A 288358-nucleotide genomic window follows, 5' to 3' on the forward strand; every position below is an offset into this window, starting at 1 on the left:
TGACAGTGTAGGTGTTAAAAGATAGCCGGGTGACTTATTCACTCAACTATTCACAAGCTATTTTGTTTTCAAGTGATAAAGGAACAATGAAGTTTATTGAAGCTTCTTCTTGTGCTCTTGAGCATGGGGGAAGTATATGGACAGGGCTCTTCCTGGTTTCGAGTATGTTTTAGTAGAGATCTTCTAATTTCAGCATGATTATGATATTTTGTGGTTTTCACCTACAAGCAGTTACAGGAGAATATTAGGTTTAACTGGAAAAGAAAAAGTAGATGTCTAGTCCTTTGAGTTTAAGGAAGGATTGAAAAGATGAATACGATTGCGTCTCAAAGACCTGAAAATGAAAGGCAAATAAAGTACTCTATTTTAATTATTATTTGAAATTACATTTTTGTTTAATGCCATTCTCAGGTTTTTGTGTACTTGATTCATGGTTTGTGAAGAATTAGGACTGTCAATTCCAGCTTTCAAAATGAACCAGGGGACCAGTTACTGTCTATTCGTTTTAGTTCTGATTAAGTCTCACTCTTTTTTTTTTTTTTCCAGAAGGAAATCAAATTCATGGTGTGAATTTGAGCAAGGAGATTTATCCTACACTATTTGCAAGTAAAAGCATATATGTATTTGATGGCCAGTTAAAGGAATGATTTGTGCTGCCTCTGTCATTTATTACTGAAGTATAGCCATCCTGGGAATGTAATTCCTGTTGCAATGGATAAATAATGCATCTCAATGTTAAACAAAATTTTAGTGCATGAAACAAAAAATATACTAGGTTAGCTCTAAAACAGAGGAAGGACCTTTAGGCAGGGAGAATATAATAACTCAGGCTTGAATTTCGACATAACTTACCTATTATTTCATGGTGTGTCCTTTAAAAAAAGACAAATAGTGATGCCTCAATGATACATTTCATCTGAATGAGATAACAAAGCCCTCCAATATTCCATAATAAAACTGGAATAGTATTGACTATCATGACTGGATAAAATTTACTGATAACACTTGAAAAGTTTTTGTTCAGATGCCCTGTTCAAATACCAACAAATTCAAACTGGCTTTACCTGCAAGATATTCTGACATAAGTGTAAGATAGAAAATTTCAACAAAAGTAATGCTGTTATTTTAGTATAAATTACTTACATTATATTTCAGTTCATCTCTAGAGTTAAAATGCTTTCTTTTTAGAAGCAGCAAACTCAGAAAATTCTAAATTTACATGTCTGAAAACTAATGAAATTCTACCAACTATATTCACTTTCTGTTGGTGCAAGCCTTGAAAATGAGAAAAAACTTAACAGGATCTACTGCCATGATTCAGCTGAAATCCATGAATACCTTGATGGCCAGTATTGGTAGTTATGCTCTCTGTTGCCTAGGAAAGGAAAGAATTAGGACTAACAGACAGTAAAATTAAACAAGCATGGCTTTTACTAGGGGTTTAGTGTGGTCCATGCCTACTAGAACTTCATAAACACCAGCAATATCTTTCAGAATCCTTTCCCTCTTGCACTGAGTGTGCATGGTGGCTCTGCTAGCACCAAGCCCAGCACTGCAACACATGGCATCAGGAGGTAGCCCTGGAGCAGGACATCTGCTGTGCCTGCAGAGCAGCCACCGTGGTGGTCACCTTCCCTCTCCTCAAGCTGGCAGAGACAAGCATGTAAAAAATCAGACTGGGAGAGAAGCGAGGGCCACTACAGGGTGATTTACAAGGTAGTAGCCACTCTTTCATGTTTTTTCCACATAGAGCAACTAGCAATTCTTGTCTTGGTAACAATGAGTAACCTTTTGGTTTAGTTTATAAGATACTGTTCCATCCCACCTCCATGGAGCATGCATGCATGCACACACAAACGCACACACATGCAAAGTCCACTCCAAAGTTTTATGTTGACAACTCACCACTAGCAAGCATTAGGGTTGAATGAAATGAAATGAAATGAAATGAAATAATGAAATGAAATGAAATGAAATGAAATGAAATGAAATGAAATGAAATGAAATGAAAAGTAGGATAACGGGAAATTCAAGTCCAATAGTTCAGTATAGCTGAGTTTGTTATTTGGTGTTGGCAAAACAAATGCAACACATGTGATTTTCAAATGCCTTAGTAATTTCCTGTGGCTGTTATTTTTACCGAACGCAAACTTAATTTTCATAACTGCCTACAATTATGTGTAACCAGCTGTATCCAAATATACTTGGAATGCATTATTAAGATTCTTCTTGAACATTTTATTCTTCCAAAATAGAAGGAAAAATGGAAACCAAGAATGTCACAGACAGATGCTAAACTGCTGTTCTCAGTATCATGGAACACTGCCCATCACTGCTTGTGATGTTGAAGAAGAAAAATAAAAAATTAAGTAACTCCTCTTTAAGAATGCTTTCATGTGGCTACAGACACTGGTCTGAATTTCGTTATTTGTGTATTGCTACTGTGTATGGAACTTTTTCATTCCATTTGCCCTTAACTATTATTAGATGGTTAGTTTATAATAACTAATATTTATCTTTAGATGTGACCCAACAACACTCTGCAGAGATATTTACAAGAACGTTCAACAGTCTGTTGGCTTGCCTTCCTGAACACACATACTTATCTGTGAAAAACAGTGATGGTTGGGGTTTTTTTAGCTGGTGGGTTGTTTTTTTGGGTTGGTTGGTTGGTTGTGGGTTTTTTGTTGGTTTTGTTTGTTTGTTTGTTTTTGTTTTGGGGGGTTTTGATGTTTTATTGTTGGTTTTTTGTTTGTTTGTTTGTTTGTATTGGTGTTTATTCCCTCAATAAAAATATTACGAAAACTATTCTCATTATCCAAAAGTTATTCTGGACATTTGATCGTATTTTATTTTGAGTTTCAATACTCAACTGTTTCTTTGACAACCAGTTGGATCTTTTATTTTGAATTCTTTTACTTGCTGAAAAATCATTCATTAGGTAGTATTATCTGTATTATGTAAACACTTCTTAGACACCAAGGAAACATTCTGAAAGTGTTGCTTTTCTGTATTAATAAGAAAACATATCAATTAGTAATTATTTCAGAATACTGTCCTAATGGCTCTGAAAACACTTCATTTCTAACAGCAGTGAAGTGATTGCATAAGATTGTCTTTTGATTATTGCTTTCCCAGACAACAGTTTTCTAGCAATATGTGAATCAAATGCAAGATCTCTCTTCAAGGAGTAAAACAGAAACAATAAAAGCAAAGCCATAAGAGAGTCCTATTTAGAACCAAGCTGACTGCCTGGCTCTTAGATTCCCAGCTATTAGCAGACATCTGTGTAATAGACCTTTAATTCTGTTTGGGATGACAAAGTGCCTGCCCTGTATCTTTGTGTTTCCTGGGCCTCCCATGACAAAAAAAATCCCAATAAACATAGGACTTCTCACTAGGGACTGTCACTGTTGTGCTTCAATTGCTGTCTCCTGTAGGATGAGGGACTGACTATTCCACTACTCCTATCAGATGTGCTGTTAAGAATCAGAACAAGAAAGTGTTATAAACAAATTTATACACACGGAAACTGCACCCATGCTGGTCCTTTCCGGGAAGGTTTCAGTGGCTTTACGAGTTGTAAAAAGTTTATAGCCTCTTCTTCATCTCAACAGATAGGAGCATAAAAGTGACCCAGAGGTACTGTGGAAAAAAAGCCACAAAAGAAAACAAAACCAAAACAAACACAAACAAACAAACAACAACAGCAAAACCCCAAGCAACATAAAACCAAAACTGAAACAAACACAAAAAAGGGGTAGATACTAGGAAATTTTGTGCATAAAACTGCGCTTAATGTGTAGTATTACATGAACCGTATCATCACTAAGAATTTTCTATAATAATTAGATGATTTGGACTTGGAATGTTAGTTTAATTGCAAGTGGACTAACTTGTGGGTTTTTATTAGACCATTAAAATATTAATTAGACTAGCAATAAAATCCTGGTTTCATACATAAGATGAACTCTTTTTTTCCCATAACAGCCTTTTGATGGTATCATCAGGGACAATTCCTTACTAATTATTCCTTATTGCCGAGCTTTTCCTGAAATGAGGTCTAATTTATTTGTTTAAAATCTTAGGTAACAGACACTTTTTTTTAATTTTTTTTTTTTCCCCAGATGCTTCAATACTTAGTGGTACCTACTCTGAATTTTATTTTCCTTCCTGTCATATGTCATAGGAGACTGCAAGTGCAACCCTTCTTCTAGTGACTGTTCCTCCCTCAGTACAAAAGCTGGGTTCTTGACGTGTGGAGAAAAAGTTGGGGACAATAATGGGATTCATGAGAATTTAAAAGAAATAAAATTATCTTGACAATTATAAAGCAAGGGTTATACTTAAAGAATAGAGTCCCATGGGGTTTTATTCTTATTATAAGCTGTTATGCTTCTATTAATTCACAGATTCTTGAGGGTGACTAGTACTGAAACTACTGTATTGAATTTGTCTGTAAGATGGTCTGTAATTGATACCAAACTACTCTCTTAAAAACACAACTGGTCATAATAGATCACAAAAGAATAGGGTCATTTCAGAGTCAAGAACGTTATGGCATACATTCACTGGTATTGACAGATGGAATAAGAACAGCCAAGCGGATAATATGGTCAGAATTGAGGAAAGCAAGCATGTTGTCTGGGATTGGAAAGGAGAAAGGAGTAATTTGGGGAGGAGATATATTTCTAGGAGTTGTCCTGGACAATTGCATTAACATCAAAATTGGTTGGGAGAGATGATCTGCGTGAACATAAATATTAATGAAACAGTTCTGCTTTTTTGAAAATGAATGAAACTACTGAATGAAACTATTTCTGCTTTTAAATGAGGATCTGGAAACAAACATGCAATTAAAATTCTTGTTGCAATTAAATGAAATCCTTGTGGACACATGCAATGTAAGCAGAAAGAATAACAATAAGTAGACCTACTGTCTCTGAGTTGACCAAATCTCTTGCATTGGTACAATTTTCTGCTAAATAGAAACTATTTGTACAGTTAAGAATGAAGCCAAATAAAAGACTGCTGCCTTTATAAATTTACTTATAAAAATGACAAATCACAGAGAGTTCCACTGGATGAGGTTAATTTTGCAAATCTTTAGCAGGCAAATTCATATTCTCCCACAACCTGAACAGCTGACAATGATGAGTCCTGTAGAAATGAAACATATATTACTGTGTAATAGTGTAAAATAGCTGATTTTTAGATGTATGAAATCTAATATGCCAAAATCCTCAGCTGCCATGAATCAGTGAAGCTGTGCTGGTTTATATGAGCTGAAAATGAGACGTGTCTCGAATACTGTTTGGTTGTAACTTTCAGAGTAATCAGTATATACATTTATGAACTATGAGATTTTCAAAATATGCATGCTTTAGTCAATGTTTGGTATTAGGGATGGTTTGGGTGATAAGTATTTTATTCAATTGGGAAAATATTTTCTGTGACTATTATTAATATACGTACTTCTTTGCTGAATTTATTTTTCTTTCTATTAAAAATTCTAAAGGTTATTGACTTATACTGTCTTTTCCATCCTATTCTTTATTGCAATCTCTCAGACACATATTTGAGGTAGGAATAATATTTTAAATGAGTAAATTCCTAAAAACATACTGGAATTCTTACTTAACCCAGGCAAAAATTGGAGATACAGTACATGGGCTCTAAGCCAGGCCATTACTTGAATATTTTTTCTTCCAAGGAATTCGGCTTTAGCATGTGTGATTTCCCAAACCTCAATGACAAGATGGCAGACATTTGTAGTTCTTAACTATTTTTAAAATGTATTAATGATACTTAGAAAGTGCAGTTATTAGAAAAGAATTGAAGGATAACAGTCCGTCTGTATTACTACAGTTCGTGAACAAGATGTTTAAATAGAAGAGTTTCTGAGCTTCTATTTTAAATTTGTTGACCACGACACTTATGTACTTGTGTATTATATTTTAAGGAGCTTTTTATCATGCTTGTTTTTTTCAGTGCAGTTTAAAGGAAATAACCATTCCTTTCCATATGTCATAATTAATCAGATTAACATTATATAATTTCAAAAGTGGTCCAAAAGAAGAAAAAGGAGCAATACTAACCAATTGTAGAGGAATGTGCCGTACACTGCAATATAGATTGATTACAACAGAATGTTTGTTATGGATGGTTCAAAGACTTACCTTCTAAAACACATAAGAAGAAAAGGAAAAGAGTAAAATCATTGCTGTATATTATGCCTACTGAAATAAAATATATTTGCTTCATATCTATGCACTTCTACTAGCCTAGTGGAAGAAGTAAATGTGCAAAGCACTCTTAAGTGAGCTATTCCGAATGCAATTACATTGTTGCATACAGTTACAGTTTAACTACAATAAATACCCTGTTATTTGATATTAATATATTCATTAATATTCTCTTTGCTGGTATATATGAAAGAATGCTAAACTTCCTTGTTAAGATGAAGTTTGCCATGAAGACGACCATCAATAAAACTATAAGGGTTCAAGATGTGGCAATATAAGATCATATCCAGATTGTCAATATAATCAAGATTGTGATATCAGAAATAAATTATTGTAGGATAAGGTCAGGGTAAATTAGGCTAGAAGTCTTCAGTGTGTTGCATACAGTGGGATCACTGTTCCTGCACAGAGGTCCTACGGCTTCATTGGGGCTCAGATCAGAAATGAGTAGGAAGCAGGGAGGGACGGGCCTCTGTAGGTGTGGTAGGTCACCAGGACTCATGTTTTAGAATTAAATCCACTCAGGGCCAACGACTGCTACAGGACAAGTACACTGTCTAAAACTTCCAGATAAAGCTCTAAATAATTCATTTGTGCTATGTTAGTCTTTCAAACAGGGGAAAAATGTAATAACTTGGAATGTAAAAAAGTCATGGCTCATCCACTTGCACAGAAGTACTAATTTTTGATATGTTTCTAAGTCTGTCTCCTTAGAATGGAAGGAAATCATGATTATTTCCTGATGAGGCTGCTCATAGTCTTAAATGAGTCACTTTGACTTCTTTGAAGCAATAGAAAATGATTACAAGAAATCATTAGTGCAGTTTAAACATCATTACTCTTCCGCTTTTGCAATGAGTTGTTTAGCAAACCTTACCTAAAATGTACTTCAGAATGGCAGTAAATGCAAAATTAATTTGAAGAGGAAAGCAGATATGTCTCAGATTTTTCATCCATATTAGTATAACTAAATTCTAAAGACTAACACTCTTCCCTCCCCCCAAAGAAGAACAAGAGATTAATGTATTAAAATTATTGCTATATTTAGCAGCTCATAAAATCACCAGCGTGCACATTTCTGTGATTTAGATTTAATACAAATATTTCAAAATAACAGATCTGAAAAATGCTCTCCATTTTTATTACAGGCCTATTCAATAAAATATATACCTTTGGTATAATATGTTTTATTGTATATAGCAAACCATTTTCATTATCATCAAAAATATATTTTAGCACTTGTGAATTACAGGGGACTTTAATTCCTCAGATAACCCACAATATTTGATACAGTATCTTAAACCAGCTCATAAATATGTAGACATGATAAACATGTACATTTTCTGTTGGAAATGGAAAATGAAAGATCTTTGAGAATTCTAAATTTATTAATGATTAAGCTACTTAAACTATTTTTATGCTACTTTATTAGATGCATCATAAGACATTATTTTCATTGAAAATATGCTTTAAATAAGGCAAGTTTTGTAAGAATTTAAATAGTGTTTTTTCTTACATTAAAAACTTATTTTCTTATAAGGTGGTCATGCCGCCCTTGCTGTTCTGAAATCACTACACAGAAAGCAATAAAATTACAGAGCTAAGCATCCTCCAAGGATGAAATCACAGTGAGGAAAGCTGTGATATACTTTATGCTATTAATCATATATCATATCACATCATTTGATGATACCACAATAGAAGAGAGCTGGTTCTGATTGGCAAATGTAAACAAAGATGAGTCAAGCACCTTGGCAATGCATTGACTTGCTAGTTCATCTCCAGGGTTTTACAATGTTGTTCATTAGTTCCATTGTCAACTTAACATGAGGCACCTATTTTTAAGGTAAGAAACTGGTCAGTTGAAAAAGTGTCAGTGGTGTTTTCAAGTAAATATAAATCTGTTCCCTTTTAGTTCATTATGAAGTCAAGGGTAGACCAATCTACAATCCAAGAAAGATAAAATGCTGTTAGTTTTGTACACAGTTTAAGGAATTAGGTAACAGAGTGACTGTCGGTTTTTCTTATAAGACATATAAGTTCAAGAAAATCTCAAGTACAGCAAGTCATAATTTAAATTAACTGTTTAGGTAAAGCCCAGGTTTTAATATAGATTAATAGAAGCCTGACGGCTATTCAAGAAACTCTTAGTCCAGTCGAAATAATTGGAATTGGCTTGAAAAAGCTCAAGTGTACTTGAACTTATCTGTGGCAGATTACAAAATAACCTATAGTCTCAGGTGGTCAAGTTGAGAAAGATGTTAAATCCCCATGCTGTAAATATATATCATTTCCCAGGGTTTCATGAGGTTAAGATTCCACTAACCAGACGAAACTGCCATCCTCACCCACCATCCCTCTTACATGCATTAAACTTCCCCTCACAGAAGTTTAGAACTTCTGTGCTATACACAAGTAAGAATTATCCTTCCTCACTTACGTTTTTAGGAGGTGTTTCCCCAGAAACTCCCTGGGGGCACTTCCTGATTTAGTGAATTACTGTCTCTTCAGAAAGAATGGTAGTTTATCTTTCTCTTCCCACCCCTCATACACCTTTTTTCATGCCCAAATGATATAGACTGATGAATCACAGCTCTTTGCTTTCCTTGCTGTTTATCCTCCTGCCCTTGTAGCCTTGAAGATAATCAGTCAAGTATATTTCTCACCCTAAAAGTTATTTTAAAATTGAGAAGTCAAGTGGGAATGCCATTCCCAGGAGGGCTGGTGAGGTTTTTTTCTCCAAAAAATGAACAATAGTGTCCATGTTAGGCGCAAAGTTATATAGGTAGAGGTACTTATCAAAAATCTGAATTAATTTTCAATTACCTCAATATCTTACTTCACATTTCATAATATATTACATAATGGTCTGATTTCATCTTTTAAAATAAGTTCTCAGAGGCTTTAGAATCATAACCTAGCCAAAACCAGCAGGAAGGAAGTGGTAGGAATAGTTTTGTGGTTTCTTTTATTGAGCCAGGCAATGTGCATACTTCTGCTTCAACCTCTTTCTAGTTGTTTATCTCCATTTAAGGAAAAAAAAAGTATCCATGCGTAATTTTGTAGTTCCCTCAAGGATATCACTGTGTTGCTTTATGAGAGATACACCATAGTATAATAGGATCTGTTTGACAGAGCTCTGTCACTTGAGTTCCCAAACACCATGCAAGGAATTTGATCAAAGTGCTTTCAATGTAGAAGAGATACTTCACTGTAATATTTAACAATAGGTCTAATAAAACAGATACTTTATTTGGATGATGTTGAGTGACAATAATAAGATTCTCATTTTCAGACAGAGTCCACCTTCACTTGATTGTTGTTTGTGATCAATGGAGAAGGTTTACTTCTCATCCTGTCTCCTGCATCATTAGAACTATCCTGGAAAAAAACATTTGCTGTACACAAGTTGACAATAATTCTCTTGTATTCTCTTCTGAAGTTCTGGTTCAGGAGTCCATATATGATAGCATTAAGGCAGCTGTTGAAATAGGCCATGTAATAACTAGATACAAACAACCACTCTGGAATCCTAGGGATTACAGTTTCTGGGTTGACAGCCACAGCAAGGCCTATGAAGTTCAAAGGAGCCCAGCAGACTGCAAACAGTACAAATACCACAAACATGGTTACAAAGTTTCTGAAGTCATGTGGTTTCAGTCTCGGGTTGTTGTCTGGTTTAACCCTTCGCCTCACTTGAATAACGAGGATCCATATTCTCAAGTAACAGAAAGTAACTATGGCTATGGGAAGCAGGAAATGGAAAAACACAACTGCTATTGTATATGCTGAGCTCACAGACTGTGCAAATGTACATGAGTAAACCCGGGGGTCATACTGTAGTGATCCCACAAACAGGTTGGGCACAATAGCAACAAATGTTAGGACCCAGATAAGAACAACATAGCACAACGAATTCTTGTCGCTGTACAGCTTGTCGTATTTGAGACTGTGGCAGATATAGCAGTACCGATTGATAGCGATGCCTGTAATATTGAAGATTGATCCAATGACACTTAAGCCCATCAAGAAGCCACTAATCTGGCAGTGAAGGTATCCCAGATTCCATCCGTTGTGAAATACAGATGTGAGGACCAGTGGATATGGGTAGATTGCTACGACCAAGTCAGCAACTGCCAGGCTTACAACAAACACATTTCCTGTAAAATAAATATTAAAAGGCAAGTATTAATTTCTCTCGCACTCTTTTCTGTCATTTCTGCTCTCAATTTATTAACGACCAGCTTCACTGGAACACTTTAAATGTAATCAGTTTCTACTTTCTATATCAAAATCATGTGTCAGAAATAAGACACTCATTTTTAATCTAAAAAGTAAGTAACATAAGATGTACTTTTAAAAAGAAAACCATCTTTGATTTTAATTACCATGACCTAATATTTTTATCATCTCATTTATTTGGATTCTTCTGATCATACAGAATCAGAATTTATATCAAATTAAAATATTAATCACTTTAAGCCCTGTTTTGGTTTTAAATAGATAGTGTCTCTTGAAAAATCAAATAATGTGGTTAGTAATCAGTTTCAAAACATTTACCTTCCATATTTAACTTAATTCCCTTTCCTTACATTGCCTCTTAATTTTTTCAAGTCCTGAAATGAAAATCTTTTTTCCAATTGTATTTCAAGCTCACTAATGTGACTTTAAAAATCATTCTTTTTTTTAATCTTATGGCTAGCAATTCATGTTTTGGGAAGAAGCATCTTTGGAATTTTAAGTAAAAATTTCTAAGAGTCTAGCTGAGCACAAACTTAGTTGTCTTTTCTAAACTGAGAGACATACTTCTCAGTAAAAGGACTGATGCTGGGCAGTGACCAAGACAGTTCCCAAAGAGTAGCAATGCCATATTTTTCTCTGCCTCCCAACTGGAAAATTAGGCAATGATCCATTCTCTTGGTTCATTTGTTAATTTAAACAAAGACATTATTTTAGATTTTTGTTAATTCTTGATAGAACTTATGTCTTTTCTTCATAGACAATGGAACTCATAATAACTACATGTTTTGAGCATAGATTATACATTCTTTTTTTAGTTGCTTAAATGATAATTCATATGAATTCCTCCCAGCCATTCTAGTTTCTAAACAGAAGGTCACAATATACATCAATATAGCTTTTGTTATTTTTTTAAAAATAACTACTACATGTATTGGTCTAGTTGTTCATGTCCATATCTACAGAAAGCTATAAATGTGTATCTATACATACGTGTGTGTAAGTCGATACATCCATGTGTATGCATGGACACATAGGTGTGTGTGTTTGAGATTATATTTTGGAATTCTAAGATTATTTGGTGAAGATGAGACATGAGCTCCTATTGCAACCTGTGAGAAAAATATATTGCTAGATTATGTAGAATTTCCTTATTAACCCAAAGTGGCTTAGTGAACTCTTTTATGCATTTATTTTGAGCAGATAAAGTACAAATAGACAAAAATAGGTTAAAAGGTAAAATTATCTATGGACCAATAGGGCATTTTTACTGCTATAATTGTCAAACCAATACTTTTTTAATATATTATCTCAAATATCTTAAAATGCATATTCTCTCACTAATCACATGCTTTAAATGGCCAGGTAGAAATATTAAATCCACATACACCTACAGAGAAAATCATAGAAATTATCTGGCTCGGGATGCTACTTGTTTTTTTTTGTTTAAATGTTGATACATGCATGAAGCACCACATTTGATATTTATACTGGCAGCTGGGACAAATGGCCTCAGTTAAAAGATTGCTACACTAGTTAAATATATTTTATATCTGGTTTTATAAATAACTTCCTCTTGATGGTGGTTGTAGTTGTTTCTTCTTTTGCCCAGGAATTCACTGCCTGAAATACACTTATCCTGAAGGTTTTGGCAGAATTCCAGATCATTTCAACACAAATAGAAGATCTCCTTTAAGCAGAAGACAACAAGGGAAAAAAACATTGCTTTCAGAATTTACCCTTGACATAGTACAATCAATACAAGAATGGATAAAGAGATTGTATGAAACTCAGAGCTCTGTGTTTATCTTATGAATCAAGATATAGAAAGTGAATGAAAAGTTGCCGTTGGCAGGGGTTTTTTCCCTATCCAGAATATTGTAGGTTTGATGAAATGGCACTATAGAAACTCCAATGGAAAAAAGAGCCAGGACACGTATTTATATGTAATACTTAAAAGAATCCTATTTACATTTGTTTAAAATTTTTCTGTTTAGCTGGAGACCGCCCATCCCAAGCTTCTCTCTCTGCCATCCACTGAAAATTCTCCTGGTGCTCTCCATTAATATTGTTAATATTATCATTATTTACACACTTGAGCCAAAAGGTTCAGCTATAAGAACAAAGCTAAAAGTGTGGAGAGGTTTTCCCTTTGTTGAAAGAAGACGTGTTATACTTATCTCTGAATACTTCTAGCAACTCTGTGCTTTGGATGTAACTGAGTAACTGAGGCCAGGAAGAGTAGGCGCTCTGGCTCCGAATCAGCCAAATTTTAGGCTTCCATAGACTGGTGCACCATGGTTGTCCCAGCTTATCTTCTCAGTCAGCTGCCATAGAGCAACAAACTCTGAAACAGTCTTGGAAATACAAGCTGCTTCATATGGAAATTGAAGGCTAGCAGGGTATCCTCGGAGCCTGTCTTTTTTAAAAAAAAATCATGAGCTTGGAAACCTAGTCTCAGGCTGTCAGCTTATGGTTAGTGTGTCAGCTGGATGACCAAAGCATTGGGCTAGAAACTGCCTGGAAAACAGATACCTGCTTGCAGAGAGGACTTTCAACCTGCCTTTCAGGTTTAACTTCAAACTTGAGTTCAGATACATTTTTCCTTGTGATCACAGAAACTTTTTCTTTAAGAACAGGAAGTTCAAATAAAAATGTGTTTGAGATTAGTTTGTTAGATATTTGGAGGTTCATTGTTTCAGACTCTGAAGTTGGATATGAAATTACTTTGAGCTTTCACATTATATAACATACAATTTAATAATATGATCCTAGATGTATGCACCTGCCATTAGTGGAAAATATGGATATTCTATGAAATTCCCATACATTTAATGGCATCTTGTGAGATTAAACTGCTGTGTTTGTGGAACACTTGGTATTGTAGATGTGAGTTCCATTTGAAAATATAGATATATAGGAAAAATTTAATTTTCATCTTCAGCATCAGGTTTGAACAGAATGCTATAAACAAAGCCTGAATTTCCATATTGAACCCTTTAAAAACCCGCAAAACCAAAATCTTTAATAACTCTTCCTTGAACAAAAAGTATTTGTTCTCTCTAGAGAGTGAGATCACATTGCTGTGAAAAAACCATGATTTATGTAACTTAAGAATGCATTACTGTGCATTAATACAAGTTGGCTGAACAGAGAAGGGAGAGGTTGAATTTCTTGACTTTAACATAAGTCAAATTAACTTTAACAAACTTAAGCAGAAGCGCTACAAATGTATGTGGGAATCCAGATAACATACTTGTAACCAGCTTTAGCAGGCTGTGCTCTTAGATGAATTCTAAAGCAACATCCCATTAAGTATTTTCACCACTCTTACTGAAAAAGATGCCTTTCTGCTCAGCACATAGTAACATCAGACCTAATGCTGAATAAAAAGCTGGTTTAAATCAACAAAAAACAAACAAGTGCTCTCCCAGACAATTTGACTTTTCCACGAACAAAATACAACATGAACTGAGTGTAATAACTTTGACAGATTATTTTAAAATGCTTCTGGGATTGTTGTGGTGTCAAAGTGAATATAAGAACATCAAATAAGAACTACATGATGTAGTTGTATATATTATGCAAACACAAATAGCAACTTGTATCTGCATAACATAGACTAATTACTATTGGGGTTTTATTCCCCTAGATTTAGTGCTAAGTATGTCCTTCAGTTAATGGGAATTAGAAAGTTTCCAGAAATGTCTAGCAACTTAAATAAGTGCAGGATATCAATTGAAAAAAATTACAGATACTTAGTCTAAGTGATGTTGAATGCTTCCCATAGACTTAGACTGGAGGGCTGAGCACTTCATCAGCAGATCAAAAAGGATTAATTCTTTCTCCAATATTAGGAGAACCGATACGGTCTGCAGAGCTCTTACCTGAAGTGCTGAGACTATGAAGTATTGAAACTCCTCCAAAACTTCTAGCTTGAGCAAAAAATGTATATTGTAAAAAAGGGTAACAGCTCAACAAAATAACAATGTTTTGAAGCATTAGGGACTCCAGCTAGAATTTTTTGGCACTAAGGAAATGTGAATTAATTTTAGAGAAGTTCTCATTTTGTTGGCAACACTGGTAGGGCTATTATTTCTCATCCTTTTTTTCCAAGATACTACTGTACGTACTAATATTTGTGCCAGGTCACTGTTTCTATTCACCTGTTTCAAATTATTTCCCACATAAATAATGTATCAGCTTATAACAAATGTTTTCCAGACACCATTATGCTTTCATCATGTTGCTACATTTTGAAGTATATAACATTTCCTGTTTACATATTAGTGCTTCGGGTTGCACCAAATTTATCTGAGGGATACAGAACCTTTACGCTAACTGGAGATGCTTTTGCTTCTAGGTAAAACCAAACAGTACATGCAGCTACCATTGAAATAATGTACAAAGCTTTTGTTCCAGTGGCCATCAACTTGGACCTCTAATGTTTATTTGTTAAGTATATCTTTAAGGAAAGAGGATAGTGTAACCATTTGCAATGTTGGACCAGTTACACAATCAAACTTAATTTCTAACTACCAGGTCCATGCCATCCTTATGTACTGTTTTTTTATTGTATGTCAGATATTTCCAGATACATTAACAGTCATTTGTGACTGTTTCATAACTAAGCTTGATCAACAGGATGTTTTGCTATAAATGTAGAACAGGTTTTCTAGAAGCTATAATGCATTCAAATATAATATTGCCCTGATTGTTATGACCACAGCTTTTATTTGTTAAACGGCACTGAGGTTTTTATTTACATTTTAAAGTACTAATTTCTGATCACTCAAATACTTCTACTGATTTTCTTCAAGGATAGCTTACAGATTTTTTTAGCATTTTGAAATGTTTCTCATTAATCCAGCCTTTCCTCAGAATGTGAATCTGGGGTTTTATGCTGCCAGCTGAAAACAAGACTAAAATGAGGTGCGTGCCAACGAATTCCTGCAGCAGGAAGTAAAAAATTTAAACGTGGTACCTCGTAGTTATAACTTAACACAGGATCGTACTAACACATCTACACCCAGCAAAAGTGACAGCATTGATAGATAGCAGATAAGGCATCTGGTTTAGAAAACTAGTCACTGCCCTTCACAACTAAACAGTAGGAGCAAATAAGTCTCTGATTGCAGAATATAAGTTATCACACGAAATAATGCATTGGGCTAGTTTATGAAGAAAGGAAAATTAGAAGGCTAAGCATAATACTTAATTGTTAAGCTTTAATTGCAAGGCGACAATCAGCCGTGGCAGATGCTGTCTGTTAATCCCTCCACCCTCCCCGCAGTGGATAAAGTCCTCGCTACGGGAAGGTGGTAAGAAGGAAAAAGGGAGAGAGACTTTAAAATTGGAAAAAGGTTTTAAAGGCTTTACAAATGGTACTAATAAATAGAGAAAATATACAAAATATACAAAACCAATCTTGAAAGTCTCGGGGTAGAGCAGTGTTTAACCCCTCCAGTGATGGGCAGAGCTGGTGTGGCTCCAGCAGCTGCAGGGCAGGCACCTGGAAGTCCTGGGCAGGATGTCACAGCAAACCGGAAACTGGATGCGGGGCCTGGAACCGCGCCTCGGATTTGCAGGCACCACTGGCAGGGTCCTCTTCAGATAGTGGTCATGGTTGAAGAGAGTGAGACCTGCATGATCTCCCTCTTATACAGGGTGTATGACACATATGGGGTGGAATACTCAGTTGGTCAGTTTTAGTCATCTGTTCTGCCTGCCCCTCCTTGCAAATACGCCCCTCTTATGACGGAGTGTGTGAAATCTTATCAGTATTCTTGGCTGTCATAGCAATAAATCTAAACATGAGCTTCTTCAGCATTCCATTGGCCACTCTTATCTGTCTTGGAGCACAGTGTCTGAGAAACAGGCAGGAAAAAATTCAGAAAAGTGCGGTTACTTAGAAGAACTTAGCTGAAAGGAAAATTCACTAAAAGAGAACTGGTCTTGTTTTTAACAAAACCAGGACGTTAATACAATATGCTTCATTTTGCCACTAAGAGCTGAACTTTTTCCTTACAAAGGCATTTTCTTAGACTTACCTACCGATCATGTCTCTGCTTCTCTCACGGCTGTTTCCATGCACAAAATGGTGTCTCAATGACAGGTTAACACTAAGTTTGTTTCATATTCCAGGAACATTTTTGCTCTGAATGTTGTTCCATTAACATCGGTATTTCACTTTTAAAACATCACAAACAACTATAATCCAAGTATTGAAGGTTGTTTTTGTGAGTGCCTAATGAAAACTTAATGTCCTTCTTCATGTACCTGGAGACAGAGCTCAACTCTACATGCTCAGTAACTCTTCTCCCTGTGACCTAAACCAGTCATAATGTTTCAAGAACAGGAAGACCTGTCCATAATCTTTCTAGGCAGCACAGTTTGGGATTCCACAAAGGTTGCATGCAATAAAAATTATTAAATAAAAATACCTCTAAGTGGGGTCATTGGCCACTGTTTCTTAGACAAAACCCCAAAGCCAAGTAAGGTTACCTAGATAAGTGAGCATGCAGACAGCCTCAGCTTCACTGAAGAAAGATTTGAAAGGTTTAAGAAACTAACAGTCTTTGCAGGTCAGCATCAAAATAGCACAAAACAGCTGAGCAGAAATGTAGGAATAAATATTACATAAGCTCCAGTTACTCCTGGGAGCTTCATTCACTTTACAGATCATAATATCAACTCCCTTAGATCTGAAAAGCCTATTTTTAAACTAAAGGTACTATTTATAAACCTGGCCTGAATCAAGAAGTCCATGTGCACATTAAATTTGAATAGTGTGATGGGCCTGTGGGTTTTGCTTCTCATTAGCAAATTAACCCTGATGCTGCAGGTGGTGATGCAGGGAAATTTGAAAGGCTTAAAGCCCACAATGAACCTTTTAGCTTTAATCACATGCAGGAAAACCTTTCTCTTTCCTTTTAAGCTGAAAAAAGACCTTGTATTACTCAGCAATTTTCATAAAACCTCATTCAAATGTATACCTCTGTCACATAACAGAAGGGATTTTCAGACCTTCTATTAATATCATCTGGTTGGGACACTAATGAAACCAGCTGTGTAATTACAGACACGGCAATTGCCTGCAGCTGTAATGATGTCAGGTAGGTAGCTTGTTAGCACTGAGCAGAGAGTATGAAATATTTATGGTTTGAACTCATTTATAATCTTACTAAGGTAGAAATTCTAAGTATCATAGACAAGTTCAGATCGCACAGAGACCTAAGTAACCTCAACTGTTAACTGCAGTTGATAGAAATTCATGGTGCTGAATCTTACAGGTCTGGACAGCTGGAGAACTATATAACAGTATATTTGAGAGATATGAAAGAACAGATTTGTTAAAGATCATGTTATCAGAATGATCCATATTGTAATACTTTATACCAGTGTGCTGCAAGTTGAAGAAAATTTGACATAATCAGCACAACATAAATGAAAGATCATTCTGATGCGCTCTGAAAATAAAATGTTATACTGTATTTAGATTATAGTAATTATCATAAAGAAACTTGCAGTGAAGCTGCAGCAACAATTTAATTTGAAATGCCTATGCCATCTTCTGGCCAAGAAGATTAGATGCATGAAAGAGTAATTGGCAGAAAATGGCAGCGAGGAATTGTATAATACTCAGAATAAAGGAAAGGAGGATTTTGATGTCAGGTTCACGTTGACTGTAGCCAAACAGTATGTAGATGTGATTAGGTAGTTTTGCAGATATGCCAAACGGTGTACAGTTTTCTGTGACTTTAGCACCTGCCATCTTTTTCTGCAGTCCCATGGCACATGTAAGACAGCTACTGCTCTCCTCCTTACAATCTAAAAATATTTGGCACTGCTATTTTTGGTGGTTCAGTCATGAGAGGAAAGTAATGTGAGTTTTGCTGTCAGGCAAAGAAAGGAATTGAATCCATATGCTGGATGAGTGCTACAGACTTGGGGACGTACCTTGCCTCTGGCAGTTCTGTATGACATGTCAGGGCTGCTTTGAAAATATCTCTTGTATTGGACCTCTCACATGATAGGAGTACTTAATTTGTACTAGGCAGTAGGTTTAGTATGTGTACGGGATATTGAATATCTCAGTACTGGCAAGACTGAGGTATTTCTAGGTATGCACAATCGTGCCTAATGTAGGAACAGACAGAAGTTGACTGAAGATCTTTTGTGGACCTAAACTTAAAATTCTAGAGGTGTTCAGGGTTTGGGTGTTTTGTAAAGATTTTTAAGAAGTGCAGTTTTGAAAAGGACTTCAAATAATAGCAGTCAGAGCTACCAGTGAACCTCAAGATACAGTCATCTTTCTGTTACAATATGCAGTGCCACGAAATATTTTGCTTTGAGACTCTACATAGGAGGTTCACATCCAAGATATTTTGCCTTAGAAGCAGCAGCAAATTGAACAAGGTTTCTCTTCTTTTATGGAACCCTCTAAAATTTGATCATAGTAATATCTAGCTAATACATACTTACTTTGGTAACAAGATTGTAAGAAACTGGCACTGTCATACAGTTTCGTAGTTTTATAATACTGAAATACTGGATGAAAGTGGCTCTTGTTAAATAAATGGTCCTGAAATTGAAGTCAACAATTCAGGTTTTTAAACACTTAATTGACAAATCTCCAGTAGATGTTGATAAAATGAACAGTTCAATTGCTGTTTGGCAAAAGTTTGAAGTGATGTATTCATATTTCCTGACACTCAGAATTAATGTCGTTGTAGTTATGTGCCCCATTCAGTATCTATTAGTGTTTTATTAAGTTCTATAGGTGTTTTTCACTAAAATATGAAGTCATGACAACTAATCCAGTCAGACATAATTCTGTTTAAATGATTAACTTAGGTTTTGTTTGTCCACCCAGCCAAGGATGGACTAAGACATAAAATAAAACAGCAAGAAGGCTTGTAATGACAATGAAGTGAGTGAACAAACCCTGCTGTCTTGCAGGCAGAAGTTAGAACCCAGGGCGGGCAGGTGTGGTGGTGGATGTCTTGAGTTCTGCAACCCTGGTTTTGGCTCTGGTAGCTGCCTGCTGCTCTGGTAGCTGGACTGCTCTTTCTACAGTTCACTAGGCTGGTGTGTTTTCAATGTCAGGACATCTATTCCCTTTGAATATCATCCCGTTTTACCACGATGACAATATTTCGGAGACCAAATAGATTTGCCTGAGTAACTTATCCACTTTCACAGAAGGGAATTATATTACTGCTTCTGATTTGATCTTTTCTATCTCTAATTTCTATGATTCATTTTGAGGGGGAAAAAATCCTGCAGAACAGTCTGTTTTCCAACAAGGTGTTGCCTAGATGTCACAGAACGCTAAGGTTGTCATCACAGTTCAGCAAGCTGTATGAAATCGATTAGAATAACAATACTGCTGACGTCAGAGGATCATGCTACTGAACTGCATCGCAGCAGGATCAGCACAAGAGTACTTTTTCCCCCCTTCAACTGTATTTGCATTAGAGACTGGAAATAAATGGAAGGACAAAAATGGTACTATCACAGTAATATCACAGCTCAGATAAATAAAACTATTAATACAGTTCAGAGACTAAAACAAATGGAAGGGAAAAAGTGGAAAAAGGCTAAGAGGGATGATTGTAAAATATAATTATGTTCTGTATTTGTACAAAATCTCATAGATCGGTCAGGATCAGTGCTGGAAAATGCGATTATACAGCCAATTCCTTTCCCCTTGAGAAAACAAGTAGGAGAAAACAGGAGAGTGAAGGTGCAACCACATAACTGACAGCAGACTTCTATACTGTATATGATATTGCAAACTTGAAATCCCTTTCCTGAATCTCTTTGAAAGTCACAGTTTTATGTAACAGGATTTTGTGGCTGAATTTATCCACAGAATTATTCATGGGAAGAAAAAGAAGTTAAAAAAACTCTTAAGTGTACAAAATAATCCATTTTCTTTCTGTTATGACTAAAAACAGTATCGGTGGTAATTCAGTCAATCCCACATTTGACTACAGAGTTCAGAGTAGACAGCAAAGCTAAAGAAATGGTTCTTAAAAGAATCTTCCCAGTTCTTTCTCCTAAAATCAGCAATGGTAGGACATCTGCCAGGAAACTGGAAAATAGCACTATGGAAAATATCGCTTATATAAGTTAAACACATGTATTTACTCTCCCTTCCTCTATCCATTCTCTATTCCTCTATTCATTTTCTTCCTTTTCTTATTTATTCCATCATTGCATGTCTTTTCTTACTGCATTACAAGCCAAAATATTTTACATTTATGCCAGAAGCCTTTTTCCTCCCTTCTTTCCTCTATTTTTTTTTGTCCCAGGTTCCTTTAAAAAGATGAGAAGGTTATCATGTTACACTCCCACCTTAGCAGTTTGAGGATTTTTAGGGGGTATTCCATAGTGTCATTATCAAAGACCCAGCTGCCTCCAGTTCTTCCTGCCTCCATCTCATTTCTTCATTTTCTCTTTTGTGCTACAGCAAAAATCCAGAAGTTTGGTGGTCCCAGACCACTGGGGGACAAGTGAAATGGTATCAAATAACATGGGGAATTCACTAGAATAAGTGTCATTTTAATTGCACTAATAGTGGGTTCTGTTCATTAAATTAACTGATGGTATCAAGAACTCTTGGTCTTCTATAGCATCAGAAATGCATTTAGCACTGGAAACAAAAAGAAGGACAAAGAAGTGGAACTTGTATACACATGGCAGCAAGGCCAAGGATCTTAATACCTGTCTAATGTTTGTCTATTCCTCTTTATGAAAAGGAAATGGGAAAACAACAGCTCTGATTAAGAGAGGGTAAAGATCTCATGATATGTAGTTCCTTTCCTCTATAAAAAATTGCACAAACCTGAGAAATTTACTCCAGTAATTGGACCAGAATAGACTGTTCTAGTCCAACCCTGGAACACCTACACTGTTCTCCCATGTCTGCGTATATCCGCAGCCTGCCAGCAGAATCCCCTTCTTAGCACGTGCCTTTGCAATGTGGTGAGCACCACACCAACTGCAGGGTTCTGCACCTGCCACGCTGGGGTAAAAATGTGGTAAGGAATACAAATTAAACCTAAACTGTGTCAAACAAATTCAAAATATGACAAAGCAACAATTTAGGTTTCAGACAAGTTTCTTAGAGCATGTTGGTGTGAGAAATCTATTCAGGATTGCTGCAGCAAGCAATTGGAACGGTAGCCCTGGCAATTTAAGTGTGTCAAAAACACAGAAGCATTAGTATATTTTCCCCCTCTGTATTATTTAAAAAAACATTGATTTAGATATAAGATACAGGATGGATTATTAATTAATTAGGTAGTTTATGCACTATTCTTCTGATTCATTCAGGTAATTAATTATCAAATTTTAGCACCTGTATAGCATAGTTGACTCAGAAATAATATTTTTCTAATATTAGATGTATATTTTAAAATAGCTTGCTGACTGCAGGTTACACTTGAAATTTTATATTAAAGGAGAAGGAATGAAGACTTTGCTATACCTTAGGTAAAATCTGTATTTTAATTTGTACCAAAAAGTTGGGGGAAATATATAATTTCTCTGCACCCAAACTTTTTTCCTTTATTTCTTTTATTTCCAAAGGATCTAATTTCTAGTGCTCTAACAGAACTAAAATGGATTTGGAGAAAAAAGTTTCTCAGCTCTCTAATGCTATTCACATTGCTAGTAGCAATAGTCTATAGAGATCTTAAGAGAAACTTTAACATTCATGACATTTGAATGACCATAAAAATATTTTCATTTATTTTAAGGGTCCCCAGGATTCTTATCTTTGTACAATTTAGTTTCTTCATCACAAAAGCAACTGGCAGTACAGATAAAATAACAGAGACAAATTGACTATAAAGAACTTATATAACTTTAAAAAAATATTCTGAAGTCATTATTCCTTTAATTCTTCAGACAAATAAAGACCTGAGGGGTTTTTATGTATTTCTTCCGGGCAGCCTCAAATATACACTGTGACCTTACTGCAGGCAAAAAATGAAGCTATTCTAAATTAATGCTGATACTTTTACAGTATTCAGTGATATGAGAAGTACTGATGCATCTTCTAGTTATTCTGCTACAGGATTCATGATGGTGTTTAAAAACACTACAATGGTTTAAATAATTTTAAATATAATGTTTAAAACAAGAACTGTAATCCTACCTAAGCTCTCCATAGTATGAAATATTTGGAATGTCCTCCTCCATAAATGGGTCAACCGATAGTTACTGCTTAAAACAGAATACGGAAACGGGACTCTTGGCTCACATATACTGTTATACTCGTAGTTAATGAATATCTCTGCAATAAATCTTAACTATTTTTTTGCCATCAGACTGAATGATAAATCTTCCACAGATGTTGGCCCTGGTTTAACCAGGCTCTAGAAGTTACAATGAGAAGGGGAATTCATTTATTTCTTGTTGCTTTTTTTTTTCCTTTCATGATGACATTTTTCACACAGCATAGAATAAAATTTCTAATCAATAATTATTTGAGAGAACATAGTAAGAGAAATAGTCAGGTATGATTGCTCTTTGACATCACAGAAGACTTCAGGTACTTCTATAACATACCATGATGAGCTTGCGTAACCAAGGTCAACCTCTTACAGGACCTTCCTTCTTTTTAATAAATACTGACATACAACTCCAAAATATTTCAATATCCTCTTGGTTAGTTAAATAGAAAATTCATTACTTTTATATTTAATGCTTATTAGAAATGAAATAGGGTTTGGATTTGTGCCTTTTATCTTAACAGTATTAAATTAAGTTCTTTACTAAGAGCTCACTTACATGGAGACATGTAATTTAGCATGCTGATGAATTTGCCAAACCATTGCATCCTTAGAAGCAGGCTTTTGACTGGAAGCAGTTGGCTAAAATAATGATCTAGCTTATTCCACTGACATCAGATGACTTGAAGTATTGTAAGTGAGCAAACAAGCGGCTCTGTGTATTGACTATATCTCATCATTTTATTATTGAATTATTATTTCTCTCCATCTTGTTTTAGCTACTTATCTTTCTCTGGATTTTTCTTTCATGAAAAGTGGTGTGGGAAAGCTTGTATTTTTCTATTGCTTAAGTCTAAACTGTCTGTTTATCAAAAAACGTACTCAAAGGACAATGAGGCTCTGGCATGAGTTAATAGGAAAGAAATACATAAATGCTGTTGACTTTCAGTACCTACATTTGTCTTCTGAACTTATCACTCAGGGTTCTTTCTTAACCTGCAGCACCAGAAGTCTGTCCAGTACAATGAAATATAATGCTAAAAACAATACTTGCTATTAAAGGTATTGGATTTTGTATTATGATAATTCCAGTATGGTAGCATTTAAAAGTTATGTTATGATATCTAATCCGACATATTTGTACCCATTGATTTTTGTTATGACTCAGAAATATCCTAAATACTCACCTTGATAATCCAAACATGATCTGTAAATTCAAGTTCGGTACCTCCAGTATAAAAAATGCGAACCCTTTCTCTGTGTGAAAATAAAATAGATTTGGAAAACTATACCAGCAATAAAACCTTAGTCTCATAATACTAAGTATATAATATCTTGGCTACTGGAGCTCCTTTGCTTTTTTAATGGCTATATTTTTCTTGTACTTCTTTCTATCTTTGTTTAAATATTAGAGGGAGTCTTACAAAAAAAGCTTCTAAGCAAGCTGAAAAGCTAAATATAGACAGCTAAAGATAGTATCCTTTGAAATATTCAGTAAAAACTTTGCTTGTTCTCCTTCTGAACCTTACTCCAGAGTTCTTCATCTTTTTTTAGGTACAGGTTTTTAGTGTACCAACATACTTCATTATTTAACAAAATTTAGCAAATCAGAAGTCAACACTTCTGCTTAGGAAGCTAAAAATAAAGAAGGCACCCAAAGAAAGGTGGGATAATTATCTCAATGAATATATCTATATATATATATACTTGAAGAGATGCCAGAAAGAAGAGGTTCTGTACAATCAGTGTATGTCAGTACACAGATAAAGCATATTTATCCTATGTTGCAAAACCTGACCTGAAGTTTATTATGAAAAGGATATGAGTGGTGAGCAAATGGTGTGGCAGCCCTAGCTTCAGACAGCACCTAACAGTCCCTTTGCTTTTCTTTACTTTGGTCTGTTAGGGAATAATCACCTCATTTTTTAAACATTATCCTTGTAAAATGGAAAAAAAGTGTGTTCCACATCTTAGCTAAAGCCTCCTAGATTTTGTTACTTTAATTTCAGAAACATCTGTATTTAGCTTTGTAGGTGAAAAGCTTCCTTCAACTGTTTTAAAAGTGAAAGACGGCTTGAGCTCCTCAGAGAGCCACATGTTTGCATGTATGACCACAAAAAGGTCTGCTTTAGCAGATTAATGCATTTGGTAAAGTAATAGCAGAAGGGCTTTCCCAAAAGATCTGAGAATTCCTTACTCTTTGGAAAGATATGTACAGCCAGGTTAACAGCCTTCATTTGTGTGACATAAAACTGGTCAGTCCATGATGCAGAAGGAAGTATTTTGGTAACGTGTAAAAATCCTCCTTCGAACTCTTGTATTAAATTGTGTGTGTCAGTCACAACCACCAGTGGGTAGTCATAGTATTTGCTGTTATTATAGTCGTTTCATGATAGACTTGAATTCATAGTTTAGGAAAGTCCAAGGGGATTTTATTAATAAATTCCAATATCTGGGAGAGGACACTGTCAGTTCTTTACAACCTTTTTAGGTATATTTTATTAACAAGGTCAAGCTTCCTGTAAATTTGGTGTAGCAGGAAGTTGAGCTGGCCAGAGCTTTAAAATAGATCTATTAACCTTCTCCTTACAGTGAATTCAGTGAAGAAAACCACTTAGACAGAGAAGAATAAAAATAAACCAGTTTCTCCCTGCCTTTTTTGTACTTTCAAGACAGATCCTTTTTTCCAGGATTGATTTCAGTCAGTTCAAAGACTTTGATAGTCTCCTGTGGTCCTCTTCTCCCCATTTCTTAGGCCTGATCTGTTTTCTGTTCTTCTCAGACACCTCAGTCCCTGCTGTAGCTGCAAGCTCTCTTCTTGATGCCTTCCTGTGCCTGATCTTCCTCTTGGCCAGTGCTTGCTTTTGCTTTTTTTGGTGCTGCTCAGCTGCTTCTGAGGGACAGAGTCATCTCCCCTTTCTTCTGGGGGATCAACCTCACCCCAATGTGCCTTTATTAACAGACTGTAGCACACAGAGTGAGAAAAAATGAAACACTTACCTTTAGTCAGACTTAAGGGAGAGAAGAACAGTAGTTACACTTTTATTGTTCCAGAAAGTTTCCTGAAAATGTTTAAGTCTTCATGAAATTAAAAACTTATGCCAAACTGGCAAGTCAAACAAATGAACAAGCACATCCCACCTTTTTCTTCCGGGATAAGAAGAAACAGTTACTAGACTTTCAGTAGATGTATGAAAGTCAGATGTACAAAGCAGGAACAATTTCAGTAGTGCCAACAAAGTATCTACCTCAGCTTGGTCATCAAACCTTTACTCTGATGGTTAATTGTCTGAGCATCAGGCCAAGTTGGAGACAGTATCACTGACAAGCAAGCATTGGTCAGAATAAGAACTTGCTCCATATTGCTGAACAAGTCCCTAAAGTGGGAAGAACAGGGGGTAAAATAGATGGTAAAAGTGACAACATGGCAAAACTCCTTCATATGACTGGATGCTGAGACAAACAAACAAATAAAAAACACTGTAAGAGAATGAGAGTCCTAGTGCAGGGAGAAAAGACTTTGTCAAAGAGGAATATGTTCTTCTGGAGTAAATACATTAAATTTAAACTATGGGTGTTAAAGGGGAAAATAATATGGCATTGTTCCTTAGTTACTGTTCCCTTTTAGTAAATCCTGTCCTATAGGACACAGTATGCTTTTGCTCCAAGACCTATTTGGAAAGGATATAAGAAAGCCGTTGGCATGCTAGTTGCTCAGTATCTTTAGGCAAGCATAACTGAGGTTCAGCTCTTATTAATCAAGCAGCTAATATGAAGACAGGAATCAGATGTTAGCTTCTTACTATTTCCCCCTACCAAAGAGAGAATTCGATTGTGTTCTGTGGACAAAAGACACACTAGAGTCCAATATTTTGTGCCAATTTGCAGTAGCTGGCTTGGTTTATTTAATCAATTCTAGTCCATAAGTTTTGATGGAACTAATGCTGTAGATCTGTGGTCCACACCAAGCTCTTAGTTTACTTTCTGGTAGACAAAAATAAGAAAAAATCATATATAAAAATGTGAGCACCTTCACACAAATCTCTAAATATATTTTTATTTGATAGAAGTCAGAGAATCTACCCTTCACCACATCTCTAGAAGGAAACGTAGATGATCAGTTATTTACAATCTCAAGTGGGACCAGCACTAAGTGGCAGGCAGAGGTCTGGATTTTGCCAGTGCCTCACTGTGCAACTTTTAATTCCTTTTTGTCCTATGAAGCTATACTCTTGCCTTGTATTTGTATTCCTCCTTTTCTCAACTTTTCCCCATTTTTCTCTTTCTCCAGTATCTGCAAATTTTGTATTTATAACCATTCCGTGGACAAAAATCTGTATTCTCAGTGTTACACAGGCTACTGTATCTAACAGTATACAGTTAAGAAGGAACACTTATTTGATTTATTACTATACTTCCATTGCTGTCTTCAGATAGATAATTAACATTTAGCATACAAAAATTAACATTTTTTTGTGACAATGAAGTTCTCCTCCCTTTTCTACCTGTCTCTGAGTGAGCAAAAATAGGCTAAAATGCACAGGATGCTAATCACCGAAGAATGATAAAATTCTGATATCCTTAAATGACATAGAAATTATATTTCTGCATTTTATGGTAGCAATGGGGACTGTAATACTAATTGATTGCATGAACACTTATTCAGCATCTGGTTTGCTATTGAGAAATGCTAGAATCCAAGCATTAGAGGCTGCCTTTTCACAGTGAACACAGCTGCTCTTACTCCTCTCCTGTGGAGACACTTTCTAAAACACAGTTCCCTAGGGGCAGGAGGGAAGTGGAGAAGGTCTTTCTGCATCTTCCTGCAACAAATGCATCCAGGAGCTAAAGCTCAGCATGGTAGTTTCATGTGTTTAACATGCCGACATTGTTTCCTATGAATATGTACACACAGTTAGTAATATTTTGATCTGTATCTGTTGCTTGTACCAGTGTGCTTTCTAATGAATTTACAAACAATAACTGAATAAATTCATTTAGACATGTAATGATGACTATTGAACAAATATGGGCCATGCACGGCTGGAAATAATCTTAGTTATATTGTGGAAAAGAAGTATGGACTGCTATGCATTTGTGCTTCCATAAGTAGGGAAGATTATTTGAAATCACTATCACCTCTAGTTCATAATGAAAATTTAAATTTTAATGTAAATTTGATTATAGTTAATACAAGATTTAAGATTTAAAAATCATCCTATCCATGAGTTCAAGTTACAAATTAACCTCACAGCAACTTCAGTTAGTCATACAAATATAGAGTACTTGGACTATGATTTGTAGTATTAAATGAGTGCATTAGTATTTTTAACGTGACAAGCCTACTGTTCATACATAAAGTGATTCACTAAGAACACTAGTTACTATATAGTGATCTTTTAGTGTTCCCTACAGCACCTTGATCACTGAGACTATTAATCTTCATACAAGTGGAGAGGGAATCCCCAGCCCCAAAAAAGCCAATGACAGAAGCCTAGTAAAATTTTCAAACCACCGTGAATACATCCTGTATTTTTTATTTCTCATACTCGTTATTTTTGCACACAATCAAGCTCTTCAAGGAAGACACCTGCAAATTTCCATTAGCAGTAATTGCTGTATTTTATTATTTTTGTCACTTCATCTCAAGAAAAAATTACTAGAGTGTAGTGATTTCAAAGCAATGCTTTTCTAGAAGACAACTCTGAGAAGCAACAGAATTAAAATATGACCTTTTAGCTATTTAAAATGTTGCTATAGTCAACTACTTCAGAATTTTTAAAACCAAATTCAGAAAAAGTAGCATGAATACAAAAAAAAACTTTAATGGGACTTGAATAATGCTATTTTTTTAAATTTGAGCATAGCATCTTTTTGAGTTCCAATACTCTAATTCATTACAATGCAGTCTCCAAGACTAAGAAATTATGCATAACTTGTTTCCTTGTAAACTGTTCTGCAAATTGAATTAATTTATTTGCACTTAAGTGTGTTTAAGAGTGAGGAAAAGCACCCCAATAGATTCACTCATATAAAGTTCTGACCATACCTTTGAAGCAAATTCAAGGGTAAAAAAGCAGATATCTCAACCTTTTCCTGGCAAAGGTTAAAGAAAATAAAATAATGCTTTATACAGAAAGCAGAAATATTTCCCATTCTAAGCTGAACTTTGTATGCATAAATAAATTGACACTCTAACTGGAAAAAACACAGAACACCAGAGATATGGATGACAGAGACGTGTTGCTCCCTCTAGAAGACATTTCAGAAACAATTGCTGGTTAAGTGCTTATTTTAAGCATCTTTTAGGCCCTATATACTGTTTGTTGATGGTGCTTTGCCTTGCCATACTGTAAGGTCAGTGCTTGCTGTAGAAATCCACCTAGTTTTCACAGATCCTTTTCTGAGTAAAGGGATTATTTTTAAAAAAATCTCATGATTACTAGGCTGGATTGAGAGGTTAATTTAAAAACCATAACATTTAGTAAAGCCAACTTTGTGTCTAGTAGATTTTGCTAAAAGGTCAGAAAAGCAAACCTTCTATTTTCAAAAGAATGGTGGTATTTACGAGGACAGAGCTGTAAGAAATTCTGAGCTTCCAATAATCTTAAGAGAGCTGCAGCATGGTCATGTCCAGCCCGACATGAGCCAGGAGAAGATATTGAAGATATATCACTTCTACAGACAGCAGATTAATGGATTGCTTCCAAAATGATGCTGGCTTGTTTGACTTGTTTATTTGTTTGTGAGTTTTTGTTTTGTTTTGGGTTTGGTTTTTGTTGTTTGTGTTTCTGTTTGTTTGGTTTGGTTTTTTACTTTCATTCTTCTTCCTTCTGTGTTGATTTCTTCTCCCCTTGTTCTTCCCTCACTTTGAGGGACACATAGCAGAAAACATGTTAGCTCTAGAAGATGAACTCTGCTTCCAGAGCACAGATGTTCCATAAATGAAAGGAATGAGGCATTTGAAGGCACCTTAACCACGCTAGGACCAACTCTTTTGCTTCCTTTCTTTCTCTTACTGATAAATTGCTGGTAGATGGTGTATGGGGAAAGACAGCCTCTGGAGAAAAATGTTTCATATTCCCTAGTCTAGTAGATATGTGAGAGGATATCACAGTGTTCTCCATTGAGTGATAGACAGCTTCTTGTCCTGAAGGTTTTATGTCATTCTGTTGAAAAAAAATAGGTGTCTTTGCCAATGGCATGTGTCAAGTTAAAGTGGATTTGATTGTCTTTCTTATATGGCTGTTGGAAATCTTTAGAAACTATAATATAAATATCTCATTCTTGTGATCTTGACACTGTAAGCACATGATAAGGTCTTATGGAGGTTGTACAAGAATTACTATTAAAATTATTATGATTGTTAAATATTTAAAAGAGTAAAAAAAATCCTCATGTTCTCTAGCAAAAGATTACCATTAAACCTACTCCCAGTCTTTCAGGTAATTTTTTATTCCAACTGGCCAATACTTTGTATGTCATTTCATGTTGGTGCAGTCACTGAAGTTAACAAATCTGTCAAGCCTGTCATCTTCTCTTGCAAAATTCACTGTTCTGTGAATATAATTTACTCATTTGCTCTCAGTTGTATTTAAGAATGAATACAAGTAACACAGTGAATTCACTAGCCTGAGAGAATCTTCCAGTTATAGCCTTGTATTCTTATGGCACAGATGAGCCATGAAAGAAAAAGTGAAAGACTAGTGTTTGTGCTACTATGCATTCATGTGACCATCTCTAAAAAGGGCTCCATGTTAGAGAGGAATTGTAATTGCAACAATCCTTGCCAGAAAAGTACTGCTATGGGATGTGTTCATTCACCTTCTGGTACATTCAAGACAAACAGAGGTCATTCTGTTACATGTCATTTATGTGTCTTTTCTTATGATTGTATTGGAGGAAAGCTTTCACGTCCTTGGTTTTGCTTGAGTTAATCAACATATTCACCGTAACTTTGAGGAGAGTATACAGGTTTACAGGCATTAAGAATAAAGCTATTTTGCAGTTTCTCAAATTTAAGTCACATACATTTGTCAATGTGTCCTTCACGAGGCCTAAAATCAATAATTACTATTCTCCCATAGTCTTTTCAAAAAATAGACAGATGTGCTATACTTTTATTACATTGAAATCTATCCTATTATTTCAGCATAGTGCCTGGGTGAAAATAGAAACTCTTAGTAAAAGTCATGTTCACATCTTTGGCAAGCTTGACTTTTAACTTTTATTTAACAAAGAAAATTGGTTTAAATATCAAACAGCAGGAGCATTTTTAGATCTGTGCATGTTGCATTTTCAGAAAGTCAAGGGAAGAATCCACTGTTTCTACGGCCTGTTTCTCAGCTGTATTGCTCTTTGTATGTGCAGACACTGGGTGAGAATGTTCTTGAAATCACCTCATCCATCACGATATGAGACATCCACATTTCTTGGTCCCTGGCCATTTAAGAACAATAGGCACAAACAAAAAAGAAGTAAAAAATGAAGCACGTGTAATTCGCAATTCAAAATGACATACACTACCTACTGTAATAAGTATAACATCAGAGGTTAAAGTGTTTCACCATAGGAAAACTTTCTGTTCTATAACCTGAACAGATGTTCATTTTATGAAACAATAAGCTTTTAGATGTCTATTTATTTCTCGTATTCACAAATCCCATGCTATTGGAAGCTGCAGCAGATCAACATATATGAATTTTCTGGCCAGTTGTTTGAGCTACAGGTCTGTGAAATAATTATTTTTATTTTTTGCTATACACAGAAAAATGTTATAGTATTTCAGAGGATATCTTAATTATGTCAACAGTTGGAATCCTGTTTATTAGCAACATTTTATTTTGGCTCAGATCTTACTCTGTATATTTAAATTAAAGTAAGTTTTAAAAGAGAGAGCTTACATCATAATTTAGGAAAAACCCATACTTCCCTAGCCATTATTGCTAATCCATAATACTTTTCTTTGTAGATGACTGCCAACTGGAACAGAGAGTTATACACTGAAAATAATAAACAGTCCTTGTAGTCAGCTTAATCAGAATGACTCAATGTAAGAAGATCTGCAAGGAAGAAAGAGATACACAGCCGATGTAAGTTGTCCAGGGTCCTCAAAGCATTTCTATTAGCCACAATATGCCTACATATTTGATATGGACAGGGATTAAGGTTGGAGGAACTTTACTTAAGCTTCTGAACCCTTTCCTTCTCCATTAGACCAGAAAGTGTACAGATTAAGGCTTTGGTTCAGGTCCAGATCATACCTGTATGCAAAACATCTCCGGAATTAATCACATCCAAGGGAGACGAACTCTTCAGGATCCTCAGTTAGTTTTAAGTTTTTATGAGATTAAATGATCAAATCAGTCTGAATTTGCATATTTGACAGCAGAATTCTGCCCACTGATTTTTTGAGAGCTCATAGCATACTACTTGTGAAAAACTCCGCAAAGAGCCAGCCAGAGCCATCATTGGAAATGTGTTTCGTTTAATTCAAGGATGTCATTAACTCAGTGAATAGTTTGCCATAAAGAAGATTTCTGTCGCTTCATTAAGTTTAAATTTATATTTGTAATACGCTTTTAAAAAATCCTATATAGTTTTCAAATGTGGATTAAAATATATCTGAGAAGTCCTTATTTTAGGCACTTCTTTTCTCATGCAATAAATTACACATAGTATTTACATACCTGCAAAGTTCCACTCATTTCAAGTGAGACTAATAACTAGCATGGTCTCAAAATTCAATGCCCAAAGAAAAGCCAAGTATAAAGCAGTGATGACATCTCTAAAAAAGAAATGTTGGAAAAACAGATGGATGTCCAAGTTGAAGTCACGAATCTTTTCTGAGCCAATATCCTGTAAATTTAGCATTTTAAATGTGCATCCATGAGTGGGTCCACAAAAATATTTTAATAAAGTAGTAACTTAATTGACTTGAACACAGTGCAGCTCTGTGTTCTCTCCTCGTAATGCTTGCGTCTGTAGTTTAAATGCATTTCATCTTCAAAAGATCACAGTTAGGAAAGACGACTTGCAGAAGTACATAACTGGATATATTTCTGATAAAGGAAATTGTATACTGGATACCAGTTGACCAAGTAGCCACTAGTCTTCCTTCTCAGGAAAAAAAAAAAAAAAACTTATTAACTTAAATAAATTACTGTGGAAAACTCTTTTAATAGTATTCCAAAAGTGACCAAATAGGTGTACAAGCAGCAATCCAGTGTATGGTAGCACTGAATCTTTACCATTACTTTTTAAACTAGGGTATTATGAAAGCTGTGTGTGATATTTGACTGTGCTCAGTGTGCTATTCTAAAGAGTAAGCAAACACACTTCCTGCATGGTACAGTGGAAAGATGGCTCTACATCTTCTATAAAAGAAGTACTCTCCAACCTATTTGCTAGCCAGGATGCAGACATCACCATGATCCTTACAGCTCTCTGGGGAACTGGCTGAAACGTAGTTTGCTGGCAATTGAGCTGCATTTGAAATGGCCCTAACATACAATATAGACCTCAGAAAGGACCACCAATCTGTGCTAGGTATATGCATAATGTAGGCTTTAATTTTGTACATACAGAACCGTGTATGTAGGTTGGCTACACAACCAACATATAACATTTGTAGAGTGGGTTTAGTAATGATTTGACAGTAGAGGCAACAGCAATAAGAAATTGCAGACGACTAAATTATGGCCCATTTTTATAACTTCAGTTCAGATTTTGAAAGCTGCATTTAATGTTTCAACTCACATTGTCCAACAGTTTTAAGTGGAATTGGCCATTTAGCAGCTTGAAGTGGCTTTACAAAATGTTACCCACCAATTACTATTTTACTCTACCAGTAGCTTGTGTTAAACTGTCTTAGCTGTTATGTCAGACACTATCCTGAAGTTGCTGGGTTAGAACCAAAATGACAGTACAAGAAAGAGTAGAGGAAAAAATATTTCCCATCTATATGAAGAAATAGAAGAAGAAAATTTCTGGGGATTTTTAATATTTTGTACTTATTGATAGTCTTTTACGGTATAGACTATGATGAAAAACAAGGTGAGATAAAATTTATTGACAGATGTATTCACTAGCAGAAGGATCAAACTTGGGTTCTAAACATTAAGAAATGCTTTTTTAGATAAGACCTTTAGCTATCGTAAAGCCTCAAGAAAAAAACATTAAAGACACTCCAGTCCTGGATGTCCCCCTTTTCCAATGTCTGAAACTTTTCATAGAAAGAGTGTCTCTAAGACACTGCTGCAAAATTTCTACAAGTCGCGTGAAAAATTGTGGTTGGCTAAAGTAATCAACAGAGCAGCAGAGTTGAAGTGGGATCCCTTTGAGTGTAGGCTCATGGAGAAGGAAGTGCCTGCAGAACACCCTTGTGAGGAAAGCTCTCAAGTCTGTACTGGGGAACTGGCACACCTGGGTGCCTCTCTGAAAGACCTCTGTGCTGCATGCAGCATGGAGAACAAACAGGAGGAGCCAGAAGCCTATGTGCAGCTATAGGGTTATGACCTGATTGGGATAATGGAGACATGGTGAGATGGCTTACAGGGCTGGAGGGCTGCAGTGGAGATACACGGGCTGTTTGGGAAGGACAGGCTGAGAAGGCAAGGAGGTGGAATTGCCCTTTATGTGCTGCTGCCTCAGGACATGGATGCCCTGAAGGTTCTGTTTCTATGTCCCAGCCCTGTGTCGGCATCTGTCTCAAATACCATATGGCACCTCAGATGGCACCAAGGTTTAAGTACCTCATTTTTAAGTATCTTAAGAAAGTAAGATGAATGTCCAAAAAAGCTATGGAACAGACAGTGAGAAGAAAAACAAATAATATATAGAAAGGAATGGAATCTTTCTTTTAAATGTTTTTAATTGTTAGAAACTTAGTGTCATGCCTTGTCTGAGATGGCCTAAAGAAATACACCCAAAAATACTGAAAAGATAAGCATGAACTTCTAGGATCCTGGAAACCAAGTAGGTTTGTGCCATATCTAGTCAAAGGTGAGACATTCCCGGAAAAATGAGATGGAGCAGACTCAGAATAAACTTTCCTAAAATATCAAGGAACAGCCTTCATTGTAGAAGTATTTCTTTGTAGAAAGTATTTGACATACACAAAGATAAATCAATATTTCCATATAAAATATGTACGTCACATCGCTGCATCAGAAAAGAAACATTGTAGTAGCAACATGAAGAAACTAAGACTATGCCAGGTCTTCCATTTACACTTCCATATTGATTCTCAGCTCCTGTACTACAAATTCTCTCAGTAACATTTTGTGCTATTGAGGATTATCTGCAGTACTATGGAACAGGAGGCCTAACCCTGTGTATAACAGTTCAATTTTGTGGAATGCAGGTTAATCCATCTTGAATTGCATTTAATCTTTGTTAGCAGATTAACAAAATATATTTTCCTGTTGCTTCTAGATTACACAGAAATGTTTGTAGAGATTAGGAATTGACATAGTTCAGAGGTCAATAATAAAAGCTTTATTGGTTATGATTTCAAAACTGGAAAAACACTGTATTTGCAATTGACAAACTCTCTAGGAAATAGGAGGACACAAATAATCCAAAGTCACAGAAAAAATTGAAGGTTTTCCTGGATATATACAGTCTTTTCCATAGAGACCCATCCAGGTTAATGATTTTACAACTTCCACATATGATTATGCAACTGCAGGAGAAAAATCTAAGTCTTTAATTATATACATAATCATGCTTAGATACACATATATAGTATTGTATACAGGTATATAATGCCAAATTGTCTCTGGTATAAATATAGCACAAGAAATAAAATGCAGGTAGCTGTGGCCTCTACGAATATCAGAGTTGTTCAAGTACATACCAAATTTATGGCGGAAGCCTGACTCTATTACAAACCCAGTTGAACTCTGTTATTTTTTTTAAGTGCATTCATTTGATCATAACTCATAGAATAGCCAAAACGGTTGAATAATAATGTTAGAAAACAATGCGATAGAATAGTACAAAATTAAGCTATTTAACATATTGAGAATTCTCAGTGACAAGTCTCATTCATTAGGGATCTATTTTCCCCTTGTTGAGTACACATCAGTCTCATTAACTGGAGTGATTTCTGAATGTTTAAAACTGAAGGTGACATTTAATAACTGCATCAGCAATTGCATGGATATGTGTTAAGATAATCTGACTACTCATTTCTGGAAATCATTGTCTGGAACATTTCGGCCTTGCTAAGTAGTTATGTTTGCTATACATTATGTATGAAGCTGTCTAAGACATATGAAGTGCTCCATCTTGTATATTATTCCATTATAGATGTATTATTTTCACATACATGGTACCTTGGTTTATCTAACTAGTTACACATTTTGACTAATAATCAAGCACTTTGTGTGAGGCACTGGAATTTTATTGCTGAGAGAATTGTCAGAAAAATTTCTATAAAGTCATATTTGTAAAAGGATCAATAAAAATAATACATTTTCACAATTATTTAAAGTAGCTGTACAGAATCCTGTCTAAACTGAATTTGTCTGTCTCTATGTAAAATCATCTACTTCCAGATGACTAAACCAAACAATTTGTTTGTAGTGCGCTTTTTCTTCATGTTCAGATAAATTTACACTTTAGAATATAACCTCAAGAATTTGTGAACTTCTGAAAATCTTGCCATTTGTTCCTTTTTATATGTCTTAAAAAAAAAAAAAATTAAAAATATTATTTTGGAGAAAGCTGTCAGTCTTTTGCTTGTCGTGATCGTCTTCCTCCTTCCTTGCCCCTGAATGTAGTTGTCACCTACCTTATCTTCTCACATACCAAATGAGCATCAAATGAAAGTTCATGTTATTCTTCACTTGTCAATTCATCTTTTGTCACCTAGTAAAACTAGCGCAGCACTATCTCTCACTGTACTATATCATTCAGACAAGGGGTAACCAATTACGTTGAGTAAGGCTCCTGGATGACACTTCTATTTATCTTTCCTTTTACTCTGTTACTTGCATCTATCAATATGAAAAACAGATTAACATGCATCTCTGTCCTACATAGAGTATTCCTACACCTTTCCCAGAAACTAATCCACTGAGACTGGGTCAATCTAAGCAAAGAAATCAAAGTAATAAGGTAGCAGATGTCTTCATAGGAGAACCTTGGACTGAGGTTCTAATATGGGCCTTGGGACATGGATGCCCAGATCTCACTCAAGGTCAGTCAGAGCCAGAATTCTAGTTTCTTTGGGCTTCTTTGAGAATCTCAATCACATTTTTCAGCAGTACTAACAGCAGGCTGTATTAAGCAGTTGTACTAGAAGCACAACCATAAGGATTAAAAAGTTATGGTTCTGAAAACTGTGGAGATAACTGAACTTCAACTTACAATACATATAGAAAGCAAGCAGATAACATCCCACTGCTTTTAACACTGTCCCCATATTGCTGTATGACTTTTAGTATTGGAGACATTGCAACATCTGTGTTAGGATGCTTTTTGGCTTAGTTTGAGGAGTACACTTGCACACATCTGTTGTGCTCCCTGTTACTCATGACTGTTACAGAGCTTTGTGTGCCTGTCTGGGAGAAAACACTGCTGAATTTTCTAAAATCTCCAAATTATTTAAAATAAAATGTATTTTTATATATATATATATATATATATGTATAAATTGGATTCTGCAAATGTCTAAGTATGCCATATTTGTTTGTTTGTTTGCTTTGTATGTGTGTTGAAAAGCAGAATATAGAGCTCAAGTAAAAAAGCTGAGGCACACACTTGGAGAAAAATGATCACAAACATAAAAGAATTCTTTGTGTTCATGAAAATTAAGGTATGTTTCCCACCAAAGATGAACCACAGTTTCTGTGAATGAACACACATCTATAAAATGTTTATGAGAATTTCATCTGTAGACAGGAATGAAATGAACCAGCTATTATTACTTGGACAAAATCGTTACTGTATTTTAATGGATTTTCAGCTTCTGTAAGGATTAAAAAATCAGACTGTATCACATCTAAATACCATCTGACTGCTTAGTAAAGAATACTGTTATGAATCTCGTGTTCTCTCAGATCTGAGTGCTAATTCAATGACTCAGTAACAACATTACTACAATATAATTAATCACTTCCTGCTACAAGAAAATCTTTAACAAATGTTATTATAAGCGACTGCATTCTTATTCTGAGAAGTGAGGCATAAAATGGAATACATTACAGTTTGGTTTGCATTTTGATGGTCTGAAAACACAGAACATTTTTCCCCTCTAGTGTCAGGTAGTGGAAATTACAACTAGTTGAATGCATTTTTGAATAATTACAATATTTTAGGTCATTTATAAAGATTTTTTAAAAAAATTTTGAGCATTTTGAAGTCTTAGTTAGACCTAATGGGTTATTTTGAAATTATTTCCTAGTGAAGAATTAATATCAGACCAAATTCTCATATTGAAATCAAGGAAAGTTTTCTTGTTGATGTCGATGGGCTTTAAATTCCTTATTAAAATGACAAACTGGGGAAAAGACATATCTTCAGAAACTTCACATGAGTTAAAGTAGCATAATACTACAGAGCTAGAAGCAACTGTAGCAAATATAGATTGCAACTCATATTGAAAATGTGGATATTTAACTTCTAGAAAAATTCTACACCTTCAGAGATACCAGTATCACCTGCACTACAAAGAAATTGTTTTTGGGAACAGCCAACACCTGTTAACTTGTAGCCAGAGTCTGATCTGCTCCACCTGAGCTTGCCTCTATAAATTTAATACAGTGGAACCATAGATTGATCCTGGCACTTGCTAGAGCATTCAAGAAATGCAATTCAAAGTGACTGCTATCTGTTTCTGTCATATATGAGTCCAGTAGAATCAACAGAGAAAAGCAGGAACTTACAGTAGATGCTTTGCATATGGAATTTTCCTGTCTGCATAGTGTTTTGGAGAATAGATGGTCAGAACCATTCATTGCTGCTTTGAATGTCACTACAGTGACCAGACTTTCTCATAGGCCTGAGAGTCTGTTCTCTGAATACAACCAGTAAGAGGTAAATATGATTAATAAGAATCAGACTAAACAATGGAATGTTTCTAATCTCCTGCATGGAGCATACAAAATTTACAATGTATTGTATAATTATATTAAACTAAAAACCTCTGTGTGTAAATGAGACTAAGCCTAGGTTTTGCTGCTTCTTGACAAATCTCATGGGAGGAGTCTACACTTGGAAGTCTGTATGGTTTCTCCAGCCATTATTTTAGTGAAATTTATTATCCCTTTGCACAAATCTTACCTCAGATAATTAAATTTCTGTAACCTTTCCAAATTGGTGTTAATGGCAAATTTTGAACATTGTTTCTCCTGATGATTTTTTTTGTAGTTTTGTTTTCTTGTTTTTTGTTTGTTTTGGGGTTTTTTTTGTTTATTTGTTTTTTTCCCCCTGAAGATATGCTGTCAAAGAGAGCAAGCTCACTCTTGCATACTCAGCCTACTCTCCAGCTGCCCTCTATCAGGAAAGGCAAAAGGAAAACCACTCATGTTCATCTGTTCATAGAACATGAGTACACATACACCATTTCTTCCCTCTTCCCATTCTCAGGCTGATGAAAGGCATAAGGTAATAGAGGGATCTTTTATGGCTATCCAGTAGTGAGCTAAAATCATGTGCACTTCTCCTTGATGAACTTCATGAGGATCCTGCCGGCCAGCTTCTGAAGCTAGATTATCAAGAAACATGTGAAGAGTATTACAAGAAAAACCTTTTCAATGAAACATTTCACCATGCTCCCTCTCTGCTAGAAGTAACAGACCTTCCTCTCAGTGATTCAGGCATGCCATATGTTTATAAGAAAGAGTAGCTATCCCAGTAACAAAACTAAAAACCAGAAATAGTTACTAGTGGAGTGGAGCAAGTAGCAGCCAGATGTTTGTCTAATAAGAAAAAGATGGCTCTCAGAAAAGTCGTAATAGTGCTCATTATTATCAATCATCTGAATGGCACTCTTATGAACCTCTGAGTCTTTTTGCAAAAACATGATGGAGAATCTATTCTCAGCTGACTAGCTTTCTAAGCTGTTTCCATTGATTTTATAGAGGCCTCTGACACTGTACTCCTGAGGTACTTTGGTTGGTACTCCACAGCAGAATTCTGAAATGACACCCCAAAAAAGAGAGCAACTACGATATAAATCCCAGATACAAAAAAATAAGAATGCCAAATATAAATACTACCCATTCTTGTTCAAGAAGCAGAGATATGAGTTTGAAATTACTAATAAACAAATAAACAAACCCCCAGTAAACAGTCTAAAATAAGACTTCTACACTTCTGTTCAATCTGTCAAACATGTTACTCAAATTTCAAAAGTTTGTAGCTGTCAAAGATCTGTAGACTTTTGATACAACACTGTATTTTCCCTATTCAGACAATTGCTGAAGTATTTTCTGGCCTAAAAACTATTAGTGAAGGAGGATACATTCAGGATAAAGAACTCCTACATATGACAGTTTGTTTTATTATGACTGTCCTATGAAGGCGACAAGAGAAGGCGTATAATTTTTAGAGACATTTTATAAATAAACTCAAATGCAATACTGATGTCCAATATTATTTAAAATGTTTAGCATTCCAGTATAAGAATGGAATAAAATAGCTACTTTTCAGTTAAAGAGGATGTTGGTCATCCTAATTTTTACAAAAGTACATCAGGCTTAACAAAAATGAAGAAGCTGTATTCCAAGAGAAGAAAGTTTCAATGCCCTGTAGCAATCTCAGAAAAATATGCTTTATGTACATCAAGTAATTAATGTCTCTTGCAGAAGTGGCAAACTGAAAGATGCTGCAACTTATTATTTTATTGTCCTTTAATGAAGATAACTGCCCTACAGGGAAAAAATTTCTAAACAGTTCAATGCAATAACACACAAGATTTTTATTGTGGTATTTACCCACTGCCAAAATCACTGCTCACAGATTACTTTCAAAATCTCAAGAAGCAAAAAATCTTACCAAGCTTGGGTGAGCTGTAAAAATCTGACATTTGTTGAACCTTTGGCTAAATAGTGCCAAAGGAAGTATAAATCAAATACTTTGCCTAAAATTGCTCTTTAACAAAATCCCTCAGAGTTTGCTGTAGATGAATTAACCAGCAATTGGTTGCAGAGGGAGTTCTCTGTAGAGGGCAAGTTAATGAATTCTGACAAGTTGAATGGTGCAAAGATAATGGGCTGAGCTGTCCACTGACTGTAAAGCAGAAGCTGATTAAGGTTAAGACTTTAGGAAAACACCCCAACAAAACTAGATTAAAACTGATTTAGGGGTTGAACTGCTGAGGTTCAGCTTCTTTACTAAACATTGATGTGTTAGCCCAATTCAAGCACTTGATGTTTTACACTGGTTATCATGACTTGCTACATACTTCATGATTGTTCTAATATCACCATTCACTCCTCCTTCCCAAATATGAAGGGTCACACAAAACTGACTTTATCATCTTAATAGTCTTCCAAGTAACTTCAGATTCAATTAGATATAAAGAGTTGTTATTGCACAATTTGTTGGAAAACTTTTTCAAAACAGAGTACCTGAAATTGGATTTCAGGAGATGGAGAAGACTAAATAATAGTAAGAGTTATCCACCAAAGAACTGTTACACAGTTTTTCTTCCAGAAGTGTCATTTTTCCTCTTTAAAATCATGGCTGATGAAACTAAGACTTCATGTAAGAAAGGAGGCAAGACATATGTAAAAATGCTGGATGACTTTCGTCAGTCCTAGAATAAGTAAAAAATATGTAGGGCTTGTTAGGTGAAAAAGAAAGTTTTGCTTCTAGGGATATTCATTTGTTTAGCTCATGCACAAAACAGATTAATTAAATGTCTCAGAAACCAGCAACAGAAGAAACAACATTTACTCTTTCTATCTTTGGCAGAATTAAAAGCAACCAAAAAGATACTTCTTTTCTTTCCTTTTTTTCTGTCATTTTTCTATATGTCATCTACGAAAGCAGACAACTGTTCTAGACAATGACTTGTGTTATCGGGCAAGGCTGGATCCTATTATCACAATTCTAGTGTCAGCAGACCAGGGTGCTTTTCTTGGTCATCATTACAAAGACTAAAAGAAATTTCCCCAAACCTAAACATAAAAAAGAAACAGAATCTGAATCTAAAGGTGAACTCAGCAAGATATTAAATTTTCCAAGCTTTCATAATGAGGTTCTGAAAATTCTGATAGAGTTACGAATCATCAACGCCAGTATGGTGCTGGAAACAACTTACAGGGAAAACCAAACCAAACCAAAAACTTCCACAAGAAGACAAAGACTGTTTTTAACGAACAAGTGTGGAACCTTCACTGTTTTAACAGTCAAGGTTAAGCTGTATCTTACCACTCTCAAACTGTCAATAAAAAACCTTATTATTTTCAAAAGAGATGTAATAATATTACACGGTCATTTTTTTCCTTTTACGAAATACTCATGTATCTTGAAGCAGAAAAATACAATACAGTTTGAAATGAACGATTTTGCCTTCCAAAACTGTGAGCATTTCAACCTATGCAGACATTTTTTGACATAAACCTCAATAAGATCCAAAGTAGGTTTCTAATTGGTCAAACTCTTTTGACAATTTTCTTCACAAAGTCTTAGGTGAAGGATAAAGACCAAGTGAATATTTATCATATTATTTTATTGGAAAAATGATTATATGTTACTGGAAAATGATTGTGTGTTTAATTTTTCAATGTGGCACAGATATGTGACAAAGATAGGCCTCTCAGAGACTGTTGATAATACTCTTAAGATCTCCCTTCATCAATTCCATGTGCCATGAGGAACAGGAAGAGAAACAACACTTCCTGAACGGAATGTGAAAGGAGTTGCTGTATGCATAGATGCAGAATCAGTCTTTACTCCATAACCCCACTGCACAGAAATAGGCAAGCAGATTCTGAAATACAATAATGAATTAACTTTTTCAGGGTCACGTTGGTAGAGCTAATTCTGTATTAGGTAGAGTAAGAGGCAGACTAGATGACTCCTTGAAATTCCTACAACAGCTGTTTGCCCTCATCCCTCCAGAATTTGACATATCTAGTATGCTGACAGCTACTAATATTTCATTCTGAGGGCACAAAAGACTAAGAGGTTGAAGGCAGATAAAGTGCAACAGATGTAAATTTCCAACCAGAAAAAAAATGTCCACATATATTGTAAGTTACTGAGCACCTGAAATTCTTTGTTTTAAGGCCATGCTTATATGTCCCACTCAGAGTTCAAGTGTCTTTTTCACCTAACAAGCCCTACATATTTTTTACTTATTCTAGGACTGACGAAAGTCATCCAGCATTTTTACATATGTCTTGCCTCCTTTCTTACATGAAGTCTTAGTTTCATCAGCCATGATTTTAAAGAGGAAAAATGACACTTCTGGAAGAAAAACTGTGTAACAGTTCTTTGGTGGATAACTCTTACTATTATTTAGTCTTCTCCATCTCCTGAAATCCAATTTCAGGTACTCTGTTTTGAAAAAGTTTTCCATAATGTCCTAGGTCTTTTTTCAGCCACTGGAATCTGCCAGGTAGAAATCACACAGCAATCACTGTGGTTGTATATTTTCCAAACTGTTGAATACACTGATGTGAGATATTTTTCTATTCTGGATAAGCAATGATAGGACAAGGGGCAATGGGTACAAACTGGAACACAAGAGGTTCCACTTAAATATGAGAGGGAACTTCTTCACAGTGAAGGTGACAGAACACTGGAACAGGCTGCCCAGGGAAGTTGTGGAGTCTCCTTCTCTAGAGACATTCAAAACCCACCTGGGCACATTCCTGTGTAACCTCGTTTAGGTGTTCCTGCTCCGGTGGGTGGATTGGACTAGATGACCTTTCGAGGTCCCTTCCAATCCCTAACATTCCGTGATTCTGTAATATACACAGACTCTAAAAAGACCTTCTGCTTCATGCAGGTGTTAATAATAGCACTGGCAAAACATACTTGTCAGGCAGATTTGGCTTGACAGTCCAACAGCTAGTAACTTCATCTCTTTTCTGGAGATGGTATTCTCTTATGACAATCATGCTCTTGGAAATTTTGGGAGAAAAAAATCTGCAAAAAGTGCCATTTAGTTTAAAGGACATGATGGCAAGAGGAATCACTAGCACAAAACAGTGAAGTAATTTGCTTGCTGGAAATGGTCAGAATTGTCTTTTGCAAACCATCCACTTGCCTTTGCCCTGGCAGCTTAAAAACCTCAATAAGAGCTCTCATATGAAAAACATTCAAAGATTGGGTAAAATGGATACTAAAATTGTGGAATAAAATCACCTGTAAATTAACTTTAAAGCAACAGAGACAAATAAGCCCCAGAAAATTTATCAGTGAAAGGTCCTTTTGAACTTTGGATTGCAATTGATGTGCACAGATTTGACCTGCCAGTACTCAAAGAACAGCATCACAAACTTTATTTCGATGAAAAGCAGCTGCCTCTTTTAATATGACTTTTGTGACAATTCAAGCAGCTGAGAATAAGCCAAAGGGGAATGCAGTGTGTTGGAACTGATTTTGATTTTAGATAAATCCATGGATTTGAATGACTGGAACATGGACACACTAGGAAAGTAGATACAGTGACATAAGAACTCTTCCAGTTACCATTGCTAAAAATGTGTATTAGGAACTTCATTTTGAATACTTTATTTACCAGAAGAAGAATAGAGTTATTTGAGCAGAAAGTGCCTTGAGCATCTGGATAGAAAATAAAATACATTTGTCTCTTCTTCTCAAGTGTAACTGGCACTGAGGCTAGTTTTTTTCTTTCCCTAGATGTTGAATACATCAATCATGCTCTGCTTTTGTGGAGGTGTTGCAATAAGATGAAGACAGAACTATCTGAAATAAAAAAGTATTCTTGGGACTCGTTGCAAATTCAGTGGCAGCATTTTGTGTGTCCTGAATATTTTCTGCTTTCGAAAACATTTGAATCCTAAGTTCAGTTGAGACAAGGAAAAAAAAAAAAAAAAGGAAGACAAAAAAAAATCTCTATAATGGCTTTAAGTTTCAAGCATTCTAGTGGTGACATACACGGCTGACCCCCAGACCTGCAAAGCACTTAAACGTAAGTCTGCTTCCAGGATAAGCATTGTTTGACTGGAGCATTCACATCCTTAAAATGTTTGTGTTGGAAATGTAACTGCACAGAAAAAGAACATTGTCGGAAGAAACAACAATAAAAAAACCCAGCAGTGACCACCTCCCCCCTCCTTCACTTATACAAAAAAAGGTCATGTGAAAAAAGAAAAAGAAACTTCATCTGAGCTCCACGTGAGGTAACTATATTTGAAAGACAGCAGGAACCAAGTTTCTAAGAAGGTCCTTAGCAAACTGTAAAGCCTTGCTAACTTACCCATGTTTTCCTGAAGTAGAAGAATGTCAGTAGTTCCCACAACACGAAAAAATCCCTCCACTGCAGGGAATGAAAATGAAGACATTCACTAATAATTACAGATCTTCAGAACTCTATGCATGCCAATGACAGTACAGGAGGTACATGCACCAGAAACCCTTCAGCCGGAGAGTCTATCTCAGGAATACTCCTGTAGAGCTCAACTGTTCTGCTGTTCTTTCTACTCTGCAGTGAGAGTAGAGAAGCTGGTACTTGTTTCCCACCTCTCAGTGGAAAACGGAACTGAACTGCAGGGCCATAGTGTGTCAAGGACTTTGAAAAGGGGATGGGGAGAGTAAAAGGGGATGCAGAGCATGCATGTGGATATCACACATTGCAAAGCTCTAGTTCTTGATACGCAACTTTTGCCTTTTACCTCTAGCACTTAGTCACATGCACAACCTACTATGGGTGATTTCCATGTACCCTACAGAGTTTGCAGCTCCAAAGATGTCTAGAGGACTGCTTGGCCAATCCGTGTCCTCTCTGAAGCCTCTGCAATGATGTAAAGCACACTGAAAGTGTGTAAGGAGTTTTAAATGGCATTATATGAAAACACTGGAAATTATGATTTTTGAAGGGAGGCCACTTAATCTAGGTGATAGTATCCAATCAAGTTCTGTTTTGGCTTGAGTGGGCAGATGTCATATTGAATAAGAAAACACCATAGCTTCTTATGGCTTGAAATTCAATTTAAATAGGCAAAGATCATTTCAAGAGGCGTGTGTAACATCAGCTGCAGCTGACTGTCACAGCTGTAGAAGCTGAGAACATTAACATCAGTCAAGCATCTGTTTGTTCAATTTAAAGCATATTAAGGACAAAACTACCAAACTCTGTGGTGGTACAGACACCTCACTGTCACACAACAAAATGTGGGCAATGCCACTGCTATTAAAATCTACTGTGAAACTCTCAATTCAATGTAAAAAAAATCAGCATAGCTGAATTCAATGGGACAGACGGCTCTGAATTTTCATTGGATAGATGAAATATGATGCCAAAGTGAAAAGAACAGTTTGTAAAGGATGCTGCTCCAGGCAACATAAAAGATGTCATGTAATAGGGATATATATTACCCATAGTATATGATATGCAAAGTATAAATACATACATATATACACTAAAAAGGCTTCCAGCCTGCCACATCCTTTACCCAACTCTAATACAAGTTATAGCTGTGACACACATCTGGAATGAATAATCAGTAGAGAATTCCAGAATATTGCTATGATCAGACCTGAAATAATAAATAATTGCACCAACACAATTCGTAATTACTTGATTACAATCCTTTTAATAGGGACCTCTTTTTTGGTGCTTTTGCAACGTTTACTACATAGAAGTTCAATCCATGACAGATGCAGTATAAACAAGTGTGAAATTGGCAAATATTACTCCTTTTGCTATGTACTTCCATTTCTGTTATCATAAACATGTCTCTTTCATCTTTTCCCTATGGTTTAGAAAATAATTTTTCAAATTAGTAGATAAGGCCCATGGAAGTTGAAACGAAAGAGTGTTTCCAAATTTGTACTTTCCCCTTATACTGGTCATGATAGTTTCAATATTTAAACCACTGCATATCAACAGAGGGACTACTTCAATGCTTTTTAGAAAATCTGTTTACAGCTGTATTAACAAATCCCTGAGTCATGCTAGGATCTTGATTTGTGGTTTACTCTATGTGACCTCAGCTTTGCTATTTAGTTTATTCAGAGACAAGATTTTTTCAGGACTCTGATTTGCTGTTGCTTTTGGGAGAGAGAATATTTAGTTGTTAGTCCCAGACTAATATTCTAATGTAAAAAGCATGTTAATTCTATGATGATTACTTCCAAGTCAAAGTCACTCATTGTCTCTTAAAATTAACATCTATGTAATAAACATGTGTCAGTAGAACAGAAACTTTCTAGATAGTTTCAACGTCTGCAGTTTATGTGGCAAAGACCATAACTGTAGTAGCAAGCATTACTGGCAATTCTTGCAGTGATTTTAAAGCTATGTCATACCTATATTTTATGACTACTCTATAGCTGTCAGTTGAATTTTCACACACACATAGTCACTGTCAACTGGTCTTTCAACTTGCTTACAAGGACATAAACAATTTTATTAGAAGTTTAAAAATTCACAAGCTAAAGGAGACCTGAATTTCTTACTATAAATCTGTTCACAGATAACCTGCAGTCTTCTAAACATGGTCGTCAGACGTGCTGACCTTAGGAGACAAAAGACAGACAAAGCTGTCTGTAAATAAGAAGCACTGTAGGCGTTCCCAGCAAGTACAGAAAAGTGGGTTTTGGACAAACTTAGTCACTGATTTCACATATGTACAATTCACAACAATGTTAACTTCATTGATGTTAGCAAGCAGAATTTTAGCAAGCAGAAAAATGCAACTCAAGCCTATCTCCTGCTTTCAGCAGAGTCCAGTGTCTTCTGTGAAGCTTCTGATTTCAACAGTATGGAAAGCTATGGAAATGTGGTGGAAGAGACGACAACACATGTCACCTGTTAACACAGAGATTTTAGGGCCAGCTCTGCGAGAAACATCATGAACTTTAGGCACTGGTGCAAGAAATGAGAGAAGATGCATTCTAGGGCATATTAGACATTATATGAATTGTCATTTGAGACATAGAGTGGAAATATCCAAAAGCTATATTTTCACTGAAGCTAGGCAATATGAGGCAGAAAAGTCAATTAAATGGCATGGCTAAAGGGGCTGACATTCTAAGAATTCACATGACCTTTTGAACTTTGTATTACTAGTGACCAACTCATATGTTTAATTCAGTGATCTCCATGATGTACCTAGATCAAAAGAGAGGTAAATAGAGATAAGAGTTTAAAATGGCATTATATGGTAATACTGGAAGTAAAGACTTTATGGAGGCAACATAATCTACCTGATAGTACCCAATACCTGTAATGCAGTAACAAATGTTTTGTTACAGTTATCCTGGAAAGACTGCTGCTGTGGAACCCAACAGGTCAGGTGAGTCACAGTCTCGTGAACTCTGCTAACTTTGCCTTCTAACTGATGCCTCTCAAAATGTTACATTTTGGAACAATTCCAGAGAAAAACAAACCAAACATCTTCTAATGTTTATCTTCACTGTATCATCTAATTCAAAAACAGCTGTGCAAACTTAAGTAGGAAATTGCCTGAGTACATGATCATGAAGAACACCTAATCCCATCATTCATTTCAAGGTAATTTTTGAAGGTGTATTGCACGTATAGTCTCTGAATAAAACACTTTTGTGAACAAAAGGCATTTATATGGAAGGATATTTGGAGAAAAACTCAAGTGTTTTAAAGTTATCACTCTTGCAACATGCAAGGTACATTTTCAGAATTTCACAAGCTGCACAAAAATTGTTTTAAAAATGTATGGGAAAATCAAGACTGAATTGCATACTGACAGACTCACAGACCACTCACAAAATAGCGGGGACAGTATCAAACTTGAAAGTCAGAAATAAATGTATGTAATTATACATATGGAATATATCCAACAGCCTGCACAACAGAGTCTATATACAGACACAAGTGTTGAAGTACTAGATCACAAAAGTAGAAAACAAAATCACAATCTGCCATATTCAGAATAGATGACTTACCCAAAAGGTAGATTCACAAATTTCTGCCTCAGCTCTAAAGTACTACAAAATAAATCACATATAAATCTTGGAATTCAGAGAAACTTATTATCCTTGACTGTCTTTAGAGAATGTATCTCTCAATCTTCTTTCAATCAACCTCAATCAGTCTGAAGCCAGTGTATTGCATTATTATGGATCCCCACTTTATAGCGATAATGGGTCTCCCTCACATAAGGTAGTCTGGTAGTCTGACATTGTGCTTGTAAGATGTGAAGGGATCCAAAAAGCCCAAGGTGAGATTACCTTAGTGGAAGCAACAGTCCAGAATAAGAACAGTTCTTAATACTTTTTCTCGAAAAGTTCTACAGTGCCACTGAAGCAGAAAAGCTTCCTTTTTGCTGAGCTTAAATATGCTAAACTAGGCATGCTCTGAAGAAAAGCATCCATCACTGAAGTAAATCTAATTGTGCAGTATCTAAAAATCTTTGAGGGGCTAAGGGCATTCCTGAGCATTGTACATTTGTCATGATTCATATACTCCCTTAAAACACACATTTCAGAAAAATGGATTGGACTCAGAAATACACCTAGAAAGGGAAGAACCATAGTAGTATGAATTTGTCACAACAAAGGTTAATAGCACAGCCCTAAGGTATCCTCCCAACTACAATTTGTATTGATCTAGAAGATCCTAACATAGGTATTAAGAAATAAGAAGAGTCCATGCACTTAACCACAAGCATTTAAGATCAAATAGGTGGTGAAAACAAATTAACTATTCTGGATAAGGAAAAAAAAAGATGAAGAATCGGCTAGACTAGGCACACTATTACACATTTCTTCCTATTCTTTTGGGGATAAAGTCAACTATGGAATAGTGGAATACTTTGACAAAAGAACTAGGAGACTAATTCAGGGATATTACAGGCATCTATGCAATAGCTAAGAACATGATACAAACTCAGAAAATATGATGAGACACTGAAGAATGCAGTGACAGAAGATAGCAAGATGGATCAAATAACATCAAGGACATAGTGAAAGAATTGACAGAACAGCTGCAGTCATAGTGAGGTACATGGCACATAGGTGCTGTGGAACACTACATTCCCTGGACAGTTATTTCAGATAAAGAATCGCTGACTGCCCTGCTGAGAAAAACAGACTGTTCCAGAATGAAGCTGGGAACTGTTCATGGGAACATAACAAAGCATTGGAACAAGTAAATTCAACAGCGGAATTGGGGTGTTACGCACAAGCCAGTATCATTCAAACAGTGAAGTCCAAAAATGGGTTAGGAGCTGGGCTATTATAATACTACAACAGTAGTTGTAACAGGACAGAGACAGTTGCAACATAAGTTTCTCAGCTGAGAAGAAATTACTTATTGTTACGTATGCCTCAAAGAAATGTCAACAAATATATAAACAGTATGTGTCAAAATAAAACAGATTGCAGTCAGTTCCAGATGATACATAATTTTCTTGGAAAATTCTTTTAAGTTTATGCTGAGCATTACTTCAGTTGAAAAAAATTGAACTTAAAGTCATCTTCCTATTTCAGTTTGTAGAGAAGGGAATCAAAGAGGTCACCCTAGTCTTTTTTCTTCATCAAATATATGATTAACTCTGCCTACAGCATGCCTGTATGTAACTGCGTATTCCATCTGTATCTTAAATCAGCATGTTATCTAGTATGCTTCTTGTCCTGGACTAATTTTTTGCACTGTCCAAATCTCATTCACGAAGTATTACAGACTCTTAGAGAACTTCACAAGCTCTGAAAACTGAGTATCTATAACATCTTTTGGCATCCCTGGCATCTGCAGTTCCAAAGCCAAAGGCCTTGTGTCTAATTAGGCTTGGAAAGAATCATCTCCAGGGAACATACGGGGCCTAAAAAAAGCGTCACTACTTTTAACTACAGCTGAGTCTAGATCTTTCTAATACTAGAATTTTGAAAAATCTCATATCATTGGAATTTTTTGTTCCATACTTAAAGAGGCATTCCTCTTCTTATTTCATTACACACTTCTGTTGCCTATTTTTTCGTGTCAATAGTTTGCATAATGTATACACTTCTACTGCTCAAAGGGTTTTATGGTATATCAGAGAAAACAGTTTAGTCCCAATCAATAGTTAGCTGTATAAGTCATTGGTGACAGAGGAAACTTGCATTGATTTTTTTCTGGATTCACAAAACTAGCAAATAGAAATTTCAGGCCCCTACAAGTTTTAGGTTCAAAATTATTCTACCATTTGCTCCACTTAACTGAAACTAATTTCAAGACTTAGACTAATCCGGTTTTCCACAGCCCCTCCTCCCAGAACAGTGCCAGTACACCATGAAATTTTGAAGGCAATGCTGAGTCGTTAAAATAAGTAATCCGTCTGGACAATGAACAAGGTATTATGTACTGGTTTAAACAGCTTAAGTCCAAGTAGACTTTTTTCCCAGTGGTCATAATCCAAATCAGAACTTGAAACAGCAAGAAGCAAAGAACATTTGTCAGTAAATCTTCCTAAGAAAATTGCAGAAGTATTATTGAAGTAGCTGTACTGTTTTGCGTGGTGGCTGAGAAGAATTCCAAGTCAGAGCTAAAAACTAAGTTGAATAACTAATTTCAGGGCAAATAAGTCAGGGTACTTAAAAAATCAGGATATTTAACAAATGACACTAACTGCAGGAAAACTCCACCTAAAATGCTCTGGGCTCTGAAGGGTCCAATTTCTTTTCCAGGAGCAAGAGAAATAAACGAAAGCAAGAAAGCATGAGAGAGAACAGCACCATTTTGAGGCTGCTAGCTGAATGACACCCTGTGGACTAAAATCACCTTGTATGACTGAAAGTTTGCAGTGAGGCCCTTTCTCTCCACCAGGAGTTGTGTAATTACTGCAGCTGTACTCACTGAGTGGACTGTGGGGCTTTTAATCCTGAAAAGGGACTCCAGCCCTAAGGAACCATGTAGGTACACTTGCAAAGATAGCAGCTTACTTCTAATAACTAACTCCACACTCACACCTGTGAGATGAAGGTTGCTTTTAGGATTACTGCCTCATATGTGCTCTACTATAGCTAACATGTTAATCGAACTTTTTCAGTTATGCTGCATTCCAAACTTGGCAGCTCATCTGACTCTCTTCTTACCTCACTAGAGGTTTAGAGTTTCTAAATATAGAAGGCATAATATTATTTTAATTTATAGATGATCATTAGACAGTTCTTTATTTCCAGTAACATTCCAATGTACCAAAAGCTTCCTTTTTAGTGTTTCTAGAAAAAGTACTTGATCCCATACTACATTTGTACTCAGCACATGCATATGTAGAAATGCTCCTGCAAAACAAATTCTTAAAATAATGTTAATAAATGTTTTCAGAATGGGCTTTAGCTTAAATGAAACACATACTGGAGCTGCCACTCTGTGTTACCACTGGAAATTCTATTTACTTATACCTGTGTGAGAGAATAGACCAAAAAACAACACAAACAAATTCATTATTTGGAGATTTATTTGCAAGACAAGCAAGTTTCATGTTTTTGAATAAAGTAAGAAAATATTCTGACCAGTCATCACAAGGAATGGTCAGCAATTAAACAAACAGAAACAGGTGAAATCTCTGTGAAATTTGAATCTGATCAAGAAAGTTTTCTGAGTAAATATAGAGACAGGAAATAATATAAATATCTGAATATAAGCAAAAGATCTTAGAAACCAATTCACTGCTTGGTGGTAGTCTGTGAAGTTATCTCTGCACAAGAAAGATGTTCTCAGGCAGCTAGACTCCAGTAAGCATTCTGGTAGCAAAGCCCCATCGCTGCAATAGCTTGAGAAAAGTAAAAGAGAAGGAAGATCCACTAGGAAAGCCCACAATGAAGGGATGCATCACTGTTGTGACAAATGGGATACCACAGTACAAAATAAGAATCAACAACAAGCAGATTGTAAATTCTATGTCCACTAGGTTGCTTCAACTTAGCTTATTTGCTTCTTCCCCCCCTCCCCCGCCCCATTCATACTTCTGCATTTACACGTTTGTCAGATACAGCCATATCTTTTGGGCATGTTTTAGATAACGATTGCTGCAAGCAGTATTAACAAGGTGCAAGGGCAAGCTTTGTACAACCATACAATCTACCCCAAGTTGTCACTAAGTATGCACTAGAAATTCCTACCAGGAATAATTGCAAAAGCAGCACTCAACCTCCTTTTAAAACGCTAGTATTCATAATGCCCCTAAGAACAGTGCAGCACCTCAGTATTCTATTATTACAGAGTGTACTAAAACTAGCTTTCACAGACTGTGTAATAGATCCCATAAGGGAGAGACCCAAGTAAATAACAACTCTAAAACAAGAGCCTTTCTGACAAAACCTGTCAGATCTACCCTCAATGGAAAAATGCAGGGGAAAAAAGAAAACAAACTTCGGCGGCAAAGAATTTAACAAGGATAGTGCAAAGTTATTCTTCAAGACAGTAGTGGTAATCTTTATGCCATCTTCAGCATAATACCCAGTGGGTACAGGTCATCCAAAGAAAAAGTGCAAAAGTACGATGAACAGAAGCAGGACAAATTCCTAGGTATGTCCAAAAATAATTGAAAAGTGGGTATGTTAGGTAGATACAAAATACTGTTGGAGGAGAGTGTCTATGAGCAAGACAAGTATTATGTCATAAAAACTATGAAAATTAAGGCAGGTTTCTAGCAACTAACAAAATGTTCATAGTTGACAATCTTAGCACACATTGCAGAGATTCCCAGTAGTGGGATACACTGAATGAGCAAGAGAAAAAGGAATCAGGACAAGAGCTGCAAAAAGCAGGAGCAGGACATAGACAAATTTATAAAAGAAATGTCCAATTATTTGCTAAAAACAGTGTTTGAAAACCTTTGCTACAGGAAAATCTGACTGCATTTTAAGTTCTACATTAGGTATTTAATATATGCTAAGACACAAACTTGGTTCTGCCGTCTTCTCTGTACTTAGCAGAAGAGATGAAAAACTGTTTTACCCAACATGATGCAGATTACTCTGTTAAGTCTGCAGTCCTGGATACTTACAGTAGAATGGGTACAATGAGCTCAGCCAGTGAAAGCTATGTTTATGTGACACCAATACAAAAGTCCCTGTTGGAGCCCTTTCAATAAGCATGAATTACAGAAGCACTGAAACTGATATAATTTATACCATGAACTAAACCCACCACTTGTGTTTAGGCGAAAGAAAGAGAAGGAAACATTACTGTCCTTCCTTCCTTCCTGTCAGACATGTTGACTACTGTTCTCCTACATATGAGAGATCATCGTTTCTAGAGTGTGTATATTCAAAAAAAATAGACAAAAATATGAGTTACAATGTGCCAATAGCTGCTGCATTAGCGAAAAGAAAAAAAAAAAGGAAAATGAAAAGGTACTTACTGCAAAAACATCCAGATAATTAGAGGAAATGTTTCTAGATGCATCTGTATCTGTAAGTTCGTAGAACCAAAGTACTCCACAGAACGAAGCAACCTTTGGTATGAGTATCTTCTTCAGCATGGTAAAAACCAGTAGGATTTAGATATCTTTTAATATATATGTGTTTCTGTATTTCCCCAAAACAAGACACAGCCAATGCTAAGAAAATCCTTAGCAACGGGTCTTGAAATTTGTTACATCATCAGGAAGGGAGAATAAGATGGGTTTATGAAGCACTGTAGATTGTCAAAAGTATGGTTCTTTAGGCAATTAAAAAAAAAATCAAAAGGAGAACTGAAAAGATAGTGGTTGAAGACAGATTGATAAGAGAAATTTCCAGAAGAACATCATAAATATATATGATGTCATATTTAGAAACAGAATCATCAGAAAATCTATACAATGAGGCTACAGCAACAAAATCCCCAATTCTGAAATTTATTCTGCTTAATGAACATATTAAAGAACTACGAATTTGTAGAAAGCAGAAAAGGACAAAGATAACATCAAAGATAAACTGATGTGATCTGATCAGGCAATTCTAGTACAAGAAAACTATCCTTGACCTAAGTAACATAATATCCATTTGCTAAACAACAAAAACCAACCTAGACAGAACAGCATTGCTGTAGTAGGCAGTCTCTCATGTTTTCTTTATTCCCATGCGTGTTCTTGAAGCATCAATTCTCAAACTTCATAGCTTACATACCTACCATACATTAAATTGTAAGCGGCTTTACATGACGCACCCACCTTAGGATATGCAGATCAGGCACTCATGACCCTGATCTGTAATCAGCTTTATTGCAAGGATATCAGTGATCCAACAAAAACCCTGTTCTGAGTCCAAAGTTATCGCAAAGACTTCTTTGCTTATCGCATTTTGAGCTTAAGATTGTCAGCAGTATAGCAGCCTTCATGGGCAAGTATTGCAGCCAAAAAAGTGAAAGGAGACAGGCACTGACCTCTGTAAGAGGTTTGCTATTGATTTCAGTAAAACCAGGATTTTGCTTTTAGGGAAGGTATTTCCAGAGATGAGGCATACTCCTGGGGGTAGTGCTCTCTCACAGAAGGGGAAAGGTTATTTTGCAGATAGACTAATAGAATTTGATATCTGCTTTTTTTTGGACTAGCAAAATGACAGCCAAGCAATGATGTGTTTATTCTCGCTCATTACAAGAACAGAGACATGTTCAGTGAAGTAACATCGGTACAATAGCAAAAGCATATAAACTGACAGAAAACACACTTAGGCAGTGAGAATACCCTTCTTGAGATGGAATACTAAGAAGAAAACTATACCTTAAGGTGAAGAGTGATTCTGAAAAGATTTGTATGAACACCTGTTACACTTGTAAATTGGACTTGATGATCGAGAAGGTCCCTTTCAATTCTTTGTTTGAAGTGAGAACTGATTCAGTAAGAGATTCAAGGAATGTTGGGAGCAGTAATGTGGAATAATGGAAATGTGGGGAAGAACCTAGGTTTTGTAAAGTAACCTGTAATTATGTGAACTTGCATGTTAGGTTCAGTCATTACATGATGCAAATTACACAGGGCAGACCCTGGAATTACAGAGCCAGAGATATTCTGGAGACATAACTTTAATGTAAATTATTACTATAATTAAGACAAACATATCAATGTTAAATACACGTAAACTATTAATAAAAGCAGGGGTGGGTTTTTTTATTTATAGGCCATTAATTTCTCATCCAAAATGAAACAAAAACACAGCTAAAGTAACCAATTCATCTGCATTTATGCAAACTTTGATTCTTCATGATATGTAGGTCTCATTTTCAACAATATCCAGTCTTTCAAAATGGGTCTGTGGATGCTATTACCCAAGAAAAACAAACAAACAAACATCCAGAGTGCTGAAGGGATAAAAAAGCATTGCCATTCTTCATTTTAAGAGTGGCTTTGTGATGTTTGACTGAAGCTGCAAATAGTGGCTGTTAATGAGGAAAATTTACATAAAGAAGTGCTTTCCTTTCAATAGCTCTAACGTTAAATTGTCCATACTCTAACTGTATTGGGTTAAGAATACTCTTTCACCACTGAAAATGAAATCACTTTTTTTTAAATCTAACACAGACAGCGAAAGGAATGTGTCCGTAAAAAACCAAGACTACAGAGTAGAAAACTGCTCATTGCTCAGTCTGCAAAACAGGAACATAAAATGAAATCCATAGCTACTACCCAGGTGGGAAAGAGCATTCATGATTCTTCCCCAAAACACTCACAAAGGCAGGTATCTGCTGAAATTTCTCTAGGGTGTGAATGGATAGCAGTTTTCAAGGCTGATCCCTGTACTCATGCCCATTCATCAGTTTGGCCAATGGCTACAGAGTGGGCCACCTTGTCTGGCTAAATAATGTCATACTGACTGTTGCACTATAACCACAGGGGGCTAACACTGGCGCGCAGCTGCAATGGCCAACTAACAACAGCCACATTCCTAACTGACCTCACATGATACCAAGCACCAAGGGGCAGGGTACCTCTGTTTGGTAGCCTCTCCCCAAAGACCAGTTAGTTTTGCACCCCAAAAGCAAACTCAAGGCAATACAATTTAAAGCGATCTTATATTTCAGCATTGCGTGTAGGATCACATGTACACATCATGTAGAATTGGGCTTCTGTAGGCCTACATATAATTACATATACTGCCCAATTTACAGAACAAAGATAGCTAAATAGTCTGTTTAAGGGTGTAGACAGGAAAACAAAATATAATTGACCTGAAACTGTCCATAGAAGTTTCCAGCTGCTTAGTATTATGTTTGAATAGAGAATTCAAGTGCTTGGTCACACACAGCAGGGTTTGAAGTCAGCTGCCTGTTTTTTTCTTTTTCCCCCCTAAGAGAGCAGGGGACCTTAGGAGTTAGGGGAGATTAGATAGTCTAAGTAATGAATTAAAGGACTTTCTTAGAATTCTAGCAATGGAAAGATGAGGCGTCCCCCATGATAAAAAAAACCTGAGCCTCCTCCCCCAACCCAGACAACCTAATTCAAGTCCTCAACTCAAGTATAGGACTCTGAGACAATCAAGAGCTGCATTTTTATGATCATCAATAAGTTAACAACTATCCTTCAAAAAAAACATATCTAACTATGACCTGGTACTATATTAGATCATATGTAAAATGAAAAGAATGATCTGAAAGTCTTTTACTTCTAATGCAAGGTGTTTCTTCAAGGAAGAGGTATAAGTTTGCCTTCTCTTTATGGATAACGAACTTCATTAAAAAAAAAGAAGTATAGGACAAAGTTTTGTACACTTACTGGTGTGCACCACAACACTATTTAGAAGCTACAGAAGTCACTATTTGAAAGCTGTAAACAGACTCACTGATTATACCTTAGTTTCTGCTCTACTTGAAAAAGAAAATATTAAGAAGTTTGCAGCATAGTTATCAACTGAATTCAAGGGTATTGGTATCTTTTATCCATTCTTATCAGACCTTTATTCTGTCATGTAAAGTAGTAACCTGGGTTATCCCACTGAACTGTAATACTGCCCATCTTTGTCACTTTAGGAGGGCTAGATTTTGAAAGAACACTTCTTCAGTAGCAACATTTGTATTATAGTCCCAAGCATTACTTAACTACACATTTAATTGTTTGTTAAATAAGCAAATGTAAAAATGTTAACAAATCATGTTATGTTAACTTATCTTCCAGAAACAGATGTTGCTAATTGCTTCTCAGGAAAATGTGGAATTTGAGGCAGCTCACAGATGCGAGTAGAAGAAAAACTGCCAACAGCAAGGGTGGCAAGGTTCTCATTGAGGTTGCAAAATTAAACTGTGATGCATAGCATTAAATTGACACTGCAACATTTTTATTGCTCTAGGAAAGCAAGCCTCACTGTACAAAATAGACATTGTCACATCAGCACTGGATGCCTATTGTCAGTAGCATTTCCTGTCACTAAACTAGACTTGCTGATGATGTCTCATGCCAGAAAGACATGAAATATCTATGTAACGATATGACAGAAAAGGAGATATTGTAAAAAGAAATAGAAGAGAGGTAAGGATAGAAACAGAATAGAAATTGCTAATGAAAAGAAAAAAAACCAAAAAAACTTAATGGGAAGAGGGAGAACCCCTCAAAAAATAACCTAAAAGAGTCAGCAAACACTATAGCATCTCAGTACCACTGTCCACTGGCAGTAGCAAACTAGAAAAAGTAGCTCCTCTAAAAACTTTAGAATGCAGAATCTTGCAGAAAGAAAAAAAATAGATGAGTTTGACAGACATACTAGCAAGAATAGAGTATTAACTATTTGAAATACTCACCTTTACCTTTGGTCACTGTCACCACAGTGCCATTTAAACAGGTTTCTGAAGTAAACCTTTGATTCAGTAAATTATTCAATCAAAACCATTCTGAAGAACAGCTTTATTTAAACCGTATTTTTATGTGAGTTTTGTTCAACAATTGGCAAAATTCAGGGTCTCCACTAGGTACTTTCCCTTCTCCCAAACAGCTTACCATTTTTAATATTGGAAGTTATTCATATCTGAAATAAACGTTCATTGTCATCAACATCTCATTTTTCAGCAGAACCCTGAATTCGTGCTGCAACTTGATCTTCTACAAGTTCTCCCCCTTGAGTCAAATATTTGTCAGACTACCCATTTTCTGTCGAGGCACAAAAAGAAGTCCAAGGATCACCTGTGACAAAAACAATGATTCCATTAGTCCAAATTCACAACAGGAGTGTCATTTATTATATAAAGTAATCTTTAATAGAGCATTTAACATTATCATTTTAAAATTAAAACACAAAACATCATCAAGAACAATCATATTCTGAAAAGACTGATGAGATCTCCAATCTCATCAAAAGCTAGTTCCATTCTTATATTTAAAATTTATATTCTAGAAAATGCACTCTTCAACTAGATTCTTACGCTGCTCAAACCAACACCCAGGGCCAGTTTGAAAAGCCTCCAAAATAAAATTCCTACTGATAGATCCCATCCCCCAATTCTGCAATGGCTGTACTATTTAACAAATATTGGATTAAAAAAAAAAAAAGTAGCTGTGTTCTTTAGTTCTTCCACAAGTGACTTCACTGATCTTACAGATCTTGTCAAGGATTACTCTTGAGTTCATTATTCTTTTGAGCACTCACAGAGCTGTCTTTACAGAATGGTTTGGACCTAATGCAGCTGAGGCAGATCTAGCATATGAACATTGGGGTTTTTTTCCCCTTTTTCATTGCCATCTCATTTGGAAAAGTAGTTAACACACATACTTAACTTTAAGCACGTGTCCAGTCCTAGTGAAGCTATTAATAGCTGTTACCTTGCTGCTCTAGGGCCTTGGGGCCTCAGCAACATCAGACTTCTTCTCTGGCTTCTTCACTAGTCACAAAAGGAGTTTTAGCAACAAAGTTTTTGGGCCAAGGACATGGGGAAACTTACAAAAAGTACAAAAACCTAAAATCACCTGGCACAGAACAGATATGGGCAAGAAGGGAGTGAATGCAGCTTTCTGCCCTGATACAGTAGGTGCTGGTTACCAGCTTGGCACCAGTCCCTGTGTTATCCCAACTTGTGTCAGGCATTGGCAGGCAGGATGGGCACAGAAGAGTGAGGGTGGGACTGCTGGGGCTCTTCTCTTGCCTGCTGGAGGCTCCCTTCCAACACGGGAATCTGTTGGAGGGCCAGTCAGTGCTCCTTTGCAGCTCAGCACATAAGGCACCCAGGAAAAAGCAACCCACCAGGCTGAGAGAAGTTTCAAAAGGAAGAGAAAAAAGAAAGAGGTGTAACAGCACTCAGAAGAGCTTTCTTCATTGACCTTAAGAATGGTCTAGTCCTGCAATCACTGAGCACCCAAATTCCCCTGTCACCAAAATGATAGGTACATGTTAACTGACATTTTAATGTAACATGTGGTAAACTAATCTCCATAGTCAAAGACTTACAACTGCTCCCTCACCTTGTTCTTGATGCATTGTTTTCATTGGTGTGGGTAACAACAAAGGCATAAGGATACTAGCAATCACTGAATTTCTGTGTTTTACTACATACATCACTTTAAACAATCTCTTCAGTTTTCTGCGATGCTGATGCAATGTTGATAGTTTCAAGTAAACACTCCACTTGTTGCAAAGAGCACTAGTAGTTCTTTAATCCACCTTCCCTAAGGCTAGTTATTTCATCTTTTCCAGGTGGAACTTTTGTTGAATGACCTTATTTCTGATCCATGAATATTAGTGATGGAAAAGAAGACACATTAAGATGATTTACACCAAAATTTTTAAAATGAACTGTTCTTATTAGTTTTAAAATTAATCAAAGAAAGCAGATCAGTTTAAAGTTCAAGATGGATGAATATGCTATCAAGATATACACAATAAAAGATATAGACAATAAAATCCTTATGCCTTGAATGTTCCCTTGAACTTTGTTCTAATGTTAAAATATCACAGGCATCATAAACCAAATTCAGTCTTCCTGTAGGCCAGCATTAAATTGCAGCTGTTCCCACCAGAACTGAATTGGTGTCAGGTGCCTGTTAGATTACAAAGTCACCATAAAAAAAAAAAAGACCAGAACTATGAAACTTATTACAAGTCAAGTACATTAAATAAAAGAGGATCCTACCAGTTGCATCATCAGCTTCTGTGTCTAGAAGAGCATCTACTGAAGCCATGCTTGTGACTATGAAGGAGTCTGTAGTATCAGACACTCCTCGCTTGCTGAGATAAACTTCTTTGAGATACTGACTTCTCTGCTTTGATCAGTGTCTTTTACTAACCTTCTGACTGTCAGGAAGGTTACACCACTTGTTGAGAAGGTTTTTCCTAGGCCTTCCTACTATTTCCCAATGCACTTTTTTAATTGCAAGTCCACAGGTTCAATTTGTAGTTATCTTCTGAAAAAAATATTTATATAATAGAGAGTGGGGCAGAGATGCAAGATGTTTTCCCCACCAAATCCACCTTTTTGGTGGTGTTAAAAATATTCCTTATTTCTGCTAGTCCTCTCTTGTAAAGGAGGAAGAAAATCTTCAGTGAGTTATATTTTCTTCAGGAGGTATCTTCTGTTCCTCCCTGACCTTTTTCCAGTGGAATTTTCATCCTGTGTCCTTTTTCCTCAATAAATGTGCCAGCAAAAGACTTATTAACGTAGGTTGTTGTAAAATCAGAAATTTCTTATTACAGCTCTGTGAAAAGTTGTAACTGTCTTTATAATTCGCAAGTTACAAATTAGTTGTATGTATAAATCAGATTATTTTCAATGTAATCTCTTCCTTAATAATCTGATTTAGTGTAAACAACACTTAGGAAACTCTTCTTCATATACACAAATATTAGGCCAGAGTTTTCTAAATACTTATGCTTCATCATGAAGTTACTCACCTGAGTAACCCCTCCTTAATTCAATGCCAAGTTTAATAGTGGTGCTCATATAAGTAAAGTTATGCCCAAACACAGGTTTTTGCAGGATTAGTCAAAAACACTTCCCACACCTTTTCAAGCTCATTAATTATGTTTTCCAAAGCTTCCTTTTATCCATGTACTAAAAAAACAACCACACCTTTGAAGAAAAAAAGACTTTAAAACTTTAAAAACTTGCTACTATTTTTTCCTACAACAGGCTATAAACTATTCCCGGTCTTGTACCAAGTACTTACTTGTTTTAATTAATCCTTAATTTCAGAGGGTAAACCAGTTATTAGTTCATGTTACAGTCTACAATAATTTATGTTCAGAACACCCTGCTCTCCTAGCTGTAGGAGGTAACTGTTGCCAGTTTGCTGCAGTTCTTAACAGCCACTATGACAGTAAAGGCAAGAATGAGAAATGCAGTAAGAATGAGCACGTGAGCACGTGTTGGGATTCAAGAGTCATTATGTGAGACCTACAGAAGAGAATATGCGCACACAGAGTCCAGTGATTCAGTTATGTTTTCAGAAAACAAGCATCGCATTTATTTCAGACTTATTACCAGACATATCTATATTGCAAACTCCCCACAGAAGTGCTGAAGTACATGTTGAGTAATTGAGGGGGAAGAGAATATCAGCCTTTCCCCTGGAGTAACCCCAGTAACGTGCCTATCTCAACCTGTTCTCCCTCCATTTAAAAAATCTCCCAGGGAACCAAGGTAGTCAAGTGTTGACTTGGACTTCTGGAAGCTGATTCTCTTCTCAAATACATAGTATTGCAGTGTGTAACCCTGCCAGCTCCAGTGAACGAAATTTCTATCAATGAAAGCAAGAGGAGAAAATAGCTTTCAGAATTTACATCAGTGACACATACAGGGAGGAAAAAAAAAAAACACCACACACAAAATCTGTCTTCGTTTTGATTCTGTGTGTTGGCATTCCACCGTGGCCAAATAAAACTGAAACATACAATCCATTTGAACTACCTGACTTAACCTTAGAAAATTAAGCATGCCACTGTTTGCTGAAGTCCAGTATAACCTACCTTTATTAGACTAGCTTATAGCAAAGCCCAGGCTCAAGTTCCCCCCCAGATGAACCACTAGCTAATTAACTTATTTGAGCTATAATAACGAACCTAACAGGCAGTTGTAGGAAAAAAAACCAGCACTGTGTCTCAGTTGTCATGGAATGAAATTCTGCTTTCATTAACAATGCAGCTCTCTTCACATGCTCCCAGATTTTTTTCAATGAAAGATGCACAGGGTTTTGAGTGCACAGACTTAGTACATGTGCGCAGCAGCTGGTCTGACACGATAAAGCAGAATGAATCTGAAGAAGTTCCAGCCTGTCTGACCAATAATCCATGAATTAAGAGGGATTTACTCAGACACTCACAGAATCTATCCTGTCAAAATCAGAGATTTTTTAAGAATGTGCTAGATCTGTTTTCTGTCAGATGTTTCCCATTCCCCAAAGACCTAGATAGCAAGTAGGAGGTGGACAAAAAAAAATAAAATTACTATCTTGTGGTGGTCGTTTTGTTGTTGTTCTGTTTGTTTTTTCTTTCCCTGAAACCTGCAATGTCTATAACTTGGTATTTACTTGATTTGAAGCTCCAACCATAGTATTCGTTGCTGGAGGCATTTCTGTAACTCAAAGAAAATCAATCAGAATAGCATCCAGCATGCACAGACACACACTGTATGCTGCAGCAGCATCCCCAGCACCATGTCTAAATTTCATTCTTAAGTAAGGCTTACTTGTCGGTTTTGCTAGGTGGGAACTGTCGAGAGCTAAAAATAGCACCACGATTTGGTGGCGGGTGCTAAAAATACTCTTACCCGCTCCATCACCGACTCGGTACGAAAAACGAAGCGCTTGGCACCTGTCACAGCCTGTAACCGCTCGCAGGGACGAACGCGAAGAGCGCCCAGCCCTGGAGTTCCACACCCGGGCAAAGTTTTACCGGCAGAAGAGGCCGCGGCGCTGCGCCCCGCAGCCGCGGCCCCCCAGCCCAGGCGGCCCCCCCCGGGCCCTCCCGCCGCCCCTTACCCGCGTTCCGCAGCTTCTTGTTGCGGTATACGGAGAGGATGACCAAGAGGTTGCCCAGCAAGTCCACCACGATGGTGAAGATGAGGATGGCGGCCAAGGTGGAGGTCACCCAGGGCGGGCGGCGCGGGGTGCCCTCGGCCGGCGGGTCCCGCGGGAGAACGGTGCTGTTCAACTCGCTCTCGTTCACTCGCATCCTGCCGCTGCTGCAGCCAGCACTTCCCAGGGCAGAGCCAGGTGCCGGAGTAGCGGGCGGGCCCGCCAGCGTCGCCTCCCGTGGGGGCAGCTCGGGGCGGGGGTCCCGGCCGCAGCCGCCCTCTGCCGCGGGGCTGCCCACCCTAAGGCGGAGCGCGGCTGGCGGGAGCGGGCGCTCCTCCCATGGCTACCGCTCCGGCTCGGAAGTTTCCCCGAAGTGTGCATGTGCCGCGGCGGGACACTTTTATAGCCTCCCCCGCGCCGCCCGCCCCGCCCGCCGCCGCCACCGCTGCCGCCAGGTGACACGGAGCCGCCCCCGCGCCGGCACGTGCGCGGCCGGCGGTTCCAGCTGCCGCGCGGCGGCGGCGGCGCAGCGCCACAGCGCCCCCCCGCGGCGCCCGCCCGGCCCGGCGGCGCCATTCCCGCCCGCGCGCCGCTTCCCCCATTCATGCGCCCGGCCGCCCATTCACGGCGGAGGCGGGAGAGGTTTCCACGGGTGTTGCTGTCTGCGGTTGTGTGGTTTGCGGCGTTCGGGGCTATTTTTAGCTTTCCTGGTTAACGCCGTCTCTTAATTAGGCGCGCGCTGAGCTCGCCTCTCCTCCTCCCCCGTCTTTATTTAACATCGCACTCGCACAGCAACGTGAGCGCGGCGAGAAACCCCCCAGCCGGTCGATGCTGCTATAAAAAGCTCCTGGCGGAGCCGCTCTTGCTGGGGGGCGGGCGTCTGAGGACCCGCGTCCCGGGAGCGCCACGTGCCGCCGCTGCACAGGGGTGGCGGGGGGAGACACAGGCCCCGGCAGCGCCCCCCTTCCTCCTCCGCCCCCTCGGCAGCGCGGGCGAGCCACAAACCGCAGCGGCTGAGTCTGGTGGGTCTGGCTCCGCCGCTCCCCAAAAGCACCGCGGAGGGAACGGGGAGCCATCGCCACAGCCGTGAGGAGGCACCGGCTGAGTGAATGGGGTACCCCCCCTCACCCTCTCGTACGTGTTCCGGTAAAAAAAAAAAAAAAGTACTTTATTCTGACTGTGATAACGGCCTTGAATCTTCTTGCTTGAATGGCATAAAGCAGTTTAAAATATCTGAGCAAACTGGGCGTATGAACTACACTCTCATTCAGGAAAACCAGCTGCGAGCGCGAGTGGCCATTCACACTGTACTCTGCTAAGCACAGGGCTGTGAGCGGCGCTGGCGGCCACGAGTGACCCCCGCGGACCGCGATTCCGCCCCAACTTGGGGCACTGTGGCCTGGGGGTACCCGAAACCTCGGGGGCGGGGGGGAGTCCGCAGCGGCAGAGCGGGGCTCCTCCTCGGGCGGTGCAGGCGCAGGGGGCGGCTCTGCGCGGGAGGCGCTCCAGCCGGTGCCACCAAGTGACACCGCAAGCCCCGCTCAACCGCCCGGGGGTTACAGTGTAATCCTTGTAATGGCAGTCCAGGGTGGTGAATAATTAAAGCCATCGTTAGGAGCGGTTAAAAACCGTTATGGCCCACGGTGGTTCCACCGGCCGCGTTACGTAACGATGGCGGGTGTGACAAGAAAACCGGCGCCGCGTCCGGCCCTTGCTGCGGGGCCTCGGCGAAAGCGGCTGCTCGTACCCCGAGGCGCTTCCGACGGCCGCGCTTTCCCCCCAGGACTGAACCCCCTCTTCGGGCCCGCCTGGGGCTGCTGGTCGCCGCCGCCTCTAGCGCTGCCGCGGAGAGGCGCGGAGAGGCAGGGCGGCGGTGCGCCCCCCGGCCAGCCCCGCAGCCCCAGCCCGCACGGTTGGGCAGGACTGGGCTGTAAAGGCGGTGGGTGTCGGGGAAACCCCGAGTTGCCGATGCACCCAGAGTTTTCTTGCACCACCGCGGGCGGCAGAGCACGGAGCACAGCGGCTCAGCCTCCCGCTGGTGCATTTTTTTCTGGAGGGGGGCGTTGATTGATTTGACTTAGAAAATACTCAGTATTCCAGCAGCGCATTTCCCTTCCCCCCCCACCAATAAACAGCAGACCTGGGGAGATACGTCGGCACTAAAAAGCAGTCCCTCCAACTGCTTCCCTAAGGAGAGCAAAGCCCATCCCTGAAGATGGAGAGCAGCAGCCCACACACGAGGAGAGCTTGCAGTAGGGCTGCAGCCCCTGGGAAGAGGGGAGTGGTGGTGAGCGTACCCTGTGTGTCACCCCCTCCCCTGGCCCCTTGGAGATGATCTTGCAGGGAGAGAAAAGCGAGTGTGTGTGCCCTTGTAGGTGCATTACAAATCGGTTATCAAGCTGTGGCAGAAGATTAAAATTAGAGGGAGCCAGTATGAGGGGGCCATCAAGGGCAGGCACACGTGGAGACAGGCAGAACTGTCTGGTCCTCAGTAGACCTCATCGGGTGTTTCACTGGACAGGGAGGGGCTGCCCAAAGAGAGTTGTGAAGTTTCACAAGGTCAGATATTTTTAACCAGAAGGTAGAGTGTTGCAATGAGGATCAGCCCATGATTTTGCTTCAAAGAAACGGAGTCTGGTCCATGAGGGGACTGCTCTCATTTGTCTTTTTGCTGAGATGTTCAGCCACATCTTTGTGATTTAGCCCCACAGGGGAATGGAAACATCAGTCAGTCCCACTTTAGTCTTGTGACAAGAGTGTACACGGGGCACAAAAGCTGCTTGTGCTTGTAAGAGCAATGCTTAGGGGAAGGAATGATTCCAGAAAAAGGAACTGGAGAGGTCCTGTCAGAAAAGCCTCTAAGAGCCAAGGGTGACCCAAGCACCAACAAGGACCAAGATACATTGAGAAGCCTTGTGCTATTGCTGCGTGTGCTGACTTTGCTTTCTGGAGAGTGGGAACTGAGCTACATGGATCAGGCTCCAGCCAGAACTAACTTCTCATTCTCCCCAGGCTGTCCTCTCACCTTGACAGTGATGCCTGATGCTAGAAAACATGCTGCTCTTTTAGGTTTTACAGATCTTCACTGACATTTGGAGAGTTAGAGACTTTAAGATGGCACCAAAATAAGCAGGCTGTGAAAACTGCAGAGGAGCAGCTCTGAAAACATCAGCCTATCTCACACTGATCAGCATTCAGAGTCAGTCAGACAGTCTTAGAGGCAGTTTGTCTGGTACTGTCTGTTATATCCTCTGGGGCTGGTCTCTCCTCACATTATCTACACTTTTTTTCTACATATGCAGTTTTAAAGTATAAGTAAGTGGAGTTAAATTATGCTTTACATGAAGGCAGCATGGAAGTGAACAAAGCACAAATGAGTAGGTAAATCACAAGGGCCAGTCACACCCTATTATAATAATTTAAATCAGGATTGACATCATTGTAATGAGCGAAGTTAGCAGAGATACAAACCAGCCTTTGGTAAATTTACTTTCTTACATGAGGAAACACAGAACTTGTTTGATCTGTCTTAGAAGAGCCCCTGATTTAGCTTTGCTTGAGTTATGTTTTGAGTGTGGCTGTCGCCAGTCCCATCTCTGGCCTTGTTCCTGGATGACTTTGGGCTTGGTTTTGGTCTGTCTCCTGTTGATCCCACCTGGGCTCTCTGGGTGGGTGCTGGGCCTGACTCACCTCATTGCCCTGTCTAGGGCTATTGATTGAGCCTGTTGTCAGCATCTGGCACTGCCTGCTGCTCTCACATCCTGTGAGACTGTGCTCTCGTTAGTGAGGGCACTGCCTGTGCTGTGGGTTCCCTTGGCTCCTGGCTTGCCTTCCCTTGTGGAGAAGGTCTTACTGCTACCCAGCAAGGGATGCCAGATGAGTGGGGGGAGGTCATGGTTCCACACCACCCATCTGAAAAGATAGATGGAAATGTAGAAAGCATGAAAAGGAATTAGCAATTCATCTGGTTCTCTGAGTAAGAGAATGGATGTAGCCTGGCAGATGGGACTGGAATATGTGGTGGTCAGTAGCAGACACAACACTCAGAGTGTGATGGTATAGGTGCCTGGCAGAGAATGGAGTGGGAGAGCAAAAGGTGTAACACTCTCCATCTGGAGAAGTCTTCACCAGGGTACTGCATGTTTTTCTTCCATCAGAAGGAACAGCCAGGGAGGCTGATGACAGATAGCATACCTGGGGAGGGGCTGACTTGGACACAAATCTGGGAGGAAGGCCTTGGAGAGCTCTTCTGGGACAAGAAAGTAGGTAAGCTGTGGTGCTTGTGGCAGCGAAGCAGCAGCTTCTGATATCCTTTATGTTCTGGTGCCTTTTTCTTCTGCAGAGAAGCCCAGGAGCTACATTAAATAAATAAATGCACACTCTGTTCCACTTAATCCCAACAGGCATTTCAGTAGTGAAATGTAGAAACTATCTTAGAGTCGAGGGGAAAAGGGATGAGGTAAATGAAGTGGCAGTGTGTTTCTGTGGCAGGCAGTAGCATGGAGACCAGGAACAGCTGCTCATTTGAATGCTCAGCATTAAGTTACACTGGTGCAGATCCTGTCTGGTGCTGTTTTTAATAGTAAAGCTTATTATTTTGAGACCTTCAGAATTCACCCATTATCCTGAAGGACAGTTGTGATGCTGATGGTTTTTGGGAACTCTAGGAAAAAAAGAAACTCATAGCTCCTCTGCATGGTAGTGCTCTGAGCCACTTTCACTGTTAGGTTTGACAGCCTCTTGGGGGGCTCTCTCATAGCACTGACACAGTCCTTTAGTTCTCCCCACAAACTTGCTTTGACAGCTGATGTTCAGTACACAGCTCTTGCTGTTATGCCTATGGGTAACCGTGTGGGACAATTCCACTGTCTCAACCATAAAACTGGTGTGGCAATAAATAACGTTGTATCTCATCCCATGGCGGGAGATACCTGCTCTTCATTGTGTAGACCATTGTTGTGATGCTGCAGTACAAATGAACTTGGCTGTTGTTCCTTCTGTCTTTTAGAGGAATGATTTTGAGTGCTGAAATTTCATCATGTTTTATTTTGTGATCTGTAGCTCTCTTTCCCTGATGCATCTGTGTGACAAGTCTTTTATTGCAGTGTTGTTTGTGTTTGGTTTTGGTTTTGGTTTTTTTTGTGTGTTTTTTGTTTGTTTGTTTCTTTGTTTTCCCACAATGCCTGGCATCTTCTACCTACATGTTGTAAGTCTTAAAATAACTGTGTAAATTGCATCCTGTCTACGAGTATCTTTTTGGGCAGATGATGTAAGAGATTGATGGGAAATGCACCAGCTCTTTAGTTCTTCATTCAGCACTGCCTTAGTGCACGCTTTTTGCTTTCAGAGAGAGCTGTTATAACAGTTCTTGTGTAGAACGGGCTGCTTCTGGCTTCAGGTTTCTAAGGTGAGATGCCATTCACCACATGGCTAGGACAGGGAGAAATGCTCCTTAGAAATGGAACTATGTACTAGGACTCTTCTCTGTATTAATACCCTCTTCTCCTGCAGCATGACATGGCCTGAAAAGGAGGCAATGGTAACTGCTCACTGTAGAACAGTATGTTATCTTATTGTTAAAGCATTCTCCAGGATGATTAGAAAATTATCTTTGAAACTTTGCAAGCAGAAAAGAGAATTATTCTTGGCTCATCTGTGTTTTAGGGTAGGAATGTGCAATGTTGCATATTTTAGCTGTTTTAAGCATAGTACCTCTTAATTTTAATTTTAAAGATTAATACAGAGCGAACTTTGAACTAGAGGACATGGGGGTGGATAAGGTTCAGGGCTGTAAATCCTGATTAGAAACTGATACTTTCTGAAGGCTGTAGTCTGATAGCAAAGTTGCTGATATAAGTGAGTTAATACTGAGCTTTATCAATAGTGGCTCCTATGCTGTATTACATCAGTGATAGATCACACTAAGGGGCCTAACTTGTTCCATGTAAGTATAGAGCGAGGTTGCTTACCTCAGACTGTGCGTCTACTACTTGACCTGTTCCCTTGCCCTGTCCGTTTCTGTGTCCTGTGATTCTTCAGGATATTGGTCCCTAACAACTGCTTCTGAGGGTTGATTGATGTAGATTGTTGCAAAGTCTTAGCAGCTCAGTGAGTAACATGCAAAGCTTCTAGATGTATTACTGTATTATTGTATTACTATATTACTGCATACTTGTGCACTGAGGGGACAGAACTCTTCTATTGTTTGTGACTGCTTTCTGCTTCCTCCAAGTCTGCATTTTAAATGTTAAGAATAGGGATTCCATGGCACTAGCATTTTATGGTATCATGACAATGTGTCACTCTGCTACCCTGCCTTCTAGGCACAGTTCCAGAGACTGCCTGGCTGTTGTGGTTTAACCTGCCAGGCTGCTAAACACCACACACAGCCATTTGCTCACTCCACCCCCCCCCAGTGGGATGGGGGAGAAAATTGGAAAAAAAAGTTAAATCTTGTGTGTTACGACAGAGACAGTTTAATAGGACAGAAAGGGAAATAATAATAATAATAATAATAATAATAATAATAATAATAATAATAATAATATAAAAAACAAGTGGTGCACATTGCAGTTGCTCACCACCCGTCAGCCAATACCCAGCTAGTTCCTGCATAATGGTTCCCCTGTCCAGCTTCCCCCCAAATATATACTGAGCATGACATCATATGGTATCAAATATCCCTTTGGCCAGTTTGGGTCAACTACACTGGCTGTGCCCCCTCCTAGCTACTTGTGCACGTGCCACAGTATGAGAAGCTGAGAAGTCCTTGACTGCTTAGCAACAGCTAAAGCGTCAGTGTGTTATCAACATTATTCTCATACTAAATCCAAAACACAGCACTATACCAGCTACTAGAAAAAAATTAACTCTATCCAAGCCAAAACCAGGGTATTGGTACATACTATTCACTTAAAATAACTAAAAAATTTGAAATACTCCTACAATTAAAGTTCTGCCAAAAGCCGGAACATACCTGCACATTCAGATCGTCAGCTAGTATTCTTTTCGTGTAAGGCTGTTGCCTGTTTATATATGCCATTACAGTGCTTTGTTATTTAACAAACTCTGAAGTTCATATTTCTTCCAGTCCACTCATTTCTCTAGTGTTCCCACTGTGCTGACCAAATGCAGGCTGTTTACTTAATACTTAAATTTGTTTTTTCTATGCAGGAGTCATACTTCCTATGACAATGAGGGAAATAGCATATTCCTTTAACAGAGCATGAAAAATGGTTTAAATAGAAATGAAATTCTCTTTCTGGTTGCATATTTTTTATACTTACCTTTGAATATTCTGCTGTCAAGGGTTTATTTTTTTTTACTTTTTGGCAGCAATTTTAACACTTTTCAGTAGTCCCTTGTATTCTCTTCCATGACTGTTTTCTCAGGCTGAGTGAATGTTTTCTTTGGCTTTCCTTTTGTTTAAATATGGGGAAGAGAAGGGATGTGTTTTGAATTGAGATCACTGAACTGGAAAGGGACTACAAAAAATTGACTGCACTAAAGCTTAATGTATTAAAATCCAGCCAGTACCATTCTTACTAAGTGTAGAAAGGCAGAAAAATACATGCAAGCTCAAAGAATGTCTAAATAAAGTTAACATGGAAATGGTTGAAATGAATGGGGAAAAACTGAGATTGATATTCTTTGGTATAAAGCTAGATGAGAATGAGCCAGGGGTGGGGTACGGCAGGGTACTGAGTGTAGGGGAATTGAAGAGGTTAAAATGCCTGTAATGGAAAAACATATGATTGTTGTGTCATCAATACACTAGTTTTAGGCTGATAATACTCTACCGAAATCAGTGGAATATGATTTGACTGAAACAGTGATGACACAATTCCATGATGTAATGGTATGGAACACTTGGCAATGAGCCCTTTAACAAATGTGGAAACATGTGCAATTAGAATCGATGCAAAACCACAAAGATTTAATCTGATTTGAAGTTACCAGAGGCTGTACCAAGTATTGAGTGCTTTTGATAATGTAGGGCCCCACAAGAAAGGAATCAGTGACATAGTTGCTTTTAAACTTTATTCAGCAAATATAGGCTGAGGCATTTTCTTCATTTAGAGTATTATCAGTAAAGCAAGGAAGAGCTCTTCAAACAGTCTCCTCTGTTTGCAGTGTTTCCAAAAGCCTTTTCAGACTTGAGCTTACAAATAACTTTTTGGCTTGGAGCTTTTTTGTTTGTTTGTTTGTTTCTGTTTACACACTCACCCCCTTCACACTCAGTAAACCCAGAGCAGGCTCAGATGTAGTTTGTAGATGAGAATAAGGCTCATGACATGGTTTACCTTTTCCCCTTCGTCTATGAAAATGACAAAATTTCCACTAAATCATCCAGGTGATACACCACTTAGAGCAGTTTCTGAGGACAGAAAGTGTATGATGAAATGGAGGCTGGAAAGGCCAAATAAGTAATTTTGTTTGAGCTGGCAGTTGTGTACTGCTGAATGTTTACTCAGCTTCTCTTTATATTAACTTTTCTTACTGCCTTCAACAGCTTATTTCACACTTTATTTAATTTACTTTTATTTCCTACTCTTTGTGTTTCACTAGTAAACAGAAAAATTGATTTAATAACAATTTCTGCTGTAACCTGTTGATTCCCTCCTCACTATGACGCACCAGACTTCATCTTTATTAGTATTAGTAAATCTTCTGGTCATTAAGAGTCATGTGTCGATATAAAGCCTAGCCAAGAAATAAACCACAAGGTCAGCAAAGGTTTCTCAATCTTCTCAGGGATCTCAAAGCCAACAAATGAGATGTTTTCGTAGACTAAAAAAGTAACACATCAGAGGTCCTTTAGAAAGGATTCAGCACGTTTAGTATTGTTCAGTAATCAAAAAGCACTTTTCTTTTTCAACTGAATACAGTACTCTTCCACGAGACAAGTAACAGCTCTGAGAAATGTTTCCTATACATGGAAAAGATGCAATACACCCAGGGGATAGGAATGCTGTCTCGGTTACTGAATGTATAGGTCAGGTCAATGGTGCAATTCTGCCTTCACAGCAAGAGCTTGACGTCTTTTCCAAAAATGCCAATCAGGACACCCAGCTTGATGATAGCTATATTGAGGGAGTTAATATTATTCTGGACATGTAAGAAGAGATGGTCTCATTTCCTCTGTGTGTGTGTGTGTGTGTGTATGTGTGTGTGTGTGTGTGTGTTCGGAAAAAAGCTGGAGTGGTGACAAGAGGCCATAAGAACTCACTGGAGTCGGTGGTGAGCACTACATCACTGTCACACTTGGCCCAGTCTGCTCCAGGTAACGTGAACTGCATCTTGCGAATCCTCACGCATCCTATTCAGGGTCGATTGTATTCATTGGATCCGCTGGCTTATGCATCCTCATGGCAAGATATGTGTGTGGGTGTTTGCTTATCTAACAGGTAACATCTTGCAGCTTTATTTAGTATTCCTGTTATCTTCCTCCACATGTCCCCATCCTCTTGCTGAGAAATCCAGCTTGTTTGGCCAACTTTGCCCGAATCCTTGTGCTTACCCACAGAAGTTCTCTTCAGTTTTGAGCCAGTCTCACCCTGAAATGTAATTTCTATGCCTGCAGTTTTTCATTTCACTTCCATCCTTAAATCCTCAGCTCTGGGACGATAAGACAGAGGTATTTATTAACTTGTGATCTCAACTTCTTCAGAGAATGCCGTTTCATGGTAATTACTCCCCTCCTCCAACAACCAACCTCTAAGGTCTGCACAGAAAAGATCAAGAAAAATGAGATGACAGTTAAACAGAAAAAAAATCTGGTGATTAATCAGTCAGTAAACACCACTTGCAGTACACGCGGTCACTAAGGGGATACCATTTAAATGCATTGGCTTAGAAATTTGACATCATTAATCCATTATTAATCTGTGAAAAAATATTTCTGGTTTCACTGAAACTGTTTTGCATTCTAAAACAAAAAGAAAAAAGTGAAAATATGCAAATCAAAACTGCCTGCAAAGCCAACATACATGGTAATGAAAGACTGGCAAAAGAAATCTGAAAATCCTTCCCCCATGAGAACTATGATAGTTACCATAATGGTTATTTATTCTCACTAGTTTTTTTTTTAAAAAAAACCACCCAGTTAGTCTCTAATCATGAAAATGCTAGAGACTACTCACATGAGTATAATTATTTATAGGCACAAGGCTTCTAGGCTAAACTCTTATAAACTGTTTTATTTGACATAACAATTTATAGTATTTGTAACTCAGCTCGTGATACAATACTTAATAATCTGATGTGGTGGAATGGTTCTTTTTACAGCTGTAAAATTGTTTCAGAGCTCTTGAAGTTATGCATGAACTGCAGTTTCTTCACCCTTTGTGGAAAACATCAAGCCGAAGTTATAAAAAAACTTGAGATATTTCTTACTTTCAGGGGACACACATAAATGAACTGTTAACAGATATTTTTTTAATATTTTTTGGCTTTCAAAGTACATATTAAACCTGTTGGGTTTTTTTGTTCAATTCAGCAAGTATGAGTTTTTTCAAATATAGCAGGTACACTCCATTCATGCAGCTTCTTTGTTGCATGACACAGAAGAAACATTTAGATTAAAATCTCACATAATCCTCGGGCAATTAACTTTACAATCCACTTTTTTTTTCTTTTTTATTTTTTTCCTTTCTTTTGTCTCTGTCAGGTGTTCAGGACATGTGAATAAGTTTGGGCTTTGAAACTATAATTCTGAAGTCTGCACTACTGTACTCTTGTTGAAGGACTCATTACACTTTGCTTGCTCTAACATACTTTAAACACAAACTGTTGGGATTTGATTAAGACAATCTTCTTCATTTTCTTTGTAATGCCATTCCATTTTGTAGGTTTTCACTTCGTATTTTCTTACATTTGGAAAGATATGTTTTTCTTTCTAGATCAATAGCAAGAGAGAGATAATTATATTTGGAAGTTATTATAACCAGAAAAAAAGGAGGTGACAAATCCAGAAAGATATTCTCTCTTATCTCTGATACACTCCATTAAACAACTGGAGGTACTGTAAGAGAATGCTTACTGAACTGAATGAAGCAGGAATCATTCTGTTTTCTTAAGGTATTTAGTGCCCAAAGGGTCGAGTTTTGCACTGATTTGCATTCTATATTGCCAGTGGATTTTTTTTAATATTAAATGATGTGCAAAACAGCAAGTTTGGATTTTATTCTAAAGTTTCAGTCTCAGGTAGATTGTGTTCTTGTAGATGTTGCTGACTTCAGAAAAACAAGCCTTCAGAAAATGGTGAATCTGCTACATGCTACACGGTGTGCGTACTGTGCCACAAATAGTGGAGAGCAAACCATCTTACCTGCATAGGTAACATGAAAGTTACAGATCTTCATCACTTGCATTAGCTGAAGAGATGGAAACAGCAGCAGTGGGAAGTCAAGGTCATTAAGAATAGCAATATGGAATTTCTAAGAATAATTAAACCCAAATTGAGCAACTAATATCTATTTTTTGTTTAAACTTGATACTCTTCCTCAAACCTAATACTCTCTCATGACTCAGCATTTGATTATTTGTAGTTTGATTAATTTGGTTAACTTGTAGTAAGCCCATTTTCTGTGGCAGCACGTCTGCTCTTTATAAATTAACCTTTGCTAATTTTTGCTTATTTAGGATCCTATTATATGTAATTGTTTTCAGTTTTCACAATAACAATTACTACAAATGAGTATTAAAATTAATTTCAATTAATGTTTTCAAGTAAAATAGCCTCAGTTTCTTTGGGAGATGAATCCTGGTTTGATGCTGTTTTAAGAAAGAATGAGAACGGGCCAAATGCAATATGGATAATTCACAACTGGTATGTAAATTGTGCAGGATCACAGTAAATTCTGGCTATGTGCTATGTCATTGAGGAAAATAAACAAGCTTCTTATGGGAAGGACTAGGAAATAAAATTATTTAAGGTACAGACACACACTTAGAAATATTTAAGAAAAGTCGTACTACAGTTAGAATTTTAAAAAAAAATATATCAGAAGCAAAAGGACAGGACAAGTAGAGAACATTTTGCCCATGCGAAGGATCCAGATGCAAGAGAGATGCATTAGATGGAAATTATTTTAGAAACAGAGGCCCATTTAACAGGTATATAAGAAGTCCCTTGTCATTGCCTGTGAAGTCACAGCTGCACCCCTGAGTAAAACCAATATAGTAACAATTCAGAGAAAACAATTCCAAAGTTGTGATTTTTTTTTCAGCAACTAATCTGTGCATAAAGCACCTTATTTTCCACCAGAAAAGTTACTTTTCATAATGGAGAATAGGCTTAGGAGAAATGCTAAGAAATTATCTGATGTATTCCATCATTCAGTGTTGGACTCAACCAAATTAATTCCTGACTTATTTTCTAACTTTTTGTTCTATCCAGGCATGGATGCCTCATATTGCCCACAGGACACTGATTACAATTTTCAGTTATCCCTATAGCAGTGAAGATTTTCCTAAGATTTTCTTTGCTTTTTTTTTGAATTTAAATGCAGACACTATTCAGAGGTAGTATTGAAAAAAATCAAACTATTACATGAGTAGTGAAACTAACGGTTTTCCACAGATTTGTTTTACTTTCCTGTAAACTCTTTCTATCTTCCTTCTGTTCCCGATGATACTCCAGACGAGTGAGAAGCCCTGGAGTTGTGGCTAATTGGAAGCTACACATATAAGTTTAGGAAAATCAGGTACATTACAGTGAGTTGTGTGCCTTTAGTTCTGCTGATGTCTTCCTAGCTTTTGTGTTGCTTAAAACTCATAGAAAGTGCCATTTTAGTTGAAACTGGTAAATTAGGTAAGGGAGGTAATGTCTGAGAGAGGTATAATGCATAATTGCATAAACCTTGTTTTGTAAGGAAATAAAGCTTAAAACTACCTGGAAGATCAGCTTTTTGATTACAGCAGCATATTGAGATACAGAAAGCCCCTTAGCTCAGGTCTTGTTTTAGCCTAAGACACTTTCCATTGCTCAGGACAAGGCATTTAGTGTCTGCATACCTTAGTTCTCCATCTGTAAAATGGAGATAATTATACATTCTCTCTTACATTTCTAAATCTTATCTATTTTAACTGTCAGCTTATTGGAACAGGCACAATCTCTTATTAAATATTTGTTTTGTACTTAAACTGGAATTCTATCTGACTGGATCTTCTAGGCAATACTTAAATATAACCAGCTACTAATGTGTATTTGACTATGGCACAAATAAGGTCAAATCAAGACGTTCAGATGAGATTTTTGGCCATTCTTTTATCTTATTTAAAAAAACCCCAAGCCAAACCAATGACAAACAGCCCCTCCACCCCCTCCCAAAAAAGCTAAAACCAAACCAAAGCCAACCCACAATGAACCTTTGATTCAGTAAAACTTCAGCCTCAGTAATGACCAGTAAAAATTTCAGACTTTTACCTGTACTTGGTGAAAAGTAAGAAAACTTTACTATTGCATCTATATCGCGTGAAGGCACTTTTTCCCTTCACTGAGTCCTAACAACCTTACTCATTGTGGAGAAAGGCCATGCTTTCTCTAAAGACATGAAGCATGAATTAAGAAAAAAAAAAAAATCAGATATACACCAAAACAAACCAAAACCAACCAAAACAAACTAGCAATGAAGCTGATGAAAGACCTTGGAGCACAAGTCTTAAGGAGCAGCTGAGGGATCTGGGGCTGTTTAGCCTAGAGAAAAGGAGGCTGAGGGGAGACCTTATCGCTGTCTACAGCTACCTGAAAGGAGGTCATAGCAAGATGGCTGTTGGTCTCTTTTATCAAGGTACAGGCAATAGGATGAGAGGAAATGGCCTCAAGTTGCACCAGGGGAGGTTTCGATTCAATATTAGGAAACATTTCTTCACTGAAAGCATTGTCAGGCATTGGAAGAGGCTGCCCAAAGAAGTAGTTGAGTCACCATCCCTGGAGGTGTGTAAAAGACGTGTAGATGAGGTGCTTAGGGACGTGGTTTAGTGGTGGACTTGGCAGTGCTAGGTTAATGGTTGGACTTGATCTTAAAGGTCTTTTCCAACCTAAATGATTCTATGATTCTATGAAAATAAAGACAAACTACTTGTTTAGATGATGAAAGGAGTGGTCTTAGTTTACAACAAGAACAGTCATAAGCAATCACAGCTGGCACTAATGGAAACTCAGTTGCCCTGTGTATTTTCCTCCCTCATCTCTGTTTGGTCTCAAGAGTCTTTGCATAATTTCTTAAGGTTACGGGTTGGTTTTTTTATGTTGGTTTTTTTTTTAATGCTACACTTAAATATTGTGCACCTGTCTGGCAGTAAAAGATTATGACTTATTTAATTTTGGATTACTGATGAAGAATGAGCAAAGGCAAAATAAGAAAAAAAGTGTGTCTGGAAAATTAAATTAGAGTCAGACTTTAAAACGTCCTGAGAATAGCTCACCAGCAAACAAAGGTGTGTGCAGATGCTGTAGGCCTTGTTTAGGTTAATTTCTCAAAAGGGTGGGCAATAGCTTTCCACATTCACTCTTGGGCTAAAGATAATGGACTTGATTCTTGAATTTGTACTGCTGCCACCTTGTCTAATGTCAGAACTTAATCTGATATGTAAGGCCATATGAGCACTCTTCATCACTGACATGTTTTGATCCTCCTCAGTATTCTTAGAGGGGCAAACAAATCCAATACCTTCAAATTATTTAAGATTATGATGGTAGGAATGAAACCTGTGGTACAGTTATGATATATTAATGTCAAGGGAAAGTCCTGTATTTGATCTTATGTAAGCAGACAATTGTCAGCAAATTTGTCTAGATTTCTAACACCCAGAAAATGAATCAATCCTGTAGAAGCCAAACTTGTATAGCAAATTTCTGGTTGAGTCTGACTTGGCAGATGAGTCCATATCTTCTGTTTTCTGCCCTAGAAGAATTTGCTACAGATGCAGAATCTTAGTCAGCCCCTAGAAGCTCCAGTCAGCGTGGTAGCAAGGATCTGTAAGTAAGTATCTTCTTCTCTAGTGGTCTTCACTTTCCTCCAAAAATTTCAGTTTTGTTGAGGCTTTTGATTATACTTTTCTTCTACTGGCACTATTTTCTAATGTTTGTTCTACTTCTGGTACCATGTGTTGAAAGAGAGTGAGTCTGACAGATATTTTCTCCACTGATTGATCAGTATCACTAACATGATTACCCAGCAAGCACTTTGAACTGGTTGATGCCAGATCAGCTTAAAGCTTCCCATCTTCAAAAGCCTGTCATTCTTTCTGTCCCATTTTGTTAAGGTGTTTTACAACCAGCCTGTTAGCTGAAGTTAAGGAGGCCCACCCGCTTTGCTCATAAGGGTAAATTAGTCACAGCTGAGTTTTGTACAGTGTGCAGGCTCCTAACATCTATAAAGCCACCAAACAAAGAAATGTATTGTATCCTGATTTCTTGTGTAGTCACAGAGTGTGTTAACAGCTTCATTATGCTATGTTCAATTGTAATGTATCTCTTTTTAGCTGGCGAGGCTAATCAAAGGCTTATTGTATTCAATATTTGTAATTTTTTCAAGGAAGTATATATGACTTGGAGGGTCAGGATTGTTATGTAGTTTGGGAACATATCCTGGATGGAATATTTGATCAGCTCCGTGTTATCAATTTCACTGTATCTCAATTTTTACCTTGTGGGACTTCAGCTATGAAAAACTCTGCAGCAATAATATAAATACAAAAATGCAGAGATTGCATTCACAAGCCATCTGTGCTTTTTGAAGTTATACGTTACCCAGCAATTTTTAGTACCATCAACTTCAATTATGTTGATTATGTGTACAGTTACTTTGTTGACATGACTGATGAATTTCAGCAGTGATTTGCTACAAGGTCTGCTGGAGGCATGTTGTTTTCTAAAGTTGAAATTTTGTGCCTTAGATAAGGTCTGTACAACTTTTTACATAACTTTGATCCCTTTTATGAAGGGATGCATTGATTTTAGGTTTTTTCTCATATCTAAAGATAGTAAACCATCACATGAAGTTGTCATATACTTTTTATGTGGTCTGGGACACTGGGTAAATGCGGTGGCTATTATATTGTGCACCACGTGCATTGACTTTATGAAACTTACCTGAATTAGTACTGCAGTTTGTGTTGGGATCAGCTTGAGAAGCTCTTTTTCTTTAGAATTTCATAGCAGAATTTAACTATATCCGTGTGATTTCTTAGCCAGGTGCACACATCCTTTGGATTTGTTTTTTTTAACAAATTTGCAATTTTATTGCTGAAAATGGATGACCAACATTTGACTCTGATTCCTGTGATATCTCATTATTATTGAACATGTGAGGAGCTGGTCTGTAGCACTATATTGTAAGAGCTAAATTGTAGTGTTTGGAACTTGTATTTATTATTTGTGTAAGAGATTAGGAAACCATGAAGCTGTTAGTGCAGCTTTAGATATCTCCTTTATTGTTATTTATTTTTGAATAATATAGCATCAAACAAAAGGGACGAATACATAAGAACACCTCAGTGGTGTTAAACACTGAAGCTTATTCTAAACTCCAGTAATTGTGACATCATATAAACATATCATCCCTTAAAAAGACTTATTTACCTTATGTTTACTCCATGAGAGTTATTTGGTAAGTGTTCACCATTCAGTGCTTTATATGAAATAGATTAATGCTTTTCATCCTGCTAATGGATCAAAGCAATGTTCAAAGAAACAGAAAAACACCCCCTTTTATCAGCATTTTGTAACAAATCCAGCTGACGCAGTAAGAAAGTAATGGAGGTGGAAAATGGCTTGCCCTTTTGTCTTTGAGTGTAACTCAAGGTTACAGCTATTGCGTGTGAGTGGTAGAGTTAATTTGTCTGTAGAGAGTTTCTTCTATATATCTAGTGACCTAGCAATTTATTGTGGACTGAATCCACTCAAAATAATCTTTGGTGAACAACTATCTGACTTTTAAGGAAGTCAGACATAATATTACTTAAAATGTTTTAACTGAGACAACTGAATTTGCAGTTACTTCATTATAACTAAAGAACTCTAGTGATTTTATGTGAGAAGTCATCTGAAAGCAAACCCCAAATTCTGCACTCTTCAAATGATGTGGAATGATTTGAGCAAAATTTGCTTGGTATTATTGGTTTATTTTGGTCAACTAGATTACCTTTTTTGATGACATATCTTGAGGAAATTGCCCAAAATACAGAAGGTTAAAAGGTGATTGCTGAATAAAACAAAACTAAACAAAACAAATGTTACAAAGCTTGCCAGTATGAGGTCTGGGGATTTGTGTGTTGTGGTTTGTTTGTGTAGTGTGTGGGCTTTTTTGTTGGTTGTTGTGGTTGACACTAGTTTCACAGGACCATAGAACACCAGGTTAGAAGAGATCATAAGGATCACCTTGTCCAACCCTTCTTGGCAAAAGCACGGTTTAGACAAGGTAGCCCAGCACCCTGTCCAGCTAAATCTTAAAAGTTCCCGATGTTGGGGAATTCACCATGTCCCTGGGGAGATCATTCCAATGTCTGAATGTTATCATTGTGAAAAATTTCCCTTTTATGCCTGATCAGAATCTCCCCAGGAGTTACTTACACCCATTACCCCTCATCTTTTCCATGTGACTCCTTGTAAAAAGGGAGTCTCCATCTTCTTTGTAGCCACCCTTTAAATACTGGAACATGGTGATGAGGTCTACCCTAAGCCTCTTTTCTCAAGGCTGAACAAGCCCAGTTCTCAGCCTTTCCTCCTGTGGCAGCTTCCCAATCCTTTCGTCATCTCTGTGGCCCTTCTCTGGACCCTTTCCAGCCTGTCCACATCTTTTTTGCATAGTGGGGACCAAAACTGAACACAGTATTCCTGGTGTGGCCTGACAAGCACTGAGTAGAGCAGGACAATGACTTCTTTGTCTCTGCTGGTGATGCCCTTGTTGATGCAGCCCAGCATCCCGTTGGTTTGCTTTGCCGCAGCACACGTGTCACTCATGTTGAGCTCCTTGTCCACCAGGACCCCCAGGGTCCTTTTCACAGAGCTGCTCCCCAGTTGGGTAGATCCCAGCCTGTGCACTCCTGGATTAAGTTTTCCCAGGTGCAAGACCTTACACTTGCCCTTGTTGAACTTCAAAAGATTCTTGGTAGCTCAGTTTAAAACATTTCATGATATTTCCATGCATATTTGTTTATAATCTCTATGAACTTCTTTCAGTGCTATTAACTAGCCCTTCTGTTTTTGTCTGGAAGGTTTCAGATGCCGTGGGGGGGTTTTTTTGTTTTGTTTGGGTTTTTTTTTGTTTGTTTGGTTGGTTGGTTTGGTTGGTTTTGTTTTGTTTGTTTGGTTTGGGGTTTTTTTACATGAGAAAATGGATTGAGAGGTTGACCTACCATACAGAAATATATCTGTCATTGTGTCTGATGTAGATTCATTACTTATAAAGAACCTGGTCTCCTAGTATACAATTTGAGTTATTTTTTTGTATTTCTTGCTTTGATTCTTTTCAGACTTGGTCATGCAGGCTCTGTTCTCAGTGGTATTACTTGGGATCAGCATGCAATTTATGATGAATTTTGTTTGGCTGTCACAAAGTATCCCAGAGAAGAAAATAAACAAAAAATCTAATCTGTTATAATTACCTGTAACTGTCAGTGTAGAGAAAAGTAACTGTCAGTGCAGAGAGAAGATCCACAGTTCATAAAAAGATGCTCTTTTTTGCTTATTGATTGACCCACTGAAGCAAGATATTATCAATTGAAGGTACCAATTCTTTCATGTACATCCTTGCTAAGATACAACATTCACTGAGTTAGGGGCTGAGATTTTTCTATTATTTATTAATATACCTTAATTTGATATAGCTCTGTGGCTAAAACAACATCAGGCTTAGATCACTGTACATTTGTCTTATGCATTGTTAGAAGTCTTTTTGTCAGTGCTCCTAATGCCTCAGGAATCACTCAGGAAGTTTACTATGTAGCACTGAGTGTAGGGTGTAGGGACTGCCAGATATTGTGATATTTAGAAATTTTTAAGGAGGAAAACAAAGAAACAGTGGAAATAAAGTTGTAATTTGAATGAGTCACTCAAAATCCTTGGCACAGTTATGGATACCCGTATTTAGTTGATGCATGCCTTTTGTATGATTACAGGTGTATTGAGAGTAAGAGAAAATTAAGTGCAGTTGATGTTGCAGCGTTAATTCTTATTTCAGTGTTTTTTGTAATTTACAGTGTGATTTGTTCAAATGAGAAATCCTTTCCAAATTTTGCTTCACCCTTTCAGTGATTGCTGGTATCGTTTTCAGATGCGGCTCTCCCATTGTCATGCTTTACTTACAGGCAGAGAAAACTGTGGGCAGTAGTGAAAGGACGACATTTTTTCTTATTTAAATATTCTTGAATCTGGAAGCCTGGGGTAGGTAAAATCTCTCTTTCTAATCTAGTGAAGTCTGCACACAAAATACCAAAAAAATCTAATGGAATTGATCACGACATCACAGAACTGGGGCTAAAACGTGGGTGGCTCTTAAGGGAGAAAGCAGCGACTTTTTTCTCCACTACCTCCTTCCCCATATTCCTTTTGCAGCAGTGGCAATCACTAAATGTAAGGTGCGCTCCACTGTGCAGTGCAGAAAAAGCAAATGGAAAACTGCAGAGAGGACAAAATTGCTGTGTCTTCCTCATACACATACCCATTATTGATGAGTCCAGAGAGCATCTGTGCCTTATTTTCCTCTGTGCATAGGAGACAACCTAGATTTAGATGACTGCCTAGAGATGTCATGAGCATGTTTTCCCAGTATTGTTAGGCATACTCTAATGCTTGTTGGTGAAATTCCACACTTGAAAAAAAGTCAGTTTTTCTCATTGAGCCACCAGCTGTTTAATGTCTTTTCTCTGCGTGACTTTGTTCACATTAACCTGCATTTGCATGACCATGTTGGGTGTATGTGTCATTGCCTTTAATGAGCATGCATTGTGCGCTTTAGTTGCACTATTTGCTTATTTCAGAGACAAGTTGGAGGAAGCAGCCCAGAAAATACATTGTCACTGAAGTGAAAGGTGAAGTTCAGTGTAGCGGAATCCAAACTTATAATGAAGATGATAATACGTATTTCCAGTCTGTTGAAGAAAAAAAAAAAGGAATACATAACATACTGTCTGCAATGGGTAATACAGAAGGCTGGGGGGCGGGGAGGAGAAAGAGATTTTTATTGTTTTCTGTATATTTTCTGCAAATTCCACCCTGAATTAAAGCAAAAAGAATACAGTGTGCAACCGTGTTTTGGATGTGTGCGTAGAGTAGCAAGCAGAAGGGAACCCCAGGGTTATGCAGAGCAGTGTGTGGATCCCAGTGTTTGAAACCTGGGCCAGAGGAGTTATTGTGGAAAAGGAGGTGAGAAGGGGAGAGATTGTGCAGGCTGAGCTTCTTACTCCATGTACTAGAAATGGATTAAATGATATGGGGACTAGGTTTTCAAAGCAAAGGGTAGCACCTACTGCTATTTTTCCTGTGCTGTCTTAAAGTACATTTCATCCCACTGTGCATATGCTATCTTGTTTTCTGCCACTGACTTCTGAACGTATTCTTCTGCTGTTCCTACTATACGTACTCTGTTTTCTGGGGTTTTTCCTACTTCTTTTTTTTTCTTCCTATCCTCATCTACTTCTTGTCATTGATGCTCTCATGGTAATTCAATTTGGTTTGAAAAGACTGATATATTTTCTTTTCCTTTTTTTCTTAAATACATCCCCTTATTTCAGGATTTACCCATTTCTCTACAACAGGTGAATTTACCCATGTTTTAATGTACTACTATATTGCTCTTTGCTTCCAAAACTGGAACTGTTCACCCTTACTTTCCTTTCCTTCCCAGCTTGAAAATATTGCTACAGAGACACTTTTCAAGGGTGACTTTTTTTTTTTTTTTCCTTTTCTCTGTACAATCCTCAATGGACAACCATGGCTTCAGAACTGTCCCTTTGGAGATCCAGCAACACAAATGCACAGTATCTTTTTTGACTGTGAAATTGGAGGTGAGAAGTGAGTACAGTGTACCAAGTGTCATTTAGTGTATAGAGAATAGTAAATGAGACTTGAAAACACATTTTGGATATTAGACTCTAAATCTTATTATGGGAAAAAAGGGAACACTGCATATACATGGAAACAAGAATTTGTTGCTCTCCTGATGAAAATCTTAGCAATCTAGTCAAAATATGACAAGGATATTATTAATGCAGTAATAACAGTGTTACCAGAATAATGGTGAAGTCAGACTATGTGAAATTAGAGGTATCATTAATAATAACTCTTATGCTAGAAAACTTACTAATATCAGCCCCTTTTCTCTGGTGGTATGTTCAGCCTTTCAATGACCCTCTGTGTCCTACAGTTGATGGCAACAGTAAATCTGAAGTAGAGAGGTTTTGGATGTCAAAGCAAATTATCTTTGTTTCAGGTTCATTGTCTTGAGGAAAAGTTTGACATGGGATACAGGGAGTTACTTGCTTCTGAGTCTTGGAGTCTGCTGGGGCTGTCAGGCCTTTCCTGCATGGGGTATTCCTGGTGCTCAAACCAAAACAGGTCAGGCAGCAGTCACTGACCACTGCACAACTGTTAAACCAAGCTATAACCAGCTCAGGCTGAGGCACAGACAATCCTGAGACCCTGCACTGTGTAAAGCCTGGTGCCTTCCCCTGGTAATAGGGAAAATTGTGTTTATGGGGCTGCACAGGAGAGTTGTGGGGTTGCCTGTGGGCTCTCTGAGACCCTGAACTCCACAACCTCTCCTTGCTATGGTAGGTGGCTCAGAGCCTACACTGAAGCAAAATTTAGTGTCCCCACTCCATGTAAGGACATCTGAGTTGTGTCAAGATTTCAGGAGCAGTGCATGTTTTGCTCTTACAAGACAAGTGAATTCTTGGGTGAAAGCAGAAAACCTGTATTTCCAGTTGCTTGTGGGGAAGGTCTGTTCCTGTGGAAAACCTAGCTGCCCGAGCCTGGCAGATTTGCTGGAGTCTTCTCCTTTCCCTGTACAGAGTTGATGGACAGGAGAAGTAGCCCAAGTGCTCTTTTTAACATCCTTTCTGCTTGTCTGGAGTCTGTCTGGAGTGGCAGATTGAAAAACCTGGAAAAGCTTTTTTCCTCACATGTGCCTTGTCTGTTTATCATATGTCATCTTTTTCCATTTGAAATCACTTTGACATATAGTAATTTTCTATTGAGAGACAAATACCCTTTTAAAATGAGTATGGAAAAGATAGTGCTCAGTAACTGAATAAAAACTTCTTTGTCACTGGCTAGACAAGATCCAGCTTTTTCTTCCTTTTCTCTTTTACTCATTTCTGATTACTGCAGCATCTTCAGACTTGCCTACTGTGGTGTGTGTTTCTGCTGTGTTTGAATGAACTCTATGTATCTGTGTAAAGCTGTGCTCAATAAAAGCAGGTGCGCACACACACACACACGAATATTTAGGTGACTGGACTTTAAGGTGACTTTTCTATGGAAACTGCTGCTGGGACAACCTACTCTAGAGGGAGGGGAGGCAGATCTGCTCACAGAACTGTGCAGTTCCTGTCATGCTGCAAGGGGGAGGATCTGCTTGTGTGGAAGAGGTTTTGGAGACTCTGGCACATGTCTATCGGGAGTTCAATTGTACTGATGTCAGTATTGCAAGGGAAGTACTGCAGTGAGGTGGAAGAGGAGGAATGAGCCCTGGATAGGTGTTATATCCTCTTTGACCTTTCTGCCTTTTCTGTCATATTATTGTTAACACCTATCATATTGCTTTTGCTAATAGCAAATGAAGTAACGATACAGTTAATCTTCTGTGCGGAGATTCATTGCTTTAACAGCAATAAAACATTCTTGTTACCAGTGCGAGAGCCTTGTTACAGCTCTTCCTCAATAGGCTAGTTATATCCTGATTTTGACTAGAATGAAGGATTTTTCAAATGGAGTTTAGATGTATGGCATATGGACACACTGGGAGCATGCATCTTGCAGTCCTCTCCCCTAAAGCCTTTCTTGCACCCTGGGAACTGAAAAAAAAAAAAAAAAGTTGAGTTGGAAAAGAAAATTCTGTGTTGTGTGAGAGACAGTTTAAATACCAGAGACATTTATGCATCTAACTCTGGTCAGCTACTGTGTTTAGATGTTTTCTAGGTCAGGGTCAGGGTGGGGAGAAAAAGAAGTGAATGAGCAGTGCAAAAGACTTAGTTACTTAAGCACAAATAAACAGCAAAATCAGAGAGATGAACCTGGTATAAATATATGTTTAATCAATAAGACAGGCATTTTCCATCTCTTATTACCCTATATGTTATTAGTCTTCTATTTTCCTCCAGGGCTCTGGAGGAAATTTTAAAGTACACCGGATGAACCTTAAAGCTTAGATCAATACACATAATAGAATGCTTAAGAAAAATCTTTAAACTTAGCCTTAATCTTATTGTGACATGTACGAGAAGAAACACTTTCTGTTGGAAAGGTTTTTTGTATGCTTCTCTTAAATTGCTTTTTGTTTAATATGGTGTATGCTGTTATAGGATACTCGTTAACATGAATACCTTGAGGTCACAGGTATATTATTAAATGGACTACACCAGTACACTTGTATTTTCAGTCTCTCTGCAGAACAAATGCAGTCTTAACATTTATGAATGGCAGCTTGTAGTTATAAGAGTCCAGAAAGACAAATAACTTGCATCACTTTATTTTTTAAGTCCTGTTATCAAGGAAATAAGATTTTGTTCGTTGGTGAATACATTTGCCACATAATACTTAGCTCTCAGAAAAAAAATAATCATAAATATTTATAAAACACCGTACCATTTAACTAGTCTTGTAAAACACAGAGTTCATTCTGATACCTTCCAGAATTTGTAGCTCTCTGCAAAGCAGACATAAACCAACGTGAATTTGCAATGAGACGTGTTAATGTCCAGGTAGCAGAGTGGCGGTGAGACTTAGGAGGGAAGGGTATCCAGGTCAGGTGCTCCTCTGTGAGATCTGTCAAATGCAGCCAATACACACCTGAATCCTGTGGATTCAATGTCATTATTGTAACTGCTGCCCAGGTGCAGGATCCACATGTCCTAAAAGATGGGCAGCAGTAGCAGTAGAAGGAAGAGGTGTGGAAGGACATGCCTGTGTGCTGGAAGGAATGACGCCTGTGGGAGGCATTCAGGTTATTTGTCTAGCATGCTCTAATATCCTGCTGTAGTTAAGTTTCTGCATTACTGGAGTCTCATGTCACAGGACAGAGATCTATTAGCTTGCAAAGAGAGTTCAGGTAAAGTCAGATTTGACCGTGGTGAAGCAACTGATGATGTGCAGATGTTATGTTCAAGGAAGAAGAGGATATCTTCTTCCACAGTTGAAGAATGTGCCAAAGACCTCTCACCAGTTACAAGTTAGAATGAGGAAGGAGCACTTGAAATGAAGTAGCTGTAGAGTGGAGAAGAGAATGCATCTTTTCTGATCAGATGCTGACGAAAGGTAGGAAAACACTTCCAAAATCTTTGTGGGTTATAGGATGATAGCAATGCCTCATTAGTTTAGAGAGTGCCACAATGATAAGTAAAAATGGGACTTCATGTTTTTGCCCTTTAGATATCCTGGTTCTTTTAGCCCTTTCTGTCCCTCTGCAGTTTAAGTAGCAAACTGGCTTGGGAAATGGAGTACTTTCATGGGATTTTTTTTTTTTTTCTGTCTATTGAGTTGACTTCTTAGTGGATTGTCTCTTATTACTGTAACCTTTCCTTCACCTTCATTTTTGTATTTGCTTTTCAAGGTGATTTTCTCCCTAAGTATGTATTCTCTGTGCACCCTTAAGGCTACTATTACATTACAGTCAACAGATATCCTTCATGATGGTACAGAGTATTAGCAATTACAGCAAAGAGCAAATGAAGCCCTGAGATGCCTTTGACCTCTCACTGAGCAATGCAGCATGTTTAAAAACCAAAATGGACAAAGAAGTTATTACAGATAAAAGAAATGGCATCATACACAAAAATATATACTTATGGGGAAGAAAACAAAACAAACCAGAAATATTTCATGTAATATGTCTTCTAAATGAAGCTACCACTCAGAGAACATACTGTACAAATACTACGTTGTTTACAATTATTAGATTGCTACTTCAGGAAAACTGTTCTGCATTTGGTGTCATGTGGAACTGTACAACATATCTGGTGTGAAAGAAAATGTGTTGTTAAAACCAATGAACTGTATGTTTTAGAAGCTGAATCAGTCACAAGGGACTTGATGCTAAGATTTCTGGAGTTTATTTGCTGGCTGACAGAACTGGAAAATGGTGAACTTTCAACCTGATTCTAAAAGTCAGTAAATATGGTGATGAGTAAACAAGGACAAAGGTGAATAGTTTAAGAAAGGGAACTTCATGTGTACATTGAAAAATAATGTTATTGTTGACCTGGATTCATATGAAGTGAACGTAGAAAGAGAATTTCTTTAGCAAGATAGGTGAGCCTAACAAGAGGATTTACCTTGAGGGGGAAGGATAATTCTTCAAGGATATCGTGCTGTTGCTTATTGTTCTGTGAGGACTGCAAATACACAGTGGTGAGAAGGAGATGTTCAACCTGGAGATTAGCCAGGGTGGGAATTCAAACTGGGGGATCATGGTTGAAGGAAGCACGCAGAGGCTTTAGGCAAGCTGCAGCACGTGTGTTTGGAAGGGAATTAGTCTGTCCCTTTCTGACATCAACTTCTGTCTGTTTAGATGACTTATAAACTGAGGGCTGCACGTGCAGCTTACTGATGCTTCTGAGCTGCTTGTGCACATCTTCCTTTTTAAACCTTCAGAACTGAATACACAAAACCCTGAAATCCTGTTTGCCTTTTTGTTTCCCACCCTCCATCTATGTTGACATGTGGACTTTCTTCAGATCCCTCCTGAAAACTTACTACTACCATGAAGCTTTGCATTAAATGCTGCATTTTGGTATGGAAGTGTTAATAAGAGTGGTTGTCCTCAGTGCCCTGAGCTGCACCTGAGGGCTGGGTTGGATTAAGACTACAAGGCACAGGTGTGGGAGAGAAGGTTTGTTGGGAGGTAACTCTTCCACCACAGGTGAGCTGCAAAAGGGCTTCTTGTCTTGCTGGAGTTGTAAGTGGGAATCCTGCAAGGAACTGAACTGCTTTGGGGGCTGATTTGAAGAAAGGAGGTGAGCCTGCAGCTACGTGGCAGCATTTGAGCCTAGCCTGACCAAGGAGTAAAATTTCCGTATTTTCTAATTCAGTTTTCTGAAAAGGGGGTAGAGAAGGAGGGGTGTGTGTGTAAGCATGATGAAGGAATGGATATTGGTATGGGTCTTGTTGTGACTTGCTTCTGTCACTCTTATTCCTGTCCTGGAGAAGATAAGTCATAATGTTTTTCAGTACTGCTTAATAAAGCAGAATCTGGACTGACTACTGTTCCTTCTAATGTGCAATTCCAATCAGTTTGTGAAGCAGTCAGGACTGTATGTGGTGATTTTATGATAAGACTATTAATTTGCTTTCCTGTTTAAATCCTTGTTACCTCAGAGGAATAGGGTGGCCACTGTTTCATTGTTCCTGATGCCTTGTTCTCCTGATTCTCTAAAATGGGTGAAGGGACTCCTCTCTGCAGGTGCACCAGCATTTTATTGGCATGCGAACAGCAACATGCACTGAAGTTCAAACAGAACAATGTTCCACAATTCTACCTCTCTTGAATAGTGTGTCCTTTAAATGGTACCTGTTTCTCCTATGTAAGCAATGCTGAGCACAATCAGACACGTAGACAGAAAGGCTGGTTGCAACTCTCTTGATTTCTCTCCTGAGGGGCGGATAGCTGGGCAAGTTCCTGAATCGGTAGTGAAAACAGAATAGAAGAGATATCTTTGAACTGATACTTTAAGCACAAGGAACCAGTCTGGTGGTGTGATCACAGGTTGAAGCAGAAATTGCAGTCATTCTGGAATCCATTTATATTTTAATTCTAGCTAGGAAGAAATACTTTTTAGATGCTTCAGAAAATATTCACAAATTGGCTTCAGATTGCAGTTCCCTTACTCTCCTGCTGCTTTGGTAGTATAAATAACCATAAAGGTAGTATTGCTCTGGGTCTGTCAGCCCAGATACATGCAGTGCTGTGTGATGAGCTTTCAGCTGTGCAGTCTGATGTTATCGTACAATCTGAAACACAGCGGTCCCTTGGGTGTCTTTCATCTGTCCAGTGTCATTCAGTATCAGATCCAGTGTTTTGGCTATTACTGCAGCTCTCACGCACATTACTTTTAAGTCTTTATGTGTCTGTTTTCCCTGGGGAAGAGTTTTCCTTGCTAATTTGTATACCAGGCACCCATGACAATCTTGCTGCATAACATCCAGTTTCACTAATTCAGGCTGGCATGCCATCTGCACTAGCTAAAGGTCAATTCAAGTGTTACTTGTAATTCTGTGTCTTCTTAATAAGCAGCATAGGAGCGGTACACTGAGCCTTGTTCCCTGATAACAGCAGCAGTAATCCAAATCCTGGGCCAAAACCCCCCCATCTCTCACTTAGAATAAAAATTATATGTCTTGTAGCTCAGGAGCCGCTACTGCGTTTCTGGACACTCCGTTTCATTGCTTTGATCTCATGAATTTTGCTTGAAAATGCATACAATGCTTTGCCAACCCTCTTGTCTTGCTTTGAACAGTTAGCAGCGGCCCCTTGTGATTTCAAGAAGGGCCTTTGGCATTCAGGGTTTCAATATAAGCAAGACTGGTTAAACAGGTTTCTGCGCTACCGCTGAATGGAAAGAAGTATGAGCTCTGGGAGCTGGCTCTGCAAGGTCTACAGCTGCGTTAGGGGCAGCAGCATTAGCCAGATGGAACAGCAGAAGGAAACAAAGAAATAATGATAGAGGGAGCCTCAGGAATCAGTCCGGCTGCAATGCCAGGCCACCGGCTACTCCCCTGCGTGCTGAGCTCCTGCAGGGATATACTCTGGAAAAGAGCCTAGAGGTAGAGTTAAGGAAGTGAAGCACCTAGATGAGAGACAGAACTGGACTTTAAGAGGGGAGAAATGTGAGTTGAAGTATTATCTAGTCTCATATAGACACATGGTTGGGAAAGAAGCAACTGGCCAGCAGTGAGTTCTGCTTCAGGGCACTGGCCCCTCTGGGAGCGTGCACAGTAGCTGCCACAATGAGAACCGAACACTTGAAAATTCTCCAAGATTCCTGTTGGGTTTTTTGTTGTTGATTTTACTGGTCCAGTGGTGTACTTGGAAGGAGGGGCACTTTGTAGTGGTGAGGTCTAATTTATCGAAGGAAGACGATGTTGGAGAAATGTTCCATCTTGCAAAGAGTAATAAATATTTCTCCACACACTGTGAGTGTACCTGTGTGTTTTGATCTGTATGAGATGCTTGTGAGGTGCTCAGGGGGAAGCACCAGCAACAGATCCTGGAAGAACTGGAATTTGAAAATGTAGGAAGGTCTTTGGGCTTGAGTGCCAGTGTTAAATGGTTGCCAAGCATTTTCCAAATTTGTGGTGTTGCATTGCCCATGTGTTGCTCTTGGCTACTGATTGCAATTTGTCACACCTTCCCTTTGAATGTGGAGCTAAAATAAAAATATTGGTGGATAAAGTCTTGTCAAGTCATAAGTGCATCTGATGTAATATTTATTATTCATTGAGCAGAATGTATGTTTGGCTTTGTAAATCCTGATGAAAAGACACTTCACTGAGTCTGGATTAATTTCTACTGTTCAGTAATCCAAGTTCTTAGGAGGAATATTAGGAGGACAGAAACTCTTCTTTTAGCCTATGATGTTCCCTGAAAGGGAAAACAACCATAATTTGGTTTTATTTTATGCATTCTTAAAGTCCACATGCTTTGAGATGCTGCATTACTCACTTCAGTCCGTAGAGTTTGACATCTTTACCTTTTTCTTATTGGCTTTTGTAATGATTTATATTTAAAGTTAGCTAAAAGAGGGATAGAAGAAGGGATTATTAGAACTAATACCTGAAACAGTAACAGAGGTTTTAAATGACAACTAATACTTGCTGCCTGTGATTTTTAAGACTTGAAACTGCAAATGAAATGTATTGACAGAGCTATGCAAGAGTGTTCCTGTGGCTGTGACTTCTGGAAAGCTTTGTTTCTAGTGGAGGAAATAACATTTCTTCAGTGTTGTTGTTGCCTTAGAGATATATAGAAGGAGCTTCATTGAAGGACACAGCTGACAGCATTGCTGTACAGTAACAGAGATGAAAAGCAAATTCAGAAAGAGGGCAGTAAAAAATAACTTCTCCCTGGTTCAGACACCAAACTGAAAATTTCATTCAGTACAGCTGCATGAAAGCTCCTGTATCTTGCTGAGATGAATCCAAAGAAAAAAAAAAAGCCCAAAACACCCTTGGGTCAAGTGAACTTTTAGTTCATCCTGAAAGCAAAGCACCTTGTTTCTTATAGTTAACAAAACAGTGAAGGAATAGAACTGAAATAATTCACAAAAACCAGAAGGCGTTAGTACAATTATCTTTTACACCTTTATTCAGTGCTACAAACTGCTAAAACAGTTGTCCTTTTTGTGGGAAACCTTGGTAAAAAATCTGTTTCACATAAAGGAATCTGTTTTTCACATTCAAAGTCAGAGCTGGCTGCTGCAGAAATCTGTTTTTCAGGAAATACTCCTCTGGTTATGTTTGGGTAGTAATTCTAACCTGATATTTTTACCTGAACCTGATTTTCTGTCCCTGTATCACAACCATCCGAACGAAAGCAGACATGTGCAGCTTTTGTCCCCTGATGTTGACTACGCTCCTACTGTCACAGTGCCCAGGTGAGATCTGCTTTTATGTTAGATAAGACCGAGCTGTTTGGATGAGCATTTTTTTTTTATAACGGTCATGTTGGCAGGTTCTATTTAGTCTCTTATAGGCAGGAACAAAGAAAACATGAAAGGATTGTGCAGAGAATCTGCAAATGCCCAGATTGTCACTATGTGATTTGATTCAGTTCTCATTTTACAAACAGCAGACCCAATTGTCCAGTTTGACAATCTCAGTTTACCTGTTTGCTGCTGCTGCTTCTATTAATATTTGCATTCTTTAATTGCTGCATCCATGGGGACCTGTTACTTGGTTTATCTTGCTCGGTATCTTTGTCAGTGGCCAGTTTTGTGGTACTGAGGCAGTTTTAGTTGGCTGTGCCCCAGATAACATGAGCCTCTGATCCTTAAGTGCTTTAGAAGTGTTGAATCAGTGCCGTGTTCTTTTTGATACAGCTTATTCTCTTTCATTAATATCCTTTTATTATGTGATCCTTCATGTTAAGACATTGGAAAGCGGCAAAACTTCTTGACCTTTCCTGCAGTGGACATAGATGCTGTGGGGAAAATATCTGTTTATCTTCAATTCTCAGAGGCTCCTGCTGCACCTTGATCTGTCACTAGTTTTACATTTATAGATCCTCCGGCAGAACTTTCTGCTTTTCATGTGTTTAAAAATAAATTTTCATTTTTGACATCTGCAAAGTGTTCCTCAAACGTTTCTGGATAATCTTACTCTGCACTGTACTTGCCAGAATTTGTTCCTTCTTTTCCTCACTTTCATACAACGTGAACCTACTGGAGGATTTCATCTAGTTGTTCATAGCCTTCCTTGCTTTACTGCTGTACCATGTTAGTTTCCTTTTTGTCTTTCAGGTCTTGTTGACAGAAATGGTACAAGTTTGCCAATATGACATCTTTGTAAAATCTGTAGTACATGCTAAAAATTGCCTCTGTTTTTGATCATGGCAGTGAGAAGTTTTAGCTTTTGACGCCCCTACAAAGGTTTAAAATTAAACTAACCTTTGTTAAAGACTGTCTTCAATGGTATTATTAATATTACTCATGGGGTACCGTGTACTGCAAAGAACAAATTCAAGAGATGCTTTTTACCTGTAGGGGCTCATGGGATGTTTTATGCTGTGGTCACTGACAGGGACAAGGCTGAAGATGTTGCACATCGTGAGTGTGTTTATGAAATACTAACACAAATGGGAATCATAGCAACGATAGGTACCCTGCCTATCTTGAGGTAAGGTACTGTAGAGTTAACGTTGTGGTAAATGAATGATATATTGGAAACATGGAACAAAGATGATATTTTGAATTACTCTGAAATGCTCTGTTCACCAGAAAATTCCTTTTTGAAGTGATTAGGGTCAGATTTAGCAAGATGATCTCTGTTCTTTATGCTTCCTCAGTGCCAGAAACCCTGCTTGCCTTGATCACCATGAATCTCCTTTTGCTTCTGTTTATACATAAATAGACTTGATTTGATTTGGTAAAGCAAAAGGCTTTTTCTTTCTGATTTAATGGGAAGCATTGATCTGGATTGATAGAGGCAAAGATCATGTTAGTCTCTTTTTTAATAACATGGGATTAAAATTTTCTCATAATATTTGAGAATCTGTAGGTGTTTGGCTATTGATGAGTGTTGACACGTTTAGCTATTCTTAATGGCAAAACCTACTTAAGCCCAGTGTAGAAATGAGGTGTTTTCAACCTTGTACACTAGTCCCTGGACACTAGTCCCTGGACACGAACTGAACTATTCAATTTACCCTGCATACTTACAGCATCCTTTTTGATCTGTCTCTCTATAGAGTTTGTAAAACTTGTTTGTTCCAGGCTTTCCTTAAGACTAACTAAGCCTGTTGTGAGAGATCAGCCACCCTGGACGCTTGTGGGTTTTCTAACTGAAGACCATTCTTTTCTGTATAGGGTCCCAAAATGGGTTGATTTAAACAAGTTTCTTGCAGAGTGGCTAAACTGAATATGAATTCAGGGGAAGATATTTCTGCTTTTTCACAAGGAAATGGACTAGTTATAGCCAAAGGGAGAAAATCCCCCTAAAGGCTGCTTAAAATAACATGCTTCACTCCACATATAGGGAAATAATTTCTGGCATTTCAAGTGCAACATAACTGTATGTTGTCCTTGTTTGAGAGGTGACTCAGTAATATCTGAATCCAGGTATAGTCTGAGCTGAATGTCAGCCCCTTAATGTGAGACCTTTTCTCCACTTCTTTTAACAGTAAGTGTGAATACCATTGCCTTCTGGGAATATAAATTCAGCCCTGCCTCCTGCATGCTTGTCCTGTGGGGTTAAGAGGGGAGGGATGTGTTTGCTAATCTGCAAAGTGGCTGTGGACTGTTTAGCAGGAGTTTGGCAAGAGCATTTATTAACCTCAACTAGAGCTGAGGAAGTGAAGGGGAAATGAACTGCTGTCCCCACGAGACCAAGAAAGCTTAAGCTGGAGTCTGCCTCACTTCCTCATAATGTTAAAGTACTGATTGTGGGATTTTTAGGGTGGCCAATAGGAAAGCCATGCCAGCAATGCAGTGATACATATCGTTCTGGTAACTCTGCCAAGAGGGAATTATATTGTTTCTTAGGGAGGCTGTTAATGGCAGCCCAGAAAGGTTTGCTACCACCAAAGTAAGATGGGACTTTAACTTGAGGAACACAGCTCCACATCTAGCTCTCAGAAAAGCTTGCACACTGAGCAAGGATTAGCCTATGCTAAATCAGAAGAAGCCTCTGGGCTACAAATTCAAGTGTCTAAAATACTTAAGACATGAGACATGGCCTACTAAAAGACTTTGAAACTGTTGTTAGAATACACTTTCTTGGACTTAAAGCAAAACTTCCTCTGCCTCAGCTGCTCTCTACTTGTAGTAGCTGTCTTCTGATTTTCAAAATGCCTCATGCTTTGCCTCTGTGCATGCCTGGCTGATAAGTTGTTGTGGGTTGTGTGTGTGGAAGGTATTTGTGTGTGTAGTGTTTGGTTGTTTGGGGTTGTTTGTTTTGGTCTCAGTTGTTTTGTTGCTCTTGTTTTCTTGGGACACAAGGTGCATTTTATGTCTTTATCTTTTCCTGTTGCCCAAGTTATATGGCTTTCTGGCTTCCTCAGAAGGAGCTCTCAAGGTAGGTGGTATGTGAAAGATGTGGGTTTTAATGCCTTAAGTCTTTAACTCAGGCAAAGCAAGCTTTGTTATCCTGCTTTCTAGGTGTTTCTGAACAGCTACACTGAGTTTCTGGAGGACAGTTCTGTGAAATTTTGATGGGACAAAACAGTGTTTGGCTTTAAAACAAAAAAGCTCAATACATACAATCAAGCTCTGATTAGTGGGTTAATTATATTGTTAGCCTTTTTCTGTGGGTTGAGGTCTTTTCCTGCCCCCAGTGAAACTCAAAGCAGAAGTTCTATATGGCCATCACAAGGTATTCATTGTTTAAACAGGAGGCATTTGAACTCTTCTGCTATAAATTACTGTCAGTGCTTCAAGTTCTCTAGAAAATACATGAAATTAGAAAATGGAAACTTTTCGATGCAGCAGCACAATTTTTCCCTATGTATTTCTTCAAAGCTAAATGCAGGCTCTGAAAGCAATTCATCCTGCCGAGCGTGTTTTCCAATTAGTACTCTGGGGATTATGGGAATGAGTCATACTATCATTAATTGGGCTTCTCTGTGCTTCTCCTCACACTGGAGGTTTCTACTCCAAACATATAAAAAAAATAAGAAACTGAGAAATGATCACCTGCAGCACAAGGCTTAGAAAGGCACATGGCTCAGCTTTGATAACTCTATAAATGAAACCGTTTGCTCTTTTTATCATAGTTATAATTACATGTTCTTATCGATAGCCTTGACTCTTGTGTGACTGCTGCAAACACAAAACTTTTTTGTATGTGAAGTTTATTAAATTTATTTTCTGATTGCAATGCTTCCGTGGATCAGATTTAGCAATAGATGTTGGGCATTGGTAATCAATAAGCTCTTGATTATCAGCAAGTTCAGAAATTTATTTACTTTACACAAGGGAAAAATCATTCTAATAAGCTTTAAAATTTTGTCTCTAAGATCAAAGCAATGAGCTTATTTTCCTGTTTTGCAGCTGGACTGGATATTGTGTTGTGCTGCCTTTTTTTTTTTTTTTTTTTTTCCTCCTTATTCTTTCCCCTCACCCCAGCTGTTGAAGAATGAGTAATGCTGCCAAAAATTATGTCTACTTCAGTATGCTTGGTTTAATGGGGACTTCATCTTTTTGATATTTTTTTTTATGAAGGCTTGTGCGGGCTTGAAAGCCATTTAATGCTATAATAAAAGCTGATAAGAGCTCTGAAAAGAAACTGAGGTGCCCCCTTCTTGTCTGACTTTGTGCGTGGAGTGTGCACAGAGCTTTGCTGTGAGGTGCAGTACCTCCTTGTCTCCGGTTCCCTGGTGTGGCACTGAGCTGCTGCCTCGTGTGCAGAGCTGTGGTCAGGACAAAGCTTGTGAATATGAAGTCCAGAGTCATCCCGGGCACTTTGGTGAACTGCACCTATAAGGCGCTGGTCTCTGTCTGCAGACAGGTGTCAATCCTGACCCCTGACAGAGCATGGACTAGTCCCTGCAACTGTGTCTTCAAGGGCTTTAAAGACTCAAGGTAGAAGTGGTGCGGCTCTTCTTTACACAATAATACCCACTTCCCCAATAAAAGGGTGGGTTTTATCTTTTGGAGTTAGAGACTGATTTAATACCTTCTTTGCTTGAGTGGATTCGGATTTGTATTCCTTGGGCAGTGCAGGAACTCCCCTTAAACTGTTATTTTGGGCCAGTACTTGCTGGACAGAGGCAAAGGGCAGAGCAGGGAATGGAGGACAAATAACCTAAGGTGTACATTATACCAAAATACAACCTAAGTAAATAGCATTAGAGGAGGGTCCCAAACCTGGTACTTCCCAGGTGTGTTCCTTCTTGTAGGTGTATGCCTCTATCCTGGAGTTCTCAGACTAGGTGTGGGTTAAGTATTGACTGAAAGAAATTTTACAGGATTATCTGTTGTTTCTATCTTGGACACTATTAAGTAGAATTGCAGTTTGTGCTCTGCTCCAAGGCAAACATAGAGCAGCAATGAGTTTGACTCAAATAAAATTGTAAATTATACTAGCTCATAGGTATTTTAAAATAGAAAAAAATAACTTGCACATTCTTCTGTACCAGAAAGATAGGGAGTTAACAAAGTGAGTCCAGCAAAGGGCCAGTATGATGATTGAGGGACTGGAGCCTCTTTCATATGAGGAGAGGCTGAGAGAGATGGGACTGTTCAGCCTGGAAAAGAGAATGCTCAGTGAGGAATTTATCAATGTTTGTAAATACCCAATGTGAAGACGTAAAGAAGACAGAGCCAGGCTCTTCTCAGTGGTGCCGTATGGCAGGACAAGAAGCAATGGGCAAAAACTGAAACATGGGAAACTGGATACAAATGTAAAACTCTTACTGTGAGGGAGGATGAACACTGGAATAGGTTGCCCAGAGAGGTTTCAGTCTCCATCCTTGGAGATAGTAAAGAGATGCCTTCCAAACTCAACTGTTCTGTGATTCAGGGTATTGGTTTAAGACCTTTCAATATGGATATGCTAGCTACTCAAAAGCTGAGAGATGAAGTTTGTATTTATCTGTAGCCACTTAAAAATCTGTATAAGGAGTTAGGTAAAACGTATTAACAGTAACTGTGAGGACTTAAATGTATGACTTCACTGAAATTAACTGTTTTAAAATGTTTGGCTCATAAAATAAATCACCTAGCCAATGCTTTTGAATGTGTCAGACTACTGTTAAGTCAAACGGCGGTGCTCTGTATCAGTGTTTTAATTGAGTTAAAAATGTCACCAGCTTGGTCTTGTGTTTTGATGTAGCTCTGTTTAGGAAAACAGGTTTAATTGCACTTACTGGACTTGAATTAAGTGACAATAGCTCCTGGTACATCTACAAAGTGAGCACTTTTTTAACATGGTCTTGCTTTACTCATCAACTGCAAGGCTGTTGTGGAGTTGCAACTCCCTTTTATTTCCATAAGTGACAGCTATGGTGCCCTCTTGTCTTCTGCTGTGGAATATGACCTGGGTGTTCCATGTTGCCTTGCAGCGCAGTTCTTGTAAAGTGGAAGGAAAAAAAGACCTAAACAAAGGATATTCTGATACCTTCAACATAAGGTTTTCTTAAGCTGACTGGGAGTTTCTTTGCAGAGTAATGAGACATTGTTCCTTTTCAGCATGATATTCTACATTAGCCTTCAGTTCATAGTACTATGAATAGAAGTATACTGAATTGTTGATATTCCTGTCCTTCACAATTCTCAATTTTAAAAACTTGTTTTCAGACCTTTTTGCTGTAAATGAGTAACTTAACAGAACGTGTTTGCAGGGCAGGATTTCATCTTTACTGGGAGTCCTTATCAACTGAGAAATGATGCAAGTCTGTGCCAGCTTCTGAGGTTAGCTCCTACTGAGAAGCAGATATTAAGAAGTGTTGAGCAGAACTGCCACTAAGTTTAGCTGTCATAGCTCAAGATGGACATTAAGCAGTGATCGTAACTACTATAGAGTACATGATATGCTTTACTCACAGTTTCCTAAGATTCTTTTAAAGCTATTAAATAAGAAAAATTAGAAGCAGCTCTTCATTATGAAGATGAATATTGCAGCTTACAGCCAGAACATGGTTTAAAATCCATTGATTTTAGCTGTTTTACATATATCACGAGATTCTTACCTGCATATGGGCAAGTTAACACTGAGGAATGTCTGTGCCTGGCTCTTGGCTCTGTCCTGTAATCCATCCATTTCCATTATACAGCTGCCAGGCTGTGATTTGTTCCATTTTGTGCATAAATAACACTCAGAATACAAATCTAGTACCCTGTTCCCCCAGAAGGTCTAGGCTTAGCTCTGATGCCTGAGACAATCTGATATTGTTGGACCTTTCCAGGCTACAGAATTTTGAGAGACAGTAGGAAAAAAAAATGGAGGTGGAGCTCAAATGATTTCAGGCTACATTAAAAATTCACTAATGTGCTAGGAAAACTCTTCTGAACTTAAAATGCCTCTCATGCATGAGGCAGAAGATAGTTGTCTTATTCCTTTAGCTTACATCAGGGCAATTTATGCTAGAGAATTTTGTTAGAGGCTTTGTTCTTTTCTAGCCAGAAAAGCAGCTGGATAACATATAGGCAAATTGCTTCCTATCTTGACTTCTTCAAGGTAAACTTCTAGTGTGAACTTAATGTCAGAAACCGCAATTGCAATGTAATTTCATAAAAACTCCAATGTATTTATCACAAACTCAGAAATTGGCACAGAAATTTCAGCATGCAAGTACACAGTCAAGAGACAACTAGTCATGAAAGGAACCATTCAGGTCATTAAAAATAAGCTGTTTTAAAGAGCTTGGGGTTTTTTCTGTATATATTTTTGGGACTTCAGAAAAAATACTCTGTAACTTACATCGCTGATAAATGTTTAAAGAAAAATGGAAACTACTGAGAAAGCTCCCGAAGTTTGATACCCATCGATCTTTATTCATACTGGCCCGATTACTTTTAAAAACACCATTAAGTAGACAGACACTGCCATCTAGTGAGCATCTCTAACATAGCTGCAGTTTGATTGCGGAGGAGAGGAAAATGAGTTGTTTGGAGCAAGTAACTTAACACAGTACAAAACATTTACAGACTTAAAAATGCTGCACTGAATGCTTTTGTCAATTGTATATTATATAATAGAGATACACAGAGCAAAGCTAAAGTATTTTATTAATAATTTATTGTCAGTAAGAAAGACTGGCTAATGGTAATTTTCAGTAAAAACCTTTACAAGACCATAGGATCACAAATATACAGACACTATAAAAACTGTGTCATGGTGGTTTTGGTTCTGAACGGATATGTAGAGGGTCTCCAACACACTTTCCAAGAAGGGAAAAAATGTTTACACTTCTAAAATACAGCAACCCATTTAAGACATTTCCATGTAGCTGACCCAGAAAAATATCAGGCCTGACTTACGTACAATTGGAATTGTGTGGATATGTTGAATTTTTTATAATGAGATTTCAAACCTTAGTTTTTGGGGGAATACATACAGTGATGCCCTGATTATAAGTAGTCAGGGTGCTGGTTTTTAATGGCACACTAACACCACTAGTTTCAGTGGAAAACAAATTCACAAAATATCTACAAAATCTAGTTAAAACTATTAAAATCAAAACTGTACATAAAATTTACAAAAAAGTAGGAGAAAATTAATTGCATTAGAACTATATAAATATATGCATCATGCTAACATGGAGAAGTGGTATGTGATTTTTTTTTAACATAGACAATGTAAGTACAAAAAGGATGTTCAGAAATGGCACAGCCAATGGAAATCTCAGAACTGTCCGATTACAGTAGGTCAGGAAATGGAAACAGGCAGATAGCGTGAAATGAACTGCATGATCCAACACTGCCATGCCAGTTTAGCTCACTGAAACAAAAGCATTCCCTGTGGCTGGGGAAAAAAAATAAAATAAAAAAGCTCTAGAAAGTTGTTCTAGAATTGACAAAGTTTGTTAGAGTCCAGGCACTTTTGTTGAACGTGTCAGACTTCTGTATGGTGCTGGGAATCAAGTGGAGGAATTTTCACATCTTCAGAATGACCATCGTCTCCACTCTCATAGTCACTCATCATGACTTCAGACTCCATTTCACAGCATGCTGACACATCGGAGCATGAAGCTGTGGAAGCATACACAGACATGGACATGTTGTCTACAGTGGGCGCTTCGAAGTCTCTATTGTACCCTAACGTGTAAGGAGCGTAAGGTTCTCTATAACTGCCGTTGACACCACTGGTGTTGGTCTGAGGTTCTGACATGTCTGCAGGATAGTGATGAGGAAGGTACTGATTAAGGTTAAATCTCTGCCTGCTTCTTGTAGAAGAACCCAAGCTACCTACAGCTGGCATGTCTCTGGGTGGCTGTATTGACTCAAACTGGTCGCTGTATTCTGGTGGTAATGGTGGAAGCTCATCAGGTGCAGGAAAGTCATCAGGTGGAGGTGGAAAATCACTTTCGAGGTCATAACCACCAGGGTAATAGTCTGTATCGATGGCGTTTGGATCCGTGTAGAGGGGAGCTGACTCCTCAACCACTTCATAATTTGGATACTCTTGGATCCCTGGCAACTGAACACTTGGCATCCAATCTGATGTATCCCAGTGATAACCTGAAAAGTCAATTTTTTTGAAAGAAGTAGTATTAGTATCTTGTCTTCAAGTCAAGCTGAACGGAGAGGCCAACACATGTATAAAGACAATGCAATCGCTGTGATTAGGACACTAGTTAATTAGAGAGCAGTTTGCCCAGGTTCCACAAAAGACATTCAACACAACACAACCTTACATGATGCCATGCATTAAGATATTGCGTCATTCACACTTGAACTTTTACATTTTCTCAGGCATCTCACCTAACATGAGAAGAGCTGTAGGTCACCTACGGAATGTGCGGTCACAATAAATAATAGTATAGAATCGTTCACTGGATAGCAAAGAACCAACAGCCTCCGTGGTGCAGCTAAATTCTTAATCAATTGTTGTATAGTAATTACAGCAAGGGTGATTACAGCTGCCTGTTTTTCTTATTAATGTATTTAGCATATATAAAACATGTTTTTCTTACATAAAAGAAGTAATTTCTAATTGGTAAAGTATCCAGACCATTTAAAGTGACTTTACCCCTTAACTGATTTGTCAAGTTAACAGAATGCTGTTAGCTCTACAGTAACTTGCCACACCTCTGACAAAAATCTTTTGACTATTAGTAAAGACATTCCACATTCAAATACAAGAACAAAACAGGACAATCAAGCCTAATCATGCATAAATCACTGAACTTGATCCTCTCTTGCAAACTCCTCCAGAATAAGTTTGTATTGGTCTGCTGGAAACTAGATGTAAGCCTGATCTCATTAAAAAAATAATTGTTTTTCTCATCTAAACACCAAAAAGGAAAATAATACAGAGTTGCAATGAAGTGCAAATCTAGTAAAGAGTAATCACTGCAGACAAATGCACAGCAAGCAACTGATAGTAAGTCTGTGTTAAAACCAACATAAATATTTTGGTGAACATCAATGAACTGCATGCAGAAGTCACCTCTTGAATTGCTGAGGTCAGGAACAGCAAAAGATTCTTTAGGTGGCAGAATGAGAAGGAAAAGGAAAAAACATCTGCAGTTAGGAATCAAATAGAACCGATGTGAACATAAACAATGACTGTCACTATGATGTTCATGCTGCTTTTGTCCATTATTAGTAGGCAAATTATGCCAGTTTACTTAGCAGTACTAAAATTAGCTTTTTTTTTTTTTCTTCTGGGCTCCTTCTTTGTTAGATTGAACTGTAGAATAGCTACTGAGCTAATGTAGCCCACCTGGGACATGGCTGTGTAGTGGCAAACTCTGCAGTCTGTAGAAATCTGTCACTAGATTAAGACTTCTGCTAAAAAGGGTAACAACACTCTGATTATTTTTCTTTCCTTGTATCTACCTGGTTTTCCATACAGGGCTTCATCTATTAGGAATGAGACTTTCAAGTATCTCATGCAAAGATGGGAACTCTCCCTCTGGTATGTAGTATAGCTTCCCTACACAGTGCACTGGAAGACCTGCCTCCCTTTGTACAGCAATCCTAACAGTTCATGCTCAGCAGAGAACTGTCCTGTGTTATCTGACTTTCTGTCTTCAGGAATCTATATTCCTATTCAGGTCTGTAAGGACAGGCAATGCCTATCCTGATACCAGATTCTTCTCCTAGGAACTGATACTTTTATCTGTTCTTGAAAGACTAGAAGGGCAGAGGTTGACTCTTGGGGATAGTGAGGTGACTTTTTTTTTTAAGCTTGCCTAGCCCAGACAAGAAAAAAAACTGTCCACACTAAAGGAGATATCAGTCTTGTTATTTGTGAGCTGAGACTCCTAAAAGATTTCTGGCCTCATCTCCAAGAGAAGGTTCTGACCACTAGTCTACCTAGAAGACTGCATTCTTCATTTTCCTAGGGAAACTGGGTACAAAACTAAAGCCAATAGGCCTTATGATTTAGAGCACTTCTGCCAAAGAATGGAGAGATCTCAGTCCCATCCTCTGCTTCTGAGGCAAAGACCATTTAACACAAAATACAGAAACACAAACTAGAACCTGATGGGCCTGTCTTTCTAGGTGACAATCTGCTAGGCTGGAGCTATAGATCCTCTTGCACTCAGTACTGTCCATTTGTACAGAGCTGCAGCCTTCCCTGAGGAGCAGTGCAGAGTGTGGGCCTACAGCTGTCCTAGGATGCAACTCGCTACAGTTCACACTTCCAGGATACCTGCTGGACAGACCACTGGGGAGACTGAAGGAAAAAAACCATCTGTTCAGAGCTTGACCTTGCCAAAGACTTAGGCAAGGATCTCTGCTGCTTCAACTGGCACTTTCCTGGGCATGCTCGAAAGTAGAGCTCTGGTCTACCCAAGATGCTTTGAAAGAAAAAATGCTTATTAAGAGCAGAAACATCCAAGTGTTAGGAAGTAGCTGAGCAGGACATCTTTAATCTCTCTATTAATATTCTGCAATGCATAAAGTATTTGTATTTATCTTACAGTGATACTAAACCACCAAGCAATACTTTCAACTTTGACTTGAGAACTACATGCATCATTTTTACTTTCTACCAATTAACATCTCAGAGAAAAATCTGAATAAGTTCTTAAATATTTTCCCTGACAGATTTTGCCTCTTCTAGTCTTGCAATTCTCCCTTTCATAAGTACTGCACATTACAATTTTTTAGCACTGAAGACTATGGTCTATACGTACATATTAATGAAATACTCTCACGTAATTAGAAGTCTTTGTATTTGTCTACTTTTTTGGCATGTCTGCATACATTAGACAGGATGTACTTCCAATAACAAACCAAAGAGAATCTTTAGCTACTATAATTAATTTTATGTTCTTAAAATGGCTTTAAGTAAGACTTAAAAAAAAGTAAGGTTTCCTAGTCTGTATTAAGAAATAAGAAATGTGAACTGTGGATATTATTTCAGAGGTAACCTCTGCAGACTCATGGTCATGGAGTGAATTACTTGCATATTACTGAAACTTCAAGGATTTTTAAGCCAATTAAAAATCATAACTAGCATTTGTATAGACTCACTGCCACCTTTATTACTACCATTATTTTGTAAAGAGTTTGTGTTTTGCAGAGTTGTCAGTTTTGAACTGTTAGCAGGAATGAAATTCCATTGAAAATGTCTACTTCATCTCTTTTTAATTTCCAAATACATAATACACACACACAAACATATGTGTGTGTGTATATATACACCCAAACATACTTTTTAGATATGGATGTAATGTTGGGTAGTAACCACCTACTTAAACTGACATATACCTTTTCTGTTAAAGAGACAGACTGATCTGAAGACGGGGGAAGTGAGTACTGACATCAGACTGCTCCTGTTCTGCTCAGCTGGACAAGGTGCCAACAGATGTGGGTGGGAGAAGAAAAGGAAGTGGGGGCTGCTGCTTTGTGTCTGTGATGCTGTCTCAAGTCTGCTAGGAGCTTTAGTGGGAATATTTTCAGGAGAGAGTAAGCACCAAGATCTTTTCTTGCCAATACTTTTTTTTTTCCCCCCAAGAAATCACACTTTGAAACCTGTCCACAGAATAGCTACAGCATACACATGAAAATATGAACAGATATACAATACATTCTTTGCTAAAACTTATCAGAAAGACCAAGTAAATAATACTGTCTAACTCCCATCTGCTAGGACTACATTACTAGAAGACAAACGTGCATTATTCTGCCAAAGCAGTAAATAAATATTAAAACATGTATATACCTTCTTTTTCCACCGAGTCAACAACAGCATTGACAAGGTGTATTACAGTCACTATGGAAGCTTGTAAAAAGGTATAAAAGGAGCAAATTAAAACAAACCTATAGTTAGTATCATTTTAAACAGCATATAGGTATACAAAAAAACACGGTAAATTGCAGTTCATTACTATTTTATAAAGCAAAATTATTGGTGTACATATACATTTACTCTCTATCTAGAAAGCAGTTGCATATCATATGTAAAATACATCTCTCAACCTGATTTTTATTCTTGATAAACATGAAAAAGTACTTGTAACTACTCCCAAAGCAAATTCTGCACAAGCACAAAGCTGCTTTAGTTGTGTTAGAATTTCTGGAATGTTGTTTGAAACATACTATATGTGTAATACTTAATCTAGATAGCAATAAACTAGGCTTTTCAAAAGGCTTGTGTTGTGTGAATTAAGGACTATTGCATTAGGCTTCCCCTTTTAGGCTGCAAACTACATTCCTGCTCCACTTCCCCCCGGCCACACCCCCCTGCAGTGGAAGACCAGGGAACAAATTTTCACTGAAATGAACTAAAATGCTAGAATATGATAAATATCTACTGAAAACTTCTGTTGCTCATCTGCTTAAGTTATGTGCAACCAGTGGTATCACCGTAGGAATACCAAATTCGGGTTGTGACATTCTTATTTAAAACCAACCAAAATGAAGGTATTTTTTATCCCTTCCTTTTCCCGATACTTTTGGAAGGAAGAAGTATTTACTCTTATAGGGTAGGATAAAGTAAGCACATGCAATTTGTTCGCATGGCTCAGGGATTAAATTTCAAACTAATAAATTCAGAATCTACCAAAATGAACAAAGGAACAATATCTACAATGCTACAGCTATTTCTTTTAAAATGATGTATTAATGAGTAATCAATACATGACAAGAAATACAAATAAGAACCGATAAAATACATGGGATGGACAGGAGAACAACACGTACTGCACAACACTTAAAAGCACAGGAAAAAAGCTGAAATTTGATATCAGGTCTACTGATAAAATGATGAGTACTGTAAGCATACCATTTTACTTTCACCAATCATTAACACAGATATTTCTTTTCGTGCTGTTAATAACAAATCATTCGACTTCACTGAGAAGCAGAATGTTCTTTATTCCTAAGCTAAAGGAATTTCATTTTTTTTTACTACCATTCAGAGACAAAAGCAAAAATTGGAAGAGAGTCAAAACATCGTAACTCCAGTGAATTAGGTTATGAGATGACTGTGGCTTTGTCCAGTCTGAAATGTTTCTGAATACATAGATGCATTCATATCAACTGTAAAAGCATCTGTCGTCACAATGGAAAAGTAAAATACTTCCAATTAATAATAATAAAACCCCAAAATATGTATGTTGATTACACTTTAATGGATTGGTGTTGTGACCCAAATATTTTTTATTTTTATATTGGCTTTTTTCAATGTATGAAATTTTTCTATTAATTCCTTTTAATCATGGTGAAAGCCAAATATATTCTTCTACTGTAACAAAATTCCTTTTTTGTGCAGCTTCCTTCATTACTAAAGTAATCAAACTTACAAGCAGTCCCTTAAACTCTGCTCTCACTCAGAACTGATCTGATCCATATTGGAGCTGAGGTCGCAGCAAGAAAAAGAGAAGGAAACAAATGAAACTGTAACACCAGAAAGCTTTACGGAAAGCTGAACGTCAAAGTGAAAGTTATATTTGTGCAGAGGCCATTTTAAAAATTCACTGTATTCTTGTATAAGGTGATAACTAATGATTACCTAGAAGAGTTTCTCAAATTTGAACATGCTTTTAACACCTTTTAAACACAAGGCTCTGAACACCTTGTGCTGCATTTTCACTGTTAATATTCTAACAGCAGAATGATTATGTATAGTTTTAAGGTTAAGTAATTAACATGAAGTGTAAGATAGGCAAAATACTTTAACAAAAATAACAGATCTAGGTATTAACATAAGTAAATACAGATATATATTAAATAACCTCTTTATTATTTAATATATATTTGATATCTGTAAGTCCTATTGATACCAAGAGATATAGATGCACAGACAGAACGAATGAATGTAAGTGGCAGCACAGAACAATTGTATTTTACATACCGTTGTCATCACATGATTCAGACTGGAAGGAGCTGAGTGACTGGACCTCAGACATGCTTTCTCTAGCACTATAAGGATGGGAGTTCTTTTCATCCAGAGGCTTTTTTGAAAGGCAGGGGTCAAGATCTACTACTTTAGCTGAAAGAAAAAGTTTTAAATGACTAATAGATTCTAATTAAAGAGTCAATAAAATTTAAGGTGTAGATCTACACATTTTTACAAAACTTAATAGAGCAGGAAGCCTGATCAGACTCAAAACCCAGTAAAGTCACAATGTCTTTTCAACCCCAACAGGCACAGAAGGAGACTCTGCACTCATATTAAAATTGTAACAGCACACACCTTTAACAGAAAAGTAATAAAATAAGAACATTTCTTACTGTCATAGTCAAAATCCCAGCTGGGTTTCTGTATTGAATCGCTGTCTGAAGGAGAGTTAGAGGGAGGTGGAGGTGGCAGATTTGGTGCTACACTGCAAACAGCTACAGCTTTCCGGTGACCATGTACAGAATCTGGGTTAAAAGTACTAAACTCTGGGTGCTCGGGGATAGCGGACCCCTCAAAAGAATTCCTGTCAAGATTGTTCCTGGAGTCGCTTGGAATGCTCGGAGTGTATGAAATGGGACGAACAGGAACCTGTGGTGGGATGTCGGAATAGATGTTCTTATTCAATTTTGCATCAAAATAAGGTCTTTGCAAGAAAGCTGTTGTAGTTCCCAGCTGCTTGTCTTCAGGTTCTGGCTGGTGCTGCTTCTTTCTACTAATCACTTTGCGGCAAACAACAAAAATCACAACTAACAAGAATATTCCTGCGACAAAAACAATAATCCCTATCACTTCAGCTAAGCTAATGTTCCAAGATGTAGACACATATGTGTTAAGAACAATATCTGTGCAGTGTTTTCCTCCAAATCCATGGCTACAGTTGCAGTGATAGGAACCGTAAGTATTCTCACAAAGGGCACCATTAAGACATGGGTTTTCTACACATTCATCCACATCAGTCAGGCACCTACCAGAAACAGCAGAGAAATGATGGTTAGTTTACATCAGTAGTCTCTGTTGTAGTTTCCTTGTTCTCAATAATTCTATATACGTTTAATACACAGTATTGATACACAGTATTAATTAATACATAGGCAATTTGCTATTTTATCAACATTCAGATTTCAACCACTTTAAACTGTTAAGTAATACTGTTAAAAACTCAATATATGTGGAACACTACTTACCTTTCTCCACGAAAGCCTGCTTCACACTCACAAACAGGTCCATCCAAACTGTCAATACACTTGCCACTGTTTTTACAAGGATTGTCCTTGCAATATGGACCCAGCTGGCACCTGCAAAAGCAAAAAAAAAGTAAGAGGGGGAAGCATAAATGAACCATTACCTTACTGCAAGCAAGTATATAGTGTGGTATTGAGGGCTGTAACATATGGGCTGGCATTTACATCGACTAAGCCCAGTAGGTTTCAAGGTCTGAGCTTTAAGTAGGAAATTGATAAAAAAGAAAACAGAAAAAATGTTATGTTTATATCCTATTCTTTAATGGGTTAATTGGTACAGTAAACCATACAAACATACCTTTGGCCTGTGTACTGTCCTCGGCATTGGCAGATAAAATCATCACTGACCGGGATGCAAGTACCACCGTAAAGGCAGGGGTTGGAAGCACACGGGTTGACACTCAAATCACAGTGAGTTCCCATAAACAAAGGTGCACACTTGCAGTAGTAACCTGAAATCAAATACAGTCTTTTTGAAAGACACACATGGCTTTACTGGTTTTAAGCTAACATACATCCCTGCTCACCTACCTGTTTGAAGCAAGTGAGGATAGGAAGAAATAGAAATATTTTCAATGAAAGGTGAAGGGAAGTCTAACAGTAAGGTTTTTCTTGGATATGATTGAAGGGTAACTTCCATTTTTATCACAAAACACAAGCTTGTCACAATGATTTCAGAACTTTTAAAGACTTTAAAATAGGCAGTTAAGAGGGTGCCTCTGGTGTTGACGCTGAAGATTAAACACCCACTTTGTCTGATGGGCTTTGTCTACTTCATACCCCATAGAACTGAGTCTAGAACACAGGCAGACACAGCTTTCCTATCTGCTCAACAACTGGCCTTCTACAACTCCCTGGGAAATCAAGAATTATTCACAAGGTTGCTTTGTCCTTCACAGCAGGGAAGTGGAAAAGCAGTTCTGAAAACTAAGGGCAGAAGAATATAGCACAGCTTACCTCCATTTGTCAGGGCATTGCAGATGCCTCCATTCTGACACGGGCTGCTTGAACAACCTTCTGTGGTAGTCAGTAAACATCCAGGAGTCACATCTACAGATTCTTCCATGTGTGCATAATTTCGTGGCTTACTGTTTAGAGGCAGCTCTTGTCCATTAAGTACAACAGAATCCATACAGCCTCTGAAACCATTGCTAACCTGAGGACTTCTGCCATGTCTTGTACCTTGCTGCCGAATATGACCACCAAAAAACACATGATTATCTAGGTTTAGTGTCCTAAGTGTGCCAGGAGCAGTACCAGACGCAGTATGCACCCTATCCAGAACAAGTCGTGCATAATTTCCATCCACTTCCAGAGATACTGAATGCCACTGGCCATCGTTAATCTGAATGCTCTGAACGGAGACAATCCCAGGTCCACTGCCACAATCAAATTTATATTGCAGCCTTCCATGGTGAATCTACAGAGGAAAGCCACAACATCAACAAATGATCTGCACACTTAAAGAGTATAAAATATTGACACCTATAAAAGTTTATGTTTGCTGGAGAGACAAGATGATGGTGGTGTTCATAAAAGGCAGCTTAATAACACCATATTCCAAACAGTAACAGTGATGTGGAAGTCACAGATCATCCTCAAAAGATTACAGTACTTCAAAACCTTTCATCTTATGATTTAAGTGACTTTTTCAGTACAGACTTAATGAGTATTATAAGCAAATAAATTTAAAGTTGTTATTTAAAATAGATAATTCATGCATTTTATTTTTAAAACATCAGAGAAAACTAATCCATTTTACATATTAAAAAAATCTGTACAAATTTGTCACTCTGCCTTGAAGGCGATTCTCAATTATAATAATTGTACAGAGATGTTAATTCAATCTTGTAATTTGGCACAGGTAAGAAGAGGAGAAGATATGCACTAGGAGATTTTAATATACCTCTAAGATACTGTAGTCTGTTCCTCGAGCATACATAACAACTGCATGAGCAGAGTAAGTTCTAAGTCTCATTGTCAGCTTCATTTCCTCTTTGTTCTCATTTTCCATGAGACGGTACTTCACGTAGCTGCTCCCAGTAAAAGTCACAGCAGAGCCAGCTGATGCTTAGGAATTTAGAAAAGCATAAAATGTGTTAACACAGGGCTGGAATTGAATTTATATTTGGAAAGCAACAAGGTTTTTTTCAGAGATTTTTTAGAACTAATTTCTTACCAGGACACTGTCCAGTTTTGCTGTCTTGGCAAACACAGGTGTATTTCCCTTCCTTTGGATCTCCTACGCATTCGGTACCTTCAGGGCACGGGTTTCCTTCACACACATTATTCACCAAGGGGCATTTCCCTTCTGTAAAACAAAATACGTTATTTCGCTTCTGTTGGTGGTAATGGTATTCTGTGAAAAGGGATACTTAAGTACAGTAGCTGAAAGCAACCCAAATTATATTCCTAACTCTCAGACAAGGAAGTTAAGTAACAGTTATGGGACATGACCGGCACAAACACAGACTAGACAAATGGCATTTATAGTGGCTGATGTTCACAGTTACCTTGATTACTCAAACAATTCAACTGGCAGAATTTGGAAACTGGTGGTGTGGTGGTTTAAGGTTTACCATTACTGTCATACACCACAAACCACATGTAGATACTAAACACAAACAGAGTGGGTTGGGGAGAGCAGGAGAAGAGTGTGTATTTGAGACAGAAAAGGAACGGGCTTTAAATATTTACTTAAGATGTGCAAGTTCATCCAGCAACATTGTCATGATTTTAAAAAGCAATGTTGTTTTCCTCAGAGATAAAGACAAATCAAGCTTTTGTTGTAAATCTGTATACTTGTATGTATCTTAATCAATATTCATTTCCCAGTTCACCCTTGTCATTTCTGGCCAAAGCTGGAAGATGTGTGGGCTACTCCTCTGAGCAGAAACCAGGAAGTTCTTCAGGTACTTTGCAAGCACTTACCTTCATGCATACAAGACTGAAAATGGCTGGCAATTTAGAACAGGCAACAACAAAAGGAACTTCTTTCAAAAAATGGAAAATGATGCTGTAACTATAAAATAATCCCCTATCATGAGCTTACATTATGTAAACTCTTAAAATGAGGTAATGAGAAAAGAAAGAATTACTCCTTACTCTGAATAAAATTAAGCAAATGTTGCAGTAAGGGTTACAGGACATTCTTAATCTTGTCTTGTAATACAAATTTTCCCCTGTGGATTACGGCTGTTCAAAACCAGAACAATCTTTTCAAGGATCCCATTTCCCTTACTGCTTTTCTTACCTTTACAAAGACAAACTGCTGTTCTGTGATGACGTGGAGTGACAAAACTCAACCTGGCTGTGCTGTGGGTTGACATGATGTTCTCATCCACTGTTACTTTTTCTTCACAAAATTTCAAAGGACAATCTAGGCCAGCACAAAGCTTATGGAAAACATCGATTATCCGGACACCTAAAATCTCCTCTAGGTCAGGCACAGAAGAGTTTATCTTGTGGAGCAAAATTCTCATTGGGTGCTGAAAGCTACCAGACTTTTCAATATTCAGGAGGACATCCAGGTTTGAAGGAGGATCCGAAGGCTGCAAACTAACAATCTGGATGTCATTTCTCCTCACGCCCAAGATGTTTCTTAAAGCTCTCTGGAAATTGCGCCAGTAATCGCCGATGAATTCTTCAGGGGCAAGGTTTGCAAAGCGTATTCCAATACTGTGGTTTAGTAAATCTTGTGTGATTTGTCTGATGTGTACAGTAATATCAGCTGCAGTTGTAAATTTTCCATCTGTAACAGTGACATTTAGGAGGTACTGTCCTACATCTAACCTTTTATGTGCTATTAGTTTGCCACCAGTACTGGAAACAGAGAACAAGGATTCCATTTTGGGGTCCAGACTGTATGTCAAAGTATCATAAACATCTTGATCGGTTGCATGAATTTTTCCAATGACACCACCTGAATATTCTTCCCCAAAGGCTGTGATAAAGATTTCTAGAGGCAGAATTGCTGGAGAATAAATGCTTTCCTCAATAACTCTAATATCAATGTAAGTCAAAGATGACAACGGTGGTTTTCCATTATCGGTCACCTAAAGGAAGATGAGGATAGAGTTATATTTTTGCTTTATCTCAAATTCTGCTGTACATATTTGTACTGTATACAGTAGAGTTATATTTTTCAACAAAGAAGTTACTACATGAATATGCTTTATGAAAATTTCATAACACAGGTCATGACATGAAAGTTAATATTGAAAATTTTAAAAGCTTATGGAAGCAGGCACACACAAACATGTTTTCGCTTCTTCGAAGATTAAAAGGCTACAGTGCTCTTAATACCTGGAAATTCCAGGAAGCTACTAACGCTGCTAGCAAATACAGAAGAAATGCACAGTAGCTAATTTCAGACAGCAGATGGTGCTTGAAGCTTTTTTTTTAAGCATGGTAACAAATTACACACTTGAAATGACTCATGCACTAGAAATGTACAACGTGCTTCACCACAGTTATTAGCAGGTGGCCTTGGAAGACAATCTAAATGCAGTATGTCAAACAGTACTTCAAAAGGACAACAATACATGGAGAAAGTTACAATTCGTTATGTTGTCTGTCATGATTTGTGATCATGGAGAGGAAAAAACCCTACTTGTAGTGCTATTTGCTTCAGACAATTAAAATAATTATCTTTAACAGAATCAACATAATTAAATTTTGTAGCCTCTTTGAACATTACATACCCTGTCCTCCACCCTTTTTGACAAATGCATACACTGTTGTTGTATGAGGAGCGGACAAAAAAAGAATAGAAAACTGAGAAAAGAGCATTCCCTTCGGTTCTCTTTCTTTCTCTTTCTCTATTTTTCAGCTCTTGCTTCCCATCTACTTTTTTTCCCAGAGCATTTTCTATGCAAAAAAAATTGGAGCGATGCGGAAGGACAGAGGGGATACAAAAGGCTCCAAACGTAAATCATATACTGCATTGTTCAAATCATTTTACAGTAATTTTGCAATGACTACAGGTAGTTGGTACACTCTGAAGATCTATGCAGAGAAGCTGCTTTTGATTTTTCATACAAATTTAAGCAAAAGAGGAAAAACTCCAGGCACAAGATTATCTGTGGATGTGCACAGAATTGTAGCATTTTTGAAAGGTAGAACTATGTCTTCATCTGTTAACTCCAGAAGACAGGCATGGCCAGAAACTCGCCCTCTAGTTACCCAAACTAGAAGGAGAGGAGTTCAAGTTGGCGAAGTTTTGTTTTGCCTAGATTTCTGCCTGGAAACAAGACAAGACACAGGCAGTTCAGCTACAAGAGAAATGCCCAAGAGAAACAAGAAAGGGCTCAAAACAAACAGGCAAGCAAATTATAACAAATGGACAGCAAGTAGGAAAGAAGAGCCCCAGGAGAAATGATTTTTCAATAGTGCAGATATTTTTAAATCTGCTGTGGTTTTAAACTAAAGACTTCAGAGTGTGGCACAAAGGACTGTATGACTCATAGCTTAAGATTTCACACACTAATGCTGTGAGACATTTGTTAATGGATAATCTATTTCCTTTGGAGAGAGGGAAAGCAAATGTGAGTGGCATGCATATGTAGGTGGCTGTTGGGGAAAAAAAAAAAATTCCTTATTTCTATTAAAGCCACAAAAGTAAGGTAAAAGAAAGGCTCATGTTAAGTGAAGTTTTTTAGTGGTAGTGAGTGTGTGTGGTGTGTATGGGAGGGGCTGTTTGTGGTTTGTGTTTTTTATTTTTTTCCCAATTAAAGTATGCTTGTAACATAAGACGACCTCTGCCTCAACAATAATTTCAGAAAGCAACTAAGATGAAAGCTGTCAATACTGAAAAGCACACCAGTGGAGGTCAGTTAAAACACAAAAACAAGTATCAAGAGATCATACAGAGCCATTAAGTTGTGAGCGGCAAGATGAAAGTGCAGAAATTAAAGATAGTGTAAATTTGAGAAGGTGCCTTGCTACTATTTTTGAAACATAATTCTTTTAAATGAACAGGGGAAAAATGTTTTTCCACAAAAGTCATATATCTATTTTTGTGTGTATCATTCGAACTGAAGTCTTGTGATATGGAAATGCTAGTTTTAGTCTTAGATGCCTTTGTGCTCATGTATCGTGACTCACTAAGAAGAGGATAATAGCAAATTATAGCACTGTGTCTATTTTAAAAAGTTATCATAGTATAAGATGATAAATTGCAATGAAAAGACATATTTCCAGAATCCAAGCAGAGAACTTGTAAATCGAGGGATTAGACAGGTCCAAAATACTGAGATTGGGTAGTACAGCACCCCAAAAATGCACATTAGTATAATCTGCTTTAATGATTGCCAATATATGAGAAGCCTTTGTTCTAAATGAGTACATTTGATTTAAGACAATTGTTTAGCTCCTGGATGCCATTAAAAGAGCCCTTGTTCATTCCCTAGAAAAAAAGGCACTTTTAAAGTGCTGTGCTGAAGAGAAGATAGCTGAAGTACTGAGAGGCTGTTTACAAGCCTCCTACAGCCTGGGAAGTGGCTTGGAAATGAAAGAATTGCATAATTCTGCCCAGAGGAAGGTGTCAAGTAGGCACCTCATACTTAAAAAGAGGCAGACATGACAGGAAGGGCCAAACGTGCAGCTAAATAATGAAATTTGACAAAGACAGTGGAAAAGTCTACACAGAATAGACATAATCTCCTGTGCATGCATTCATAGGAATGTTTTAGAAGCAAAATAAATAGAAATTAGTTACTGCTTAGAGAAAATATAAAACATTTGAACCTTGTATTACACTGATTGCCAGTCATTGTCCCACTTCTAATTAGCAGATCACTACTGAGAAAAAAATGGCTAACAGAGAAATGATATACCTCCCTGCCCCCTTCCTCATCTCAATCCTTAAGCACTAAACTAAACTACATTTAAATGGAAGCTTTATATACATTGGTTCTTAGACTGATGGCTCCTGATAACATGCTTTAGCGACTCAACCAGCAAATGACAGTACCTGTGGGATTTTTTTTCCTTCTCCAAAGAAAAAAGATAGACTTTGTCTAAATACGCCATGATTATTATCCTAATGTGGACAGCATTCAATACACACTCACGCAGACAGTACTGCTCTAAAGCTCTGCAAGTGCATGTTTACCCAGAAATTGTCTGCAATATTACATATGAGAAACAACTAGAGATTGAAATAAATTCCTCAAGCAAAGGCAAGAATTCTTCTTAAAACACAAATCTGGAAATGAAGTTTAAGAACCAAAGCCAGCTATTTTTAGCCTACTGATTTCGAGTTCCCAGTTCCCAGTTGCTTAATTTATAACTGAATTGGAAAGGGTTGGATGAGATTAAAAAAATGGGTTTGAACTTTTTTTTACATCAGGTTACAAAAAAGTATTTTAGAGAACTTAGCTATGTTCATGTAACCTGGATTTTTTAATATGGTCTGGTTTTTGTTTTGTTTCTCACAACAATGGCAAATGTAGGCATATATTATAGCATTCAGGGTAATTTTTAAGTTTTATGCTGTGTTTTCCACGGCAAGATTCTGAGATCTCCAAGTGCAGCACTGCAAGTTTCAATGTTACGACAAAGGTCCACTGACATGGTATTCCATACTTAAAAAAAAGATGTTTTCAATTGCTATTGGGAAAAGAATGTGGCACTATAGAAAAATATTTCAGTACTGCCATGATGTGCAACTTTCAATATCCCTGTTTCCATTGTATCGGTGTAGTCCAGCTCACAGCTTCAAGGGTCAAAGCGACAGTGGCAAAAGGAAGCCTGCAGCCAACAGTAGGTGGCTCAAAGGACCTGTCCCTGCTGGCTTTTCCAGCATCCCACATGAAAAGCAAAGGACTTCTCAAGACCACTCACACAGTTAACATTTCACTTACATCTTATCCTCATTGTGAGTTTAATTAAGCTTACTGTTACAGCTGTGTGGATTTCCAGTTAAACCAACAGACTTTGTCTCTGAAGATGTTACTACAAGGGACATGCCTCAGATGACTACTTGGCATGTCAGGATCTTGTAACAGAAAGACGAGGTGTAGGCAGGAAAAAGTGGTAAATTGGGCATGAGTGGGACAAGTTAACTAAATACTTATACTAACAACACAAAAGACCTAGAGCCAGTGCATCTTACCTTAACATGAAGTAAATAGTGATCCTTCACTTTGCGATTCAGAGCAGCAGCTGTTGTCAGTACTCCCTGCTGGTTAATCTGAAAAGTGTTCTCTTCATTTCCACTCAGGATGGTGAAGAGAAAAGGAGGGCCATTGTGAGAAGAATCCTTGTCTGTCACCACTAGCTGTAGCACGCTAAATCCAATAGGCTTATTTTCCTGTAAATGCATAATACAATTACATTTGTTTTACTATAATTGAGGATATAGCTTGACGTTGATTTTTTTTCACAACAGAAAAACAAACAAACAAACAAACATCAAATTACTGTCAAACCAGTTTATCAGTATAAGAGAAATCAGAATGAAAATATTATTTAAGGAAAAATACTACCTTCTCAGAACAACTATGAAAATAGTGAAGCGAGAAAGGCAGTACATTTTTAAACTTTGGGGGTTTTAAACTTTGTTTTATCTCTTTAAAAGCAGCTCAGGCTTGAAACTTTACATTTTCCACTTTTGGTCTAATTACAATTACTGCAGATTAATTAGCAAGTCAAAGATTTCAAATTTAGCTAAAACACCTGTTGAGAATAATCTAATGCCTTTGTTGGGAGGACTAGAAAAACACACTCCTCCACCTTACCCCTTGAGTCCCTAATTAGTGTTCTGACTACAGTTGTGGCTGCTACATACAAAATCCATGTTTTAAAATTTGCATGACAAAATCCCTTCAAGTTTGCATCACACAGGATGCCTGAGGTTTCACAGACACTTTACATACTTTGGTTTATCATGTACCTGATACACACACACAACTTTATCTAGCACTTTTAACACCTCTCCCAGAATATTTGTGCTATATTGTATTTATCAGGTTTTTTATATATATATACATATTTTAAATGCAATAAAAAGTAGAAGCATTACTGTGAAGTACAACAATAACAAAATGCTATTCTTTCACAGTTGCAAAACCTCCTAATAACAAGCATACTCTTTCTTTTCGAGAGAATAAGTCAGGTTAATTATCAGATATTGCAGCTGAAGCTTTTCCCCCCCCTTCAGCAAAACAGACAAGGACCATCATTTTAAAATACAAATATTTACATCTGGATATCTAAAGTAATTTGATTTTTGTAACAGCTAAGCACATTTCCAACTGTGTCCAAGTATGTCCATCTCAAATATATCAGGAAATGCACACCAGCATTCTTGGGCAACTCCTCCACCTTCTTCTCTGCTACCTTCATACTAGGACAGGCTGATATGAATGAGCTATAAAACACAAGGTCTTCCTTTTTAGTTGAGTAAGGGAAACATTACACACATTGGATACAGTCTGTAGTTTTAGGGGATACATTAATTAACATTCAGTTTAAGAAAGACTGTAAGTGGGGAAAGCAAAATAGCTTTGACGGCACACAAATATATGAATCTGTTGCTGTTAAAAAGAAAAGTAAGATCCAGGACATATTACTTGCATACTCTATACATGTTGGGTAGAGATGAATCATTTTGTCCTCTTTCGGAAAGCTACCTTTACAAATCAAGTATGCGGTCTCAAACAGAGGGGGTGTGTTAGGATGGTACAGTGCACCGAATAACATTGTCTGATCCCCACTTATCTATTGTACAAGGTCAGGCACCAGCAACAGCAAAAGGACCCAAGGGACTGAGCTCACTCATGTTCCCAGTATAAAGGTCTTAAAGCAATTCCTTTGTTCCCTTCCATTTATTCTCTATTGGATTTGGGAAGACAAGACGCACAGCTGCTGCCTCTGCTATCTTTGCTTTAGCAGGAACTTTTCTCAATCAGGCAAGTACACATCAGCCATTTGAGAATCTGACCCATTACTACCATTCTAAGGTGCAAAATTAGTCAAAGGATTGATATGTAGCAATATGAAATGCTACTCCTGTTTTAACTCCTTCTGATCCCAGAGGAGGCCAATAGGATTTAACTCTTCAACTATGTGCCAGCATGCACAGCAATTGCTTCACAGTCACAGGTACCTAAAGTATCTCTTTTAAAGCAGTAACTCTAAGATTAAAAAGAAATAGCAAAATTATTATGTATTTTCACCGATCTGTATGATGCTAAGAATGTTATAAACATAAATGCAATACATAATATGTATATACATGTACACACATGAAGTACACAAAAAAGAACACACTCAACTTGCAACATAAGTTTCTAAATAGACTGCACAATATGAATTTTGTAACCCTTAACACTTATTCAGATAAGCAGTCTCACTGATAACCTTAAATAATTAAAAATACAGAAAAGTTGAAGCATTAGGTTTATCATATCTTGCAGAATTTGACAAGTCACAAATTAACACTACTATAATATTATTGATTTGATTACTTCACTATCTGTATTTACCTGGATGATAACACTATAGTTTCCTTTTGAGAATACTGGAGGATTGTCATTTACATCAGAAACATCAATATTAACTGTGGTTGTATTAAGTCTAGGTGGGTTTCCATTGTCTGAAGCTTGAACCGTCAAGGTATATCCTGAAATCTAAGAAATAATTAAAAAAATTCAAACATCCACTGAGGAGCAGAGAATAACAAACTCAGCTTTCCTTTTAAGGAAGAAATATTTTAGTGCCACCCCCCAATAAAACATGCTTTCATATATTTAATCCTTTGTCTTCCTGCCACAGATGCCCCCCACCCCAAAAAGCGTGGACATAAATAGATGCTTTCATTTTGTTACAGTTGTCTTAATTTGGGAATACACAAATATAATCCAAAAAAATGGTGGTCATCGATTAAATACAGCTAAATTAATCCCAGCTGCTCAAAAAGCATAAAAAACCTTACCTTTTCTCTGTCTAGAAGTTTAGTCACTTTTATTTCACCCCTAGTAGGGTCAATTGTAAAAGGATTTCCCTGATTGCCATCTATAATTGCATAGTGAATGCAGTTGTTTGAAGGTCCATCGGCATCATCTGCCATAACCTAAGAGAAATTACAGTCTCGTTTAAAACAGGTCAAAATAGACTTTATCATCTTTCAGATAAACTCATCCTGAAGATGAGCACAACTGTTTTGGTCTAACACATTTCACAGTTCGCAGGAGAAATGCCATCTGAACAGAACACACCAACATCACTTCCCTGAATTTCTTCTGAAAATTAAGTCATGTTCTCACAAGGAGAACACAAATATATCACAAAATATCATCTGCTTTCCCATAGCATCTCAAGTCCCTGGTTCTGAAACTTTTTCAAAATAAATTTTCAATTCACTCAGTGGCAAACTTATCCATTTACGTCCATCTTCAAATCAGTATGTATTGCTTCAAGACTAAAACTCATGATTGTCGTGACAGAGTATTTCAAAGGAAAACAACCACCATACGTACTGTAATGACAGATTGTTCAAGTATAGCATCTTCACTGATTACTGCAGTGTAAGTGTCTTGGCTGAACACTGGAGTATTGTCATTGATATCTGTTACGTTAATGTTCACTGTTACAACATCACTTAAGGAAGGTGTGCCTCCATCTGTGGCTTCCACTGTCAAGTAGTACTCATGAGAACTTTCATAATCCAAGCTCTCAATTATAAAAATGGCTCCTACGGAAGGGGGGGAGAAAAAAAAAAAAAGTCAAAAACCTCATGCATACTCTGCTATTACTCATAGTATTATATATTGCAACTCTTGGTTTTGGTCTGACAAATACTCAGCTTCTTCAGGGCTTGATTTATCACTGTAAAAAGCTGGAGCTACACAGTGAAATGATCAGGCTTTACACATAAAAGTAAAAGATGAGAAGTTCCTGCCATTACCACAACGGATTCACACTTCAAAACCACCTGGCTCACATTTTTTAAATTAAAAAAAAATGAAGTAAAATTTAAAAATTGTTTAGAAAATGTCTTTTAAAAAATTTTCAATTAAAATTAACCAAAAATATGAAACGACCATTAACTTGACTTTCCTTGCAACCAGCATTAATGTCAGGCATGGAGTATGCAGAGGTAGTGAAAGAAATGTTTGTCCATGAATTTTGATTTATAGAAATATCAGAGTTAAAGTGTGAGTTTTTAATTGGATAGTTAAGGTAGTGTAGTCCCTAACATACGTGCTGATTTGCTGCTGGAAAAGTGGAATGGATTTCCTTCTTTCTAATATGTGAAGAAGTTAAACTGGCAAACTACTTCTATACCATAGTACCAGTGTGCACACTGGAAAAAGCAGCTAGAAGAATTGTAATTTCAATTACACTGGTATAATTAACTATTATTAACTTTTGGGTAGAAAACTTATTTAAAAACAACACACGTCACTAGGAATTAACTCTAGAAAAAGAACTATATAAGAAAACAAAACTAGAATTGAGGTGTATATTGATTTTTAACAAAGAATTGTCATTAATAGGGAAAAGTTCTCCACAGAACCTAAATGCTTCCTGAGACTAAATCTGACTAACATGTAAGCCTAAAATCTCCACTGTCATGCTGGTTATATGACTGAACAGAATATTCCAACCTCCCTTTAATGCCATATCAGACCCCTCTATAATTATTGTCTTTGTGGACCAATTACTAGTTTTTCCAATCAACTGAATTTCCGATCTTTCTTTTACCAGCTCTGGCCACTCATTCTGATTATATAGCTCTTGTGAAAAGACTATTATGCTTCTATCATTACAGAACTATGTCTTTCCACCCCCTTTGCCCCCAGGTGGCGAATAGTCCAGCTAGGAAACCCCTACTCTTGCCAGCTAAATGAATCTAACCCAAGTAACAATAAATAGCAGCAATAAAGTCCCTGTTCTACATTGTACTGCACTCCTCTAGGAAGCATGCTGGCGAAATGGGTGGACAGTATCACTGGCTTTACAGCCAGGATGAAGCATACATATTATACATAACCTATTTGGCTGAATTACTGTAGAACACAGTATGGCACTGTGCTTGGTTAGCCTAAAGCATATTTACAGTTGTAATCTGTTACCTGTTGTTGAATCGATGCTGAATTTTCCATGTTCATTCCCACTGACTATTGAGTATGTGATTTCAGCATTGGCTTCAATGTCCCTGCTTGCAGCATAGATCTGGAGAACTTCAGTTCCAACCAAAATGTCCTCTGATACACTTGCACTATACTCCCTATGCTCAAATACAGGTGGATTATCATTTATATCCAAAACAGAAACTATAAGACTACTTGTTGAAGACAGTCTTCTAGGTAAACCTTCATCTGTAGCCTTCAAAGTTAGAGTGTACACAGCTTGTAGCTCCCGATCCAAAGGCTTCTCCAACCGAATGATTCCAGAAAATTCATCAATAGAGAACTGGCCCTCTGCAGAGTTCACCAGTGAATAATGGATTTTACGGTTCATCCCTGCATTTTGAAAACAATTAGAGTATGAAGCACCTGTTAAAATACACCAACATAATAACAGATCTGATAGCTATAAAAATAAAACACATATGCTAAATATTATCACTCATGTTAAAGGAAATTTCAGCAAGAGTTAAAGGCTCTTGTGAAGGGCAGAATTCTTTCCAAAAATATGTAAACTGCTTTAAAAAATTAGGCTAACACTTCAACGCACCAATTTTCTGCCACACAAAACCCATGAAGCATGGTTCTGCTTCAGTCACAGTACTAGCTAATATGAAATGATTAGTAACATAAATCTAATTTTAACTTTGGAACAACAGCATCTGCTTAGCAGGCTTATAAATAACATGGGAGTATACGGGAGAGTTAGGCTGCATCAAATAACTAGACTCAATTCCAATAAGTTTATTTAAGAGCCATGTCCCAGAATTAACAGGAACATAATTTCTGGCAACGTTTCTCTATTAAAAAAACAACAACAACCACCACAATAAACCAACCAAAGCCACAAACAAAAAAACCCAAAACCAACCAACCAACAACAAAAAAACCCAAACCAAACCAAAAACACACACAACAAAAACCCCATAGGTTTTTGGGCCAAGCATCTTGCTCCTCCTGAGCCTCGAAGACTAGTAAAGTGTGAGAACATCTGCCTGTTACCTTCCAATTCAGCAACCTAGCTTTACCACAGCACGAAGCAGGTTGGTTGTTTCACGAGACTGTGGCAACTATTAATTAATATTATTTGATTTATAAACTGATTATAAATGGAAAGCATACACCTTTAAAAAGACCTTATGCTGTTGTATTCCTTACAAAAAACCCGAAGAATAAACTCTTTCTAATGTCATTTTGAGTCCATGTTTGCTTAAATACTTGTAACCAAACAGTGAAGATAAAGAGGTAGCAAAAATCTTAACAGGGGAGCAAATACAGAAAGCTACAATCAACAAGGGTTCTCTTTATGGTATGATCAGCAATGGCTATCCTGGGAAGCACACATTCAAAAATCTATGAATGCACATTTACATGACCAGACATGGCTTGATATTGCTTTTACTTACACTTTTACTTAAAAGGATGGACATAACCCATCATAATATTAACAGCTTATCACACTAAAAATATCCAACATTTTGTCTGTCTCCTCTCTCATCTTTTTTGCAGAGACACAAAAAGGATGTTTTCTGAGCTACTCACACATGGAAGTCAGGTGTTACATGATTTATCTTTCAGGAGTCTAATCCTGAGAGGTACTGAACACCTGTCAGTTCCACTGACTGACTTAACACCTCTCGGGATAAGACTAAGTAAACATTACTGTAACTTTGAGAAAGTGACAAAAGTATTAGTCAAAGAATGCATACCTGCATCTGCATCTGTTGCCTGGACTCTCGTCAAAAGGGTTTTGGGCTCCGTATTTTCAAATACTGTAATGGAGTAAGGATCAGCTGTGAACTCTGGGGCGTTATCATTCACATCTTCCAGAGTCAGAATAATATTTGCTTGGCAGAACCTTCCTCCTCCATCTGTGGCTTTCACTAGAAGATAATAAACTGCTTGCTGCTCACGATCAAGTGGCATTGATGTTTTCAGTTCACCTACAAAAATAATAACACGCATAAGTTGATGTGAGTTGCAAGACTTAAGTATCTCTCACATGTTTTCCTCTACAATTTTTGTACTCAGAAAAAGTACACCATTTTCTTTTTGAGGATAATTTCATTAGTGGCTAAGTCAACAGCTGTACTGCACTAATGAGCTCCACTTTGGGTAAAGCTTGTCAGTGGCCTGCCTTTTCTGCTTTAAAAGATTAAATACTAAAATCCTTTGCCTTTTTTTTCAAATGCCTATGAAATTAGCTAAAGACTACCTGACTCTGCAGAAAGAGAATGTGCATACATGCATGAATCTGTGCTTTTGTGTAAAGAAAATTAAAATATTAGAACTCTTGCCTTTAACAAAATGCAAGATAAGATCTACATGCGGTCTTCCTGAGCTATTTAGTTATGTTCCTTCTACAGCCATTGAGCTGATTCTCCTCCTCTAACATTCAATTAATAAACAGAATTATCCACACTATCAAATAGAACTTGCTGCTACAGAGAAGTCTAGCACATACTTTTTTCCAGCATGACAGAAAACACTATGACAGGAATAAAGTGTATCCATTGTCTCCTTTTAACCACTTAAGAATAGTATTCTGAATTATTGTTTATGAGTATTCAAGCCCTACTAATTCTGAATTTATGTAACGACATGCTAGCTCATCACACAGGTGACATTCAAAGTCAAAAAAACCCATGAAGATCCTTCTCTTTCATTTTGCCACTGAAGTATCCTAATCTTCTTCACATTCCCACTATATCTTTGTATTTATTGTATTTAAATTTTTCTACACTGTTTACTACTCCCTTCCTACTGCTTGCCTACTACAGCCTGCAAAGCACAAGGTTTGGGCATCAGTTTTGGCCTATATTATAATCCAGAAGACATGAATGCCATGAAAATCAAAGTCAAACAAGTTAAAACTTCATCTCATATTATACAATGCTTCCAGTAAAACTGGAGGCACTTTCAGTGTTTACTATGAAAAGGAAATTTGAAGTTCCATCTAACCTCATCCCATTTAATAAGCCAAACCAAATGATGGCAAAGAGAATCTGAAAGAAGATATTTTCAGTTTATAAACCATTATTGTTACTACTACACTGAATATAAAGAGTACAAAATTTAGCGCATACTTTTACTCCAGTCACTTCAGCATGGACGTTTCTAGCTTTGGGGTAAGTACCCTATTTACTCTTTAGTTCCTCATACATTAAAATACTTGCCTTTTCCCTGACTTCTATTTGGTATATTACTAGTATTTGTGAAGTAGAAACTCACATTTTAAACAGTTATATAATAAACTAACCCTTAATGGAAGGCTTAAAGTACTGACATGTATGTCTTAATGTTATAATAAAACATTTTATAAAACAAGGTGATGACTGGAATTTTGTATAATGTGTAAAGCATTATTACCTGTGTCTGGAGTGAGCCTGAATTTTTCTGCTCCTGTGCCATGCAGTGTATAAGTAATTTCTGCATTGGAACGAATATCTGCATCTGTGGCAGATACCTGCATTATCAGTTTGCCAGGAAGGGCGTCCTCAGGAACAGAATCAGTGTATAAAGCCTGCAAGATTTTAAAATTACATTGAAAGACTAGACATATGCAGTAAGTAGAGCTTGGAAAGGGGAGGGGAAGAAGGAAGGATAGATGAGATAATATCTTGTTTGAATGTTTGGTAACATATGAAGTGAACCAGAGGATGAAATACCTGAAAATGAAAAGAATGTATGATTTTCTAATTAATTACCTCGCATTTATTAAATTATTCAGAAAGGTAATTAATACTGCAAGAACAGGAACTGTTGAGTATCACTGCATGGCTAAGAACTCTGAACACTTGTGACTGATAAACTGAGAAGTAAATGCATTCTCCAAATAGGAATTATACATTTTTGGCAATTTCGTTTTTTCCTCTTTTGGTAAATCATCTTTTCTAGGTCTGACTCACTCTAGAAAAATGCCAGATCAATTTCTTATAATGCCGTGAAATAAAAACTTCCAGTTTAAATAAAAACTACAAAAAAACCTCACAGATTGTAAAGGCACTAAGCACTCTTACAGCTCATCCATGTCAGGGCTGTGCATTAAATTAGAAGGACTGAGCCTTATAATACTAATATTGACAAAAGAAAAAAGCTAAAAACACTGACAATCATTTATGTACAGGCAACCAACATAAACATCGACTAAGATGACTAAGATCAAATGCTCACTGTATACTTGAACCTTCCCAGAACAATATAAGATTTCGCCTTTCCACTTGCTTACATCATATCTGAGTTCAACAACATGGCTACGAAAAGTCCAAATGTGCTAAAGCAAAAAAAAAAAAAAAAAAAAAAAAAAAAGATTGCTGCCTGTGGAAACCCAGGGATTCCTTGTAAGGCCATTTTCACTCCCACAGGGTCCACCCCTCTTTTTTTTCCGTTCTTTATTTTTCATGTCCACTTTTGCAGACTCTCAAATCTGGTAAGGTAGAAAGCTTTATAACAAGAAAACACTTATGGATTACAGATTTTTGGTGCTGTTTAGTGCAACTGCAGGATAATATTTAAGTCTTTTCAACTCTTATCACAGGAAATGCACAAATACATCAACTAAGTGATGGTATGCAGCCTTCTTCAAGACTTGGCTTCCTTCAGAAAATAGAGCACATGAACTCTTAATGGCTGCAGTCTGAAACGATTCCATTTGGAGAACTACACATTAACACAAAAGAAATGTACAATTCTCCTCATACTCTTAAAATATCCACAAACTGTTAAAATTACATCAAGGAATTTTCTTTGGATTTTTACTTAAGAAACTTGTCCATGAAATAACTTTTCTTTGACAGCATTCTATGGTAATAGTCCAAGTTTCTGTTACCAACTTAAAAGGAATAGCTATTTGTTGGTCTCCTGAGAAGCAATTTCAGGGAAAGTTTACATTTTACGTATGGAAGCAACCGGAAACAGAAGATACAAGATTGTGCCTACCTTTTCGCAAACAGGGCTATTATCATTAGCATCAAGGACTTTAACCTCCACCACAGCCTTAGTTGCAAAGGTCCCATCAGTAGCTGTAATATTTAGAAGGTAATTATCCTTCTCTTCCCTGTCCAGAGGCTTTTTGACATAGACCTTCCATTCATTCTGTATATTTTCAATAGCAAACTGTCCCAAGGGATCACCTCCTGAAATACAAGAAGAAACATTTAATTAAAGACTAGAAATTGCTACTGCCACTCTGTCGACATGAAGTTTTGGCTAAAGAGAAAAAAGTGTAAATGCAAATAAGCAGCCACTTTCTGTGGCTTTATAGGGGAATAGCTTCATTGTCCAGGTATTATAGAAATAGCCGTAGATGCTCATACAACAAATTTAACCGCAGCCAATAGAATCTATGAAAATCCACGTAGAAATTCATGTAGCATTATAGACATAACATCAAGACATATGCTAAATAACAAAAACAATACAGTACTCCACTGGCAATTAATGGTCTATTATTTTGTGAAATTTATTTTGTTTGTTCTTTAACTACATCACTAATTTCAGTGTAAGTACGTTTTAAAATAAAACTTGATATATAAATGAACAACAAATGTAGGAAAGCATTTTAAGCAAGGCACACGTGAAACAGAAAGCCAAAGACCTGTTTTCTAAAACTATTTTTTCGCCTTAAGTTTTTAATATTCATTTTAAGACATTCTTTCTTTGCAGCTCTATAGTTTCTACCTCTTTTCAATAATTTGTAAGATTAAGTTGTATTGCACATCATTCCCAGGCCACTCAAATGATTATTCTGACATTACTGAAAAAGATTTACCTGTAATGTAATAGGAAACTTGTCTATTGGCTTCTTCTGTATCCGCATCGGTTGTACTCAAGATGGCAATTACCCCACCAGGAGGGTCATCCTCACTGACTGTTCCTTTATATATCTCTGCAGTAAAGCGTGGAGGATTGTCATTCACATCCGTAACAGTAACTTCAACCACAGCCACAGAGGACAGTTGAATTTTTTCACCTCGATCAGATGCAACCACTGTGATTCTGTACTTGTCTCGTTTCTCATGATCAAGTTCTCTGAGAGTGGTAATCCAGCCAGTTTCCATGTTTATGGTAAAAGACTCTATAGTGTCTAGCTCTTGAGAAGGATCCAAGCTGTAAGTAACCTGCCCATTGAGTCCTGAATCTAAGTCAGTTCCTTTAACCTGGATGACTCTTGTTCCAGCTGGCATGTTTTCTACAATGAATGCTTCATATGGATTGGACTCCAAAACTGGTTGGTTATCATTTGCATCTTTTACCTGAATGCTTACCTCTACTGAGGAAACAACATTATAATCTTCACTTGCATACTGTGCTTGAACTGAGAACTGGTACCACTTAGTCGTTTCATGATCAAGATTCTTCTCAAGTTTCAACGCTCCAGTCTGTCGGTCAATCACAAAAAAATCATCTCTATTGCTTTCAGGAGTGTTCCCTTTAATCAGACTATATACTAAAGTCTGATTATGCTCTGCTTTGATAACATCTATCAGAGTCCCAACTGGAATGTCCTCGGAAACAGCATAGGAATAAAACGGCTCTGAAAATTTTGGAAGAGGCACTTCTGGTGGGAGTATTCTAGCATAGACAGGAACAACTGACTCTTTTTTGGGGGATCCACCATCAACTGCTCTAACAAAGAAGGTCAGAAACTCATTTTCTAAACCAATTAAGCTTTCTTTTGTAGTAATTATACCAGACAATGAATCAATTTCCAAATTCTCTTTAACATTTTCAGACTCTGCTTCAATAGCATATGTGATGTCTGCATTTGTACCCTCATCGGCATCAGATGCCCAGACTTTAATGACAGAAGTACCCCGTGGAACATCGGATCCAATATTTACTTCATACTCTGTTGCTCGGAACTGAGGAGCATTATCATTGTCATCTGTAAGTATAACATTAATAGTACAGAAAGCAACTTTTCCTCCTGAATCTTTGGCCATTAAACTAATGGCAATTACTTTTTCTGCTTGTGTTTCACGGTCAAGCTTTTCAGAGGTAAATATCTGCCCTCTCTCATTTGTATAAAATCTGTCTTTGGCAAAGTCATTCACAATGTGGTAAGTGATGTGGCCATATGTACCAGAATCTTCATCCGTTGCTTTAACTTGAGTCACTAAAGTACGCAATGGAGCATTTTCAGCTAGTTCAACCTCATATTCATTCTGGCTGAAAACAGGACTATGCATATTGGCACTAGTTACAGTTATATGGACTTGGGCTGAGCTTCTGAAGACTCCATCAGAAACGGACACATTAAGATTATAATGTGACTTTAGTGCCTGTCTGCGTAGGTTTGAGATGGTGATAATACCAGTTTTACTATTAATTACAAAATTCTTTTGGTCATTGCCTGTCAGAATGGAGTACTCCAGCTTGTCAACATCTGAACTATCTGCATCTGAAGCTTGCACACAGGTCACAAAATGCCCTCGGGGAGCAAGTTCACTAATTTTAGCTTCATAAAGCAATTGGTTAAAAAGAGGGGGGTTATCATTGAGATCGGTTACATCAACAGTTACAACAGTATCACTGCTCAAGGGCAGCATGCCACCGTCTATGGCCCTTACGAGTAACTTGTGTTGTTTAAACTGTTCGTAGTCCAAAGTTCTTGCAGTAAGAATGAGTCCAGTGCTGCTATCTATGTGGAAGTAGTCATGACTTTCACTATTATCCTCCACCAAGTGATAGGAAATCCCCCTGTTTGTTCCAGAATCGGCATCTGTAGCGCTCACTTGTACAACTGATGTTCCAATGACAGATGCCTCAGAAAGGGTTGCAGTGTAAGACTGCTCTGTAAACACAGGAGGATTATCATTGATGTCTTCCACTATTATGTCTACAAACACATCAGCATGCGTCCCAGTTAGGGAGTCAGTTGCTCGAATACTCAGTTTGTAGGCTGGATGAGACTCAAAGTCAAGAGGGGCAACAACATTTATAACACCAGTGTTGAAGTTGATGGTGAACTGACTGAAAGGATCTCCATCTGTGATGCTGTAAAACACCTTAAGTCCTTCTGGGCTGTTTGCTTGTACATGAACCACAGGACTATGGAGCTGAATGTTTTCTGGTATCTCTGCACTGTAGAAAGGCTTTTCGAAAATTGGCATAGCTTTACTCATAACTGTAATTGGGACTACAACTTCAGCAGAAAAAGCAGGGTCTCCTCCATCCTTTGCCACTACTGTAACCAGATACTCCTTATTTACTGTGTCTGGTTCAAATTTCTTCTTCAGTGAGATTTCACCAGTGGGATCAATTTGGAAATGTTCTTGATGTTCTTTGAGATAGTAATGCACCTCTCCATTTCTGCCTGTATCTTTATCTAGTGCAGTGACACGTCGAATAACATGGCCTACTTCAGAGTCTACTTTAACGACAGCATAATATGGAAGATTGACAAAAAATGGAGCATTATCATTTACATCTTCCACTGTGACTTTAACTACAATGTGTGCAACAACTGATGGTTTATATTCCTCTGTCACTTCTATGACCACATCAAAAGATTCTTGCTGTTCACGATCAAATGGTATTCCTGTTGTTGAAAGAACTCCTGAAGTTGGGCTTATTTTAAATCTGCTGTCTGGATTTATAATATGGTAAAACAAAGGCTCATTTATTTGATTTCCTACAGCAGTAACAACAGCTATTGTTTTTGCCTCTGTAGAATTCTCCTGCACTGTTGCAGAGTAAGAACTCTGTGTGAACTTCAGCTGGCTTGCTTTGCTTTCTTTAACATTAATTTTTACAGATGCAGTGCTTGCAAATCTTCCATCAGATGCTCTCACTGTTAATTCATATCTGCTTCTTAACTGAGTTGTACTATGTACTGTTATATCTCCAGTCTTAGGGTTTATTGAAAATTTTTCTCCAATGTTGCCTTCAATAATTGAATAAATTAATTGTGAAAAAATGCCTGAATCAGCATCAGTGGCATTTACGCTGATGACTTTCACGCCTTTATAGGTTGGAACCAAAATGGATGTCTCATACAACTCTCTTGAAAACACAGGAGGGCAATCATTGATGTCAATTACATAAATAGTAACATTAGCTGCATATTCTGCATATAAACGTGGTATCCCCATATCATGTACTTGCACTGAAAAGCGGAAAATATTTGTCTCCTCATAGTCCAGACTCATTACTGTCCGAATGGCACCAGTGCTAGAATCAATGGCAAAATACTTGCAGACAGATGGTTCAACAATTTGATAAACAAGCAAAGCATTAGATTCTTTATCAGCGTCTGTAGCTCGGATTACTAATGGGATATTCTTGTCAGTCAGAACCACACTGTTAATAGAAGCCGATTCACTGATGAGTCCGGTGTATTCAGCCTGCATAAAAATTGGTGTATTGTCATTCTCATCCCGAAGAAGCACCACAACCGTTGCATTAGTGGACAAGCCAGCCATGTTCGTTCCTTGCACAGTTAGAGTGTAAATAGGCAAAGTTTCAAAATCAAGTATCTTCTGAGAAACAATGACACCTGAGTTCGGGTTAATAGCAAAGGCATCACCTATATTACCATCTTTTATTTCATAAACTACAGAAGATTGACTGTATGCTGTAACCATTCCAACAAAACTGCCAATGCTGGCACTTTCACTGATTTCTGTAGAATATTCTTTGGCTGTGAATTTCGGTGAAGCATTATCAGAAACCGTAACAAATATATGCACAGAGGTCACTTCACTCATTGGGGGGTCTCCTTTGTCTGTAGCTTTTACCATCAGGTCGTATTCTTCCTGTTTACTACGATCTAATTCCTTTGCAATTTTAATCATACCCAATATGGGATCTATAAAGAAGGAATTTCCAATATTCCCTGTGAAGAAAAAGAAAAGTAATTAAGAAAAAGGTATACATAAATTAAAAGATGACTGCTTATTTAGCTATACATTTAAAGACATCATATAATGAGAACAAAGAGAATATTAAAGTTTCTTAGCTTTGTTTAACAAATATTTGTTAGCCTCTCTGGAAAGTTTTCTGTAATCAAGAGTTAGCACTAATTCTAAGTTTACTTGTAGAAAAATTGCATAAAACAGCGAGCACAGCCACAGAAGCCTTGAAAATAAATGCAAAAAATTTGTTTAATTTTCCATTTTAAAACCTCAAAAAGATAACAAGTATTTTGCAAGTTTCAACATTATAAATTACGTATTTTCACCAAATAATCTTTGCCATCAAGTTCATATTTTAGCCAAATTAAATATCTACTAAAGCTGAAAGAAAATTATATTCAGAAGTTAACATTAGTGGAATACCAGTTACATCTTATGATCTAAAATAACTAGACTACTTTTAAAAAGAAAGTGTTTTAATGAATTCACACTTGTGAACCTTAATTGCTTATGCATGTATAATTTAAATAGCTCCATGAAAATTAATCTTTCTGAATTGGATGAATAGTTACATCTCTCCTAACTTCATTTTAATACATAGACAAATTATCCCCTGTGATAATATTAGAAAAAAAAATACTACCTGCTGAGGATTACAGGCTACCATTTGATAAACACTTGCTTTCTCTATATTTTCAAGTTTATATCTGAACTTCACTACCCACAATATTCAGCTTATATGCTAAAGATTTAACATTTTACTTCCTTAAAAAATTACATTACTAAAGCTATGTTCTCAGCATGGAAAAATTCATTACGAAGTTCTGAGTTATGCACACAAGTAGGCAAGATGGTGGGGGTTTTGGAGCTTTTTTGTTTCCTTTTTTTTTTATTATTTATTGGAGGCTCTAAACACAGTGGCATTCTTAGAATATCCCATTACGAATCTAAGCAGCCATTACAAACATTTAAGGAATGTCCCTTCCATATGCTTAGGACATCAGTTATAATGCTTTAACCTCCCAGTACATCACAGTCCTGTAAAACAAACCTCAGAAAGTCTTACATTTACTTCTACAAAAGACTAGAAGAAAGGAAAAGAACAGGGTGTGACTTCATTCTAGACAGCGTGCACACACTTTTTTTTCCTTGCCATGTTTTGGCATTCATAAAACAAGCACTACTGATATGGGAAAGGCAAAGAGAAGTTTCATGGACATTAGTAAAAAGATAATATTTCTACAAATAACAGGAAAACAAACATATTTTAAGCAACTTATGAAACAGTTAAATACATTCTCTTCAGAGTACAATAGTCACAGCTTCCTTTTAATACAGTGTTAAAGTAGGTTTTCATACCAAAATAACACTTTAGAGGAAGAAAAGGAAAATATTTACAGTAAACAACTCCTAGGCTTTACAAAGCAATTTACGTCAAATAAAAAAATGCATTTGCACATATCATCTTGCATGCAACAGTAACTGAATAACTTTTTACCTACTGCTCTCTTTAATAGATAGTTTCTTATGCTTGTTACTAGGATTTTTATTTTAAATTACCTTCTATCTTGAAAGTAGTACTGCACAAAGGTAATGTTAAAATATCTTTTTTTTTTCTAGTTATAGTGCCTAAATAGTTCAGGACCTTGGTAATAGCAGGCTTATATCTAGATTTAAAGGACTGAACCAAACTGACATCCATCTACTAAGTGAACTCAGTGAACGTCACCCTGTTTTCATATTATTCAAAGTTGCCATCATTTGAATTGCATTCTTACAGGCAAATTCAGACATTGAAAATAAGCAGCAGCACCTAATGCCCTTCTCTGTCCTACAATCTGAAAGGAGCCATAATGCCAAATTGGCCAGCTATTACAGAATTTCTTAGATATTTTATTCAGTTAGAATAGCAGTCCCACTATTTAAAATCAGCCACAGTGAACCATGCAAAGCAACCCCTAAACCTATCAGAAAGTTTAAAACCCGTGACTATTTAGTAGTTAAACATATGGAGATAGGTAAGTTATTTTTAAGATCTTTTCTTTCACATTGTGCTAAATATGAAAGCGCTTATCTCAGGCTCTTACTCTTGTCATCAAATCCTTGCATTGCCTATGCCACAGAATATCACCTACATTATCATAAAATAATGCTTTGTTTAGATCTGAATGTAATGCTTCTGTAATTTCTAAAGAACACATCCCTCTTAAGGGTTTAAATGTTGCTTTTTCTTCTACTACTACTAACATGGTCCAATTCTATCTAAAGGATAATATAACTGGCTAACTGAGGGAGATGAACATTTGTCATTGTAGTCGTAATTGTTCTGAGGCTGTATCTTAAATACGTGCCACAGAATATGACACAGACTTGTACTGCCCTCTTTTTTAGATCTGTTTTTTTACACATCTACAGCTGAAACAAATTATCAACAAGCATTGTTTCAGAATAAACTGAAGGTGGAAGAAAGTCAATTTACCTGATTCAATAGAATAGACAATTTCTGCATTTTTTCCTTTGTCCTTATCTAATGCTGTAACCTGGAGTACTGCAGATCCAACAGCTGCTGACTCATACACCCGTCCTTCATAGGAAGAGCTGGTGAACCACGGAGCATGATCATTTGTGTCACTAACACTAATGATGATTCTAGCATAGTTGCGCTTTACAGGAACATCTTGATCTCGAACCTGAAACAGTAAATACATTACTAGCAATTAGCACTGTTATTTCAGTAGTTCCATCAAATACCAGTAATAATTCAAGGTTCAATGTGTACCAGTCACAGAGACAAAGACTGCATACAAATTAAACATATAAATAAATGTTTGAATTAAAGGGACAAATTAAAAGACATTTTAAAAAAATCTGTTTGTTATTGTCTATAGAAAACATTTTGTGCTTTATTTACCATTACTGTGAGAATATGCTGGTTCATGGTCTCATGATCCAGTTTTTCTGAAGTATAAAGAGAGCCAGTTCCAGGGTCCAGACGAAATTTTTTAAGACTGATGGGATCAGTGCTGCCCTGCATAGTATAAATCAGTTTATTCTTCTCATCTCTGTCTGTGGCACTGACTTGCAGAATTTCTGTCTCTGGCATGGTATCTTCAGGAATAACAACTTCATACTTTGAAGCAGAAAACTGAGGTCTGTGATTATTTGTGTCTATAACTTTGATGTACACCTGAAATGATACAATGGGAAGGGGTAAGCATTCATGATATCTGGGAAACATTAAAAATCAGACCATAATACTGAAATAATTCCACTGCAATATTTTTTTTTCCACGGTAAGGTAGAGATCTAAGAAGTGTAGCGAAGAAGAATCTCACTAAACCCAAATGTCTCACCTTCCTCGAAGTCAAACCAGAAACCTATATGATCAAAAATGCCTTAGGTAAGATATCTTAAAGGGAATTATTTTTGTCTAAAACAAGATGAAAAAATAATTTTGGGATTTAAAATAAAAGAAAAAAAATCTCAATATAGATCCCAGGGTGGGTAAAAATCCTTTTTATTCGTGCAATTTGGAATTTTAAGTGTTGTTTTCCAAGGCAGTGGATGCACTGCACTCCACCCTGTCTTCACATGATAATGATCCTCTTTCAGTTACTTACATTTACAAGCCTAAGAAAGAAAAGTGGTGGAATTCTCACTAAAGTATATTATTTTGAAGAACCACAGGTAGTGTTTGCTCTTTTTCAGCAATGTAGCACACTCTCAGCACAGGTAACTGGTCATCAACGCAACTTCTCTGAAGTTAAGAGTTACATTAACGCTGATGCTTCAAATTGCATTTTCCCACAGCAGTTCAGTTGGGCTCATCTCTGTGCAATGCAGGCAATGCTCTCTTTGTGTGAACAATGATGTTCACTGAAACCACGCAAGACCCCTGCACACCCACTTGCCTTTCACAGCATCAAACTCTTGTATAAAAAGGGTAAGACACGCAGCCACCACCCTGCTCTTTCACCAGTGATAACATCAGATGAGTAACAGTAATACAGAAGACTTGGCAGGTGAACAGCAAAGCTCCAAGAACACATGGCTAAATTCAGGTTCTTTATGTGCTGCACATAGAGCCACCCGAAGGTTAGTTGCTTCATATAAATTAGTTAAGTGCCATCAACAGATGTTTAAAATAAGTACTTATGATTTCATAAACTGGGTAGGAGTGTTGATCTGCTGGAAGGTAGGAAGGCTCTGCAGAGGGATCTGGACCAGCTGGATTGATGGGCTCAGGCCAATTGTATGAAGTTCAACAAGGCCAAGTGCCAGGCCCTGCACTTGGATCACAACAACCCCATGCAACGCTACAGGCTCAGGGAAGAGTGGCTGGAAAGCTGCCTGGCAGAAAGGGTGTTGGTCAGCAGCTGTCTGAAGATGAGTGAGCAGTGTGCCCAGGCAGCCAAAAAGGCCAACAGCATCCTGGCTTGTACCAGGAATAGTGTGGCCAGCAGGAAGCTGGTGGAAGGGTCTGGAGCACAAGTCTTATGAGGAGCAGTTGAGGGAGCTGGGGCTGTTTAGCTTGGAGAAAATGAGGCTGAGGGGAGACCTTGTCGCTGTCTACAGCTACCTGAAAGGAGGTTGTAGTGAGGTGGGTGTTGATCTCTTTTTTTCCCCAAGTAGTAAGCAATAAGATGAGAAGAAATGGCCTCAAGTTGCGCCAAGGGAGGTTCAGATTTTATATTAGGAAAAATTTCTTCACAGAAAGGGTTGTCAGGCATTGGAACGGGCTGCCCTGGGAAGTCGTTGAGACACCATCCCTGGAGGCGGTTAAAAGACCTGTAGACGTGGTGCTTAGGGCTATGGTTTAGAGGTGCAGTTGACAGTGCTATGGTTAACAGCTGGACTTGATGATCTTAAAGGTCTTTTCCAACCAAAAAAATTATACGATTCTATAGGTGGATTAAATTGCTATTTGAAGATACTTATTTATTTCCATTGATCCTGGTGGAGTCTAAAGGTATAATTTTGACAAGGTACCAAACTGCATGCAGTAGAAACTAGATGAGGTGAACCATGATGGTAGTAAATAAGAAAATGCCATGCATCTCACTGCAGGAAAAGAAAACCTCCTCAACTTCAAGCTTGCAAATCTAGCATCTTATCTTAAAATATATAACAAGAAAAAACAGGTGTTAAGTGTATCAACAGGAATCACACCAATCCGTAAATATATTTATTTCAGATGCAAGTATATTATTACAGGTTGCATCTACTACCTACCCTCCAATACAATGAGTTCTTCCTAATGGTAAATTTTAATACAGGCTGAAAACATTTAAGTAACTTCCATACAGACATAGGCAGTCCTTGGATATATTTTACAAAAGCTACGAGGAATTTGGGAGACAGTTAGAAGCATGTTATTCTAAGTAACAACAGGAAGACTTTTGCATCTAAGTAATGAAGTCCTGGACCAGCTCTGAAGGCACCACGAGGCAGACGGATTAATGGCAGCGAGAATCTGGGAGCACAAAGACCTGGGTGTGGAACTCTTGGGATAACTTTGCATTATAACATTGGTAATTCCTCCCCAACACTAAGCATATTGCCCACTCTGGTAGTTGAAATAATTGTCACCAAAAAAGACTATTTTCACTGGGAATTTCGCTCTGACAATAAAAAAAGACAAGCATATAAAAGGAAATATAGGAACAGAGCTGAAGATGGCAAATGTGGAATCTCAGGAGTCAGAAGCCAGATATGGAATAAAAAGTCAGGTAAGGAATAAAAAGGGTTTTAAGTTTATTTGAAACTGTGAAACAACACGTGGGTAAGCAAGATCACCAGGAAATATAAAGAGCAATTAAGGAGGAGGAAAGCCTGTCCCAGATTACAATATTGCCTCAGTCTTATTCACCAAGAACAATAGGGAGCATGACCCTGCACAAAACGAAAGAAAAAAGGGACACTAGCAAAGCAGTGGTGCTGCAATAAGCTGCTAAAAGGAAACTAATCACCAACACAAGATGGGAGCCACCCCCAGGTCCTGATGAACTGCAAGGGGAAAAAAAAAAAAAAAAAATAATACATCAGATGGCAATATTCCTAATATAACGTGTTGTCGATAATGCTGAGCTCCACCTCCAGCTGGTCTGGGCAGGGGGGTGGCATGTGCGTGTATGTGGGCACACACGTGTCCACAGCCACACACAGAAGCCTCTAACTTTTTTAGTAGATGCAGTCCTAGTCCACAGTGAAAGGACAAGGGGTGACACTCACAAGCTCCAACAAGGGAACTACAATTAGATGTAAGAGAAAATTATTTCCAAGGAGGGTTATTAAACACTGACATAAAAGGATGTCCAGGAAGAGACAGCATTCCTGTCATCATTACTTGATTCAACTGTACAGTTTGCTCTGCTTTGAGCAAGAGTTTTAACTAGATGAACTTGGGGGCTCCTTCCAATCTAAACTATTAAATAATTGTACTAAGGAAATCCTGCTTTCAAGACAGGGATTCTTACCGATGCTACATGACAGATTCTAGATGTGCTATTTCATCTTAAATTTAAAAGGAACAAATTTTCATGTAAGCTGTTAAGGCCTTCAAATTAAATGAAAGGCACCCAAAGCAATAACTGTGAAGAGAATTTTAAAGACCAACTCAGAAAAATATGGGTTTGTGCACTTGAGAACAAAACACATGAAGTTTGTGTTACTCTGAAGTAACATGTATAATACAATAAAAACAGCTACACAAATTCTCAATGAAATTATAAGATTAAATTCAAATTAAATATACTAATATCATGTCTTAAGAAAGAAGTTGCATATTTAAGAGGCATAGATAAGTTTGACATTAACAGACCATAATAGGATCTCTGAAACAAAATGGTCTGGAACTAAAGAAAATGGACTCATTTTGCAAGGCTATGCAAGGGCTGTGTTGCACAATTGCTCTCTACCCACAGATCTCACCGAGAGCAATGCAACCTGGTTATATGGCAGCCCAGGATTATTTAGGAGAAAAACTTGAAAACTATTAATTATTTGGCAGGTGAAACCTAAATTTGCTAGTAATGCGTTGATTATTAGTAACTCATAGAGGAGATACGTGCCAACATACTCAGTGTGTCATATTTAAACATGATGTTCCTTTGGATTGTTTTCCTCTGATTTTGCATTTGCTGATTCTATGTGGAGTTTAAAATCTCCTCCTCTCTTAATTCATAATTACATTATAGTTACATTGACATGTTTATAATAATTTTCATAAACAAAAAGTTATGTTATCCAGAGATAATACAGCTGCATTCCAGTTCCAAAATGTCTCTGTGGAACAGTGTGGTGATCTCAAGAAAAATGCACATTTAATCAGTGAAGAATATTGTGTCCTGTATTCCCAAAGCATAACATCCATGTAAATTTTGCATAAAAGAAGATAATATATTCTGCAATAGAACAGCAATAGGTAAAATGCTGCAACTGGCTTTAAACCATATTAAGTATTACTTCCAGTAAAAAAAAAATTGATAGACATAGCAATGACTGCAGCTATAGCTAAAAAAAACAGGATTTTTTTTTTTCTTTTCCCCCCAAAAAGTAGCTCAATAGTTCACATATTGCTACTTACAGCCTGTGAATAACTTTTACTTTGTAAGGCAAAAACATAAACCAAGAACATTAGTACACTGATTTTTTTTTAAAATTATATTCCTTCCTTGTGTGACACTAGTCAACTCTTAACGTCATCTGTCAAACACCACTACTGTAGGCCTGGAATTTGTTTGTCCTTGTTTTGCATCATGCATTTGGCATTTAGATGCATGCAAAATTCTAATAGCCTCCACGCCTACTGCTGCTGTATTTTTCAAAAAAGCTATTTAACTGAAGTCCTCAAAGAGTCAAATGCTCTACAGATGTTAATGGCCTGAGGCCAGCAAATGCCTTCTAGTTTGAAGTCAGATTTAATACACTGCTTTTACACAAAATTTTCCTTTCTTGTCACCCCTCCCCAATATGTTGAAAATGTCATTTCCTTTTTCAAATTAAATATAAAATTACTTAATCTGCTATTAATCAAGGTATGTTAAATTGTTTACTGTACTTCCAAAGTTTACAGCAACTACTTTGTAAGCTAAAAGCTGTGTATGGCATACTGTTGTTCCTAACGTATGCACCCAGTATTTGGAATTTCTTTTTGCCTATCACTCCATTTTAACTGTTTATCACCTCTTAGAAGAATCCAACACAACGTCAACACTCAAACTTTAATCACCATTATTTCAGCAGTGACTACGGGAATTTACACACTGGCAGCCATGAATCCCACCTTCAACTTTGATTTCACATAAACAACTTCAATTTCCCTGAAGTTAAGCCTCATCTGAAATACATCTACTGAACGATAGTCCTGAGGGCAATCTTAACAGATCGGTCCATTTGGGTGGGTCAGCAGTTACAGAGAAATAAGAGAATCAGTTAAAATCAGGAGTCTGTTCATGCACCAACAGTTGCAGAGTTTGAACTAATCCACACTCCTCAATCTGGACACCTCAGTAATGTGAGACTCGAACAGCAACAGCGTAACTTGTGCTTATCCTACAAGCAGGGGAAAAGGGAAGGCAACGCAAATGAAGCCTTTGTGCTCCGTTGTAACAGAAACCACAACCTCTGCTCCTGCCAACTCCAGCTCAAAGAGGAAAGACACAAAAGCAAATCATACAAAAAGCAATCGCAGAAATAAGAGACGATAAATTTGAGACTCCAATTCTTCTACAGAAGAATGCTGTGGTAAATGTTTATAATGTTCACCCAGCTTTACAAAATGCTAAAATAACAAATTCGTTTAAAGAAATTGGACAAAAGCTACACTGTGCACTTCTGAGAAGAACTAAATGAATAGTGTAACTCAGAGGAAGAGAAGGGGTAAGTGCTAAAGTATTTTTGTGACCTTCCAATTTTTGGTTGTTCCAGAAGACAAAACAGATTATGGTTTAACTGTGACAGCTCGGGATGCCCACAAAAATTCAGCTATACAAGAAGCAGCACTGGGTAGAATATCTGCAGTCATCAAGACCACAAACAGCCTTTACTAGTCCCCAGGCCACCCCAACATACTCTGCGTGGTGGCATTTTTGACTGCATTCTTGGGAGAGGGGGAAGTGTGTGTGGAAAGCCTCTTGCTATCTTTCTGACTTTCCTGGCAGAGGGAATTCTCTTTTAGTTGGATTTGGGTTTCTTCTAATTTTTTTTTTCCAAAGTCATGCCTTCTATCCAGCATTTTGTAATTGGTAGAAATGAATCTGCTCTATATTTCTATTACAACTAAGCAATAAATTTACAGCAGGATTCTCCAAACCTTTTATGGTGATTATCGGCACCAGCAGCAACGGCACCATGGCTGTGATAGCAGCAAGTTCTGACTGGGTGACATGTTGTTGTGTTTGGAGATTCACGGTCTAAAGTATCACTCACTATTGTCACCATTAAAGGAAAAGGCAGCTCTCAAATGAAACTGCTACCCTTGCAATCTTCTGGTGTTGAATTTAGCCTATTTGACCCATCAAGCCTACAGACATGCAGTCAACTCAATAAAGATTGTTTTAAATCCTAAACATCAACAAGAAACATCTTCACATCTTGCTGAAAGAGGACAATATATAAGACATTAGGAAAGAAAACAGGAAAACATACATACTACATGGAAGCTGAACAACAAGAAATTGCATTCATAACAGATTTCCAGGTACAGAAAAGACATGAGCAAACCACTTACTGCTCTTTGAGCTCCTGAGGGGTAGGTCAATGATAGCAGCAGGTAACACAGACACATCACTGCCTCAACCCAACAGTCTTACATCAGTAAATAAATCCTTTCCTTTCTATCTGGAATAAAAGTGGAGTTCTGCTACGCTCATGGCTCCATTCATGCCAGCCTCAGCTAAACCTTACTTCCAAATATATTCAGATTCTGGGCTGGGTGGAAAGAAACTATATGGGAAAGAACAGGAGGGATATATATCATAACCTACTTTGAGTTATTTCCAGTAGTGTCACAAAAAGACTTCTGCGTTAAAAGTGAACTTATCAGTCCAGCTGCAAAGAATTGCCACCACCAAGAAGCCTAAGTAGAGAAGTAATTTGAAAAAAAGTTGTTTTGTCTGAGATTGCTGCTTTCTGGAGAGCGTTTGGCAACCTCTACCTCTACTGAAGCTGAAAGAAAGTACTCAGGAAGATATAGAGAGATGTCATCATCTAAACCTTGTTTCTATATGCGCAACATACAGGAGCAGCTCAGTTTCATGAAATTCTAATTGGACATTGTACAATTTGTCATCCACAGATCTTGGGGTGGGAAGAACCTACAACTGTCATCTTTAAAATGTGAAGCGAAGTAATCATATTATTTCGTAATTTTAGGGGAGCTGGATAAAGAGGAGTAATTCAGAAAATAAGTATTTATCCTTTCCTTGTGAGTAAACAATGCATGGAAAGGCTTAGTTTCTGGTTTTATTTACTCAGTTAATGTAGGAACATGATATGAGTTAAAAGCTGCTGATTCAGACTACAGCACATTAACACACAACATTCTACCTGGACCACCAAACAACATGGGTCTATGAGTATCAGAATCCACTTCTATTTTAGAGAGAGTCCCTAATTCATATAAACCATATTCATTGTCCAGGATGAAAAAAAATAGTAAGAAGAAAATGCAACACCCTCCACGCTCCCCCAGCTACAAAATCCTTCTTCTATAAGTGCTTCATTAGAAAGTCCATTACCTGCGTGCTGATAGATCTGGTTCCATCTGTTGCCTCTACCGTCAAGTTGTAATTTGACTTCTGTTCTGCATCAAGAGGTCTAGCGACAATGATAGTTCCAGTGCCCTTGTCCACATCAAATCGACTGTCATAGTTGCCACCTTGTTCAAGAAATTGGGAGGGGAAGCAGTTCATAAAACACAGCACTGTTGCATTATTTTCATGTACGAACACGTTCTGTCTTCAGATGCTTAATGAAGGTGGAACTATATACACATATACACACACTTATTTTGATCCCCTTTTTTTCCTGGTAATGTGATATACTGCTACTTACAGACATTTAAAACTGATTAGTTCTGGACAAAGCTGATTGGCCTCGTTTATGGAAATTTAGCAGGCAGATTCTTAGCAAGATTGGCTACTTTTTTCTTTTTTAACTAGAATTTAAAGATTCAAAAGAGCAGGAAACTGAGAACTACTAGGTGAAATATGATAGTTCATTTTATGCTGTCAGGCTAATTAGTGAAAATCATACTTTGTATCAAAATAAATGAAAATCCCAACTCAGACATACAGTCAAATTTATGTCTTCTGGATCAGAGTACAAAGTACTATACTCATATATGACTATAGGTAAGGTTGAAAAACCTATAGTACCTCCAAAGGACTCTCAACTCAATGCTGAGTGTCTAAAGAACTCGCTATCGAACTCCTACTGAGATGAGTGCTAAATGTTTAAATGTCCAATGTTTAAATATGGCCAAGCTCCTTTTCTGAAGCAAATTATCTTAAATTCCCTTGTGCAACTTTCAAATTACCCTTTGAAATACAGTTAAATAACTGTGTATATCAATAGCTACACTCAGCCATTTAAACATTTAATTGATCATCATCATGCCACCCCGAGCAGACTGTCATGAGAATACAATGTCCATTAAGTCCAAATATTGTTAACAATAATAAATACTGCCATTTAGCTACAATTGCTTTAGAACTTTCAATAAAATGCCTAAAATGAAAGAATCAATTTTTATTTAGGTCAAGCTAGAGCTAAATTGCTAAATTGCAAAGCAATTTCTCCTAATTATGTGCATGTATTTTTCTAATTATATTTCACAAATATAGCACCTGAGTGTCTTTTTTTTTTTTTAAAGAGTTTTTACATGCTATGATTTGTAAATCACTGAATGCCTTTTATGAAAAGCCAAGGCTAGATGTGGGAAAGTGAAGTTCCAAAGGTTGCAAATCTATAATTAATCCAAGAAAGAACAGTAACAGAACTGAAATGGGCCCCCATTCACACATAAAAACAATTTCACCTTTAGAAGGTCCCACTGCACGACAGACATCAGTTTAGGAAATATGGGGTGGATTCTGCTTCACTGGATTTAAGATATTTGATAATGACAAAGATAATGTAATTTTTCTAGTTAACTAAAAGCCAACTCCACTTACTGGCCCAGCAGTAGTTTCTGAACCACACAAATGATCTAAACTGGACAGAGAGAAAGGCAGCAGCCTTTTTTTTAACAGGTGTACATGAAATTTTTTAATGGGCTTTGTGCAATATGTCAGCTTCAGAAAGCGAGTCTAACATTTCTTCTATAGCTGGCACACCATAGCATTTTCTCAGATGGCTGAGATGTCTCCATGAAGTCATCTCCATTGCAAGAGATGAGAGTAGGGTGAATGGATATGAATCTGTTCATTGAGTTTCCCTGATGTGAGGACGAGCTCTTAAACGAACTTTTTGTCTTCCTTATCAACGAAATCACAAAGCCTTGCTTAATTCTTGTAGCAGTGGTCATATCTGGTAATCCACTGAAGCAGAACTCAACCCAAACTTCTGCATCTGGTACACTGGAAGTGTAACAGCAACAGTTTTGGTCAAAGCCAAAACTAGATGCTCTGAAATGATGCTGTATAAATGTAATGACGACAAAACAAAACAAAAACGAACCTGTCACAAATGCAACTGTGAGCACTTTGATTTCCGAAGGGTTAAGAAAATAAATATTTTATAAATGTACGCTTTCATTTCAGATCTCATAATCTGGTAATAAATTATGTGATCTCAGCAGATACCTTCTGCTGTACAGTTCAGGTCACAAGCCATCTGAAAGATGTAAAATACTTCACTAGCAAGCTTGTCTCCTGGCTCAGCCAAAAAGAAAGAAAGCATGGAAAGCAAGCACAGAACACAAAGGAAAGCTGTCAATCAAATTAATTCATGCTATTAGAAACAGTAAAAGAGGGCAGTAAAGTGACCGCCTGCAAGAGTAGCCAATAACTTCATAACATGATCACATACTTTCCAAAACACTTTTACTAAGAAAACAGTCATAGAACTGTAGAATGTTCTGAGTTGGAAGGGACCCACAAGGATCATCAAGTCCAACTCCTGTGAAAATAAAATGGTTTATTTTACAGCGTATGGACAAGTTCTGCTCTTTCCCCTTGGAGTTTTCTGTATGTCTTTCTAAAAACAGCAGGAAAAGATAATCTAATTTCTGCATTAAGCACACAATAAAAATTTTGTAAATGTGCTGCATACTTAGAAGGAGCAAATTAAAATAATACTATAATCAGAATTCTGTTCAGAGGTACACACTGTTCACAGTGCACAGCAACTGAAGCAAACTAAACAGAACAGTACGTCCTTTATCTAATTAACAAATTCTGCTAATTAAAGATCCCAGGAAACACCATTGCTCTAGTCTGTGGAAACTCTCAAGACCTATGAGGCCTCTTCTATCTATGCTCTTTCATCTCCATGAACCACTCACCTTTTTCTGACAATATCCCTTTCTTGACCTTCCCTTTAATGGACTCTTTTTGGTTTGCAGATGTTTGTTTGCTGTTGACTGGATGATTCCGTTTGAATTGGAGCACATGGAACCTTCTCCCCTCCTGCTCACTTAAGTTATTTTTATATTTTCTGCTTTTCTACTCCCATGTCAATGCGTGTGTATGTTTGGGAGAACAGTAAAAGAGTAGTCTCAATTCCAAAATACCTCCAAAGCAGAGAGCTTTGCCGCTAGGAGAATGCAAGGAAGCACCCTGAACTTTTTACTCCCTCTATACAGTTGTAGAGATCTCTAACCCCTTGGTTTGTCTAAATCCAAACATTTTTTATTCAACTATGATCTATTTGGACAGGAACATCTTTTTTCCCCCACAATACATTCGAAAGAACCACTCAAAAAAGCCTATGTAAATATTTAATACATTAGAAATTATCTGGGTGTTCCTGCTCCGGCAGGGGGATTGGACTAGATGATCTTTCGAGGTCCCTTTCAGTCTCTAACTTTCTGTGACTATCAATGTCATCACAGGTTGTTCATGCACAAAGCATGTATTTATGGAACAGTTGTGTCTGTTCTCACGTGCCTGAAAGTTTTCTGAGAACGCCCTCAAGTATTTGGCATTTATATATTCCTGCTACATATATAAGTTTTACAAACATTGTTTTTAATTGTTGCTGTTCTCAGCATGCCTTAGAAAATACACACCGTCAAAGCAGACCTTAAAAATAATTACTTTTAAAAGAAATAATTCAAAAAAAGCTCTCCCCAACAACTTAAAACCATAATCATAGCTAAAGTTTTCAGCAGCAACCAAGGTGAAAAGTCCCAATCTGATAGGGGCTACCTTAAGACCAGAAACAGTTCACTACAAGATCCCTTTCCTAAAACAAGGCTGTGCTATTCTCCTTGATTCTGAAACACATAACACAAGACAGAACTTGTTTTTAGCATCAGCTATACTGTGAATACTCTGTGTACTCCTGGTGCTCACAGATCTACTGAGTAAGTCTAAAATGTAAAAGTACTATTCATTTTGTTAACACAGCATCAACATATAGTCTTATTAGTGATTAGAATTCCCCTTTCATTGGTAAGAGGCTGAGATATGCTATAGTAGTAAGAGCACGTACAGGAAGAAGTTTGCTGGAGTTAGGAACACTGCAAGCTTTCCTTTTAGTATTGAATCAAGGAAGAGCAAACTGAGAAGCAGCCCAGAAGACAAGAAACCAATGTGAACACTATAATCTGAGTGTCCTATCCCAATTTACACAAAACTGGTGTTTTATTTCTTTCCCTATCCTACAGTCTATGAGATTGATTTGATTGGTTTTAATTTCACTGACACAATATTCATAAGTCATTTCCAAAACTGTAACACAGCAGTTATTTTGCAATGTAATTTTAATTTTTGATATGTAGTAGCATTGATAAAAATTTTGAAGTCACTTTGATTTATAATGAAATAAGGGAAAAATACGTATCCACAAGCTAAAGAACACCGAAACATTGCATTATTTAGAAAAGCGATTAAGAAAACAAGCTGCAATGAGCCCTCCAGTATCTGAGAGTCCATGCATTTGTTTCTAATTATAAAAGCTGTTAAGGCTCCTTACCCGTTATGTCAAACCAAAGTGGTGTTCCAAGAGGTTCAACAGCTATTACACCAATCATGTGAGCAACTGGGTCACTTTCCATCACCGTAAAAGAAAAAAATGCTTCCTCAAAATAAATAGGCTCTGTGGGTGGGACAGGCTTTGGAATCCATTCTATGTGAAGACGTGTAGTTGATGATTTTTGTGGACGACCATTATCTACAGCTTTAATCTGTGAAACAGACACATCTTTCAGGCTACAGGATCACATAAATCATTATGTCACATAAATGGAAAAGTAGTAATAAGCTCCAAGCATGTTTGTTTGTGTGAGATACATCCGAAAAGGTTAAGTGTCTCTCAAAGTGCCACTTGCCCTTCATTATCTAGGCAGTGAATGGAGAAAAAGCATGCAGCACCTGACAGTAGCATAAGCTGTAACCATAAATTCACTTTTATTTTGCTTTCTTCCTAAAAGACAGTCAAACTGACTGTTTATGTTCCCTCATGATGTTCATTATCTGTCAAGTTCTGGAAAAGAACAGCAGCTTCTTGATTCACTTTTTCAAAACAAACATTTGAAATGATCATTTAAAAAACCACCAAAACAACAAAACACACACACAAAACAATACTTCTGGATTTGTCGAAACTTTCTTCCTTCAGATACTGCAGTCATTCATCTGCCAGCTGCTGAATAAAAAGTGATGATAATACAGAGAACGCTTCATATATTCATGATATACAAGATTTTGACTCACTGAAAGGATATCATAGTCCCTTGCTGCAGAAAATTTCTTTGACGAAACCACTCCCGTTTTCGGTTCAATAAAGAATTTGCCATGTTCATCACCATCTTCAATGCTGTATGAGATCTCTGCATTGGGGCCTTCATCTTTATCTGCAGCAATAACTCGGTAGATCGGCTCTCTCCTGGCAGTTCTCTCTCGTTCTGGCTTACCACGCTCCGGCAGCTGGATTTTGTAGAATTTTTGCAAGAACTGAGGCTTATTGTCATTCTCATCTAAAACCTTCACAATCACCCGTGCAATTGTTGATTTTGGAGGAATACCGTTGTCTGTTACCGTTACCTGTTTTTATTAGAAAAGGATATGGTTAGTGCTCAGCTCAAATATGGTCCTTCTAACAATGCTCTTTAAAATCAGATTTTCCTACAACTTCCTACTACAACTGTAACGTAATTGCCTAACTTCAGTTACTTAAAAGACCATTGGGTAAAGCTACTTGGTAAACATTTAGAAAAGGCACTACAAAAGTTTATTCTGCTACTATCCTAACATTTTGACACTTGATATATGGCATGTAGGAGTTGGCAGATACATACTAAATCTATTTCACTTTTTTGCAGCATTGTAACTGAAATATTAACTTGAGTACAGGAATAGCACACAAGTATAGCATCTCTGATAATAGCTTCACTGTAATAAGAACTTAATATACTTCCAGCCTAGTGTTTCCTTGCAACTTTTCAATATAATTTGATTTTACACCTCAAAAGAAGCAATTAATAAGAATATAATTTTCAGAATGTGACAGGCCTATGCACTAAAAATTCCCCATATTTTAAGACATAAAATAACTATTTTGTTTGAAAGAAGCTTAAAAAATTGCCTTTTAAGAAAGACACAATATAATCTATTTCCAGGGACTAAATGAAATGGGAAATTAAACCAAGTCTGCTCTTTCAGCAATAGTCAGAATTTCTACTAAAAAGCCAGGAAATGAGTACAAAATCTTCTACAATATTAATTCTAGGACTGAGCTGATGTAATTGGCATGGGTAATGAACAAAAATATAATAAAGGAGTTGTGTTAATTTGCAGTCAGTAAACAGAAGAATATCCGTATCTACTCGAACTGATGAAAAATCTTAGTTCATTTACAGGCATCTTACCTTATTATCTTACCTTTTACCTATTTAATCCCTTATTGGTTAACAAGGGGCTAAATATGAACATTTGTAAATTACTTTAGTATCTATTCCAATGAATAAAAATACAGGAGATTTATGTTCCTGTCTCCTGAAAGAGCTCAGTTAGCAGAAAAGTTACGGAATTGGGCCCATCATTTTCTGGGTGCACTTTGTCATCCACGTAAAAACCACTGGACTCAGGCAGACGCCAAACATTTTCAAGGGAGAGTTTAACTCCTATCACACAGAGCATTTAAAACACATACAAATTATTCACTGATAGCAGTATTACCTGACCTCTAGCAGTTTGGCTAAATCTCGGCTTCTGAGGGGGATGTCTTTCAAAAAAAATGACATTAAAGATCTAAGTAATAACAATAAGTAAAGACATTTTTCTTTCATGTTCTTTTTCTTTTCTGTTGGGCTGGTTTTGGTTTTAGCTGTGAAATTTTCATCATTGTGTCTCTCATTTAAAGAACAATTTCATGACTAAGTGCAACACTCCTCCTCAGCCTTTCTGTAGTCTCCCTTTTTCATTTTCTTTCTCTCACTTTTTTCCCTCCTCATTTATAATTGTCTTCCTTGACTTTACCCTCCTTATTATTGCATAGAACCACACAGGCATGTCTAAGGGTCACCTATGCTGGCCCTCCTGTGATTAGAGGAAACTAATAATCAAAGATATGCTCATCTAATTCTACCATTCTTGTCAAAAGATACTTGTCAAAGAAATGCAACAAAAAACCCTCCAAAAACCCCATCAAACCCACAACCAAAACCAGATCAAACACCTAAGGTTTCTAACAATAAATTCTACGGCAAATGTGTTAAAACCTGCAGTTTTATTTTGGTTTTGAGTTTGCGAGGAAGATGCAAGCCTTTGCTGGGAGGAAGCTCCATGTAGAAGTCAGTCACTACAGTAGCACTTGGAAAACATTACAGGGAAGATCAGTGCTGTGGAGGGTGTTAAACAAAAACAATCTCAAACAAAATACCCTACACACCACTGGTATAGGATATTCCTGTTCCAATAAGCCCACCCCAATGTGGGAAGAACAAGCGTTTTTCTTCAGGAATGTGAGTGGTGAATTCCTTCACTGGTTCTTAGAATGCCCTGGAAAATCTGACTATGGAAAAGCACAAGGATACAAGTATAGCATGATACAAAATAATGGAAAGAATACTAATGAAGACTAGAATTGAGTCCCTGATGAAAACAAGAAATTTACATTGACAATGAGGACAAGACTCATATCTAGACATGATCAGATATTCTTCTTTTTGCTCTTTTTCATCTATTTTAGGAAAAAAAAAAAGAAAATATGAATGAAACGTGGTTTAACTTGCAAGCATGAAGGAAATGAAAAAACAGGGGTAAAGTGATTTCCACAACAAATCTACATCTAACAGATGGCAAGATTTCCACATATATGAATACTTGTTCCCTTTAGTACTTGTAATGGAACACCAACACATATCTTTCAGTTTGCAAAAAAAACCCTAAAAAAATCAAAACACATCCCAAAAGAGGGAATTCCAGGGGGTATGGAATAACTTGTCTGTTAAAATAAAATTAGCATTGCCCTGAGCCAAGTAAATGGAAAATCTGAAGAAAATCTAGTTTGATTTGAATGTAACATCAGTTTTGAATGCATTACTGACATAACAAACAGAATACTAAGATATGAGTGCATAATATAAAGCTAACCTAAAATAATTGCACAAAAACGTGCCATTTGGCACTCAGAAAATAGTTAAAAGTTGGGAATAAAAGAACAAGGCATATTAATTAGTATTATGTAAGCAGGAGTGCAATCAAGGATCAAATTCAATAGCAAACAAGGAATAAACCCACCAACCCATCTGGTCAACATTTCAATGCTCAATTAATTAGCCAGATGGTCAGCACTTGGCTCATAATATTGCCCACCATTCTGTGCATTTCTGGGTTTCTTTCCAACTTATTTTCCAAAGTGTCAACATAAAACTAACAAATGGGAAAACTGCTACTTTGGGCTGCGCTACCAGTCATTATTGCTCTGTAGTTAAGAGTTCTTCTATTGGATACATCACAGACTTTTATTTAAAAATTTAACAAAAAGCTGGGATTCAAAATGAAGGAAAAATGAAGAAATTATAAACAATACCAGCAGGAAATGGGCAATATTCCAACCTAAAGAGCAATCAGCTTAATCTGCTATCTTTATAGAGAATGCTGAAAACAGGAGGATTAATAATATCCATTGTGTGATACCATGACCTTAAAAAAACCAACCAACCAACATAACCCAACTTTCTAAGTTCTGTATGTATTCCAATAAATTAGGTTAAATTAGGAGGCATGACTGCTAGCAGACAACTCCCCATAACATTACACTTCCTATTGTGATCTCTGGCGTAAGTTTTGGCCCAGAGCAAGTAGCACGCTCCCACACATTGCTGAGCTGCAGCATGACAGTTCACACTATTCAGGCACCATTCTCAACAGGCAACATGGACTTGCCAGCCTGCTCCAGGGGTAAGGTATAAACAATCAAAGCCATACTGTGCCAGGTGGCTTCAGGGTCAGAGAACGATCCAAAGCTCATTCTGTTTACTGTACAAATCTAATACAAAAGCCAGCACAATATGCACAGGAATAAAAGTTGTGAGTTACCAGTTTTACAACCAATATACATAGCAGTTTTCAAGAAATAAGATATAACTAACATGAAGTGCTCTGGAAAAATGTCACAAACAGATTTAAGGATAAGGATATTTCTTTACAATGAACAGGAATAGCATGACTAGTACTAAACCAGATTTGCCAATTAATTAACTTTGCTATTATTACTACTAGAAACACACTGCAAAGGAAATTCCACCTTATTGCTACTTAAGTGCAAAGAGCTCTTTCCAAAGCTGATGCATAAATGAAAATAATGAGAAAAATTTGGTCCAATAGCTGTATTAATCCAGTTTGCAATGCACCAAAAGGATAGAAAAGGGCTAGGAAGACCATATGTACACTAGAGTTCTGCAAAAGGATAGTTTGTGCTATCAAGGAATACATTCACTTCCACGTCTATGCAGTCCTTGCATTCGTATTAGAAAACCTTTCTACAGATTTCACGAGTATTGAGTAAGTCCAGACTTGCTTCTTTAGCATTAATGTTAGTTTTCCTGACTCACATTGCAGCCCTTCATCTGTCATCCAGGAGGTGAGGCACAATAAAGGTCACAGATAAAGCTTAGAATCTAAGTATCACTGTCAATACTAAGTCTTCATTGCAGGTGAAGTACAGTGCTCTCAGACTGCATGGCAACCTTGTGAAACTTGGACAACTCACGGTTATCTACATGTTTTGCTTTCATGTTGTTTGACAGAGAATGAGACTAGGTATTACAAAAATGCCAGGTGAACAATTAAATGCAGCTAAATAAAAGAATTGTGTGATGATTTTTATGCTCTTGTACCTCAAATCTATACTACATATTTTGCAACTCATCTGCTTATGTGATTGATAAATACGTTACGAAGAAAAAGGGTCTGGTCACCCAAAATCTGTGTGTGTTCTCAATGTTAAAAAAAGATTCTGCACTTCTTTTTCAGAGGTCTATATTCAGCAAAAGGCAGGCTGAAACAGCTATTACAATAATTACATTCGAAGAAAAAAAGAATCACACTCCTCCTTTAACAATCATGCCTTTGTACTGTTTGAAAGAAAATCTTGGTTTACAGATATAAAAACAAAAAACTGTCCCAACACACTGTTTTTACAAGATAGGTAGTTTTGTGCACTGCACTAAAACGAACATATAATCAAATTACTTCTGAAAACCAGTTCTCTAAATTCTTCATATGGTAATCAAGCATGGTAAACTTAACTCTCTGCAAAAGAGCGATAAACTTACAGTCACTGTTTTTCAGAGATCTAAAGAAATTATTTACCTCCAGTATATGTTCTGCCTGCTGCTCTCGATCTAGTTTTCTAGATGTGGTTGTAATTAGACCTGTAAACATAAAAGAATAATCAATCAGATCCTTCAAGAAAATACTCTGAATGAAAGTTAAACCAGTAGTTATTGATATACTCAGTTTCAATTTCTTCTTAGGTGGTCTCATCTATTTTTGCAGAGCTTATGCTTTCATCAAGTGAAGGGGTAAGAGGTTTCCAATCCTTAAGGGCCATGAAAATATTATTTGCAATCTGAAAATTAAACTGTTGTAGCCCTTAAGACAGTAGCAGTTCAATTTTCCAACACATCTGTGCACGTCATGTTTCTGACAGGAGTAATGTATGTTATTCTCTCACATGAAGTCTTATTTCCAGAGGGTGCTCATATACCATATTCAAAGGGTGCTTACACATATAATTTGAATAATTACCAATCTCTTCAGGAGAAACATCTGTTTGTATTTTTAGTGATAACAACAGAAAAAGAATGACCTGAAGAGATGCATTGTGCTGGTTTTGGCTGGGATAGAATTTGTTGTCTTCATAGTACCTTGTACATGGCTGGTTTAGATTCACGCTGAAAACAGTGTTGATAATACAGAGATATTTTAATTATTGCTGAGCAGCACTTAGAGTCAAAGCCTTTTCTGCTCCTCACACCACCCCACCAGCAAGTAGGCTGGGGGTGCACAAGAAGCTGGGAGGAGATGCAGTTGTGACAGCTGACCCCAACTGACCAAAGGGCTGTTCCAGACCATATGATATAGTGATCAGTGTATAAAGCCAAGGGAAGAAGGAGGAAGGGGGTACGTTCAGAGTGATGGTGTTTGCTTTCCCAAGTAAACCATTATGCGTGATTGAGCCCGGCTGTCCTGGAGATGGCTGAACACCTGCCTCTACATGGGAAGCAGTGAATAAATCCCTTGTTTTGCTTTGCTTGCACACACAGCTTTTGCTTTACCTATTCAACTGTCTTTATCTCAACCCATGAGTTTTCTCACATTTACTCTTCTGATTCTCTCCCCCAGCCCACCATGTGGCAGTGAGCATGCGGCCGGCTGCATGGTGCTTAGTCACCAGCTGGGGTTAAACCATGACACGTATTAATGGTGGAAACCAGAGCAATTTTGTTTTGTTGGCTTGATTTGGCAATGACAAGGAGTCAAACAGGTGCTGTTGGCAATAGCAGAGAATGAGGACAAGTTTTTGATGCATGATGTTAGATTTTGTTGCAAGACTCTGATCCACCTTTGATGCAAGGTTAGGAAGGCATGATGACTTTTGCTTTAAATGAAAAAGTCATTAAGAGGTGACAAAAAGACAGTGAAATCTAAATACAAAAGGATCTTATTTGAATTAATCCTTCCTCACAGTAGGTTCAAAAATTTAACTGCTGAGTTTCATGAAAAGTAAACTCAGTCAACTCTCAGTTATAGTGTGAGTTAACTGTGCCATGGATGCAGACACAAGAGATAACTCAGTTTATTTGCTGCACAAAAGCTATTAACCTGTTTGCAGGTACAAGTTGGCCCCACAAACACCACGATTGTGTTTACATGGCACTGAGCCTGTGCTAGTAAATCCTGCTAGGCCCAACTTGGCTTTTCATGGAGCAAACACCAAGATTTGGATTCACCCAACTCAAGCCACTACTAGCCACTCTGTAGCAGGAATCTGGCATATGCTAGATACAGAAGATGCTGCAATGTCATAAGAGCTTTTATCCAACTATCCCACTTTTTACAGTGATGCGAAAGCACTGCTGTCTTGACCCTTTATTGTAAAACTGAAAACCAGGGAAGCAACTATTCCTTCAAAAACAAAATAAACATCAAAAGACTGGCCGCATATCCCATGTTCCTTTTTCTAGCTATAGTGTAAATTATTAATAAGACTTATTATAAGCAAAATTAAAGTCCCTTTATCAAGTTTTCAAGGTTGATCTGCTATAACAACAAAAAAAAAAAGCCTTCAATTCTGTCTCAGCAGCTAAAAAATAGAGCATGTAGGTAAGAAAAGCAATAAAGACTTCAATTTAACTTAAAAAGGCCAATAGAAACAGAATTATATACCACCAGCGCATAGTTACTCAATGCTCCTGTCAAAACAGAGTTATAGTCTACATACACCAACAAAATAGACAGCCTGTACTAAATAAAATGAAGAAAATTTTATAAAGCAATATCACAGCTGTCAAGAGTTCAAACAACTATTCTTCAAAAACTAGATACTGCAAATAATGGCTCATCCTGTTACGGTCAAATTTGCCCTTGTTTTCCAGCAATTTGGTTTGCTATTATATCAAATCCATTATATACCTTGTATTCTAGACTTAAAGATCTATCATCATCTCCTACTTTATTTTTTTATGCTTTTAAGACACATAGAAGATATGTATGTTATTGTTAGGATAAATCTTTTTGGTATTATTTAGTAATTGCCTTTAATAACAAACAAAGTGGGAATGAAAATTAAAAAAAAAAAAATCAAGGAAAAAATATTGCATTAGTACTGTGAACTCACAAAGCGGGGGACAAAAAAAAAAAAAAAGGGATATGACAACTCTGTATTGAACCTCCTTGAGGTAATATCTTCCCATAGAGATCACAGGTCTGTGAACAAAGACAACTGAAAATATTTATTGTCACATATTCTAAATGAAGCTTTCTCCTAATTTCCTGGCTGGGGCTGGTCAAGCTACACCTTTTCACAGGCTCTACGGGAACAGCACAGAACTGTTAATTGGAAATGAACAAATGGCAGAGTAGATGACTCATTGCTTCCCTCACGCTAAGGGACTTGTAGATGACTTCAAGAAACACAAGCTCTCTAAAACACCTCTTTCTATCATGCACCTCAGGAGAAAGCCAGCACAAGCCCTCCCATGAAGCATTAATTCCCTGAGACTCACCACAGTTGCAAGAGAAAAGGGTAAATTTCAGAGCCACTAAAGGAGTTGGCTGTTGAATAGCTGGGTTGAGGATAGGGAGGATCTCAAAAAGCACAGTACGAATAAAGTAAATCCAGAGATATCTCATTATGCTTGCATTTATTTGAATAGTCAATATTCAGTCTATACCTTCCAACAATATTACATTCCATCTACCACAGCAGCAGCAAGTAGAGAATTGCTAACACATGGAAGCAGAAAGATGGCACCTTTCAACAGTTTCCTATCCACTTTTTCCCCATCAAGAGCCATTAAGACTGGAGCCACCACTAATAAATGTCAACTAATATTTGGGGGGACAGGAAAAAAAAAAAAAGAAAGACAAACCAACCCCCACTTTTTCTATAAGCACTCCAGACAGAATTCTACCACTTCTCTACACACTACAGTTTGGTAAAGAAAGTCTAATTCCAGATGTAATTTCTATTAATGAAGCTGGTCAATACAAATCAAATAGGTAAGCAAAAAAATATCCAGTAAGAAAAAAAAAAAAAAGATATATATATGCTTTGATCTGTTAAAACTTCCAGTCTTTTCATCTAAGCATGCCACACTTCTGTTAAAACACTTCAGACCAGTAACAGGAAGCTTTAGACCTCACCATATATATCCTGTATATTCAGCAGAAACTAATGCCAACAAAGGAAATGTAATGCTTCTGGATTTAGAATCACATACACATGCACGACATTCTTTTTATTTAACTCTTTACTGCTAGACACTTTCCTAAATGAAAATTTAGCTTCAGTGAAGTGTTTCACTACAGCTGAAGACTTGGCAATCACCAAGTGTGTTCATTTTTTCCAAGTTTTTGTATATTAGAAAATGCTTAATGCTGCATTGACAGATTTCATCAGTTGTTGAAGAGTTTTTCTAAATTAAGGCCATGATAGTAAGGTCAAGCATTCCTATGCAGTGTGGTTTTTGTGACTGCCCATTAGGATGGTTGAAGAGAATCTTTGGACCTAACGTTGAGTCAGCTCCCTGCAACAAGAGCCACCACTCTGCTCTTTCAACTGAAATAAAAAATTCTCAAACTTTTTAGATTGAGCTCCCTTTCTTTTTCTGTAACAGTTTGGAGATCTCCTTGCTGTGCCCCTCTCTCTACACAAATAAATGAATAACCATACCTTTGCATATATCACATCCCCACAGAAGTGACAAATAAAAGATTTCAATTTAGCTCTGAAGCAGTCTGTACATAATCAGTTTTTAAATCGTTATTATGTGATGGGGAGAATCTGTTCATTGCTGAGTGAGGAAACAACTGCATGTGTGAGAAACAGATCACTGTGACAACACATTCATTTTTGAAGCAAACTGACTCAGAGCATCGTTTTGCAGTCATATTTTCCTGTTTTCCTTCTGTCACCTCTTGTTCCCAGCCATGTTTTGTCTCAAAAAAAAAAAAAACCCAAAAACCCAACCAACCACCAGAAAACAAACAAACCACAAAACAAAACACCACACAACAAACAACTGCCACCAAAAAAACCCAACCCATAACAAACAACAGGAAGAATGAGCTCCAGTAATTCACACCACTGACTATTATTCTACCTGGAAATCAATGCACACTATGGCAAGATGGTTCAAGCATCCTTGGGAAAACACAAGTTTATAACAAACATTTCTAAGATAACGATGAGCAAATGGTATCTCTAGTGAACTGGTGCAATTTTCTATTTAGTAATGATTCAAAATTCACCTAATCAGAAACATTTTCATAACATCAGCTTACTAATTTGGAGAGACTTTGGATAAACCACAGCTGTTCTGCCTCACTAGCCGGAGAGGTACTATAATGAACTGAAACTAACTGTAAACACCCATAACAAAAACAAAACAAGTAGCCCACACCAGGTAACAAATATAATTGTATTCTCCTTTCCTTCCTCCTTTGAGTTTATATTGTGGGGATATCTGCTGTCTATGTGAGGTCTACTAAAAAATCAAAACAGTTACTATTGTATTCAAATAAAATTTACTTCAGATTTCTATTTTAAACAGTATTAAAACAAACAGATAAAAATGCAACCATAATATTCAATTATGTGAATATAAATAAAACTGTTACATTTGGAACAGAAAACAGCACAAGGAAGCTGATATTAGCAGGTATTTCTTTTATCCCATATAAGCTTTCATCTCAGTCCCCAGTTACATCACATTACTTCTATATCTGAAAAATAGCATATCAACGACAACTTCCATTCAATGCTGAAATGGCAGTCTCTTAAAAAAAACAAACAAAAGACCCCCAAAAAACCCAACCCAAACAAAACCAAAAAACAGACAAAACCAACCAACCAACCAAACCCCAACAAAACAAACCACCAAAAACCCAAACCAACAAAAAATAACAACCAAAAAACCCACACCAAACACCAAACCAAACAAAAAAATCCAAATTCACAGAACATTAGGTGGGCACCATGTTAATAATGTTAATATTAATTCCATACTATAAGCTATTTTTATGGCATGGATGATCTCATTGATTAAAGAAGTATAATCAGAAAATGTGGTCTTTGCAAGGGGAGGAGAAAGGCTCAAAATTTTTGTCTCATTCTCTCTCTCATGCATTCCCTACTACAGGCATACCTGCAAAAGCATGCATTTGTGCTTTCAGAAATATGCACAGACTTCCCAACTGCACATTCAGCTCAAGATGACAAAGGTTCTGGAGCTGGGTGGGAGTTTGGCTGTTTAGTCAGGGTTAACCTACCACGATCCAAAAGACTACTATGCTGCCTCCAATGCATTTGAACTAATAGGCTTGATTTGCACGTAGTATAACACCATTTGAATTGTAGTGTATGAAAAGAAATATAGTTTAATCTTTGAATGCCTTGGTTTAAGGAAATATGGAAAGGAGCTACAACATTTTTATCACCAGCTTCAAGAGATACAAGACGTTGGAATTTAATATAAGGGAGGTGACATTTTGTTGATGAGATTTTTGTCTTCTGTGTTGAACGCAAACTATAGGCAGTAAGAAGAAATGGGTTCTCTGGACTGCATTAGTGCAAACCAATCAGTTTAAAGCTTTAGATCAGTTTACTTATAATAAATAATAATTCTTATTTAAGCTCTCATTCCTCCAATTCAATTTCAAAAATTACAAATTTGTAACAAATGTTAAAAGCAATTATCTTGGTATTACCTTTAAAAGGTTGTAAAATATAAATCGGTGTAAGACTTGAAGAAAGTATAGATTTTAAACTCATAGGTGGCTGTAACAATAACTTAGTTTGACTGCTGCCTAACACAACCCTAAAGCACTGAGCAAATTACAGCATACATTCTGTAAGTCAAAGACTAATTACGTTTCTTCAAGTGATAAAGATGCTGTTGCAGCTCAAGGCAGGATTTCCTACTAATCATCCTCATTTAAGAAACAGCATATTATATGCAATTCAAGACAGCTTTCCCTTCTAGACAGATCTTTCTTTTGTCTGATAGACTAAGAAGTCCACTGGAATCAGTAGTTTCCTCTTCATGAAAGTACTTAAGTGTGATCAAGTCATGTCTTGGACATTTCTGATAGTACAGTGAGCATGAAGTCTCACTGTCAGGAATTTCTTTTATGACGTTGTTTTAAACTGCTTCCAATATCTCAACGCTTTCTGAAATACAGACAAAACGACTGATGAGCACAATAATCCATGATTGTTTCATCACTGCCACAGAAAAATGACTTTTTTCTCCAGTCTTCTTTCAACTGATTTAAAGTTAACTATGACTTAGACACCTAACTTACTTGACAATCAGTGATCATCAGAAAAGGCCCATATTTCCTTTGTAAAGATGTTCAGATATATTTTTTGGCAAGACTGTAGTCAAATCTTGTCTTCTATGTAAGCCAAGACAAGGCTTCACAACCAAAATAAACAAACTGCTTAATAAAAAGAGGTCAATAAAAAAACATAGCAGAGAGATTTAAGAATAGATTCCAGCTTTGCAGCTGACAAAATATAAAATCCACATCTTACCAGTCATGCACAGATGATGACTATAAGCTACACAGTGTGCCATTGTAATATATCGCCATGAAGGCAGGCTGCCGAGTTAAAAAACAAACAAGATCATAGTCCTAACCAGCTATCATACTGGAGAAAGCATATCACAAAGCAACTGAACAGCTTTGGTTTACATAGTCTTAAAGATAGTTTCTTAGCAATTTAACTTGTTTTCATTCCTAAACTACTCCTTGTCCTAAGGACCTTAACAGCTCTCAATAAAACCAGCAACAGAATTGTCACCGGTAATTTTCAAGTGTTGAAATATGATTGTAAACATAGTCCCAATAGAAACTAGCAATATCATTTACAAGTATATTAAGCGGCTGTAAATGCTTCTTCCGCTCAAGTAAAACATTTAAAAGCAATCATTTATGTTCTTTCAATAAAGAATGTAAAAATGATACTACTTTTTAAGAGAAATCTAGAGTCTAGATTTGTCTTTCTACTCTCTTAGCTGAATACTCTGTCCATTAACTACAGAGTTATGTTGTGCTTGCTTGTTCTCTCTGGTCTCTTGAATCTTACCTTTTTTTGCTATACAGTTGTTTAGGTAGAACAAAGATCACTTCTGCCTAGCACAGCTTATAGCCTGTGGCTTAGCAGACTTTTCCAGGCAGTTTAATTCCACTTTTGGGGCTAAAGGAGTAGTTTTCCACTTCATGTATCTCCACATCAGATCAGGGTGCTTTATAAAAATGAGTTAGACTACCCCACAAATACATAGTTTTAGAAAAAAATAAAAGGGAAATATACTGCAGTAGACTGTGCTGAAATCATAAGTATAGGGCCTGTTGTGATGAGACAAGGGGTAATGGTTTTAAACTAAAAGAGGCTAGATTCAGGCTAGACATGAGGAAGAATTTTTTCTTTTTTTTTTTTTTTTTTTTTTTTTTTTTTTTTTTTTTTTTTTTACAATGAGAGTAGTGAAACACTGGAACAGGTTACTCAGAGCGGTGGTAGATGCCCCATTCCTGGAGACATTCAAGGCCAGGCTGGACAGGGCTCTGAGCAACCTGATCCAGTTGAAGATGTCCCTGCCCATTGCAAGGGCGTTGGATTAGATGACCTGGGAAGAGACCTTCCAACCCAAACTATTTTATGATTGCACACAACTAGTCCAGTCTTTCACAGCTTTGGTGCCTTTCCCCCTTCAATTCCCATCTGCAGCAGTTCAGACAAAAGCCAGCAGGACGTTCCCACAGTGTACAGGTACTTAAGTATTAACTCCAGACTGAAAAGTCTAAAATGCTTTATGGAACTACACACTGTATTTGCTCTTCAGATCACCTTTTCTTTTTTATTTAGGCACTTCCTTATTCCTGTTTCAGATGCTGATGCATAAGCTCTGGATTTCATCTACCAAAAAAACATTTTCGGCACATTTATGCCAGCTGAATAAATGTCTTGCCCTTTGAATGGTACTCCATGAAAAGTAAAGTAATAATTGAGATCTCAGTCCTACTCAAGTCAGGATTGCATCAAATAAGGCACAACAAGCCCAGTCCATAGCGGCGTGCTTGTGTCAGCACATTAGACATTTATTGAAGTACAGTACTCTCAGTGTTGATGAGTTTGTTACTTGTTGCCAAGGCAGACTGTAAGCTTTGTACATACAGTCAAAAAGTAAGTTACTTAATCCGATGGCTTATGTTTCATACCACCAGTCACCACATCAATCAGTAACCAGGCAATTTAACTACTCAATCCTATTTCTACAAAGTGTAAGTACAAGGTGCACATCTGAAGTTAAAAGTCATTTCCCTGAACTACTTTAATAGCATCCAGATACAAAGACCTGGAATTTGCTGATCAGAGTACTCATTAATCATTTAATGATTGCAAGCAGGGATCAAAGACAAACAACCCACTAAAGATTACTAATGTATGGCATAAGGAGAAAAAAAAAAAACCCGCTTTACATAAACAACTAACTCATCCAATTCAATAAACACTGTAGAGCTTCAATTTCAACTAGATTTCAAATGAAGTATAAAATCTGTGTTTAGCAATCATGTAATTATAGAAAACTACTCAAATGTAACCAACAAAAGTAAAACCATGTAGTTTTGTATACTCTAATTTGTCATGGAGTACATTATTTTCAGTCTGGATTTAGTAAGACAGTGGTATAACTGCTTCTGCAGTAATTCTTTTGCTAGTAAAACTATTTGAGGAATAATGAAAAGAAATAATATAAATAATCACAACCCCCTAAATAGCTATACTAGAAAAATAAACCTAAGCCTAAGACCATGCATTCTGAGTTCTTGAAAGCATTTAGGATGTAAGCAGTTTCATTGTCAATCATATTCTTGTGTTAGTTTGTTTCTCTCGTACATAAGAAGGTAAAAAACAGAACTCTAAGTCACAAGCAGTCTAACATGAAATCACACAAAAAAATGGTACTTCATAAATAATAAAAAATAGCTAAAATGATTCTGAATGGAAAATAAAACACAAGGATGATTATTGAAAGGAAACTAGTAAGTGATGGTAAATTTCCTGTAGAATGAACTTTAATCTTGCTATCAACAAAACATGATAAATTTTTGTTAGCTCTTTGCTTACCTTGCAAAAATACTCTTGCCTTCAGCACCATCTGGCATGCTAAAGCCACACCAATTCAAAGCTCAAATGCCTTCAGTAATTAACTTTAAGTAACCTGATCTTCACCACTCACCTTCATTATATCATTTTGAGAGACACCACCTTCAAGAATTAAGTACAGAATTATTGCCATAAAAATCTCATGTCATCTTGAAAGACCTTTTTTCAAACCTGACATAATCTTACTGCATTTATAGTGCTTGAACAAAGAAAAACTCCACGCTCCTTTCCAAACTGGCTTTTTTTTTCCTCCCAAGCAAAGAAAATGTATTTTTCAGCTTACTGTAGCCAGCACTGAGTTGTTAATGTTTAAAAAAATATCATGATCAGTTGAGAGAAGTATTTAAGACCAATTACTAGAGGATTACAGTTAGTTTTGAGGTCATTTCCTCTGCCACAGAAATTTTAAAATTTCACAATTAATCTCTCATAAAACTGTTGCAACACACACATGGATTAAGGAAGATTGACAAACTCACAAAGAAAGAACATATATAGTCCTTAGAATCTACTCTGCTGGTAAAGCTATTCGCAGTTGGTAAATACTGTCTCTGAAATGCAAGGTAGATAAACAAAACTTAATTGTCAACTTTTTGCATTCAGTTAACTGAACGTATTCATCAATTAGCAGATTTGTAGTTACAATTAAATAGCAACAACCATAAAGCCAAAGTCTGCATGCACTGCAGCTACACCTCACTACACAAACAACCAACCTAAACTTCAATAGAGAGATTTAAAAGTTATTACAGTGAGTTTAGAATACATGAGTTCAAAGAGAAACATCGGAGCAGGTTTCCATGCTGGCTATTGCCTTGATGTCAAAATTGCTCTTATGCAATTCAACTGTTTTTACTAAGACTGTTTTTTAGTCACAAAACAGTGTTTTAGTTGCAATTACATCATATAACTAATGACAGCATTGGCTGAGAATGCCTGCAAGTTCTTAGGATTTAATAAAATTCTACAAGCAGGAAAACATTTTATGGGGGGAAGAGTAGAAAGTTTTATACTACTAGAAAAGCTGTTCAAAACTTAGAAAACATAACTGTAATGTATCAAAATGAAATAAAAATTTTAAGTTTCTAGTTAAAGTTTCTTTGTATTTATCACATCATAAGAAGAAAGTGTCTTTTGGAAAAACAGTTTCCAAAAAACCCTACAGGATGCCACAAAATTGAACAGAAGTACTAGTTTTAAATGTGGTCTCTCTTCTTACAAACTTGGAAACGAAACTGTAAAAGAACGGTTTTGATCTCGGTTATCTTAGCACATCCAAGACTCAATCTCCATAAAGACAGATGAGACCACCCACTGGACCTAAATGCGTACCTATCATAAAATACCACGAGCACAAAAGTCTTTCATACTTAGGTATAGTTCATAATTCCATTACAACACCATGCTAGTAACTGATGCCATCAAAGGGAAAAAAAAAAAAAAAGAGGAGGTAAGCAGAGACACAAAATACAGCTTAATATTAAAACCGCTCATTTTAATATAGATAAAGGTATTAATTCATGGAATACCAACTCATCTGAGAAAGTCATAATGTTTCATTCAATTAACATTACATTTGAAGATATAAAAATGTGAAAGATAATATTTATTTAGCTGATTTATATGATGGGTATGAAGCTATCTAACTGACTCTTACGGACAAAATCCCTCAAAATTTTGAAGATAAGAATCACAGAAGGGGGGAATTCACCTTCCAAATGTTCATCACTGGATATTTATGTGTGTGTGTGTCTATATGGTTTATTTCACTATTTGTTTTTTATTAATTCAAACCACGAAGACTTCCTTAAGAAAGATCATCAGTTGCAAAAGATGGTTGGTCTTGATTTGTCAACTTCATAACTGGGCATCTAATTTGAAAATACGAAAATTTGAAAACGAACATAGGCAAGTTCCAGAATGTGTCTCCTTGAGAAATCAACAAACAAATATATTTTTATTGCTGAAATATAGCCATTTTTTTAAGACTTGGAAAAGATGAGCTAAAAATGTGATTTGGCAGAGGCTTTAACATTTATCACAGCACTGACACTGGTCATTAAAATTTTTATCTTGAAGAAACTGAGAGTAGCATATCAGAAAAAACATTGTATCAGTGTCAATTTTTTTTTTTTTTTTTAAAGAATTGCCTTATTCTAATGTTCTCTGTCTGTGGATAAACAAGGTACAAATTAGCACTTTGAGATATTTCAAGGTTCAGGGCAGCCTTAAGCCTACAAATAACCTTGGAGTTTTATTTGGCTACTCATTTAAATCTTTCATAGGAAAGTTGAGGCAACAGCCTAACAACCCTGTTAGATATAATCACCCATATTATCTTCTCTCCTTTGAGGTTAAAGATTGTTTGGATGACATATGTATTTACAAAAGCACAAAGAAAGTTGTTCAAATGACACTGAGAATATTGGGATATTTCCAACACCCTTAAGGGCTTTCATTTGAGGTCCCCTAATGCGTTATACATCTAAACTCTAAAATACTCATTTCTAAGTGAGAATTTGAAGATTTACACAATGCTGCTGCCTTACTTTTTCTTTTGTTTTAATTGCATGCTATTTCCTGTATTCACAAGACAGAATACTACTAAAACAAGTCTGAAAGGCACTGCAGTCTTTTACCTACTGTTTTAAGGGAAACTGCTTTTGTAACTGAACCACATGTAAACACCTCTGTGCAACACTCATGACAGACATGATCACATAAGCTGCTGCCAGAGGTCTTGTTTCACCTCCCAGAAAAGCTGAAGAATTTTATAGCTGACTCCTAGTTAGCCTTTGGCTGTGACTCCACTGTGAATTTTTCAGACAGAAAAACTATATTACTTCATGTATAACTCTATCTTTGATGGGACTGATCTTTTATTTTCATCACTTAAATCCCAAGCTAAGCTAGATGTGAATCACTGCACTAATTCTGAGTAATCTTCTCTTAAGAGGAAATTAATCAATACTAATGTTTCAGTATTGTTGTACATATAAACTCCATTAAGTTACACTACTCAGCCTATCAAGGAAAGATTGATATCTTTGAAAGTCATTATACTGTGTGAAGGTGGTCCTATGCAAACGTCTCATAACAGTATTTGATCACCATCTCCTCTCTGGCTAGCATTATAATTTTACATGTTATATATTCCAGCTCAAAAGAGCATACAATATAGAGGGAGTCAGAATATGGAAAAATTGAAAGAAAACCTCAGTTTCTTTTAAATTCTTGCTTTGCAAGATAGATCATGCAGAGTATGACTTGAAATTTTTTATGTAGTTCCAAGGAAAGAAAGAGAAGGGAACGAATGCTGTGCCTCTTGTTTATTTTCCCAGTTCCTACCATTTCTCTTTTCCAAAGATATCTAAGAGAATAAACAAAATAATTTAAAAAGCCACCAATGCCACCACCCAAAATTCAAAAGAAATTATCTCTATGTAAATGCTTGCAAACCTTTTTTAAAAGAGCTGCCCATAATATAGCAAATTTTCTATCTTTTCAAGTGCTAAATCTCTAAATATTGTAGAGTGAGCGGATGTGAAGATGTTATTAGAAATTTCACAGATACAAACTTGTTTTCCCATTTCCAAAAAAGAACCAGGTTGAAAACTACTAGTCTAATAGCACTTGAAGTGCTTTCAACAATATTTAAAAAGCAAAATAGAAGTAGCTTTTTGCAGAATTAAACTTTTTCCAAATGTATGCCTATGAAACTTTTGTCTGCTCCTGTAACCCTCCCTGGTTGTAAGAGTTCAACAAACATTTGGGTTCATTCTGGTCATATTTTCAGTAAAGGTAAAGAAAAAAAAATCTGTTCTAAAGACAGTTTATTTTCTCTGCATGTGACAGGTAAACATGGAGGCTGTTACATGTGCTTTTGAGCTATGTGACATGAATGAACAATAATTGAGCCTGGCATTATTTTCCAGCTACAGAAGTAACAAGAACAATTTCAGTGTTTGGGTCTTAATTTAACTTTAAAGCACATTAGTATGCAATGTAGTAATACTGATTTTATTACAGTTCTAAAATATTAGGTCAATTGGGATTAAAACCCACAAGTAGTTAAACAACAAAGATTCCCTTTGTTAAAATGAAGCCAATACTACTGTGCGGTCACTGGCCCTTCATTTCCTGACTAAGTAATTCTCCAGTGCTATCGGAAACCCATGTAAGTTGTTTGCAGCTGTACCCATTTCCTATTTCGCTTCACTCAGTCTCCAAAGATACCACTCAGACACACAAAGATACCACTTTAAAGGTTACACACAGTGTAAAATGCTAAAATGGCATGATGCAGATGTATTGCCCATGAGCTATTAGCATTTTATAACTTCACAAAGCTCTAATGATTACTAGAGGCTAACAGATAGCGAGAGCCACAGACTCAGTGTTACCAAAGTTTAAATCCCACTGGATGACTGAACAAACTTTTTACATTAAAAGAGCATTCTATTTAGGGATTGCATATAAATAAATTTTTTTAAAAAAGAAAAAAGAGTCTTTAAATCAGCATTTAATTTGAAGGTTGATTTTACCTTTGTAGTGTATGTGTTGAGATGTGGTATAATTTATGAAACAAAACCTACCACAATCCTAAATTGCCACAGGATCAATTTAAGTACTTTCAAAAACTTGAGATAGTAAAAAAAGAACATAGAAAAAAAAAAAAGGCAAAACTTATGTCAAATAATACTAAATCCTAGACAAACACTTATATTCAGATTTAGCCACTCAAACTAGAAAATTCCAGAGTCAAGACTACCATATCATCTTGACTGTCTTGCATGTGTACATTAAGATGCACAGACTCAGGCCTCATGGGGAGCACAGTATGTTCTGAAATCAGTAATTACTCAATGCTTTTGCTGGAATGCCCTGTGTAAGAAAGGCCTTATCTAAATGGCCTAACTCCTACACCACAGGATTACTAATTTCCTCAAAGGAATCCCTATGGCATTCTCATGATAACACCCAAGTGGTTCATAAATAATGAATGTATCTTCACAACACTCCCAAAGCAATTAGGTCAAGCAATTATTCCTGGTTTATACCTGCAAAACTGAAGTACAGGGAAATTAACATTCAAAATTAATTTTGTCATCCTCCTGTCCAGGTTATGAACTCAAGTGTTGGTTTTGGAAGTAGGCATCATTTTCATATCAAGTTGCATTATAGGCATAGAAAGCTATACTTTTGCAATCAGCATTTCTGCAAATCTGACTCAGAATTGTTATCTGGAGCAATCCCACGTAACTCCCTGTCTCAGTTGCTATTGTTTTAAATTTCTGAAGGCATGGCTTGTGAAGAACATGTTCTTTGCTACCTAACCCGGATTCTTTCCCCAGGCAAAATCTAGTCAGTACAATAAATGTAACCAAAGTGCTGGGGGCGTGGAAATAAGCATACCGATCTGGCAGAAAGATCAGAAATTATTTCTTGCCTGAATACACGGCAAAGGTAATACTACAAAAAAAAAAGTGCAAGGGTCTTCCCTTACCCTATAAGGATATCTGGTTAGGATTCCAGTTTCTTGATCAGTAATACTAAGGAAAACTGGAACTCCATTCACAATGCAAATGCAGTTTTTGTCATTCTAATGTGCGTATTGACACTTAAAATGAAGTAGAACAAGCTTCTTTAAGGCACCTTAGCTCAACAATCTTTGAGATATAATTATTCAAAGCCTGTATCATTGAGTAGCAGCTGTATTTTAAAATCGCGGCATGGCAAAACTATTCCATCCATATGGACACTGATAAAGAGCCTAGGGGAATTCAGTGAACATCTTTTGTTTTGGTTTAATGGCTCTAGTTCTGCAGCAATTAAGGATGTTCTCCTTAGCTCTTCCATGTCCGCATTTTACATATGACTTGTTGAGCAATTACTGTTGGCGAGTTAAAGGTGAATACATTTCTTCTAATTTCTCATGAAGTTTACAATCCCACAATTTAAAGTATGAAAATAGAAGAAAACTACAAAACATAGGAAACTGATAAAAAAAAAATTGCGTTGATCATGTCAGTCTGGGGAACGCTAAGTATAGTTTTTTAAATTTGGGAGCTAGTTTGCACACTACCCTTACAATTCTTACTGGATGCAACAAAAAGCTCAGATTTAATGCATGTCCCACTCTCCTGTTTCAGAGAAAAAATAAATGTTTTGATTGAAAGCTCTTAGTAAAACGAATACAATAATTCTCTCTTGAATTGGCACAGATATATCAATTTCTAAATGGTTAATCCAATATAGATTAGAAATTATATAATTATAATTCATAAACAGCTCAAAAATGTACACTTATATACAATGGTATTATCACCTGTTATAAGTAGATGCCATATTAAGAAGCTGTTCTACTTTCTCTAAGAATTACTGCAATCCTGCTATCAACTGTCATACTTAAAACATTCCTCCTCAAAACAAATAGAGTAAATTAAGATACTATAATATGAAAGAAACAAAGATGGAAAAATATACATTTGTTTACCTAGTATGATTGTGTTCATGTGAAAATAGAAATATTCAGTAATTTAATTCAAACAATATAATATTCATTTTTATTTCATAAATACAACCATTTAGTTTACATCAGCGATATGTAAAACTTTTCAGTCCTACAACCAGATTAGAGTTGAACCACTGACTTTTAAGCGAAACAGCTCATTACTTGCTCCCTAAAGCAACCATTTTTTGTCCATCTTGTTGCTTTCTCAAGCAAAACTTATCCAAATGCATCCAATTAAATATGGAAACTAGCAACTATGAGTGTTTTGATAATTAAGTTTCAAAATATTTGACCTTGTTACAAGGTAATTACAAAATGTAAAAAGAAAAATACCTGAATAACTCACAAGCAAATAAACCACAACCACAAGAAATGGTGAAATATTACTAAACTTCTTTCTATTATACATATCAGAAAAATCTTGCGCACTGCGTGCTCCAAAGCACAAACCCCGTAACTTGTTTACTGTTATATAATCCTTTGGTTTACAAGAGTGTGGCTAAAAGTGCAAATCTTTTCTGATCCTCAGTGCAACAGCTCTAGGGTTAAGTGGTGAGAATAACCATAGAGTCCCTGGACATGTGTTCTGAATAGCTATCAAATTCTGCCAACTCCAACTCCTTCCATCTAACCATATTAAAATGCCTTGGAACTCTACTGTTTCTCGTCAATTACTTCTGTATTTAATTACAAGCTATTTTTCAAGAAGTTAAGCTGATATAAAGTAGTTAACATAACTCACATATTTGTCTACAGTTGTGTTCAGGTAGAGCATGAAAGTTGCACAATTAGTCTTCGCTCTAATTCTTTCCTGCAAATAATGTTGTGACAACTATATTTATTCCACCTGGCCAGCTCATATGTACAGCACTTTTTTTTTTTTTTCATTACATGAGAACTCCAAAACTATAGAAAATGGTATTTCATTTGCTTTAATGAAAGGCCAGGTATACCTGAAAAGATCACAAAATGCCCTGTGATGTGTTACAATAACAATGTGTTACCTATCCTGCTCCAAAAAGTGAAACAGTATTTCTACATGTGAAGAAAAAATTAGCAATGCTTCTTCAACTAAGTTATTTTACAATTACTTAAAATAAGATGTCTGTAAGTGCCAGTGAAGATTTACTGAAGGGGATGCTCTGAAAGTGATCACTGTAAGCAGCACACAGGTACTACTTCAGCTAGTAAGATTTTTGAGAAATAGGTCAATCAATAGTTCTTATCATGAAAATAAATCTTTATGTGAAAGATGAACTATATCCAACATAGGTCCATGTCAGTTTCACCATCTAAAAATTCAGGATTATTGCACAAAGACACAGACATCTCAGTTTGGAGCCTATACAATTCTAGAAATGAATTAGCTATTTCCAGAGAACAGAAAGCCATATTTTACTTGACATAGGCTACATGTAGGTTATTGCTATTTATAAACTGTATTACTATTATGTGTGGGAGTTCTAGCCATGGACTGCAACACCATAGTGTTAAATACTATCAAGAGACAGAAAATGATGGATCTGTGACCTAGAGAGGAGACAATAACATTATCGGCTGAAACTTTTTTTTTTCTTAAACACTCTTAAGAATCCCAGCATTAGCCTTTCCTCAACTGGGAGTGAATGCCATTACAGTCCTCAATTTGCTTTTGGGCAAGTTAACACACACTTAGCTGTCACTTCCAATGTTACAATGGGACACAGTTAAACACTTGATTCATATTCCATATGAATCCATACTCTTTGTCTGGAAGGGAAACCTGGGGCCCTGGGAAGGTTTCTCTTCCTTTGACAAATACCTTACAGTGGCATAGCCTCACAAGGTCCCACAAGGATAACATACCTGCATAAGCAAATGAGACAGGATTTGAGCTCATTAATTCCAGTCAAAAGAACTCTTCAGTGGAGGCCTATTTTAAAATACACTGTGTTTTAACTACAAGAATAACTAGTGCCTTTTGAAGTGATTTTTCAACTCCTTCTCATCCCAATCCTAGTGAAAGTGCTTTCACCTCAAATAAGATCTATTCAGGCTAAATGTATTTGATTTCTAATAGAAGACAGATTTGGGAAGGTACGAACCCGATAACCTCAGTCAAAACTCATCACTACATTAGTGCCTACTGCAGACTGACAGTTTTAAACGAAACATGCACAGGAAAAACAAGACAGCCCATTAGATCACCTGAAATCCAGTGTCCTATATAACAGGAAGACAATATACATGACCTATCTATTTAATATCCATTAAACTTATTTGAGTGCACTCTGGGAACACAACAGAAACCAGAACCTTCTCTTCCCACCTCTTCTCTTCCCCTCTTCTCTATGTTTTTTACGTTTATGTAGTACTACAATGTTAACAGTAATAGATACCAATGAATTTACCTATGCCTGTAATTTTAACTGTATTTAAAGAAAAGCTTTTCTCCTGCCAAATGTAAATCAGAGGGAGATTCTTTTCTTCTCAGTGTTTGCATTTCGAAATATACTTTTTTTTTTTCATTTTAAACACAGAGCTAAGAAGGTCTCCATACTGCACTGCTTGGTTCTAGAGTATGCACGCTACAATAAAGGCAGGCAAGAAACTCTCTTGACAGAAAATCTTCATTAGCTTTCTACTAAGTGTTCCTTATCACTTCATTACCTAGTGTGTTGAGCTCCCTTTCTAACATAAACGAGATCGCAGCAAGCTGCTGACCTGGAAAACTACAAACTCTGTCTGAAGACAAGTCACGATCTCCTGCTGCCCTAATTTTTTTATCCATTAAATAAAGGAATAAAGATGTTTCTTTATCTCAAAACTTAGGTAAAGGAGGACTGCAAATGTCTCTTTAAAAAAAATTTTAAAAAAAGAAAATGCTGCATAATGATACAGAAGGTATAGAGGAGCAGGAAATGATGGGAAGAAAGAATAGAAAATGAGCTACAGAAAAAATAAGGAAAGAGAAAGCAAATTGTTGGCCAATTATACAGTAAAGACTAAATGAATGTAGGTGGAGTTCATACTCATTTGCCATTTGAGCACTGCAGTCACTCAGTTCTTTCCACCCAACTCACACAGGCAATTTTACTCCCATTTTTATCAGTGCCACTGATTGAGATGACAAGAAACACCAGGCAAACAGTACTTCTTAAAAAAAAAAAAAAGGCGAGGAAGTAGGTAGAAGAGCGGAAATTTTTTTCTTTTGCATCATGTATAAGCAGAGAAAGACAAATAGAAATAAAGCACACACACAGGAGTTTCTGCATTCACTTTAGAATATTTAATGATTGAATTTTTCTTCTTTTACCTCTTAGTTTGCCTTTGTTCTAAACCCAATGTTTCTGTAAATACAATATTTAGATACATGCTTTATCATGCTAAACATCTTCTGTTGCTATAGGTATTTCATATGTCCCTCTTGGCAATGTCTTCACAAGCAGATGTAGCACATGCTGTTATTGTCAGAAATAACGCAAATAACATGCCTGTGTTTACACTCAGAGCTTTGCTGACACAGCTGATACAGCACACAAGTCTCTCATACCTTGAGCCGAAACAACTATGAAACACAATGAAGGCCACAGTGTCAACCCTGCCTTCAAAACATATTTTTCACCCAGATTTTGCTCTTTTAAATCCCCAGGAATCCCCTTCACGAATGAGCAAGAGCTAAATGCTTCCTTCTGCTTACTGGGTTTGTTACAGATTAAAGTCCTTATTTACGCCTCTGCAGCACCTCTACTCTAAAAAAAAAAAAAAAAAAAAAAAAAAATCTGGATTCTGAGAAGAAATTTCTGGCTGAGTGAATCAGAAGCATCTCCTGTAATTTGTTTTGTGTAACAGTATCTAAATGCAACACATGAAAAGCTAAGCTGCATGCAAGCCAGCAAAATATTATTTAATTAAAACTAAACCCTTTTTTACCATTATGAAAGATCTGTGGGAAAAAAATATCTAGTATATGTACTATTTTCTCCATGTTCATTCAGAAGCAAGGGATGGTAGGATACCTTCACATTGTTTTCAAAATCACTGCATAGCTTCAGTTAAAATGGATTATTTTATTTGTTCCCTGTCTCTCTGTCCTACACGCATTTCAGTATTTGTACTTCACAGTTACTAAAAGGTCACTTTTTCTTGTACTTTCCTGTTAAAACCTCAGTGTATTTTCTTCTTAAGCTTTCCAACCAACCACTGAACTCAGAGTCCTTCTTTTCATTAAATAACCACCATACCTTCAAATTATTGTCCAGATTTTGTATTTCTTACAACAGCAAGTTACTTACAAAGGTAGTCCTTTTGTACCGTGGGATACATAAGTTTGTAGTTAATAAATGGTTTGCATTGATTAGACTAACACTACCCAGAAAATAAAATAGCCTGACATAAAAGTGTGAAAATTGGAAGACTGAGACTGCTAAAACCAGCTTGGATAAAACTAAGCTGAAACATGTATTTTTTACTGTATATTTACTGCACTATAAAAGCAAATGGGCATTGACCAGTCTAGAGTGGAGCTGCTCTGAAGTAAACCTTCCCAAAACACGCATGATGTGGATCTGAAGTACTTTGAACCAACTGTTTCACCCTCAAACCCTCTTGTTTGTGTAACTTACTAATATTGACACAGCCCAAGACACCAGGTTAACTCTAACTATTGTGAAAGCATGCTTACAATGTTAAACCAAAGATTTTGATTTTGCCTGGTTTATGTATTAACGCAAATGAGTTGATTCATTTATATGTAAAACGAGCACCGCACTGTACTTACCAGTTTTGGGGTTTATTGAAAAGAATCCCTGTGGATTTCCACTTGTAATCTTGTAGCTTAATTTTTCACTTGAGCTAGAATCTGGATCAAATGCCTCAATCTGAATCACAGATACATCTTTAGGTGAGTTTTCCATAACCTCTGGGTAATAAACTGGTTCTGTGGTCTGAGGAGCATTATCATTAACATCCCCGACTTCTATGTAGATTTCAATGAAAGATGATAAAGGCACAACGCCTTGGTCTGTTGCATAAACAGTTAGCCAGTAACGTGAAGTAGTCTCACGATCCAGGCGATCTGCTGTCTCAATAATACCTGTTTAATAGGAACATAAATAGAAAATGCTCAATAAATATGCAGAAATGTGCAAAAATAAACAAACAAGCTTAAATAAATGAATAAATAAAAATGAATACAAGTTCAAAGTAACTGACAATGATTCTACAATCTGTATTAACATACAAACACACTGAGGCTAACTGAAGTCACAAAAAATAAAGTTACTATAACAGTTTTCAGCAATTATGTGCCACAGATATTAAAACAATATATTACTTAATTTCCTTTCCAACATCCTTTGAGATTTATCAGATCAATTAGCACTATTCATAAAAGCTATTTTGCCTGAAAGATTAAATACAATGAGTAATTCAGAGTCTTTTGGGACTTGAATGACCCTCTTACTCATCACTGATTACAGTGAATTTCATACCATATTAAACTATCTGATTTAGATGCCAAACTCTTGACCTGTTTACCATTATTCATAGTAATGAGCAGCTACTTAAATGTGAAATGTTCTTATCTATGTGCCCAAATGAATTATTTAACTGAATTTTCTTAATGTGCACGCAGAAATTTCACAGAAAAGGAAACAAAAGTTATACCTGAAACTAAGCTTTGTAACATTAGGACCAACCAATAGCCGACAGTACTATGGCAGTGGAAAGTAGTGCTCAGCTCAATTTTACACACATCAAATGAATTACCATATAAGGAACAGCTACGCTATTCACAAACTTAATAAAAATCTGTCTGCTGAGTCTACAGGAGCTTGTCTGAGCCAGAACTAAATAGAGAAAGTGGGACTCAAGTTTTTATCTACTGTGAAGGAAATGCAGATCTATTTTTATGAGCACCTTACACTACAGGTACAGTCATAATATGCATGTGTCAAAAAGGTACATGACACGTTGTAACATATTTGGTGGAGGATGAATATTAAGTAGATTCATAGAGCCATGGCACAATAAAACTTTGCACTTTCCTTTATCTGATCCAGTTGCTCTTATAGGTTGTCTGATTTGAGATAGTTGCTAAATAGAATTTAAAATGAACTTGATATACGCCAGAGTGCAACCATTTCTGTGGAAATCTTGAAGGGCTCTGTTATCGCTCCTACTGTTTGCTTTACTGACACACACAGGCTTGATCAGGATGGGAGCCAGGGTGAGTCAAACCATAACCGTGACAGCCAGTTTTGGACTCTGGGTACGGCCACATAATGTGACTATGTGTGATGTGGCCCTTCCCCTGAGCTTATTTACTCCACACAACATAATACACACACACACACCACGAGTAAAATAGGACCTCGATAAAACTATGCCACTGTGCCTTTACAGGAGTTCTTCAGGAAAGAATTAAGTCTCATTTCTTTCACACACTCCAGACGCTTTTTTTTTTTTTAAAGGCATTATACCAGCTGAGCAAAACGAGATAAATATTGAGGAATTAGTGATCTATTCATTACTTTCTTTGCCTTGTGGGAAGCTGAATAAAGGTCTGATAATGATGATCTGAAATTTTAAGATCTCAGTAATATCACTTCAGAAGGGCTGGAGTGGATGGCATCTCATGCACAGACCTGCCAAATACCCATATATAGTATTTCAAGCAACACAGCATTTCCGAACTACCACCAGATGTCAGTGTGGAAATTGGTTTTACACAGTGTCAAAGGCTTCAGAACTGGGATAAAAAGGAGGAGCACTGCTATTTGAAAATATACATGCATTACATACAGTCTATAAAAGCTTTCTTGAAAGCAAAGTAGTGGCGCTTTTTTTCCCCTTCAGAGGAACATAATTGAAAAATAAGACAAGGTGTTAATTTGAAGAATACTGGCATTTTACATTTCTAGTCTCTTCACCTCAGTATTTATATTTTGTTTGACTGCAGTGTTATTATTTAAAAAGTAATAATCCTGTGTAGTAGCTGGATTTGTGCTGTGGTTACCTGCATAGCTTTCGATTGTTAATTTACATAAATTTGCTCCTAAAAATGGACACAAAGACTTAATGAGCCAGTTACCTGGATTCTATCTGTAACTCACTTATGTTACACCTTTTGCACCTCTCTCCTTCCACCAGAAGACTTGCTCAGGAGTAGATTAATTTGTTACTGTGTCCTCACTTCTAAACCTAAATGCTGCATGTGGTATGCGTCTGGGTAGACTCCACATATCCCTCGGGAAATTTTGTAAAACCTACATGTCTTATCAAAACCACAAGACTAGACTATATTAATTCCCTTTTAGCAAGGCTTCCAGCAATGCTGCTCTGCTGCTTGCAATCTGTGCAGAACACAGTGGGCCGGCTTACGTGCCAAATTAAGCAACCGTTATCATTTTACACCTGTCCTGCTTTCTTAACAGTAGCTACATCAGAAGTGGCAGATTAATTTCGAGATAGTCTTGCATGAGTTTAAAGAAACAAAGTAAGAGACTTTTGTGGTAATGGAGCTCTCCTCCTGCAATCTGATCACCTGGCATTTACAAATTCTGCCATCTTAGTTATCAAAGCCCACCTCAAGGAAAAACAAGACAATCTATTTTGCTTTTGCGGATTATCAGTTCTCAGGTGTCCATTCTTTTAAGTCACATACTTTACAAGAAACAAAGGGGAAAAAGTACCATGCCAAAAAAACCAGTAGCAACAGTATCTCAAAAAGAAATAATACAGAAAGATTATAGGGATAGTGACTAACAGTATGATACAGCACACACGGGCAACTATTTTTTTATTAATTTTTATTTCAAATTATATCTGTGTATATGGTGTCATTTCTGCACGTTTTACACTGACTTTTGCAGAAATGTTCAATGAAAGGCTTGTAATCTGTCTGATCATCTGACCACTGAACACATCATGTAACACAGATGTTTACCCAACAGGGTAGTTCTGGTTTTCAGAATGTCTCCATTCTTCTACAGGGTCACCCACACTCTAAGCATGCATTAGTGAAAGTAACATGAAATATCATTCACTAAAATGATTTTTCCATTTTTCTCATGTTTCTCACCAAACAGATGCTGAATTGTTGGGTGAACATTTTTTTCTGTGCATGCTGTTTATAATTCCAAACAGAAATAGAAAAGATCTAGGAGAAAGATTTTATGATCAGTCAGATATGCAAAAATGTCTGTGTAACTGTTTAACACTAATCAACAGATTAATTCATGAATCAACATTTTCCAGAGGCATCAAGGGTACTCAAAAAAATCTCCACATATGCCGCTTACAGTTTAAAATAGATGGAATAGATGGGTATGTATGCAAGTTGGAAAACTGTTAGGGATAGGTATCACACATAAGTGGATTACTTTGACAATACTAAAATGAAGACTCAAAATACCATTCCTCCAGTACAAAAGCCATGCAAAAGGGGACAGGAAATAGGGAGTAAAATCTCCCTTCACCTCTCCCACGTTGATGGGGGTAGAGGAGAGGTCACCACACCTAGTTCCTCCTTCAGCACTCCAAACTGCAGGCACAGCGACTGGTCTATTCACATGACTCAGCTTTTGCCCTGTTGTTTCCACCCAGCAATAAAATCGAACAGATACTGACCCAGCACACATGCCTGGGGGTGAGGGGAAGCTCTCACTACTAAAACCTGAATTTCTTCTGGTTCTGCATCAGTACTTATATCACAAAACACAATCAACACTAAACGCACATGACACAGAGTACTTCCCCTGCCCTTTTAACATTACTGTACAATCTGACCTTACATCAGTAATTAATTACAAAACACTATCCTTTTCTCATTACTCTAGATGAAATTCCTCCCCAAGTTTAACACTAAATCTTTCCTTTGTCTATGAAAACACAAAAACATCTTTAATTTCTATGCAACAATAATGAATCTAAACTTCAGTAGCCTACTATACCTTCTAAAAATACAAGTCCAAAGAAGAATGTAACTGCGGACATTTTTTTTTTTCTTTTTAACAAACATAATGACAGTCCTACCAAATCACCGGTCTAGAACCAGTCCTTAAAGTATCATTGGTTGCTGTGCCAACTTTTTGCTTTTGCATACGTTGACTACAGTGGCTTATTTTACATATTAGGGCAGCATACCACTGTATGCTGGCTGAAAGCCAGTACTCACTGAGTTCATAAATCCACTGGCTTCTAGTTCTAGTGGTTCTCAAGACAGAGAGAAAAAATGATGGAAACTCATATATCAAAGAGAAGCAATAAAACAATCTAAGTAAGAGTTAATTTGTTTTAATCTCACAATCGGCTACGGCCATGAAACATCAGTAAGATGTCGATCAGTATCATTAGTTTCAACAGTGTACTTGGGCTCCTAGAAAGTATTTTCACTTTGTTCTTCAAGTGGTGTAAAGCACATTTAGGGAGTACATCTTAAGTGTTTCTATTATACCTCCAATGCTGTAAAAGCTCTATCTCTGCTCTAACTCTTTTCCCATTCACAGAAAAAATCTTTAATCAGTGAATTCCCCATCCATTCTCTATGCTGAGGCAATCTGATAACTTTAACAAACCATTTGCTTTTTATGTAGCAAGACAAGCAAGAGAAATCTTCCACAGAGCACCACTACAGAATCTTTAGCATGTATGATAATCTCAAACACTTGTAAATATTATTGTTCAAAAACTATAGTGAAGTGAGGATTCCAAAAACATTTTCCCCTTGGCTAGATATGCAATCTTGAAACCTTTCAGGTGGTCAGGATAAAACAAAACAAAACAAGACCCCCCCCCCCCCCCCAAATCATTTTCAGTCACTAACCACCAGAGGAGAGTACAAAAGAGCTCTGAGTAAATATTTCTCAAGTCATCTGCAAGAGGACATCAGAGCTGATTTTACAATATCCATAGGTCTGAAATTTTAGACTAGGTATTGTTCCCACTTGACACAATAGGACTTTTCTATAAATTTCTTTAAAAGAAGGCAAAAAGTCCTAAGTGAATACTACAGAATAGAATTCGGACAGAATTCAATGTGGAGGAACAGGCTAGTTTGTGAATACAGCAGCTGAAAAAAAAAAAATCAGAATGTTAACCCTATTCTTGACAAGAGCCAACATTACTTCCAATTTAAATCTCACAACTCAAGTCACTACAGCCAAAATCACTCTTAAAACAAAAATAAACATATAAATCCACCTCAAATCTGACAGTCTTACATATGCCAATTCTATCTAATTAACAAATGCTCAAACTATAATACCCCCAATTCCCAGGGATGATCCTCCTTAAGTGTGCTTATCCATGAGAACTCTCATTAACAATACTAATGATTCTCTAATGGAAATCAAAACCCACAATCATTTCTCAGCAAAGCATGAAAATGCAGTTTAGCAGAATTTGCCCTGGGAGCGACGTTTGAAACAAACTAAGAGAAATCCCTGGCCTGGAACATGATACTTGAAATCTGATTACAAACTTAATTAATCTAAATTCTAATAAGCTGAGTAAATCAAAAAGCTTCTTCAGCTGCTTTAAAAGCCATCTCTGGGGAAAAAACAGGCAATATTTTAAGAATTGTATGAACAAAGGTTTTGATCAAACATGATCTTCAATGAACAATTCAAATCAAAGTTTTTAAAGTGAGTGGATTAAACCTGTTAAAGACACAGAGGCATACTGTTCCTCAATGGCACTAGTCTGCCAACACATCAACACAGACTGCAGCTTTGTCTTGAATTCTAAATAAATGGTAAGTCACTGCAGTGTAAACTATGACCAAGGTCTGCAAAACCTTTTGAATTAAAAATAAAATTGGGGGAAATGCTCACAGCATACTGCAATTTACTACTTGAATCTCTGCTACCTCTAGATAGGCCACATATATTTTCCATAAAGTTATTAATATTTATGAAATTAGCTTTATGTGGAGAGGGTCCTAAAGAACCCCAACTCCCAGAAGTTAACAATTTTTCTGGCCAAATTTCTGCTTTACATTTGAGGAACTCTGTGTTGTTGTTAAAACAAAGAAAGAATCACATTAGCCTCGCTGATCAGTGTTTTTGTTTGGTTGGTTTGTTTTTTTCGTTTGTTTGCTGGTTTGTTTTTTGTTTTTTTGGGGAGTTTGTTTGTTTCTTGGGGTTTTTTTCAAAGTGAAATCTTACTAAATATAATACTATCTTACTTTGGCTTCTAATGTTAAGCAATTCAGAACAGTCAGTTTTCAGGTTGTTACTAAAATCTCCACATAACCAGAAAAGGCCAGAAAAACAAAAACATTTTACAAAGCTGGTATTTTCCACTTTAATGAACTTTTGACTTCTGCCCAGGTGATCTTATTTAAAATAGCATCTGTTCTGACCCAGACTTTGCCTTTTGGTGCAAGTTAGTGACAGTGCAGTTCTTCAACACTATCAAGAATGAATGCAGATGAACACAGAAGACTTCCTTGGCAGACTTCTCGTTCCTATTCGTCTCTTCCTATAGTTCTATTTTTGCCTTTCCTGCAATACACTTTTATTTGTTAGATTATTACCTGCCATGACATGACAAGCATTTTCCTGAGCTGTATAAATACAGAGGCTATAGCAGAGCTGACAGGAACAAAAAGACACACACAAAAACGAACAAACAAAACCTCACAACAACACAAGAAAGAGCATCTGATATAGAAGACGACACAGTCCTTGTCTGCTTCTCAGCAGCCCCTAGAGGCCTCAAAACAGGAACATATCCATACTCTTTTGTCCTCCTTTTCCCTTTGAGTAACTTCCAGAGGCACAGTCAGATCAGGACAGTTGGCAATTACACTCCTGTGTGTTATGCATGGTGTTTTTTGTGGGTTTTTCCTCCACTTTATGCTCCCTGTCAGACATCGTAAGAGAAAGCAAGCTGACTTGAAAACAAAAAAAACAAAAAAAACCCAAAAACAAACAAAAAAACCCAACACCCGCCCCCCCCAACCCCCCCAACCATACACTAAACAAAACCAAACTAATTTATTAATAATTATGGCATCCACTTGCACAAGATAAAACAGACTACAGCAGACTAGAGTACACAAGCACTACACCCAACTGTAGTACTCAGTACAAAATGTGATTCTATGACTAATTGTGACCAGTGTCATAGCTCAGATTCTTTCCACTTTTACAGCACTTTAAAAATAAAAATCCTCTAGCCAATTTATCTGTATTTCTGTTAACTTCTTAAATTCTTTCTGATAAGTTCTGGCCACCACTGTAGCCTGACATTGGGAAATGCCTTGAAGTAGCAGCCAAGTACAACCACATCCCTACAGGCCATAAAGACTTCTGTTAAGCGAAGGTTTTGAAACACGTAGCCTATTGAATTCCCAAGAAAAAAATTCTCTCTTTCCTTGAGGCTGCTGTGCTACTGTAACTCAAGCCTCTATCAAGCATCAGTGTGTAAGGGACAACTGAGCCTTAAGCCTACAGTCTTCTAAAATAGTATCCAATGCTAACGTTGACAAAATTTAATATTATTTGATCAGTCAAGTAATAACCACTTGGTAAAATCAAAACAAAGGCAGCGCAGTATCACACCATCTTTATTCTATACAAACCAACTGTCCTTAAGCACTGAAGATTTCAAGTATGTCCTGCCACAGAGACAAGGAACTATTCAACATTCAAAATGTCAGTTGAAAAGACCAAAATCTCCATCCTGTGAACTCCTTGGAACAATCTCCTTCCTAAAGAAGGAAAGGAATGAGATTCCTTTTGCAGAAGTGAAATGCCAGCTCATCCACTCGATAAACAGGGCAAAATGCCAAGAGAGGCACTGCACTCTAACTCTTGAAATGCTAAAGACCTGCAGCAGGCAGGTCTTTTTTTAAGAGAAGTAATATTTTTGGTAAAAAAACTGAGAAGGGTAAGTGCTAGCCTTCATTACTTGTACCATATACGCACTTTGAACAGGAAGCATTGTGTTTACACATCTATGGAACAAAGTGCAACAGCCACCCAAAGAAATATGATTTGCTCTTCAACTCCATAGAAATTTAAAACTGAACACTGACAACGCAAGCTACTCACATATCAGATTTCTTGCATCTGAAGATTCACACAGACTAAACTGTACTGTTTCAGAATATAAATAATCCTTGGTTGCAGCCCTGCAGGAGAGCAGAAAGTTTTAGCAAGCATTGCTTGCCTTTGAATCACACATGAACACAAGATGTGTTTGCTGCTCTTCTCCAGGAGCATTAATTAGGCACTGCTAGAAAGACTGTAACTTAGCAACAAACCATTGATACTGCGTTTTGCATAACTCATGAAGAATTCAGATTACTTGTTTGCAAACATATCTGAAGAATATGAATGTGCATAACAAATAATTCAATCTAGTTTGAAATAGTTTCATTACTTCTTTTCAATAACTCAATGATTCTTCTATTTTGCCAGAATAAAACTGAATCTTAAATTCACATTCTGATTTATTTTTTAAAACAATTTGGTGGCTTTAACTTTCACATGCATCCTGTTTAATTGTATTTTAATGCTAAAAACAAAACAAAAAGCTACCAAAACCACACCCCACAAAAACACAACCACCCTTGAAAAACTCTGTAACAAATTATGTTTGCAGGCTATGGAGTTAAGATTTTCACATGTATCCCAAAAGTCTTTTGCTAATATCATCTGACATCAATATAAACATTCCTTCTAATAGTTACACGTTGTCATATATTTAGGTTTTATACATTTATTTCTTTAGATATTCAGTAAGTTTATACAGGGGGTCTTAATCCACTTTATATATATATATATAGCATTTCTTTATAAATACTGAAGAAAGGCAATAAAAAAAATTTAAACTTTACAATTTCTGCTTCAGAGAATGCTCAGAAAAATTTTCACTTAGGAGAAGCTAGAAAAAAAATACTGAAAATAAGCTGAAAGTAACACATTGGAATCACAAGTCTTTTGTCAGCATTTATAAAGGCAAATTCCCAGAAAATTGAATGAAATTTTATTTATAGCTCTTTGAAATAGAAAGCTGTATATATTTCAAGCTGTGTCTTGTGTACTACCAGCTGAGAAATCATGCTTAGACAGGATTGTTAAATGGAAAGTAACTCTTGTTGCTGTTTCAAGGACAAACTGCTCATTTTCTAACAAATCAAGGCTTAGAAAGTTTCAAGTAACTTATCACTAGCAGTATCAGCAAGCTGATCGAACTGTACTGAATTTGCACAAGTTCTGTGACTGGAAAATGCCATTTCACTGTGCAGCTGCAAGACCTTCAAACATGTCAAGTCCACCACTGCTTGCTCTCTTTCCAGAGACTAGTTATTTCAAGTTCTGGGAGGTGGAAGGGGAAGAATATCCCTGCAGAACATCCATGGTCTCTAGAGCACAAGGAACCCTTAACAGAGTATAGGGACCATCATCACCAGAATAGATTTGAGATATTAACTGAACAAAGTCAAAATGAAAAAAATGAAACCTCAATCATAATATAATGACAATCGGGTTTAGATTAGATCTCAAATTTAACTTCAGTGAACTGTCTAGATGTAATGAATTATACAGGGCATTTCAAAAAGGTGGACCAAATTTCAATGATATAGTTATTTTAAAGTAGAACAAAATGTGGGGCAAAAGAAAGAATTGTAGATAATGAGACCCAGTAACATTTTGACTTTCAGTTCCTGCCACATTGCTTTCCGCACATACGTACACAACCAAGTCAAATGAACGGAAGAGACAGTGTTGAGACCATTTATAAAAGAAATAAAGCTCTGAAAATGCATTCTTAAAATTGTCTACATAAAAGATTATGCCCAGAAATTATCATTCAATGCTAGGTAGTCCGGGCTAAAAGTAATAAATCTACTATGGTTCACAAAGATTGTGAACTTGCTTTCAGGAAGTCAAGGGGTGGCGAGGGGGAATTTTCGCAATTAGAAGATCCCTGATGGGGTTGCCTTAGAACTCAACTGATTACTTCCAGTTCAAAAAATCTTTTGGGACAATGGCAGACAGCTCCTATTGTCAGTCTCATTTATGGTTATTTTAATAGCTCCAGCTTATTTCTGTCAACTAGACTACTTGTATGTCAGGCTTTCAGACAGGCAATATAATTGCTATACGGAAGAACAGTACCATGTTGCTAAAGCTTGATATGGGAAGACATAAAAACCCCCTGATGAGTACACATTAGGGAAATGAAATGTTAACTCCTATGCCAATAGGAAAAATTATTGTAATACAAGCACATACAATCTACGTTTCTTTCAAGAGAGCGAGCAAAGCAAGCTTTGCTGTTAATGTGAGCAGTCACTCATGATTTGAGAGAAAGCATGCTGAAAAAACATGACCACACTACTACATCAGCATTACAGCAAGTTTATAAATGATTAGTGAAAACAGAACAAACTGCCAGCAGATTCTAGGCCAAGCACGTGGGATCTCGGTACCCACAAAAAGCAGCTCCTCTTACTACATTACGGGAGCAAGGTTTGCAGGGTCTGGTGCAAATCATTGCTGCACTCATTCATCCCCTTCTTCAGGACAGATTTTTGTCTTCAGGTAAATACACAACTGCTTTCTATGCCCCAAGAAGTACAATTACACAGTATCACAGAATTAGAGTAAGTAACTATGTTTGAGCAAAAATACTTTGGGATAATATTGTTACACTATTCAGTTACTTTTATATCCTGCTCTCTTACTACAGTTTCATGACCAACAGAGAATTTCCACTGAAATGCAGGTGATTCAGAAGCAAGTGAAGGGTTCTACAGGCCTAGTGTTTGTTTCCTTATGAACGTCAAAAACAAAGAAGGAAATGCATTCAATCAAATTTTTAGAACACATGTATACTTGCATGTGTGCAAGAAACAGAAAAGGATGAATTTCTATGTTCTTTGTTCAAGTTTATAAGTTTTGTTTGTTTGTTTTACACACACACAAATACGGTCTTTAGAACTCTGGCTTCACCCTGCAAAGTCCCTCTAATTTCACTGTCAGTCTTCCAAGTACTAAGGAATTGTTGACAATGTGAGTGGTTATATTACCACTCTGATAATTTAACTGGGAAATGGGGAGCCTCTGAAGGGGAAATTCCTCTGCACATGGCCCCAGGAATTTCAAAACTAACTGGAGTTGACAGATTAACCTAGGTCCCCCTTAGGCAGAAGAAGCAGCTACAAGGAAAATAATGAGACGCATGGGAAGCTAATTATGCACAAAAGCAACACATTTAATTGTACAGAAACTGGCTTGTTGATCCAGAAAGATCTAGCTGTTTAGACCTTTGCAAACTATTAAAAAACCTGGATAGTTCTGCAACAAGTATACTCACTTTTTGTCTGTAAATCTCAAAGTTTAATGACCATGTTAAATAAGGAAAATTGTTCCATGTATCCCAAAAATATTTTTCTTGCATACACAGCATTTCTCTCATATTTCATTTCTGGTTGTAATTTGAACGATTGCAGCCTACCCTGTATTACTTCTGCAAAAGTAACTTTGAAGGCCCAGTGAGTTCAATAGAGCAGTCCTACTCTTCAGTAAAAAGCAGTTACAGATGTGCTCTGCAGCAACACTGGCTCACAACTAACCCACATGCAAAAAGCTGTCATTTAGCATGTGTGTGTTATTTATACTGATTTGTGTTTTGGACTGCTGCAGTTTTGCTTCAAGCCTTCTGTCTCCAGACTATTTTCAGTTGCAGAGACTGCTGGCTAACAATGACAGTTCCCAGATCAGCTCTGAGCAAGAAAAGATACTGACACTAATCAAAAAGGCAAGTAGCATGCTGAGGAATATTGGAAATCAGGCTTTACTGCTGTTCATGTTACTGCACCAGGTAGCTATATAACACAATGGCACTTAATTACTGTCAATAGAAACAGTGCTCCCAAGCAGATTCATGTGTACAAAGAAGAGCTGGTGTACCTGTGGGCATGCAAGAGCTAGGAGAACAAAGCAAACCAAGAAAGTAATGAGATTACAGCATCTAGGATCCAGTGGCATCAAAAGACATTTTCAACCTTGTTCTGACAAAGTCAGATTTATCAACCTACGAAGTATCATTTATTTATTCAGACTTTATTTCTACTCATGTATCCAGAGGGGATTCCATACCGATCAGTACTTGTTATACTAGGTTTTTTATTATTTGCCTTTGCATATAAATCGAAATAAAAGCCACACACAGAAATGTTTCTGAACTTGCTTGTTTCTGAGTCAAAATTTCAGGACACAAGAGTCATGAAGGTAAAGAACTCTGGGATTAAAAAAAAAAAAACCCACAACAAACCAACGTTCATTCTCTTTGGTTAAGATTACTGTATCAAGTAAATGAGAAATGCTCCATTTGTAAGCAAATTCTCACATGCACACTGAAGAATCAATATGTAACATCTAAAAAGGAGACTTGCAACTAGAAAACTAGAAATGACTTCTTAGATATCAATAATATTTATTGGTAAGTGCCCTGGATGCTTGCTGGAAGATGGGTGCTGTCTTTTTCACAGAAATAATGAATAAAAGCCAACAAGTTTTTAATCAACATTTTCCAGAAGCAGAAATGATTAAAGATAACAGAAAATAATGAAAGTGAACAGTTTAAAAAATTCTATACATTTAATTCACCCTATTGCTTAATAGTAGAACCTACAAGCATATAGATAAACAGACCAGAGTTTCTCTGTTCGAATTTGTTGGAAACCTCTTAATTATTCCCCAGAAACATTTTTCATTGAAGATAATTGCACCTTTAGTAACAATACCAAAGAGAATGAGTGATGTTAATAACTGTCCACCAAACAAGTTTAATTGTCACAGAGCCATGATAAAAGTAGATCAGCTTTGCCTAAACTAGTATGCTCAGCATAAAAGAACATGATATTGTCAGTAACCAGCAGACCATTTAGGCACAAAATGCATTTTGCTCCTGAAACACTGAAGACTTTTTCCTTGCTTAAGAAATTCACAGAATCTGCAGTGACTAGAGATGCAGTTGTACCTGGTGACCTCCCTGGAATTACGGACATAGCATGGCGTACATTTCCTATTCCATTTCTTTCCATCATCACATGCTGGATCAATATTCACTCCAAATTTAATCCACATAATCTGCATTAATCTTGTTCTCACTGTAATCATCACTCCCTTAACTTCTTATTATACAATGCACATCAAAACTGATACGTCACCTCAGTCAATGACAACTTGACAACTTATCTTTCACTAACAGTTTTTGAACCTTCTCACATTCTCTTCCCCTACCTTATCTGTATCTGGAAGGATTCAAGTCAGTCCAAAATTTTACTACGCAATTTCACCATTCAGCATGAAAATTTTTAAGCAAGTAAAAAACTAATTGAAAAGTGCAAGTTCCAAGGTGGGGGGGGTGGGGTGGGGTGGTTGTTTTTGTTTGTGGTTTCTGTTTTGTTTATTTGGTTTTTAATATTTGTAAGTACAGTTCTTGATCTCTGGGCTTCTGTACTTACTTAACACACAAGTTTCCATTCAGAAAGCTGATCAGAAAGTTGTGAAATAGTGTGGACTATGAACTGCTTACATTTTTTTATTTTACCACCTTTTTTTTTGAGCCATGCTTCTTCTATATCCATGCACAAAGTAATCCACTTCTTAACAAGTTGTCATCTCTTCTTACATACTTTTTACTTTAAAATGTTCTAGACAAACCCAGGCAACTCAAAATATTACTGTACTAGCTAGTGGCACAAGTATGGAAGCACATACGTATACCCAGACAAAGAGAGGGGCACACATCATTTTTCTATTTTTGTTATTCTGATAAAATTGGTACTGTAATATTCAAACTACCTTCAAAGTGAACTATGATACCAGACTTCTTACGCAAAGGCATAGTCATCTATCCCTCCCTCCCCAAAGTAATTAACATTCCTTGCACAGGCAGCTGGACATTGGTTAATCATTAACTGTTCATGTAATAAAGACAGAGAGAGAACCTGTTGGCCATTCCTCACAATGGTACGCCAAGAAAACCCTTAAGACAGAAGATTTACTGAACAGTTATTTGCAGTAACAAAAAACTTGTATTATCATAGGACAGTCAATATTTTGCTGGCAATATCTGTTTTTGTGAGCAAGACATTCCATGTTCAAACCTAAGTAATTACCTTGGGAATTTAATGAACAAAAACCAGCACTTCCAACTAAACCAGAAAGAAAGAGGCATCTTTTAAAAATATGCTGCCAGTCTCTTGGATAGTAAAATAATACATGCAACCAGAATTGCAACACCAAATATAATAAAGGCATAACCAATGCACACATTCCAGTCTTATCTAGAATCACTTTAATTCACTCTACCTTGCTTTCATTACAGGAAGGGCACAGCAAGGGCATTCCTCTCAGATCAAACAGAAAATTCCACAGACAGAAGTTTCCACATGTCTGATTCGTTGCAGATTAAACCCTTATCATTAGACAGCAATCTCTAATTTTCATAGAGACAGGATATACCCTGTCATGGTAAATCTACAGGCAAAGGTTCAGGGGGGAGGAGGAAGGGAATAAACTCCCCCCACCCCCATCTGTAGAATAGAGACACATTCCCCATGAAGGAGCTATGAATGCCACCCCACAGCTTTGGAGAAATGAAGGGGACAAGGTACCAGCACTAAAGATCACATACATAATTCCATTCATACATTCCAACATAAGCTTCTTTGTACTGCGAGTCTTTCAAGCTGAACTACCAAACTCCCTCTGTGCATAAACATAACCAGGACTACAGGCAACACATGAGAAGAAATCTGAATTCATTTTTAACACATTATTCGTTCATTCTGTATTCATTTTTAGCACATTATGTTACCAAAATCTTCATTTCTTTACCCATGACTGGAGCAGTCCTGTAACACTCATGTATGTTTACCAGTAACACAAATCAGAATGCGGTTCTGTAACTATACTTCTTACATTTTGAAATTTTTAATATCATAATCTTTTACTCTGAAAGTCCTGTATAAAATATGAATAAGCACACTAGGATCAGCAACTTCAAAACCAAAACTCAGGAGTTTTCATTTTTCAGTTTACAGACGCAGTTTCAGACTTTTTGCATCAGCAAAATAAAAATGGTCTTTTGCATAAGCACCCAAAATGATTGATTTTAGAAACATGCGGATTTCAGAAGCAATCCATGTCAGTGAAGATTATTCTAAGTAGTAGATTGGCAATAAAACAATGGAACTACTGAATTTCCTGCATGTAATCTTCCCTGTCATATAGGCATATATTCAATTCTGGTATCGGCAATGCCCCACTGACAAGTCTGCACAGATGCAGAACTCTTGAGCTGAAAGAACAATTAATGATTGCCACTACTGGTAGGTCAAGACAATTTATATCCATTAGCTCAGCAGTTTGCTCTTTAACCCTAATGCCTATCAAAATTACACAACTCTTCGTAAGAGCCATAAACGTATTGATTTATCCTTGTTCACAACTTAAAATGAAATAGAAGCAGGTATTAGAAGCGTGGACAGAACACACGGAGTTTGGGGAAACATACAGAAATTACCTGTTCCAGTCCTGTTGCTAGATTCTTTAGACACTTCTGTTTTCCCAAAAATCCCTCCTTGATGGCACTGGAATGCTAGAGGTTGTGGTTGTTTTTTTGTTGTTGTACCACATGTAGACTGATGAATTGAAAATTTATTTTGGGTCACTTTCAGATGACGAGTGTAATCAAGTCACAGATGCAATAAGAATGATACATGCAATACAAAATGGTATACAAAATGGACCTGCAAACCACAGTTTCTGCAAAGTCCAAACTATTTTTAAATCAAAGTTCTAAAGCTGCAACTACTGCATGTTATAAGTTGTGGAAGTTTGCCAAATACTCATGTAGGTTTGTCCTTTGTTAAATATATCCAAATGCTGTACGATTAAAGTTTAAAATCTTCAAAGAAAAGAATAAACATTACACAATCATTTCAAGCTCCCCTCCTTTGACCTTAATATGTACTTCAAAAGCTAAGCAGATGCTTAGTAGGAAATAAATCCCCAACTCAACAGATGTACCAACAGCGATATGGCAAGATGCACCTTCCATAGATTTTGGCAACCCTTCTCTTTTAATATTCCTCTGCTCACAAGTACTTTTCAAGTCAAAGAGAGGCCTAAGCAAGTTAATAGGCCCTTAATATGTATTCTGCTGCCTGAATTGATTGCTGTTTATAAGGTAATCTTTGAGACTGCATGTGGCTCGGCCTCAGTGCGTCTCCTACAGAGACAGAGCCCCCAGGCAGCTCTGTTTTCATCAGACCAAGTTGTAACCCAGTCAACACCTTTCACAACAAAACAATCCCTTACTTTCAGCATCCATGCAGAAGTGGAGGGGAGCCCCAGCTTTTGTATGGGATCTCTATTTGGCAGCTAAGGTGATGTTTTACTCAGCAGGATACCTAAGAAAACTCTCAAACTACTTTGGAAGACCCCTATGCCAGCAGCAGAACACAAGATAAATATGTTTGTCTGAAACTAATTCAGCTTCTTCCAAAGACACATTCTAAAAGCTACATTAACAACCTAATAGCACTTAGCAGTGACCACCATCACAAATGCAAATTATATAGTTTCCTTCTAGCCTAAGAAAGAAAGGTAATCAGCTAGCTCCAGGCTGCTCAGGACCTTGGTCCAAACCCAGGCCTCCTTAAACTCCACTAAACTGAAACTCAACATTAGCTCTAAATGCCAAGCTTAGGTCTAGCACGTTTGATGCACCTGAAAAGAAACAAATCCCACAGGTTAACCCAGCAGCACCATCAGTTCCAGACCTTAGCCTGAACACAATCATACCCTGAGGACAGTAGCACAAAGCTGCAGAGGTAGTCAAGACCAGATTGTCCTTGATAGGTTAACCAGGTAACCTCTTCTGAACTTGAGTACTTAAATGCATATGAGTAAATTCAGGTGTCAGGCAGCCAGGTTATTCGTAGCAGCAATAAGGCAAAATAACGCATCCTCAAAACTTAGTTATCTCCTATGAAAAAGCTTTCTGGATTGGTTTTGTTGTGGTTTTTTGGGGGGTTTTTTGTGTTTTTTTGGTTTTTTTTGTTTTTTTTTTTTTTTTTTTAATGGATAGCAGCAAGTTTAGGACTTCTCAGTCTAACTGATCATGGGCCTCTGGCCCCTACCTTTATATCTTTAAACAAATTGTGCTGAACTGGGCCTATGCTTCTTCAAAAAAAGTTTTAAAATTTCTCCTAATACTACAGAGGATATAAAGACACAACAGTTATTCTTAGTAAGCTGCTGTTACAGCTATTTGTACTGTCTCATAAAAGAGAACCTATGTGCCAAATGCCTCATTTTTAAAACCATAACAAATTGGTGGAAAATATATTTTAGTTGCGTGAAATTTTAAGCAACTATTTTTTAAACTCAAATTATGACTCAATTTAGGCACATTGTTGTTGTTGTTTTGTTTATTTGGTTGTTTTTAACATAACTATTTTTTCAACATAACTATATTTTTTCTTGTACAGTTGCCCAAGTTTGGCTTAATGCCACTGAAGAAAAATCCTGTAAAAACAGACTGAAACCATACACATCTTCCTGTGTCAACTTCACTCTTATTTTCAGCGTCATACTGAACATACCCAAACCCACTGGGTATCATTAATTAGAAAACAGAAAACAAGATAATACCCCATTTTGAAAATACACGTTTCTAAAATATCTGTATTAAACAACCATAGGTATGCTGCCTCAGTTTAAATGTCCCACACTGGACAGAACTGTCTCTCTCATCTTGCAGACTAAACTATTGATTTCAGCTCTGCTCCATATATTGCATGCTTGACTACCACTGAAAATTTCTGGTAGGGAAGAGAAGCCATGAAAACGTGGGATAAATGCTTTAAAAAACAGGTTATTTTGTTGGGGTGGGCATGGTACTGTAAGAAGCTTGATTATTTATTGTCATAACAAAACATTTCCTCTGGTGGGCTCTGGAGAAGTTTGATAAGGTCTTTTCTACAAAGGATTCACAAGACTGGTGGTGGGAGCATTGAAATGGGTAGATCTTCTCTCCCAGCCATATAAATTCAAGTTGTTCTCATGCTGTTCATCTTTCTCAATTCAATACCAAAGGTAAGGAACGATCAGGCAGAGCACAAAATAAATAATGCCACTAGAAAAAAAACAGTGAACATATATCAGCATTGAAATATCTTTCCAGAGCAGTTAACTACCAAATTAATCTTCACTGGCCACAACCCTCCCTTTTTTTAAATACTATTTTATTTTTACTAAACTTTCCTCAGAGAGAAAGCTAAGGGAATGACTGCATGTCTGACCTAAACTACTTCCTGTTTCCAGAATAAGAACAGCTGTATTTTTATTATTATTAAACAGAGAAACCAATATTTATTGAACAGATATATTCAACAAAAAACACACACCACAACAAAAAACACAAACCACAACATACTTTTATCCTGCTATGCGCAAGAAAAATGCCTCTCGAACTCAGAAAGTATTACTCAAATTCCTTTAAGAGGTTTAATTATACTCTATTAAATCAAACAGATGTCTGCCTTTGTATTATTTCCCAAAGAAATAATGAATTTAACAGTTTGTACTTGAATTCCAGGTTTTGACCTGGAATTTTGTTCCAGATGTCAGTGTGGCAACTGACCAGCCAGTTCCAGAATGCAAGAATAATCTGCATAAGTCATTTGATTAAGAAAAAAAAAATCTTCTCTGCTGACTAAAATTTCATTCAAATCTCCAGCGTACATATTTGAATCAGGTTTTAGGTCTCTTAAATACTAAATGAAGTGCTGATGCAGCCCCTCATTTAAAAGATTACACTTCCAAATTAACATTCCCAGGCTTATAAACTCCAAGTTAGAGTTCTTAAAACTGAGTATTCATTCTTTAAGGGGGGGATTTTTGCTTTGTTGTTGTTGTTGATTTTAGTTTGCTCCCTGCCCCTCCCCCCCCCCCCCTTTTTTTTTTTTGACAAACCACATCACAATAACCTTGGAAATCCATACTCTATCACATTTATATCCCAAACACTGAAGAAAGTTAGCTACTATAGCTATATGGGAAAATCATTAACTTCAGTGCAATGCAATGTGGCCTTACAGAATTCAGCACAGGGTGAAAAAACTTGCCTGAAAAGCTATTTAGATACCTCGGAGATTAGTCTCTGCTCTGAGCTTCACTCATGTCTGTAACTGAACTAGCTAGGGTAAAAATTTCTTGTGCAAAAACCTGCAACCACTTAGTATTGCACAGAAATAGAACATCTAATTCAGCTCTCTCTTCAAAAGTAGTGGGAAGAACTACTGTGCTTTTCAAGAAGGAAACACTATGAGAGGACCCTCATAGGAGAAGTTCTTCCCATTCACTCATTTTCAACTGGACAAAATACTCACATAAGGAATTTTAATGTCAAAGCCTATGTGCCAATCTGTGGACAGAATCTAAGCAGGAAATGTCATTATCACAACTTCTGTAAACAAACTTTGTCTAAATCTTAAAGCATTTCCTCCTTGTAGCCTATCACATCAAACCCACCAGGAATATTCTTTCCTGACTATCAACATCACCTAACCGATTACAATTTTTAAATTAATGTTTAACAGCTTTCTTAAAAGGATTTGCTCAACATTTTTTCTGTTAACAGTTTTCAGTGACCCATAACCCGTCTGACAGGTCTGCAAGGACTCAGAATAAACACAGCACAGACTCACCATGTGGTTTTGACAGCAGTATATTTGGAATATGTGTAGTAGAAAAATGGAAGTTATTAGGAACTTTTTTTAAAAATCTAAACTGAGGGAAACTAAGTTCTTGTATATCCTAGCATCTATATCCACGACTTATACAAAAGAGGTAACAAACTAAAGTATATGGACAGTGCAACTTCAACATGAAGCATGCACTGATAGAGTGTGTGAAGACAGTCCCACATTTGTAAGGCTGCTTAAATACAATTAACTTGAAATCAAATCATACCAGTCTCAATTTTGATTAAAAATGCCTCCCCTACCTTCAAGTGGTTTATGGCTGTATCAGTACAACAGAGAATGTTCCCAGGCACTGAAACTTGCTTCTCTACACTGCTAAATTGCTTTTGGCCCATGCCAGCTGCCTCTCTTCCAAAGAGCACTGGGGCACAGTTAGGAGTCAAAATGCAGCAGATCGCATTCCCAAGAGACCATCTGGGTGCAGCCACCCTGACTGAAGGTATGAGAGCTTAGGACAGATGCAGGCCAGTTGGCTTCTGTTCCAGACAACACTGCTGGTTTAATAGCTATCCAATAGGTACTTAAGGGTTCCACTCCATTGATAATCATAGTATTCAATCTTTGCTAATGCCTGTCTTCATACTGAAACTCAACAACAGTGAGTGGTGGAATGATTTGAAAAGCTCAAAAGCCAAAGATCACTGAAGAAATAGAACTTGAAGCTAGCCCTTACATATAAACGTTAAGCATATCCTGCCTTTTAATTAATGCAGTTACGAGAACACTACAAAGAAATGTTAACATGCTTATGTGTTAGCAATGCTCTGTACCTTTTAAGAGTATAATTCAGTACTTTGCTCTGCATAGTTCAAATCCTATTCATCCTCCTTAATGAATTACTGTCTTCCCTGCTGGAAATGGTTCTGGTAATATTAAAAATAATGCCTCATAGCCATTAAACTTTATTGATGTTATTTTATGCACATAGAGATAGTGTATGTCGTTAACATTTTTTTTACTTGCTCCTTTAACATTCTTTACCGAAACAAATCATCTTTCCTTATCATGGTAGCAAGCTTACATTTCAAAATTACAGGGTTCCAAGGGAAGACTATGTAAGAAAGATAAATCCGCTAGAGGTTACAAGCCACATCTGACCCAAAAACTCCTCAAATAGAAAATAACTAGAGATTGGGAAAGTATTAGAAGGAAGTATCATGTGTCTGCCCTGTTCTTATTGTTCCTTACAATCCTGGAGACAACCTATCAGGCTAGACAGACCTTTGTTCTAATAAAGCACAGTCATATTATACTTACATCTGTTTAAGCCAGCAAATTAGCTTGATCACCTTAAACTTTGTTGTTAACTCTAGAAGAGAATTACTGTTAATCTCTAATACTCATGAACTAATAATTTAACTCAGGTTACTGAAAGAACAGTCAGATTCTTGGTAACAAATAGATATATTACCAGATTAAACACAAGTAATAAGGTTATAATGCATGAAGTTCAGACTGTCACATCACCCTTAACACCATTCTGGAACTAGGTTATGGGAAAATTTTCAAATATTTTCAATTCCAAAAGTTTAGAAAATTCCTGCTGGTAGCCTTGCAAGTTGAACTAGCTGGGAAGTTTCCAATAACAATATGTTTGTAAAATTCACCGTGGTTTATAAAAATAGTCCAAACAAACTCTCATCAAGTGAAACTTTACTGCATAGGGCCTACATGTAACACCCTGCATCTGAGTATACAAGGGCTGCAAATCCAACAACTCTAGTACACAACTGGTTAGACACAACTGGACACCACAGAATTAATTCATGACGCTTGAAATTTCCTTCATTTCTGAACATCAGCTTCCAGGATGGGCTCCCATCTTCTATAAACATTGCAATGCTTATAGAAGACCTTATATAGACCTTTCTTAGGCTAAATGACCCAAGGCATCTGCACTCCCGAAGTCTGCTGGCTCCCTCAGCTATCTAAATTTTGAGCACTAGAAAGAAAACCAAAACTAAAAGACGACAACCTTGAAACAATATAAAAACTAGCTCTCAGTAATAACCTAGAAGCCCTGATATCTCATGGAAAGTGGCAGTCTGCTTGGCAAAAATTCTTTGGAGCAGGACAGACAGTGAGCAAAACTAGTAACAGTTCTCATTTTTACAGCTAAAATTCAGTGTGGAAACTTGCTCCTCACATGCTGGTGTCACACCCAGCCCAGCAGCCTCATTCACCTGTTCAAATAGAAGAAGCACTGGGAGTTCTTTCTAATACTGTTTTTGCAAACTAGAGCTTCCATCTTTCATTTCACCTTTGAGAAGTATAAATACTTAAAGAAAATGTTCTATCCTTATATTTGACAGTCAAAAAGCAAACAGGAACACATTCTCCTTTTCCCTGTTTGCTTGCTGGGATGAGAACTGGGACAAGGAAGGAAGAGGTTTCAGTGCTGCCTTGGTCCCACATAGCTTCTGCTCTAGGTTCTCCTCCAGCAATTGCTTCTGTCATTCCTTAAAGCTTTTCTAAATGGCAGTAGCAGCTTGGTATTGACATGATTTATCTCACTTTTATTGCTTAGGGCTAATGGGATTTAGATGGTGCATGTGAGGTTTTTTTGTGGCACACTGGGATCTGCATCAACACAATGCATTATATTATTAATACATCCCAACCTGCTCAACTCCTTATCAAATTCTTTGGGAAAATATTTTACAGCTGCTTTAGCAGGCAATTTATATAGCCAGCTGATCATCTCAATTTGCAGACTTCAGTCCAGCTCACACTTAAGAAGCTATCTTAAATTTCAGCTTCTCCTGAACACACATACCTAAAGGATAAACAAATCGCTTTGCTGGGTAAATTCACTGCACATCTTGTTTTTACATTTTCCTCCCCTCATACTGTTATAATATACTGAGAGTCTCCATTTTCTATGTAATTTTAATTTTATCTCTGTATAATAACAGTCACAATGCACTGTTGCACTTCTGAATCATTATATCTTAAGCAATGATCTCTGATCTTCTTCCCTATCCACTTGGCTCCCCATTAACAATTTATGAGCTGGAGATAACGTAAGGCTGAACCTCAAAATAATCTCATTAGTACCATTTATTTTCTTTAGTCATACTTTCAGTCTCTATAACTTCCTGGGGAAATGAGTTTCATGACTTTATTACACTTTATGTGAAAAATACTTACTTTTAGGTTGGTTACCTATGTGTGTCCTATTTCTTGCATTGCAAAAAACAGAAAGTGATATAAGAAAGGTGGTACAGAAACTATTGCAACTTTATAGACTTATATCACCTTGCTCTCCGCCTTTCCTGACCATTACAGCCTTTTCAGGCTAAATACTTACATGAAAGCTAAAATATGACTGACTACCAAATTCACCCCTAATGTACTTGTTTCTGTGTTTTCTTGAAAAGCATCAGACCAATAAGGCAACAAAGTAATCAAAGCAACTCCTGAGTTTGGGAGTATAGGTTCATTAGGGCTGCCTGTTAAGAGACTTGACTTGCAACAGTTTGGACAGGACAGCAGAACACAGAGCCTATGAAAAGTAGCTGACCTAAATGAAAAGTAAGTCTTAGAAAAAAAAGTACTCTTATTTTCTTTAGAAAAAAATATTCAAGAGCTAGTAACACAGAGATATTATCTTGTGAAAATTCCAGACTTACAGGTACAAAATAACAAATACTAATTCAATCTCCTACCCTTTGAAATGTAAAATTGAAAACCCCATTAACGCGGAACAGATAACCTGAAAGCTAACAAAAATTCCATGCATGAAATTTGATGTTTCTATCATCACCGATCAACTAGTCTGTCTGCAAATATGATTGTTGTCCTTGATTCCTAAGAAGCAAGGCACAAAAGAATTCCACTTAGCCACTGAATAGTTAAGTGTTGACTCCAAATAAAACCAGTTTACCCATCTCTGAACCTAAAGTGTAGTATGATGCTTTCAAAGACAGAAGGAGCAGAAATGTAGCTCAAGGGTAAAGTCAGAAAAGCCCTTTAGCAGGCTGAAAAAGTGACCAAGTTGCTTGCCAGATCTCCTCTTTCACAAATTCTTTTGTTTGCTTTCTTGGCTAATTATCAGTCGTCTTCTTGTATCAAGGCCAGTCCATTTTGAAAAACATGACAAATATTCAGACACTACAATATAAAGAGTGTCTTCTGCAACAATTTCGATAGCTTCTGAGCCAAAAAAAAAAAAAAAGTGTCCAGACAATGTTTAAGCAACATTGTCAAGCTTGTAGATACTCCATGTTCTTTCCTCAGTTCCTTTAGATCAACATTTTACAGAAAAAGCACACCTACCAAACACAAATGCACACATTCTTTCCCACACCAGTGTCTTAAGTGTAATTTGTTCACTATGATTAAAAACTAGCAACCTCTCTTCACCGCCACCTCTCCCCATTGAATCCCTCCACTTTCATCCCTGAAGAACTGCACACACTAGATATACCAGATATTAATATAGGCAGTGCCTCTCTCCAGCCTTGTAAATACAGAGCCACTGTGCTGGACAAGATTATTAAACGGAAGCTGGTTTTGCCTCAAGTTCTGCCCACTTTGTAAACCTGGCAGATAAAAAGGAACTTAAACTAATACAAATTATTCAGTAAAGCAAACTAGCCTTGTGCCAAAAGAGTAAAGAGGCAACACATGCAACTAATTCTGCCACAGTAGTAGTATCACAAAAATAGATGTACCTGTCCACATATACATAAATAGGTACACATGTACATATTGGTCTCAAAATAAAAATCTCTCTTCACTCTTTCATTCTCAGTACTGTTATCTATCACTTGGACAATAAATTGGCAAACTCAGACTCATTCTGCAGGACAACTAAACACTTTTCTAAGACACTATAATGCACAGTGAACTTGAATGTACTTATGTGAAAAGAAAGGCTTAATGATTCATAAATGGTTTGCACACATACCAGAAACCTAGCAGTGAAAAAACTAAGTCTTGGAAAGCACCCAATTCTCCATTTTCATATGTTTGGGTTTTTTTTTCCTGCAAGAGGTAAATCTCATGTCATAATTCACCTACCTGTAACCTGAAGCTGAATTTTGCACAAGATTTCTCCTCAATTTATGTTAAGGCACTTGGATAGTAGCCCAATATCAACGCTCTGTCTTTATCAGAAACATAAGTGGATGGGTAACTACACAGACGTCCAACCAAAATGTTAGAAGTCAGCACTAGAATTTTATTGAAGCCATAATTATGTTTCTTCTGAATACATGACACTGGGATAATTATCACGGTTGCTCATCCATTTATGCATTATTAATGAAATAAGTCAATAGTTCAGTCTGCTTCATTTATAGGAGTTTTTAAAGGCTGCATCTGTGCTTTCTTTGACAGAAGCCTTTCCATGAAGCAGACACTGCTTACTAACTTATAAATGGGAACCTATGACAACTCCGATAGATAACTACCAAAACCAGAATGTATGGCAATATCACACCCACGCATACCTCCAGTAAATGAAGCAACTGAGATGTCACCCAAGATTAAATAGTATGAAAATCCCTGCAGAAAGCAGTTTGCTGCCTTAGCTTCACAATCCCACTGTCCACAAAACAGCAGCAATCACATGAGGCAGACTTTCATTTTATATCAATAGTACTCTTACTATTGCCAGATAGCATAGCTTTTAAGATCTAAGAATGGTTTTTGGTAGGTTGGATAGAAATGAGGACAAAAGAAGAAAATTACATATCAAACGTATACATATAATTTCACTACAGTGGTAGACAGAACCATACATATTATTGGTAACATCTTTTTGTCCTAACAAGAACATCTATACCAGTGACAACACTGCTTCTCTTATCTCTTTGCTGACATATTTTATTTAGAATATAAAAATAATGGAAGGTCACCTTACCTTTTTCTTCATCTATTCGAAAAACTCCTATACCAGATCCATCTCTGATGGAATATCTAATCTCCCCATCTCGTCCTGCATCTTCATCATAAGCAGATACTGTCATTACTGAGGAGCCAACAGGGGCATCTTCTTTTATAAAGCCTTTATCTGCAAATATAGAGAATCGCGGAGGGTGCAAGTTTTCATTCACATCAACTATCTCAACCTCAATGTAACACGTAGAGGACAATGAAATGGGTTTTCCTTTGTCCTTGGCCCGCACAGTCAAATTATAAAATTGTTTCTTTTCATAATCCAGTCTTTGTACAATACGTATTGCTCCACTTAGTTTGTCAACATCAAAGGTGCCATCTCCACTGTCCAAAAGACTGTATCGTACTTGACTTGACTGGCCTAAATCAGGATCATAGGCTTCTAGCCACATAATAATGGTTCCCTCAGGAAGGTCTTCTCGAATTTTCACATGATAATTTGAAGGAATAAACTTAGGAGGATTGTCATTAACATCTTCTACAGACACTTTCAAAATAACTGTTGAAAATAATTGAGGTTCTTCAGTAGGTTGGTCTCTAGCCTCTATCTTCAAGAAATGGACATGCTGTTCTTCACGATCCAGAACCCCTACGACTTTCACAACTCCTGTCACAGCATTAATAGTAAACTTGTCTGTATCTGTAAGAAGAGAATATTTCACTTCTCCATTAGCCCCCAAATCTTTATCAGTAGCTTCAATTTGAATTATTTCACTGTTTGGCTCCTTGTTTTCACTCACTTCAACAAAGTAGCTGTCCTGCAAGAACTCTGGGGCATTGTCATTAGCATCCAAAATTTTTATATCTAAAAGGTGCCAGGCAGACTTCTGTGGTACTCCAAGATCATAGACAGTAATATTTAGAGTATATTTATCCTTTACTTCTCGGTCAAGGGGAGATAAAATTTTCAGCACTCCTCTTTCCATATCAACAATGAAACTACTATCTTCATTACCTCCTGAAATAACATACACTAGCTTTCCATTGAAGCCAGTATCAAGATCAGTAGCACTCATAAGTATTATGCTGGAGCCCACAGGTTGGTCTTCTCTTAGCTCAATACTACTGGGGAGAGTATTTCTAAATTGAGGTGCATGCATATTCACAGAGTGCGTGTCAAAGAAAACATCCTCAACTTCTCCACGACTGTGCAATTTATTTGCTTGTAGGAGTTTCTCAGCAAGCATTTTGGCAACACCAGTTTCTTCACATTGCAAGTTGACCGGTTTGCGACTAGTTGTTACAGTTATGTTGATATACAGTGGTTCTGCAAAGTTTTCTCCATCTGTAGCTGTAATTTTCAAACTGTGAAAAGACATCTTAGCACCTGGGCCATCTATTAGTGACTGTTTGAGTGAAAGTACTCCAGAATTTGGATTTAGGCTAAATAAATCCAGTTCATTTCCAGATTCGATTTGGTATCTCACCAACTGGAGCTCATCGGCATCAATAGCAGATACAGTTGTTATTTGTTCTCCAACACCAAGATCCCTGGGGATTGTTCCCTCACAATTAATTTTTTCAAACAAAGGTATATTGTCATTCAGGTTATTTAAAATAATAGTAACAGGAACTTCAGCTTCTCGACGATATGGTATACCCCAATCAGAAGCTCGAATCCTTAAATTGTAAACCCTTGGCATCAATTCATAATCCAAGTCTTCTGAGGTACTAATAATCCCACTGAAATGGTTAATCACAAATGGCAAAGGATTTAGGTTTGCAATGCTATAGGTCACATAACCATTCTCCCCTTCATCAGGGTCTCTTGCACTTACTCTCATGACACTTGTACCTACTGGCACATTCTCATCAAAGGAGGCTTTATAGGATGTCTGAGTAAATTCAGGAGGATTGCTGTTCATGCCGAGTACCTTAATTAATACTTTTGCAGAAGCTCTTCTGTCACTTGTCACAACTTCAAGTTCAAAATGGGATGCATATTGTGCTTTTATGGGTTCTAAAGTGGTAATAAGACCAGTGTGAGTGTTTAAATTGAATTTTACTTTGCCCGGTGTATTTTTAAATATATATTTTACATGTGGGTAACTAGGCAGAGCTTTCACCATTATCACAGGTGTATTTGGAGGGGCAAATTCACTTATTTCGGCTCTATACATCTCTTTTTCAAATCTGACAGGACCAGACTTAAATTGTGGTGATGTCACATGAACAACTTTTACAGAAGAAAACTGTGGGGGGTTTCCTTTATCTTTAGCTTGAAGGGTAAGGTTGTATCCAAACGGGTGACTCTCCCAATCAATGTGACCCATGGCTTTTATTCTGTATTCTTTGCCTCCTGGAACAGACCTCACTGTTCTGAACTGCTGAAGTGGATCACCTGCAACAATATTTAATGATGCTATTTCCCCATTCAAGCCCTGATCATTGTCCTCTACAGTTACAATTGCATAAGTTGGATCTTTGTCAGATTCTGATGGAGTCAGTGTAACAGCTGTAATAATAGGGGCATATTCATTTGCTTGCTCTACATGAACACTCAGTTTTGCCATACTGCTTATGCCACTGCTGCCATACAATTTCAGCCCACGATCCACTGCAAGAATTTCCATCTCATAATGCTTAGTGTCCGAGTAGTCAAGTCTACCAGTTAGAACTACCACTCCACTAGTTGGATGTATAGCAAACACATCTGTTCTTTCTTTAAAGCTATAGTAGAACTCTCCATTTGTTCCTATATCTGCATCTGTTGCACTGACTCTTGCGATGCTGGTCCTTATTGCTGTGTTTTCAGGCAAAGAAACACTGTACGATGTTGGAGAAAACAAAGGCCGCAAGTCATTTGTATCCAGCACCTGTATTCTGACCTTCGTGCGCGTTTCAGTATTTGTATTTTTTTCAACTGCTTTAACAGTCAGCAAATAATGGTCTTTTACCTCTCTGTTAAGGATAGCTGTGTTTCCTCCCTTGGTCCGTATTCTCAAAAAGCAAAAGTTTCCAAGAACATATTCTTCAGCTTTGAACAAGTTCTCATTGTCACCAGAAATAATTTTGTATCTTAGGTCCCATAATGGATTTGTAATGTAAATGCCCATTTTCACTGGATGCCCAACATAAGTCTTGGCTGCAGAATTCTCATACACAGTGGCATTATACTGTACTTGTGTAAATTGCATTGGCGGAGCATGATGTGGTCTTTGATTTCCTTCACAGTTTCCAAAATGCTGCACAAGCAGCATCAGCAGCAACAGCATAGTCAAGTATCTTCCCATGACAGCAATTACAAAGAAACCCTGAAACAAAAGAGAAATGTGTTAAGACTTACGACTGTTCAAATATTATTGATGTTTAGTTTATAATTCATGCTTGAAAGAAAACTGTAAGTTACACATCTAGGTTATATGCTTTTTTGCAGAATGTTTCAATGTCATTTTTAGTAAGAAAAAAAAAAACAGATAAATTAAAACTACTAAAAAATGCTAAGGATCCGCAAGGGCAAAAGTCTAGGAATTACTACCATGACACAATGGGAACACACAGAGTTAACTTGAAATGAACAATTCCCTGGAGCAACGTGTTAGAAGAAATAAGCCAATGCTGTCTGATAAAAGTGAGCAAACTAGATCTGAACTAATCCAGAGTAGCAAACATTCGCTCCACTCCTCTACTTCATACATGACATTGTCTTCCAACAGAAAATTCTTCTCCCTCATTTCACTTAGACTGTAGAATGGCTGATGTCCAATGACATGGAAATGACATGGAAGCAAACTGCAAGAGTTGGCTTGAAATTGCTATGAACTCTTCAAAGTATCTTATGAGCACCTGTTCCAAGAATTACACCATGATAAACAGAGAATAATTCTGTATGTATTGTATTCTCTCCAGCTCTGAGTATCCTTGTAAGAGTAGTGGATAGCAGGGCATACCATGGCGGCAGGGGAGCGGGGTAGGGGGGGGACGGGGGGGCGGGGCGGGAAGAGACATATTCCCTTATTCCCCTCTCAGAAAATATCTAAAACAAATTAGTATCAAGGCCTATGAGAACAAGAATCTATCAAAATAAATGGAGAAACTATTATGACGTGTTTCTCAAATACACTCCAGAAATGACAGGGAAAGAACCTGGAATAGCAAGACAGATGACAGGGAGACACATCCTCACTGGCTTTTCCCTTTTGAAGAATTCAGTGTGTCATTTCCAATGCCTAAATCTAGGCAAGACTGCAGTAGAAATAAAAGGCAAAACCTCAGGAACACGACCTTTGGGACCACCTTCTTCATCTGGGTTTACAGCAACAGTCTTTACTTCCCAAAGTCTCACAAGATAACAAAATCAAAGCTTCAGAACGCTTCCTCAACAAGCCCAAGCTTTCAACCAAATCTTAAGGGAAAAATTCGTTTCCAAGAAGTAGAAAGCAATCTAGCTTTGACTTGATTACTTTGATTAATTACTACACATTCTTTTCTTTCACCTTTCTCTCTTTATCCTAAATATTTTTCTGTTACCTCTCATTTAGCACCTTCTTCCCTGGCCAGTCTGTTATAGAACTCATATAAAGTCCTACAAAGTCCTAATCATACTAATTCCTAACTGTACCCCTCTTTCATTCTTCCCAACCTTCCACATTTTAGCCCTAGTTTGTCCTCACTCTATCGTCAGCTGTCAGCGTCTCCTCAGTGCCTACCCTCACACCAGCTCAAAAAGTATCACATTATGTTGTCTCCTTCCTCCACTCACATTTACTCTCACAGTTATTTCTCTCTCCCCTAATTCCTACCTGCTCAGGTAGATACATTAAAGATTGCGTTGGCTAAAATTCCATGGACGGACTCTGTCCACTAGAATGCGTAAGAGCAAATTAATCTACTTGTATCAACAGTTCACATGAAAACCTCCAAAGAAGCTAATTCAGTCACAGCTGTTAGTAAGTCAGTGATTTTGAGAAGAATTTAAGACTCAGATCCACACAAACTATAGGAAATATTGGAGAGGAATAGTGAAAACTTAGCTAGTATCCTTTTGGAAGGAGAGAAAGAAAAAAAAAGTCCGCCCATCTTCCAAATCTAGCAATTAAGTTACACGACTAAAGCTAAAACCATAGCAAACAATAAAAAGTGAATGAGCAAACAATAAAAAGTGTATGAGCTTTTAAAAGTAAGTCACTAGCTGGAACCACTGCTTACAAGGTCTTAATAGTGGATGAAGGTTGGGAGAGCAAATGAACGTGAGGTTGGAACAGCCACCATTTCAATGGGTTAAAAGTATTCTTCTTCCCCTATCTACTCTTTTTCCCAGGCTATGATTCATCCTGGGAATAAACAGACTATTGGCTCTCCAGGGCTTCATGCCCCTAACATACTGCCAAGTAAACAAGCATTTTCATTACGAAAAGAAAAAAAAAAAAAAGGCAAGAAAAAGCAAAACAAAAACCAACAAAAAACGCAAACAAAAACACACAACCAAACCCCTGCTATAAATGATATCAATACTTCAAAAATTGCAAACTATTTAAGATGCCATCCTAAAAGACATGTTAAGAAATTATTACATAATGTTTAAGTAATTAACAGAAACAGTTTCTTATACTTCATCTTGCTGGAATTTTGGAAGCTGTTCATTATCAAAAAACTACTTAATGATTCAGATCCTGTGCTGGTCTGATCAGTTCTTTCCCTCTTCCTGAGTTACGCTGGGATATTTTTTAAAACATATGCTGAAGTCTAAAACACAGCTTGATCCCTCACTGCTACGGCATCCCATAACTCACTGCCTATACTTATGTTTGGCAACAAGCTGTCTGAAGCTATGTACTTATTTTGTAAAACATCGTACCTGTCTGCATCTTATCATTTTTTCCTCACGTCTCAAGCACATTAGACACAAGGTGCACCACGCTATGATGCATTAAACTGCATTAAGATATCCAAACTCCTCATTAAAATTTGAATGTGTGGAGGTTTTACTATTAGCGTAAATATTTTTTCTGTGCCATAACACCTGTAGCACTTTTTGCCACTTTTCTGTTAATAACTTCAAGTGGAGTCTGCTCAGAACTGGCAACAGGCAGCCTGTTACACACGATGACGCAACTACCAGTAAGAGAATCCATTCCTCAGCAGCAACTTCTAAGGTTTGCTGAGTCACAATCGAGAGCTTAAGAGCATCTCTCAACTGAACAGTTAACAATGTTAGACAAAAACAAGTTAACCATTTCTATTACGAGACAATTTTTCCATCTTGTCATAATTTACAGAACTACTGGAAACTAAAAAAGTTGATCCAGGATTATCCAAAAATCAACACAATGTAATCTTGATAAATACTCAAAGTATTAAACAATGCCAGTTGTAAAGACAGTTAACACTTTCATACTTTTCCTTAGTAGTTAAGATAAAGTGATAATGTGTTAGATATAAACTGAGATGGCTCATTACAGTGAGCCAGAATGACTGCATTTCAGAAACATTTTAGCCAAAGGCTACACTTTGAACTCTTAAATTTTTTATTATCTTTGGAATATGACCAGTTTAGGATTTTCTGCATCCATTTTCAACGCATAAAGCAACCGTTCGCTTAACAGAACATTATAGCCCTAGGTTTATAAGTGCACACTGCATTTATTCTGAAACGCTACTTTCAAACAAATACTGATTTCCTATGTGCAAATTATTATTTGGACAATTTTTATTTATATGCATATCCAAGACATTTTTATCTATATGCATACCCAGCACTAGGATACATAAGATAGTTTTACACTTAGTTACAATGTTAACAAAATGATTAACACATCAATACTGTTAACATAATTTGCATATGGGAAAAATACTAACGGAACTTAGAAATATGAACTATCTTGACATTAAAGATATATGAACAAGCAAAATTTGGGGGTTAGCAGACCTCAAATTGATAATTTACAAATGAAGATGATTTGGATAAGACAGCAGTCAGATAGAAGACTGTTTCTCTTAGCAGTATGTTAACAGTATCTAGACTTCAAAGTTTATAGTTTGAGATTTCAAAGTTTTAATCATAAAATACAGAATCTAGTAAATGGCAATCTCAATGCCAAGCAAGCCAATAACAACACAAAACAAACAAAACCCCAAACAAACAAACAACCCCTATCACCACACCAGAACAAGCTTATCTTCTACATAATTTATCAATGCGGGGAGCATACATTGAGAGATTTACTCCCCCAGCAATGAAGTAAAAATCACAGGTAGATAAAGAACCTAAACCAGGCCACGTGGCCCAAGTCAGGATGAGTCTTAGTCTGACTGCTATCCTTTTCTCCACGCAAGATCCCAGTTCACTCCAGAAAGACCTCCTGTAAGGCTTACAAGCTACATCCTTTACATTACCAGGAGATTCTGAGCATGGCCTGTTATATGGCTCTAGGGGAACATCAGAGAGCATTCTGAGGACTTAAAGAAGTCCTTTAGCACTGTTCCTACAATGCCTCCTGAAATCTTTCACTACCTTTTAAGAAATGTAGTGGTGATTTCCCCCCACATGTGCACCAGCTTCTTTGATTTGTAATGTTCAGTTATTAACACTAAAATATCTCTATCAATCAAAACAACACCTATTTACTTTACAGTCAATTTTGATCGGCATATGCAACCTACACCATTTGACACAAATGCACTGTGAAAAATTATTACTGCAATAACTCAGCTGTCACGGGAGGGTTCCTACTGCAGATGTCTATGAGAGATCCTGTGGCTTTGTGGGCTGTACTAACTAGTTGCATCTACCCTTTCAATTGTTTAAAAGCGATTATTTATGTAGTCTGATTAGGGAAAAAAAACACAATAAAACAACAAACAAAAAAAACCCAGGTTTATCCGTTTCAACATGCTTAAGTTTCCGATCAAAAAACTTAACAGTATCATGTCCTTTGCTTTTCTAGGAGGAAGAGTGTCTGGCTGTTTTGGTATCCAGAAAACAAAACACACGATGAAAGCATATAGTATGTTACTTTAGTAAAGCTGGTAAGTTATTCAAAAAATGTACTTTGTCACCGAGATTAACATAACAGTTTTAACTTGTGACTAAACTGCAGTAGGTTTTATGCTTGTATTCTCCACACTATGAGTTAATCTCATGACATACTCTGATTTATGCTTTCAAGATCTTTGCTGTTAAAAGGTAAATACAGCAGCTGTATTAAAACAGCACGCAAAGATTCTGCATCCGGAGTGAAACAAAGTTACAGAGAATGTTGACTATTTACCTGCATGGCAGTTATTTATTAGTGTATCTAATACTGAACTCGCCAGTTGTGCAAGGCAAAGCAGACCTCCAAGCTCTGTGAATGAAAGAGTTTGATCGAAATTTAACATAGCACCTTAAAATGACAAAAATAGTTTCACTGAGCTTGAAGTCTGTTTTAAACTTTAAAAAAAGTAAATTGGGGGGAGTGGTCCAAAGGGATTTTATGTTTGCTTACTTGCACTGACAGCAGCGATAGCCATATGAAGTTCTTTTGTATGCTAAGTTACAAAATTCAGGAGACTATCCCACACTACTGGGACAACTACTAAAGCTTGCCTTCCAACCTCCTAAAAGTGAGATTTTAGGATTTCACAGAGAACAAAACAAAAACTTAAAAAAGAAATAGCTTTCAGCACCAGAGTAAGGTATTTTACTCACTAAATAGCTGAATATTTCCACATGGTTAGACGGGTAAATAGGAAATACATTACACAACATTCTTTTGTTTCACTGAAAGATAACAGAGGTGGTGAAAGAATACAGGTAACGTTTCCCATGCAACTGCCCAGGAATAACTTGCATGCAAGTAGTTCTAACCGCAGCAAAAACTGCTATTAAACTAAAGCAGCGGTTTTTAAGTTATTAATGCGTTTCCAAAAAAAAGTTCATAACAGGAGAATACTACCAGCGGTAAGGCATGCCATCACTTACCGACACCGAAAGATTAAAAAGCACACCTTTCAAACACAGCTTTCTTTCCTTCCAACTGCCGTAAAGACGAAGGAAAAAAGTAGAAGAAACCGGCAGACCCGTTCAGCCGGGATCTCCCGGAGAGCCGCGCTGAACGCCGCGTCCTTGCGGACCCTGCCCTTTATCTTTCGGAGGAATCCGGCGAGGAACACAACGAGGGACGCGGTGTAAAAGTGCAAACAAAGGAAGAAAGTCACCCCAAGGTACGTGCTCGTCGCGAATCGCCCCTGCCGGCTTATCAGGGAATGAAGTTTGTAGTGGCCCATCGCACGCACCCGAAGACACCTTGCCTCCAGGGGAAAATATCGCCGCTGCGCTTTTTCCTCGCCCTAACTTCAGAGCAACCTGCCGGCTCTCAGGGGAGCGCGGCCGCGGCTCCAGCCGCCGCCAGCCGCGGGGCGCCAGGGCCCGCCAAGCCCGGCGGCCACCCCGGCCCGGCGCCGCGGGCGGGCGGGGGCTATGGGGGAGGGGGCCGGCGCCGCCCCGCAGCCCCTTCCCGCAGCCCCCTCCCGCAGCCCCCGCAGCACGAGGCGGCCGCTTGCCCAGCGCCTCCGGGCGGCCTCGCCGCGCTCCCGGCCTCACCTCAGCGCCGCAACTTCCCGAGGGGGCCCGCGCCGCCCGGCCGCCCCCTCCCCGCCCTCCCACGCTGCTGAAACTTCTCTCAACTCGCCCGGCTGTCCCGGTCCCCGCCGCTCCGTGCCGCACCTCACCTCTCCGCGCCTCACTGCCTGCGGGGCGGGGGCACAGACCGGTGCCAGACCCGCATGCTGCCCTCCGCGCCGCCCCCCTCCCTTTCGCCGGCCGCCACCGCGCCTCGCCGGTGCCCCTCCGCCCCTTTTGGGCCGCAGCACCCCCCGCCGCCGTATTCCTCCGCGGCGCTGGACGGCTGGCGCTCCGGAACTCGTTTCGGCGGCGCTCCGCGGGCGCGGGAGCGGCTGAGGTCTGCGCACCCCGGCCCGCCTCTGCGCCCAGCGCCCGCCCCGCTGGGGGAGGACGAACAGCAGAGAGGGGAGCAGGGAGAAGGCGAGCCACAGCACAAGCTGTTCCTCGCCGTGGACCGGCGCTCGCGGGGACGCCAGCGGGGCCGGGGTGGGGGGATCCCTCACCTCTGCCGCCCTCGGCCCGCTCCAGCCCGGCCGGGGCGCTAGGGACGGGGGTGCCGGTCTGGGGACCGGGGCGGCTTCGCCTGTGGCGAAGTCCTTCCGCGGAGAGGCTACTCAGAAACTTCAGAAAGCTGCTGGCGGGGAATATCTTACGGGGTTGTGGTGGGGGGAGACGGTCAGACCCCAGGGATGCAGGCGGTCCTCGCTCGCTGGGCTCTGCCGTCCGAGGAGCAGCGGGTACCCGGTACAAGCCCTGCGGTCCCCACTCGCGCCGGTTGCAGCGAGGACCGCCCTGCGGCGAGCGCAGCTCCTCGGCAGCCGCTCCCTCTTTTCCCCCGTGCAGCGAGTGGGATGGGGTGCGGGCTGCCGCGCCGGCGGGCTTGACCTCACGCCTCCCAGCCTCGGGCCCTTGGCTGGGCGAGCCGCAGCTTAATGGCCGCGCTGAGGGAGGTCTCTCAGCAGAGAGCAAAACCGACTGACGGCTACCGCGGCTCCCCGCCACCGTTTAAGGAGACGGGCCGTGCCGCGACACCGGGAAAAGCAGCAGCAGGGAAAGCGTGCGCTGGGCCGGGGACAGCCAGGGGAGCGCGGCGGCGACGACCCCCGCGCCCTGGGAAGAGTAGGGGCTACCTCAGGCGGAGGAGCGCCCTGCGGGAGTCGCGCCAGAGGGATGTCCGTCAGCCAGTCCAACGGTAAAGATCAGTACTCCCAAATAGTCATCGGAGGCTTCCTCGCTCATTAAGTGATCACGCTTAATAACGATCAAACGTTTGCCTGGGGAATCCCGACTCAGCGGGCCAACGGCGAAGCCGGGCTGCGGGCAGGAGAAGCCGGCGGGGGCGCATTTACCGCACATTAGCTCCGCCACGTATTTTATTAGCCACATAAATAAATAAAGCCAGCTGCGCAGGGGGCCCTTCTGCAACCAAAGCCCGGGGCTTGCACATCAGACGAAACCGACCTCTTCAGAAAGGGCCGGCTTCCAGGTTCACCAGCCCGCAGCCAGGAGGCTCCGCCGCGCAGCGCCCCCGCAGCGCCCGCGCCCCTTCCCGGGGCCGCCCCGCAGCAGCGGGGCCGCAGTTCCGCGGCCGCCGGGCAGGGGGCGCCGCGCCACAGCGCACGGGCGGCCGGGGACGGCGCCGGCAGCCAGCCCGGCCGGCTCGGCCGAGCAGAGCCGGTATCCCGCGGCGCCAAGCCCGGCTCCAGCCGCAGGGGGTTGGGTCGGCAAACCTGCGTGCCGTTCTTTCCGTGAAGGTGCCGGTATAGCTGGGGGTGCCCTCAGCCCCAGGTACGCATAGTTATGGATAAAGTCGGTGTGCATATAGATATTGATAGATAAACATACATACAGTACACACTTATAAACTACGGGCTGAAGGGAAAACCTGAATATTTTCAATAACGCGGCAAACTAGAACGCCAAAACTCCCATGGGTATCATCTCTCTAAGCACCCTGCTGATAATAAACTTACTGAACAAAGAACTCACCAGACCAGCTGGACTCGGCGCTTTTCTTCCAAAGTCCGCTCCAGCTCAGTTCATCTCCGCACGGTTCCGCCACCCCTTCCTTTTTAGTCCTTTTGAGAAGAAGCGAGAAATGACCCGGTGACCACACAGCTCTAGAGCGTGAACTCCGCCGCGGTCCCGGTGCTCAGCGCGGTTCCGGCGCGCAGCAAGCGCGGTGCCCGTCCCCATCGCCACAGCGCGGCATATCGGCTTCGACCCATCCGCTGTTTTAAACTTGAATGAGGGTGGGAAGGAAAAATAGACGGGGAGAGGGGAGATTAAAAAAAAAAAAAAAACGCCGAAAGAAAAGGAGAGATCCAACTTTCTTAAGACATGTCCAGGCAAAGAACGGGCAGAGTTGAGGAGTTGCAACAGCGGAGTGAGAGTGGGGAAGCTGCGCCGGATCGCCAATTCTTTCCCTCCCTCCTCCCTCCTTCTTTTCTTCCCCCGCCTCCCTCCCTCCCTTTCTCCCTTTTTCCCTCCCTCTCTCTCCCTCTGTCTTCTTTCCCACTCAGTCCGTCCTCCTCGGACCTGCTCCCGGCAGCACCACTGCCTGCCTCTCCTCACCGGTGCAGCGGAGGCGGTGGCAGCAGCGCGCACCTCTCCGCGCCTCCACGGCTCCGCGCGGGGCCGCTGTCGCGCACCTGGGCCGCGGCCGTCCGCCCGCAGGTGAGGCGAGCGCCCTGCGCTCCCCCCCGCAGCCCCCGGCCCACTTTCGCGGTGACCCGGCGCGGCCGCCGGCGGTCACGGGCCCCGCTAGCTGCGCTGCCGCAGCGCCGCTCGGCTCCTCCTCGGTGGGCACAGCCGCTGAAATAACCGGGTAGCTCCAAGTGGGCTGAGCTCTGCCCTGCTCTTCTCTTCTCTTCTCTTCTCTTCTCTTCTCTTCTCTTCTCTTCTCTTCTCTTCTCTTCTCTTCTCTTCTCTTCTCTTCTCTTCTCTTCTCTTCTCTCTATTTTTACTTTTAAAAAATTATTATTTATTTGTATTCCTATTCCTCTTCTTCTTCTTTTTTTTATTTTTTCCCCCTCCTTTTTCTTCAGGGGAGCTGTACTTTTCAGGGCACAGCAAAAGGCTCCCCCCCGCCCCCCCCCCCAAAAAAAAAAAAAAACGGCAAAATGTCAGCTCCTTCTCAAAAATAATAAAGCATAACCAAGCAAGACATATTTACACTGTGGTTGTCCCTCATTCAGAGTAACCTCCAAACAATTCCTATTCCTTGACAAAGTCTAGGAGAGGTGGCTCTGCTAAGTGGCAGGGATCAGGTGAAAGCAGGGGCCCGAGGAGTACCTGAATGGTGGAGTTTATAAAATTTGGGGAAAACTACAAAAACTGCTCTAAAAGTCATTTACCTGAGAGAGATAGCATAACACTAAATTTGTAGAGCACTCTGAGATTCTCAGTAGATAAAGCGTTCTTTTACGACACCATTTATCCCTAAGGACCTAGAAGTCGTGGCCTTCCTCCAAAAGTCAAATTGAGGTCTGAAGACATTGAGTCATTATTTCCTATGAGATGCACCACTAAAATCTATCAGCCAAGTGAGCGTGCAAGTACACTCTGTGTTAGGAAGAGCAGATACAAACTGCAGTATATAAATACTAAGCACATTTCCAAATAGTACATACAAGCCAATTCAGCCTGGGAACAATCACTTTGAATGAACCTGTCTGGAAAGTTTAATGTCAAAATTCTCTGGCCTGGTAGATTTCCACCTCAGACACAGCTGATTGATTTACTTAGCATCTCAGAGTTACTTTTTGAAGAGCCCAAATGGAATTATACTAAGTCCTTATCCAAGTGCCACTGGGCCAAATGATCTTTCCTTCTGTGAAAACTGCTTCAAAGTGATCTTCATAAAGTAAACTGCATTGAAAATAGCATTCCAGAAAAGAGCTAAAAGAGGAATGCTTTAAAGGCATTACATTTAGGGGCTAGAAGCAAATGTAAACCACACTTCTACTCAGTACAGTTGCAAATATTTCATAATTTTGGAATAAAAAAAATGCTGTCTTTCAGATTCGTGGCCATATTGTGGTTGATTGCTGTATTAAGTAATGAAAGACCAGAGCAACAGATTGTTTAAACTTTTGTCGAAACTTTAACTCTCAGTACCTGGAGAAGTGGCATGGTGGTTAATTGCACTAACCTCCCATAAGTGGGATAGGAGCATCTCTCAATAGTAGCTGGTAAAGATAAAACACCAGGGTTTTCTTATTTGGATTTCCTGCTATACACATGCTATGCTAACAGTAAGTACTTTAGATGAAGAATAAAGGGATATGCCTTCACTCTCCAATGGTGGGTAATGGTGCTTAGTACTTCAGGTGAAGTGTTGGAGCCAAGATGTCCAGACAAGTGTATTCATAAGTCTTCTTGATATATACAGTTTTACCTTCTAAAACAGGTTTCTAACATCATGAGTAATATTGACAAAGTCATTCCAATAGTTATTGAATATTCGATTTTTATTTCATGGTTTTTCTGCCCTTTGATTTTTGTTCCTGGATATAGTGTCAATAAAGCTGTTATAATCATTGTTGACTGTCACATTTAAAGTTTAATCTTCTCAGGGTATCTTTTTGATGTGTTATTCTAAAGAAAATGAATGTATCTTGTCAGATGTTGCTAATCTATAGGAAAGGTACAAAAGAGAATAGTTGAAATCACATTTCAGTGCCTAGGACACCATGCACTTCTCTGAAAAACTTCCAGTCTTATAACCATTGTATCAAAATATGTTTGATGCTCACTGTCTTCTGTTAACATATCCTTGTCCTTATGCAACTACCTAAACTGAATCAAGTTTTAGCTCAGTCGTCAATAAAAAAAAAATAGTTCTCTGAATTAGACAACTTTCTTTTAAGAGAAATATGGATCCTTCAGCTTTCGAATTATTTCCCAAAAACTGAAATAGAATTCTGATATCAGACTACCAGCAAGCAATTATGTTAGAGTACTCTTGTCATAAAATAATAAGACAATCAGAAATTGTATTCCCACATAATCATCATCATTATCATCTCCCTGTAAGGCATTATGGCACTATTATCACTAATCTACCTCAAAATCTAGCCTCATAGATCTCAACTCTTGTTTGCTGTATATTTAACAAACAGGAGCTGATAGATCAACTGGGTAATCGGAAGTAAATACCTAAGTCAAGTGTCCTTCAGAGAAATTTTCCTGCCATTAGCCCCAGGTATGCACATGGGGAATGATATCTCAAGTACTTTGGACTGATTTCTCAGCTCCCATTTTGGAAAAGAGAAGTTAATTTCAAATTGTAGGGACTTCAGCTACATAAAGCATTAAAGATCGAAATCGGCACTTTGAATTGCACTGGCTCAGAGGTGGCAAAGGTGAGGATAATTATGGCTTGGTCTCTATGAGGGCAAAACAGTTGCAATTGCTGCACCAAGTGCAGCTTCAAAAAAAGCACTTCTGAACACAATAGCAGCCTGTGACTCAGGGGCAATCAAGGGCCCATAAACATCGAGCCTCTGTGGCAGAGGGCAAATATATCTTCTCAGTAATGGGGTCAGGCACAGTGTCAAGCAAGTTCTCCGTCAGTTAAATATGAACTGATCTGACATTGGGTTTACAGTAATAATAAAATTCTCTACAGTACAAAAAGCTAGCACAAAACCTGTACCCTGCCTGAATCGCATTTACACAGAGAGAAGGAGGCTGATTAGTAGAAGCTCTGCTCTGGCCTTTCTCCTTTTCCTCATCTGGCCCCGATGTCTTAGGAAGAACTCCCCAGAATCTCAATTAGTTGTAGCCTTTGGAAAGCAAAACAAAACAACTCCCAAAAACTTGGTAATCATCCTCTCCCTGGCCTGTGGTCAAGGATGTATACTCCTTTACCACTCTATTTTGTTTCCTCTCTTGTAAAAACAGACCTGGGGAATAAAAAACAATTCTATGTTTCTGGCTGTTCTTGCCTAATCTCTGCAAACTTGAGTCAAACCACAACTGTCCACTCACCCTCATCTGCTGCCCCTTTTTAGAGGGGAAAATGGGGCAAATTTTATGAGATACACATTTGAGGGAGTGCTGACATTTTTCTACGTAAACCAAACTTTTACAAAACCTCTGAAAATCTCTAGGATTGCCTTTGTGTGCATCTCTATCTGACAGAATTTGAGCAAGAATATTTAACTTTTCATAGTTTAATTATTTTTATTGACTTTCTTTTACCCTAGAGAATTCTTACTGTGTAAAATATCACTGAGTATTTGATTACGTACCCTTTCACAGTGCTTTTGAAGACTTTCAAGGCAGCAATGTCAAAATAAAAGTCATATATCAGTGTTGGTATAATGAAATGCTAAACAATCTCAGCTATTTGACAATCCATTGTGTGCCCTGTGAACCTAAAGAGGAGTTTACTGAGGACTCAATCATTAGACTTACGAGCTACAGCTATTTGTGGATTTATGTTAAAAAACCACACGTATGAAATAGTAAAGAAAACCTGGGGCAATTCCATAGAGGAAAAAAAGGAAAAACACTTAAAAGATTATTTTATGTTTCTAGGTACAACTAGTTCTTCAGGTATTAATGGGGGAAGGGCATCCAAATATTTGAATAGTTATTTCCTCAGCCTTCAAACTGGCAGAGATAGCTGATTTGGAAAAGAGTGAGTGATCTAGTGATCTAGTGATCTATATTTCTTTTTTTTTTTTTTTTTTTTTCCAAGCAGCATGAATGAGAAACGCATTCTTTAAACAGAAGTGAGCTAGGCAGCCTCGTATTTACAACATTTTGATCTTACCTCTGTGCATGTCAACTTTTGAGAAGCGTTTTTGCTTCACTTCAGAAATGAGACACTTTCCCACATCACACTTTTCTTCACCAATCCGTCTCAGGCTCAGGCGTCTCAGTCAAATAGGTTACTTTAGGTCTACATAATAAATAGTAAAAAAAAAAAAATCACATAAGAGAAGTTTGTTTTTGTGATATTTGACCAACACTATACCATACTGACAAACAGGAACAGAACCAGCAGCACGGTTATGAACAGTAATGGTATTTGGATTAAAGGTTTGAATTGGAATTAGGGTAATGGTCTGTGCTAACGCATCCCCCCAAAAAGTGAAACATCCTATTAATCTTCAATATTCCTTAGAGTGGAATAATCTGCAGGGATTTTAGTCTTATCTGGCTCAGCAAGGTAGGATAAATCTGCTTGTTCTTATCTTCCTACTGGGTGGTGCTTGGACCGCACTGTCCAGTTCAAATCCACAGAGCTCAAGGCAGAAAGGCATCAGTTCACTGTCTCATGGCTGTAACATGAGGAGCTCTTGAATTTAGTTTTAAGTAATTCAAGGACAATTAAAGTGAAAAGATCAGAAAAGGGCTAGGATATAATGGTGACTAATTTTTTTTTTTTTTTTAATTTTGTTAAGATGTGTAGGTTGGTATTTTGGTTTTGTAGAGCATGAGTGTCATGGTTTAACCTGAGCTAGTAGCAATACAACCACAATAGCCGCTGACTCACCCCATCCCCCACCTATCCTCCCCCACCCCCAATAGGGGAGAGAATCAAAAGGGAAGGGAGAAACTTGGATTGAAAAAAACACAGTTTAATAAAATAACAAAATACTAATACACTACTAGTAAATATATATATAATAGAAATAAAAGATACTCAAGGCAATTCCTCAAGAACATGCTGAACAGCCAGTCCCAGGAAACAGCACCTGATCCCACAACTGATCCCAGAGAGAGAAAAGAGAGGAAAAAGGCAGAAAAGCCCAGAGGCCTCTGCAAAATGGCCCAAGGCCGGACTAAACATCTTGCACTATAAACTCCCCTGGCTGTGCCCCAGAGCAAGCAAGAGTGGAAGAGAAGAGTAGAAGAGCCAACCAGAAGGCCCCAACTCCCAACTCTCCTTAAATAATTAACGTGACACTAATGGGATGGAACACTCTCACTGATCAATCTGGATGTCAGTCGAGCTCTGCCCCATCCATGCCCCCCTTCCTCACTGCCTCATGCCTGTGGGCAGGGTGCTCAGAATGTCCTTGGCTCTCAGACCAGAGCAATTAAAAATATTAGCTCTGTGCTGGAGTGTTATCTGTTTCTTCTCAAAGTCCAAATAACGAGCGTGCTAGCTATGGAAAAAAAAGGTTTCTAACTGCATGAAGAAAAATAACCCATTTTCAGTCAAACCAGCACAATGGATTCAACACTGGCATTAGGAACAGGATTTCCAGGCTCACCAGCCCAGAGACAACATGACTTTGGTACTCTGTAGGACAAAAAAAGAGGTGAAAGAAATCCACTCTCCACTGGGCCTTAAAACCTCCTGTCTTTTTAATCTCATCCTTCACATGTAAATTTAGCAATTGGAAGCTTAGAGCTTTCAAAATTAGAATAGTTGGAGTCCAAATGATGTTAGTATATCGCACTGGTAAAAGATGGTGATAAATCAGGAACTAAACTTCCTTGGTTTTGAGTAGTTGGAATTAGTTGTCCAGATTCCATTAATCCTGGAGCTGGTGTGAGTTCACAAAACTAAAGTTTTATGAGCTCAGGTGACATCAGTATTACATAGGACTGAATGAAGTAAAAGAAGGGTGGTGTTTAAGTACTGTGTTCTGTTTTGTAGTAAGGTACTGGTCCTTCTGGTTCTAAAACCGGTCCTAAAGCTAGAATTAGGGTTTGAAGAACTGTAGAGAAAAGTAGGGAGCCCCAGCAACTGTGGTACTCATAGACATCAGGAATAAGGTTGGTCTCTGTGTAAACCATGGACTTGCCTAGTGTCCATGATTAGTAGCACAGTTTTAATTTGGTGTAGGATGATTAATGTTGGAATTTAATACTCTCAATGTCTTCAAAATTAATCAGGTCATAAAGAAAAACGAAAGGCATAGGTCTCTACTGGTCATTATGCTGTTTTTATCGTGGTCATCGGTCCTTTTATAAAGACCAGGTGTAGACTTACGGCTTGTAAATCTATAGCATTAAAATATATGTGACATATAAGTCTAGAATCCAATCGACTTCAGTGTATTGTAGTGCTCAAAGAGATTTTAACTGAGCTGGCATCTACAGTGTCATAAGCCTCGTGTTTCTTTAAAAGGTATTGCATATTCGAGGTCCCTTCCAATCCCTAACATTCTGTGATTCTGTGATTCTGTGATATTCCTCTTAGATTATGGTTTGGTTTAGGATTTGCAAATCCAAACAGATAAAAGCCTAGATGAATTCAGAATTTTGATAAGCTGATAGTTAGGAAGCTGTTTTCCATCATCACCAAGGCTCAATATTTTATTCTATAGCATGGAATACTATACCTAGTCCTGCTTCAATTAATCTAGACTTACAGCTAAGTTTAGGATTTTCAAAGATGAAGAACTGAGAACTCAGTGCTTGTCTATATGCTGTAGAGCTCATAAAGGTTTTGTCTCCTGTATGTGTTAAGTATTACATCCTTTTTTACTGAGGGCTTGGAACCTTTAAATTTAATCAAGATGAACATTCCTGGTCTTTACTGATGGTTTCATCCCATTTTACTAATATTAGAGTTCATTTCTGATTAAGCTTTGTGTACATGTATCCAGCTTCTGGAGTTCAGTATATTTGGGGATATTATTTCATCCAATGGGAGAGAGGACTCTTGTGACTAGACATTTCCATCCCACATGATGTATCTCCTACTATGAACTTAGTTGCCTGATCCAAAAGGAGTACATATGTGTAAAAGCCATTTCTTCATTTGCTTACATGGTATTCTTGTCTATGTTATTAATCAAAATCCAACTTAAATCAATGAAAATAATCCAAGTTCAATGAATGCCTATTGGATCTTGCAAGTGCCTGAATACCTGAATAACAAAGAGAAGGTGCTCAAAGTGACAAGAATCACAGAATAACAGAATGGTTGGCGTTGGAAGGGACTTCTGGAGATCATCTAGTTCAACCCACCTGCTAAAGCAGGTTCACCTAGAGTAGATCATCCCTTTTCCTTTTAGCTGTCTAATTCATGCACAGTGTCATAGCAAGGAAATGAGAGTCTATGCTCTAAGGAGAGTTTGCTGGAAGGAACAGAGAGTTTATACACAGCCATCTGCAGGGATGATGGAAAGAAAAGTGGCTTCATGAGTACTAGGGGACAGTTCTTTACTTCTCAAAATGATACTCATCTAGCTGAAATGAATCCAGAGTGTGAAAAAAGGACCCCTCCTGCAAGAGCATTGTGGGCAGGAAAAGAATAATTTATGAACTCTTTTTGTTTCTTTTGTGTCTTACCTAGTCACTGGGATTTTTTTCCTGTTTAAGAAGTCAAGTCTTCTACTTTAAATGGAAATAAAATTTTCTTTTTCTCTATTTGAAAGCAATTTACTATCCTTTTTAGAAGCTTGGTGTATAAGAAAGGTCTTGGTCTATCCACTTAGTACTCTACCAGATCTGGGTTTCCATTGCAATCCTTCTCATAGAACTTTGGCATTTCTTTTCTGGTATATACAAAGAAATTGTGTTATCAAAACAAAATTTCTGAATAAAATGATTACTATATATATTCAACAAAAAACTTATTTATTTGTTCTCTTTTTCCCATGTGTTCTGTATTAATGAATAGGACCTGACAACCTATTTTTTCTCTTATTCTTTCAGCACTTACAAAAAACTTCTGTTTCTCTTACGTTGTAAACATAGAGGATATGGTTTGCTGATTTCTTTACTCTTTTTTTTTTCCAAAGTTCTGTATTTTAAGTAACTAAATAACTAAATCATTAAAAGCCTCATGGAACATCTAAGATCAATATAACACGCCATCCTCCATAACAAAGCCATGTCATATTTAAGCTCTAGTCTCTATACTATCTCTAGTATTTTATACCATCTTTAGTACTGTTATGGCACACCAGATAGGGTTATTACTATGTAAATTAGCCAAATAATGAACACCTTGGAAGTGTTCATTCAGATGAATATTGTATCACTCTGAATGTATGGAAAAATTCCCTCATATAAATGGGTTCACATAAAGGTCAATGTCTGTAAAATAAAAGCATATACCAAAATAGGATCTAAGTAAGAATCAATATAAATATATCACATTTTCACATCATAAGCATATATAAACATGTCAGTCACAAGAAATATATTGTGTCCTTTTCTGTTTGTAATTGTAACTTCATTGCTTACCTACAGTAAGTTATGGAGCATGCCTTCAGGCATGAATTGTCCTTAAAATAAAATTCTGCTACATTATTATTTTATATTGCTAATTTTTATAAAGGAAATGTCTCAGAAGCTGAAGCTGTATAATAAATCTTGTATTCCACCTATGCTCAACTCCTAACCAGTTTCTTTAACTTCAGAAAAGCTTGCTTTAGTTCAAGCTAAATAGAAAGGCATAACTACCAAGAAGGTCTTAGACAAGGAGTAGAAAGAAGAAAAAAAAGTAGATTGTATGAGGTACATTGGGTAGAGTTCAGCAGATGGTGCATGACAGGGAAAGAAGGAAATATTCTCACTTTCAGAAAAGGTACCGTGCAAGCTACCGAGGTGACATTCAGTTGAGATGTCCAAACTTAGCATTGTACCAGGCAATTTTTGCATGTTTCATGCTGATTTTTAAATTAGCCAATGTAGTTAGATCTATTTGTACCTGAAAAGCAGATGTAGCCATTAATAAATGCTTGTGGTGATTCATTCATCTATATATGTCTTGCACAGATGGAATTTTTCAGACCTATGGATGGAATTTTAGATACTTTGTTCAAGGATGTTGAGTCAAAAACCCTATGAGGCCCTTTCCAATATTCTGGATAAATCACAGTGCTACCAAAAAATTGGAATAAAGAATACTTCAATATGTATTTTATCCTACACAAACTGATTAATTAATACCCAGAGAAAAATTTATTTCAGTTAATCAAGCACAGTCTACTAAAGGAGAACAATGAGGAAAAAGGTTGTTTTAAATTTTACATTTGGCATTTCCAAGGCATTGCATCAAATAAAATAATTTTGAAGAAAAATCATACCTAATTATGCATTTCCTTGGTTGACATTGTATTTGTATTTTCTGTCTTCCCCTCCCCTTTCTCCATTTTTTAAAAGATTTTAAGGATATTGCTGTCTGTATCATAACTTTTCTGTATAGTTACCATCCCATGACTGTAATAGGAATCATGATCCCACTACATGACGGAAGGCTGGGTTTGATGATAACTCCTTCTCTGGTTTCAACTTATTGACTTTTCTCCCTGTTCAGTTTTCTATCCTATTACTGTTAGCAGATTAAGTGTTCAGGAATGGGACCCTTCATTTGAACTTCTACTGAAAATCTGCCCAAGATCAGCAGAACATCTTTTCTAGTATTTCCTTGATATAAATAAGAGGCCTTTCTGTTTCATGAGATCTTGGTTTTGAAACTTTCTTCCCACCAAAGACAGACAGTTTTTTAATCTTTTGTCTGCTGTAAAGCCCATTACTCCATTTTTTTGGTATTTAATATTACTAAGGCACTGTTCAAATGAAACAATTCCAAGGAAAGGATGTGTTGAGGTAGAAATGTTTTTACACTAGCATTTTTAATGTATGACCCAAAGAAAATCAGATAAAATGAATGCAAGAATTTATCACCTGTACTTTCCTGTCAGGACAGAGGTATGTCAGAGAATCAAAAACCATTGAGTGATTATATCTCATTAAGTCACTACTATAACTCTCTCATAACCCTTTGCAAAATGAAAGTAAAATGCAGACTGGAAAAGACTCGCTACTTTCACAGCAATGGAATAAGTACGTATGTTCAATAAATGTGTTTGAGCTGGCAGGAGATAAGTTTTTTACTCAACTACCTGACATATTCTGGCTATCTCCTTATTTCATTACTGGGGGGGATGACAGAGACTATAGTATGTGAAATTGTGTATTTGCTGTATAGAAGTCTTCTCATCTCGCTTGATTTAAACAGCCAAATGTATTGTTAAATTAAGTGATTAGTCTGTATGGTGATAAGGACTGTGCAACTATCTAACTGCATAGACAGAAGTACCTATTAAAATGATTTTGTTTAGTTCTTCTGGCCTGCCTTCTGATGAAAATGAGTGCTTTTGATCAGGTAGGCTCATCAAAAAAAGATTCTACATAATTAAATTGCAGTGGCTGTAAGAGAGCACTATGTGATTGTATTATGTTAACTGTATTTGTAAAATGAGTTCTGAAGATTTTGTCCTTTTTTTAAATACTTGTCAACAATGACTGCTGCCTTCAGTTCTGATGAAAATATTATTTCAGAGTATCTTCACACACAGTGGACTGTATTTCTTCTTTTGTCTTTTCTCCAATTGTGTTCTAGTTGCAACGATCACTGCACAGAAGAATAAAACCTCTGACTATGAATGAGTTTTCTGCATTTTGATGAAATATCAAATATAAAAGTTAAATTGCCTGTATCTTACCAAGCATCATAGAGTACTTTTGAGTTTACTGGAAATAAATAATTGCAGAGTGAAAAGGCTATCCAACATGATGGATGCTCAGGAGAGTGAGAATGGATTTTTCACTGCCAGGTCACTGGCTTGAAGCTGACCCATTTCAGTGGAGACTGAATGTAGTTACCTTCTGATACCTCATTGCTGGCTGTAATAAATTTGTGAATTAATCTGGTTATGTCTAGATGTGTGTTTAGGGTACAGAAAAATACATTATATACACTTAAAGTTTCAGCAGATAAAAAGGGATACTTCTAGAGACTTCGTCGTAAGACTAACATCTTGGCTGAAAATGCAAATAAGTGGGTAATAGCAGTACAGTGAAGCCTCTACTGTCACACCTCCATGTATGTACCACATGCTGGGATCAAGGAGTTGTGGCGAATAGAGTCAAAACCAGTTGGTGGCCAGTCGCAACTGGTGTTCCCCAGGGCTCAGTACTGGGGCCAGTTCTGCTTAGTATCTTTATCAATGATCTGGATGAGGGGATTGAGTGCACCCTTAGTAAGTTTGCAGACAACACCAAGTTGGGTGGGAGTATTGGTCTGCTTTAGGGTAGGAAAGCTCTGCAGAGGAATCTGGACAAGCTAAATCGGTGGGCTGGGGCCAATTGTACGAGGTTCAACAAGGCCAAGTGCTGGATCCTGCAACTGGGTCACAACAACGCCATGCAATGCTACAGGCTTGGGTAAGAGTGGCTGGAAAGCTGCCTAGTAGAAAAGGGCCTGGGGGTGTTGGTCAGCAGCCATCTGAACATGAGCCAGCAGTGTGCCCAGGTGGCCAAAAAGGCTAACAGCATCCTGGCTTTTATCAGGAGTAGTGTGGCTAGCAGGACTAGCGAAGTGATCGTCCCCCTGTGCTCAGCACTGGTGAGGTCCCACCTCGAACCCTGTGTTCAGTTTTGGGCCCCTCACTACAGGAAAGACATTGAGGTGCTGGAGAGAGTCCAGAGGAGAGTGATGAGGCTGGTGAAAGGTCTGGAGCACAAGTCCAATGAGGAGCAGCTGAGGGAACTGGGGCTGTTTAGCCTGGAGGGAGGAGGCTGAGGAGAGACCTTGTTGCTGTCTACAACTATCTGAAAGGAGGTTGTAGCATGGAGGGTGTTGGTCTCTTCTCCTAAGTAGCAAGTGATAGGACAACAGGAAATGGCCTCAAGTTGCACCAGCGAAGGTTTAGATTGGATATTAGGAAAAAATTCTTCACGGAAAGGGTTGTAAAGCACTGGAATAGGCTGCCCAGGGAAGTGGTTGAGTTACCATTCCTGGAGATCTTTAAAAGATGTATAGATGAGGTGCGTAGGGACATGGTCTAGCTCCAGAGGTTAATGGTTGGACTTGATCTTGAGAGTCTTTTCCAGCCACAATGATTTTATGATTCTATGTTTGCTCTGTGCATCGAGGACTTGAGTTTCTCAGGCTACTCACAGACTGCAGATGATAATTCTTTTCAAAAGATACCTGGTTAAATGTAAGGAGAAAGTCTGTAACTACTATGGAACAAAACTGCTTCCACAAGCAAAACTGAGTGTAAGCAACTGTTGTAGGATTGGACCCTGAGCAAAATTGAAGATCAAAAAAATGTTTACCATAATCTTAAACTGTAGAAAAGTACAGACTGATTTTTGATGAAAGTAAATTCAGGAGAAATGTTACATACAACACCAAGGAAAACTTTCTTATTATTTATTTGTTAAGAAGATAGCTTTCAGATTTTCAGCTGTGAATTAGGCAGTTATTAAAAAGGAACATAGTCATCCAGTGGCTGATCTTTTTTAACTGCTTTTTCTCTTTGGTTAAGATCTTAAAATACTTTTTCAAGCTGTTTTGTGTAATGTAGTCTGTTCTGAGACATCCGTAGTTTATTTATGTATGCATTTCATTCTGTTATTAAATAAACATTTTGTTTAGCTTCTTAATACCATGAGGAGCCTTTCACTAGCTAGTATGTATTCTGAAACAGACACAGCAGTAGAAAGACGCATGTAAGGAATGTTTGGTTGGTTGGTTTTGGTGCCTTTTTTTTTAAAAGACAAACCAAAACCCAACCAAACAAACAAAACCCAAAACCCAAAAAAACAAACAAAACCAACAAAAACTCCCACCCATGCTTTCTTTGAATTATTTTATTTTCCATAGAAACTACAGTAAATTAAGAGTTTGCTTTCTTCACCTTTTATTTAAATGCACTTGGTTTCTTGGTCAAATTCACAACGTATGATAATGTTGCCTCTTCTGTTCTATAGCACGTCATGATTTCTACTCAACGAAAGCCTATAAATCTTAAAGTGTATTATTGTTGCTATTATCAAGTGTTGCTATAAAAGTAGCTTAGATTCTCTGATAATGCTTTCAGGGACAATTTTTCTTGGATTCTGTGTACATAATAAAAAATTCCTGCTCCGAAGATTTCATAATGTGTGTATGTGTGTATAAGCAAAATAGACAGATGGCTGGTGGCCATCTATCCAGACTGGTGGCTGGATACATCTATTAGGTCACAGAGTAGAAAATTTTCCTCTTTGTAAGCTATTTTCATTTGGTTCTTTTAATCACATCTGGATTGATATATTCTATGTCTTTCATCAAAATTTTTTTTTGGATGTGATAAATATGAACAAGGACCTCAATTTATTGAGAAGCCCATTTCCAGCTGGTTTGTTTCATTTTCTCTCATGGCATTGTTCTTTCTAGGTCCACAGCCATGAAATGCACTTCTTCATTGATCTCAGATGAATGGACTCTCTGACAGTGTTTCAAGGCTCCTGAATACTTTTAGGAAAACATGTAGGACAGAAAAAGGTTACCTGGGCAAGAGAAGCTCACATTTTGGGTATTTCCTTTATCTGACTGTAAACAGCAAGATTTATGAACCAAACTTTTAAATTCATTGGCTAATTAGATAACATAAATGCATTTCGGTAGCATACCATTGGACACTATTGGCATTTGAGCTTCATTTCCTTTGCAGAAGAGAAGTAAAAAGTGTAGCAAAGCTTCTAGTATAAGATAAGAAATTTTATTGTGAAACTGTCATATGAATCATATCATTGATCTAGCTCAATATTTAGTGCTAAAAGTCTATGTAACTGCCATCTTACATTGTCATATAACCGTTGTTTACTTTGCAACTTCAGTTTGTTTCTTTTTATAAAAACGGTTTGTGGTTAGAAGGTTTTAGTATATTCATTTCGTACTTGAGGAAGAGAAACACAAAGGAGAGCTTTTATTAACATGCCTGAGTCCCATTTTTGAATTACTTTGATGCCAAAATATTGCTAAGTGCTATTGATATTCAAGCACCTAAGGGCCATATTTTAAATTATTAGTTGTGAAACACTGAGGCATCAAAAATAGGTCAATAAAGTCAGAAAAACAATAATTAGCATTTTATATGAGACAGCATCAGAACCAACTGCATGTTGCTATACTTTCTTTAGCTGTTACTGCTGGTGCTATGCCTGATCCTGAGTAGTAGAAACAGTGGTGACTGCATCTGCTCTTAAAACTGCTATGTAAGAATTAACCTGGTGAATGGCTTCAAGTTTTTTACTCTCAAGCCTTGGGAAAGCGTATATGACCATAATTTACGAAGGTAAAGTGCTATTGCAGTGTAATAACATACTGACAGTTTATGGTTTGGCGGCTGAAGACTTAAAGGGTGATATCATTGAAAAAAACAAAGACTGGAGAGCAAAGAGCAACTCTCATTGGCTGTCTGAGAACCTGTGTCTCAAGATATGGCTACTGAATTATTCTATATTAATCTCTATGGCATTTTTTTAGATTATGTGATAGTTTTCTTGAAATAAGAACATTTGCATGAAAAAAGTTGCAAGCTTGGAGGCTGATAAAGTTTAGCTGTACTATAAAAGATCCTAAAGAGATTTAGTAAATTAAGTGCTATTGACACAAATATAGCACAATATCAAGTGCCACTTATGATATAATTTAAAAAGGAAATATGCAAAGGTAGCAACTAAACTGCGCTGCCTCAGCAAGCAAGTGCAGTTTCCTGTCTGTTGCCTTCTAGCACGTGATTATCTAAGATGAGGAACTGATGTCCAAAGGTAAGTGGTATGACAGAAAATGCAGTTAAATGCTTACAGAGGTTTTCAGAAGTTCCATAGTAAGTTAAGCACTTACCTCATTCAAAAAGTTAATGCAAATGGTGAATTGCCACTGAACTCATCTATCAACAGCTGTAAATGATATTAGGCCCTAACCACATTGACAGATTGCAGGGATAATATAAAAAATATTAATCTGAAATAACTCCGTGGTTCTTGTGAGTGTGCAAACAGGCTGAAATTAATGCCTTTTCAGAGTGTTAACTCTTTAATCACTGGTTGAATAGTAGAATTAAAGAACAAGAGAGAATGATTTTAGAGGAAACTCTGAAATTTATGACTGTCCTGTTAAATATCAAAACACCACTTCTGGCTGAAAAAAATTCCCTAGACAAAGTGTTAGATGAGTATTCAGGAGAAATATCTCTATGTGCTTACCTTATATTAACATTCTTCCCTAGGCATTCCTATTGTCACAGAGTCACACAGAGTCACTGAGTAGCTGAAGTGAGATCATCTAGTCTAACCCCTCTGTTTAGGCAGGGTCACCTAGAGCTGGTTGCCCAGGACAGTGTCCATTTCTGTTTTGAACATCTCCATGACCACTCAGGACATCCTGTGCCAGTGTTTGATGATCCTCATAGTAAAAAAGTATTTCTTATGTTCAGAGGGAATTTAATTTGTGCCTGTTGCTTTTTGTCCTGTCACTGGGCACCACTGAGAGGAGTCAGCCTCCCTCATCATCTTTCTCTCTCATATGATACTTATACACATTGATAAGATCCCCCGAACCTTCTCTTTTCCGGGCAAAACACTCCCAGTTCTCAGCCTCTCCTCACATAAGGAGTGTTCAGGTCATTAATGAAAGTGTTAAACAACACTGGCCCCAGTATTAGCCTCTTAGGTTACACCAACTCCCCTACAGTTGGACTTTGTGCCGCTGATCACAACCCTGTGGGCCCAGATGTTCGGCTGCCACCTGATATTAATGTTCTTCCCAAGGCATGTCTGTTGCCCACAGTTAGAGCACATGATACTGGAATAGATGGACCCATTATGACCATTCTTATATTCTTATTTTAGTAGCTAAGGTAGAAAGAGATTGTTCTTAAATCAGGACTTTCTGCCCTCCAAAACGCATCCCTGGGCCTGCAAAGCAAGAACTGCCATGAAGGGATTTTCTGTAATCATGTTCCAAGCATATAATGAGAACCACTTGGAACAATGTGCCCTTTCCTTGATATTAAAAAGACAGGATAGCAATAAAGCTATGATGTTTTAAGTTCCTTGGCAAAAAAAACCCCAAACCAAAATAAAACAGAAACACAAAAAAAACTACAAAAAACCCCTAAACAAACTCTAGACATTACATGAATATCCAGTTGTTTATTTAATTTTCACACAGAGTACCTTTGTCCTTCAAATGGCCTTGACAGTCCTAACCCACAGACTGAGTCCATAGAAATAAAAGTATGTCCTTCTGAATGGTCTTTTTTAGCACAATTTTCTGTAAATTACATAAGGATTAAATTAGTGCAAAAGTTCTTGTTTAGCTTCGACCTCTGCATGTGTTGTATTAACTCAATGTGAACATCTATGTTCACATGTCACATGTCATTCTATTATTCTTTGCTGGCATGAAAAGACAGAACATTTAAAAATATATTGTAAAAATAATGCATCAAAAGGAACAAGCAGCTTTGATCCTCACATCTAATTAATTGCACATTGGACAGATTTAGCTCATACAAATGTGGAATAGTTACTTCACTGTAAATGATTAATAACAATGTATGAACAGTTGTTTGTTTTTCCTTCATTCCTTCCCAATGCAAAAACACAGACACCTACAGTTCAAGCATCAGGAAAGAGGTTAAAGCACGCTACAACTGACCTCTTCATAGTTATTTATGCCATGGAGTCTGAGAAGCACTCATCTTCCAAGGGCTTTTTAGTAATTCAGTTCATAAGCAGGTAAAACATGTATGCACTTCCCTGAGCATCATTTGTAAGTCAATACAGATGCTCTCTCATACCAATCAGTAAAACATGAGGAGCTATAATTTATAATAGCTAGTACACCAAGATCCATTTATTATACTTTACACCTATACAGCGATTGATGTATACTGCCAGTTCCCTTGGGATATGTGAAGACCTTGGGGACAGATATAACATTATTTAGAATCATGAGGCACATCACAAGCATCTTTGATCTAGGTATAAAAGGAAGCATAAAATAAACCTACTTTTCTAATGAAAATTTTCATCTAACCACCAAACGCTTCCACTTCTTTCACTGTGCCCAATATGCTGTGGTTGAAAACTAAAATTTTAAAGTTTTCTTTCACATTATAGTCTGTGATGTTTACAATATTATTCATGCATAATATACAATCATTTTTTCGATTACTTTTTGACAAAATCCCGCCAAACACAATAGATATAAATTGTCCATGATGAGTGAAATTTACCTTTGATTACACAGCGGTAACTCATCGATTTAGCGGAGTATGACTTCACAGTGAATGAATCATTGTGTCTGGTGATTTATGCTTTCGGTATGTTTGAGTGTGTTTGTGTATGTGTACATATAGATCACACAATTCTTTTGTAGCTCCAGATACTTGTCATGGGGGAGTAATTTAGGGTTCTGCTTGCTGCAGAACAATGGCTAGATTTCTTAAAGAGAACTGCGACATTAAAGAATTTGGTGGCGGGTTTGGTCTTTTATTTACTGCATGGGGGAGATAGAACAAGCCAAAGGCTGCCTACTTTCTCTCCAGGTGCCTGTATCCATTCACGAAGCAAACTTTCAGGCGTCTTCTTTCCCTGATAACTGTTCACTCCAGGGGCTGTGTTTTGAAGCTCCAGAGGCAAATTTTCAGGCGAGGCTTATGTCTGCCGCAATGCAAATGTTCGGGATTCTTCTTCCCCTGATAACCGTTCGCTCTGGAGCCTGTACTTAGAGCTCTGAAGGCAAAATTTCAGGGGGAGACCCGTAACCACATGCAAAGCAGACATTCAGGAAACAAAATTCTCAGAAAATAAAAGATTTAATGGAGTAGAATAGCAGAAAGGCTGGCTCAAGCTGGGTACCTGCGCAGAGGTCCGTCCAAGCATAGAAAACTACAAACTTTTATATCTTTACAGACCATTCACACCAAGATCCAGTCCAATAGCAAAATTTCACCACCAGGTCCTTTGCTCCCCATTGGACCCTTTTTCGCTGACTCCACGTGGGCCTCTGTTTTGTTCAGTTGTTGACATAGTTTTTGGCCCATATACTTGAAGGTGCCATTTTGTCTGGATAAATCCTTTCTTCTCAGCGAAGTGCAAAAATAGGCCCCACTTTGCAGATGTCTGTGATGTCTCTGTGTTGGCCTTGGATCATTGTTTTCCCAGTCAGTTCCATTTTTCCAAGCAAAGTGCAAGCTGGACTTGCAGGCATTTAAAGTAGTCTGCAGTTGCTTTTGGTAAATACAAACTTAAAATTTTAGCAAATCTAGTCTACTAAGTAGCATGAATCAAAGAGTATGTTAAAAATCATATAACCTTGTATCTCTAAATAATCCATTACATTTGGTGTGCATTTACTTAAGCTAAATGACTAATATTGAACTTGAATTGGGCTCATCCACTGATCTCTGAGTAGTAAAACCATTGCCACGCAGCTCACTTATTTAGCAGAGAGAGCTCAAAGTGGGCTCATCCAAGGTGTTGTATTTATAGAATAAAGTGGTTGACTTGTAGTCAAATTGCATACAGTAGGAAAAGTATGCACGAGACTCCCTGTGCCCACAAGCCACCGGCGTTCAGTGCGCCGTTCAGCTTCCCTGTGGGTCTCCTGGAAGGAGTTTTTGGCCTGGCTGCAGCTCAGGCCTTTACCTCCTCTGGAGCCTGGACCAAACCGCTGCTTGTTTGGCTGGCGGGGGGGTCGAGTGCACCCACCACAATACTCTGCAATTTCTCTGGGATGGCAGACATTGAGAAAGTGAAAGGTGCGTATTTTCCCAGCAGGGATCAAAGCAGAAAAAAAGCACATGTTAGATGACCTTTCTGCCAGGCTCTCTCCACAGTGGAATTTCCTTTTAAACATCTTTCCCAGAGCTGCATCTCCTCCCTCTCTGTGCTTTACTGTTTCTACACCAATGGCTGCAGAGTAGGAGGTGCAGTGAAAGGTGAAACCTAAATGTTTTGATGCTGGGGGCTTTGATCCTTCTTGCACTTTTAGGATCCCTTGTATCTGAAGCTCTTAATCAAGTTCTGAGAAACTTCTGTGAGGAAGGATGGTCTTAAAGAGTTTTTTTCATTCTTTTTTTTGTTTCTGCAGTTTTTCCCACAGAAGGGCGTATTCAGATTCCTAAAGAAGGCTTTGAAAGGGATCCAAAGAGGCAGTCACATGCATGTGCAACTATTTTTTCACCAGGCAAGAATATATGGAATGTGAGTGGAGTTTCAGCAGAGCTCTGCAAATGTGAGTATCAATTGAAACTGGGTAGGCAAATTCCATTAAGTTCTAGGTAAATTAATGTGCATATAGCCATTGAATTACTAACTTCATATAATTGAAAGCAGGATAACATGTCTGCATCCAGTTGTTAATATAAAGTTTAATTAGAAGGAAGATCTTTAAGGTTGAAGAGTGTCACTGAGCAGCACAGACTTCACAGTAGCTCAAAAACATGTTTCTACCAAGTACAGGATTTCTGAAGGGAAAAATGAATGTTAGGCATGCTTCATTTGTACAAATAGTAATATCTGTAGACTTTCTATCCACAGGTTAATCCTAAGTAGGAATAAATATTTTCCAAATGCTAGACAATATATTCTTTCTCCTCAGGTAAAAAGTCCATCTAACTTATTAAGTTTTCAAAATGTAAATTGGTTCAAACCTATCTGATTTTCACATTCAAAATAGCTAGTAGATACAACACCATTTGCTCTTAATTATTGCCTGTTAAAAAAAAAAATAAAGTAATCCAACAGGACAACAAAAAGCACTGTGTGACCTAAGTGACCACTGTGAATAATATGAGGAGACTGACTGAGCAGACTTGCAAACAGCATACTGCTTATGTAGATGGTTTTCAGGCTACAGATCCGTACACTGTACCCATGAATAAAGGACACGGTTGCAGCAGTTAGGATTGATTATTGGATAACAGAGGCAAAACCACGATGCATTGTTCAGATACATCCTTTGCTGCGAAAAAAATGACAGTTTGCAGCAATTATCTACTGCTTGAATAGTTGATTTAAGAAGTCCCTAAAGTTACCTTCTGTTATTTTAAATTTTTTAACTTTATTTCCATCTCAAGTTTCTAGGAGTGTCCTATGTGCCTGTATTTAAGGACCTATGCAGAATAGCATAATCCTTAGAGAAATTTGACTAATTACTCTTCCTTAACTGAATTTTAATTTTGAAACTGATCTTCCAAACTGTATAGAAACCATATATGTAGACAGAAAATTTTTTAAAAAATAGCTCAAGAGTAGAAGCATGCTCTCTGTTCTTATCTGTCTAAAGAAAATATGTACACTGAGCATTTAGAAAAGTAGATTAAAGTTATCATTGTTTGAAGGATGTTTACTGGATGTAGTTTGTAAGACTGTAAGTGAAGCACAACCCATTCATGTTTGCTTGACTTTTCTCAGTTTAATGTGACCCAGCATTGTTTGGTTTGTTGTATCTTTCTTTAAACTTTGTTCCTCTGTGAGGAGCTGTGGCTTGTGTACTTCTCAGCATCACTGTACCCCATAGGTGACATTTCCCTCTGATCCTTAAAATGCTGTATTTCAGATGTTATAGTATACCTCTGAAGAGCAGCTTGCTAGGGATAATATAGCTGTATTTTCCTGAATAGATTGAAGCTACATCAGGTTGAATTTCACCCTGTAGGTTATTTAAGCACAGTATGATGTTACACAAACTGAACACAGAGGGCAAATTCCTGTCTGCTACTGAAGAGATGTTATTGAGGGGCTAATATCTTAAAGGCAAAGATTTAATTGTGCTGAACTGGAGAATTAAATTAATTTCCAAGTGGAGTGACAAACTGATAATTTGGCTTTTGCTTTGTAGCTCAGGTAAATAAAATCAACAGTTTGCAGTCCCTTGGTCTGATCTAGTTTACAGGCGATTGAATGAAGAATTTTTTGTTTGTTTGTTTTTTTGGGATTTTATTTTCCAGTTTCAGTTGATTTTAGATGACCTTCCTCTACTTTTTCACTAGATTCAGATGTCTATAAACTCTGTGGCATGATCTGCCTTTACGTTAGGGATTTTTCTTAATTTTTTTTATTGAATGGAAATTTTATAAAGTCTGTGTATCATCACGGACCCATCTTCCATTCTTTTTATCTGCACTCTTTCAGTGCTCAAGATCCTCCACATTTTCCATAGTGATCTACATAAAATTGCAGTAAGCAAGGGATCAGGGTGTGGTAGCAGCACTTGAGAGACAATGTCTTTGTGCAGTGTCTGGATGGGAACCTGCTTACCCATATCTGAAAATGGCTGGGGAGATCAGATGAGCAAAAACATAGAACTGTAAGAAAATTGGAGATGCACATATTAATGCTGTTTCATGTTCTTCAGCGTCTGAGTTGGCTTAAAAAGCCATAGAGATCTTGAATGGTCACATTTTCCAATGCTGAGACCTGCGAGAATCTGCATGGGTCAGGTCCTTCAAAACTTGGATGAATGCTCTTTCACTTGCCCATGATCTTTGTCCCTCTTTGAAACACCTAGCTCAATCTATAGTCTTCATTTTCCAGTATAGTTCCACCATTTCTCTGCTGTAATAAAACTCTGCTGTTCCTCAGTGTGAGAAGTACAGTGAGTGACCTGCTTTGTAACATTTACTTGTATCTCCTCCTCTCCTAGTTGATATTTGATTGCCAGGAATGTTTTATGCATATCTTTTAGTATATAAATATATCTCCACACCAATGTATATTTAAGTGAAGAGATATGTAGACATATAAATCTTTGTATATTTCTTTATGTTCAGAAAGTGAACACTAGTGAAATTCCTTACAGAGTTCTCTAAAAATACAGTGTACAATTATGGTTAAGTAAGGAAAGCAATCCAAGAATCTGAGTCTGTGCTTTGTAGCAACATCAATTACAGAAGAAGTCAGCAAAAAGCGAGAAGTCCAGGGCTTCTTGAAAATCCAATTAACTTGTGTGTTTGTAGGGACTAAGAGCTGGTTAACTGCTAGTCTGGTGTGCTGCTTTGTCTGGAGCAGAACACAGAAAACTTATTTTCTTCATCCTTTTCTTGCTAATTTTTAAGTATTACAATTCACTGTTGTAGTTCTGCTTCCCTTTCTAAGAAGGTAGTTTGTGTGAACATGCAGCCCCCTCTGCATCTTTGTCTTTTAAAAGCTGCTCTTTTCCACTACAAAGCACTGTGATATACTGAAGAAAAAGGCCTTGCAATTTTTTCTCTCTTGTTTTTGTAGGTATCTTTAGCTATCAAAATGCAATCTTCCATTTGTTCCTGTCAAGAACTGTGCCCTGAGCATGTACTACCACAGAATGAAAGGATGTCCTAACAAATGCTTTTAGACACTACTCTGGATCATTGTTTCACAGTAGCTTTTTAATACAGTTATAAAGTTGCATCTTCCAGTTAGCAAGAAAAGACATGATTTGTCTGATGGTGATAATACTGTTAAAAGCCTTTTTAGAAACTGTAGAAAAGGTTTGAAACATTTGTTTTGTTTTGAGCAGCAACACCATGTAATAAAGTGCTGAATTTTTAATGGATGAATGTTTTGTACTGGGCTTGTCCTTCCTATCTCTCAGCATTTTCCGATTTAATGTAAGGAGGAATTGATACAATACAGTGATTTTACATGTTTAGAATATGAATAATAAGTGTTGTATGCAAAGTTTTCAGACATCTCTTTCTGTCTCAACAAACTTTAATTCCTTCCCTTTTCCTTCCCCTTTCATGTCTGTGCTCATCATTTTAGCTTATGCATACAGTTTATATTCGACTACAGCAATGAAAGCGAGTTCATTCTCAGTTCATATCTTCACTTCTCCTGCTAACCTTTCATTTAGTTGTATATCATTGTCTTTTTTCCCATTCCATTCCATTCCATTCCATTCCATTCCATATTCTGCTCCTGATGATTTTAGATGAGGCCTGAACAAAGTCTTGCAAAATTGGATCATTACCTTTCCAGCTTTACATTTTAAGCTAATTCACAATCTGCAATGACATGTAATGCCCAAACATAGGTGAAGATAAAGAGAAGGTTGTGGAGATTGGTAGACTACAGATATTAAAAACATTGATAATGGGAAAAGGAATATGAAAGACCAACAAAAAGAGAAACGAAAAAACCACTACAAGTATGAATCAAGGCAGCTCCAAGTTAATGCTGCTCTGCTGATATCCACTTATAACAGCTGAGGATCTGGACCCATGACTATCAACCGTATGTGTATAGGTAGCTCATAACGCTACCTATATTGAAACCCTTTGCATATTTAGTCAGTTTAGCTTACTGTGACTCTGGAAATTCAAAAGCTGTATTGTGCAACATGATCCAGAACATCAGCAGTGACATCCCCAGCAGTTGGTAATTTCTCCATCTGTTGATTTACAGGAAGGTATTTTTACACTGCATTGTGCCATGTTGTATCAAATATGTCTCAGCTAACTTCATGCAAGCAGCACCACGCATAGCCAGGTTCAGATACTACCCTAGGGTCTTGGAGATGTGTAGCTTTGCTCCAAGTTTTATCAGAAAAGGAGCTTGACAGAATGCGGCATCATATTTTCTCTCTTTCTCTTTGCCTGCTTACAGGGCTATGTATGTGCCACATCACACCAATGTAGCTACACTGCTTCTAGTTTTGAAGCTAATGTAATTGGAACTGACTAGATATCTCGAAGCAATACAGTATGGATAACTGTAGACACCATGTACAGTTGTAACCTTTCCGCAGTGGTTGAGTGTCATTAAAACCTGGTTAAAAGCCAGTTGGATGCTTTTTAACAAAAATTCTTTGGTTTTCAGTCCAAATTAATTCTAGTCATTCAGTTCATAGTGCCTATCCACAAACTATTACATTATCATAGGTGAAGGAAGAGTGATGGGCGGTGTAGGTTTGTGAATGTCTAACTTCATCACTGGAGAAAAAAATGTACCGTCTACAGAACTCCTGAATTCGCTGGTTTCCTGAGTGTTCCAAATAATCCTATCTATTTTTACTAGAACAGTTGAACTTCTATATTGCCCAATTTAATATTCACAGAGTGAAATGGCAGCTGAAGTGAGTTTACTGCCCAAAGGACAAGGCATAAACACAGACCTTCTGAGAATCAAATGCAAGACCATTACCCAAATTGATTGAGGGGGAAAATTTGAATCCCACAAATGATCTATATTATAATGTCATGGCTGCAATTCGTGTCTCCTCCTCTGTCACAATGGAGAAGATTTTTTTTCCCTAGTGAAACAGCTTAAAAAAAAAAATTCTCCCCTTTTCCTTTAAATAGCTTAGAGTTTGAACACTCTTCCAGAACAGCTAGGGTTTCCCCTTCAGTGAGAAAGGCCTTGAGTGAGGAACTCCAAGCTACTAGATAAGCACTTTTGGCTCATGTGCTAGCAAAACCAGTGTTACTTGAGGGTTTCTATGAATCCTGATTTCATGTACCTGTGAATACCTCCAACCTGATGTGTTGGAGCAAGCCAATAGACTGAGCATCTGAAGATAGAAGGTGCCTAGAAGATGGATCCATGTTGGGTTTAATGACTATTAAATGGGGAGCTATGAAGCATCAGGAACAGAGCTCTTCTGTGTACCGAAAAACAGAACTTCAGGTGTTTGGCAACTATTAGTGTTCAAACTTCTGTGCCTGTGGAGCTTAAACACTTTTGGCCTAGGCAGACCTGAGCAGGAATCACAGCTGTATTTCTGGAGATGCGTTGTCTTTTTTTTTTTTTCGGGCAAGCTGCCATGCATTTCATGAGAAACTTATCCACCTGGCTCGGAGCTCTGGTTTCCAATAGACAAGCAAGCACATAAGAATGAAAAATGGCCATGAAAAATTGCCTAAATAAGACTGAGTTTCCTGTACAGAGCCAGCACTGATTGCTATTGATTTCAATGAGAATGGGACAATTAACTTAGGAACTTTTCAAAATATAACCTACTTAATGAAAATCGTAAAACTTTAGATTAGTCTTCAGAGGTATTCTAGTAATTTTAAAGAGCAGAATTACAGTTTTGCCTTAGGATTGTGCTTTTTAGAAATACTGTTTATGCTTGATTTCTGCTTTTGTGCAATATCAAGTGCAATTAAAACTGGATGACTTCTTTGTTCCTGCACAATATTTGGATTTGTGCATGCCCTGTTTATACATATGGCTATTATTCATAATTTGCAAAATCATATTTATTTTTATACTTGTTCATTTTATTTGCAAAAATGACTGTTTCTACCACATCACACTGTATTACATGGCTTTTTAAAATGTCTTTTTGAAATTTAGCCCTGATTGTTCTTAAGACGTAAGAAGGGATTAAACTTCATATATCGGCTTCTTTCTCTTTAAAGCATATTAACATCTAATCAGGATTAGATATGTGGTCAGACTTCTGAGGCAGGTGTGTCAGCAAACAATAACACGTAGAATACAGTGCAAAGTGTTCCATATTTGTTCATCCTAATGAAAGTGTCAGAAAGGCTATGACTGCTGAAAAGTAAAATCTTGATGAAAACTCGAAAGGAGGTTCTTTCCATGATTCTGTCATTGATTCAGTGTTTCCATTTTTTTTACTTCAGGAGGTCGATCTGTCAAATAGAGGAGGAGAAAAATTTTGTTTGAAGTATTATGATTTACTTGAGACAGTAGTGATTATTATACTACATTTGAAAATAACTATATGTTTCTGATTTGTCTTCAATCACAGAATAATCTATTAACCTGTTGATACAAAGTAAACCCCAGAAGAATTGTAATAGTCAAACATCTAATATTTATCAAAATACCTTTCTGACCTAGAGAAGTGGCTGTAAAACATTTAAAATTAATGGAATTTCATGTTTTAAAAAAATGTCCTTAACTTCCTGCTGTAGAAACATACCATGAGTTGTATATAAAATTCAAAAATTGTCTCTACATTTGGTGTAAAAGTTCCTGAACTAGGCTTTCCTCCATTAAATCAGAGGGGCTTATTTAATCTACTGATGTCAGGAGCTGCAAGAACAAATTCTCACTTCACTACTACTCCTCTCCTCAAACATATTTTTTCATAACCATGTAGTCAAAACTTTAAAAATAAAACTTTCCTACAAATTGTGGTAGTGTATAATTCTCTTTCCTACCAGAATCCATACATTCCCATTGACAGGGGTTTACCACAAAGCCTCTCTTAAATGACTGTCATCTGGAAGGAATGCATGCATAAACATTGCATTCTTCTCTGGGAGCTTTCTTTATAAACTGTAATATCCTTAACCAAAAATAGCAGCTGTCCAGCCTTCCTTTCTCTCTCTTTTTTTTTTTTTTTAAATTCTTTAATTTCTTTAAGAATTATGTGTATTGACAGAGTTGAAATGTTGGCTCTAAAAGGAAAGCTTTTTATCTCCTAATCTGCTAGGCAGACGTTAAAATAAAGGAAATGTTTGATGGTGTTCCCATTTTTCAAGACAGCTACTTCTGTTATCAGGAGAAATCTTAAATATAAAATCTTATGTTATTATTGATCCAAGACTCCTCTTAAAATAATTTTTAACATACTGAAGATAGCTAAAATTATCTCTTGATTCCTCTTCTATACACACTGTATTACCTACGCCTGTAAAATAATTGGAGAAAGGTCAAAATCTGTCACATTTACTTGCACTTTTCATGCAAAACACAACTGTGGTAGTTCTTCAGTGTGTTAGCATTTTTAGCTATTATTACACTGTTACCAAGGGTTAGTCACATAATTTATATGAAACGTGTGATATGGTTGTCTACTACCAATCTATATTTTATCAGATACAAATTTGTCCAGGACAGATGAATACACCACATAAAGAGTAACTACAAATGACTTGTTGAGTAAAACCTCATCTTAATGTAACATCAAGATGGCATTTGACAGTAACTCTCATACAGAATCAGCCTTACAGTTTCATAATTTATTGTCAGCTCCTTTGAAATTTTTCCAGATTGTAGGAGGAAAGAGCAAAACTCAGCTGGACGCTGGGTCAGCAACTGTGGCATACAAATGTCTTAGTTTTAAAAAGATGCTCTATAAAAATTTCCCATACACTTATTTATAACTCAAGACATGGCAATTTAGCTTCCACCAAAAAAGAATAAAAGGCAATTTTACCTGAAATACCCAGAATCTGAGGTATAATGTAGTGACTGTTCCTCTGTCCTTCAGTATAATATGGTCCCTTTTTATCCTTCAACAGTCATCTCTAAGAAATCTTAAGAGGGCTCTGAAATGAAGCAATGATCAGATATTGACTAAAGAAATAGATATGCCATTTTAAGATATTAGCAGTGTTGCTGCTCTTTGTTATTGCCAGTCTGCTGGAAAGCTGAAAGCCTCGCATAATAATCTCTCATTATCTTCCATGCAAAGACAGCTGAGTTAGTTTAAATACTGTTCTCTGTGTATGATTAACTAACTGGACTGACTTTGAAAAGAACTAGAAGAGCAACTGAAATTGTTAAAGATTGAGAATTTCTGATGTCTTTTTCTTTTTCTATTCAAGTTGTTCTATTATTTAAGGGACTCCAGCCATTTTTCAACCTGAATAACAAGCACATGGATATTTAATGAAATTGTAGATAACTATTTCTTTAATTGAAATAGCATGAACAATGATTTACAAGACCAAAGTAGAACATAGAAGAGCTTAGAACAGTAAATGTAAAGCAATTTCTTTCATAATATTTGCAATTTTATTGATCTAATTAATACTCTGTTCTGTTCAATTTCACTATTGAGATCCAGTCAGCATCAGAGTATTCATTAAATTATCCACATTCATACTTCAGGAACTGCAATGCATTAAATGACAGAGATGATAATTCCTTTCTGAAAATTGTGGAGAAGTGAAATAATAGCAAGCACCTAGCATAATGTCAAATCAAATCATTAAGAGAAAACAATCCTCAACGCATATATCTCCTTTCACACACATTTTGTCAACCAGAGAGACTATTTCAGCCACTCTTTGAAGTTACCTGGAGTCCATTTTGTATGGCACTTACAACTACATGGTAGCTGAGTTATTTGGAACAAGAGCAGTAAGCCTCAAATCAAAGGTTTCCAAATGTAATATAAAAATAATATACTACATCACCCCGTTTCATTTTATTTAAAAACTAGTGTATGCATTTAGTGGGCTTTCTCTTTTTCTAAGAGGCATTTGTTTATGATGGAGAAATATCTTAGCATTGATGGGCTGTAATTTATAAAACTGACTGCCTAAGTATATCCTAAAATATCACAGTATAGGATGTTTCCTATATTGTCATCAGTCTCTGATTTATCATTATTCGAAATCTGTGCTTTCCCCATAATTTTCCCAATGAACCAGAGAAATACAATAATTATCAGTATTTAAGTTCAACTGCCCTAATCAGTAACAGTTTGCAGAATGGAGCATTTAGTTTAATGAAGTTCTGGAATAGAACTAGTTAGTGATTCATTTCGCTTTCAGGAATCTTGATTAAAATGTCTTAAGAAATATACATGGAAGTCAAACACCTTCCTTTGAACAATTATTTTGCTTTGGGTGTTGGTTTATTGGACAGGGCTGAAGGGGGATTATAAATACGGTGCTTTTTCTACAGGTGCTGTTACTACAGAACCACAGAAAATATTCATGAATATGAGGAACCCAGTAAATATGGTATATACACAGTAAACATGATCTGCAAGCTTTCTTCATGGGAACAAATAAAGCCCACAAGACTGCCCACACATGCAATCTGCAGCCTCAAAAAGGTGAAAATGAGTTAACCACACACTTCCACCCATTTGTTTAACTTACTGGACATTTGTTCACTAATTTTAGAAAATAGGATGAGATGCCTCGTTATTACTAGCTAGACAATTGAGAGATTTTTTAGCTATTAAAATAGTCTCTATCATAACCTCTTTTGCACAGTGATATTTAGCAGTGTAAAATATGATTTCATCCCTTTATCATTGACGTATTTCTAACTTTTAGGTATATTGCATTTACATTTTATCTTCAAACTCTATAAAATGAAAAATTGTTCAAGCAGATTTTTTAAATGTTTATAGTTTTTTTAGCAGATAATAGCAGATAATAAGAGGACATCCTTTGAAGAGGCTAACAGTAAAAATGAATACATTTTCCTTTTTTTTTTTTTTTACAAGTATGGAAATAATTCTAAATGACCCTATTGCATACTCTCTTACTTTATCAGAATTACACTCCATGTATCAATAAGTAATGCAACAAGGGAACTTCTTTATGCTTGATATAAATCAATGATTGCTGCCTTAGTTTAAAAGCTGAGTGATGATAAGATGCTGTGACTCAATAAATTTGAGCTTCTAATATTATGCAGAAGAACATAAAAGCTGTCTGTGCATTATAATGTAGCAATAACGTATCCCTTCCTAATCACTGGCATACCTATCTTTTCTAGCTTGCCTATAGCATGCATAATAAAAACCTTGCACAATGTGGAGAAATCCTAATTTTCATATACCTGCATTATGAACCCCTGCAGCTATTACAAAAAATACTAAAATCCTTAAACTATGAGGGTAAAGTACAATTTACAGAGTATATTTTCTTATTATTGCCTTTGAAGATAGCATCAGTTGTCTACACAGACCTATAAAATGTTTTAAGGGTTGAAAGATACAGCTTATCTTTCTTTTCTTAATAAAAGATAAAACAACAACAACTCTGACTGAGAAACAAACAAACACAAGCACTAACTGCTTACCTAAGTTGACCTTGGGTTTAAGAATCAAGGATTGTTTTTTGTTGACTCTGGCATTAGCTAAACTAAATCCTAAAGTATATTCTTAGATGGTGTGAAGTTGATCTAATTGTATTCAAGTGAAATGACACTGATCTGCACTAGCTGTGGATCAGAGCCCTTACAGGACTAACCACCTGCCCGTGTTTCAGAATTAAGGGGATAAGACTCATTGCTTTGTAAATGTTTAGTAGAGGATTGGCTACTGATTAGTTCTTTTTGACCTTGTCTCTTTAACCTTGTACAGATATCTCAGTGGGAGAAGAAACAGGAATGGAGAAGGTGGAACAGGATGATAAGGAAGCTGTGATTGTTTCTAGTGCAAGAAATTAATAATTTAATATATATTCAACATGAATTTTGTGATCTATATGTGTTGTATGGGTGTTTCTTTCAGCTTTTCAGAAATACAGTCCCTCAAGCTTATAGATCAGCTGGAAAAAGAAGAGAAGGAACAGATCATTGTAATGTATCTAAGACAAGAGTGACAGGGAGGGGGGTAATTTTTCCTATACTGGAATCACTTCACAGAATATTTTTGAGAGGTTTCTTCAATATGAATCACACCATTCTAGTTCAAAGCAACAAATTCAAACAAACTTGCAAAATATACAAACTAGTAAGTCCAGGATACTAATTTAGATATGGTTGTTTACATTCTCACCCCATTTTGCTAAGTGTGAAATGTTAAAAGCAACTGTAGAGACCACAAGCATTTTAATCCTGGCTTTAAGTAAAAGAAAAGTGTAAAAAGGGAGTTATTGCCTAACTTAATGAAAGCTTTTGCAATACTTGTGTTTTCTTTTGAACAGAAGTTTCATACACTTGAAAAGATTGTTCACTGGTGGAATACATTAACTTTTTTTTTTTTTTTTTTTTTTTTTTTTTAAGTAATAGAAGGGAATAAAGAGACCCAGAAATATGCTTACAATTAGTGTTTACAAAATCTGCTAATGATCTCACTAATGGAAACTAGATTATGGAATATATTTTGCATCAGGTTTATGCCCAGAGCAGCCATTTTAGAAGGAGCTCCAGATAGACGTTAATTTTTACTTTTGGATCTGCAGTTCTTCAATTAGAAGAACATGTCTCATGCTGAGGAATTAATCTTTCAGTGGGTGCATTTACATGTACTGTGGTTTGTTTTCTTTTGCCTTTTTTTTCCTTAATTTTGTGAATCTTCTTTACACATGCACATTTCAATTATCGAAAAATAAGTTCTGATGATTTCAAGCTTAAGTACATTAAACTCTTAAAAGAATCCATGATACCTAGTTTCCGTTGGTGTGTGATCCTAAAAAAGTCTAGTGTATTTGTATGATGAAGTACTCTTTTACCTTTAAACACTGTTTGTGAGCAAGAACAAGTCAAGTTTTAGGTTGATGGCGTATATAAGTAAACTCTTTTTTTAGTGCAGTAGAAGAACTGAATAAAATTACTCAGGTGAAATGTTCAGTTCTGATATTTGTATGATCCCACTAATGTGAAAGAGATTGTAGAAAGTTTTTTACAAAAATTTCGTTTAGGGACTGCAAAGCCTAGTGCTGGTACTGTTCATGACAATGAAAAATTCCCAATTAATTATAGTTAAGAGAAGATCAGGTACAGAACAGGTAACCTCTGTTAGATTTTATTGCTCACCTCTTGGGCTGTTTAAGATACACACTAACTTTCCATTTTTCCCTGCCTTCAGTTTAATGGGAACATGAAGAAATCTTGAGGACCTAACTCTGGTACCATATAATTGAAGACTGAATTTGGAGCTGAATTTAAGAAGAGACTTCAACATTTCATATTGCAGAGACTTAACTCATTAGAAAGAGGGAGATATACATATATTTATGTCTAATATTAATTATATTAACTAAAAAAATATTAATTCAAATTTAAAAACTTTAATATCAAACTGTTAGGTTGGAAGGGAATCACAGTGTGAAACCTAACATAAAGATAGGAACAACAGGTTTTCAAACTTTCTGCCATCCCGAGAGTCCTGATCATTTGAATTTTGATGTTTCTGTGTTACTGTCAAAAAATGGCATCTCTGATACAGGTAAATTAATAAAAAAGCTAATCCTATTAATTCCTTTTACACCAGTGACTAGCTAGCCATCTCTTGGAAAAGTTTTAGGTTTTCGAAAGTTTAGACAAAATTAAACAAGTAATCTAAAGATTTCAAGTTTTTAAATTCTGAATCCCTTCCTTTGCCTATCCATTGATTTTCATTCATTAAATTAAATGAATTCTAGCCATTAGATTTTTTTTACAGTTACTCATTCTACATTCCTCATATACTTTTTACTAATTTTAAATTCACCAGGTTATCATCCTTCAGATACTAGAATTTTAGAATCATACCATATTCAAGAGCAAATATTTGTTTTAGCCTTGTGTGCTTCTTTATGTCTCGAAATATTGCGACAAGCCTTGGAGAATAAAATGGTTTTTGGAAAGGAAGTACAAATGTAAAAACTATGTATACAGAATGAGATAAGTATAAACCTGTGGAAGACAAAGGTAATGGAATTAGAAGGAATTCAGCTGGGATGCAAAAACCATTTACATTGATAAGTGGGAAGAAAATAACTTCTGGGTGGATTTTTGAGATACACTGCCTGTGTTACTTTCAGAGAATATTTGGAGATGGAGTGTTTTAAGTATGACTAACAGGGTCCTAGGAAGGAAATATATATTATATTCATATTCACTTATTTGCTTTTGTTTTCTCTCTTCTTATCTCATGCTCACATGGCAGTTGTTTTCCTATATTAATTCAAAGTTTGATCCAACCTTGGAGACAGTGCGCTTTGTCTCCCTCACTGTTCAGAGGCCACAGTCAGTTTGTGTGGAAGTCAAAGAAGGAACAATAAAGAAACAGCTAAAAGAAATGATATAATATTGAGTTGTTGTTTTTACCAGCTATCTAGAGGAGATAATGGGAGGATTCACGTGAAGTTTGTTTCGTATTGAAGAAGAATAGCAAAATGCCACAAAACATAACTTTTTGAACTTTTGTTAACTCTGTACTTTCCTTGGACACTGGACCCAAACCAACTTGTTGGTATGGCCAAATATATGTATGTTCCTAACAAACAGAAAATGAAAAGCTAGATAATACACACCAAAAGGATGAAGAAGATTAAAGAAGATTGGAAGTGAAATGAAAATCTGCAAATTCCAACAGTAAATATGTACTGGGGAGTTAACACACTTTCATAGTGTATCTATGTATTCTTCATCCCAACTCCATTAGATATCTACAGATCTCTGTGTACAATAAAGACTCGTAAACACAAACCTATGTTTATGCTTAGTGTTAAACTTTGCTTTTTAAAAATAATCCAAACCTTTCTCTGCGGGATTCCTTTGCTACAGAAAATCTACAAATGCATATTTTTACAGGATGACTCATTGATTTATCTTTCTGTATTTCATTTTATTTCTCATGTGGAATCTGCATAGCAATTAGATGCTGAGGTTTCTGCCTGTTTTCTTTTTCAGGTTTTCCTTTTGAGGATTCACTTCAGCCTTAGTTGGATTTAATGTATTTCTTTGTGGAGCTCTTAAGCTGCAGATATGAAGGGAAGACTTAACACTATGATAGAACATCCTTTCTGCCTTATTTCAATGAGTCAAATCCAAGCATGTATGGGAAAATGAATCTTGGCATCATCAGGGATATAACAGACTGGTTTGGACTTATATACATTTTTTAAAACTCAAGACTTCAAATATTCAGATATATTCATGCATGTGTACATGCACATCCACAGTCAAGAGTCAGAGGTCAAATCACTGAAATCACTGCATCTTGGTTTTAGTTATTTCAGTGTGTATTACAATGGAGATTTGGTTAAATGGTAAATCATATTTTTTCTAAAGATATCCACTTCAAAAACTTGTAAAGTTTTTCTAATCTACCAAATGTTCACAGTTCTGATTGATTTCAGTCTGTATACACCTTTAGAAAATCATGCTATGAGGTGTTGATTCTTAGGCTTCTTTAAAATGTTTAGTAGCAAAAATTGCAGTGGAACCTTTTTACTCTTGATGAGGTTGGGTTGACAACATATTCCCTGGTGCAAGTGTGCCCTTTTTGATGAAAAGAGGTGATGCAGCACAGGAATTCATAATAACAGTGTTATAGCAAATGGGAACACAGCCTAAAGAAGAGAATGGCTACCTGAGGCAACCAAACTGCTGTTCCCAGATCCACTACAACAGCACATCCAATTAAATGTTTTGGAAGACTGCCAATATTTCAAGTTGCTGCAATATTTCTTTATGAGAAATTGAAAATTTTACATCAAATCCGATTTTTATATGGAGGTATAGAACATATAAAACTATATAAAAATGACAAAATCAATTTCCATTGCCTATTTCTGAGGGATTTTGGGGATGGGGAGAGGTGTTTGTGGTTTTTTTTCACTGCAGTGCTGGAGTTTGATGCATATAGGAAAAAGCAGAATAATATACTCTTAAAGTAAGAAACATGTGTTTAAAGTAATCTTTTATGTAAGAAATTGTATAGCATAGGCAGATAAAATGATAACTTCATGCATAAAGACCTCAAGAAGAAACAGAGGTGTTCAGAAACCTCAGTAGAGTCAGCTTTCAGGTAAATATGTTTGGAGCTATGAAGAAGTGAACAGAATGCACCAGATGGAGAAGCAGCTGGTTTATGTGTAGTAGGAGAAAGGTGTTTTGTTTTTCTGCTTGTTCTAAACTCTTTATGTATTTTTGTGTGTGTGTTTGTAACTAAATATTTAACAACATGCACTGAATAATAAATGTTTCAGAAGACACATATCTTAATAAAAGACCCATTGTTTTGCTGGTAGACAACAGGAATCAGTTTCAATTGTCTACATGACCTTACGTGCTTCCTGTGGATCTGTTCCTAACACATACCTTTATTATTTCTGATACTTCTCAGAACTGAAAGAGCACTAGAAATAGAAAATATTTACAAAGACAGACGTATCTGGCAGACATTTTTGTGTCAGAGGATATAATCGGATGGAAAGATACATTTCATCCCTGATTAGGGAATCTATTAGATTCTAGACTCTGTCCCTTTATCACATCTTTGAAAAAACAGAGAACATCTTCATTATGATATACTAAGGGTCACAACTCATATGGGTCACAGCAATGTACATAACCATAGGTTTGAACACACAAACCTATATATACGCATATACTAAACCAGATAGAATGTGCCTCATAGCCGTTTTCCAGAAATGTTAGGAAAATGTGAAAACCCGTGCTGAGTCAATGCAATATCTGCAGCAGAAAAAAAACAGAGGGAGAATGGTTAATATTAAGGTGGTAAAGGCTGAAGATGTGCTCTGTTCTTTACATAAATGTAATTGTCATGATCTAATTCTACGAGGTTGGCGAGGCAAAATATTTCAGAATTGCTGCAACAAATGCCCTGAAGCTTGCAGCTTCATGTGCCTGACATGCATCATTAGTGTGAGTGGGTACCACTATGTAACAATTAAGGAAATGCGCAGAGAAGTAGGCATCTGAGTCTGATATTGTCAGGGAAAGAAGACTGCCTGCTTAGCTGTATTATACTTAATGTTGCAAGACAAAGTTTTTCATGATCTTGCAGATTGAAGGCCATCTGGAAAAGGCCTGTCAATGAACAGGTAATTAATCAAGTTGAGAAATATTTCCACTTTACGGATGCCATTGCCTTTTGCAATGAAATCTAGTTCCATTACAGGTGGGAGCAAATACAAATGTATACTGAAAAGTGAAGGTGGAAAGGTGGAGCCAAGCACATTTGCTGAGGAATGGAGAACTGAAACCTTGGCAACTAAGCCATTGGCTTCAGCAGACATGGGCTGAACAGGCAGGCATCATTTGTCAAGAAATTATAAACAGCATTGAGTTTATAAGGTGACTGAGCCCCATGCTTGCAAGCAAACAGCTGCTTTATTCTAAGAAATTAATGTTTTCTATATCTGCCTGCCCCTCGGTGACACATTCCCACTTCCTAAGCAGAGGGAGCAGAAATGAACACTGAGCCAGCTCTAAAGACAAAGTATGTGGTTTTCTGTGAAGGGAGAGGGCTGGCAGCAACAAAATGCCTGTGGTCTGTCTACAGCAGCATCCTGGAAAGCCTGTCTGGCTGCTGATGTTGCTCCTGAGGCAGGAGGTGGTGTGGCATGGTGCCCTGCTTTGGGCAGTTAGGAGACGATGGCAGAACCTACTGCTTCTAGAAGGAATCATCAACATCAGCTGCTGCAGTGGGTAGCTGGGCTCTCCTACTATGTTTTACCAGTCTCTTTTCACCTGCTGCTTCTCCTTTCTCATCTTCCAACACAGAAATGACTCAATGGTAGCCAAGTCCTTGTCAGTATGGCAATACATTTTAGCTTTGTCCTTCCTATTCAGGTGCTGTTTTCATCATTTCTGAGTTAATAAGTGCCTTCCAGTGATCAACACTTACGTGTTTTAGTGCAATACCTCCTTCAGTTACACTTCCAACTAAGATTTGAGATGGAAGAAAGGGCTGAATTGTGATGTTGTAACCCATTTTATTTTGCAGCCCATAACAGGGGACTAATAACAACCAAAGGGGGCACAAGAAGACAGCTAAGGACCTGAAATATCTTAGTAGGTAACACTGTCTATGTTGACTATGTTCAGTCATACAACACAAGCTGGACAAAATAAAATGCAAATCAGTTACATATTGGGCAAGCCTAAGGTGCTTGATGTAAGCATTGCTTTTTTTTATACACTAAAATATTTACTAACTAAGTTTTGGTATTTTAAAATTTATATATTTTGAACTGTTGTTTGAGTAGATTTTATGTTATTTAAAGCAACCCTTTGCTTGTGCCATAGAAATTTCTGGAATTTTCAATTTAAAATGTTGACATTCCACATTTGCTCTGGGCAAGTGTTATTTTTTTAAATTTAGGAATAGCTAATAAACTAGAAAATCAATTTCCTCCCCTAACAGAGGACTCTTTGAGGAACACGGAAAGAATAAAGAAAAAGAGGGCATCTGTTGGCTTTTTAAAACGTCTTCCTGCTTGAGCTAGAATGCTCTCACAACTGGCACAGAAGCCATAGATGCCATTGATTTTCATGCTTCTTTCAGCTTTTAACGTGATTGTACACAACTTAATGTGAGCGCAATAAAACACACAAATTTAATTAGAAGTTTCCTGTTTAAATCTGGTGTTTCAAGGGAAGTTAAAAAGGTTGTCAGTAATAGGGAATAATGTGAAGGACCTCATGTCTAGTACATAAACCTTTAAAGAATCATCTCTTTTTTAAAATGTCAGGATTTGGTTGAATATAAAGAAAATGTGCTTTGGGATCTGCCCTATTTCACACTGAATGTGATAACGGAACATGTGCTTTTCTTATTTATTATAAGCAGGAAACCCAACAGATCATTTCAGACACAGAGGAATGCCTGTAATTTTTGACATTTTCTGTACTGTGCTTTGCTGTTTATGATAACTTCCTGAGGGAATATTTATCTCAGAAACCACCACAGAAAATCACGGGCCTCAAAATCAAAGGAGAAGACATAGATATGAAAAACTGAAGGCACAGTGGTATCTAAAAAATGCAACTATATGTAAGTGAAGTAAAAAGAGCATTTCATTGTTAATTAAAAAACTTCCATGTCTAAAGGCCAAGTAATGGAATTTCTACTGATGAGGAAATGTGTATGTATGAACAGATGCAAAGAAAGCAATTATATGACTTGTTATATTTCATCTAATTAGGAATTATGATGACTTTAAGATATGTGTTTAGGAAGAAATATGGCTAAAAGCTCCCTGAAGTATGTACTTTGACCAATGCATTAGATTCAGGACAAATAGAAGCTTTTATGTAGTCCTTGTGTAAATTAGCTCACAAATACAGAACAGACCTGAACACTGTTCTTGCTTTGTGCAAGAATAATTTACAAAAAGAAAGCTGCTGAAATGCATATTAACACAGAACAAATGAGATACAGTATAATGTTTCAATAAAGGAGAAAATGTTGTAAAAGAGATTATCTCCTGTTATAAAAAAAATAGAGTCATTCACTGATCTATACAGAAAGATACCTGAATAAATATGAGTGTTGGCATTTTTAATCACTTTCTTTCTTTTATAATGATAATATTTTTTACTTCACTATTAAATCAATATCTGTGGTGTAGTGCTAACAGAGAAAACAGGAAGAAAAAGGTAACCACTGGGTGGCCAATGGCTATTTTACACTCACTGTACGTTCTCTGCACGTAGGGAAGACTCTGGCCGTTTGAGTTTAGTCATGTTGCAGAGCCAGGGCAAAACACATGCAGCTTGGAAGATAATCAATATTAATGAGTAACAATGTATAAGTGCAGGTTTTTTGTTGATGTTTTGTTTGCATGCTTTTTCTTCTCATCACATTTTTAATTGATTTACAAATTATTTTATCTGGGATAAGTAAGCATTCTCAAAGGACAAAATTAAAATTCAGTGTGCTTAGAAAGTCCTCTATCTTGGATTAAAGAAAGATATGACCCTTAAGAGATCCTTTTTCTTATTCATTTATGCTTTCATCATATTTCTAGAAATTCTGTTTTATCAGTGATAATGCTGCCTGTGACATCTGCTACATAAATGCATAGCATCCTTCCCCAAGAAGCGGACAGTCAGTTGCGAAGTGTCCTATAGAAAAGTCAGACCAGAATTAAAGTTCTAGTAGTTTACCATTAGCTTAGCACAAAGACAAAGTTCTTTGGAAAACTTCTTTCTGCTAAAACTTGGTGTGGTCTCTGTAAGAGAGGTCTGATCTTCCCAATGACCCATCTTTTCCATAACCTCTCCAGAGAGCAGTGACCATTATGGTAAAGGACAGATGTGTTTACAGGACAGATGCGCTGTGCTCTGAGGCCTGAGTGGCCAGGTTTGGGTCCTGATGCCAACACAAGTGGCAAGTCTTGTAGCACATCGTAATTCCTTCATGCCTTAACTTTCCTCTCTGGGATGCTAAGGCGCATAAAAGCACACCTTGCTTCCAACCAATACTCATAATTTGCCTTTAGGATTAGTGATCATTGCGGGGTGTCCTAGAAATGGCACCACAAAGTTTAGATACATGCATATGTGCATGGGAGTGTCTGCACATATCTGTCTGTCTGCATGCCCATGTGCAGGTATGGTTGCAAGGAGCTTTCACAACCTCAGGAACAACATGAGCATAGAGTAAGGCACCAGATTCCTCATTTGTTCATGAATCACCTTTGGGTTCAGTTTGTGTGTGCTTTTACTGCCACGCAACACTGGGTAGATGGTGCTTGTTTCTCTAATAGGGTCAAAGTGGTTTTTTATTATGAAAAATAAAATACTAAAGAAAAGGTAAATATAACATAGACAAGCTTGCTTCTGCACAACTAATAAGAAATTTATTTCTCTTGCCTAGGAATATAATATCTTGATAGTGGAAAATGGAAGAATATTTAGGCCTGCTTAATGAAAAAATTAATTGCCTGATAACATTTTTGCATAGTTGCAGTGGGAGAGTACAAAATGTACCATTTCTATATTTATCAAACTGCCTTCTGACCTGCATATAATAAAACTTGACCACAGTTATGAATACAAAAAATAAATTTAAAAGTATGTGACTTAATTTATAGGTAAAACCCAATAGATTTCTGATAACTTTTTACTAAATCCAGAATCCTTTCCTCTAAGTACCAGTTTTTCAGCTAATAGTGGAGTTATGTGAGAGTGTAGGCATATACCTGCCAGTTATGTGCTGCACTGTATGACATGTTTGGGATATGCCATGAAGATGAAATGCAATATTCACTATAATAATTCATTTCAACAGTATTATGTGTTATATAGGATGTAAAGTATAGCTATGGTGTATAACACTGTGTTAAGAGACCAACAGGAAAAGTTCCTGTTACAAACAGCCCTTCCTGTGTTCTGTCACCACCATGCTGGTTAGTAACACATCAGCAAGAGCAGTGTATGTGAATAAAAAGCTTAATATCACCACCATCTCAGCATGAAGTAAATTACATTGTGGATGCTTATAAAGCTTTAGGAAATACTAGACACGAATAAAAAACTGCACCTGAACTTCACAACCAGTGAAAGTCCTCTGTGACCTATCTCAACTAAATGTATTTCTTTACAATAGATAACTTTGAGGAAAGTTTTGATTATCAGGATTCCCCATATGCTTACAAAATCAAAGTAGGTAAAAGTATTAGATGCTTGGAACTAATGCTTCTTTTGGATTTTTTAATATTTTAACATCCAATGTGAAAACATATACAAATGCATTTTGTAAGAGCAGTTGCCCCTATGGGAACAGTTAAATGGAAGATAGGGGTGGTTAATAGAACAATAAAGGTATTTTTAGTCATACCACAGCACTTGCTAGATGCTCATGAGATCTGCAAACATCCTACACATGTAGGGTCTCTCTCAGGACTTAAGCTCCCTGTATACAACATTTCACTTCTCACCTGATTCCCAGGACTACTGATGATACCTTGGCTTCACAGCAGTTCATGAATATGCTCTCCCAGAGCATTTAGGTGTGCTGGATTTACAATGCACTCTCCAAGGCTTCTGTTAGTTGAAAGAAGAATTCCAGATTTTCTAAGAGTCTTAAACCACAATTACCCTATACTTTAAATAGCACAGAAAGTAGTTGTAACCAAAATAATAAACATATCATTCTCTATGGTTTTGTCTGTCAGGAAATTGGTCAGCTTTTAGGAAGTGAGTCAAAGTGCTCTAGGAGTCTTTTGTGCCTTGCTACACCATTTCTTCTTTAAATCATAGAACCGCAGATTCTCATTTGCGCATTGATTACCTCTTTATTTTTCTGTTCAAACATCCAGAGGGTAAAGGACACTTTATTTTATAACTCTTACATATACCATTGCCTTATATTCCTCTAGTCAGCCTATTCAGGTAATTAAGTTCTTTCCTCGCAGGCTGGCTACCAGCCCACAAGGCAGAATAAGATTGATTTATCTACAGAACTGCACAGTTAAATGTGTTCAAATATCATTGAGCCCCAGTAGTTCACTCTTCCAACCTAGACCTGGTAGTGTGCCACACATCAGTCCATTGCCTGCCTTTTCCTCAATCCCAGAGAATATCCCTGAACAGAAGTTAATCCCCTAAAGTCAGTTAAGCAACCGAGATCACACAGTTACACTAAGTGACACTTAATATTTCATAAAAATTCTGCAAAAAAAATCCCCTATGGTCTCCAGCAGCTGACATTTGTTGGAATAATTTATGCCTAGGCTTCTAAAGGTTCAGTGGGGAGACGTCTGCCCGTATGAGATTTTAAACATGTTTTTTATAATTCAGACATCTTTAAACATTCCTCAAAGGCTCCAGGTATGCCTGTGAGCCCATAATTTCTGCAGGATTTTGGAGTCCAGTGGTAAGTAATGGGTTATTATACTCTATTCAGCAGTGAGAAGAGCAGTCTTAGGCTATTCTTTTCATCACGCTTGTACTGGCTGTGTTGTAAGGAACTGTGAACTATTTTACATTTCCAGCTCTTCTGGGGTTGTGTTTTCTATGAAGCTCCACTTGGTTTTAAAGTCTTAGTATTCCTTCTCTCCCTCCACATCCCTTTCCCCAGTGCTCATTTTATCTCTTGACGGGACAGATCAGGCAGCCAGCTTGCTGTGACAGGAGGGTTAGTAAATGCTAAGGGCCTCTATCAAAATGACACACAAGCTCTGAGTAGCCTGGTGGCTGTAGGCTGGTAAGGAGTTGGGTGACCGTATGAGCCCTCTCTCTTCATCAGTCTCTCTGCAGAAGGGTGTGACAAGTGTAGAAAGACTAAACTGTGTGACACAATCTGGGTGTCTTAAAATTGCAAATAGTCAGGACACCAGATATATGTTCCCTTTACAGAAATTGTCCCATAATGTGAACTTTTGTTTCAGAGATTATTCAAAATGCTGAGTAGGACCTCTTGAATGAATAGATCTGTTGTTATAGCACCTGATCATCATGACCTGCCTGTTTAAACATATCCGTACCCCAATTTTATTTAGTTTGAAATTTTGGGAAGCAGTAGCAATATGTGGCTCTGGAGTATATTTTGGGAGTCGTGAAAATGAAAACACATATCCAATGTTTTAATCTTTGCAGGAAACCCTGGCTTCATTAAAACGAATAGTAACTTTTTTTTTTTTTGGCACTGATGATGCCAGTTTTCACTATTTATCTTTTTTCACTTTTTAGCAGAAGATGTGGTGTTTAGGTGTATTTATGGTCATATTGCATAATATCCCACCTGCACAGAAAAATTCCATTTTTAATTTTAAAAACACTCTGTCCGTAAGGACATCAAAAGCACATATGGATCAAAGACAGAGCTGGACATTTGTCTCCTCTGTTGACTTTGAACACACTGTGAAAAGCAGAAGGCATACACAAAAAGACAGTTTGATTTAATCTACAACTGACTTTGATTTCGTAGTACGTAAATATAAGGCATCAAATGTTTGCAGTCAAAACCAGCCTTGTTCCATACTGGAAGCAAAATTACAGTAAATAATGTTAAGTAATTCTGGCTTGTATGAAGAAAGTTAAAAAATGCTGACTAATAGAAGAAATGCTTCATTATTTTCAAGGTTCAATTTAATGAAGGGCTTATAGCAGAGAAGAAATATTGAACTGGGAACACCTACTGTCTTGGGCTGCTGAACAGAAGGAGGAGATCAGTGGTGAAGTTTAGCTCTAGTCTTTGTTATACAATTATACCTGAAAATACTTTTTTTTTTTTGTTTTCCTCTCATCTGCTCTCTTCCTTTCACAGTGGTCAGGCTGTTCTATCTCATCTTCAGTAGATCTTGGAGAGAATCCAGGGCCACCCACAGGTTATTCAGAATTCAAGAGAACAACTTATTTTCCTTCCAAAGAAACATCATTTTCTAAAACTGGAATTTATTGCTTCATTGTTTAGGAATCAAGAACTGTAAATGGGAAATTCTGAAAAGATGAAGCAAACACAGGAAGGAGTGTGTTGCCACTAATTAATTTGGTTTCAAAAAGGGAAAATAGAACCAGACAGTGTTTAGGAGAATCGCCTAGGACTCCCAAACCTAGCAGAAATTCTCTTCCTGGGTTTACACCAAGGAGAAGTGTAATTAATTCTGCACGAATTTGAAAGAAGAGGAGGAAATACTCATATTTTAACTGCTCTATGCAAGGCTCCAAGAGGGTAAATTGTCTTGAAACTTGTGAGAAAAAAGAGTCACCATACAGGTATGATCCACCAGCTTGGAGACCATCCTTCATGAATAACCATGTGGCAGTTTTTTGTCCTCGTCCACTGAATAAAGAAACAAAGGAGTGGGTAGTATTAAAGAGAAAATCGGTAGAAGTAAGGGTAAGAAGCAAAAATAATCCCATATAATTTTCTGACATATGAAGCAACAGTAGTGGTATATTGTCAATTAGTAGGATTACATCAATATAAACATGAATATACCAAAAATATACAGTTTTTATTGTTGTTGCTAATTCTTGCTGCTTTTAGTTCAAGATTGGAACTTCAGAGCATGAACATTCCATACCTCAACGTAAGTGGCCAGCAGGACTAGGGAAGTGATCGTGCCCTGGTGCTTGACAGTGGGGAGGCTCCACCTTCAATACTGTTTTCAGTTTTGGGCCCCTCACTACAAGAAAGACATTGAGGTGCTGGAGCAAGTTCACAGAAGGGCAACGAAGCTGGTCAGGGGTCAGAAGCACAAGTCTGATGAGGAGTGGCTGAGGAAACTGGGGCTGTTTAGCCTGGAGAAAAGGAGGCTGAGGGGAGACCTTATTACTGTCTACAACTATTAATATCTGAAAGGAGGTTGTAGCGAGGGGCATGTCAGTCTCTTCTCCCAAGTAACAAGCAACAGAACAAGAGGAAATCACCTCAAGTTGCACCAGGGGAGGTTTAGATTGGATATTAGGAAAAAATTCTTCACTGAAAGAGTTGTCAAGTGTGGAATAGACTGCCCAGGAAAGTGGTTGAGTCCCCAGCCCTAGACATATTTAAAAGACGTGTAGATTTGGCACTTAGGGACATGGTTTAGTGGTGGACATGGCAGTGCTAAGTTAATGTTTGAACTCGATGATCTTAAAGGTCCTTTCCAACCTAAACAATTCTATGATTATGATTTTGTGATTCTAAGTAGCAGTTTCCTGCAAAACAGTGTGCTCATCGTGCAGTCCAATGGTACTGTTCTAGCTCTATTTCTTGCCTGGCTGGTTCACAAGTCAGCTAATATGAACCAAAAGGATGTGGCAGCTAGTATAATTTTTAGAGAATACTTTTCTTTTGAGAAAAGTAGAGACAGAGGTGACATGCAGGGCATGCTACCTAACTGCTGTGCAAAACCTGCAAGCAGACATGAGTTTTAGTACACTAGTTGTATAATCACCTACACATAATGTAATCACCTGCCTACTTTTCTCCCAAGACTTGGCATTTAGTCTGGAAAGGTGAGGGAAAGGCATTGGAACAAAAGATAACCTCACCCTGAAGCCCTAGCAGCGTGCAGCACCATTACCCAAGCACAGGATCACTTGCTGCTGTGGGCAGGCCTCTCTGTGGAAGCTTTTTGATGCTGATCCTTAAAACTTCAAGCTTCACCTCTCACTTTTTGTTGCATTTGAGACAAATTCCGAAATTGTTGGTGCACTAGGTACAGAGCCAGGAGCTTTCATGGGTGAAGGTCCCAGCAGCTTGAACAAACAGCTGAATCTACTCACATTCCTTCTGTGATTTGAGCAACAAAGTCACATATATGTAGCCATTTATATAATCAGGTTATACTCCTGCAGGAAAGGTTTGTCCCTAACATCTGGAGAAATGGGTTCATTATTTGGCAGCAAGGTGAATATAGCTGATCCTTCTCTCTAAGGTTGGTCTACATTTGAGGCAAGGCTGAGCTGATCCTGGGCCCCCCTTAGCCCGTCGTGGTGACACGACACCACGTGGGACAGACCGGGCACAGCACACAGGACACAAATGCTGAGAACCAACTTTCCTGTTTACAGAGGACCAGGATATCAGGTGATGCAAGTCAATGTTGCTCCGTTGCTGCTCTGTGGATATATGAATTGGGAGTTCAGTTTTAAATCCTGCTATATTCCTAAGAGTAAAATGGGATGGAAAGAGGTCCAATAAGTAGGTCATTGGATCTCAGACTAAACTTCCATGGATAGATGAAACATAGTCAAAGGAGTCTTACAGCAGCAAGGCCAGAAAAAGAGAATCCTCTTGCTCAGAAACAGTCAGAAGACAGCTGATTTAGAGAAAACTGTGTACCTGACTTGAGTTTAAATCTTTGTGTTTAATTCAAATCTTTCAATTCAAAGCTGAACCAGGCTAATGGAAAGCTATGAGGTACAAACTGAAATTTATGATATTAGATTAGTTTTAATCCATATAATACATCTGCTAGATGAATAATGCTTCAGATACTTTAAGTAAATTTGATTAATTAAGCTGCCTAATGACATTCTACTGTTTCTTATAAGTCTGATTTTGTTTCAGGGCTAGTAGGAGAAGAGCAGAGAACTGAGACACAGTCTCTCATCTTGGCTATATTACAAATTGGTTACAAATGCAACATGCAACTCAGAACCACACAGCTGATTTACTATTATGCAAGCAAGCACTTCAGCTAATTGTATAATGATACCTAAATTACTGAGGCACAGTGACATTCACTTGTTATGCTCAAGGATATAAGTAGAAAAAAAAAAAGTCAAAATGTATAATTTTAGTATAAAACTGGACCAGAGCTGAATGAGAGATAAGTCCTTAATTAGTATCAAACTGAGCTATCTGGCCATTACAAATTGAACACTCACCAACACTTAACGGTCATTTTTTCATTCTGCACACTTCAAAGCCAGTAACCTACACAGGTGCTTTAAATGTAATTATTATCACTTAGTGGAACTCAAACACCTTCTACTTTTTTAAAAAATTATTTTAAACCAAAAATAGTGCTTTGTCTTGCCTCCTGCTTGTGTGTACATTTCTGTTTATGCTTTTAGACAATCATCTCTTAAGTAGCAACATTCTTTTCTCTGTGCTATTGGTCTCCATCCATGAAAACAGCAACAGTTCCTGTACAAACAACATATATCTATAAGAAAATGATGGTAACACCTCAAATGCTATGCATTTTTTGTCCCATGTAGTTTTTCTTAAGTAAAATTATAGTACCTTTTTTCTATAATTTTGTTGTAAGGCAAAAAAATAACAGTTTCTCATTGAAAAAATCTTGGGTGTCCAAAGCCCATGAATATGTACACAAATTTGGCTATGATTATAGAAGAAGATCAGAAAAAAAAATAAAGGAAGAATAGTGTATTATCAGTAAATGAAACCATGTATTTTGGAAAATAAATGCCAGGAATATAAAATGTTAACAATACCAGAAAAATAATATAAAACCGAAATCTTTTGCCTACTGTGAAAACTCCTGTGGCAGAAAACCTAAGTGTTGTATTTCAAGTTTTTGACATTAACCTTTTCCTTCTGATCTGCAAACAAACCTAAAATTTTCCATAGTCTCTTAGAGATCACCCCACTAGGAAAGGTCCTGTGTCCTGACTGAGAGGAAATAATTGTTAACTGCACAGAACAAAACAACTCTTCCATTGAAACTCTTCTAATTAGAAGTGATCAGGGAAAGAATTAGATGCAGAAGCAAACAAGCTGTGTAGAATGCAAATGAGCTGTTTTCGCAAGTGGATTCAAAGTCATCAAGAGCTGAATGAAAATTTGTTATCCCAAACCAGGTGCATAGGCATGGAGCCCTCAGCATATAAAAAATATATGAGGGGTAGTTGCTTAGTGGTTCAAGGCATCTGTGTCCCCTCCTGAGCCAGAAGTCCTGAAGCTGCCAGCACAGGTGGATGGTGCTGGCTTACTGGCTGTGAGTCTATGGAGGGAAGGAAGATAAGAAAGAAAGGGATATATTGATTAAGAATATATTCTATTTTTCTATTTCTGCCAGATTTTCTACAAATCCCTGGCAGATGGTGAAGCTTTCCTTGCCAGCTTCTAACACAAGAGCATCTAGCAATATAAACAGGATTTATCCTACCATAGAGGTAAACTGTTTCCTACCTTCCCTCAGGATTCAATAACACTTAACTCATGTCAAGTGACACTGTTTGTACTTAATGGGGTGTTTGATGCCTAAGGGAAAGGAACAGGTAAGGAGAATGTAACAGATCATTTTCCTATGGTATGTCACTGTCACATGCAGGCTGGTTGTTCTTTAGTAAAAACAAGTGGGTTTACTCAAAGAATAAGTTGCTTTGAGAGAGAGATGAGCATCTGGTTCTGTTCTAACTAATGTAACCCACAAATAAATGGCTGTCATGAAACAAACAGATGTGCTTAGAAAACTGAAACTGGGTACTGGTCAGTCCTGTGTGATGCCATTATCTTCAGCAGAGCTATATGGGAATAAGTGACTGGAAGTTAATTTTGGATCTTTGCTGCAAACAGTTCAGATACTTGGGTGAAATTCTGCATAAGATTAGCTCTGGCTTGAATAGTATGCAATTCTGCTATGTAAAGCAGAAAAGAGTTCAGCCATTTGTTAGGAAATAGCTGCACATGAACACCCATCTGCTACCACCGAACTCTAAAGACAACTGTGTTTTGTTGGTGTTTTAATTCATGTGTACTGCTGTAATGTGCCACAACAATCTCCTCCAAATTGTTACTATAATCAATAAGAAGACTGCTATGGTTTTAGGTTTGAATCAGGAAGCTGCTATTTGAATGATAGTACCAACTGATTTGGAGATAGTAGTATCATCTGATGCTGTGCATGAGGAACGTGCCCAGCTGGAGAAGCTTTGAAGCAGTTTGAGTAGTAGAGTGAAGTTCTGTAGTATAATTAGTCTGGAAAATAAAAACAGTCTGAGTCAAAGATGCTATCACACTTATTCATTTCTGTTGTATTTTTATTATGTATAATTGAAATCTAGAGGAAAAGCAAAGACAAATATTGTCTGAGGGACAGATGCTGCTGCCACTCGATACAAAGCTTCTATAGACTTTTGTAGGCATTTCTAGTAAAAAGGGATGGCAGGATAGAGAACTGCTCTGTCTGTGGTCTGTGCATTGCAATAGGCAACAAAAGAGTTAACACCAGAAACCCCTTACAGTGGAGATAATGCTGATTCAGCCACATCACTTCTGGATTATCAATAAACAACTTAGTGGTGTTAAAATCACACATGATGTTTTGCTCCTGCCTCTACCACAAAGCAGTAGGGACCACCCAGCTCAGCATTTCAGTTGTGTTGAATGTATGCATATTTGAAAGAGGTAATGAAACAATTTAACACAAAATGCGTTTCAGAACACATACTTCCATGATAATGACACTTGGGAACTGTGTGACAGGATGAGTGGCACATGGTGTGAGTGCATGGGAAGCTTGTTTGGCAATATACACTGTTAAGAAGAGGTAAGTCTGAAATGTTGGTCCTTGAAATCAAGAAAGTAACCAAAACTTTCAGGGCCACATACTGAAATAGGCTGGGATGAATAGAAGCTTATGAAATGACAAGGACTGAGGAGATCATAGCAATGGAAGATGAAGTGAAAAGAGTAACTTCTTTACAAAAAAAATTCTTTACTTAAAAGCAATGATAGTACATGGTTAACATACAGTCAAAACAAAGGCATAAATCACACTTTCCACTTACTATACGATTCATGTGTACATTTTAAGCATCTCTCACTAATAAAAGCCAATGTCCTCCAGTGTTCGAAGCTATAAAAAAAAAAAAAAAAAGGAACGTGAAACTGCAAAAGCAGCTCTGTATGAGAAAGAGTAACTAATCAAAGCACCACTAAACAATTCAAAAGTGGTAAATGCATTGGACTTTTAGTGCTTTTTATTGGACAGAAAATGTGAAAGCGAGAATAGGACTACAGATAAAAAAATAACATTTCAGACCATAAATTCATCCGAAAAAACCTATAACCCTTTAAAGTCTTATAGAAAAGACAGAGAGACATTTTCCTTAAGGTGACTCAGAACTACAGTAGGAATCTGCCTTTGTCATTTAGAGAGGCTACTGCTATTGCAGCGATGAGGATAAGTTACCACTGGAATTTGCCTTGGACAATATTGAGCACTACACATCGTTCTCTGTTAAAGGATTGATTGAAATTCTCAGATGAAAGCAGGATCTTATTTATATCAGTAAATAATACTGTAGCTGTAGCTGCTACAGACTGAGGCTGTAAGTTAGCCTACCAGCTTGCCTAGCCCTGCTACAGCTATATCAGATTTGTCTAAGAAATGTACTATTCTTGGCAAACTTTGTAAGCTCTAGATCAGCTACGTGGTGATTTCCTCATATTTACAAACACTAGCTGTATTTAATCATGCAAGAAAGACTAATTCCCTGCTACTCTGGCATAGTTATATACATCTCAACTTTTGCAATGAATTATGTGCTTACTGGAACATTTTTTCATATCCTCTTTCTGAATCAATTTGTACTTTAATGGCCACACAGACTGCTCTTTATGTACATCTTCCTTCTCAGGGAGTCTGTGGGGAGGCTTTGTAGTTCCACATCTGTTTTTATACAACCTTCTCTTTCTGTTTCTCTTTCATACCAAAAGAACATATGCATTAAAAAAAAAAAGGGAGAAAAGAAATCCCTTATGTCTCTTTCTATCTCTTTCTGCTAGCTCTCCTCCCCTGTTTTATTAAGATTCAGGATTGTCACTTTCCGGATGATCCAGCTGGGTCAACAGTGGCACTCTGGCAGTTTTATATATACATATGTCTCATGGATTCACACTTTGGTCTTGCCCAGATTTTGTGAATAGACCAAAAGCTCTTTTCTGCAGGAAATGGCGATGCAGATTATGTCTAAAAGCCAATCATTGCCATGCTTGGTTGCCTAGGATTTAGCTAGAAAGGACTTAATATCACAATATAGATCAAGGCAATGCTGGAAAAAAAACCCATCAGAAGCCTTGATAGGCTTTTTTTTTTTTTCATAATTTCTGCTCTATTACCGTGTCTTTCATAGTCTTTCAGTTTATGTTAAGCGTTTATTCATATGGCTACTTTTCGTTCTTCTTGCCTCTTCACAGGGTATTTAATCATGCATTTGTGTCTGTTTATCCATATAGTAGTTAGGAATGTGCCTTGGTGAGAAGTTCTTGACTTGGTAAAGCAAAGACAATAACTGTGAATCTTAACTGAAGAGCAGTTATGGGGAAAATGATAATATAAGTAATTTTACTCTTGGATAATGGAGAGAAAAGTGTTTAGAAGAGAATGAAACAAAGATCTTTTTCCATTTTGATATGAAAAGGTAAATGAATAGGTGAATATAAACTGTATATTACTCCTATCTTTACTTGACATGGTAATTTAGTCAAAACAGAATTGTTGTTTGTGTAATGTCGGTAGTGGAATCTGAAAGAATGAAAACAACGGATTTAAATGCAAGCTGAAAGGAACTGTGTGCATCTTTCTCCACAGTACTCTCACATTCATAGACTTCCACTGACTTAAACAGCTTTCCTGGGAAATTGTATGCCAAGTAGAAAAGAGAAGAACAAGAATTACTATTTCTTAGAGGCACCTTTTCCTGATCTTATTTATAGGAATGGTGTTAAAATAATTTTTCTGTTTTCTTTAAAGAACAAAAACTTATGAAAAATGTTATTAATACTAAAGTCTGCAGCTCTCAAAATCATGATGCCCATTTTACACTGTCATTTCAATGAGAACAATATAAATTGCGATCAAGCTCACCTATGCTCTGTGAATCTAGATTTTAACTCGATGTTGAAAAATCACCGAAGAAGTATGAATATTTTGCTCCATAGTTATTTCTCTAACACTAAGATCTGGGGTAAACTATTTTTCATTTTTAAGTGATAGTGGTACATCTTTTTTTATTGAAACGTTACTATCCAGGATTTCTGTGAACAAACTGTTATTGTTCTGAGCCAACAACCAGATTTAAATTCATATGAATATTTAATTGGCTGGTTTGAAAACAAAAGGGCCGTCTGAGTCTCCCAAAAAACACTTGAAGGAGGAAGGCTAGTGAAAGGAGCATATGCTACTTGCAGGATGTCCAGGTAGTATAGCTATGGTTTACACTATGGTGTTGTAACTATGGCTTGTTAGCTAGTGCAGATTTGAACTACCTCCACCTAAGGCCCTTAACTTCACCTAGCTTAATCTAGGGAAATCGAAGACATACATGAGCAGAAGTAGGACAAGGTAAGAAGTCAGCTACTTCTGGAGGAAACTGGCATTTTATGTGAATTTATTAATCACGTTTAAAAACATTTCTCCTTCTACAGAATCTCACTCACTCTACACTGCCTGTAGAAGTGGTTCAAGCCTATTAGAAGAAAAGGCAGAATTAATCCAATGGTCAAGAGTGGTTTCTCCATTGACCTCTGACAGTTTTTATTTAGTCCCTAGATTTGATCTGGCAACAGTTTGTATAAGCCTTTCTACCCTTGCACTCAAAGTGTTTACAAATATTGGCACCTTTTTTATTTAAAACATCTGTGAACAAATAATTATTGATTTTATTTTTAAAAAAGTGCATGTTAAAAGCAATAGCTGAAAGTGAAGTGTAGGAACTAGAAAGTGGTGATGATCTCCTGAAAAGAATCAAGAGAAAAATAAAGTCTTGGAAAAAAACCCAATGAAACAAGATAGATTACATACAGAGAAAAGAGAAGACAACTCTCTGGCATCATTGGGAGTGAATGCTACACAGGGTGGAGCACAGTAGTATGACACAGACAATCCAGAGCTCCCATAGCCAGTTTAGATCAGTTAGAAGCAGCAGGACTGGTGGTTGTGCCTGGGATAAGGCTGATCCTAGATAGGTACAAAATCTGAGGTATGAGATAATATGGCCTAAGTGCCATAGAGGTCATACACTGAACCTGTTTCCACAAATTAAGATGCTATTGTGCATCCTATGAATCAAGATAACTTACCCTCCATATATTCATAGCTTACAGCAAGTTTGGTTCAATAAATATCCTAGCTTAGATCTTAACTGATATTAAGTACCTCTTTTTCCATGCAAACTTGTCTGTATATCCAACTATCTTCTTCTATTTGAAACCAAAACTAACATTTTTGTTCTTCAATGAAATCATATTCATGTTAATATTCATTAGATACACCAGTAAGGGGTTTAGAAGATTAAATATGAAAGAGCTCAATCTCATGTACTTATGGTGTTAACTCTATTTCTTGCAGTCAGAAAATGTGTTCTCTTTGCTTAAGGTAAGTACTGCAATAAAAGCTGCTGATTTACTTGCAAAATAATATTTTACCATTCCCATGCCTGGAATTGCTTCAAAGCCTGAAAAATCTTCTCCATTGGGAAATCACAACTGTTGTGACTGGGCTGGAAAATAGCCATGAGAAAAGGGATTTTGCCATGGGAGGTCACAACACCTTACCAAACTCCAGTAGCCGATAGGTCTTTTTGCAGGCAAAATAATCGCTAGCTGTTCCGAACAACAGTCAAGAGTCAACTCTATGTAGGACGGTTCATAAAAGGTAGCCTGTAATGGAGTTTGTACTTTGTCCTCTTAAGTTAAACTAATTGAACTTTGAAGTGTAATTCAAGGTATGGCCAGCTGATACCAGTAAGACCATAATGTCTGGTATTAGTATACTCACACAGTCTAAAATCTGTTCTTTGCATTGGTGTACCAGGTAATCAAAAGAGACAGAATCCAGAAAAAACAGCCAGCAGTTATCACTCAGAAATGCCAAATCAGTTTTCACACTGGAAATGCCAGTGCCTTGAGTATGATGTGACATAGCTGTTCAAAATAAATGCCAAATACAAAACTGCTTTTGAATTAGAAAAGAGGGAGCATCATTGAATAGACTTGTAAGCAGCTAATTTATTTTTGCTTTGTTTTGGAAAGAAAAAGAAACTTTTCTGATAGTGAGCAAAACTGGAACTCAGCTTCTTGTTATCAATATTCACTAGAGATGTGACTCCCTCAAGGGAGTTTATACATTAACCTATAATTTGGACAACTTTATTTCCATCATTCTCACCACAGTATTGCTGAAGACACTCTGGATCAATCACCTAAAAACCATATTAGCATAAATAATGCTAATTTAATTTTATAAACTACTAATTAATAATCTGTTCAAAAGAAGTTTAAAAAAATGAGCCTAACAAGTTCACTAATATTCCCACTGAATCTGTTAATCTCTGAACTTCAGAGGTGAGATGATCCAAGCAACCTTGACAGATAGCCAGTTGCCTCACCAGGCTGAAAACAAGAGGACAAAAGCTTGATTGAAGTGAAGGACTTGGCAAAACAGAAGCTGCACTCAAGTTTTTACAAATATGCAAGTGGAAGACAGTGGAGAATCAGGCCTTCCATCTTAATATGTATAAATATTGTCTCGTCTGGTGCTCCCAGGAATTTGGGAGAGTCCTTTGAACTGGTTAAACGAGTACACTGTACTTCAGTCTTTAGCAGACAAGCATTTATGTCTTTCGTTGGAGTCAACAGCTGTTTTACACTGGCTTCCGGTGTAAAACCCAGGAAGAATGTTGGGCTGTAAACAGCCTACAGTGCTTGTTCCACATTGTCATGGCATAACGCTTGTCACGACTTTCCTTTTAAACTGGCTTAGCTAATCCAGAGCTTTGTGATTTCCGGAGCAACCTGCAGGACAATGCACAGAGGAGCATGCATTCCTGCAAGGCACTTACAGTTGTTTTATTCTTAAGGCTTCTGAAGGAAGGTATCACTGAAACCAGCTATGCCATGAAGAAATTTAAGCTAGATATTTCTCCCTGTGCTCTTTGTGCTCAAAACACTTTGAACACAGAAGTTACTGTTTCTAGAGGTAGAACATGCAGGCTACATTTGGTCTAGTAGAACTTTAATTCGGCTTAACATTTGCTCAGTATTTTCCATGGAAACTTTACTCTTAGCCATACATTCATTTATTTCTTAATCCTAATCTATTTGTAAGAAATTCTAAATATATTTTCTATATGTAACGTGTCCTGAACATTTAACACTGAACTTTAAAAGAATAATAGGAATAATAATACATTTCCAGGACACTAATAATGGTTTATTTTCTTATTGCCTTTTTTCTCCCAGGAAAAAAAAATAGCTGTCCTACTTAAAACAGGCTTTGAGAAATACAAACTAAAAGCAGCAGAGTAAAAACCATTTACAAAACTTGAAATGGCTGACAATGCAGATCACAGGCCTCAGTTTAATTGCATCTGTATCTTCTATTTGTAACATTAGTAGAAATATGGAAAAAATAACTCTGAGGTCAATGTCATTCAGTTTCACAGGAACCAAAAACCCTCTGGTATACTATTCAGCTGCTTACACCGTATCGGTTTTCAAGACAGTGTTGCGTGAGCTATGAGACTAGTATGATATATGAAAGGAATCCTTTCCCTCCTTTCCATAAATCATGTTTTTACAGTTCAGGAGGAATTCTAAACAAACAAAGTAGGAAAGAAACGGTGGCAAACTTTTCTGCAGATGGTACATTACATGAGAACAGCTGAGAAGTAAATAGGGTTTTAATGCAGAGGCTGAGACTTTAAAGGATGTTTGCATTCTTTTTTTTTTTTCCATTCAACTCTGTTAGATTGCTTAGCACCAGCAGTTTGTTAAGTTGGGTCTAGAAGAAAAGAAAAAGTCCTTTTAGAAGCATTGTCCTTCACACTTAATAAATGAGCAGAAGAACCCTTGCTCAATGGGTTTTGTCCTCCTAGTTTCTGGTTATTGATTGACAGAAATATCTGGTTTAGAGCCCTAACACTTCCTTGAGCAGAAAAGCTTCCAGACTACACAAAATAGCAGCTCAATCTGTCCTCATCTCTGGAAAGGATGCCTTTAAGTTCCTGCAGGGGAATGGACCACTCGAGGTTTGCTCAGGGCTCCTGCTGCTAAACACAACTTAGAAATTAGTCTGCTGATGTAAAGTATAATTAATTTTTTAATGCACTATGTAATGATTGTGTTGTTTTTGTTTTTTTTTTTTTGGCCAAGGTTCAGTCTTGCATTCTTTGTATAAATTGCAGTCCTCTTTACCTGGCTGGTAGATTGGAGTGTTCTGGAAAATGGAACTATTCTAAATCATTAAGACTATATGGGAAAACCTTACTAAAGCAATTATGACTACAATCTTTAAATGGTTATACAGGGATTAATGATGCAATAGCTTGCAGTATTCTGTTTTATTACTAGCTGAACGTAGCTATACATTCCAAAAGAAGAGACTTTTTAATAAAAGGACAATATTTAATTTTACTAAATTACATTTATATTTAGATTATTTAAAGAAAAAAACCAGTGACTACATTAATCTGCTGTCAGGAACAGTTTCCATATATGAATATTATTATTTGTTTCAACACTTGCTCAAAATATACTGCAGAGATGTTATTCATACTTACCTTTGACATAATCTTTTTCTGGTTAAATGTCTTTGAGGTTTTACCTTCAATGATTCATGTATATAATACCTAGTGACTGAATTCTGCTCAGTGCTTTGCTAATCAGTGTCATACAGTCTGTTTACTTTATCGGTTTCAATTTGCTAAAAATCTAATTGGAGATCGTGTGATAGTATTTTGTTCCTCAGATGGTAGTGTTAATTAGGAAATTTTTTTTCTAAAGCTTTTGTTCCACTGAGCAGTTCTTGTTCCTGACAAGGAGTATTATATGAGAATAGTTTTTACTTCTGGAGAGAAATTTGAATCCTGTTCTACCTGTTGAGCAATGCAGAGATTATTTAGTCCTTTAAAACGTGTTTTGACAAAGCACCTCCTGAGAGAAGAAATATGCCTTTTGAAATGGCAAATAGCAAAGCCAGAGAAACTTGCCTCCCTATGTGTCTTCCATATCTGTAGTATATGATGTAGATAGAAACAAATCCAGAAATATTACTTGTGTGGATATCTGGACTGGTTCTTTCAAAATTTAGACCGAAACTGTGAAAGGAAACAGAAAAGGAATCCAAGTCAGAGAAGAGAGAAATAACTCCATTACTAGTAAGTGAAATGCTAATGAAGAAAAACTGAAGGAAAATTATTTCCTTTCAATTTACATTCTGTTTCTATTGTATGATTTGTGCTCATTTCACATAAGAAATGTGAAATGAGCAATAGAGAGCCTCACTTTATGTAACACGACAAAGAGATTTGTACTTGTAATGACCTCAGAAAAATCATCCAATACATTCAAAATATTTTTACTCAGCAATTCAGCCAATAATAAAAGCAGAAATAATGTTATAGTTACACAGTACGATAATTTGGTGACTTTGTCTGAAACTTCCACAATGCGAATGGTTCAATTACCTTGCTCCTTCTTTGCATGTTAAGGTGTAAATTGAGCCAAGTTTTGCTACCAGTGCTTTTTTTTTGCTACATGTTTCATGTGTATCCCAGACCAGGGACAACTGAGAATCATTATTGTGAGTCATTTGCATGGGAATAAATTGAAGAATGGATTGGCTTCAGTTTAAGAGAAAAAGGTTGGAGTCATATATATTCTTAGCGGAAAAAACCAACTGTGTAACTTGTAACAGATTCTCCCTTGATGAGCTGGAGAATTAGGGTCTGAGGCAGGGGACTGCAGGTCCCTGCAAAACTTGGAGTCACTCAAAGGGTTCAAGACTGTGGTGGGGATCTTCCCACACAGAGCTTTTCAAAACTGTGAAACATGAAGGCCTTTAATTCCTACAAAATGTTCACATAAAGGTGACAGAAAGGTTTCTAGGACACAAATTTCCAGCAGAACTGAGAGTGGAACAGATACACGTCAGTTATAGAGGTGTAATTGCATATTTTCTAAGTTTTTATTTTCTTGACTTACAACTTGGCTTTGATGTATACTGACTTCCAGTTCAGCTGCGCCCTGTGGAACAAGTGATACTCAAATGTCCTGTGCAAAAGCATCTCCAGTTGCTCCAGTTCCTTTCTTTCAACATTTCAACTCCTCTCTCACCTTCCCTAAACTGTTTGAAGCACATTTTTTTGGAGGACATCTTCTGATTTGTTGCCTTTTCATTCAGAAGTGGGAAACTAAAGGTTGCAGAAACACCACAATGAGAAATATTGGGAAACTTGTAACAGTTATTCCATATAGGATGATGTGGAAGATGGAATACAGTCTAGTTCTCACCAGTGGGAAAAGCTGACAAGAGTAACAAAATATCCTTTAGCTATAAAGTAAACAAACATTAAGTGGGTAACTATAGAGGCACAATTCTCCCACTGCTGTGGTTGTAGTGCCATCAAGTCAATAAGATTTCAAAGTTTCACTTATGGCAAAGGATATCTCAGTAACTTGAACAACAGGAAACAGAAGTAACGAAAAATATCTAATTAGATGGTGTTCGGATTACTGTTATAGGCCTAACAAGCAATAGGCCTAAAATAGCTTTGTGCCTAGGAAAACTCTTATATTCTGTTTCAGAAGTGATAAAAAATATCACTATAAACAAAATGATCCTTATTATGATCAAAATATTATTATTATATCCTGTTGCACATAGAAGTATATGGAGTTAAGGAACTATAGAACAGCAAGTGAAAGGTGATTCACAGCAAGACTAGGGCCCTTGTCCTTCTGTCCAGATGGAATAGGTGTTGCATGCTTTTGATATGGGTACCCACTTCGCAGTGATAACACAACAGAGGCTTGAAGGATCTTGAGCCACTGAGTTCGTTACCACTGTATTCATCTCAGTTGTCAGCTGTATTAGGTGCAGGTAGTTTATACCAGAGTGGTTTTTTTTCCAGTTTTGCATTGGACAATTTTATATGCAGAGCTGTCAACATAGCACATGTCCAGTTGCACAAGTCACATAAATTATATTCAAATGGACAATGAATGTGACAGTTTCCAGTTGAAGACTGGTAAGACAGTTTCTTTCTTTCTAGAGTGACCACTGGGACAATATACAACCTCTTTTAAAAAATAAATTCCTGCATGAAGTCATAAAAATTATGAAAATACTTGTGTACATTGTGCATGACCCATACAATCTCCTACTGCTGCAGAAAGTCAGGCATGTAACTTTCTCAGAATAGCATCAAAAACACTAATTAGTTGCTAAGAAAATAATACTAAATTAATACTAGCAAAGAAAGTGAATTGCAAATTATTTTGCAAAAAATGGAAGATCAAAGTCATGAATATTAAAAGACTAATTCAAATAAATACACTTCTTCGTGCTATTATTTTTACAGCCTTTTTCCCAGGCAAGAATTATGTATTAGAAACCTAAGTTCCCAGGCAATTCATGGGTAAAGTGAGATTGACATTTAGAATAACATGCTGTGTGTGTAGCCGCTGAGCGTTAAACAACTGGGTGGGTAACTGAGTTATAAATGCTGTCCCTGAAGTCAAGCTATCTGACGCCTATCCTGGAGACAAGTGCCTGAGTCTTAAAGAAATTCAGTTGTATGAAGAACTTCAGTTTATTGGTCAGAGCATCTGACCTAGAAATACAGACATTTTGGGTTAATATTTCCTTATTGCCTCAAAGAATTCAAGCCCACATCACTTATTCAAAAAATTTCCAGACATTATGGGTCTGAGATGGAACACGATGCTTCCACCTCGTAGTCTGGACACTTGACTAAGAACATGAATGATCTGGAGGCAGCAAAAATAAAGGACTGGAAAATTTCTAAAACCTGCTCGGGGAGGAGGGCATCTTCAGAAACTATCCTAGGCACTAAACTACACCAGCTTAGGTGTTTTTTCCATAATTTCCTACTCGTTTTCTACTTATATTCATATTAAGACAAAGAAGAAAAATCCACGCCTTTGAAACTGGCTAAGGAAGGTACTGTTTTAGAATTTCGCAGCTCTTCAGGATGAAGAAAGGTCATGTTCTAAAAGATTGTAGTTACTTGCAGCTGCATTTGAGTTGAACTTGAAGGCTGAATGTGTATTAGATATGCTCGGATGATGTCTCTAAAGTTGAATTCCTTGGAGAACATATGTAGGAAATGACATAATTTTGGATCCTAATCTAGCCACATAAGCAAGGTGTGAGCTGAGCATTGTGAACTGCTCAGCCATGTCAATTGTAGGCATCTCTGGAATTTAGTTTTAGAATGAGTCAGCTTGGTAGTTTGCATGGCAGCACAGTAAGGATTTTTCTGAATGCTGTTTGGACTTGACTTCCAAACTATAGTGCAGCCTGGGTGCCCCATTCTTTTTCTGCTTTTGAACCTGTGCTGGTTTGTTTTCAAGGAGATTACTGCACAGAAGGACAGACAGTTGGTTTATGTTGTAGAATAAGAGAAAACATAGAAGTGGACTTGGTTGTGTATAAAGCCACATTACATGTCAAGATTTTGCTTTGGCTTTTAAGGTATCTAGGTACCAGGAAGTTTTTTCTTCTAGTTCAGATTAAAAGTTAATTGTACTTTTGTATACATAGCAGAAAGATCTTGTAGGCAGCACAAAAAGGGCATTGTTCTTAGGCTGTTTTTCATTGTTTTGTTAGTGCATGCCTCAAGATAATTTTCTTCCTTCCAATTAGGAATCTGGCATGTTTCAGAGATATGGAATGTACAATAATTATAATGATCAAGTAGTTGAGTGTTTGAATGTGTGCCTAAAATGTATGGGTAATTGGTATAAAATGTGCAAATATTTGACTAAGTGCCCTGAGACAATCTTCTTCACATCTTGAAGATGATATTATGGTATTGAGACTTCATGCAAATAACACCTTGTATGATATGCTTTGTTCATATCTATTGCATACACTAACATTTACATGATTCACTGACTGGGTTTCTTCAAAGTGACTGTTTTCCATGATTTAGGAATATAAACTAACATGGGAACCTGAATTTGTACTGCTTGTATCAGCCTGCGGCTCAATTTATTTATGTAGAATATCTATATTGTGCTTTTACTTGGAGCTGGAAGCAATACATCCATGCTTGTGAGGTGTTTATCAAGTGAACAAGCTGAACCTAGTTGTCCTTTATTTTCTCCATTAGTTACCATATGTTCTCTTAGCTTAATTTTTAGCTACTTTGCAATATCCATGTTTTGAGATTTTTTCAACTTATCACATCTAACAATTATCCCATTTGAGACTTAACTGACTATTCTGCATAATGCTGTTGTTCTGGTCCTGCCAGTATAGGCTGCCCTTTGTCAGATATCACCTTATCTTAGAAAGATTATTTTTCCTCTTCCATTTACAGACTCTACCAGAATGAACACAGGGAAATGAGAAAAAATCTATAGTGCTCTGAAGAGGAAAAGTAAGTTGTAACTAACACACCTGAAAGACTCATGAAACCAAATGAATAAGCTTGAGGAAGAGAAGACAGATTAAAAGAATTCTCTAAACCCAGAGGGAAGGGTACTTCACTGGTTAAAAACTCCATGTGTATAATTTTCTGATTCTGAATCTTTCCAAGGAGACATCTCTAGAATTACTTATTTTAGTGCTTTCCAAAGCTTTTAAGTTACATCAGGGTGGTTGAATAATTCCTGCCAAATAACTCTGAAAATTCTGTTTGCTTTATGTAAATACCATTTTAACTGTGCTCCCTCCAAAAATGAAGACTCCTGAGGGAGAATTTCACTGAGGAGCACTGCAATAAATGCATAGAAAAAGCCTTGTGTTTTCTGAAGGTATGCTGAAGTTTTATGAGAAATTATGAGTCATATTTTTAAAAAATTCCCTCATTTCTAATCCTAGAACTGTAAAAATGAAATCACATTTTCCCCAAATGATGATAAACCAAGACATATTAACTCTTTCTTTGTCCCTTTATGCTTGGTGGATTTTTTATAAGAGACAGATCGCCAGCTCTCTATTTCCCCATTCTTTTCTGACCATACTAACAGTACATAGTTGACTATCTATGTTTGCTTTTTTTCTCCATGGCATTCTGAGCTTTGTAAGTGATAGGAAAAAAGGTTTTGTGATAGTGTGCACATAGCATGACTTTTCAGGAGGCTGTAACATGGTCTCATTTTGAACTTGTTATCTAGCAACATAATTCTATCAAGTTAAATGAAATCATCTGTGACCTATCAAAGTGTACAAGACATCAGCTTCAACCTGCTCGTCTTCCCAGAAGCTCTTGATATTGAATCCTCTGTGACAGCACAGTGACAAGTTATTCTGCCATGAAGCCAGCTCCCTCCGTGAGATTATAGGAAAACCTGTGGATAAAAACCAAAGAATAAATGTCAATATATCGGTTAAAAGATAAATATCACATCTAAAGCCAGCACTGGAAATGGTAGTTATGATTACTGATTATTTTCTGCCTTGAGGGCTCTTTTGGTCCACAGAAAACAAGAAGCATATAGTAAAAGTGAAGAGGAAAACACAACAGATTCAATAGCCTTGTAAATGGAGAAAATGAAGTAAAGATTACATTCGGTGGTGGACTTTTAGGATAGGATCAGCTAAGTGCCAGAAATAAAAAGGTTACAGTGGTTATAGCCAGACGGTGAGAGGTTCAGGGCTGGAGTGATAACAGACAGCAGCAGAGACAGGAAGGTGATAAAACTGAATGGATGAAATAGGATTAAGAGAGACATAAATAAATTAAATCAACTGAAACCTTACTTTGCTTCTGCCATGTAATTATATACAGTTATTTTACTGATCATGCAGCTCAGAAAATTGCAGCCATTTTCTTCATTTGAAAAAGAAAAAACAACAACAAAACAACAAGCAAACCAAAACCATGCCAAGATAATAACATACACAGGCACAGAGGGAATGTATTTTTGCAGTTTTTTTGACCCATATTGGAATATTTTCTTCTCTATTATAAACCTTCCTGTGTCAACTAGAGGAAGGAGCCATCCCTGGAAAGACATCACATAGTGCTGCTCAAATATATTTTATAACAACAAAATTCCTTGGAGAAAGCTGACTTAATCAAGGAGGTCTTTTTACTGGCTTAGAGCGGGGCCATTTTTTCACAAATTAGCTATGAGGAATCTATCCATCAAGTGCGTAAGATTATGATATAGTAGTTATAGTAGAATCTATTAGTAGACACTAGTAGTGAGATTCATCTCAAATAATTTCATCTGGTTGAATAAGCATGTAGTCAAATTCAGTGTCATTTTTTTAGTCATTGGAGAGAAGGTGATGCCTCCAGAGTGCAGTTCATCTACTCATTTCTATAAGGAAGGAATCTAGACAGCTAATTTTTAAATGCCTGAAGTTAGTTGAGAGGAATACCACCCAAAGTGCCCAGAAAGACTAAGCGAAGTAACTTGGACATCTACTGTTGCCAGTGGAACTATTTATCAACACAGACTCTCGGTGGTTTAACTTGAGGATAACAGACCTATGTTTGTATTTGTAGCTTCTGTTCTTTAGAAGTTACAGATTTTCTGTGGAAGACACCGGACAATCTAAATGCTATCTCAGGTGCAGAAAAATAGCCTAGGTTAGGAGAAACAGAGAGAAAGTGAGTAATAAATGTCTATGATATCTGTCTTCCATCGATAGGAGGTGTGAATCACTGCAGCTTTGAGGGAAAATGTTTACCTGATGCTCAGCCCTGGAGTCAGCTACAACCTGGGAAAGGTGGCCTCAAGAGCTGCCTGCTCAGCACTAGAAGCACTTACTCTGATTTGTGCTATCAAGCAGCTTTACAGAGGACTACAGCAAATAAATTCACTTTCTTATAACATTTTCATGAGTCAGACACCATTATGGGCATGGAGTGGCATGCACTGGCCCGCCACATACGTCTGGGTCCTAGAGAGGCACAGTGGCAGGGATCTGAATAAGTTGACACACATTTTCCAAAGCCAGCCTCAAGTGGCCTTTCCTACTATTTCTTATTATCTTATCCTTCTTAAAAGTTTTATTTTCCTCACTCATTTGCAGTACACACTTAACCAGGAAATACCACGAATAGATATGACAGTCAAGAAGTTGTGTTAGAATAGTCTTAGGAAAAAAAAATCAAAGTTCAAAGTATGACAATGTTCTGATCTGAAAATCAAATAAATTATTGAGATGTCACTAGGCTTTAAAGAATGCCTCTATAACTTTCTAGCGCCTCGATAACAGGATTAGTTTTCCCCTGAAATTTGGAGATAGTTGCAAATTTTCTATTGGATCAGCTAGTCATTGCTTTAGAATTTAAATCCAGCTTTCCATTGAATATATAGGATTTGATTCGCTTATTACAGAAAAAGATAGTTTAACCATCCAAATAAAAGCCTGGATTGCAGTTCCAATCCATGTTACATCCTCCTAATATGACAACTTCAGCATTTTATCTATTTGGCTGGAAGGAAATAAAGCCTACAAAGCCAAAGATTTTAAGACTGAATTAAGGAGACAGATATTACATAGGAGCATTGATTTGTTATGAAGAGTAGATAGAAAAAGATTACATTCTAAACTCATATTTTGTGAATTAAGAGGGCAAAATACAACAGATATTGATCTCTGCACATAGGTAAACAGCAGTTGCAAATATAAATTGCTATTTCACAACACCATTCATGCGATGTATCCCAAGGAGCTTTACTTGCTATCAATATAAAACTAACAAAACTGCTACTGAACTAGATAATCCTTAGAAAACAGATGTCTTTTAAGTAGTATTAAAGTCAGAAAGCCAGCTGCTTGGGCCTAGCCAAAGGCTGATGCAGGATTTGAGAAAGGAAAAAACATCTGTCTTTAAGTCACAGTCTTATCTGGGACTGGCAAAGGCCAGGTAACGGCTTGCTGCCAGTAAACTACTCTACTGAGATTGGGAATGAGACAGATGGAAGAAATCTCACAAATTCTCCCATACTTCCCCGGATTGCTACCACGGGCAACATCTTTTTGTGTTACCTAAACAGCCAGAGTCACCAGAACAAAGGCCTAAGAATCCAACCCTAAAACAAAAGTGGGATGAAACAGGGATGATTCCAGGGCCAAGGGTGGAGTAAACCGTAGATCGCTTGAGAGGCTATACCAGGTCCTAAAACTTGTCTGTATCCTCTTAGCATTGCTTTGCAAGAGGTTGTTTGTACTAGAGAAGTGTTTTAACACCCATGCTCCCAGGCTGCTGGGTATTCTGTCACCAGTTTGTGTGGGTTTTGTTTAATCTATAATATCAAGCCAAGAAGGAAAGTGCATATGTACTAAAATGATTTTGTTTGACTCAATGGAGGACTTCCTACATCAAATGAAACTGCTATGCCTATGTGGAAATGTATCAGATCACTGAGAATCAGTATTGATTGGTCTTTTTCTTATTTTGGCTGGTCATAGAGTGACTGGTAATTTGTGCTGTCCTGCTCCCCTCCTTACACCTGTCACTTCTCTCTTTGCGTTCTCTGTGTGCTTCCCTTTGTTCACATTTCTTTCTATTTAGGTTATTTTCTCCTAAGTAAACCTCAGTTCTTACAAAGTTATGCATATATACATATGAAACAAGATTAAATTAATAGTTTCTTGGCTGGTTTATTTGTATGCCATACTTACTTCCTTTTTTCAGGTTTATCTTACGAGTCATATGAAGGGTATTGAGAACAAAGACTATCTGTGATGGTGTTTTTACACTTCCATGAGCACCACTTTTCAGTTGGTCCCCAGAACTATATGTTACATTTATTATAGTGTCTATTGGTGAGTCCTATAATTAATGTAATTAATAATTCTGAGCTTAGAGAAGTACTAACGTTACGTCAAAAATGCAAATTATGAAAAACATATAAGGCTATAATATTTAAAAATAATAAGCTAACAAAGAACTGTCAGGAATGTAGTAAAATGAATGATTGTCAGGAAGTCACAGAAAGTTATGTATTTAGCAAAGTACATATTTTAGTAAAATGTCTGTTTATGAAATACTGCATAGAAACCAAGCCTCTTCAAAATATAGTTTTATGACAAAAAGTAACTAAACAGCAGTTAAATGTCACTGACACTAAGAATACTTACCTATTCAGGAAAACAAAACTCCAGTTAAATGTCATTTTACCAAAAATACGTATCCCACGTACAAGCTTTCCTAAATGCAATGGAGAGCTACGACGTTTACAAAGCGTTGCAGTATCTGAGAACATCACATAGCTTGATGTCATCATCCATTGAACTCTCACATGAAGTACAAACATCACTTTTTCTAGATAGGTTTCAGATATAAAAGCAAAGACTTTGAAACCTGTCCAAGTCATGTGAGATGACTGAGTTCAGGCAGTGATAGTTTCTTAACTTTCTGATTAGTGCCTTTTGTAGCCTTCTGATTAGAAGCTTTCTGTAAGTATTTCACTCATGAGGGACCTGAGGCCTCTGTGCAGGCACCTGAGATCATTGCTAAGAGGAGCATTGCTAAGGAGCAGAGATGGGACAGAAGAAATAGGAGGAAAGCAAGCCTTTGAGGCTAGTACACTATTTTGCAGTACTGCAAAATAATGTGTTTCAAACTGTCATTAGTTTTGGTAGACTATTAAGATATTTGTGAGTAAAACTTCCAAATCTGGCTGGTAATATCTGCTTTGTATGAGTCTGTAGCACTCAACAACAGTATGTTGCATGCTGTGGAGATTCACACACATTTCTAACAACCTGATCACTTCCCATACGCCAGAAGTTCTGAATCAGCTATTCCTGAGTATAAAACTAAGGAAAAGACTACTGGCAGAAAAAAAGTGGTATAAGAAAAAGCCTACTGTCGTAATAATTGAACTACTCTGTGAAATTATATCACAAAGATACATTTTCTGTCATGTTATCAGTTCTTAAGCTTAGTTAATGCCTTTCCTTATGAATCTTGGCCTCTTGAATGATTTATAGCACTCAAAAGTAATACGAGTGAAAATTGCTTTTTCTTAAAGTGAAATTTCTCACCCGTGATATTGTGCCTGTGAATCAACTTAAAGATAGCTGAAAATATTACATGTTTGGCTGAGCTGTGTTTTTGGGTAGAGAACATCAAAGCCTACAAGACTTTGGGATAAAAGAGCTACTGAGAAGATCAGCAATAAATCCATCTGAATGGGGTGTTTGTCCAGCTTTCCAGCAGGTGTATGGCAGAAGCAAGAACCAAGACTTGTGTGAGCAGGACTGGAATCGGGATTGGAAGCAGTGCAGAGAGGAAGGCCAAGCCGCAGGCAGAAAAGAGGGGGCCGGAGAGAAGGCAGGCCTGTTGGCGATTTGCAGTAGGTTGCACAGTACAGATAATGGCTGTGCAGCCTTAAGGATGTCATGTAATCCATAGCTTCTACAGTAGGAGCTTTGATAACCATTTCCAGGAGCTATGCCTCTGGATTGTTTTTGTTGAGTTGTGATGAATCATCACACAGCAACATATGCCAAATGCCACCACCAGTTTATTTCCTTGTAAATTTATGATAGGTAGGAGGTAAATAAGTGGAGGTAGGAGGTAAAAGACAATCAAATGGAAAACTAGTGTTAGTATTTCTTTATCTGATGTTGGCTAATAAATCTGCATAATAAATCAACATAGCATAACTGCTTAACCTATCTCTAGTGACCAATGATAGGACCCAAGGGAACGGCAGGAAGATGTGCTAGGGGAGGTTTAGGTTGGACATTAGGAAAAGATTCTTCACCCAGAGGGTGGTGGAACACTGGAACAGGCTCCCCAGGGAGGTAGTCATGGCCCCAAGCCTGTCAGTATTCAAGAAGAGACTGGACAACACCCTTGGACACATGGTGTGAATTTTGGGGTTGTCCTGTGCAGGGACAGGAGTTGGACTCGATGATCCTTGTGGATCCCTTTCAACTCTGGACATTCTATCATTCTAATGAGACCTGCACCTACTGCTTATTTAGATTTTGTATCTTGTCGAAGAAAACTATTCTATATTAAAGTTACTTGACAAATATTGACCTGAGAGATGAAAAAAACCTCAAGACTTGTGCTAAAATTCAGTTATATGTCACTTTAAATGAAATTCAAAGTATTCAAAAAGTCACCTGCTACCTGGTATACAACGTATGCCATTCTTTCGTTACTGCTAAAGATATAAATTTCTTTGCCAGAAACGCTTTTGAGAAAACGTGTTTAGGCACCGAGACTTTGATTTTAAGGGATCTTTTGAGATCTTAAGAAGTAGTTTTACTTTAGCTGTGTTATTATCTTTGCTCTTTGCTGTAAAATGCAGTAATAATGCAGTTTTAATTGGACTTTGAAACCAGTAGTTTTGAAATGGTAATCTACAAGAAGGCTTAAAATCTTAAAAAAATGAAGGCTGCTGATCTAGTTATAATAGTGTCTTTGTTGAAGAATTAATACAAGGTGTTTGTCTAATTCATGTGAATAAGCAATCACAAAATGTATGGGAATCATTAATATTTTAAGAACCACTGAAAGTGGCTACATAGAAATGAACAACAAGAAAAATCTCTTTTCATTGCTCATATCTATAATCCCTTTCTGTGATATGAAATTCAGAAATGATAGCCAACAAATAGAAACATTTCCTCTCAATTGCTTCTACTTCCAAGAACAACTTGTGTGGAACAGAGTTCTGCCTGCTGCAAAAGGGGCAAGGATTTTTAGAGACTTGGACAAGAGAAACCACAAGAGGTTATATATATATATATATATATATATTCTCAATGAAACTACAGAAGTTTCAGAAGTGTTTCATAAATGTGTGAAATAAACACAATTTAGAAAAATATGTCACTCCTCAGGTGTACAACACCACTGAGTTGCAATAATCTAATTGTCCAAAACAGAAACATGTTGTTTTGCTGGAATGAAGAAGTGTTGAATGAAAACTTGTATGTTTTTCCAGGGATGAAAAAGACTCATATACTCATGTTGCAGGTGACAGAAGTGAAAACAGAAAAAACCCATGCTCAGTGAAGCTCCAACACAGCACAGTTTTCACCACATTGATAGCTTTAACACCTGTAAACAGATAAAATAACACTCTTTTTGAGTGCAAGAAACAAAAACGATTGCATCTCTAAGTAAATGGAGATTTTAGAAATTAAATGTCAAATGTATTTAATTCAAATGCCTATTAGAAGGATTCACCCATGTGTATGCACAGCACAATCTCCCCTCTTGACACATTATTAGGTAGAATTCAGCTCTAAAGGGCTTCTCTTAATAAAAAGAAAGTTGATAATATATAAACAAATGATGCTACAAACACAAAAGTAGTGGTTGTCAGACAAAACAAGAGTTTTCTTAAACACATTGCCATCTGTAGTATTTAGCAAGGATAAGAGCACAAGAAAAAGCTTTTTTTTAGAAATCCTGTCTTTTTGTGCCTTTTTAAAAATACCGTTAGTATTCTTTTTAGCATTTCAAGTGACAAAGCTTAATCTGATCTCATACCTCTTTTTAATTTACAAAAAAGAACTTACTTATTTCAACTGGGTGCCATTAATTTTCTCTGGAAATTGGCAATTTTAAAGTTATTGATTTAAATAGCAGCATTTAAACGCAGTGCAATTTGCCAACATTTCCAGTAGCTAAGTTAGGACTTGGAAAGAACGTTGGAAGCTATAATGAAAATTCCAGTTTCTCTCACTTCTTATCATGTTGTCACATTCCGCATTCTTGAGGCAGACTCAAAATAATTATGTGGCCTTTATGATACAGCCACTATTTTATCAGGAAGTATAGTGCTGTCATTTTAACAGCAGAGCTTTTGTACTGTACTATATTCATTTATTTTTTTTTTTTAGCAAGGATTTACAAACATTTCTACCTGCTTATTAGGCCAAGGTATAACCTTAACACACAGTTTCCAAACAAAACCAGAATAAAAGCCAGGCTGAGCAACAACTATAATGTAAGTACTTGTCTCATGCAAAGAGAAAAATGTAATCAACACTTGCATCCTGGAAGGTGCTGAGGTATGTAATTTTCTGCTTTGTTTGGTTCACTGGTAGTCAATGGCATGCAGAACTGAAACCTGAGAAAGAAGTCTGTTTCAGGCTAGTGCTTATTCCTATTTCATGCAAGAAAGAAAAGCAAATGAGGACCAAAGCTCATTCAGGTGTGGAATTTCACAGTGAAAATTCTTTACAGACCACTAATTTCATGATCAATGATCCCTTGCAAAAGCAGATACTCCCATTCACACTTGAGAAGTGTGTAATCCATATTATCTGGCAAATAACACAAAATCTAAACTGAGTAGCCTTTCATCTTTCTACACAGTTGCTTTTCATTGCTACGCATTTGTCCAGGCTGGGTATTTTAAAACTAGTGCACCAGACCTGCTGACTCTCCTGTTACTCTTATGTTATGAAGTTACTCAACTGCAGTGATTGAAGAGAAATATTTGTCTTTGCTGCAGAATCACCCATGAGGCTCAGCATGTGGGTTAGCTCCAAGGAAGAAAGGGAATACTGGATGCTACACTTGAGTTACCCTCTCCTGATGCGAGTTACCCCAGTCCTGTGGATTATTAGGACTTTCAGAGTCACATTTTTTGTTCCATATCTTTGAGGTCATATCTTTGAGACTGTATCTTTTGTTTTGCTGTGTACAGCACAGCAAGTTTGAACCTTGCTGAGAGAATGTGGGTTGCCTTTGAGGGCTTGGAGGAGGGAGTTTTCAGAAGGCAGTGAAACATAACGAACATAAGAGTATTTTACTCAATGTACTGCTTTTAAAGAAGCCAATGACAGTGAAAATCCAGCCCATGCTCTCAGCCAGGCTAGCGAACCTGCATTCAAAGAACTTTCCATTCTAGTGCTTAGCCTAGTGCTTTGGACAGGAGAAGCAAGCAAAGAAACCCCACAAACAAATAAACCCAACTAAACAACCTTAAATCCCAAATGAAATAGTGGATTTTGGTCTGAACCTGGAAATTATAGCCTGCTGTATCTATGATTGTTACTACCTGTTGCATTTGGCTGAGGGTGACAGTGGTTCCTGTAAGGGAATGTGCACTGCTATAAATTCAGAAGCGGATCCCATTATATGCATATCTTTTGAACATGGGCTGCAGAGTCTTGATATCCAAATGAGCTTCCAAATGTGAACTAATTTTAAGAAACCGGGAATGTTTGCTGCCGGTGAATTAACTCATTAGGAAGTATGATTTTTTAAATTGGGTTCAGTGTAAAGAAATAAACTACTATGGTTAAATCACTGTCAGAGAAAAATATCTAACATTAAATATTTGAACAAATGCACACAACTTTTGGAATATATAGTTCATAGGATAGTGAAGGCAGGTGAATACTGGAAAACTGCGAACTGTTCACATGTTAATGGTTTGTTTTGACTTTATATATATTCATTTTGTAACACTTTTTGCAAATTCTTTGCTGGATCCAATTACTATTAAAATACTGCTTTGGGCTGATGGTTTTTTTAAGCAAACATTGCAAAGCACTTGTAGAAAATTAATGGTGAATTTTATATGTAAGTATTCACACTCAAAGATTGCTATTTAGCAGTATGTTCATCTGTCATCAAATAGAAACAAAGCTTCTGCAGATGTGCAGAACAACATTCAGTAATTTTTTTTTTTTTTTTTAGGCAAATAATAAATTTTTTAACAGAAAATTCAGTTAGAAAAAGCACCTAACATTATTTTTCACAAATAAGTCAGCCAGTTTGAGTGCATATATCTAAGTCAATGTAGGTGCTTGTTTCACTGGCTGATTGGCTGATTGGCTGACATTCATTTCTCACAGTCCTACTTAAGCAGATACTTAAAACTTGTTGTGCAGCCACTAGTGGCTGCTAAGCCCAAGATGAGCTCCATCTTTCATATGGAATATCAGACCTTCACGCATCTCACTGAACCACAAGAGAGTTTTGGTTTTGAGCTGATCCTTGGTGAAAGGTTAGGGATAAGGAAAGCTCTAGGTCAGCGATAATATTAATTCCTACTTAAGTCAGCTTCCTAAGTAGTTATACAAGGAGTGTCTGTCTCTGGCTGGGTGGTTCTGGAATTCTTTCCTCTTGTAGTCTCAGTATATATACAACAGTCTTTGTCAAAAATGCAGATCAGCTTTTTAAGTTAGGCAGAAAGAAAGTAGATGTAATGACTCGTAATTCCCATACTGGTCACAACATACAGTGAAAAGCACCATGTATTTGCACAGTGATCTAACAGTTACATGGGTCCCTGTCTGGTGCCTGAATGACATAGATAATGCAAAATTGTTTGAAATCCTATTTAACAAATGACTGACTACATCTGAAAGATCCTTTATCCAAACGCTAGATAGCATCATGGTAGAGGCTAGTACTGCAGCCTGGTAGTAGAATCACAGAATGTTAGGGATTGGAAGGGACCTCAAAAGATCATCTAGTCCAATCCTCCTGCCAGAGCAGGAACACCTAGATGAGGTTACACAGGAAGGCGTCCAGGCAGGTTTTGGATGTCTCCAGAGAAGGAGAATCCACAACCTCCCTGGGCAGCCTGTTCCAGTGCTCTGTCACCCTCACCGTGAATAAGTTTCTTCTCGTTTTTAAGTTGAACCTCCTGTGTTCCAGTTTGCACCCATTGCCCCTTGTCTTATCACTCGTTGTCACTTAGAGGAGCCTGGCTCCATCCTCATGACAGTCACCCTTTACATATTTATAAACTTTAATGAGGTCACCCCTGCGTCTCCTCCAAGCTAAAGAGACCCAGCTCACTCAGCCTTTCCTCATAAGGGAGATGCTCCATTCCACACACAGCTGCAGTGTGTTTGGGAGAGAAGTAGGGTTATTGTTTCATATACAGGAAAGCAACATTTTTTTATTACTTTAATTACTCTGCCCCCACCAGACAGAGAAGAAATTAAAAGTGACTTTTATAATGCTCTCTATGAAAACTGAAACAGGTAATGGTAGGTCCACTATCGGATGACTCCTCAGCATAGGAATTCCTCAGTATAGCAGTTGCTCAGGTTAAAGGAAGCTGTGAATCTCAGAAGATGGAAAACAACACTTCTGTTCACATATGAGAGAAAAAGGTTTCAGGACAGAGGATGGGAAACCTTAGCAGGCTGGACTGGAGGACTGTGAGGCCATCCAGCTCAAGGTTTGCTTGAGCCTAAAACCAATTGCTGTTTGACAATATACATGTAAGACCACGCTTGTGTTATTCTTCAGTGTGGAGACTGACCCTACTTCATATGCTTAGTGTCCTTCATCAAGACTTTCTTGCCTAGGACATTCACTGTAACTTTTGAAAGCATGGATACTTAATTTTTCAACCAGATTTTTTTTTTCTTTTTGTTTCTTCAATCAATTTTTAAAATCAAAGGCCTGTGTGAAAACAGCTGTAGATCCTGGGGACACCAGTAAATCTTACTTCCTCACCTAACATACGGACACAAGCTTTTAAATTCAGTTAATAAAGCCAGGCCTTTTGCTTTCTATGCACATACTCTGTTTACTGAAGGGACAAGGCAAAGATAATGTTTGGGATTCGTATCATAAGTGTTTGTCTTCACCAAAAGACTGCTTGCAATGTGTCATGCAGCTTTGCTGTCCTTACTTGGCAGAATAATACAATCTATGTTGGCTATGCCACTGCTGGATAGACTCCCCTCATTGACCCCCCTACTCACCAGCCTCCAACCCTAGCTCTGTAAACTAACCATATCTGTACTGAATAGCTGATTCAAGCCCTCACAACAGGGTTAGAATGTGATTACCAACTCTTGAAAGCAGATCATCAACAGAGTTTTACTGTGGGGCAAAATTATTGAATATTTATGGAGCATAGCTTGAGCCGATTGCTCAGAAGCTCCAACATACAAGCCTATAGAAGACTGCAAAAAGAACATGGCTGTCTCAAACTGAGGAATGTTCCCCAAACCCAAAATCTTTAGCTGTTTTCTTCTGTAAAAAAGGCAACTATACTCCAGTTCCTACAGCTGTAAACAACATCAGAAATAGTTCAGGCAGACCACTGTACAGAATGAAATCATAGGCCACAAAAATTTCTTATGTTTTGTATCCTGAGGGTAACAGTTTAAACACAGTAATGCTTTGCAATTATGCAATGCCTTTGAGCTGAGGAGCCCCAAATTTTTACAAAGGTGAGTAAGAACTATGCTTTTGAAAGACTTACAAACAGCAGTGAGGAGGCTTCCTTGCAGAGTTGTGTGAAAAAATAATTATTTTCTCTATGGTTCTCTGGCTGTAATGAAAACATAGAACCAAAAATTCTGTTTAGGTCAATAGATAGCTAATTTTTTGTTTTCTTGGTGAAGATGAAGGTCACACACTTTCATTTTTTTCATCTAAAATAAAACATTTTCTTTAATTTTGCAAGTTGAACCCTTTTCCTAATACATCCTTTACTCAAAATAAGCTTTAAAACCAAAGAAATTATGTTCTATTTTTAGAAATACTGACATGATTGACTTCCAGTTTTCCCCATTTTAATCTCATTTTGAGGTCTCTTTTGAATTTGATACGAATTCATGAAATATTTGTATTCTTCTCCTTTCTAATTAATGCAGCTCTGTTCTGCTCTCCTCCCATTTATGTCATTAATATCTCTACATCCTGAATTTGCACAAGTAACCAGTCCCACTGTGTAATGATTGATGTAACAATTCAATCTGAAAGCAGTGTCATGATGTCTGAAACACACTTAATTGCACTGCAAGCCAAGCCAAGCTTGCAGGGGATGGATGGAGTTTCAAGGCAAGCAGTAATTCTAGTTATTAAGAAGCTGTGAGTAATGCTGATAGTAAAGGTTATCCATACTGGGAATCATTCTTAATGTAAAATGAAGTACCCGAAATAATCCTTGTTAATCTTCTTAAAGCCTGAGACAATTAAATTAAACAGGTTATGAGAGGGAAAAAAAGCCATGAAAAATTTGACAGAATTGTGTTTCATTAACATTTTGAAATTTCCAGGTGTTGTGTTTTTTTTTTTTTTTTTTTTTTACACTAGCTGTAGAGTAGACGGGAAACTGGAAATGAAAAAGGGAAAATAAACTCATCGGTTCTCCAGCTTCTGGGAAAGCATTTCTATTGGCCTAGAAAAACCTCAAGAACATAAGCACGACCATTAATTTTCTACTGTACTCTGGGATCACTGCATGTGCCCAGCTGTAACTTTAGCTGTCTCTACTTATAGCAATTTTAGTGACAGAGGCACTGGAAATGAATACGGCACTTATCAATTGTGAGCTAAAATTCTTAATTTTATCTAAGTCACTCCTCATTCTAAACAAACTGACATTCGCTAGAATATTGCTTCTGATGGCTTATGATCAAGTACAGTATTTGACCGTATAGTGTTGTCCTTGAGTTATCCCCTTCAGACTTGAGCTTTGGAACAATTAAAGACACTACTGTTAGGGAATCAATCACAGCTTTTACACGAGGCCTAGTGCCAGTCATGAGACATGAGGAGTTTATTCTGGACAGAAATTATAGCTAAGGACTTGGAAGCAGTGAATGTTGAATCCAGGAAAGAGCATGAAGGACTGAGAAAAGAATGAAGGAATCATCCGAAACAGGGAAAGCTTTCTACTTTGGCCGTCAGTAATATTTGGACTAACACATGTGCGTATTCGTACACTGATTGGATTTTCAGGTGTGTACAGAGATCACCTCAAAAAACTTTCTCCAAACTGAGCACCTTTTAGTATGCAGGGCCGAAGTAGCAAAAAAAATAAGCCCATGATATAAAGGATCAACTTCTCAGATTTTCTCGCAAACAACTTTCTTGCCATTTAAATGACATGAAGTCAAGGCAACTCTAATGACTACGAGCAGACATAGCCACTGAATGCTGTCAGCTATTATTTCTTCAGAGTCTTATAATGTGAAGATAGAAGGTTTTCCACAGCATTTCTGGATTCCCTTGTCTACTTAGATGTAAAAATGGGGAGATGGAGAAAATTATTTTATTTTTAACTCTAAGAATCCCTATCAGATTTGGATTTGGGTAAAAGATATTGCAAGGTTGTTTTCATTGTGCAGATTGTTTTTCTCATTATAAAGTTTTGATGTAAGAGCAATTTGATTCTTCTTTTTCCTCAGGCTGGTTGGTAAGTCTCTTTTCTGAGAATATATCTCCATGAACCATACTGGAACATTTATTATTTGTGACTACTTATATAAATACGAAAGATCAGAATATGTTTTCTTACTAATACTCATGTTTCAAAGAACAGATCCATTCAAGATGCACTGCTTCACTCGTCTTTTTTGTATGAAAGTGTAATGTGTTTGTGGTTAAATATCCTCAGAAGATTCCTCCTCTTCTTTTTTAATAGCTTTGTTTCATATTTCCCACAGCCATAAAAGACCACACAAATAAAATATTCCTGTAAAAATGAATAGCACAGTATCACAGAAATTATCTTAGTTAATTTGAGCACAGAACAGTTGTCAAACATGGTATTAATTTTTAATGTGAAATATTTATTGTCTCATTTTTGCTTGTCTTCAAGAAGAAAATGAGATAATGCTTTATTTTAAAAATTAAAGAGGAAATTTCAGTAACAGTTTATATTGCATGGTACCAAAGTTCTGTAATCCAGGAGTAAAAACGTAGTTATTTGCCAAAGAAATAAAGAGTCTTTCCACTGAACTA

At 37.5% G+C, this 288358-nt stretch overlaps 2 protein-coding genes across 7 annotated transcripts; both read right to left on the reverse strand.

Annotated features, from left to right (window-relative positions):
* Positions 1 to 9536: 9536 nt before the first annotated feature.
* On the reverse strand, positions 9537 to 64097 carry MTNR1A (melatonin receptor 1A). The gene is made up of 2 exons (XM_065634076.1): positions 63718 to 64097; positions 9537 to 10405 (listed from the first exon to the last, which is right to left on the reverse strand). Exons 1-2 carry the CDS (start codon positions 63908 to 63910, stop codon positions 9537 to 9539), a joined length of 1062 nt encoding a protein of 353 aa, XP_065490148.1. The 5' UTR covers positions 63911 to 64097.
* A 37276-nt stretch (positions 64098 to 101373) lies between these two features.
* On the reverse strand, positions 101374 to 212243 carry FAT1 (FAT atypical cadherin 1). 6 transcript variants are annotated; one of them, XM_065633183.1, is made up of 29 exons: positions 210310 to 210384; positions 200624 to 203912; positions 174730 to 175044; positions 153868 to 153929; positions 148765 to 149094; positions 148025 to 148235; positions 143623 to 143762; positions 135795 to 136070; positions 135363 to 135573; positions 128797 to 132864; positions 127965 to 128161; positions 126396 to 126549; positions 124736 to 124969; positions 122973 to 123362; positions 121374 to 121588; positions 120830 to 120967; positions 120381 to 120524; positions 118007 to 118204; positions 113144 to 113945; positions 112070 to 112201; positions 111797 to 111960; positions 110848 to 111310; positions 110189 to 110342; positions 109834 to 109944; positions 108982 to 109613; positions 108602 to 108739; positions 106469 to 106528; positions 103739 to 103774; positions 101374 to 102807 (listed from the first exon to the last, which is right to left on the reverse strand). In XM_065633183.1, exons 2-29 carry the CDS (start codon positions 203889 to 203891, stop codon positions 102182 to 102184), a joined length of 13869 nt encoding a protein of 4622 aa, XP_065489255.1. In that variant the 5' UTR covers positions 203892 to 203912; positions 210310 to 210384; the 3' UTR covers positions 101374 to 102181. The 6 variants fall into 6 exon arrangements, with proteins under 6 accessions (XP_065489255.1, XP_065489251.1, XP_065489250.1 ...); XM_065633179.1 differs by lacking the exons at positions 106469 to 106528; positions 210310 to 210384 and adding an exon at positions 212192 to 212243; XM_065633178.1 differs by lacking the exon at positions 106469 to 106528.
* Between the last annotated feature and the right edge of the window lie 76115 nt (positions 212244 to 288358).

This window comes from Caloenas nicobarica, chromosome 4 (assembly GCF_036013445.1).
Source record: "Caloenas nicobarica isolate bCalNic1 chromosome 4, bCalNic1.hap1, whole genome shotgun sequence".
In the NCBI taxonomy this organism is placed as follows: domain Eukaryota; kingdom Metazoa; phylum Chordata; class Aves; order Columbiformes; family Columbidae; genus Caloenas; species Caloenas nicobarica.

Coding starts and splice junctions, on each gene's coding strand:
- MTNR1A (XM_065634076.1), bottom strand. CDS start 63,910: ATGCGAGTGAACGAGAGCGAGTTGAACAGCACCGTTCTCCCGCGGGAC. Junction 10,406..63,717: donor CAAGAAGCTGCGGAACGCGG/GTAAGGGGCGGC, acceptor TTTATTTTACAG/GAAATGTGTTTGTTGTAAGC.
- FAT1 (XM_065633183.1), bottom strand. CDS start 203,891: ATGGGAAGATACTTGACTATGCTGTTGCTGCTGATGCTGCTTGTGCAG. Junction 149,095..153,867: donor AGGCAGAACATATACTGGAG/GTAAATAATTTC, acceptor TAATAAAAACAG/GTAACGGTAACAGACAACGG. Junction 135,574..135,794: donor AGCATATTCTCACAGTAATG/GTAAATAAAGCA, acceptor TTACTGTTTCAG/GTTCGAGATCAAGATGTTCC.